Genomic DNA, 243,793 nt, shown 5'->3' on the forward strand with positions numbered 1-243,793 from the left:
GTTCTAGTTTGCTTGTCAAAAAAAAGTAAATAATATTAGAAAGAGGAATATGTGCTTGAAGCAACTTATTCATAGCATTATTGATTGAACATCCCACCTCAGAGAAGGCAGTATGTGAAGAACTAAAACTTGGTTTTTAGTCATAAATATAAAATTGTATTTGTCATCTTAGTCTGCCAGGCACATTAGTAAGTACAAAAGTGTATCACTGGGAAAAGGAATCACAGCATCATGCGTTATCAGAGCAATAGGTAGGTACAAAAGCATTTCATTAGGAAAAGAAGTTGTCACACTACACATCAACAGAGAAATAAAAGAGAACATATACTCAGGATTTGCTCTTTAACTCAAAAGTAAGGGGGTTTTACCCAAGTGTAATAAGGTGGCCTTTGTCTTTGAAAACTAAAGAATTATTTCTATTATTTTCATCTCAGCTTTTTCCTCATTTTCACTTAGAACGTGAGCATTTTCTTAGCAAAAAATACCTGAGTTTTTCCAAACACAAAGATGGTCATATTTCATACTCACCGCCTCTTGTCACTGCCACCACAAAAGACAATCTCCGCTAATCTGTAAACTGGAAAAGATGATGATAACATGAAGGCAGAACTGACACCAATGCCAACGTGAGACTATAGGATTTTATATGCAGAGGTTTTTTTCTCACATTTTTAATCATAAATTATATCCGCAAGAGGGTGGGACTGTTACTTAATAGATTCTGTCTGTTAAACTTTATTTTTAAACATTTTAGGCTCTGCACAATCTCTAAGCAGAAGACCAAAAGCAAACAGTAGAAATAAGTGCTACTGACCACAAAATCCCACAGAAGCAAAATATCCACAGATTTGAAAAACTACTTATAAACAGCCTTGCATTTGGGTCACACATAGCATAGTTCAGAGACTGTGATTCCAGTGATATTTAGCACACATTTAACAAAAAAATAGGTTATGCAAGAAGAAATCATTATACTTCCATGATCTGTAAGTTAGTTTTGCATGTAGAATGATGGATTTCTGTGCCCATTGCCCTCTTATGGCCAAAAGGAATTCTACCCTACTGCTGCTTTACTTTCAAAGTGGTAATTCATTACCAAAATATTGAAGGACCCATAATGGTAGTAAAGCATCATAACAATTAAATTTTCCAATGCGTGAGTACTCCTAGGCTGGTAATTCCCTACAAATGCTCCACAAGCTGACAGGAATTTCCAATAAGCAGATTCCATGACAATACTAGAACTTTCACAAATATCAAACTTTTCACAGACTACCACAATACTGTGGAACCCCCAAAAAAGGGTAAAATTTCCACTGCAGGTTGTAGTCTCCTTTATATTTTTTGTATTTGTGAGGCTTATTCTTCACTGAATATTTTACTTCAGCCCTGGACCAACTGAGCAATTTTACAGTTTCATTAAGAAAAACAAACTGACAAACCAAAAAAAAATAGGGAGATTTATTTTGCATTTCAATTTTGTACTTCCTTGGAGGTGCACCACCACTGGCACTCCTTGCTGCAGGGAAAGCAGAGGAGAAATGACTGCTTCAATTCAAACCATGTGACAGTCTGTAGCTGCACTGGTGCCTCATTCTGTTCAACAGCCTAATTTCAGAAGACTGTTTGAAGAAGTAATGCAATCCATTTGCTCATTTCTAAACAACAAGGTCTGACAGCCCTGTGCTGCAATAGCTGTACATAACCCTAGTGATGAAGCTTCACTCACAGCAATGCTGTCATAGGGGAGGTGGCAGTGAACCTTGCTTTTCAGTAGCTCAATGCTTTTGAATTCATTGGTTTTCTTCCCTGGTATGTGTTCCTTCCTCAGAAAAATGTGAGTAGGCTACCAAAGCAACAACAGAACATGAATATTACAAGGGCACACCAACACTGCTGGCAAAACTGTGACAGCCATGTGTGGTATCTGAGAGCCACCAGAGCTGTCTTAGCAGGTGAGCTGGAGGGATGAGAGCCATGCTGCAGCACTCAGATTATAGTGCATCGGCTGCCTATATGCTTGTATTTTTCTTTCCCATGTTCAGGTTCTCCCACTGTAAAACCAAGGGAGCAGACCTGAATTTGGGCAGGAACATGAAACAGAGTTAAAAGAAGGTAAGAACCTTCACCTTAAGACCCATGCAGGGACACTGCCCATTGATTGGGCACACCCAGAACTTTTTTTGCAAGACCAGCCAGGCACCAAGCCAGGAGTTAGTGTGCATGTATAGGCACCAGCTAAGAACAGACCCAATACCAGTGCACAGCAGTAAGAGCAGACCAAAGGGACCAGGGGAAGATTTTTTGTACAGCTCCTCTTGTTAGCCAGGAAAACCTGCAAAAGACAAAGATTTGTCTCCCTCTCTAGTGGTGACAGACTGTGGGGAACCTCTTCAGAAGTTGCTCCTTAATATTGTGTGTTTATTTTCTCCTGTTATAGGACTTTATTTTGAAAAATATCTATTTCCTAACTTGGCAACGTGCTACTTTACAGCCTACATTCATCCAAAGGAGCTTTTGTTGAAACAATAGTATTATGCGATAAATCACAAGTGTTGCCAGGAAATAATAGTCTGTGAAAGAATAGTGAATTAATTCTAATGAGAAGCTGAAAGTGTTTGAGAGGATTATATAGCGGCACATTCTGTCTTTTACATTTGCCATCTATCATTTCATTAGATACTGCAAAATAGAGAACTGGACTGTCCTGTTATTTACAGTTTAGTTTTCCTGTTTTACTGAACTGTAGTATTTCTACTGTCTCTGTATAGTGCTTTAGATTATGCAAAGTCATATTTTTCTGGAAATAGTTTGTGTTATCCAAATAATTTAGAAAAACTGCAATAATACCAACAATCCCTAAATGTTTCCAGAGAACAGTCTCACATGTTAAATTATTGTCACTGTTCAAGAAACAAGGTCACTTGTCTAGTTCAGTAAGACGTTGCTTATCACCCTCCACCCCAGGCTTACAGGTTGCCATTTGCCCACCACAACAACTCATCTGGCACATCACCACCTGCTAGTCACACAAACTAATTCATTTCTTGGTGGCTGCTCTCTGTTACCATCTTTCCCTTCACTCTATCTGTGACAATTTGCCTCAAATTTGTCTCAAACTTTTCTGCTAGGCTGAGCCACCATTTGTTCTGGGTACCTCAAAGTTTCTATTGGAGCTTACTGCATGCAAGACAAAAGGCAGCTTTTCTTACACGGCAAGATGGCTGAGCGAGGTGTGCTTGGTGAGCAGTTCTCTTCTTCAACAACAATTCCTGGATCTCTTGATTGTTTTCATCAAACTAGTCTTTGTTTTTCTTGGAGGAGAACCATAAGGATTCTTTAGAGGACTACAGAATGCTATTTTTAATATGTTGCCAAAGCCGTTCAGGGGAGGGATCTATGGGATGATCTTCAAGCCTAGTTTGAAGGTTTACGTGGAAGCTGTCTCTTACTGTAGCTGTTTGAAGACTGTTAACTTTGAGCCTCCTCCTTGGAATGCTGCCCCCCTTAGGTCTGGGCTTAAAGTGGAGGTCAAGTTTGCAACGCACAAGGCGATGATCTGTTTGGCATTCTGCACTCAGCATCACTCGGGTATGATGGACTTGGCGAACATTTCTCTGTTGCACTAAGACATAGTCAATGAGGTGCCAGTGCTTGGGTCAAGGATGCATCCAAGTTGTCTTCAGGCTGTCTTTCTGCTCAAAGTGTTGGTGATGGTGAGCTACTGTTCTGCACAAAACTCTAGCAGGATGCATCTGTTGTTACAGTTTCCAACACTCTGCTTGCCCAGTACTCCTTTCCAGGCTTCAGAGTTCTTACCTACTCTGACATTGAAGTCACCAAGGATTAGGATCTTATCATTGGCAGGAACATTTTGGGTGAGGTAGGACAGGTTGGAGTAGAATTTGTCTTTTTCCGTGGGGTCAGCTTGGAGGGTTGGGGCATATATGCTAAAAAAGATAATGTTTCTTGTGCAGTGGGAGGCATAAGGAGATAATGGGTCGGAATGACCTGTTGGCAAATTTTCAAGTTTGGAAGCAATGGAGTTTTGAATCATGAAGGCAACTATACGCAGATACCCACTCTGTGGGTGACCATAGAGGAATCTGTGAGGCCCTGAAAGCAGTGTACGGACCTACACACCAGGTTCAAAGCCCCCTACCAAGTGCAGTTGGCCAAATGCTTCTCACAGATAAAACCTCCATCCTAAACCAATGGTCTGAACATTTTCAAACACTCTTCAGTGTCAACCATGTAGTCCAAAGCTCAGCAATTCAGCACATTACACAACAACTAGTGGTAAATGAATTGGATATAGCCCCTACTATGGGAGAGACACTTAAGGCCACGCAACAGGTGAAAACTGGCAAGACAGCTGGGCTTGGTGGAATCCCACCCAAGGTCTGGAAACACGGAGGTCAAGCACTCCATGCTAAATTTCACGAGCTTGTTGTGCATTGCTGGGAACAAGGCAAACTACCACCAGATCTCTGTGATGCAGTCATCAACACACTCTACAAGAAGAAAGGAGAAAAATAAGACAGCTCAAATTACTGAGGTATTACTTTGCTCTCCATTGCTGGTAAAATCCTTGCAGAATACTTTTTTAACAGATTAGTACCCACTATTGCAGAAGAACTTCTACCTGAAAGCCAATGTGGTTTCAGAGCCAATAGGAGCACCACAGACATGGTATTTGTTCTCAGACAACTGCAAGAGAAGTGTAGGAAACAGAACAAAGGACTCTATGCAACTTTCATTGAGCAGAAAAGACCTGTGGCAGATCTTGGAACAATTAGGATGTCCCCCCAGGTTCCTCAAAATGATCATCCTGCTACATGAGGATCAGCATGGACAAGTCAGATACGGTGATGCACTCTCTGAGCCCTTTCCAATAACCAGTGGTGTGAAACAAAATTACAGAAAAATTGCAGAAAACAGTATCTACATCCGATATCGTACTGATGGAAGCCTATTCAATCTAAGGTAACTGACGGCCCACACTAAGACCCTAAATCACCTTGTCTGTGAGGTGCTTTTTGCTGATGATGCCGCCCTCGTTGCTCACACAGAAACAGCTCTGCAGCGCTTAACATCCTGCTTTGTAGAGGCTGCTGAGCTTTTTTGGCTGGAAGTCAGCTTGAAGAAGACAGAAGTTCTCTACCAACCTGCACCTCAGGAAGTCTTCCATCATCCACACATCACCACAGGCGAATCAGAGCTTAAGTCAGTCCAGCAGTTCACCTATCTGGGAAGCATCATTTCCTTGGACAGTAAGATTGACAAAGAGATAGACAATGGGCTAGCAAAGGCATACATAGCTTTCAGAAAACTCCATAAAAGAGTCTGGTGCAATAAGCACCTGAAGAAAAGTACAAAGATCAGTGTCTACAGAGCCATTGTACTGTCTACTGTTTTATATGGGTCTGAATCATGGGTCATCTACCACCACCACCTGTGGCTTCTCGAACGCTTCCATCAGCGCTGCTTCTGTTCAACCCTAAACATCAGCTAGACTGATCACGTGACTAATGTGTCTGTTCTTGAACAGGCAGGGGTCACCAGTATCGAGGCCATGCTGATGAGAACGCAGCTGCACTGGGCAGGGCACTTCTCCAGGATGGAGGATCACCAATTTCCAAAGATTGTGCTCGGCACTGTCTGCCGCAAGAGAGGAGACCTGAAGAGGAGACACAAGGACTCCCTGAAACAACACCTCAGCCTTGGCCATATTGACTGCCATCAATGGTCCACTCTGGCCTCCAGTCAGGATTCATGGAGACACACTATTCATGACACTGCTGCTTCCTTTGAGAACATACACAGAGTCAGCCTCAAGGAGAAAAGACAACGCAGAAAGAACCGTTCCTCACCAATATCACCAAAGGAGACTTTCCCTGTGCCTTTTGTGACCGGACTTGTCTATCCCGCATTGGCCTTTTTAGCCGCCAGCACGCTTGCAGCAAGTGTGGGGAGAGCCCTTCCCAAACCTTCATTTGTGAAGCCTAGCCATGATGATGATGATGATGTTTCAAACTGTGCCTTTGCCAGTCAGCCCTGTTGCCCAAGCAGCAAAAGTGCTCCTTTGTGATCAAAAGGCAGATCTGCAAATGGCCTTTAGATTAGAGAGAGGTTAGATGCCTGTGGCGCATCCAACAGGTAGAGGTACACTCAGAATTCGTGCAAACCAACTTTGTTCAAACCCTTAGGCAAACTGATTTTCCCTGGCACATCCTGTTTCTTTTGAAGTTATCATTTTGATGGGATCAAGGACCTCAATGTGTGTAAATACCTGTAGGGACAACACAAAGGAAATGAAGTCAGGCTCTTTTCAGTGGTGCCCAGTTAAGGACAGGAGACCATGAACACAAACTGAAACATAGGAGGTCCCTCTGAACAACAGAAAGCACTTTTGTACTGTGAGCATGATGAAGCACTGGCACAGGTTGCCCAGAGAGATTGTGGAGTCTCCCTCACTGGAAAAACTCAGAAGCCTTCTGGACATGGACCTGGGCAACTGGCTCTGGGTGGTTCTGCTTGAGCAGGGAAGTTGAACCAGATGAGCTCCACAGCTCCCTTGCAGCCTCAACCTTTCTGTGAATTTGTGACCAAAATTTGAAGGAAATTTTAAGTTTCTCGAATTTATGACCATTCTTAAATCCAGGTAAAATACACATAAACTTTAAAAAGAATATGCACACGATCATTATACCAGTGTGACCAGTGATTGCCAAGGTACAAGAGTGAGACAAACTGACTTACTACATTACAAAATAAGTTCTGCTTTTACAGGAGCACATAAGAAAAGGTAGAGACAACTCTCTATTAAAGTTCCTCAGGCTTAGTTCAAGTGCTTTTTTTCACTCATGATACTGCAGACAGACATAAATTATCTCTCTGCTCTCAAGTGAGTGGAGAGACACAGAGGTTATTCACACTGAGGCTTTGCTTTCATCATGGAGCAAAGGTTTGTCTTTTACCATGGAGTATACACATCAGCTCAGTGACATTTTGCTGCTAGAAAAATCTCAAGAAGGAGGCACCATATGGGTCTTACCTAGCTGGCAATAAAAATTACAATTATGCTGTCTCCATTCAGATTCAGTGCAGATAACTATGATGCAGTGGCCAATAATTATTTGGGAGGTGCTTTTTAAATGGTGCAGGACAAATTTATATCCTGTTGTGGGATGGACAGATAACAAGGCAGTAAAGGCTCCTGTGAAAATAAGCTGAGAATGAACCTTTTGTGAAGCTCCAGCCATGATATCCTTATAAATTACTGTCACCTTAGAGACTTCTTTCGCCTTCCATGACTTTCTGAGCAAGGGACATCACACACCTATCTCTTCTCCTGTGTCATGTACTATATGAGAAACAAGTCTGGAATTACTGATACTTACTGGTTCCCCATCAGTGATTCTGATGTTGAAAGGCCCAGGTATGCTCTGGTTACTTGTGCTTTCTGCAAAAAGTCTCACCTTAGCTAGATATACTAATGAAGCTATTGTTTACAAAACAGCTACTTTGAACAATTTAGAATTTCCAGAGTTTGAGAAATGGATTAAAATACTATGGATCTAACTCTTACTGTAACTCAGACAAGGGGAACCTCTTTGCCTCCAGAGTTACTACTAATTGACACTAGTGTAAAGGAAAGACTAGTTTTCTACCTATAATGTGAAAATGTCTCTCTTGTTGGGAAGCTTAAGAAAACTGATATAAAAGATAGAGTAATTTTTTTTAAATAGAGACCAGTCCCATGAAAAGAATTGCACGCATTTGTCACACTATCACTTTGATGGAGAAATTCAGACATTGCAACAGTAATGTTTTTTGACCTTTTAATCAATTCCATTTTGCAAGTACTCCATCTGAGAACCACAAAGGGTATTTACAGGACCCATTCTCTGGAGTCGATGGAAACTTTCTGTCAAATAACCATCTGCAGAAAGAGACAAAACACGTAATGACAGGATAAGTTTGTGGAGAATCTAAATGTATTGAAAAAAAACAAATCTGAACCTGAAAGCAGATAAATTAGAACAAAGGGACACAAGAAAAATGTAAGGCAGCAATTAGGGTTAGAAAATTAAAAATACTGAGGAATTTAATCAAATAGGACAGTCTAATCAATGAAAAGCATGCCACTTGCTCTCTGGGTAATTGCATCTCCCTCCTCTTTTTCTGTGGCGGTAGTAACAGACTGTATTTAAGGTAATTGCATTCTTATAAAACTCAGAAGTTTGGGACTACCATCATTTTCATATTTGTCACATGGGACTTTATGCTCATTCCCCTGAAGTAAACAGCAGCTGACAGTGATTTAAGTGGAAGCAGGAAGGGCAGTGATGAGGGACAAGTGGACTTCCAGCACAAACAGCTCCATAATCTTTTCTTTTATTGCCTTTCCCTAGAAGAAAGAATTAGCCTATCTGACAGAGACAAGAATTAGCCCATCTGATGACACAGAAAACCTGAGTACTTCTCCATGGTAGTGTGTACTCAGACACTGTGCACAGAGATCACCTGTGCTCCTCTCCCCACCTCTATCTGGTGTGACTATGTCACTTACTAAAAACTCGAGGGTAGACAAGAATTAAGTATAAATCTTAAAGAAAAATTGACCACAAATATGCAAATTCACTCATTAAAAATCACATCAGTAACTGTTATTTGCAAGTTCTGTATCTCTAGTGCTTTTATCTAAAGACATGGGTTAAATCCCTTAAAAATATGCCTCTGATCTCACATCTGAACCAGTATTTAAAGCTGTGATTTTAAATCAAGTTATTCAGTATAATCTAATCAAAATCTAAATGCAAAAATAATAATTTTATTTTGTATATACCTACAGTTTCCAGCACTGCCACCTCTAGAGGAAGACAAATTTATATTTAGTAAACACATCTTACACATTTATTTGTTTCCTCAGGTACTAATAAATCATGCTAGTTCAACCACTACTGTAGTGACACAATCACACCACTCAAGAAGCAGCTAGATCAGTACAAGAGCAGTAGTTTCTGCAACCCTTTAGGGCTTTAAGTCCAGCATTTAGAAAGACTTGTAATTGTTATAAACCCCAGTGCACACACACTTCTAAGTACATTGTCTACTCTAGAGTTTTACTCTACCACAACATCAAAATCTCCATGCCTTTGATCAAACACTCCAACAGACAATCAAGTACTAATAACAGGGATACTGTTTGGACTTACAGTGTTTTCCTGGCTAGCAGACTAATGCTGTTTTCCCAATGGAAGATTATAGAGATTTAATTAAAGTTGCCATGTTTTAAAAATGGGCTTATTTAATAGAAAAGCCGCTTTGGAAAAGGACAGTCAGTCTAAATGCCAGTCTGTGTCTGGGACCTTCATAATGTTCTTTTGTGCTTAACACTTGTAGCCAAAACAACAATCAAGCCTTTGTTAATAACGTCCCTGCATCAGAAGAATGAGAGTGAAACTGTAGACATTAACTCTTTCGTTCTATATCCTATTATTGATTCCAAATTCAATGCTTCTTTTCTCAGCCATAGTAAAATAACCTCCAGTAGATCTATACCTACCTCCACAGAAAGCAGTCAGGATCTGATCATTCCTTAGCCAAGATCTGAGTAATAAGTTCCAGATTGTTTTCAGGACTTATCAAAATAGGCAAGAGAGAGAAAATTATTATTAGCTATCTTAATTTTATGAAATACCCATCTTAAAAGCAGTATTATATCCTATAATCAATATACCAATAGGTAATGAGAAATCAGTTTGTATAAAAGACTCTTAATTCTTGAATACTAAGACAATATCATTGGGATACAAATATGCTGAAAGTTAAGAAGCTTCAAGAATTTACATTTATAACTACCCAGAGACTGATGTATATACAAAAGATTCCAACATCTAGAAACTCCTCATATTTTCTATAGATTTTCTGAAACCTGCTTGCCCTAGAACAAAGAACATTGTGCAATACTACTGACATCTAAAAGTACTTTCAATCTTCACTTCCTCTCAACCATCAATTCTTTTTACTTCAGTTTATCTTAATTTATTTGTCTTTATCTTCTCTTTTCTTTGGTCTCCATTTGTCTTTGGTTTTCCTACCAAAAGTAGAGCAGATGAATTTTATTTTAAATTTACTTTTTAAAAGGAAGTTGCTCCTCTCTGTTGTTCCATTGTAGCATTCACATCTTGATAGTCTGACAATATACTTATTCCCATACACTTCCCTCATCTGGGATTGTGTTTCCAATAAGCCTCCCAAAAGCACTGTAATATTTACTAGCATACATTTTGGCACACATGAAATGTGTGATCGTATTTATATTCATGCCTTTTGCACACATATATCTATGCAGACCTTGCAAAACACTGCAAGCATTTTTCCTAAGCTTTTTAACAATTTGACCCTACTGGTGTTGCCTGCTTTAACTCCCAGTATGACTGTCTTTTAATCCATAACATTATAAAAACGGGGCAGAAATATTCAAATAACCAGATGCAAAACCCAACCAACCAAAAGATTCCTCTGGTTAGCTGAAAGAAAAGGCTTGAAATATGGATAGATTCTGAATTACATCTTAACTAACCTTTAATACCATCCCTATCAGCAGTATGATAATTTCCTTTGAAAAGAAGCAAGGTGATTTAGTCTCTGGGGTATTTATTGATATTAATAATTCTTAAGATAAACTTTCCTTAAAAAATTTATCTCAAGTACGGTCATACTATATGTAGGATTTATGTGAGGAATACACTAAGAGCAAAGTATGACAACAAAATAACGTTAATTGTTTAAAGTAAAAGGGCAATTTTAAAATAAAGCTGAAGTTCCAGTGCGATGATTGTCTGTTAAGTGTCATTCTTCCTTAGATTTAGGAATAGCTGCTCTTCACAGAGAGGCACTTTACATGGTTTAATATCTAGAAATACACCAAAAATTGTATGCAATATGAATAAAAGTCAATCTGAATGCATGCTATAGTGTAAATTTTAAAAAGTTCATATTTCATGGCAGCTTTTAAAACTACCCCAGTCCAAAGAGAATGTAGAGACTCAATTCCAAGACATGATAAAAGAAAGGCTACTTTAATTGATAATCTTACCATCAGGTTCTTAACTCATCTGACAGATTACTGAATCCTTCACAGAACTCCAGAGGAGCAGACACTCTTCTTGATGGAAGAGCAAACACCCAGAGTAGATCATTTGGTTAGGTAAGTCTTTTTAAAATGTGGTCAAAACATAAAATGAAAATACTGACACACTTTTAAAAAGCAGGGCTGTCTGTATGTAGGCAGTGCTGCCGAATTATATGTTAGAGATACATAGAACAGAATAAAGCCACACAAGCTTTTGGAAAGCACAAAAAAGTGGTAATAAATTGTACAAAGTAGTTAGAACTGAACTTTTGCATTCTTTTCAGATTACTGAACCATGCATGGCTATTCAATTTTTTTCAATTACAACATTGTGCAGAGCTATATGTTTCAAAGTGCTTCTCTAGAAACTAATATATAGTTCAACCAGGGTGGTATCTGCAGTGTCACCACCAAGGGCAAATGGATAAAGTTACGAGAGGGAATTATTCTTTTGTGGCAGGTTGATTTAGTCTTTTTAAATGACAGCAGATGAACAATCAACTCTTATTTGTTTCTGTTACTAATAGGGAGGTATTAGGCAGGTCAGCCTTGCAATGAAGTTTTTCTGTGAGAAGAAACTGCCAGTCTTGATAACAAAATTACAGTACTGATGATAGTAAACAGGAAGACCAAGCAGTCCCTGAAGGTGTTTGAATCCATCACTGAAGATAATCTACACTGAAGATAATTTACCTGCTCCGTTTAGGGCCATTGCCTTAGTCAGCAAATATTTATTTTCCTTACAGTTAATCAACTCGAATATTACTTTTAAATAGAGATTGAGATTTGAGAACAGAAACAAGGGTTTCAAAAACCAAGGGATTTCTAGTATATATATGTAGCACTAAAAATGAGCCCTAATAGCTAGAAATTTAAGAGAAATAACTTGTCTCCATTTACATATTTGAAAAGCAATCATAATGTTGCATACAGAGTATGCAATGCAATGCCCTGGCCTGGGAAAGCAAATATCAACAGGCAAAAATGAAACTAAATTAAACTCTCAGTAGGATAACCACAAACAGATCATCAAGACAGCAGTTGCCAGTTCATCAGCAGCTTGGAGTGAACCTTAACTCTAATTGAACTTACTGTAACCTGAAAAGTCACAGTCCCAAAAGCTGAGGTTGCTCCGCAGGGGAGCCAAGGTTGGCACGTGCTGCACACCCTGCACTGCGGGAAGGAGGGAGGAAGGACAAGCTGCTTCGCTGTGGCCAGACACGCTGCATCACTTCCTGCATGGACCAGACAGTAGCTCCAACCAAACGGGCAGGGGAGGGTTGTCAGGCAATGTTTCTGTGTGGGAGCACTGCAGGGCCAGCACGAGTTCATCAGGTGAAGCCAAGCTCATGGAAAGGCCTAAAAGACCTGTTCACCTCTCAGGAGTGGTTCTCTGTGAGCAAGGCTGGACCTCAAAAACCTTCATGCCATGCTAGCAAGTTAAGCCCAATTACTCCATTGCCTTAGCCAGTGGAACCCTATTTTGTCACTGTGACACCACAGTTTAACTACTTGGTCTATGATCAACATACATACTCACAAAGGCAGACTTCTAGAGACAAACCCACTCCTCAGACCACTTCTTATCCTGCCATAAACATCCCTGTTACCTGAAAGGTGAGTTTGAAGGTTTTAGTAGGGTAAGTTCTCTGTATTTCCAGTAAGGATACCCTCTTGATGTGGTTGACATAGCTTTGGTCTAGTAAAAGGTATTTTTTCCCTCAAAGACATTTCCAAATTTTATCACCATCAGCTTTTTAACCTATGTATGCAGCAAAACCCTTATTTGTAAAGGTTGTGTTTACATTTCACCTGTTGCTGTCTCCAGCTTTTCTGGAAACCCCAGTATGCTGATCCCATCAACACACTGTCTACTAACCCTAACCCATCAACACCCTAAACTAAAAGTGTTCCAGTCCTCTAAAATTGCCCTAAAGATAGCCATAAGTTAAACACAGAGTGGTATTTCTCAACCCGTATTCTGCTTTCTGTAGAAGGTTTGTACCTACTTCAGACTCAGAGGAGGCTCCTGCATCATGTTTTATGCAGCTACACAGTTTGGCTGAATAGCAGCTCTTGCTTCTTCATTCAGTGCTTGCCTCAGCTACACTCCCAGTCAACAGCTAGTGAAGTGTTTCCAGATTAATTTACCTGCTGTGCTAGTGTTCAGTGCTCCCCTGAGGAACTCCCCTTGTTTAGTGGCACTTTTATCACTCCCTCTCCTCGATGCTGTGCACTCTCCATGAACATTTCCAAATTCTATCCAGGTGATGGCAGTTTCTCCAGTTCCTACCCCTCCTTTTAAATGCCGGGCATCATCAGGACTCAAGATTGCCAAAAACCCCACAAGCTTAGGGCTTCACCTGCCTTGGGATTTTCTGCTTTTTCTTTGTAAGGGTTTAGATTTATCAAAATATCCACACAGGCATCCTTTTTTTTCTAGAAATTTCCTTCTGAAGAGCACCCAGCAAACTCTGGAAAGCTTCCCTCAGAACTCTTTCAGTTTGCTACTTCTCTCGTTGGTATCAACATGGATGTCATCTGCAATTGTCCAGAGCAATTAGTTAGAGGTTCACTTCACTCCTGAGAGCAGTTTCTAACTGACTGCAAACCAGCTTTACCCATTACAAATGTGCTGTGGCAGAGGCCACCACTCCCCATAAGCAGACAATGTTCTAATCACCACAATGACTAATCAGGTGCCTTTCTTGCCTATTGAGGATAAATGTGCCCTGCTCTCATAATACATCCCCATGTCACATGTGTCTTTCCATCCAGGGTTAGTCTGGGAAGAAGAAACAATGAAGACTTTTAGTTAGCAGTGTTGTATGCCATATACATAATTCTGAATTTTGTTCACAGAATGTGTTCTGTTCTAGCATCCCTTTTTTGTGGGTTTGTTATTTGTTTGGGGTTTTTTTTAAATTATTTTAATTTTTTTAAAACAAAGCTTCATTTTGGGGCTTGAAAATACACTGACACTCCAGTGAACCTCTTGGAATTCTAGGCCCTGTCCAGGACTTAAAGCATTACATCAGGCTGGAGAGTGCGAGAGTGTATTAGGTTAAAGAAGAACATTGTGAAAAACAGTTGTGTTTAAATGGCTGAATACAGAGAACTGTAAGGAACCCTTAGTACTCACACCCATTTTTAGAGCCCAGCCTTACTAGATAGACTTCATTCAGAGGGGCTTTAGAGATATAATGGAGAAAGCTCAGTGATAACAAACCACACAAGCAGTAGAGGTTGAATTGGCATGGCCCAACACAGTGACCCACCACTGCCTGTCTGCTGAGCTGTGAAGCAGGAGTGGCATCAGGAGTGGCATCACAATTTAGTGATTTTAAATAAACTGGAAAAGCTGAGAGAAAATCAAAGCCAAGGGTGAAAGGGTGGGATGAATATAAGACAAATAGTGAGAAAGATTAAATAGCAGAGATTTTATTGCTTGCAAATGGATTTAACAAACCTAAATATGTGACAGACTAGAGCATCCCTGATGCTTAATTGTAAATCCATTACAATTTCCAAACGCCAGGGAAAGCCAGTGTAGATATATAGCACTATTGTAGCTTTCCCTTTTAAAGCAATTAAATTGCACCATAAAGAAATGTTGGCCCTCGAAAACTAAATTTATACAGAGAAAAGGGTGTCAATCTGGGGGCTGAATTTATTGCATTGTCCTAGAGGGTAGACCTTTGAAACCAAACCCAAATTTTATTTAAGTATTTCTGTCATGTTAAAGTACTTTACAAGGTGTTACCATATCCAACTAAAGTTCACACAAAAATGATGTCATTTGCAGCAACACTTAAAGGAAAAAAAACAATAAATAGTTTGAGGCATTTTATGATAAGCTACGTATCAGAAATGCAGATGATAATAATACACTGTAATTATTGCATGCTTTTCTGAAATTCTCAAGCATCAGTAAAACACTGAAAAAGGTGTGAAAGCATAGAGAACAAGACAAGTTCAGGAGTAACTACAGTGCATTATCTGCTCTGCAATAAGTGCCTGGGTACTGAGCATTGTGCATAGCTGTGACAGATTTGCCCTTCAGCAGAAATGTGGGTTGGGAGCATGTGATGGGGCAGACAGAGAGGAGCTGACAGGCTACACACTGTTGCCCTTGGCCAGGTGCACTCATCCTGGGACACATGGTAATCACAGGCTAAATGATAGAAAATGCTCTCCTCTCTAAAGGGAACCTTAATTGTTTAATCAAGAAGTCACTCATTACTCCTATAGTATTTTTTCCTTTGGAAGAGGGTAAATCAGAAAAGAGGGGGGATGACATCAGCAATCTGATATGGTCAGTTATCAATACAAATAAAATATCCAAGACGAGAAATTAACAATTACCTCATTTTGAAGTTTCACTGTTTTGTTCTACCACTATAATCTTCCCTTTAAGAAACAGAGATTTCTTCCTCAGAACTTTACACAGAATTACACTGTTGCCTGTGAATGTGACTTTTTGGAGAAGCTTCAGGTAGGAGAGGTTAATGTGCAGACACCCAAATGCTATACTTTACCTTCTCTGATCATGAGATCGTCTGACAATACTGAATTCTCAGTTCCTTTTTTCATCTTTCAAATGAGTCTAACTTACATTTTTTTGAAAAAGGTTGAAAACATGGCATCTATCCAATGTAGTGTGGTCTTTTTAAGGTCTGCAATACAAACACATTCTTTCATCTCAGTGAGATCTATCACTGCAAGTCTCTTTCAGCATCCCCTCAATAAAAGAGTGGTCAAATATCACCCAGAGAAAGGTGCAGCAGGCAGGCCAAGCTGCCAAAGCACAGCTGTCTGCTCTTCCAAGACACTCACTGTCTGCAAAGGAAAAGGATCACTAAGGCTTCCCAAGAAGGAAGCCTTCTTCCTATTGCAGTTCCAAGAGTGAGGGAAGGAAAGAGAAGGGGGGCAGGAGAAGCACACAAGATCCATATGCTATAATGTACTTCAGGCTCCAAATAGGCATAATCTGTCCCTTGATTCCAGTCTCAATTTGTATCTGTAACTTCCATCAGCAAAAATTTTGAAATATTTGCGGTAAGCTCTTTTGCACGTCTGGCTATTAAATTTATTGACAAAAAAAAATCCAAATTTCACCAGATGGTTCCTCAACATGCAATGGGTGCTTCTGAAAGGGGACATCAGCTTGCTGTATGTTGATTTAAAGAAGTTTGTTTCATTAACACTGTGTTTCAACAATGCTGAGTACATTTTATGGCTTGTCTACATTACCCTTCAGAAATTGCAGTTACATACACTGTGTAAAAGAAAATACACATTTCTATCTTCTCTGCTTCATTAAAAAAACAAATCCAAACTGATTAAATGCTTTAACAAATGCAAGAAGGCTTTTAATTCTAGGTAATTCAAAATTTATACAGCAGAAGGCCTTGCAAATCATCACATAAAATACTTCAGACCAATATTTACTTAATTGTTAGCAAATTGTATCATGCTTATAGAAATAATGTGCCATAGACGACTAACTCACAGCTAAATGCTGACTGAGGAGGGTTATCTTCATTTATTTGGCAGGGTTGGATTTTCTTTCAGTAATGCCTTTCTTTTTATTAATAAAACAGAACTTTCCTGGCAATTCCTATTTCTATAATTTATAAGACCTGTAGTCTAAAAGTCTTAAATAGCTATCCAGGGGTTTAAATAAAAGGAATATGATCTCTGTGCCACTGAAACAACACAAATTTGTGGTCTGTGCTACAGCTTTATTGATTGGACACTCTCCCAAAGCTAGAACATGAATTGCATTTCATTTTGCTAACTAGAGTTAATAGCCAAGATTAAAATAATCAAAATTAATCATCAAAATAATTATCTAGATTTAAAATCATTTAGGACAACAAATTCCAAGTTGTTTGACCGTAAGTTAAACATTAGCCTGTGATGTCACACAAGCCAAACAAACCAGAATGGTGAAACATTTCACTGTTGTGATTTTTTTCTTAGCACGGCACATAAGCTTCTCTGGAAACTGCAGCACCAAGCGTGATGTTCTCTCTCAGAGTAAGGAAGTGCTCTGATTGACTGATGATCACTTTAATGTGGCATTTTAATCTAGTTAAACCACAGAGCTCAGGCAGAGCAGATGTTTGGTGTGTGTCTGAACTGACAGCCCTATCTCCTTTCAGCAAAAGGATACACCACTATTCCACCCCCAGGATCTCCACATACAGTATTTTAGGATACATCAACCCAGGTTGCAGCTAGGACATGACTACACTCCTAGAAGCAATTAGATAGTTTTGCTCATCTGGGCTTTCAAAAATCCTAACACAGGCATTTTGTTATAAACAAACATCTGGTCATGTCTCAGTAACAAAGAAAGATAAAGTGTTTTTGACAGAACTTTGCCCTCTGGTCAAACTTCACTTTTCATTTATTCCTTTTTGAAGACTGCTTGCAAAGACCTCTAACAGGATGGCAATAAGCAGATTCACTGATATGGAGAAAAGTGATTCAATACTCTTGAGTAGAGTTTTTAGAGCAAAGAGAATACTAAGAGCCTGTAATAAATAAAAAATACATAATCAAGTACACCAGATCCAAGCTAATACGATGTAGTGACAAGGCTTTTCTTACTGCTTTCAGTGGGGTCTAAACATGGTTATTTTCTCATATATGGGACAAAGGAAAGCTACAAACATTAGCACAGTGTAGCTAAAGTGCGGTCCCTCCAGTTTCTCAGCCATGTTCTCTTATCACAAGCATCAGAGGGTTTTTTCCTTTATTAATCATAGTAAAACAAGTTGTCACTTTGAAGTTCAGAAATAAATCCCAACTTTGTGCAATGAACTTTACATTCACCTTTTTGTCAGCTGGGCTGGTATCTCAGAAGTCTCTGGTAAAGCTGACAGAGGACCCACAAGACAGCTATAACCAGGGGTGCCGCCCTGCCCAGGAAAGTGTTCTTCCTCATGTCAGTCCTCACCTCTCTTGCCTGAAACAAGAAATGTAAAGTATCCATAAGACTCTGATTTGCTAAAGGCTGTCCACTGATACAGCAATGTAGTAAGTGCTGACATTTTACTTACCCTCTTTCTTCCATATGTAGGATAGATAGAAACAACATCAGTGGGGTAACCTTGACAAAGACAGTTGACATCAGGCATATACCAGTTTCTTTGACCATGTGAACCAGATACCAATAGCTGAATCCAATTGGATATTAATTAAAGCAGGATGTCCTCATATAGTCCCTGAAAAGCACCTGACAATCCCAGTTCTTTCTGGATTGAGAGCAACTGAGAGAAGTCATCAATTTGCACCTTCCAGAAGACAACACCAATAACTTCACAGAAGAAAGACCAAACTAGGAGCTTTATTTTGAACGAAGTTATTGGATGTTGCAAAGGAATAGGAGGGGTTCTTGAAATACAGAATGTGTATAGTGGCAGTACTGACTGTGCCATGGTCTTTTAAGACATTCTGTAGGCAGACTAGGAGGAGGAAAAGCCCATTTGATGTTAATTATTCTTTTCCTTTCAGAGCCTTCATCACATACTGGCAACTATCTTCTTGGCTCTTGGAAGTGTTTGGAAGGAGAAAAATTAAAAAGAGAAATGATGTTGAAGGCCCAGAAATTCTGAAGCAATCTGTAGATGGAGCACAGCTGGAAAATTTGGAGGTTGTGTTTTACTCAGTCTACAAACTTTTTTTTAAAAAAAAAGAGCAGAAGCCTTTCTTAATGCAAACCCATACTCTCCATATTCCATGAGTTTGAGATATATCACATTTTTTCATTCTTTAACAAATAAAACAAACACTCTGCAGCAGCAGATAGACTAATGATAGCAATAAAACTAATCTGCAATATGTAATTGTTGGAAGGTAAATACATTCCTCTTAATACAACAAATTAATTATTTTCTTTGTGTACTTTCTGCCAAGAGAAGGGATAACAAAATTCTTGCATTGGCATGTTGCATAGATTTCTCTCCTGGGCTCTCTAAACAATACATTACAGGAGGTTATCCACATGTACTGCAAATACAATTGTTTTTATGACTAAGCTACTATCAGAACGTAAATGATAAGCAAGTTTCTTTCATGTGTGCCTGATATTTTTCTCTAGAAAAATCAAATTTCCCTAATGATGAAAACTGATATTTTCACCAGAGGTGATTTAGTCTTTGGAGTTCAGTGAATATCCAACTACCTGTAATATTACACTGCCCTGTGGACTGGGAGCTCATATTTGAGCTCCAAGTGACTGAAAACAAAACAGCATTCAAAAGCTCCCCTGCACAAACAGGAAGAAAAAAAAAAGCCACCTATCTCCATAAACTGAGATCCAGTATTTCCCCATGGAGTAATGTCCAGTCAGGATTTGGAGATTTAGCTAGTTCTGCATGGATGTCTGCTCACACAGCTAATTAACACTAAAGCACATACAGTAGCAAAGGAACTTAACTCCATGTCTTGAAGTTATTATCCTCACTGAGCTACACTCAGAGTCCATGAATGCTAATTCCACTACTACTTTCTACCTAATTATGACATTTCTTTGGTACCAAGCACATCACAGCATATATACAGCTGACCAGGCTCCAAACAAGCAAACACATAGGGGAAAAAAGCAGCTTAGCTACAGCAACACTGACCCCTGAATTTGCTACATACACCTTTGTTCTCTGGCAAAGACCTGGTTGAGCCCTGTGCTGTAGGAGGTCTGACTGTGGCGCATCAAGTAGCGCATTTAAAATCAGTTGTGGTAGATCCAGATTACTGCAGTGTGCAACTTCCTGTATCACCTTACAGCCCTCTGACGTTCCGCTGATAGGCACCAGCTGAAAGCCGCAAACTTTTCTCTGCAACCCCTTTTATGTCTTTAGGTATCAAGGCAGAACACACCTTCCATCACTACATACAGTACAGCTGACAGCGGGTGTTATTTCCTGTCTGGAAACAGAGAGGCTATCACATTAGTTACCTAAAGTTGTAAAGCTCAGAAACTGCAGCCAGACATCAGCATGCCCTACAGAGGGTCTCAGGTGTGCAGTAACCCAGCTGCACCATTACTGAAGCACGTAAATGCATTAATCCATGAAGCTGATCCACTCCTGAAATAGCAACATTGCAATACATTCACTTTCATAAACTGTTGCAAACTAAATTAAAATGTAGCTATTTCAGGATGCTGTCCCAAAGAGAGGAATTTATTTTTGAAAGGAAGACATACTGTTTCCAAGAGCCTTTTACCCACATAAAAAGATTTGTAGACTCAAAATTCTTCCTTTAGCTTCCTTGTTCTATTTAGCTTTTCAACATCTAATCATAGAGCAAGTATCAATAAACTTCAGAGCATTCCCTGGAATTATTTTCTCATGTTTTCTTGGTCTATAATCACCTTTCCTAACAGGCATCATAAATTAACCTGCTTTTCTATTAAATAGCCCATCAAACTTTAGTATGCCCAGTAGTGACTACCAGATCCACAGCTACCTCAGGTGGTGTAACTGAATGTCAGTTATCTTGTTCAAATGGGTTTCTTTTGCCCTTAGCAGAAAGTCCTACCAAAACAAGACAAAAAGTCTTCACACTTCCTGATTTTGTCTCAGTTCTGCTGTGGACAGCAAAAAGTCCAAAGAAGTAAATGCCACCAGGTGAATGAGAGTGAATAGTCAGTATACAGCATTCATCCAAGGACTTCTTTTCATGCCAGGGGAGGCCTCTTACAGCATTATAGCCATATCAGACTTGCTATCTGCATCAGTAAACTAGCCTTTAAACTAATTTGTCAATCCATCTACATCAGCAACATTTATTTCATTAACTGAAAGAATTAGCTCTTTGTAGCAAGTCAAAGGCTGTGAAGCCAAAATATACTGTACTTTCTCTCAAGTGACCCAGAGACCCTTGGATGAACTCTTGGGGTGCCGTTAAAATGAATAGTTATATAGAAAAAATAGCATTTTAATGTTTATTTAACATAGCTACCTTTCCAAAAAGGGAACTTTCAACATTTTTAGACATCTGGTTTCTTTATTTTTCAGTTTGTTTCTCCAGTGGTATGAGCAGAACGTCTTCAATTTAGAGAAGACAAGTTTGTATTCTTAGCCACATGGATACTCTCAGGTTACAAACAGTGTGGAAGAAGAGGAGATATAGAAAATCCTTTTAAAATTATTTTTGGGCTGACATACTAAATTTTAGAGGGCCAAGTCCTACTATCCATTATGCAACTGAGATCAATGAAGGTTGTCTGGAGCTATAGCTGTATATATAATACTAGTGACCTCAGATACTGCTGCATTTAACAATATTGTATGAGGTAAAGGAAGTTGAATTACAATAGCTTAATAACAGAATTAATTTGTTCTTTTAAGTGGCTAAGATTTTTACATAGGTGCTATTGTAATTGAGAAGAAGGTGTGTTACCATAAACCTCCCAAGCACAAAGATACACATATAAACATGTTTCTTTATACAAACTGTGCTGGTTTAAAGGCAAACCAGCAGGGGACATGAACTCCCCACGAGAGAGATTATAAGTCAGACCTAAAATTTAATAATAATATTACAATAAAAATACTGAGACAAAAGGGAAATTGCTTTCAACTCACAAAAAACCCAGTAGTCTAACCCAGTGTCCTGAGGCACAAACCCAAGGGGGTTTGTTTGCCCTTGTGCTGAGACCCCTGTGGCTCCCCCAAGTCCAGAGCAAAAGGAAATGAAAAACCTGTTGGTGCAGGCGAGGGCTGTGGTCCGGGCGAGAGCGGCAATCTCCTCCTGTATAGATCCTGGTGCTCCTCTGGATCTGACAAGAAGTTACCAAAGTCTTCTTACCCACCACTTATGTACCCTCAGGGAGCAACCGGTCACTCACCCTGGGCGGGGACTCAAACAATGGGTGATTAACTCTGGGAGCCGGGGGTGGGGGGGGGGGGGGTGGGGGTGGGGTTATTGAACTGTTGATGGCCCATTAGAAGCTCCGCCCCCTCAGGCTGAGTGTGAAGGTGATAATGACTCCCTGGGCAGCTGCTGCTAAATGGGCCATTGTCCTTGGGAATGAATAGAGGGGGTAGAATACACAGCTTTGATCACCCCCCCCACACACAGTGTCAACTGGTCCCTCCTGCTCAACTAGGACACAAATGGTTATATATTTATAAATAAAAGTATAACACCAGATATATTGGTATATATTATGTGTTATACATGAATTATAAACTATGTATCTGAGAGTCTTAAACATCTATAGTGTCAATAGACCCTTAGAGCATTCTTGGAGCTTTTACCCCCACATTTCCTTGGTTTATGATCTCCTTTGCTAAATGACACCAGCAATTAATCTGCTTTTCTATTAAAGAGCTCAACAGTCATATCTATAAGAATCATCAGCTCTCCAATCCTACACAATATTCTCCCATCTGCTCACACAATACTGTAGTAATGCTACTAAAAGTAGCCTAAAAGCTTATGTTAGCTTAGGTGACTACCACGTATTCTAAAACTTTCAGGATCACCAATTTCTAGCATGCAGAAACCTTACATGAAGGACCTTCTTCCTCTTAAATACAGACCTTTGTGCTCACATTTGTCCAGGATAAAATTTCTGTTCTTCCAAACATACCATTATCAAACATTCCCCCCCTTGGTTAGCAAAAAGGTCCTACCAGAACAAAATGTGGTTCCATCAAAATGGTTTTTTAGCAATAACCCCATAATTATTTACAAATAAGTGGAAGAAAATAGTCAATTGAAAAGCACTGAACTAACAATCAGCCTGACTGGTTTCATGAACAAAAAACCTTTTCTACCCTCATGATGATGATAACCCTTTTATAGATGCTTCTTACAAAATAATTTTTATCCTTGCAGTATGGAGTGCTTTTATCTCCTACTAATTATCCCAATCTAATTTATTAAGTGAGTAGCTTGTCATCACATTTAACTTTGCCCACAGTATTTGAAATCTAATCTAGTTATGTGGCAAGAGCAGATTTAAATAGATGTATCTTCATTGACAGCTATTACTTTGCAATCTTTTGCTAATTGTATCTTCTAAAAATATTTTAATGATTTTTTTGTTCTGAATCAGTACCAGATTAGCCTGCCTACAGTTATAGAGCTTATTATATTTATTCTCTCTAAACATAGCCTCCTGTAGTAATTTTTCAATTTTTATGATGTTTCAGACCTAACATCTACACTGAACTCCAGTAAAATAATTAAAATTGAAAAGCAGCTCCATCTCCCTGGAAATCCAAAGACTTAGGTGTGTTGGTTGTTTTGTGGAAACTTGCACAGAATTTCTCCAGGCGACCTTTCTTGTCAGATAGTATGATATTTCATAGTCAGCAATAAAAGAGGTATAAAACCACCAGTTTTCTGGTTCAGTTCTAATAGCTCAGCTATCATTTTTAGAAATTAATTAAAAGTTGCACATTAAATTATCTTTAAGGCCTTAAACATCTCATATTAGTATTGAGAGTTCAAATCAGGTAAATAATTTTTGTTTTCTGTTGTAAAAATGAATAATTTCTGGTGTGGTTACTTAGAACACTGTGATAAGTAATTGATATCCTTCATGGCAACTCAGCATACAGTGCAGTAAATGACCTTGTGGCTGGTTAAATTGCAAGGCAAGACCAGGATGTTTAATAACCACATAAAGCTGTGTATTGCACATACAGTCCTTTGCCACTGACATTATTCATAGCAGAAAGCATTACATAACTTTTTTTCAGAGAAGTAAAATGAAAAAAACAATCTATGTAATTCAGGTTTGAAAGTCCTTTACAATATCTGTCCTAGCTCTCCTGTATTCAAGTTTTCAAAATGCAGCATCTCTTTCTGAAATAATAACACACATAAAAATGGAATCCACTCCTCTATGCATGGAACAATTTGGGGGGCCTGAAGTCCATGCAGGCAGGCAGTGTGAGCCTGTGCCACAGTATCTATGTTCATGTATCATGGAATCATAGAACCATTTAGGTTGGAAAAGAACTTTAAGATCAAGTCCAACATTAACCCAGCACTCCCAAGTCCACCACCATATGCCCACTTTGAATACCTTCAAATCTACTGAGAACTAGTAAGAATTCTTGCTTAACTGATTTAAATTATAACTAAATACAATAATTTCTCCTAAGTAGCATCTTCAAAGTCTTTCTAGTGAGACAAGGAGTGTTCTCAAGGGAAAAGACTCACTGAGCCATGACTGGCTACAGCCAGGAGGGAAAGTCCTCACATCTCTGGGTTGAGGGGGCTGGGACAAAGACCATTTGCTATATCTAAAGTTTCTGGTAGCTGAGAAACTGTCTGCAGGTTGACACAGCAGAAGTAGAAGTAAATAATGACTTTATCTGTGCGAAGAAAAATGACATTTTACTGCTAACTGGACCATAGAGCAATACAGCCTTGAGATGTCCTACCTTCAGGATATTTAGGTAAGATGTTTAGGAGTTGCAACATCATTGTCTATGACAAGCTGTGACCCTACCTATCTCATTAATTGGAAAGGGAAAAGTGAGTTGATATTTTATAATAAAACAAGACAACCCAAAGTATTGTGGGGCATGTGACCATACATAACTTTAAATATAATATACAAAATGGGGAAAGCAAGCTATAGAAGGACAAGTTTAAAAAATTATTCTTTGAAATTTTTCCTCAATGTGACTAACATCTGTTGGTCATTTTGTCTGCCAGCCCAAGGAAGTTCAGAATATGAAAGAGGTAATGAACTGCAAGGAAAGTTTTGTTTTGCAAGAGTGTTTCTTTGATTTTATTTTTTGTCAGAATTTTAGTGGCCTCTGACCAGTCACAAAATAATAGTCATTATCTGGGTTATTTTTGTTCTTGGCCTAACCTTGCAACCAGCAGATTCACGTACTCCAGCCCATTCTCATCCATGAGTAGCACAGTAAAGGCTGCCAGCAGGAGAACCCACTTAAAGTACATATCTAAGGCCTGTTATAATCTCTCATCTGGAGTAACAAAACCTAGGTGCTCCACAAAGCAGCTGCTTGTCACCCTTCCTGATAGCTTGGCAGCTCTGCAAGTACAGACATAATACATTTCACTTCCAAGAAAACAAAACCATGCTTGGAGGTTCCATAAGTCATGGTTGTACCAAGAGACACAGCACTGCCAGCACCTGCGTGGGAGCACCATTTGGTGGAAACTGGGAACCTTTGTGTAACACAGACTTCAAGCTCCAAAGCCAAATATGATCAGCCTCCTAAAAATAAAATGTTTCTTCCTCAAATCACTGGTTTTTTATAGGTGATCCATTAACTCTAGGCCATATTAATGGACTGAAATAATAGTGCTCACCTGTGCCAACTAGTCTTATCATTTGTACAGATGACTTGGTAGAATGGATGAACCACCTGATGAAAAACTGGTCTTCTATAGAAATATTCTTGTGTTAAAGACCTAAGATGTTCACAGTTTCCTTCTAACTTTTGAACCCACCACAGTGCCAGGGCCACTCCTTTATGTCCACAGGGAACCTCCATGAATTAGAAGCCAAAAGCAAGCTATCAAGGTCCTTCCTACCCCTCCTACCTTTGCCTCTACTGCACATTTCTGAGCTGTTGACACAGCTCCTTGTGTGGTCTTGAAACTGATGCTGTTCAACAGCAGCCAAAAGAGAAGGGGAAATCTGCTTTTTTATTTATATAAATCTGGCTAAGGGTTTTTATTTATTTAGAATGGAGTTTAAACTGTGCTTGACTCTAAATAAATAAAACACGTTATTTTCCCTCCCTACTGGTTGCCACTAAGCCGTGTGAATTTCAAAGACCACACAGACAGCCGTGGCTGTGTGGTAAAGCAGGGACTGATGCAAAGGGAGGCAGCCCACCAGAGGCTAGGGTTTGCAAGGCTTGCAGGTGAAGGAAGCACTATGAAAGGCATGCTTTGAGAGTATGGATAAGCATAACTCTGAAAAAGACATCAGTTCCTTGGATATTGTGCTGATGCTGATCCTTTTCCTTCCATGTCTAGCAGTGTGTTTTTTCATACCAAACTGAGCCTTACAAAGTCACTCCTGTGCAAGTATCTCCAGTCCTTCATGGTGACAACTTTCTGTGAGTAATGCAGCCCTGTGAGAGCACAGTGGTGGGAGAACAGGCAAGAAGAACGGCAGGGAAGCCCACTTCAGGATTCAGAGAGGAAAGGAAGAAAATATCTTTAAAATTTATTCCAGGCTGTCCATTTGATCTAGCCAGATCCTTGAAAAAATATATTTGGATGCAGTTTTGTGCACTGTGCATAAGGATGACCCTGCTTGAACACAGAGTTTGGACCAGATGGCCCAACCGTAGCCATTCTGTGTTTATCTGACAAGGAAGAATAGCCCACAGAGATGAACATGTTGGGACAAGGAACTGAATTGTTTTTCCTCTTCAGTCAGTCACAGGCAACACTTCCATAAGAGGTATGTCTTCTTTTAGCCTTTAAATCGCAAAGTCAATGGACCAAATACAACTCATTTTTGGAGTAACCCCTGGGATGAATTTAGATCTGGCTTTATGTAGTGGTTTTAGCTAGGCCTCAAATTGGCAGGCTCAGAGAATCTCTGTGGGTTGGGAGACAGCTATCACCTGACTGGGTAACCAAGGAAGTATTTCATACCAGATGACGTAGACTTAAGATAGGTGTGCAGTAGTGGGAGGGGTTAGGTCAGTTCCATTATGGCTGGAGTGCAGAGAAGACTGCTGCAGTTGTTCTGCTCTGTTAGGCCCTGCTCCTGCTGCCACTACTTGCATTTTGTTTGAGTTCAAGGAAGTAGAAATATTTTGTTGTTATACCTTCTCTTTCTTTCAGGGTGTCTTTTAGAGGACTTAGATTTAGAGTAATACACTTTGTATTAATTGGGAAGTGGGAAGTTATTTCTTGTTATATATATATATATATAACTTGTGTAAGTGTGTGTTATATTGTGGTTTTCTCTTAATTTTCTCTTTTCTGTATAAATACATGTAGTTAGTTTCAGTATAAACCCAGTTTTAGGGTGTTTTTTTTCCCTTTCTCCCTTTTCTCAGCCAGAGGCTAACTCTGTTCTTTGGGCAGTTGGCGTTTTGCCAGCTCAACCCAAGACACTGTATCAGAAACAGTCAGAAGAAAAGAGATGAAGATTGTACAAAAAACTCCTTTGTATCCTACTTCACAGGTGAGTCTCATCTCAGTGATCAGCAAAGACACTGGTTCCTAGTGTCCCTCACCTGAACATCCCTGATTTCATCCCATGGTCAGTAAATGGTAACTTCAGGCAAGTTGACAAGTTCAGACAACCTCAGTTAAGATCTTTTGGACAGATTCCTGCGATACCTATCTGCCAATGAAAGCATGTGTTTGGAGGAAGGCAGAATTGCAAGTGGAAAAAGCACTAACTCCTCCCTTTGGCACCCAGCTGAAACCAAATCTATTTAATGCTTCCACAGTACGTATGTGCAATAAGTGCCATATAAAGCCATGCATTTATGGAAACCTCTCATTTTATACCACCAGACAAATAAAGAATTAATCCATCTGACACGGCTAGTTCCTGGACTGCTGCACCATTGATTTGCATTATTTCTCCTCTTCTTCCAATGCTTCTCTTTTTGAAAGCAAATACAGGGGAAATCACAAGATTCATCTTCTTTGCGGGCATCTTGTCATTGACCAAGGACTTCACCATGCCAAGTTCTGCTCTTCACTTTGTTTAAGTGATTTACCAGTTGTTGATTGGAGGAATAGTTGGCTGCAGTTGTTTTTCTGATAGACTGTGATCTGCAGTTGATCTAAAAGGCCTGAAGGCTTAACATTGATTTCATTGGTCCAACTGAGGGCCCAGCATTTACCCCTACAATTATAGTCATACTCAGCAATACTGACCTAAACAGCCTACTCCGCTTGGAACAAAAAGATAGAACAGGCTATTTCTCAGGGACTGACTATGCAGCCTGCTTGCAAAGGGCTGAATTTGCCAGTCTATACTCAAATGCAGTGGGCAGTAGCTCTATGAGACAGACCTGTCCATACTCAGGATTCAAGTAAGCTATTTCACAAGTTACAGTGTAATCCTTAGCAGCAGCATCTGCCGACCTGGTGTGAATGTGGAACTGCAAATGCCTTATTCCTGGGGTGAACATCAAATACCTGCAGAAGGACTGGGGAACAACTGGCACCAGCTACTAAATTTTTTTTTCTTATTTTGTGGGGGGAAAGAAGAAGGATCAGTGAACTCTTACATGTGTAAGAGAGAAAAAAACTTAATACAAAGACTGGCAAGGCAGAAGAAGGTCAAAGGAGAGTAGGAAACTTACTGGGAGGTCAAACCAACTGAAAAGTCTACATTTTTCTCCAAATAAGGAAGACATTCAGAGTCCATAGCTTGTAAGGCATTTGGCCAAAGCCAGTGAGACATACAAAACCCTACCACAAAACACAAAAAAAAAAATCCATGTCTCAGCAGAGTTGGCTCAGAACTTACTGTTGAAGGAAAGGTCAGGAGACAGCCCCTATTCAGTGATGACTGCTGAATATGAAGGGTCATAAGCAAGGGGCAGCTAAAGTATTAGAGATAATTAGAGCAACAGCTCTAGACAGAGCACATGTCTCCCTGTTCCCGTGGATACTGAAAACTAGAAGCAATTCTGAGAGGGGAAGAGACCAGTAACCCTACTTGATTGACAACCTCTTTCCAAATGCAGCTGGTTCAGATAATGATGCAGCACAAACAGATTTCTCTGAAGTGCAACTTGGCTTTTCCAGATCTGTGTTTTACTGACATGCGTGGAGAATACATTGCTGAGTGTTGGCTGCAGGTGGACTAACAGAATCCCACAAGAATTCTGGATCCCTGACCCTCAGTTAACACAACGGGCACAATTCCACCCAATCTATTCAACATGAAAGCTTCCTATCCTTTCACCCTCTTATTTTCATCTGCTCCCATTCCACCCCTGACATCCACTGGAAGGCACCTCTGTACCAGCCTTGCCCACATCTCTCATCTTGCACCTCAGGGGCAATTAGCATAAACGCAGTCAAATGCGAGGACAAACCACAAGCCCAGGGTGCTCAGAATGACTGCAGAGGACAAACACAACCCCATGTTCCCTGATAATCTTGGTCTGCAAGACTTTTGCCTGCCGCATAACCAGTCTTTGCAGAATGAAGACCATGGATTCTTAATGCCAAGGACAAGGATGTGGATACTTGATACATAAGTCAAGAAGTCCTGTCTCTGCTCCTTTGTGTCTTTTCACTAGATATCACAGTAGGACTTTTCCAAACTAGTCATACACGTTTCCAAATAAATTTTGAATTTACTGTATTCTAATAACTGGATTGAGGGTGTACATTTTGACTTCCCTCTTCTTTTCTTTAAAAAAAAAATATATATTCTGATTTCTGGGTGGCAAAAGAGAGAAGACCTAAACTTAAAACACTTTGGAGATCCTATGAGAAACCTCTTTATATTTGTGTGTGGTCCTGCAGTTTTGTCAGTTGTCTGACATTTTAATTTCCTGTTCCTCTCTTTTGGTGGGATTCTGATTTCCTCTCACTCTTTCTCCTTTCTCCAATACAGAAACCTAATAAGCATCTCCAGTTCTACCATCTGTTTCCTATTCACTTTTATAAATACTGAAACAAATAATTAATTGGGAGAATAGGCATGATGTAGCCTGGCTCATCTTCTGTCAATATATAACTTCTACCAGCCCTTTCCAATCTTTCAAACTCATAGAAATTAGCTCCTTTGCACTAGACTATTCATGGTCTAACTCCTCAATGAAACTGGTCCAGTTTTAAATGGTTTAATGTTTTCTACATTAGAAACAGCCATTCTGAGTATTCTGCATCCCCACAAAATGCTGTGTCGACATAGTCCAGTTGCAAACTAGTCTTTGATAAACTGACATTTTGTATTCAGACAACATAAAATGCGAAAAACTGTCCACTGAGTCTAATAAACCAGCCATGCCAAGCAATGTATAGTTTGTCCTCAGTGGCTAGATATATATAGTCCTCTGCTAGCAGGAACATGATGGTCCTGGGAAGAGAAAGATTGAGTCTACCTTTGAAGCAACCCCAATGCCCTTCTATTCCTGTTTCATATCCCAATGCAGTTCTCTCAACCAGGAGATTCCTCCTGGATGTCTGGTTGCCATTTCCATAGGGTAGAGACTATCCTTGTCTTCTGTAGTTGCCTGTGGCTCCTGTCAGTGTGACGCTAAACTGTGACTGAGCTGTTCACTGTCCATGTATCAAATACAAGCCCCTAACACAATACCTAGGAAAATGACTACTGTTAGAGGAGCAAACATGTCCTCAGTGCCAAGGGCCAATATAATAGACTTTCATTTTTCTTAACTGCAGCTGAAATGCTAAATCCTACCTCTCAATGTGCCAGATAAGCTTTTCTGTGAAAGATCCCACTAACCCACTAGCCGTGCTAGTCAGAGATATTACATGATGTTAAAAATGTTGCAAAGAGCCCAATTCCCCTCAGGATGATTCACTTAATCCCACATACCAATAAATACTAAAGATTGTCAGAACTAGGATGGACCTCAGTGTGATGTAGTCATTTCAGCCCTCAGTCAGGAGTGAATGCAGCTCTATTCCTTCATGATTTTCTATACTTCACTGTAAAACTCCTTGGAAATAAACCATTCTTTTAGCATGAACCCAGTAAGGCCAGAGGGACAAGTCAGCCAGGGGCCCAGCTCTGAGGTGGCACAGCCAGATTTTTCCTGTCATCCACAGGGCCAAGACCCCCATGTACAAAGTTGATGGGAAATCATGGCATGGATGTGGAATCCCCTAAGAATGCTGGCAGGGAGCAGTGTGCTCCAAAATGGGACAAAGATGTAGCTCAAGGCCCAGCTGTCTTTTTGACCAGGCCATCTAAACTGGCATCAAATCTTGCTCCTTTGGCCCATGGTTGTGTTGCCCTGTCCCAGGGTGCCAGCCAGCATTGTGTCTCTTGTCCCATTCTGCAAACAGCCATGTGGACAAGCCAGACCAAGTCAGGAACTCATCCTTATGTCACTAGCCACCTCAGCACTCACCAAATCTCAACCACACCAACTTTTCTCTCCTCAGACTTGTGACCATGACTCTGAATTCATTTTCTGGATATTTTCTCAGATGAACATGCCTATAACTTTTCCTTGGGGCTTAAAAAAGACTTTTCAGCCTTTTTTTTTCCATATCACCACACACTGCCTTGGAGATGTCTCTTGGGAATACGTATGGTGAAGTTATACAATCCTAGTCCTCACCGGGAATGGGATTGCAAAAGAACATTCCAACTATTTTAGGTTATGGAAAAAGGAATCAAATATTTTACTCACCACTAAAATGTCATCATTTTATGCATTTCACAAAGAATTCTCTCATTACATTAGATAGGCCTGGAGAGACTCCAGTCTCTGTGGGTTGCACACATTCCCCTGTTCTGTTCAGAAATTAAAAGCCTTAGTCTGTTTTTAAGAAAGCCAAGTCACTTGGTGCCCTGCTACTGACCCAAAACTTGATGACAACACACCTGATTTCTCTTACAAACTGATTTGGCCTTTTCTGAATTCATTCCCCACACAACTGCATGCACAGTATTCTCCCCACATGCTTTGATAAAAATAACAATTGCACATGAAAAAAAAAGAAAGTCCAGAATAATAACATCAGCAACCGCTTGAGAAAAATTAATGAGCACTGCTCAACAGCAGAGCTGTTCACTGACACTGAATAAAGAAGACAGCAAGTCTATAAGGCTATTCGTATCCCAATTTTTCATTTAACTAAATCTTTTTTTACTATTATTTTGGCATATTGCTACAACAATACAGCAGAATTATACAAACACTGCAGCACCAGAAAGAAAGCTCAGCCATTGAGCAGAAAAGTATGTTAGCAACACAGACCTTTTGAATGCAAGTAATTCTTGCTCTAGAAGAAAGGTAAAGGGCATCCTTACCTCTAATTCTCTTCCATATCACCGTAACACCTATAAGTCCAGAGAGACAAAGACACAAGGACACTGTATAGACACATAAAAGAACAGTTCTAAAACCACATGCCAAAGGTCTAAGACTTCAATATCTGCATGAAATCCAGTGGCATGGCAGAGATTAAGGTTGAGCAAGGAAAGTCTGTATTGAGAAATTAAGTGTTCAGTCTGTGTTGTTTCAATGTGAATTCCTACATCACTGAATTTTCTGTAATAAAATGCATCTCCTGATAATTTGCTGCAAAGCTTTTCCTATTTGACAAGATCTTCATAAAGTATCTTTCTGTAAAATCAGAGAAGCTGAAGAGAAAATCTCCTTCAGGAACAAGTATACCACATATTCCACACTATCTGAAGGACCAGGGTATTAAGTTAGCCTGATTGCATTTTAGTAAAAAATGTCCTTGATTTCTTTTCAAAAGTCATACATATTGCTGGGACAACACACATCAAGGAGGCACTAAAGATCCCTGTTCAGGATGCATAACTTTAAGTATCACTTGTTAGTACATTGGTGCTTTGTTCTAGTGAACCTATGATGGTCATAGAAAGTATCAGATATGACATCTGATCCTACAGACTCCACTCATATGAGCAAATCTCATTGCACTGGCAGATCACACTCCTGTGCATAACTCCCAGAAGAAAAGGTGTATAACAGAGCAATTATTGAGCCCCTCTAGAGCTGCCTTTGGTGGGAAAGAGAGGAGGGAAGAAATTGTGAATTATTCACTATTTTCCGTTTATCCCTAATCCCTTAATTCTGTCATTCTGACGGTAGAGACTTTTGCTTAATGGCAGTGCCAGAAATAACAAGCTAGAATTGCATGTTTATGAAATGGGGTCTTAGTTACTTATTAGGATCAAGTGAGCTTGAATTCATGTTGGCTCACTTTCAAAAGCATTGAGTGGACGGAATAAGCATCACAGTTTTAAAACTCGTTAATCGTTGTTTGTTGTATATATTTGACATACTAGAAACATCCAAGCACATTAGAATATAATTTTCTTATAAACATACAGATGTAGAAAAATATGGCTAATATAGAACTACTTTCTTTGGATTTCTAGCTCTGCTTACACTGGTGATTGACAGATAAAGGTAATCCTGAATTTAATAGGACACCTTATGCTCCCAAATTTAAGTTGGGCTGGGGTGGATAGGCACAGCATCATTATCAACTGTGCTTTTGTCTCAGAAGCTAAGTGGTTATTTTAAAGGTGGTAAGGCAAAATAGGGCAAAAGTAGAGTGCATGTAGAAATGAATGTGTAATGCAAGTGAAAGAAACCAGGCCAGGTAAAAAGAGTAGCTGACACTGTAGATAACATAACGCTTTGAAAAACTTACTGCTGAAGGCTATTTAATATGGAAAAATTAGCCTGCATTTTGAACTGACAAAATTGCACACAATATACCTGTTTCAGATGATTTATGAGCAATCTGAAACACAGGGCGGACAACCATTCACACAGTATTAATACACGTTACCTTCTTACAGGGTCTTCTTACAGTACTTGGATTTTGATTTTTGAGGTTCATTTGTTTACTTGCTTTAACTGTGTAAAGGTCCAAAATATTTACATTACTATGAGATCACAGCTGCATTTCCAAAGATTTTACCATGCAAAGGATATTCAGATAGAAGTCAACATGTCAGGAATCACTGAGAACAAGAAATCAAACACTTAATTCCACTAACTTTCTGTTTCAAATCAGGAGTAAGCTTTTGAAGAAAATGTTCTCATTATCCCACTCACCATACTTTGGTTTGCATTTCAAACAGTCTTAGGGTTCACAAACTGGGTTATGAAGCTAAATTGGAAGATCCACTCCAGCAGCACACCTACTGCACCACAAGTTATGGGCATGAGCCTACAGTTAGAAACAGTTCAAGACAGAGCACCTGAAATGTGTTCAATGCAGACACCAGTTCCTCAGCACCACTTGCCCTGTTCATACGGGCAGAATGTGGGAGCATAGGGAGAAGAAACAAAATGCAACACGTCAAGTTAATCCTCTAATCTAAGGCCAGTCCCAAAATCTGTGTCCTTCACACTTGAACCAAGCCCTCCCTGACATGATTTCAGTATACTACCAAATCAGGAAAAAAAAAAAAAGGGGGGGAACTTCAAATAAAGATCCACAGGCAAAAATGTGCTTATGAAAATAAAACCAAAAAAATCACGTATTTGACCAAAATCAATGGCAATAACACCTGGTATTAATAATGAAATAAATACTACAGGATAGGATTCTTTATCAAAGCACTGGAAATGTTAACTAAAATGGCTAATCTTGTCTGAGCATAAACTTTTTCTAAATGAAAAGGGGGGGGGGGGAGTTCGTGTGTTTTTTGTTTTTTAGAAAGAGAAATTCTATTCTTTCATATGCAACCACAAAGTAACAGTGAATGAGGCCAGACTTACCCAAGATGAGATACATACAGAATTAGTGTAATCCATACAACACACAGCCCTGTCATACATAGCCTTGACTATTTTCTACCAGCAGTAGAGGAAATTCTGCCTATTCTAGGCTCTTTTGCCAGAAGCTTGCCATCCTACTCCTCTTCTGGTAAGAGAGGTAACATGCTATCAAAAACAGTTTCATTAGCAAAGGCTTCCAGTCAGCATCTCTAGTAGGAACATTCCCATCAGCAGACATCATTTGGGCTGTCTCACAGCCCTGTAATGGAGCCTCTGTAGCCACTGAGAAGTCCAATATGACAGATAGAGGAGAGCTGAAAAGAAGCCACTGAAACTCCCAAGTCAGGTCTAACAAAGTCTCATTGCATTTTGATTTTCTCAGTCAGAGAGTCAAGTCTGGCACAGAGTCATGTCAGTTACTGCCATGAACCCACGCCAGATGCCAGCAGGTATAGAGGATGGGTGAGGCACACCAGGGGAGCAGGGGTGTAGCTTGACAGGTAGGAAGGAAATCTGGACCCAGCCAGGCTCATGGCTACAGACCATGGCACTGGGGCTGCAGCACATCCCCTGGCTGTGTATGTGCCACGCCACTGCACTCTAAGACACTCATTACATGTGTTACATGTCTGATGGGGACTTTCCATCACACCTATCTAATGAAGACTGACTACCCAGTAGCATTCCTAAAGCTGTTGTATAGGTAACTTCCACAAAGGTTAGCTCTGCACAGCACAAAACAGAACACTTTATTCCTGTACCAAGAAGTCAGAGGTGGCTTGTGTGCTGCAATACTTTCATAGGCCAGTTCTTGGATAGGTCAAAACCCCACCTAGGTCAAAACCCATTAAAGGTATCTGAAAGTAATCTGCAATGCTGAGTTCCTCCTTCAAATCACCCAGCAGACTTGAGCTTGAGACCTCAGTATTTTTGGAAAGCAACACCGGTTTGATGTATCCCAAAGTTTCAGGCATGCTGCTACTTGATATTGCACTAGTTGTTCACAAAAGCACACTGAGAAAAGGAGAATAAAAACCTAGTTTTAAATATCAGATATATTTGCTTTTATACTATAGAAAATATTGATAGAGAATGATGATTAGAAGTTATGCTATGGTACCTTCCCAAACACAAGTAATTGATTTGAAAGCTGTGCTGTCCCATTTTTTCAGCTCAAAGAATTTTATTTCTTCAGAGAGGAGAATCTTCTGCAGAAAAAATACAAACCTTCTTGGTTCTCCCTGCTATGCTTCTGCCTGCTTCAGAACTACCACCTGAAGACAGCAGCTGCAGAGTGGAGGTATTGAGAAGGATGGGGCAAATGGGAAAAGCATACATCATATTACAAATACGAAAGAATTTAGTAGATTGAAACTAAAGCATCTTTAGCACAGTGAGGAAAATAAAGGTTGCTGAATAATCTGAAAAAGGTAAATTGGGTTGTTTTATGCAGCCAAAGAAAATAAAACCAGCATAATACAAATTAAAACCATGATGACAACAAAACATAAGTGTATGCAGAAGATTGAATGGAACAATAAAAAAAACCCAAACATCACCATCCTGAAAATCATTTAGATGCATTTTGGAGTCAGAATGGATGACATACCCACTCCACAACATCTGAGTGAAGAAGCAGATTTCTTGTGGTTAAAGGGTTTCAGAAAGGATTCATCAGACCCAGCATCATTTTGCAATCCCACATAACACTGATTTCTTCATAAACTCACTTTGATTCCCTCATGGTTCTGGCAGAAATAAATCACAGCCATTTAAAAGAAGGTCATGTACACATCTTCATATTTCATACATGGTTCTGTTGCACAAAACAAATTATCTGGGGTAATTTACTTGAGGGTTGTAAAGTCATCGGTTCACTTTGGATTGACTTTAATATGTCTCCATGGAATACTCTCATCCTTTTCTCCTTCAAAAGGACTCTATACACTCATTTGTTCCCTAACTACTTTCAGGAAGGCCCAAAACTCATCCAACATGCAACAGACCACAAATGCAACCGACCACAAAACTTTCTCTTACAGGCAAGCAGAGGACACAAGATCATGCAGTCCACCTCACTCCTAAGTGAGATCTGTAACACTCATTTAGCTACCTTATCTACATGTGTAGTTTGTGAGGAGGTAAAAGCACCTGAGAGTAAAGCACAAAACTCCCACTGGAAACCTCTGATTTTCAGTATTGTCTCAGGAGCCTTCATCCAGCTGCTTCAGTGTGCTACAGCCCAGCAAATCCAGCCCTCAGGTGCTCAAAAAGGTTGCTCTAGTTCTTATTGTTTTGTAAGACATGCATAACCCAGAGTTCAAGGAAACAGGGTATACAGAGAACCTCATAACCCACAAAATGACCAGGTTATGCTTAGCAGGGCTCATGTCAGAGAAGAGTTAAGAATTTTAGCTGGATCAAACCTGGCTCCATGCTAAGTCAGTCCAATAATTTTGCTCTCTTTGTGCCCTAGGGAATCTGTTATTCTGGTTTTCCCATCAACCACGGTAGACCAGTGCTTCATGCTGGTGTGCTACTGCACACACAGTAGCAATGTCTGATGACAGAGCCTGAATGTGGGCATATCTGCCCCTGGCATATTTTCGTCCATTATTGAGTTTAGTTTTAGCTTTTTATTGCCAGGTTTTGTAGTTGTTAATCAGAGGATACTACTCTGCACCTTTGCCATTTACCGATGAGTTTGTACCATTTCTTACAATTACTACTGCTTTTGTTTGGAAATGTGGTTTCATTTACTGTCCTTATTTATAAAGTAGCAAGTTTTGCCTAATTTAAAATACAAAACAACCCTAAACAAACAAACAAACAAACAAAAACCACACCAAAAAAAAAAACAAAACAATTTCATTTCAGAAGCTTATTCTGTATTATCACAGAAATACATCTGCATTTTTATTACAATTTTAGATCCAAGAAAACCAAACTCAAAACAATACCAAAAATGAGCACCAGTACCTGGAACATGTATTATTTTAAAACAGAGATTTGGATTTCATACCTTAAGTGCCCTTTTTTTCGTCAGACCAAAATAGTTCACATGCTACTCAATTGAGCTACAACTTTTATTGTGGTTGAAATCCTGACCTTTCCTTGCAGCAAAACTGTCATGGTTCATGCCATAAACCCCAGAGCTAGTAACAGATATTGATTAGCAAGAGATTAGGAGCCAAGGGGATTGCTCCAGACCCCATTTTCATGCTCCAGAGAAAAGTTATTGTACTATTTCTGCTACTGCTGTCTCCTTGCATCACACATGGTCGAGAACCTTCCCTGCTCCCACTCTCTCACGCCTCCAGCCAGGCAACAACTTGTAACAAAAAGCTGATGCCAAAATTTAGAATCATAACCATATACTGAAACACTCCTCTGAAGTGCTTACATCCCACCCCCATACGGACCCAGCAGAGGATCTGAGAGAGAGAGAGGGGAGGGAAGAGAGATGAGAGCATCTAGCTGAGAAGCACGTGGATTCATGCTAGCAGCAGCCCAGCAAGCTGCTGGAACTGATTTACCACTAAAGCTGTTAAGCAATAACTGACTTCCTCCAATTATTGGTTTTGCAAACAATAATCAGGTTAAAATTAGTAATCTGAATATAAAACTTTGCTTAAAGGAAAGGAAGTGCTGTTCTGTGAGGGTAGGGGAAGAGGGAACACTCAGAAAGGGGAGACATGAAAAGGTTTCCTAGAGGTGGGAAATGTGTTTTGTATCAGGGCAGAGCTGCAGGACACCATACAGCTCACTTTCAGCTCCCTCTCTCACCTCGGGGACTGCCAAATGCCACTGTGGTCACAGCAGAGATTAGCTGGAAGAGAATGAGACAGAAAGAGGTGGAGATTTAATGGCAGAGATTAAAGTTTGAAATATATAATCCTGTTTTGCATGCAACTACTCTCAGTTTGCAATTACAGACCAAAATTAACAACCCAGTCTACCATCTGCACATTTATTTTTTTTATATTTAACCGCTGCACTACAAAGAGCCAGCCTGTTTTAAGATATAGCATCATTCAGAGCTGACAGATCAGGAAACAGTGGCACAAAGGCAGGAGATAACATTTTGGAAAATAAGGGGTCCTGACTGTGGGGTAACTGTCTTGTTTATCACAAACCAGAGACTTTTTTTAAAGTTTTGGTTTCAGTGACTGTAGCCAAATACAAGAGAGAAAACTGGAGCCTGAGCACAAATGTCTGGCTCCTATCCTTTTTTTGGACCACCATGCTGGATTACCACCACTGCTAACAGCACTTCCACTGAGAATTGGCAGCTGGGCCCCTTGACAAAATGTGGAGATATCCTGATGGGCTTCAAGTTGAAAACACTAAAGTATTCACTCCATTTAATAAAGAAAAGCATCTAAATCTTTTAAGTTGAAAGTTCTACTGGGAAATAAGCACTAGGCATTGCTGTGCTCCAAATGTCAGGACTTCCATCCATCTCCTATAAATCGTAGGCAGGGCTCAAGCACAAGGGGAGTAATTCCCAGCGCAATCCTGCGTGCTGCACGTACCATGGTTCTGGAAAAGGATAGCACTCAGCAACTGTGTTATCCATAGAGTTTTCCAGTCTTTTCACATGCCCAAAGAGAAAGAAGCCCACCCCGGGAAAGGAAGTGATTTTACTTAGCATAGTAAAAATTAAGGCACAAATTATGGGAAATACTTGTATAGGAAGAATTCAACTTGGCAGTATCTCTGACTAGGAAACAATAATACTGGCTGTTCAGAGATCACACCACTCCTTCTAATAACTTTGCGTTTCTTTCACTCTACAAAATCATGTATAATTTTGAAGCATATTAGAGGTGAAGGAAGTGAGGACATCTGACTATGAAACACAAAGGTCAAAGCACAACCCCTGCCCTGGGAAGTCCCTGCACTGCAGATTAACAGCTGTTTTGACAGTTTAACAATGAAGGCATCGTCTAACGTTGCTCTAATATTACACATCTTCTCTGTACATCCACTACACAGCACTGCATCCTGGGCTAGAGCAGAGGGCCTTGGCCTTTTTCTCAGCCTTTCTTGAATTTTTGCTCCATATATTTTTACTTTCAGTTATATTTTCTTCCTTTTTTTGCAACTAAAAATCTTTCAGTCAGTAAGCAACAAGGATTTCATAGCCATTATTTTAAAAAGCATATAGGAAACGGGACTCTACAATCCATATTTATGTAACTAATGACTCCTAATCAGAGGAAGTAAGACCTCCTGATGTGCTAAAAGACAAGATAGGCAGTACCAGAACAGTCAGGCTGACCCATACAGATCTCAGACAACAGACTTTCACATAAGGCTTTTGCCCACAGTGACAGCACTTCCTACGCTTCTTTGTTCCACAGTCTAAGATCCCTCATTAGATTTGCAATCTCGAACTCATTTCCATGGGAACTCATGGCACAACAAAGCATAAGACATTAATCACCATTCTCAGGTTCCATCAGGAGAGAAGGAACTGGACTGTGAGCTGACAGAATTGTATGACTCACAAATACATAAGTGCAACAAGGGAAATCAAAAGTGTCATAGCATGCCACAGTGACCTGGGGATATAGGGGATCCAAACCATGCTGCATTGATCCCCATCTGGATTGAGATCCTAGTTGCCCCATTGTTTGGCATTATGAAGAGTCAGGGCTTCTACCTGTGGTACTGGGACTCAGAAAGGGATGAATCTGGTCACCACAACGCGTATACATTTTGCTCAGGGTAGAATCAGATCTAAGCCACAATGAGGTTGGAGGTCAACTCACACAAAGTTCAACCAACCCAATTATTTCTCCTAATTGCACCTCTACTGGAAATGTTTCCTTATCTGAAGCCCCGGTTGAAAAACCCTCTTTTGAGGGCATGTGAAAGAGACTGCTTATTCTTAGGCTTCACTCCTTTGAATGTTTTCATTTCCACTGATAATCCCATTCTATTGCCTGGCTTTTCTCTCTCTCCAGTATGAATCTAAATCAGCACTAGAATCTCACTGTTGCTGGTGACCTCCTTTCAGTGGGACTTCTCTGTAAAACATTTTCAGAGTAAAAGACATTTCAGAACTCACATCCTAAGTACTTTTTTCCAAGGGTTCAATTTTGTAAACTCACATTCAATACTCTGGTTTAAAAAGAAAGTCATAGCCATTCTTTGGATGACAAAATAAATATCAATACTAAGACAAAAGCAGAGGAATGATGCATATTCAGGTAAACTAGAAAGGTTGCGGGCAGTGAACATTTGAATCAATTTTCTACCTACATCTCAAGCTAAAGCTAAGAGTTTGATCTGTGGGAAAAGCCCCAAAGCAGTCTTTCATCATAGAAACTTCACTATGCTGTATATCCTTCAAGTAAGTATAATTCCCCTGTTTGAGATCTCCTTAGACCTTGTGTATAGAAGCTAATCTTCTCTGATCTGCTATGTAAACATAGTTGCACATACAAAGTTAAGTACATCTAGGAAATATTCCTGCATCCTGCTGCCGTGGACATTTCTAATCCTCTAGAGGATTTGATTTGTTCATTAGTACCTTTCTCCTCCGTCAGTTCCCACTGTATTGGCTTCGGTAGGAGAAAAAAACACAAATTTTTCTCCAGGAGGTGATATTTCAGAAAAACTGAGTGCAATATGAAGTTTAGTGTGCAATGTAAGTATGTCAGGCTGGGAAACTCCATTCACAAAGACCGGTGAAAATCATTCTTTAAGCTACGCCTTTCTGGGCTTTGAAACTATGAACTTCGTGTCTGCTTGGACCACACTCAGAAAAAAAATCAGAAAGTTAGACAAATCCAAAAAATCTGGAAATCCCACAAAATTACTGAATTCCACATAGTTCCTGTTCAAAAGTATAAAGTAACTGCAATTAGTCTGAGCGTCCTGTTAAAAATCAAGCACAGTCTGAACTTTTCAACAGACACTTTATGTGCCAGAAGGATCTAACAGCAGTCCTTAAAGTTTTGAAGAGATCTCAACATGCAGCTGCTCCCATGGAGAAGAGCTGATGAGAGATGCATAGCCCTGTCCTGTGGAATACCCAGGAGCTCAAACAGAGCACTGATGGTTTCCAAATTCCTTTGAAAATAAAATGAGCTCTTCCAAATATTCCCTGCAGTGACAGGCAGTTCCAAAGCCATAAATGATAGTTGATGTGGTAACACAGTCAGTGATTTCATAAACATTAGAAGTATTACTTGGGAAGGCATTTGGGAAATAAGCTTTAGAACAAGGCACATGGCCTCTTCTGACTAGACCTCTTATCTGCTGGTTCACCAAAGGAAATGTAGTCATGCACTTTTCTAGCAATTCATTTTCTTGGAACTGGAAGGATATTGTAAGACTAAATAAGTTGTATTTTCACCACACCTGTGAATCAATGTGTTCAAGAGCACTGTTATTCCTGATACAGGCTCAAAAGGACAGAAGGCATGAGAGCTAGGCCAGTGTAGCACTTCTGTGTGTTTTCAAACCAGAGAACCCTCAGGGAACATATCATGGCTTCCTTACATGTAATACAAGAGCACAAATTTGATCCTGTGATAATTGTTGTGGATGATGGGGTACGTGTGGATAGTTTGACAAAGCAGAGGGAAATCATGACTCCATTTCTCACTTTGTTGTGGATTTCTTACATTAACTTCTACTAGGAAAATCTCACAGCAAGAAAAATCATCTAGTGCCTTGCCTTTGACATCAGGAAAAGTATGATGTTATTTTTGGTATTATAGAAAATTCTTTCCTATAGAATAGAGATTATAAACTGCTCCCCTGTTTCCCAGAGGTCTCCACAGATAAACATCAAGAACTCAGATGTTGTGATTATACAGACAAGAAAAAACTTACTATAGTCACTTCTTAAAGCTTGACAGAATCAACACTAGACATTCATGTACTTGTTTTTAATGAGGTCTTTTTTTGTTTTTATTGGTTTGCCTACTACAGTTCAGTAATTTTGTTTCTAGTGCTATCTTTATGCGATATGAAAGATGTCATTGGAGACAATGCCAGGCTGGAAACATCCAATCATCTGTTTTCTAACTAAATCCTTCTACAAAGACCAGCAACTGAGATGTATAGCAGCTGAAACTGTAATGGTGCGTACAATGTTTAATTGTGCGTGTGTGATACACACTATTTGGCTTTCTCTTTATTTCATGCAGTACAAAGAAATTCTCAGGAGGATGGGGAGGGTCGTATCCATGGCTGAATGAGAAAATAACATTAAAATTATCATTATAGGCCTTCCTCCCTCTGACTTAGCTGGGTGAACCCTAGAAGATTTAGAGTTCAGGTTCAGTTCAGATAAACATCCAAAAGTTCACAGGTTTACCCAAACTATCTGAATCTCTAGAGCCCCAAAATAAGCTGGAAATCTCCAGAACTGCCTTTCTTGAGGGATTTCCTGCACTTCTAGTTTTGGACAAGTATCAGAAATGTAAAAAAAAGAAAGGAAAAAAACCCCACAATATGAATTAAATATTGCAGAACAACAGGAGAACTCAATTAAATTGCATCTACTCACATAGATTTATCAAGTGTTTTTATTAATTTTTTAATATCAGCTTTTATGACTGAATTGGAGCATATTTACTGTTTCACATGACTTCTCTTAGTCTGTTGGAATCATTTCACCATCAGATTTTTGTGAGTAGAACCCAGAGCAGGTGGTAAAAGGAGGATCTGTTCTTCTACACATTTACAGTACATCCACACAGCACATTTAGGTCTTGCAGAGAATATCCCTCCATCTAAAATATTTATTAAAGCAGAGGCTAAGAGGTAAAGAGAAGAGAGAGAGAGTATAGTGAAGTAGTTTACAAAGTGCTGACACTCGTAACAGATATTCCTCACATTGGCATATGAGCTGCTGGTTTCCCTCTTTGACACTGATATGGAAAAAACATCAGCAGCCACACTATCAGCAAGAACACGACCCTCTGATCAGCCACTGCTCACTTTCCCAGAGCAGATTCCCATCTACCAAATTAACTGTGGCCATTCATTTTCTCTGTCGTAAAAATGTGTTTTCAATCACTTAAGACAGATGATCTGTACAGAATAAAGAGCACGTTGCTTTGTAGTACTTTCAGTCATCCACTCCACTTGTAAAGCCAGAGAGGAATGTGGGCACCTGTGCCACAAGCGTGGTTCTCCTCCTGTGCTGTACAGAGCCCACCTCATCACAAAACACCCTTCCCATCCACTCAGTGATGTGCCATGCCATTTGTATCAGACTGACAAGAAGTCATTTTTGTGCTACCAAGTGGGGAAAAAACATATTTCATAATCTGGCACTGCCAGATTGATCCAAAAGTCTACATAGTCCAGTCTAACAACAGCTATAAGAAAAGGGGTATACACAGAGTAATTCTGTCTCTGTTGTAACCATCCAGCTCCCAGAAAGCTACTAGCTTAAAGACTTCCTGAACTGAGTTTACCTCTGCACTATCACGTTAATAGGTACTCACAAATCCATCCTCCTCTAATTTGCCTAATCACTTCCTGAATCTGTTTATGGTTTTGTCCAGGACAACAATGTGTGCCAATGAGGCCCACAACTTAATTGCACTTCTTTTTGCTTGTTTGAAATTGACTTTTTGAGAGTTTAAGTGAGTTTTTATAGTCCTTGTTCAGTGAGAAACAATGAATACAGAAATAGTTGCTTATTTACTTTGTCTATTCTTCTTCATTCACACTTACAGCTTCTAAAGATAATAATCATCTTTCACCCACAGTCATTCTCTTCCAACTTGGGAAGTCCATCAAGCCCTTTGTCATGTAAAGGTCATTCCATATGATACTTATGATCCATCTCTTTGTTTTTCATAAAGTCCTTAGGATTTATAACTTACTATGTTTCCAGAGTTTCAAATAGATCAGGTGTGAATGCTCTGTCCTTTGATTTCCATTTCCCTCCTAACAACTCCTAGCAGTCTAGATGACTCTGCCACAATTTTGAGGTGACATTCTCAGAGATTGCCATCATGATGCCTGAGGTGTTTCCCCAGAGGTGGGAACAGCTATTTCCTGCTAGACATAGCATACATATAATTTATGCTAGTTTCACCACTCTTCATGTATTAAGATTAAAAAATAATCTGAGAAAAGAGATTCAATCATTCAACATCCTAATGGCATCTGCAGTTCTCCAGGGTTGACCTGAGTTTAGATTTTTCTGAATGGTTTTGTGCCATTAACAAATCTTGTCCTTTCACTGCTTACCCACATTTTTAGTTCAGGAATAATTTTAAAACCACAAAACACATTTTTGCATGTAACCTCCCCCTTCTGCAATTGCCATTCCTTCTTTTACATCCTTGTGATGTTCTACCTATTGGGAGAAGTGTCTTCTATATGGTTTTCACTCATTTCTTGGAGTCTTGCTACATCCATCCTCATAAAAGCATGAGATACCTCTTAGCTTACATGGGTTATGTGTGAGTAAGGCAAGACATTTCTCTCACTTACTTCCTTGCTTGGTCTACGATATGACACATGTTGGCTCTGTAAGAAAGGACCCGATATAAGAAGCTCAACTTCCTATATACTTTTTGTTTTTCTTGGTTGGCTTTTTGGTTTGGGTTTGGGGTTTTGGGTTTGTTTTTCAAATCAGTTCAGTGTTGATCCAAGGCTTGCCTCCTACCACCATTGGCTTAAATGCCTGAAATTATCCAATAACCCAAAGATGTTCTCAGGTTTTTCATCCTGCCTCTCCTCCTGCACAACAAACCTAGAGCCTGCTACAATTTTACACCCTCCTGAAAAATCTACCAGTCAGTCAGGCAGCTGACCTTCATGTTTGCTGCACCTTTTCAGGTAAACGTGTCTGCTGGGGTCTGTTCAGCCACTGATGAAAGGCAGCAGGCTTAGGCATGAAATCCGCTGTGGCTTCGACAGCGGCTCGGTGTCACTGCCCTGGTGTGTTGATGATGAGGGAAGAGGAGGGGCACACCACACACGAATAGCCAGGCACACATAGGACATCTCAACAGATGGGGTATGAGACCTGTTGGAGTTTAACATTTAATTAAACTAGTGTCACAGTCATAGCATCAGTTTCCTCCAACCCAGATGTCTGCAAGATACCACAAAAAATGCATTCATGCAAGCCCAAACCCAGGGTGGCCACTGCCCAAGCTCATATACCATCTCTGCCCAGACAAGAAGTCCTCTCCATCAGCAAACTGACACCCCTTTCTTCTGGACCACTGTGCCCTGAAAGCCCCCTCTATTCTGTAAGGCACACCTGAAATGAATACTCCTCATCACAGCACTGCTGCTAACCGGGTATAGCAAACAGCCTGGAACAGAGCAGGAAATGCTCTGTTGGACTTACTCAAAGCCCTCCAAAGCACCATACTTCCTTCCAAGGCACGCAGTAACTGTGCAGTTCACACACAGCTACCTTAATTTTTCCTAGCAGCTCAGGATGCTGACCAAGACACCCTCTACGCCAAAATCCCAGAGGTGCACTGGAGTCGTGGCTAAGAGCAAACTGACAGCAGAAGTCTAAATGGAAAAGCCTACCAGGTATTTGTCAAACATGGATAAATCTATGAAGCCTTCAAAAGCCTCTGGATAACAGTTTCAGTAGGGGAACAGAAAGAAATGAAAAAAGACCCAGACTAAGTTGCATGGCAGCCCCACATCTTTGCTGGATCCATGCCTCTGGATTGCCTTCACTGCAATACAATGATTTTAGAGAAGTGAGGTCCATAAAGCTCCAAAGACGCAATAATGATTTAATTTATTTGGGTAAAACCTAAAGCCAGCAGCCTACCTGTAATGTTATTTGTCAAGCAATGGTAACAGTCTAGTACAGATTTTTATATACTGGGCATTGACTCAGTGTCAAATATTTAATGAAAAAAAAAGAAGAAATAAAATAAAAAGTAGCTGATCCAAGGACTGGCAGTGACTGTACTCAAGGATTCAATCCCTCTCTTACCTCCAGTCCCCTCCTCTCATTTCGCCCCAACTTTTCCCTCCCTCTCTGCCTTCCTCACTTGGAAGATGTTATTGTTTAACATGGCACACTCCCAAGCTGCTAGACCAGGACAGTAAAATTATTCACTGGCTTTACTGTACTCTTCTACCAGTCACTCACTTTTTAAGCTTTCAGCCTTCCTTCCCTCCACCCCCACCTCTTCCATTCCCCAATGAAATTTACTTTTTTCCTTCTCTCCCTCCCTTCTTGCTAGGCAGAATCTGGAAAAAAGAATTCAAGGCCAAACTCAACAAAACTACTGCTGCGTAGGAGCAGTCCTTTTTCACACACAGATGGTCAGTCAGAAGAATGAGCGCTTTATAAGACAGACATGAGGCGGGTCTTTGCAATCCTGTTCTCCTGGACCTCAGCAGGAGTTTTTCATCACCAAAGTGGATAATAACCCTGTCAGACACCTCATACACACAGGTATTAAGAAAAAAAAAGGAAATACTGTAGTTACTGATTTTACAAGAAACTGAGAATCTTAATGTGATAGTTAAAAATGCGCACGGTGATTACGCACAACCAATAGCTATGTCAACAGGGGTTTATAGCAGGTTGCTAATAAGCAGGGAATGCACTTATGTATACATGGATGGGTTTGCACTTTATTGACAACATTTCCACAGCCAAAGTCCATGTGCCATTGCATAGCCATAAACATGCACACACTCTGTGCTTGGAAACACCTAAATGGCCGTAGGCTTCTCCATGTTTGCATATGGAAATACCATTTGTATGGGTAACAGCAGCTTATGACATTACTGTCGGATGTGCCACAAGGTGCTTAGCAGTTACTCCTGCCTTTACTTCTCAACTTTGACTTAAGCTATAAATAGGCTTAAATATACTATTTTAAAAGAAAACTAATTTTTTCCCCAACTGAATTTTGATGACTAAGGTAGATTCCCATCATTATTAATCATATGCTAAACTCTCAGCTTTTCTTGTGATAGATCCAGAGTGTCAAGATCACAGATGAAGGCACAGGCAGCACCTGTATTGGCTAGCCCAGAAACACAGTTCCCTTTGTTTAAAATGGGAAAGTGTTTTCAGAACCTCTACATTTTCCTACAACAAAAGAAGCAATGCTAAAGAAAAACACTGTGGTAAGTTTTAAGTAGGAACCCTTTTCTAATAGTTATCTTTCTTCCACAAATGGAAATTCACAACATTTTTGTAACAGAGCATTTTCAAATTCAAATAGAATGAAATTATGCATGAACTCTTGCACTCTCACTTCATTAGTCATTCACTTCATTAGTAAAATGAGAAGGGCCAGCACTTAACACTTCTGTTAATGAGAGAAGTTCTCAGCATAATGTATTTGAGAGCTATTCTGACATTAAAGTTGGAAAAAAATGTGCTTTTGTATTTAATCTGATGCAATGAAGGAAGAGAAATTATGTCATCTCAAAGCTTTAAGATAATTCTGTTTCCAAGCAGAAGTTAATTTGCTGACATTTTTTTGTTACCAGCAGACGATTGCTCACTGAGCACTAAACAGTTACGGAGTATGCAGAAGTACAAATCCCTGCTAAGGACTTGTGCTTTCTACAGGTTCGGCAGTATCCAGTCTTCAAACCTCCATCTTCATTCTTCCTTGAACACAGTGGTAAGAAATATCCTCTTTTCCTACTCTGACTGCCTTATTTCTACTGTTCCTCCCTTCACCAGTCTCTATTTCAGAACTATCCCTTTGCACAAAAATAAACACTATCAACTGCATCACTCTGAGGATTTGTACTTTCCCCTGGGGCCAAATCAATTCAGGAGTTTGTTCATAAGCTGCCAAAGATCAGCATATTACTTATCTTACAGCATATTATTAAAGAGATGCATGGACAAGGCTATGAGTGCAGATTGCCAAGAAATGGGCTTTACTGTGCCCACCTCAATTTGGTGCTGTCAAACCTTCAGATTCATTTTCCAAATATAATGAAACAAATTAAGTCAGCCTTTTCAGCATCAATCTCATCCATCACAAATTAATTTTCAGGGGCATTTTCTCATGGATTCATTCCAACTGACCTGGATTCCATGCTTCTCTTTGACACTACTCACAAAAATTAACAGTAAGTGTTCAAAATGAGACCTTGTACATATGAAGCACAGAAAAAAGTTTAGAAAAGGGAGGTTAAAAATGCTTAGAGACTGGGAGGGGGAAAGGATAGATGTCTCTGAAGGTAACGAAGTTATTTGAAACAAATTTATATTATGCTTAGTACAGCACAAGTAGATTAGGTGTTAACTCTGAATGCACAAAAATCACGTGTTCCTGTTTTCAAGCAGTCTTTTCAAACTTGTAGATACTGTTTTTTAATTATTGTTAATGACAATTGCTCAGACTTCACCACATCAGCAAAACTTTTATTAAAGAGGGTGAGAGGAAAGGAGAGACTTACCCTAAAGGCAGGTTTTTCAGCAAGACATCTCAGCGATTTCTGGAACATTCTTTGGTTCATGGATGGTGCTGACCTCTGCGAGAGACAACAGAGGAGGGAGGAGGTTAGCAAACCAAAAGTAAGCAAATCAACTTTTTGACTGAGGATCTTAAACAGAGTAAGAAAAAAAAAATAAAAACAAACAAAGAAAAACGCAAGAAAATTTTTTCCTGTACAACAAAATACATGGATAAAATGGAAAGTGTGTGTTTCGATGTATATCCTCACCTTCTCTGGATAGCTCAGTCTGACAAACTGAGTTTCTACTGCTAATACCATCAGTTCCAATGATCACCACAGCAGCAATTTTTTGATGGCTAAAGGGGAGGAAAGTCTAAAAACAGATAGGGTGATGTATCCTCAATCTCACACATTTATCAAGCCAGTTTTGAAGACTTGTATAACACTGTATGAGCTCCAGAGTACTTAACAGGGACTTCTGTGTTTTCTTTCAAAATTTCACTTTTCCCAAGTTGAGTTTCAAAATGTTTCCATTTTAGCATGAAAAGAAGGAAGGGTAGAGACCAACCCTGCAGTGCTCTGGCAACCTTGTGCAAGTCAGAAATCTACGTATGTGAATGATCTGACAGGGGCTGAAACCCCAGGCTTGTAAAACCAACCAACAGACTTCAGTGTTCTCAGTGGAGGGAGGATTGATCCCTGGCAATCCAGGATTATTAGGCCTGTATTTTTTTAAGTAGAACAGAGAATGTATTTCAGCTGGATTTTAACTCAAGAAAACTCTTCTGATTGTAATGGCGTTACTACCTTTCTACTTCCCCCCTCGCTACCTCCTGCCCTAGTTCCCCCTGCCAGCAGCTCCCCACCTTGCCCTCCAACACACAAAGCTCTTTCTCCAACTCAGCCTCAGTCACATAAATTGCTCTGAAAGGCAGGATCCCCCGGCTTTCACGAAGCTCCTGCTGAAATTAATGAGACTTGGCACCAGATCATCTTATAGAGAATGATTTGCAAGAATAACACCTTTCTTACTATTGGAGACACAAAAATCGCTTCTCCACTGACAGTTTTCACCCTCAGCTCTGTTACCCAAGTCAGTAATATTTTTTTGCTTTATGTCTAACTTGACAGTTACTAATACTACTGTGAGAACATACCACCTGACTTTATATGATTTAGAAAGAGAAGAGAGAGCAAAGATAACAGTTTCATTATAAGCTTTAAGTCTCTGTAAATCTCTCTACATTGAACCATTCCTGATCTCCCAAGAGGTACTCTCCAAACACTGAAGCCATGCCTATTTGGCAAGAACTACAGACAGGGATTTCTTTTTTAGTCTCCTTCATCTCTACAGAGGGCAGAAATCTTGGACAGAAAACTTTGGCCCAGAAGCCTTTTTCTTTATTTGCAGCAGTTAGAGGCACAGTGACGGCTTTAATAGAGTTCTCTAATGACTCTATTGCTATTTTTTATTACTATTTCTTGGACCAATAAAGTGGCAGAGGCAACAATATTGAATCACTAACTTTTCTACAGTGAAGAAGAGAGTTTGAGTCCATAAAGTTATTTTCATTCAAAGACCAACACCCAATGCATTTCTAGTTTGTGCAAAACTCAGTAAAAATTCTTTCTCCCCTGCCTGCTCTCCTAGTTGTTAACTTCGAAAGTCCCACCTTTATTTCTATTTTGTATTATTCCAGGAACTGTTCCTCATAGTGCCTGCAATAGAGCCCATCAATGCTCCCTGGACCACCCAAGGATCTCTTGCTCTCCAGGGAAGTGTAGAAGTAATGGGCAGCTCCACAGCCAGGCTTCTCCCACCTGTGCATAGTCCAAGGCAGCTCCCTCCTGAATCACACCCAGGGGATGAATCAGATCCCACTAGGACAATTGCACCCTCTCTCTTCGCTGACCTTGGAAAGGGTCAAGGCTCCCAATTTAGACACATGAATTTAATGACAAAAGCAGAACAGGATGTTTGCTTATGAAAGTATTTTTTCTAATATCAGGGACCTTGCAACATAAAGTGAATACTTTCTCACCACAAATCTTCGTAAAAGTGCAGACTGAGACTGGGCTCACAGGGTCTGTGCGGTAAAACACATGATCCACTGAAGCAAACTGACAGAGGTTTAACCAAAAATTTCATTGGCACCAAAATTTTTCCTACTTATGCCCAAATTGTCTAGGTGTACTAGCATGAGTTTCCCCTGTCTATTCAGTAGAAAACTTACTAACTTTACAAGAGTGTATCTAAAATCACTATCTAAACCAATTATGGCAGAATATGTTTCTCTTTAACCAAAACCAAATGAGGTTTCCTCTACAATTCAGTTCTTGCTACAGCTGTAGCTGTGACATGATTCTGTGTTATGCTGCAGTCCAGTAAGGCATGCCAAAAATGCAAACCAAAGGGGAAAATTATTTCATTTCCAAAATAAATAAATTACTCTGGCCAATACTAGTACACAAAAGGCAGGTACTTTAAATTAAGGGACCTACGGGCAATTGGTTCCTCGCAAAGCTTCAATTAGCTTTCAAATTATCTCTCACACAATGTGTACAAATATTCCTAACTGAACATCACTGAAAAATGGGTTCTCAATACATTTATTTACCTAACAGTTAACACAAGTATAACAACACACATGCAAATTTAAAATAAAAACATATGTGAGGATCTTTCACCCCAAATAAGAATTTGAAACAGATGTGTTCTTTTAACTGTATTTCTTCACCCAATGCTTTTCTCTTCACTCTTTGTATTTTTAATGTATTTTTTTCCAAAGGTACATAATAATTTATTCCCCCTTTTATCTGACAAGCACAGCTTTCAAATAACATATTCTATCTTTATTTCTTGCTGGTATAACTCATTCATATCCATTGGTGTTTTGCACAAAGAGAGCTGACTGCAGTTCAGCTATGTCAGGACACTATTTTCATTAGAACTGTATTTTAAAATCAACAATGTTGTAGGATGAAAACATTATAATATTCAGCCTTGTTTCCACCAGTCCTGTATTCTTAAATCCTCCATTAAACTCATGCTTTTATTGGACACTTCTACCCTACTTCTCTCCACATGTTTTCAATAGCAGTGCCTAATGTTTAGAGGGATAAATTAGCTGTGCTGGCTTTTCAGTCCCAGAACCAGAAAATATTGCAAAATCTATTTGATGTCTCTTTTTCTCCTCAAAACTTTAATTGTAGCTTTTGCAGTAAAGCACTGAAAATCCAGTAAAGCAAAATTCCATGGAGTAGCAAAACAGAAGATTCGGCTCCATACCCAATATACCAAATCTGAATGTCTTCTCAAAGGCTCAGATTCCAAGGTATGCTCACCTACACTCTAAGCTGAGAAATGTTCCTAAATTTCCACTGGAGCTAAAAGGAAGGGTGTGGTAGTCAGGCAGTGCAGGGACTCTGTGTGGAGGAGGTCCAGGGCTGGTCCTGCTGACTCCAACACCACTGTGAACACCTCAAAACTGAAGCCCATTAGTGGAGCTCAATAATTGAATCACTAATGTTATGGGTTTAGCCAGGTGGGCCTAAATTAAGGTTTTAAAGTTCAGACTAGGCCTGGAATTGTCAGCTGACTTGAACTGGGCTGAGCTAGCTAACAGCTGACTTCTTCTAGCCAATAATACTGTATTCCATACCATATTACATCATCTCAAGAGGGGTAAAATCCAGTGTGTGGGAGTGGTTTACTCAGTTCCATCTGGCTGAAGTACAGACAAGACCTGCTAAAGTTGTTTTGCTGTGCTAGGCCCTGCTCCAGCTACTGCTACTCCCCTTTTGTTTGAGTTCAGGGAAGTAGAAACATTTTGTTGTTACTCTTTCTCTTCTTGCAGGGTGTCTTTTGGAGTGCTTGTAGATCTAGAGTAGTGGACTTTGTATTGCCTGGGGAGTGGGAGGTTATTTCTTGTTATACATATATAACTTGTGTGTGTGTTATATTGTAGTTCTCTCTTAATTTTCCCTTTTCTGTATAAATATATGTAGCTAGTTTGAGCATAAACCTAGTTTGGAGGGGGTTTTTTCCCTCTCCCTCTTCTTCCCTTTTCACTCTGTCTTGGACAGTTGGCATTTTGCCAGCTCAACCCCAGACAAGTAATTAGAAGTTGTTTTAATTTGGAATATATGATTATAAGTAAAATTCCCTAAGTCAAAGCTATTTTACCCATGACAAACTTAACATTTAGGAAAATCCTTATCTGTCCCTTTCCCAGTGTTTTAATTCTGCCTTTCCAGTGTATTTGTTACATTACAGGACCTTTAACTGCATGGTTATAGGCATCCTTCACCACCAAAACCTGACATATCCACCATGAGCAATTTAACCATGAGTAAAGAGAAAGTGTCTCATAACAAAGGACTTTTTAAATTTTTACCATCCTTACTTAAAATCTTCCAGATATCAGAATTGAAAGTTGACTTCTTAGTATTTTCAATTACATTAGCAGCTTCAAAATGCAATATACAAAATCATTTTACCACATAGAATTAAAGAAGAAATTTCCTTGGTAACAGCTGAGCAAAACTGAAATTTTCAGCACTGAGGAGATGTCAATACTTCATAGAATTCAGACTTTGTAAGCTAAAACTTTTTTTAAAAAATTAAATTCAGATTTCTTAGAGGTGATAATTTCATCAAATCACATAAGATTCTTTAGGGTAGATATGTCAAAAGACATATTTCTGGCCCAAATACTCAAACCTCTGGCTTTGTCCAGTATCTGATTCAAAGCAAGTGGCTAGAAATACTTTCTTTTTATCTTTTTAATACTTGAAAGTTAAAAAAATAAATGAAATTGAGTACTTTCCCCCCTTCGCATTACTCTGAAAAATGCTAGAATATGGTTTTGTTATTTTTTCATCAAAGGAAACACATTCTGCTTGATGAAGACAAATTTTAAACCCAGCAGTTAAAGTCTGGCAAAGCTAAAATGACTGAAAATAAGGTCTTATGAGAATAATTTTATGAATATGGACAGAAGCGCTAGGCAAATTCAATAACTGAAGAATTTATTAGGACCATAGTTAATTGGGATACAAAAGAGTAAATTGGAATATTTGTGGAGCTTTCACATCCTTGAATATGTGCAGTTTCACAACAATCACAAGGGGAAAAAAGTAGTACCATCTTGCAGACCTGGGACATCTCACTGAAAATTCACAACAGAAAACAAAGCTGCAAAGGCCCCACACCAATCAAAAAACCCTACAAAGACTGAGACTGGGAGATGGCACTAAAAAAATCATAATCAGACTCAGGAACCAGACTGAGGGAATTACATGTTGGTCTTTGAGCAGCAAACCAAAACAATCAGCAGAGAAGTCCAAGCAGCAGCTGAACGTTGACCATTGAAATTGAGAGGAGCAGCGTTTCTCTGAGATTTTTCTTTCTTTTTTAGGGTGAACTCAAGTAAAGCTAGTAAAGCTGGGCAATTGTTAACACACCACCATAACTACAGGTTTAATAATGTCCCATAAACGTTAAGAATTTGAAATTCATTGCTGCAGAGCAGCTTACACATTCGTTTTGCAACACACCCATTTTCACACTCAAAGACATCAGAAAAGCAGATTAAAGTTTATTTTTCTTTTGATAAAGAAGTTAAGCAGATTTTGGCAGCTTGCCAATAATTTGACCCCATCCCCCAACTTCCCCCATGCCCAAACACTATAAATTAATCTACACTGGTGGAGGGGGGGACAAAAACTCAAAACCTGAAAATCTTCCAACGTTCGAGTCCTTTGGCTGAACCTCTCAGGGGCATATCCCATGGTGACAATCATTAGTCTTGATTATCTCAGCTGGTCTCTTCCCCAAAACTATGCCTATAGCCCAGCTTTTCATTTCCTCTTGGTCTAAATGTTATGGTCTTCCACAATTTCTTATTCATATTCTCCAGAAATACCTACCATGACACTCTTCTTCTGGACTAGCTGCTGCTCTCCACACAAGTAGCTTTGCAGAGTAATCTCACTCAGCTGAAGTTAATCCAGGTTTCCACTATGAAACTCAAGAGCAGAGTATGGGGCTACAGAGTCAGTCCCACAAATCAGCAGTTAAATCCAGGAATTATTCAGGGAGGGAAAGTTTTAGTTGATTTCGACTGCAAGGCAAATTAAATGAAGATTTTTATAACTTGTCTGCCCAGCAATGAATATACCAAGGGGTGAACAAATAGGACAAGGAGACTCCCACTTTATACACCTGTAAGTGCAGTGCACACAGGTTATTCTAAACCACTTTTTAACTTAATGATAAGAACACTGATAGCACAATCTTTGTTCTGAAAATGTAACCATTTTCTTTCTGAGAGTGACTGCAGTAGTTTCCTACAATGCTAAATCTCCAGCTTCTTCACTTCTGCAAGTGACCAACTGAAATGATTTTTCAGGACAGAACAAAAACGGAGGAAAGTTTTAGAGTTTCTAGTCAGTCTGAATTTCCTGAAACAAAAGACTGGTTGTTACATCATTCTATGAAAAAATATTTATATTGGCTCTGGCTTTAAGGTTAGATTTCTCAGTTCATGCAAGCAGCAAGAAATACGCAGAATCTAATCAAGAGATAGTCCACAAGGCTTGTTAAATGAAATGTTAAATGAAGACTTCTTATGAAAACAAAAAGATGTAACTCAGGAAATGAGCTTGGTCATCTTACAACTCTCTGTTGTACCACAGCCAAGCATTGGCTAAACATTAGACTGTAAACAATACACAGCGGAAAAATTGCTATCAGGATTTATCCTAAAAGTAAGCCTGAAGAACACCTAAGTGACTTATGAGCCTCAGATTTATTTTCACATCTGAATTAAAAGTCTAATTCAGATCTTAATGAAAACCAGGGAATGTAGGTTTCCAAGTTATGCACTTTTAAAGAATTTACCTAAAATCTAAAGTATCATTTTATGCACAAGCCAGAAATACCAGCAAGAAAATATATCTATAAAATGTGAACTCATAGTCAAAGAAAACCCCAACAATTTTTCACATAGAAGAGTTCTTCTTTGAGGGGGAAACTATTTTTCAATGCACAAGGTCAGCATTACTAGAAAATAAATAACATGAAAGAGGCGGAAGAGGATAGGGGAAATTGCTCTGCAGAAGAAAAACAAAGAACAGCAGTCACAAACTTCTTTTGAACTCCTGAACTACCAAGTTAACCAAGGTAATCTATTGCCTTCCTCCATACTTCTGGCTCTTCCTTCATTTCTGTGGCCTCAGTGCTGTAACTTTTGTACATTTGTAAGGGTAAACTATGTATTAGCACAATGAATATGATCTCTGAGTTTCCAGTGGGATTATCAAACTGGTACATATAATTTTTTTCAGATTTTATAAGTGCAGCAGCAGTGTCTTGTATGAATATTGCTGCCTCTGTTTTTATTTGACAGCATGACTGCATTTACATTTCGGGGAAAGCCTGTACAAAGGGATGGCTTTGGAGCTTGGCTCCTGTGTGCACTCTTAGCTCGTAACATGGGGAAATTAATAGCTACTTTTATTTCATCTGGCAGAGAGTTTTGCAGTCAATGTAGGACTGCATCTCCTGTGACCACAGGGTTTCTCAGATTTCCCAACAGTTTAATTGTTCTATGCAACGTGAGGTTGCATTTTCCAAGAGAGAAGGAGCTATCTCATACAGCCAGGGCTCTGCAAGCCAGCCAGCATTCTTGAAATGCAGTCTTTGTTCAGTAACTAGTAGGAAAAGAAAATAAGTACAATTTCATTGGATAAAGAACCCTAATCAAAAAAAGAGCTTATGCTTAAAAATTACTATCAGACTGATTAATGAAGCAAAAGAAGTTTTAAGCAAAAACTTGATGATGATGGAGTGATTTAAGTGTCTTCACTGCTGACATTAAAATTCCATAACCACTTGATTTCTAGAAGGGGAAAAAGGGGGAAAAGAAACAAGAAAGAGACAACCAAATGAGTTGGATGTTTGAACAATCAATGAAACATGGACAATCAATGAAAGTACTTGTGATTTTGTACTTTCCTCTCTTCCTGAATGAATTAATGAAACTCTTGAACTTTGGCCTCTTTTTCAGGCTAGAGCAGCAAGGAGACTGCCTGACTTAATATCCCTCACAACCCACAGCAATGCTGATGGGAGACTCTAATGTGAGAACACTGTGTGCTCATTTGGCATTGCATTCCCTAGAGGGAATATGGTAGACATTGTATAGATTAAATTTAGCTAAATTTTGGCATCAAGAAACACATACTTGGTGCCTTGATAGTGAAGATCAAGATAGGTCACTCTATATGTGGTTTTCTTTGTAGTTTTAGAATGGATTTGCCTTTCTCATTTCCTTTTTCTTTTCTTTTTATGGCCTAATTTTTGCATAGCAGACAACCATTTCATCTTTCCTAGCGATGCTGGTTGGACAATACAGGAAGATTGTGTCAGAAAAATAATCAGGATTCACTGAAGCATATGAAGTCTCTTCAGCATGCCTCATAATTGATTTCAAGTGTCTGACAAATAATCAGGCCCTGTGACACAGTACTTTTTTGGCTTCAAAATCAGGCAAAGAAAAATATTGTCATAGGAAAACCAAAACTTGAAGTCTGAAATTAGTTTTCTTGGATTTTCTGGTTGTATATGAAGTGCCACCCTTCAGTAGGTGTCCTCAGCACTGCATCAGCTAATAATAACACAACTAGAGTTGTCTGGGACTGCTGCTTTGCAGACAATAAAAAGACTCCCTTTTAAAGTGCATTGCCCACAACAGTTTCAGGTCATTTCCAAACTGGCTTTTTCTGTCTGGTATACCTTTCAGAGTTTTGCCTCTGTTGACACTGCAGGTTAAATGGAACAAAAAACCCAAATAGTAGCCACAAAACTCAACAAATCAGTCTTTTGGATCTATCTAAGTGTTTTTAAGCCTGCTCACCACCATAGGATCCAAGTGACCCTTTTCAAATTTCAGTGTCTCCAAAAGGGTCAAGTCATGGCAAGACCATAATACTTGAGAGGCAATTGCAAGAAAAGAGTGCCTCAGAGAACAATCCCTGTTGTCCAGAAATAAACCTGAACAAAGCATATTAATGGTAGACAGAAAGGAAAGGCTGTTTCTCCTTGGCAAAAAGATTAGTACAGTTGGCAACATATGGAAGTGGAATTGTAAAGAGTTGGAAGAAAATGCTTTCCTCTAACCTTCAAGTGCAAATAGGTCACAACTCTTACAAAGACTTTCTCTTGGGATAATGTGAATATGGATCGTCCCATACTTCACAGATTGAATAACCATCTGAAAGTACAATAATTTAAGATAAACCAAGATTAGTCTCTTGCATTGACATCTGCTTGGAAAATCTAGTGCAAGGGTCATTTGGCTTGCTATGTTAATGATAATACTGCCAACATCCAGTACTAAAACACTGAGAAATTTGTAAAGGTCTGGCACATTACATTCTGCTTAATGAACTCAAACATTTGAACATGACAGCTTATTGTAATGTAGTAACATAATATTGCAAATTTGCAGAGCCAGATTCAACCCGTCAGACCCAACACTGATTTCAATACACATGCTTACTGCAATCTGAATGAACAATTGGAACACATACTTAAGTGAATACATACTAACAGCACTATATATGGAATGAAAAAAAAGCTCTCCTTTTTCCTCTTTATTATATGTAATCTTGTAACAAATATATTTTTTCAGACACATCTGCATCTATATTTTCGCAATAAGAAAAGTGTCATGTAAATGCAAGGCAAGACTAACAGGTCATTGAAGACCTGGCTGGCATGCTTTAGTTTGCATAAGTTCACAAAAGCACAGTCATCCAAAAAGAGAAGATCTGCTGGAATACCCCAATATAGACAAAGTCATCAGGGGACAATGAAGAAAGATACAGGATAACCAGGTATCAGCTTGGGAGAGGCAAGTTAGGACTGACTTCTTGATTCCTCCCAGCAACGTGCTAGAGTGATCACCCACTAGAGTGCCTAAAATACAGCTCCCTATCTTACACTGTTTCTTCAGGAGTCAAAATGAAAACGGAGGATAAAAATCCTCATTCTGGAAGTTCCACTGGGAAGGTTTTATCATATATCTTCCCAGAAAGAGGGAAGTTTTCAATTATCAGAGATTAGTCATGGCATTTCCGCTGGGACAAGCTAACCACCACCATCATCTTTTCCCTCCTACAGAACACCAGATGAGAAGACTGTGGACAGAGCAGGAACACATCTGGAAGGTCTGTCGACTGGGCATAATGTTGGACAATCCCTATGCTTCCACAAGATACAAATAGAGAGACATAAAAGAAATGGAGGTAGACTAACAATTCCTGTTCTTATCCCAAAAATGGAGCTGTGTGAAGAGTGAAAGTTTTCCTTAACAACAGAGTTTCTCTGTCAGCATGAAAGTCAGGAGAAGTGCTGCAATGCTATTTTGTCATCCAAGACACAGGCATACCTTTTTGGCCACATAGAGAGAGCTGGTGGAGGCAGAGGGGGAAGCTGTGCAGTGTGGAGAGATGGCTCGCTAATCCTGTCAGGAGAAAAAGTGTTTCCCATCACTCAACAGCATCTCCACAGGGCAGTTACAGGAGAAGCGCTGACAGCCCCTGAAAGGAATCGCACTCAGTCGTCTCAGACAGGAAGAGGTCGGCTTTGACACGAAGCTTATAGGGTGGGTAAGATGAAAGTGTGGGGGAGGGACATCTGGGCTAAATGTAGGATTTCACCTTCCTCTGCCCCACAAGCCGTCCCGACTGCTGCCAGCTAGCCTGTCCTTTCTGATCCCTTCACTAAGCAGTTCTGTATCTCTCTGATTCCCTGGCTTTCAAAATTTAAACTTGCTAACCCTACTGCCAAAAATAAAGACAGAAATAACATCGGGGTTGAAAGCAATTTCAACATAAGGAAGAGCTGCAGGGACAGAGCAGGGATTCTTGCCACATGTGACACAGTGTACATACCATACCACAGCGCGCACTGATAAGTACATTTTGCAAACAATTTTCCAGACTTGTACTGCTTTTCTTTAGAAAACATTTAGTCAGGCTCTTTCAGTCACTGGTGCACTTGAATGATTTTCAGCAGGACAAGCAGTAAACAAGTGTAGACAAAGAGGTGAAACATCTACAGAAGGGATGAAGTCACCAAATACATCAACGGGGTTAAATAAGAGTGCACTTTAATCACATCATAAATGTCTGTATTGGTGCACAGTCACCACCTCCAATGTACAAATCAGAAATCAGACACAGTGAATGTAATCTACAATCTACCTGGGAGGAAAAAATCCTTACTGAGTTCCTGGGATTCATTATCCCTGCACCACAGCAGAGCACTCCAAGGGTATTCAGCTGTGACCAAGGACCTAAATCTTCCTCCTGGAAGATACTTCACATATTTAAAACACATAGGTGTCCAGGGTTACAGATGGGCATCTGGGTTTTTACACAAGCTACTCCTAACTGTCTAGGAGGTTTATACAGCATTTTTACTGCAGCACACAACCAGCTTTCTGCCATTCCTCTGTGGCAGTAGCCACACATTCCTCTCAGAGACCCTTGTCCTTTTCCTGTAGGCCCTCAGGACTCCTTAAAAGAGACAATAATTTTTGTCTCAAAAAGCAAGTGAAAACTGCTTTTTTCCAATATATGAAATCACATAGAGTAGTCCCTCGTCCACTGGTGGGAAATAAAATTCAGAGGTCTGGCTGCTCCTTTGCTTTAGCTGTACTTCAACATCACATTTCCCCCACTTTGGTGGATTAAAGCTGGAAGGCTTTACAGGAGATACGTCTGTTACAGTAATGTAAACAATAAATAATAATAGGAAAGAGAAAGAAAGACTGATTTATTGAAGGCTATTCACTTCTATAAAGTAAATAACTGAACTTTCAATTTAAGTGGACATTTTTACTGCCAAATAAATCTCCTTGTACAGATATGAGAAGAGGAGAGACTTCATGTAGTACACAGAAAAGTTAGAGAACTTCAGATAGTGCCAGGGAGCAGACAGGGCCAGGGCCAGACTCTTGATAGATGCTGCTCTTTTAGACCAGCCTGGGATTTTTTATATACTCATCTGCCATTGAATGATATTATACAGTAAGATACAGCAGACATAATCAAGTTGCTGTTGAGTAAATGAAAAACAGCCACATGCCTATCCAGAAGCCTTCACATCATGAAAACTGCAAAGACTTTGATATCTGCTTTGCCCAAACATGGACTACCAGGACTTTTGAAGTAAGCCCCTAGAGTTAGACACTGCACCTATTTTTACTCTTTTAAATGTTCTGCTTTGACAAACATTTGAGTATCCAGCAGTTTCCCTGAACCACAAAGAAAAGTGGCAATTTTTAGCATTAGACGACTGATCTATCTGCAGATCCTGGTGAAGATGGGTCTGTTGAATGATATGCAGATCCAGAACCTGAGTTCAGGTATGTGCAGTGTTGACCACCACTTGCCTTGGTATGGAAGTTGTCCCAAAACACCAGAGGCCAAATTATAGTGACAGGACAGAGAGCCTCGCCGTAAATGAGAATAGACTGATAGATCTGATGGACCGGCACAAGAACAATATTTGCATTTGGCTTATAACATGAATCGGGTGCTACATTTGAACAGATCTAGTTTCTAGTGAAGATAACGGTGACCTGTGTTTCTTATCACTTCTGAGAAATGTTCAGGCCGAAATCTGGGAGTCTTAATATTCTTTGTTGATTTCTGCTCTGCAGTTTCTATACACTGCAGTGGTAGAAATAACACCATTTTCTCAGTCTACATGGATTATTATGACACCCTAGAGAAAGAGAATTTAAAACTTACCCTCCTGAATTTTCACAAGCTACACAATCTCTAACTGTCCTTCTTGAATGAACCGTCTTTTTTTTTTTTGACCTCATTTCCCACAAAGTGAAAGTACAGCTGACACTCCCTGAAGCAACATAACAGATATGGGTATACCTAAAACAGGTGAACTCAGGGATGATTTGGAAAGTTTTATGTGTGTGAAATAATTGAATCATATGCCACCGACTTTCATCTTAGAGGATGCCCACACAAAATGCTGAGCATTTTCCTAAGTGGTGAGATACTTATTAGATTTCCAACTGATCTGATGGACAGTATTAAAAATGTTATGGAATATGATATAATCCTCAGGTTTAGAATGAAAATTGACAGGTCATAATTTTAAAGCTCCAAAATGTGAATTTGTGAAAGATTTGCAAATCAAAAATCATAAACAAAAACAGAGGATAACACAACTGAAGGAGACAGTTAAGGGAAAGAAAGAAAAAATACACCCTGCATATATTTTTAGCTTTGTTTTACTGGTGCATTAATTTTATTTTCAGTTAGTCTACCTCTGAGGCTTTTTCTACTTATTTTCTTAAAAAATAGTAGTCCTTACCTTAATAGTAGAGAGTTAGTTAAGATTATTCTTTATCCAGGTACAAATACAATGGGTCTTTCAAAATATATAGTAGCCCTTTTTATTCTTCACTGATGCATTTCAAGAGCTCTCCCTGTTTCATGACCACATACAAGAAACACACATTTCTGTAGCCAAATCAAGTGGATTGCAAACTTTTCTCTAAACTTGGAGGAGGCTTTGAAGTCAGAGAGAGTGAAAAAATTAAAATGCAATGGGACATTAGTTCACTGAGTTCATGTACCAGCAAAAATCTGTTTTAAGATTTGAAACTGAAGTTAAAAGCACAATAAAGATACAAATTCCTGCTAATCTGAAACTTTCTCTTTCTCACCTTGTCATAAAAGCCCTTTGTGCCTGTAACCACAGTCTCTTATCTATCCTTCAGACTCTGCCAAAAGGAAGCTGACACCTCATCAGAAGATATCTGGGGAGAATGTTACTGCTTGAATCCTGCCTCTATCTTCAGAATGATATTTTAGTCTATAAGGGATGGCAAAGGATTTCCACAGGCAGATGGATCATCAGAAAATGTAAGCGAGCAGCTCATAAACAACATGTCCTCCTCATAACCAGCTTCAGTTTCACGTTCCAACTTTTAAGAATTCAACTGTGACTGTATCTCTGCTTAATACCTCTGAATTTCATTTACCTAACTGCTACCCTGGAATTAGAACCAATGTAATAATTATTATAAATTAAAATACATTTCTCCTTCACTGTAAATACTACTCTGGTAGTTGGTGTGGTAGTTGCATAACTTTACAAATTGTTAGCTATACCACTTAGCAGGAGCTAAGCACTACAGTTTTTTCTAAGACACTGGAGTAGGCAAAGTCAGCCACTGCTGAGTGGGAGAGAGTTAAACCTGCTTAGCTACCATGTGGTAGAAATCTGTAATGCCTGTAGGACCTTGCAGGGTAAGACTTAGCAGAAACCTGTTAAGCTGCAGTAAAAAATATGCTCTTTCACAGTAAAAATATGCTCATATACACATAGCCACTTCATCCCTGCTTTGTTAACTCTTTAGCAATATTTCCTTTTTCTTTTTTTTTCATGTGTTTACATAGCACTTCTGCAAAAGAAATCTTGGAGTTTTAAGATTTTTTGCCCAATCATTGGGTTTAACTGCTTGCTATATCAAAATGCAGCTTTTAATGGATGCCCCTTTACTACAGTTTTTGATCCAAAACCAACAGCTCAGCAGAAGCATAAGTAATTATGAATATAGAACAATGGAAAATGAATGGCAGATAATAATGGTGTTTATTCAATATCTTTTATTGTGCATGGCACAGTCAAAAATAATGTTCTCCTGAATATTCAGGAAAAATGCGACTCAGAGTTAGCAAACCATTTAAGTGTGTGCTTGCCTTTAAGCCTGTAGAAAGTCTTACAAATGTTAACTGAAGTAGTCATGTGCCTGTAGCTAAGCATGCTTAGAAATACTTCATGGGACTCAGAGCCAAAATCTGTTTGCATTATGGTTTGGGAATAGCGAAGGACAGAGAACAAAAGAAACAGTTATCCAGAATTTGGACAAATAGCTATAAATACATTTTTTGGTGTCATTAAGCCAATATTGGCTCTGCTCAGCACGCACTGACTGAACACACAATCCTAACCATCACAGCTGAAAAACAGAGACCATGGACGTTTATTGATTTAGACAAGATCACTCCTCACAGGAGAGCGAGCCTCTAGTTTTACAGACCTTTTAATTCCCTGTACACCATTCCTTTCCCTTTTACAAATCTCCTGCTGTGAAACTCTAATGCACTCTTGAGACACCAGAAATCACGGAACTAACTCTGCAAATTGTCCACCAGCCAAAAGAGGAGGTAACTCACAAGACCAAGGAGTGCAGTTGCTGCTATCCATGCTATATTTTTGTCCAAGAAATAATGCAATGGAGTCACCACATACAACTAGAAACTGAAATGCTAACTAGAAACTGAAATGCTGTTGCAATAGAGATAATAGCTGCATATCATTGCTTTTTCTACTGGTGTTACTCTTCAGCCACCTCCCACCCCCCTACCCTGAAAAAATGATATCAGTATCTAGGGTGTCTACTGGTCAAAACCATAATTTCTTATATTAAGCAATACTAACATTCCATGCAAGTGGAAGTATTTTCTGCAATACAAAAATTCCTTTCAGAAAATCCTGAACTGGTTAGTATTAAGAAAAAGTGGAACTAATTACTCTAGTGATATAGCAATAAAAAAACAAAGTTAAAAATTAAAGTCACCCAATTCTTGCAAAAAAATGATGGTTTATTTCCCACACATGCAATCTTTATGCAACTAATTAAAAGGTATAAGCATGATAATGATGTATCTCCCTATCTAACCTATAAATACATGAGTCTTTGCAAATCCTTAAGGACTAGGAGTGTACCAAAAGCCTGTACAGAATGTTCATGCCTGTGCTTGATTACTTTTCAGAAACTCACCAAAAGGGATAGTTTACTCCCTAAAAATGAGGTTTGCTAGCACAGACCTTAATCTGTCCTTCCAGTACCATGCAAGCCCAAGGCAGAGACCTTTTGCTGGCCCTTCACTCCATGGTAAATTTCACTGTTGGAAAACAGAGGCCATGGGCTTGTCTGAACAACACAAGCCCCTTCTTTTTTGAAAGAAAACTGTCAAGGTTACAGAGCCAACTCATTAACCTCTCCCCCAGCAGTTCCATCTGGATGGTCTTATCTGTAAGAATTCAGTCATTCATTTATTTTTTCAACCACCGTTTGTGACAGAGTTTCTTAAAAAACAGACTCATGACTTATTATTAGCACATGGGCAGGTCAGTGCACAGGTTTATTTGCTGTAAACCAACATCCTAACATGGTGTGTATAAAATTTCCAAAGGGACTGTGAATAGGCTGTAAAAGTAGGAGGTTGAATTCCTGAAGGTAAGAATTCATGATGAGACCACTGTCAAAGCAATTCATATTTCCTCTGATACCCTCAGAAATTACTATGCAAAGACCTATAGTTCAAACATATGTGTTACTGACAATTCCCTTTTTAAAGGTGTTTGATGACCAGCCTGTAAGACTTCAGCTGTGCCACTTAGGGATAAACAGGAAAATAAGAAAGTGTTAAACTTTGAAAACCTACAAACTTCCAGAAAAGGTAAAAGAAGGGGAGAAGCTGGGATGGGGACAGAGGGGAAGCGAAAGATATAAGAGAAAATGAAAATATTCCCACTAAAGCACCTGCAGCACAATGCCTGAAAACTACTAGAGAGAGTAAATACTCCCATCACCCTTGTCAGGGGCAAGCCCCAAGGACAGGGGTGTGACCTGTTGAACACTGGGGAAATGCTTGGAAGGCAAGATCCCATTTTCTACTTGGGATATCTACCATATTTTAGGCCGTTCAGAGCATCACCAGTGCAAACACTCTCCAAAGTACCTGTGTCCCTTATTTTTGGTACACATTGCATGCACACAGCTGGACACCACATCCCAGGAAATTATTCCTAGTGGAAAAAAAAATACAGCATCACCTCCAGTAAAGATTATCCACTTGCTGGCTTTCATCTTGTGCAGAGCACTGAGAAGTCTGGAGAGAGATAAATGTCTGTTTTACGGGGATTTACACATTTCATCCAGACAATTGACTTAAATTTCAAGCATGAGGCCAGAATTGATCATTTATCAAGTTAATCTTCATGATATATTTAGTGTCTAACCATAATACTTTCAATTGCTTTCACAGTCTGCAGAGCACTGGGCAGGGGGAGAGCACCTGTTAAGAATCAAGAACTGAAAAAGAGCTGTGGAGTAGATTGGAGTTATAAATACTGGCCTCGATCCTGCAAACTCTTGGCATCCATGGAGCACCAGCATGAATGAAGCTACAGTCAGCCTTCTTAGTGGTCTGATGATTGTCTACCTATTTTAAGCAAAGACTACCTTCTTAGGCCATTGTGAGGCATGGAAAAGGATTAAATGCTCAGCTGTTCTATCCTCATGAAATAAAGGAGCAAATGAAGGTAACTTGATTACAGCATTAAATGAAATGGTGAGATATCCAGCAGCTTCCTTTCACCACTAGTGCCTTGATTTTTAATCATCACTAAGAAACTTTGGGTTTGATTGTAGTATTTATAAAGCCTCCTACCAAAAGCCAGTATTGAAAAATATTCATAAAATCATAGCTCATATATCTCTTGACTCTCATATACAAAATAGCTTTCTTAAATCATGAGCTCTTCCAGACAGTTAAGGGTCAGAATCTCATTTTCTTTTTTGAATGAATGAATGGAAAAAAGCATAGTTTGCAAGCAATACTCTGAAGTCCACAGCACTAAGTAAAACTGTGAAAACACTGATTAAAACTAAAGATTTAGTGAGTAAACACCTTTAAAACCAAATCAGTCATTTCCTAAAATTCTACATCTTAAAATTCAAAACTAAACATTTCAAATTAATTTTATCTTTGCTAAACTGAAGCAAAAATACCAGAGAAAATACTCCAAACTCTACATGGGGTTCAGAATACAAGTTCTGCTGATTTTTGATAAAATCTCTGTTCCTAACTCTGAGCATATTTTCAACAAAACTTTGCCTGTGTTGTAAATGACCATCATCAATTTTTTAACATTTGCTTTGCTTTTCAAGCTGGTCTTCTTATATATGTCATCTGATGTTATTTTCACTAAATCTTTCCTCTAGATCTGCTTAACTGTAAACAAAGAGGGTAAACTGTTCATTCTTAAATCAAAGGGTCCCGTGTCTGCCAGAAGAGTGCACGTGCAGGCCATTTCTTGGCTGTCTATAATCATGACACATCAATAAGTGCTGACTTACAACAATACTACATGCTGGGGGGGAGGAAAAATGACTCCTTAGATCTCTAATTAAATTGCCATCTTCCCTCCCTCTAGCTCTATCCTTTCATTTGATGACCACTTCCAAAACCAGTGGGAGGGGGGAGGTAGCATTCAGTCACTACTGCAGATCAAGCTGAGGAATGGGGGAGGCTTCTTAGATTATTTTTTCCAACCCATGTGTCATGAGAGGTGATTTTTCATTCTGATTATGTACCACACCTCAACACCACAGAATCTTGGTTAAAGACAGAAGGTTTTCAGCATTCCTGTAATTCAATGAACAGACTTGGAGGCCACTGAAGTTATTCTTTGGCATCACCATGGGAAGAGGTGGGTGCTGTAGCTCTACAGTCACATATACAGAGTAATAAAATTATTTCCATTCTGGACTTCAAATATTGGCATTGATATAGGGAATAATTGTAATAAGGTGTTTAAATTACCCAGATGAATGAGATGATCACATTCAAGATCATTGCTGCATGGATTGTCTAAACTGTACTTAAACATGACATTTTGCCTTCAGTTCAGTAAGCCCAAGCACAGATCACTAACATGTGTGAAAGAAACTGCAGAGGGACCAAACCTGTGAATTTGCATTTGTACATTTTTTAACTCTCTGGGGTTAGTTCTGGATTACCTCTGATATGTACTGAGGGAAAAAAAGAAAAAAAGAAGAAAGAAATGAAAATAATGATGTCAGGGTGAAAATTCACACATCTGGACAGCAGGGAAACAACGTTTTTTTGTCAATTTATACTCAAGAATGGATTTTATTTCAAAATGGGGAAAAATATAAAGGATCTGTATTAATTAATAGCAATTTGAACAACAGCAAGAAGTACGAGCTAGGCTATGCAAGGTAGATGAAAGCTACTTTGACCTGACTTTTGCTTTCTTTTCTGAACTGCTGCTTCACTAAGTGGCAAGCAGTGGAGGTCAGAGGCCAAATGAAAAGGATAAGCATCAATGGGAGGCCCTGTGGTGTGACACAAGTGCATAGTGGTATATTGTCCACAGCCCATGAAGAACTTGTCAACAGCTCAGTGAGAATCCCTCAAAGGAGCGTCTACAGTTTCATTGCATCCTGCTCCCTGGAGGCAGTGGCAGATACCCAGGGAAGGAACAGCTATATAAGCAAGATGGCTCTCCAGGAGCTCTGCTGTCTTCTAGTATTTGTTTTGACATATTGGCATAAGATTATCAGTAGAAAAACCTTCCAAATAACCATGAAGTTCTACACAAGTAAGAACTGCCAGAAAACAGGTTAGACTAAAAATTAATTATGACTTAGAAAGCTAGATGAAAAAACTAAACAGGAATTATACCTGATAAGTTGGATCAGGCTACATTAAGCCACTGCAAAACCTTCATGTGACATCCCAATGCCCATTCTTTCACTCCTGTGAAACGTGAACTTACCTAAGCAGCACATCAGGCTTTGATGAACCAGAATTTCCTGCAAGAGAAATAACTAAGACATAGTGTCCTTTACAAGAAAAACAGCAAGTTATCCTCTGAAATGCAACCTCCTGCAACAGGTAAGATCTATTTCATCCATTCCCACCTCTGAAGTTATCAAGGACAGCAAGAAGAGCACATACTGTTAAATGATAATGCTCTAATTTTTCAGTTCTGACATACAGCTAATTGAGTTGAGCAGAAGAGAATTTGTCTCACAGTTAAGGAGAAATCCTGCCTTTCTCGACTAATCAGTTTAAAAGTATGCAATAGCACACACATTGCCTTGGTTCTCATTTTGTATAGCTCCTGGAACAGCTGAGTAAGAGAAAGGACTAATTAGCCCTAAATCATACAAGTAATAAATCATCATCCCAATTCTATTTTGAAAAGAAATCAGAAAATAAGCTTGAACTGAATTGTGTCTGTAACTATATAGACAATTAAGAGGTTCACCAGAAAAGAATCAGAAGAAATTAAACAGCATGTGTTTGGCAGACAAGGCAAAAAGTGTTTGAGGATGGACAATCAGGTTTATTCACATGGAAACAACAAGTCTAATCAGAGAGTGAAAGCATAGGGGAGGCCAGGGGGTGGGGGGTGGTGGTGAGGGGAAGTGAAAGAAAGCAATTTTTTTTTCCTTTGGCAATGGATATGAAAGAAACTGTGGCTTGTGTTTCTGCAGAATGGGTAAGGAACTGGTCTGGGGCTACAAAGCACTTTTTAATAAGTCTCTGTCTCTTAATGATTCAAGCATTCTGTATTTTCTACCTTACTCTCAAACTCTCCCTTAATCATCATTTTAAACACAATAAAATAAGCAAATAATGAAGAGTGATCCCAGTATCCTAGTGTCCTAATTTTAATGCAGTTGAGAAATTTTTGCCATCTGAGAGGCTGAGTCATATTGCTGTATTACCTTTAACTATTTCTAGTGGCCCACAGGTATTCTTGTCAACTATTCTTTCAGCTGCGTTATTGTAGATCAGTTGTGTTGAAATAAATGGGGTTTATGGCAGCGCAAACTGAAACACAGAGGTGAACCAAGCCCTGTAAACATGATGCCATTTGTGAGATGAAATGTCACATGTTTACACCCACTGCTCCCAAAGCCAGAAGAGCTCAGATTGGCTCACTGAGCAAGGCAAAAAAAATCAAGAATCAACTTGCAAGGAACAAAACCATAACTCATAAATATTAGAAAATGAGCTGAGCTGCTCTGAATAAAATAGTGCCCAAATCATAATAAAAATAAATACCATACAGTTGTTAATAACAATATTAATGTACAGTTGTTTAAACTTATAAGGAGTCTTAACACTGGCAAATATCAGGCAGCCAGCCAAGCCTGACAGCATCCCATGCCTTCAAAAGATATTCAGAGACACTAGAAGCAGCATTTTCAACAGCCAGCTGGAAACCAAGAGTATTCAATAATCAGCTCTTGCTCTTCAGCAATATTGGCACCTGCATCTCCTGTAAATTCTAGCAGGAACTGTGACTGCTTCAGGTCTGTGAATATTAGGATTTCAGACCCAGCCGTCTTTGGAGCCCAGCTACTCTGCTACAAGGAAGATATTTGCACACTTAGGTCAGAGCTGAGGAGACAATGCCAAGCAGGAGTCCCAGTCCCTGGACTGATGGGTCACAATTTCTCAGTATTTGGAGCCTACTACAACTAAATTTACAACTTAGCATTGCAAGTACTCAAAAAACCTTGGCACTTCATTCTCCATAGTTATAATGCAATCCCACTCTTCATACAAAACTTACCTAAAAGCAATCTGCCTAGAGAGCAGCTGCCTGCTGAGAGCTGCTCACTCAGAGCAGACAAACAACGTGGTGAGTGGGCTCACAGGGAAGCACAAGCACTTAGACATGCTGCTGTCATAGGGAAGCAACTTAATTTGGGTACATGTGAAGCGCCTTGTGCTCTCTGCACAAAGCTACGCTTTGATCAGCTGCCTTTAGAAACCTGGAGGAAACTCCCTTTAAATACAGTATTTGAACAAATCTGGTGAAAGCCCTTTTTAAATACAGCATTTGAACCTTTGGCAATAAGATGCTTTTTTGCCTTTTTGTCTGAAAGTTTCCCGGTAGAATGCAAATGCTTGGGAAATCATGACTGTACTCACCCTCAGAGGTCACATTTACTGTTTTTGTTTTTTGAGTTCATTCCCCAATAATATCAACAGGAGATGGATGTGGAAGCTGAAGATCTTAAGGGTACATTTGACTTCCCACCCCTAAAGGCTCAAACCCCTAAACAGAAGGGCATCTAAATTAACTAGACACAGCTTTCAAATTCACTTTGAAAACTGATTGGTCCTGTTCCCTCCACCCATTTTAGAGTCAAAAGTGGCTTCAGCTTGTGCAAGCAGAATCAGGCTGCTTGTCTGTCCCCACAAACAGAGGATCAGCCCTGGCCACAAGCAGTCTGCTTTGCATGTGGCATACATGGGGCAATTGCCCATGGTGGCCCATAGTGCCCATGTGGCACACTGTGCCTGGCTGTCCCAGCACACCAGCACGCTGCTGTTTCTTACAGGCTGTAGCTCCAAATGCAGATGGACTCACTTCCTGGGATATTCAAAGTGGTAACAGGAGAAAGGAAGCAGGAGGAAATCAGAAACTTTTTTCTGCAAATCCCACAAAGTATTCCTCAGCACTTCCACAAATTATAGAAGTCACTCACAAACCTCAGCAACTGTTAAGTGATCACAACACAGAAATAATAAACTCTACAGAATTCTTTGTGGAAAATGGGCGAGAACAATCTTTTGAACAAAAGCATAATAATCTGGTCTCTGAACATAGGAGACTGGCTAACTTCAGAGAAAACTGAACAACTTAAAAGATCCTGCTAAACTTCTGCTCCTCTATCCAGACAAAACTATCCAGCAAAAAGTCGATCCTGCGTTACTAAAGGCAACTTGACTTGATTGGATGATGGGCACTATAAGGAGATGCAGAAGGGAGAGAGTGACTATGAAGAAAGAAAACAAAACCTGAGTTTTATTCAAAAACCTGCCCATACATAGAAAATTGTAGTGCAGGAAGCCAGAATATGCACTGACCTCTAAAAATTAAAACCATGTTGAAAGGACTAGATGCCATTGTAGAACTAAAAGATAAACAGCATCTTTCCCTTAAACAGCACCAGCACCATATGACTTTTAATAAATTATGTGAAAACAGATTTACAGGCTCATGCCCTAAACTTCTGCCTCCTTTGATAAGAAAACATGCAAACATAATGATCTGGAGAAGCAAATTAAATTCCCAGGACTGGATCGTGTTCAGAATAAAAACAAAGAAGTTCTTCAAAAGCTAATCTCTTAGAAGTCTCAGAACAACATGATACTCTCTCAAGGTACAGATTTCTCTACCTTGCTGCTTAAGTATGCTTTACTATGCAGAGTGTAACAATAAAGAGCTTTTTTTTAAATTCAGTTAAAAGGTAACAAATTATCTTCAATGACAAAAGAAGAGAAATAAGACCCTAAAGCATGAAATTGCAAGTTGTAGGAATCAGATTCTCAGACAAATACAAAGATGTCACTCTGCTTATGGGGTATTAGATTCATTTATTTTACTAAGATCTAGCATAGTGTTTTCTTTATCAGCTACTATGTCAGGCATTTCTGAATAAATATAGTCAGATATCCAAAGCAATACCTGCAATGAAAGGAAGTGAACTTTATCATTACACTGACCTGTAAACAAAGCCAACTGCCAAGGGTGTTTCAGGGAGTATCACCCTCATGGAACTGAAGGTGGCAGTTGCATTCCTAATAATTTCTCAAGATCCAGAATAATATGAACCCACAGGATTTACAGACCCTGTGACCCAAAGCCTCCCCACTCACAACCTTTCCCGTGGAATTTGCCTGCAGAAAGGACCAGCACCATAAAATGCAAAACACATCCCATTGTATGAGGCACCTGTGGAATTTGAGGTCTGGTCTAGTTAAAGTTGACACCAAGGAAATGCTGTACAGGAACTCCACTGGTAACAAACTTGCTGACGGTGTTTACTCAGACTGTGGCTTTAGGATAGGTGGTGAAGAGAGCTGTAGATGTCATATGTTCAAATAAATCAAAGGAGCTTTAATTTCATAACTCTCCACAGAGGGTTAACCTCCACGGTGCAGAGAGAAAGCATGGGAGCCACTAGCACACGAGGACATCTCTAGGCATTGCACAGTGCCAAGCTTACTCTCTAAGCGTTGTCAGAAATTCAGACCAAGCACTTTGGGGCAACAAATCCCTGTTTTTCCGTAACTTTGGTCGTAATTTGTACTCCTGTATTTGCAGAATCAAGGACAGAGACAAGAGCTCTTATTCCAAATCTCCATCTTTGTCATTTTTCAAGGTACACCCCACTGAAGAGAGCATTTAAAAGATGCTGTATTGCATCTTTCCCCTAGTTGTGATTAGGGAACAGGGATTTTGGTGGTGTTTTATTCATTTTCAGAAAGGTAAAAGAAGAAAGAAATGATACCTTGACAAAGGCAGTGGGCAGACAGTCCCACACTTGCACAGATGAATCTGGCTGGTAGGAGCTTCCGCACACAGCTAATTTAGCAGCAGACAGTCATCCTCCTCAAGCAGAGCCTGGGCAGACCACAGCAAAGGAGAGCAACACAGTAGTGAGGAGCAGACTTGTTCAATGGATAAGTCCTTCACACGCCTTGAAATCCCTGCATTTTCACAACTCTAAATAACTCAAACAAGGGGTTTGCATATTTACTACACCATTTCTGTGATCTTTGGTGCTGAAATTTTGCCCATCCCTCTACCTTTTGCTTCTCAACCACCACCTGCCGCAGTTAAGAACCAATTCTATGAAGTGCTGAGATTACTAAATATCTTTCAGCTTGGTTCATCAGGCTCTCATTGAGTAAAGGGACTGTCCTGGAAGCCTGTTGAATCAAAATCTATTATTGCCTTTCCCACAGTGTTTCTTTGAATCATCCAACATTGTCTCAAGAGGCCAATAGGAGCTTTAAAAAAGAGAGAAAATATTAAATACCTGGTTCCCATACTAGCTTCTTCCTACAAACTTCTCCACAGAGAAATCTCAATTTCTGAATCAGTGAGAAAGACTTACATAGACATATCTTGCATTCCAGAGGCATCAGGTCAAGCACACAATTGATCAAACTCCAGTTGGTCACTTTAGACCAGTTACAAAATCACAAACAAAATTTATTTTAGCAAGAATTTCTACAGATTAGGAATATACATCTGTAACACACTCATATTTTCTTCCATGGAATCTCTGGAAAACTTCAGTATATATAAAATTCCTATAGGCGGATATCCCAAAAGCCCATGCAGCTTCTGGTTCTGCCACATTTAGGCTGATCTTCAGGATGTAGTCACTAAATATTGAGAGTTCATAATACTAAAAAGTGGGAAATTGGTTAAAAGCATGATTATTGAAATTGCTAAATTCTTTACTATGTTCTGTTATTTGCATAGGTATGGGGCTGAAAGAGGGAAACTTAGAGGTTTTGGGTAAAGATCATTTTCTCATATCAAGTCCCATATATGTACATGTACCGAAACCTTCTCTGTCCTGGGATACACTGAAGACTGTTTTTCAACCCACCTGCAAAAGTTAAAATTAGGTTTTTGACCTTTGCTTATTTAGCTAGTACATTTATTCATAATAGTGCCACATTGCTTTAAGGAATTTCTCAAGTAATTAAATGTGACTGAAAAAAAGACTAATATTTCTTTTATTGTTTTAAAACTAAACGTGCATACGCATGATGCAAAAAATATATTAAGTAATCCAGTGTAATCTGGATAATTATTTTAAATGCACACTCCAAACCCCCAAATGTGTCAGCCTACAAGTCCACTTCCTATGTTTTTCTGTCTACAAGATCTGCAAGTAATTTAGTCTTGTTTTCACAGAGCGCAAAGACATTCCATTTGTTTACACTGGAGACAAATTTTACTCAATTGACGCAATTCCATTGATTAAATAATGGCTTTCTTCCTCATTTTAGACAATTTTGGCCTTATATCATGACATAAAAGAGGTAAGTGATTGTCATCTGTGCTCATATTATATGACGGGCAGATTATCAGGTATGAGCCTCACTGCCCAGTGACAGGACCTTTCCAAGGGCCAATTTAAGTCTGAATGCTCATAACCTGTTGTGAAAACTGGGCAGATGATTAAGTAAGTCAACAAAGGGTCAACTGGAGGCCAACTACAGGTGATTTAACTGAAGGGACCTCTAGTAGGTCAAGTGAAATAAAGCATATATAATTTGTCCAACTTGTGAATTAAAAACACTGTTGAAAACCAGCTTCTGTGTATCTGCCATGGTTGTGACAACCCTTCTTTAACAAGATTATTGGACATGGAGGTCCTCTTTGCAGTCAAAAATCTGCATATTCTGTATCAGCACAGAGTTTTGTCTTAGAACCAAATACAGAATTACCTGTTGCATTTGAAAGAAAAAATAAAATCCTTAGCAGTCCTAATGAATAGAGCACTCTTGAAACACTTTCACAAGAGAGGCATTTGGCCAAATGTGCTCACACAGTGCTAATCCCATCCACAGGTTCTTCAAAATCTTAATATATAGCACCATCCAATTTTCTAACCTTAAATTTGTGTGAGGTATTAGCCAGCCCACAAGCTCAGGGTGGCTCCATTCCCTGGGTCATCACAGGATGTCTCATAGAGTGAGAAGCATCACAAGCCTTGCCACAGGTGTGGCACCAAGAGGAATGCAAGAACAGGGACGATGCTTACCTGTACATCACCTCTTTTTAACTACCTACCAGAAAAGGCTTTTTTAATCTTATTTCAGTGAAGTACCAGTGACATCTAGTGGGCAGCTTTTCTACAGTCGTGTATCTCAGGAGGCAAATCTGGTTAACTTTCTTTGAGGGAGGCTACAGAGCAAGGCTCAGGCAGAAAACGGTAGATTTAAAAGGAAACTTTAAAGGCTTTCCAGTCCACCTCCCTGTCCTAATGCAAAAACAACTAGGGCATGTGATAGTGATAAGTCAAGGGGCAATGGCTTTAAACTGAAAGAAGGTAGGTTTAGATTAAATATTAGGAAGAAGCCCGTTACTATGAGGGTAGCAAGACACAGGAACATGTTGCCCAGAGAAATTATGGATGCCCCATCCCTGGAAGCATTCAAGGCCAATTTGAATGGGGCTTTGAGCAACCTGATCTAGGGGAAGGTGTCCCTGCCCAGAACAGGGGGGTGGAAAGCAGATGATCTTTAAGGTCCCTCCCAACCCAGACCATTCTATAATTCTCTAATACCTGTTTTGTTTCTAATAAACCTCAAATAAAGAGATCTTAAAATCCTTCTGTGACGGAGCCACAGCCTCACTAACCACATTTCCTTCTGAGCACTCCAGCAGCAAGCTGGGCAGTGAATGACTTGCTGCACTATGACACCTTTTCTTTCCCACCTTGTCCTACTCACAGCAGACATAGAGAACAGTGAGTGGTTATACCTTACCTAGCTATAACCTGGATGAACAATTGCAGTAGCATGTTATATAAATGGTGCAGGCAAGTTAGTTACATGTCTAGCCAATCAACTTTGCAACACATGCATCCTTACCTTTTCACAAATGCATGGTCTGTCCAAAACTGGGTGAAATTTCCCAGATGCAACAAAACAAACAAAAAAAAAGACATACCTAACAACTCAGCCAAACTGCAATTCCTTACTCCATAAGCAAAAGCACAAGCCCCGATTCTCAACCTCATTTTCAGCAATAGTTTCAAAAATAGACTACTCAAAGTGCTTCACTCACGCTGAAGTTTTTAGGTCCACAAGCTAAGATTTAGCACACATGTGCAAGAGTGGCAGGGATTTTATAAGGTAAAAAACTAGGCAGCTATACCTCTAAGTAGGACTTACCTGCATTTGCCTCTATATAATGTATCAGCAGCTAATCCTTTACTAAATAACACTGCCCAAATCATATTTCATTTCTTAAAACATGGTACAGACATGTGAGGTTTCAGCAGTAATTCCAAGCACTAAAACCAGCTAAAAGCTATAAAAATAACAGTAATTTATTTTCTGAATAAGATTCTACATAAGCACTTTATAGACACTCCTGAAACTTGCTTGAATAACACAAAGATTTTTTTTTTCCTGTGCCAGTATCCAGACCCTGGTGGTTTCAGCTGCTGTGTGTGCTTCACACCACACAGCAACATCTGCTAGCAGTTAATTTGGAAAATGGGAGACTGTCACCACAGAATGTAGACCTTTTAAAATAAACACAAGAAAAATATTACCAAGCAAAAATAAAACTGCATAATAAATATAAGTGGGTGGTAGCTGCACACTGGTAGAAAGGATTTTATAATGGATCAAACAAATCACTATACTGAAACTGCCCACCACAGTGCTGGTTTCAAGAGACTGATGTTGTCAGGCAGAGATCTGGACCTCTCTCTCATCTTCCTCTGCCATTTTTCCCCCGTTAAAAAAATAATAGTAATCTGTTTACTTTCAATGGATGGTAATATTGAAAATATAAACCTCCAACCCTAAATTTCCAAAGTACTCTGTCAGCAAGTAAAGCTTGGTCTTTTTTCTTTATGAGTTCTAACTACAGAGGAGGAAAGAAGTACACTCCCTCCCAACATCAGATGAAATACAGCTTAAAAGCAAAGTCAGAACTCAGTTACTAGACCTTGGTGAAAGTGTTGTTCTCAGATAGACAAATCTCTTTGCATATAATAATAGGAGTTGGAAAAAAAGCAAAGTTTTTCCTTATGGTTTTATAAATCTTAGTATGAACAAAAGCAGAATTTTCAAAAAAGAAAAAAAATGACTAAATATTTCATTTTAAAATGGGGGGCAAGGATCAGTGGTCCAGGTGATATCAGCTGGCAGAAGTTATTTTCTGAGTCTTGCCAAATGCAGTTTAGTAGATGTTACTGTCAGAATCATATTGAAAGAAATATCCCTTTCTCCTATGCCACTAAACCTCAGTTAGGAGCCACAAGCCCTCCTGTGTTTCCATTTAACTGGGAAGCTCATTGGCAAAATGAAAATTTTCAGCTACAGCTATTGATGGAATCTCTAGTGCTTTTTTCCCAACGTGGTGCTCTTAGGGAGTCTCTCACAGGCTTTTAGAAAGACTGTGATTACTCTGACAGCATATTGTCTCACAGGAGTCAGGCTTGTGCTTGACCTCAACAGTTCAGACCTACTGACTCATCACAAAAGATTCTTATACATCAGTGCTTAGGGAGAAGGCTTTTGTGAAAAGCTTCCCAGGAATCACCTAAAGTATACATTTTTTAAAAATGTCAGAGTATTAAGGCTCTCAGCTGGAGCATTCAGAGAGGTTTGGTGCACAAAATTACCTGGATTTGGCCAGTAGGTTTGATAAAGTTCCAGCTGAAGATTGGGGGGGGGGGAGGGGGGGGGAAATACTTGTATTATCATCAGTGGGGCAGCATAGAATCCCTGTTGAACATCAACACTGCTGAAGGTGATTTAGATAGATAGATAGATAGATAGATAGATAGATAGATAGATAGATAGATAGATAGATAGAACCCAGAGATACACTATCTATTTACCATTCACAGATTTTTTTTTCCTGTCTGTTGCTTTCTTCCTCATTCTGCCTTTTTTCTGGGAAGACTGGAAGGTGCAAAGTGAGTGCAGGGAGAGTCACTTCCATGGCTCCAGCACAAGAATGCTGCTCTCAGTAGTTCAAGTTTACTTACTCTTGCAATGGGCAATGCTTTCAGCTGGCTCTGGGCAGCTTGGGTAGTGCCAGCTCCCCAAACACATCACCAGTTCTGGGTGGTTCTACTTGGGGTGAGAGTCTGAACCAGATTTGTCTACAGTGCTAACCCCTCACAAAACCAGTTGAAATTATTGGAGATATCCAACATCCCTGTTACCCCCCTCTACCACTGATTTGGGCCATTTCCACACCTCCCAGGGGCACAGTAATAATTAATGCATTGATATGAAAGTCTCAGGTAAGTTCACAATCAGCAGCATAGAAAAGACAAAAAAAAAAAAAAAGAGACTTTTATAAATATTATTTGAAAACTTATATGACCCAAAAGAGCTGGCAAAAAAAACCAAACATGGAATTATGAAGTGAGATGCTGAATAACTGTTCAGTCATGCAGCAAGTGCTATCCACCCTGCCCTCTGTGCAAGGCTGAGCAGTCCTCTAAGGTGCAAACTACATCTTGGGTAGAGAGGGCCTCTTCCACAGTGTGGAAAAAGGTATTTTGGACAGTCAATAGGGGAAAGCCCTGCATAATGATTTCTCTGGCCTCTCAGGTCTGCCAGCAGCTACAGGAAATGCTATTCCCTACAGCAAAAGCTGGCTTTTGTAGGCAACTGAATGTTCTGCAACTGATAGTACTCAGGTCAGATGTCAAAGGAGGAGTGGTGCCAGAACGGTGATATATGGCTGGCATGAAACAGCTTGGGGCGTCACCATCACCTTCCATCTGAAGATATCAAAGACACAGTCAGACATTAACAGATAACATCCACTCACACTTGGAGAAACAGGAATTCCAGTGCTTCCAAATATTTCTATCCCCAAAGTAGTCCCAATGAATTAACCCCTCTAGAACTTAGAAATATGCAAGTGTATATGGGCATCAAGACAGAAAAATGGGAATAAAGAGATTTCAACAAGCAATTTCAGGTGTGCCAAACGGCTGATTTTGCTGTTGGATCTGAAGAGGTATACCAGCCTAAAGTTCCTAGGGTTCTTCAGTATGGATAGATCCAGCAGACACAGATATGCTTGCTATGGGCAATGAAAGCTGCTACTGCCACTCTCCCTGCCTTGAGCCTGTCTCTGTACCCCAGACAGCCCTTGACTAACCAAGCCCGGGTTAACCACGTTAGACCTACACTGTTTCTCTGCTCACTCTTCTGTTGCCGTGGATGTAGCTACTCATGCATCTTCATCCTTTATCTGTTGGGGAAAGCAAAGTCAGCACACAGCATCCCCTCAGATCCCACAGCAGTGGAAATGTTTACATTCTGGAGTCACTTTCTGCAGTCAATCCAAACTGGACTAGACCTTACCTCTGTTTCACTGGGGTGATTTTGAAACCAGACTTGTTCACATGGGAACCATGCTGTGTGTTGGCTGCAACTTTGCCCATGATCCATAGGAATCCCAGGTTGGGAACAGCACATTATCTGACTCTTTTACTGGAGGTTCTCACTATCCTTTTATTATTGCAATATAAAGATACAGCCTGGCATTTAGTGATGCAATTATAACTAAGTGGTTCAGCTCTTTCTCATTGAGCAGAGATGCCTCACATCTGTACTGACAACTAGTAATCTTCTCAATCTGGTACAAGTCAATCCCTGGTGGCTTATCTGACTTACAGGCTTTTACAGCCCAGATCTCCATACCCCTACATTGTATTGTTTCTCCTGAAACTGCACTATACATTTTATAGTTGTAAGTTATCTCTCACATTTCTCTTTGGTTATTCAAAGCAGCCAGTTCTCCCGAGAAGCAATTAAAGTCCTATAGTGACACAGCCTATTTTGAAACTGGCAGGAGATGCTGAAGACACACATGTTAGAGTAGCTTTTGTCCACATGCTTGATTTGCTGTTCAGATTCCAGAGCTGGTTTTTATGTCTGTTGCAGGGTGTCTGTCATCACCTCTCTTCAGAAGCCCAGCAGGGTATCCCAAACAATACCAGCCTTGCAATGGGGAAGGAGGTTCCTTTCTTCCCAAGGTTTTAGTGGCAAAATCTCAAACAACAGAGTGAAACATTGTGTTACAGAACCCAAACTGGAGAAATAAAATTAAATAAATAAATAAATAAATAAATAAATAAATAAATAAATAAATAAATAAAAACCAAGCAAAAAATAAAGCTTTTCTGCCCACACATCTTTGCTGTGAGCCCAAACTCTCCCTGACTTATGGCAAGCACCCTGGAAAATATAAGATTTTTCCAAATTAGAAGACCATATGTCCTGACCACAATTCCTTCCCAGAGAAAATCATATAGAAAGTCATCCTGCATTTGTAGTCTACTCCAGTGGGAACAAGAAATTTTTACTTACCCTTTCTCCTTAGATCCTATGGGAAGACTGAACAGGGAGTGGTTTTAAGGAGGACTATGTGGTACTAAGCCCCACATATCACCAGCACCACTAATTTATAAGCAGATTGCTTGGAATCAGTTACGTTCTGCTGTCTTCTCTTTGCAAAAAGTAAGTTTTTCTTGGTTTCAGACTCACCTCTTGGATCAGGACATGCACCACCATACTTCTGGTGATCTGCCCATCAGATGCTCTTGTCCCACTTGATGGCACCTCACCACAGGCCACAGGCACCTACAATCTCAACACACACCTGTGGGCACAGGAACAGTCAAACGTCAGCTGAGCCTTGACATCAACCACTTCCCCCCAGTCCCTTTTCATCCATCAGCTCCTGCTGATGGGTACCTGTCCAACACTAAAACAAAATAATAATGCAGTCATCAGGAGGCCACCATTGCAGAACTGATATCACCCAGGCCAGAGGACACAGGAGCCACAAGCAGGTGGCTCCTCAGGCCAGAGTGCAAGTACTCCAGCCAAGGACCACTGCATAGCTGTGAACCCTTCCCTAAGAACCACCACACACCTTCACTGCCTGTCCTGCAACTCGGGACAGAAGATACAGGTAACTCCAAAAGGCTGCTCTCCTCTCAGAAACATGACCCCAATGCATGACACTTCCAGAAGATTTTTCAATCAGCTGCCCATGTAGGATCCATCTAAAGTCCCCTTGAACCATTCCTTAATCATGCTAAATATAAACTGCATTGGATCTGGGAATTGAATTCTGAATTCTAGTGATTTCTTTACAGTTATTTGGGGCTGTCCCAGCAAAGCTTTTTTTTTCCAGGGAGATTGAGAAACATAGCATTCATCTGTGGGCTCCTAAACCCTTCAGATTAAAGACTACTTTAAAAACCTCTTTTCAAATTACTTTCAACTTTTTTGGTCAGACAGGAAAGAATCCAAAGAAGATCTTATCTGAACCCTGACATGTAATGACCTTGTTGCTCCATTTCATCACTAGTTCTACAGTCACATTATTAGGAGTAATACTGGGAATTATAGGATTATCTCTGGCTTTCAGATATATTTTACATTGACTAATTTATTCTGTCTGTCCTTTCATGAATGCCTGAAGTAATATATCAGACAGAGGCTTCATAAGACTCTAGGGTATTAAGCGCTCACCTTATTACTACTGTTTGTGGTCTTATGGGAACCCAGCTTAATCTGCATCTGGGTGTTACCAGTATCTGATCCCAGACATGTGATGGTACATTAAAAGTGCTAGTAAAGTATCTGGTTAGCATACTCATGGATGGAAAGTTAATGAACTTGTACTATGTGTACGCCGTTGTGTAAGTTATATCTGGCTGCCATGTGTGCCCAGAAGCAGTTCTTTCTCAGAGGATGCTGAAAAGCTCTGTCACCACAAGTCAGGCACACCCCTGATACTTTTCATAAGGCTCCAGAGGAAATTAATGTTGGTTCTTCCAGGTTATAGCTTTTATATGATAAAAACCCCTACATCAGCTGTATCATATGGAAAACAGAAACGGATCAGAACAGAGACAGGTAACATAATCCACATGCAACTGATAATTCAAGTACAGGTCTGATGTTCAGCATTTGACAGAATGATAGACGAGGCCAGAGTTTACCTCCTTAAAACATCCAATACCAGTGGGAGAAATTAAAGCAACACAAAAATATGCAGCCCAATTGTGACTGAAGATGAGCTGTAAAAAGGGAGTAATTGTTATTGAGGGTGAATGTTCAGTCTTCACTAAAGTCCCTAGTAATTTCAGCATGCTTTGTGCTAGGACATATGTGACTAATCTGCAGGTATCAAGAGATTTTCTGTATTCCACCAAGCTCTGAATCATTTGGTCTGAAGACCTAGTGGATATACAGTAGCAACACACATTCTGCCCTTGTTAGAGTGGCCAGCCTTATGCACAGGACTGAAAGGCACTCAGTTAATAATATGACAGGATGCTTAATAAATGCCTTGATGAGACACAGAGATAAAAAGCTCAGAGTTCACTCCCATGGTGATACATCAATATAAAACTGGAATAATGCAGTGGTGAGTCAAACCAAGGACATACCAATCAACCAATATGAGGGCTCATTTCCTGATGTGCTGCATGTGAGATATGTAAGAGCATCAAAGCAAACCCTTCAGACAGCATTTTGGATAAATTATCCCTTCTACTATTTAGTTACTCATTTGCAGACCTTTTTGTGTGGAATAAGGCAATACAAACTATACATACGGAGCCAGGTCATGTGTTATGGGAACAGAGGATGTGTGCTCCTAGAAAAATACATCTTGCACCCAAAAATCAGCACCAAATTTGTCAGTAATTATCTGTTGTAGTATCTTGTAAATGCACCCTTTGGATCTCAACTCAAATGTTAAAAATATTCAACTATAGCTGTACAGAACTTGACATTGTCCACATAAAAATTCCTCTACACAATCCATCATTTCTCCTGTATCCCAATTTGCTGATTCCTCTATCTCTGGATTTGTCTCATCAGAAGAGTTCTTCTTTTAACATGGCTTCCTATCAAATGAAGGTCTGTCTTCATTAACACACAATTCATCACAGAGAGAACGAAGCTTTACAACACCTAGTCTGCCTAAAACATGAAATACTCTACCAACAGAGCTCCATGTGTCTGCAGCTACAAAGTCACTGGAGCTCACTGTCCACTGACATGAGATGTCACTTATAGAGATGATCCACAATTCTCAAAGTCTAGAAATCTTAGAAGGCTAAATTTTTACATGGCTAGACTTCTTCACCAATACAAAACTAAGGCCTTGAACCAGGGCTTGGCTGCTGCAAACAAGGAATTCATTGTATTTCTTAGATGCCACAGCATAGTGGATACCCTAGGCTTTGTATACAGAAGGCAGGTAACAAAATTTAGTGCCTCATTCTTTTGATTTGCAGCCATTTGCTGTCACCCAGTGCATTCCAGCTTGAACCTTTCCCCACAGGAATAACAGAAGTCACCCAGCTTGGCCATAACAAGACCTGGGCAAAGAGTGTTTGCCTTTCACAAGCCATCAGATTGCTGTGCAGGCAGGTCCTCGGTGCCAAAGCAGAAACCAGTTCTTTTTGCTTTCCCATTCCTTTCTCCACTGAGCAAGGGAAAGGGTAGAAACACAAAGAAAGTCACAATGTCATTGACTCCATCCTCCCTTTCTTTTCCTGACCCGTTGTTTGCTGGCACCACTAGCCCTCAGGTTAACAAGTCTTTGGCAGGAGCTCCAGCTGAAGAGCAGTTATAGCCAGGTGGGGGTTGGTCTCCTCCCAGGCACTCAGCAATAGGACAAGGGGGCATGGACTCAAGCTCTGCCAGGGGAAATTTAACTTGGAGATCAGAAAAAAATTCTTTCCAGAGAGAGTAATCAGGCATTGGAATGGGCTGCCCAGAGAGGTGGTGGATTCACCATCCCTGGAGGTTTTTAAACTGAGATGGGACTGAGTGCCATGATCTAGTAAATGGACTGGAGTTGGACCAGGGGTTGGATTTGATGATTTCAGAGGTCTTTTCCAACCCAATTGATTCTATGATTCTATAAAGTCCAGAGTACATGCTTGACATTAAAAGTGATACTGTCTATGGAATTGAATTCATTGAGTTAAAGATGAAACAAAGTAATTTGAAGTGATCAAGGCTCTCTATATCCATGTTTTTAATGGGATATTTAGACTTTTTTCCCCTAATTATTTTATTTTGAAAAAAGTCTTGTACAAAGTGAAAAGACAAAAAAAGATCTCTCCCCTCCTCGAATCCTAAAGGAGGACCTTTTGAACCTGCTGACAGCCTCAGAAACAGACGAATCATAGTAGTGACAAAGCATTTCAGACTCCAGAATTCAAACTAAAACTAATGTATCAGATTTATGCCTGGCCTGATGCATGCTTTCCTAGTTTTTAGATGCATTGCATGTGGCATCTAGGAAAAAATTGTCCAGCCTCAAAAAGGAAGAGGAAATACATACTAAGAAAACGTTGTGTGGGAATAGCTGGTGCTGTTCTGCCCTGCTTAGCAGTCTGAAAAATGCTGCTTCAGTTTTGCCTGTGTTTTCTCAACTTTAGCTGCACTATGACCTCAGATGACCCAGCCTGCTACGAATCTGGCCACTGTACATTTGATCCAGAACACTAAACAACTGGTGTCATTTTCAGTCAGTGCTAAATCCAATCTGACCTAGATTGAAAAGCCCTTACATCCCATATCTAATCCCTTTGGTTCCATTCAAGCAGTGAAGCCTGTAAGAAAACACAGGACGTGAACTTCAAGAAAAACAAGAAAACAAATCAAGTGTCACAGAATTTTAAAAACACAGACTTGAGGAAATCCACCCAAGTAATAATCTCCATATTCTCCAGAAGCATATTTTTCTGTATTCTCAAACAGTTTCAGACCATTCTGTGACAGCAAACAGCTTTTTTCTTTCTTCAGGCTCTCTCTTTCTAAGACAGACTGAAGCAACAGCATACTGTTTATCTTTTTCTGGCCTTCTATAAAGGTACATCTTGATGAATCTTGCAGGAAGTTAAAGAAAAAGTAGTTACAATTTTAAAACATTTTGCTTCAACATGCCGGACATTCCATTTCAGATTTTTTCCCTTAAAATCATGATTCTCAGCCACAGACACTTCATCAGTACAAAACCAGCTGATTTTCCCACAGTTTCTCCAACAGTCAGACAGTAAACCTGCATTAAGATGGTTCAATTTCATTGGAGTCAGCACCTACTGAGCAACATGGTTTAGGTTTCTTTCAAGTATTCAAGAACATTTCTCATAAAAATGCCAAATGGCCTTGCAATCAAAATCCTCCCATTCAGCCTGTCACCTCCAGATTCACTGCTGATAGCCTTTGGACTTGAATTTGAATGCACATAATAGAAGCAGTTTCAGATGTTTTCCAAAAAAAAAAAATTACCCCCTTGATGACAAATTTTCCAATTGCATTAACTGTTCTCTGGTTTTCACATACCTTTCCAACATTTTCTGAAAAAATGAGAATGAGGGAAAACAAAGATTTCTTGACTACACAAAAGAAATTGTTCCTTAATTACAAACAGGACACTCTTAAGCTGAGAAGTGAAGAGAAGGGCAATCTAGATGACCTTTCCCCATCATTTTGCTTTGAAATATGGAGTAGGCAGAACCAATTGATGTGAGCAGATTTAGCAAGATAAACACCAGTGGCAACTTTTTATATTTAACAGCATTAGGCCTTCTCCAGGACAAAGAGTAAGAATGAGAATATTTGTTATGTACTCTTGCAAAATGTACTGTGTATTTAAAAAGAAAATATTTGCTTATTAGCTGTGGCTGTATAATGTCAAACATAGAGTAGCTACATGATATTTTAACCTTACCCCCAAGCTACAAGGAAATTGAGTGGATAGTTGGTTTTCTAGTGTCTTTAAAGTAACTAAACATGAAAGGTCAGGCATAGGGAGAACAGTAGATAAGCTGTCCAACAAGGCCAGCAGAGCTGAGGAAACATGTTCATGGCCAATGGATATTCCAGTGTTTGCTTAGAAACATGTCATAAATGTAACATTTAGTGATGGTTTAAAGCACCCCATGTGAATCAGTAGTGGAATTTACACAGGAAAGATTACCAAAGACTGATGTAGAGAATAGAGACGATAGATGTGTTTACACACAGACCAATTTTTACTAATTTTATTATATACTAAAGTAATTATTGGTCTTATGATCATTCATCACAGTTAATCATATTTCCCACAGATGGTCTCTACTGAGGCAGCCTCAGAATAATGTTTTTCCACCACAGTGTATTAGCCCTTTGTGACGACAAAATGATGAAATGGGAAAAACATGCCTGGATCTGCCTGAGATAGACCCAGTGTCCTCTGAAGTCATTTGAAATCTGTTTTCCACAGATTTTGACATAAAACACAAGCACAATTTGAGGTGCTTACTTTTAGAATTTGTTAAACCCTGTAATAACTTGATGGAGAGGAATTATAAGTGTTGCAAGTTTGTTTCATGGCTGAATAGAATAGTCCAAAGTTTTGGAGAAAAAGACAGAGGGCCCATTCCTATACAGAGATATAAAACTCCACTGTTCAGTGGTGGCATGCAATGCCTGGAAGACAGGATGTCTCAGAAAGTATAACGAGTCCTACCACAGTCACCCCCACCAGTTCATAAGAGAGGTGTGGGAGGGGCAGGGCACCATTCATCAAGCAGACAGTTATCTCACATCAGTAGATTTCTCATCAAAGACAGTGGGGTCTAGTTGTGAATTCTAGAATATGTCTGTTCCAGTGAAGGTTTGGTACAACAGAATTCAAAGAGGACGTCCTGCCCTCTAGCTTGTTTTAGGGTGCTGGATCCTACTTTGGTACTCACACCACAGAGAGGCTGAAATATTTCTACTGAAAATGACATTTTTGTTTTTTAATTCTTTGCAAATATAGAGAATTGTAGGTATAGGTCTGTCACAAAGTTCCCTTGTGGCTAATTACACAACTTGGGGTTTTTTTTTAATCCCATAATACCACTGGCAGCTATACATTTGAGTGCTTTGTTCTGAGACCAGTTGAAGCAGCAGGTACTGTTGCAGAGTTTAAAAATTTGCCATGAAGAAGACAATTGATATTGCAAATCAAAAATTACAGCTTTCATTCAAGCAAATCTCTCACTGATACCATTATTTTCTTTCTGTGGTTCATGCAATCAAAGACCACAACCTTCACCCAGTTACAGAAACACTCCCAAAGTAACAGTTTGTCAAATAAGCTCAGTAGGACTGCATTCACAATTTCCAGATCCCTCTGCAGCTGCTCTTCAGCAGCAACACAAGAAGCTGCATAGGAACTAGGCAGTACTGCAAAGCAGTTGAAACACTCATCAGTGAAGCAGTCCCTGTCCCCAGTCATGCTCCAAAGTTCTCCTGAGACCTTTTCCATGTGCCATCTCAGTCAAGCAACATTCACAGGCACACAGGAATGGATTCATGGCACAGAAACATCACATGTCTCCTTTGGCCAGTCTCCTGAGCCAAGGTCTGGCCTACACTTCAAATAAGCTGGTGAATGTTGGAAAATAGCTGATTTAATGGAGGTGCAAGTGCCAATTTGAATGAACTGTTTCATCTGATATTCCCCCATTGTAGACTTGTGATACTGTACTTCACCTTAATTTTTATGAAATTTTATTTAACTGAAGTTTTGAGTGTTCCCCCTGACTTCCATAAGTTTAGGGTTTATTGTACACCAGTCTCTCACATCCAGCATACAGTGCCCCAAAATTTCAGGTTAATTAACTCACATCTGGTTTTCCACAAACAGAAATACTAAGTTCTGCTGCCAACTACTATTGCTAGCTAAAGTGGTTCATGCTCTCACTAGTTTGGGGATGAAACCAGTGCATCTTTGATTTTTAAATCTATATTCTGCAAGTCTCAGGCCTTGTTAGAAGGCCAAGAGTTATTAATTTCAAAAACAGAAGGTAGAGTTTAATGAATAATGAATAGCAGCTGTTGGAAGCAAATCTTTGTAGCCCTGGGACCATCTTTCCCTGTGTTACAATTACACTTTGATTGACCTCAACAATAACTAACAAGAATGCCCAGCTGGATCATAAACTGAGTATATACTATGTCCAGATACGGTGTAAAATTTCACATCAATGAAACACTCACTGTCAGTCTAACTTTGTCCCACAGTATGTCAATCAGACTTACAAATAAACTTACTAGAGTGATTTTCCTAGGAAAAAAATACTTTATTAGGAATGAATGCACAATTTAGAAAAATCATGATTACATAGGGATGGCTCAGTCTCTGAAGAAAAGGTTTCTGTCATGACAGATGTGTGGGACTCATTCACTGTGTGAATATTCAGGGTTTTTAAGGAGAGGCAGGTTTTCAGGTTGCCTAAAACAGCCATGTCCCCATAGTTTGGAGGCTGAAAGCAGAAAAATTAGCTTTGGGCTGATCAAGCAGCTGACATATTTTCTCTATGAAGGAATGTGCTGCACTGGGACCTGGTGCTTTTGGGGGTCTGAATGTGGGAGGCCCACAGAGTTCACTGGGGAAACAGTGCCTCTCACCTGTGGATAACTACATAGTGCAACACCGAAATTTGGGATCTGTCTAAACAAATGGGAATAAAAATACAAGGACAAAGTGTTTATACACACAAAACCAGAAAAATCTGGCTTGTGCTGTTTGGCTGATGGATTTCTCACAGTTTCACATCCTGTCTTGTCAGATAGGAACTTTGGTCTATAGCCAAACAATATTAGGGATGAGCCACTGGTGAATAAAATGCTTCAGCCTTTGGATTTATATATACTCTCAGCTTTCTAACACTTTATCCTCCCTCTCCTGACAGTTCCAGGTGAAACAGAGAAGCAACAGATCTTTCTTTCATCAAGTTATTCAACTTCTCCTTTTACAATCAGCTATATATTATTATTTGTATTATTATTTCTATTGCTAAACACATCAAATTAATTTGTCATAATTTCTTCCTGTTCATGAACTACACTATTACAGACCCCAAAATGTTGTTACGGGCACTTTCTCAAAGGACACAGCACAGCCAGAAGAATTACTTAGATACCCGAGTATCCCAGGTTTAGTTCCCCATTTAAATTCCCTCATGTGCCCTGTGAGACCACATTGTGGCACCTCACACAATCTGTGCTGAAAAAGAGTCAGCTACGCTTGCACACTGAGTTTTCTGCACTACAGAACTGTAACTGTGCATCCTACCTCTCTTCATTAGAAGCCAAGGTCAAGCACATCCCATCCTCTTGCAGCTTACCCTCTTCTGCACCTCATTTAATGAGCTAAGAATAAAACTGATCACATGACAAGACAACAACACAGATTTTGCATCCCCTTATACTGTTGTTTCTCTTTGCTTTGCTTTCTCATGCTGATATTTCTGCTCTATAGTGGCTCATCACTGATCTCAGCCTTAAAGAGAGGCCCTGTTATCCAGGTTTCCTGATATCATCCATCTTTACATAGAACTCCTTTACAGATTCTTATCTGATCTCAAATGTTTTGCTCGGGGCATTAAATCCTAGTACCATGGAACAAGTTGCATGCACACACTGATTTCAATGGAACCAGAAATGTCATTAATTAAAAGGCAGTTGGCAATGCCTTGCTTCCAGCCACATGATTGCAGGTATAAACTGTAGCTATGGTTTTGTGTCAAAAAACAATATACTGTTCTTTCTATAATAAAGCAAAAGGGGGGGGGGGAACAAACAAACAAACAAACAAACTGCTCACCAGTAGGCAAAATTACACACCATCACCAGCATAAAGCAAACCATCATGTCACACCATTCTCTACCAGGTAATCAGGCATGACAAGCTGAACTTGCAGCACACAGGAACTTTTGACAGACCCCAGCCCAGGTGGATGGATTTGGGAAGCGAATTCCAAAGCTGAGATCAAGTGTCTTTGGCTGATCCCAGTTACAAGTGCTGTGTTGCAGGAAGGGAAACAGCCTCCTGAGGAACCATTTGGGGCTTTATAGGTTCAAACTAACACCTTGAATTCTGCCCAGGAACTTATTAACAACCAGCAGAGCTGATCTAAAGTGTTCTTGGGATGGAGCTCCACATTGTGCACCAGCTCCAGTTTCCCAGGGTCTCAGGACATAGTTCCACATGCAGTGCATGGCGATAAACATAATCCAGCGTCAAGGTGTCACAGGCATGGATAACTGTGACAAGGTTCCTCCACCAGACATAAAAGGCCCATTTTTCTTAATAGTAACAAAAGGGGGAAAAGACACAGATATTTTGTCAAAGACTTTTCTCAAAATGTTTTTTATGCCCTGGACACCACTAATCTTGGAGCCCTTATAAAAAATTGCTTATGGACCTGGTCTGTGTTTTGGGCACTTCCTGACCTTCCCGTGATGCAATTAATAAAGTTACCTAGGTGTGAAAGCAGCGTGGGGGGTCACATCAGCCTGAAAACTCCTCAGGTGTGAAGATTAGCTAGGATATAGTGGAGAAATTTTAGTGACTAAAATGTCTGTCTCTGTTCTGCACAGAGCATATTTCTGCCATGCCCACTGAAGGTTTAGTCAGTTCATTTCTCCACACTCTCAATTCCGGACTGAGATGTACCAACTAGTTCTTTTTTTTTAAACCTATTTAAAGTCATATATAGTTGAGCTGACTTTCAACACATTTTTTTCATTTCTTACTTTCTGACTGTAATTTCACAAACAATTCAAATTACTTTAGGACTGGCAAAGAATCTAAATACTTCTCTTGGTTCTAACAGACTTGCTGGACCAAAAGCAGAAATAAACACTGTTGAGTAGATTCCTACACACATAAGGGTATTTTGAGTCTCCAATAGTCCAGGTACAAACGTTCAGTACAAAATTTGGGACACAAGCTCTGGCACACACAGACTGTCTCTGTTACCAATTTATGAGAAATAACATGCAGTAGGGATGCAAACTATCCTTGAGCAAACTAGTCAATGAACTAAAGCTGAGCCAAAAATAATTCTAGTTTCTTGTCCACTCTGGAGAACTATAACCATTTCCTCTACAATTGAATTGATCTATGTGAATAGGAGGCTCTGTGCTGAACTATCAAGAATGCATTAAGGCGTTCAGTATCTTCTCCAGAAGTGATGAGTCAACAACATAGGGCTCCTGGCCAAAGTAACAAAGCTGGCTAAAAAATTAGACATCAAAAGACCACTTCAGTTCAAAAGCTTTCTAAGAGAAAGGGGTCACAGATGCTATCTAGGAAGACAGACTGACAGAAAGAGTGAGTGAAAGATTAAGGAGTGGGAAAGATTCCTTCTCCATGATATTACAAACAGCAACCCCAAGGAAAATTCAAGCAGTCTGGTACCCTGAAAAAAACCAAACCAACTTGCTTTCAAAGGAAGATATTTTTAAATTAATCATATCTGAAACAAATGTATCCTTTCTTTAAAAGCCATTTATTCCATACTACTTGCCTAGAAGGGAACTTCAGGTTGCTCTCCTCTTGGAAGGAAGAAAAATGAAATATCAAAGTTCCAAATTGTTTCCACAGAAATGGTAGCACTCAGAGCCAGATACACAATAAAGAGATGATCTACGAGTCAGAAAATTGTGATATTAGGGAGTTTTCCCATGCTTTTTCCCTTGCCTGGAAAGGAATATGAGTTGGAGTCCATTTTCAAGTCCTTTTCTCTGAATGTTCAATTCAAATGGAAATTCTAGACACAAAAACTGAGAAACAAGAGCATGCAAGGCAAATCCTGAAGGATACCAGTTATTGCTGTGCAATGGCTCAAGAGAGCAAATGTGTTCATTCAAAATTGGTAATTTCAAACAGTATCAATCATATCCACAAGTTACCAGAGTCTCAACCTGGAGTCTTTGGACGAATGAGAATGGGAACAGAGAATCTCCCACAAAACAGCATGATTCCAAAATATTTTAGCAATGGTGTCATGCTTCATATGGTATAAACATTGTTTCAGGCGCAAGCCTGCAGACAGAAGCTTCTTAAAAAGGTGAATGGTCAGGTTCTGCTAAAGGGAGCTCCAAGTCTATGAAAACTTTGGTTTAACCATTTCAGAACTTAACAAAGCCCACTACCATCCACCCTGAAAATTTCTGCACAGAGGTGACCATTTCTTTAGGGCTTCACTTCTAAAGAGACAAATAATTTTAATATATTATCTGAAGGCCCTAAGAATAAAGAAAGGCAAAGCCTTTCTCGTGTTGCTGTTCATGAGTGACACAGAACAGCCAGAGATCTTAGGAAACAAAAGGTGCCTACACACATCACAATCAAATCTCACAAAATACTCTCAGAATTTACATTAAATACATCTATGAATCTGAACACCTCTACCTTAAGATTTATCCTACTCTTATTGTGATGGCAAGTACTTGTTCACAAGCCTATTGTTACTTTTGTTTTTGTTAAACAAGTAAGATCCCCCACTTTTGTCAACAAATGTTGAGACAACCCAAACATAAAACATCTGTCCTGTAAATCCTAAGGTGTTGTGCATGCTGTACCAATTCTACAAGCACATACCCCACCTCCATTGTAGGGAGAAAACATACAACAATTTGGATTGGATTTGGCAGGACTGAAAATAAACTATAAAAATACTACAGAGATTAACCAGTCACACAGCACTGAAATCCAGAAACACTGATCCAATCAGAAAAGTTTTCATTGGACAAAGAATAACTCCCTGCATCCAACCCTGTTGAGATGCACTTTATAGATACAGTCACAATAAAAATGGACATGATACTCATTTTGTAATTACAGCTCCATTTCAGAAGGACCCTGATTTTAACCGTGACTGACAGAAGCCCAAAACAGGGAGGTGTAAGAAATACTTCCATAAAGTCAAACTCTTTCCTCCACTGCAGGCACCAAACATTTTTACTTTAGGTCACCAGTTCAAATTTATCTGACTGTTCAAGCATCAAATCCAAATGGGTTCTTCTTTTGCTGAGACATTAAAAAGCCTATCTTTAAAGTATCCAAAGACAACATATAGAATTTAAGAAGTTTCTCAGTATTCATAGACTTATCTAAAATATGTCTATTTACTCCAGTCACAAGAAAAAAATTTAAAAATACAGGAAATGCTACAAAATATTACAGAAATATCTTGAACGTATTCTTTAAATAAAAAAAAGAAAAAATCAAAACCCCTACCAACTACCTCCATTTTACAAGAAAACAGAGGTCAGATGCGAATCTCAAGAATAGCAAGTTAATAAAGTATCCTCCTCTGAGCTTCCAGGAGAAGAAAAACAGAAGGGGGCGTTAAATCTTTGAATAAATCTCCAGTAAAGACAGCCAGGAATGATGCTGTCTTTAGCCACATGAAAGAGAATAGAAGGATTTCTCTTCTTAAATTAGTCTTTATTGTCTGCTTCATAAATCGTGATCACATGTGGTATTTATTACAACAAAATTTCCTTATAGCTGTAGCTCTCCTGCTTGCATTTGGTGCTTTGTGTTTATTTTAAAAAGCAAAATGTCCATGGCAGAGGGTCAAGGTGACAACCAAGAAGCCTGTTTTAAATATAGATTTTTAGGTTGAGATTCAAAGCAGCAGAAAAGGGTCTAGATTGCATTATTCCATCTCTCCATTTCATCATCATGCAGATATCTTTTTATAGGTAGGATGGGAATCAAAGTCTAATGAGATTTTTCTGTGCCTGTGTAACTTCAGGACTTGCACTCCTTATTCTAAAGCCCACCAGAACCATCCCATTAGGCGCAATTATTTAAGACCTTCAACAACTGACTTTACAAACTTGCCAAATAGGCAAAGCCAATTCATGAATTGACACAAATTCACCTCTCCAGTGAGGCCATGAATCACCACATATATTAAACTGAAGAGAGACACTGATATGACCATGGATAAACACATTCCTCACATTTTTTTTCCAGTTGGAAATTGACCCACGTTTGGTTTGAATTAAAGATTCATCACACTGAAACAAACAACTAAATGGAAAGATATGAGTCCCTTTGAAGAGCGTGCAAATCAAATTTGGGTGATAATTAGCAGCAGACAATTGAAACCTACTGTTTATTTGCATGGAACCTGATGTTACTGAAGCATGGCTTGAATTCAGGCACAACAGTGAACCAAGTGACTGAGTTTTCAGGAATCAATTTAACAGTTTAATATCTGAGGTAGAAACAACCATGCTTTTAACAGAACGAGACAAATTTACATGTGCTCAGACCCTCCACTCCAGCTACTGTCCCTTCCTGTACAGTTACTGTGCTTTCAAGGCTTTACATGCTGCAATTTGTTTTTCCCCAAAATACTCCTCTCTTGGGAAAGTGATGCATAGGGATGCCATAATTGGAAAGAAGAATAAGCGGCTCACAGTCAAGTTATGATGAAGTATTCCCTCCTATAACGTCTGCCCAACTTAGTCCCTGTTTGTTTAACTTAGTTTGCCAGGGAGCATAAATACACGTGTCATCAGCTGCATGTTTGGCAAAGCAAGCAGTTTTTCCTTGGGATGTGTTTGGCCTCAGCATAAGAGGAAGCACAATTTTGCAGCACAAGTGAAGATGAGAAAAATGTCTCTTCAGCACAGAGCAGACTAGAGTAGCAACTCCCATAAGATAGATTGGCCAGAGCACTGAAGTGAAATTTGCTGTATTTTTCACTTCATCACATTTTATAGATTTTTTTCCTGTCAGTATGAGCCACCAGCAAATAGAAAGAGGCTGATAAAGATTTTTAAAATAGGAGCTAGCAATCAGGCTGATGAATTCCACAGGAAAAAACTGTGATTGTAAACTTTAAGACACAGATCATCCTGTATCAGGAGACAGGTCCCAGTTCAAGCTGCTAAAGCCATCACTCCAAAGGGTGCGCGTTCATTTCACATGAACTTTTATCTGCTGGAGTTATGAACTACCACAGTAAAATACGATTCCTATAGATTGTTATTGCCTTGTTGTATAGCCATCTTCCATGACAACACAGATGGAGATGCTATTGCCAGAGAATTTGAGGCAGTCCCCCCTCCTTCTCACCCAGACTGAAAACAAAGTGAAGCTTTAAGGAGACTGCTGTCCTACCTTGGTAAATGTGACCTGCCTTCATATAGGTATTGCCCAGCTTGAATCCTGTATCAATAACAAAATAACAAAGCCAACATGTGCTTTCAGGACTCTGGAGATAAATTTTGCCTCTTTGAGGACAAATAACTCGTGTAATTTAGCACAGCTCCAGAGACCAGCTATCTCTGGCCAAGTTTATGTACCTCAGAATAAATGTGTTTTTCTTCAAGTAGTTGGAGGGTGTTCCCACATACCTACCCCTCCACCCTGAGAAAACCTATTACCATTCAATTTTCATATTACCAAAGTAGAATGATTTCTGTTAAAGCTAAGATTCTATTAATCATAACTATGGTGACCTGAATTTTAAGCCTCTCAGAGGAACTGGGGCTTGGTCATCTGACTGATTTACCACACCAACAGATTGCCACTAATCAACTAAGTCTTCTGTAACAAAATATATTCTTTTAGCTGTCAGAGAAGCTAGTAAAGCTTGACTTCTGTAAACTTCTTTCAGAAAAGTTTATGTTAACATTATTTAGCATGTCACAAGCTAACATATGTAAAGGAGGAAAGACTGAACCTCACCTGAAGTGCAGAGCACATATCCAAGCTATAAGAAAGGTCAAAGTCCTGGCTATGAGCTAGATGAGCTAATTTCATAGGTATATCTCTCAAAAGCAAAAAGAAATCATGGCTCTAACTGGTGAAGCTATGCTGGAAGCAGCCTCATGTATTTTGGCCAAAAAAAGTCTTGTTATCATAGAATGTTAAGCATTGGAAGGGACCTTAGAGATCACATAGTCCCAGCCCTTCACAGTTACAGGCAGGGACAAGGAACTGGCACAAACAATACCGGTGAAGGGGAGAAAAAAAACAAAATGACAAACGAAGTACCAACTAAACCAACCAACCATCTGCCCCTCCACCCAGAACATCAAAGCTTTGGGGACACTTCTTTGCACATTTAAGAACACGTTCATGGACATTTTCCCTGATGCAAGACCATTTATGAAGTCTGCACCTACCTCACCTCCTACTTTTTAACATCACGCTGCAGCTCACAGATGCTTCATTTATTGCAACACGATGCTTGTGGGAACACAGAAACAAATAGCTCACAGAAAATGTCTGGTCTTAAGGGAAGCAAAACAACCTTTTGGGTAAGCTCACAACAGCAAACTAAGACAGACTTCTGCCAACAACAGTAGGCACAGAGGATCACATATTGAGGATGAAATGGTTTCTCAAGACCCCTGCCCCACCTTCTTTCCAAGCAATTAACTATTTCAGTCTTCACTTCACTTATTGCAAATCAGCTTACTAACACCCCACCCTTTTTATCTTGATACAATCGAGTTAGCACCGTACAGTTTAATGCCTTGACAAGTAACTTGCATGATCTACCTTAAGACAATCAGCTAAAACTGAAGTGTTGTGTCATTCATACGTCAGTATTAACAGAGATTTTTTTCTTTCTGTTTTAAGAAATGCACTGAACTGAATTTTAAAACTAACCAATATTTTGGCCTGGCCTGTCTCAGCACAGGCAAAAATAAAAATCAATCAGGTGATAGGGTTTAAGACAAGGAAAGAAAATTATAAATTAAATGGAGTTTGATTTTAGGAGCTGTGAAGACTGAAAACACAGGACTCCAAAACAGAAAATCTTGGGGATAATTTTGCAAGATAAGTTCTTTCAAATCCCACTATAGTCAACAGAAAACCTGAAACCCTGTTCACAAATCAGAGTCCTTAGCAGAAATCTAATACAAGTTACAATATTTTTAATTACAGACATTAGCTGTTATTTTTCCTACTTGTACTTTTCTGTAAGGAACAACAGTTTTATAGTGAAATCAACCTCTAGGACTGAATACACTGCAGCACATTGAATCTCAGAGAACCAGGTTTATCTGCCAGCCCCTTGCCATGTGACCACAGGACAGGCAGCACACAGCTGTGGGACTGTTTCTCCAGTGGAAAACCAGACATGATCATGGCAGCATCCTTCATGCTTGGACAACGCTCTCAGGCACATGGTGTGATTCTTGGAACTGTCCTGTGCAGGGCCAGGAGATGGACTGCGATGATCCTTGTGAGTCCCTTCCAACTCAGCATGTTCTATGATTTATGCAGCCCTTAGAGACCTCCTGATGAATTGCAATATTGAAATCGTTCTTAAAAGGAGCAAAGCGGTAAGAAACCCTTCAGAGCCTATCCATGTGGGAATCCCCTCCATGCACTCTGAGGGTGCAGGGGCTGGCAGGGGGAAAGGAGTGCAGCAGGAAGCCCGCACAGCCGCCCTGCAGCCCCTTCCCCACGTCACAGCCCAAACCATAAGCTGCTTCCTCCACCTCGTGGAGAATCATGAAACTGATCTGTAAACCACGGCCATCAAGAATTGATAAAATACAGAATACTTAAATCCAGAAAAATATCCCTGCCCCAACTCAGAAAGCTCCAGAATTTTTGGAAATAATTTACGGTTCCATCTGATCTGATTAATTGTTTTAGCATTAAAAAGTGTGGAGAGTCTCCTCAGTCAGAGGGGGGTTTTTTCATCTCACTACGGTCTAGGTTTCAAAACTTTGCAACAGTAAATGCCATTGTTATTGTACAAGACAGTAACTCACTATTCTGGAACAGTTACATTTGTAATAAAAATGGTTTTACCACACTTGCTTATCTTTGTTTCATCAGCTGTCTTGTTCTCCTTTCAAGTTTATGTGATGGTATTGAATTCATCTTCTCTTCATCAGCCACTGTTTCACCAGGTTCCACTTTACCTGATGCTTTAAAAAAATGTTTCTGTGGGTTTAGAATTTCCTCTCTCTCCACTCTTTTTTTTAGGTTTTGTTTTCCTTGGTGATTTTTTATTTGTTTTGGGGTTGGGGTTTTTTGTTGGTTTTTTTTCATCACAGAAAGTAACATTTCATTCAAAGTAATATTAATAGAATTACAATATTAACAGCTTTTCCTGGCTTATTCTTGCTTCCATAGCATCAGATTTTGTTTGCCTTTGGACTGCTCACTTACCTTATGTGGATGTTTTGATTGAAGCCTTGTATTGACACTCTCCCCAACACAAAGTATTGTACCACACAGCTGAACTAACCAAATGTATTAACTGCATGCTAATTGCATAGAAAGCAGAAGCAAAATTACGGTTTAAAATCAACACTCGACTAAGACTGCTGGGAGAAATTCACACTGCAGTGCTGTTGTGTCTGTCTGCTTAGAGAATCTATACATGCTACTTCTTTCTGAAAGGTCATCAAAATGAAGGATAAAAATGGTCTTCAGACAAAATTTCAGCTTTCACTCACATTCTAGTGTTTACCTGCCCCCAGTTCCTTCTTCTTTATCTTGGGAAAACAGAAATTTAAAAACAAACAAACAAACAAACAAACAAAAAGCCCCCACACTCCAAAAAGCTCATTATCCAGGGGTACAAGGGATCTCAGCCTAAACACACTCACCTGGCTGAGGGCAAAGGAGGCCCTCAGATGCAGTGCAGTCATGCATCCCAACAGCCAAGGCAGCTCTAACATCCGCACCCAGCCAGCCCTGCAAGCCCCGGGTTTGGACCCTGACCCTGGAGGTTCTACATGTTCCTAAATGCAAGAGAGGAAAGAGGAGCGCACAATTCTGAAGACAGTTTTTTGAAAAAATCTGTACCAAAACCGCATGCCACTGTAAATAGCTGTTACCAATTAGCAGGGCTAGCCAACAACTTCACTACCACCTTTCCAGGCAGCAGTTCTCCAATTGGATTTACGCTTCTCCCTGCTGGGGCTGTTAAGTGCCTCACCAGCTGGATGGCAGATTGCTCCTTGGCTGGTTCCATTACAGCACAAAGGCACTAAACAAATAATAATGTCTTTATTGCAAAGACTGATTTCAAGGTACAGAAAAACCAGAGGCTCAAATGTCTGAAATAAGGCCCACCTAAATATGCCATCTGTGCTCAGAGAGCAGTTGCCAGCACTGCTTTCACCATGAGCTGAAGGAAGAGATCAAGATTATTCTCAAGGTGGGAGCTGCCAGCTACTGCTGTAGTGGATAACACACTAGATAACAGAGATTGTGAATGAGGGTGGACAAAGAGTAATTCTAATGGTGAATAGAGACAAGGCCTGTTAAAATGAAGAGCATTCACTGCATCCAGTGAACACCACATACATGACTGTCTGGAGTTACAAGCTACAGCATGTAGGAGGCTCCCCAAGAGTCCCAAAGTCCCTGTTGCCATTTGGTAAAATATTCAAGAGACAGCTCTGCTAAGGATGACACCTACTTTACTGGCAGTTTTTATTTTGGCTTCACAAAGACTGGTACTGGGAGTGCCCAAGAATCTGGAAGATGGTGATCTCTTCCCAGCAGAGTCAGAGGAGGAAATTTAGCTTTTGGAGGAGGTTGAGGAAGAGGGAATTGATGCTAAGCCTTACCCTAGGGGATAGACTCTTACCTAAGAAATGGAGATGATGTTCAGATGTGGCTTTGGCCTCAGTAGGCTTGGTAAAACTTCTTAACACACAGACAAACCTTCAGATAGACCTGACTAAAATACAAGGTACCTGTGCTGTCCTGTGCACTCTGAGAGGCATCCATGGAAGAGTCATGTAATTAAAAAGCTGTCTGATAGTCAAGGATAATGACAGGACCAAAAGGTCAGAATGTGGTGAATATGCATAAACATGTGAACATGACCAGGTGCACAAGGCCAAGTCAGTATGTCCTCAGCACTTAATCTGTGAGAACATAAAAACTAAAAATATGCTTTCTTAAGCAGGATAAATAATCATACAGGCTATTGCACCTGCAATTCTGTTTTTCTCTAAAATACTAACCATTTGACTGGTAAAAATCTCTTAACATGTTTCTATCAATATTCTTTTTTTGGGTCATAAAGAACTGAAACTCATGTATTTTTCAATATACACTGTGATCTGTGTGACCCCATAAAGTTCAAGTCAAAACTGCAGTCAGTGAAACCAGTTACTTTTAGGACTGCACACTTTAAGGACGTTTCTACACAACATTTACTGAATATTATTAGTACAGAATCATTAAGGATGGAAGGGACTACTGGAGGTCATCTTGTCTAAGGCCCCTGCTCAAGCAGGGTCACCTAGAGAGGCTTCCCATGACACAGTACTGCAGCATGTCCAGGGCAGTGCATGATGTCTACTTCATCAATCACTCCATCAGACATGTCTTAAATTTCCTTATTTCCTTATAGGACTACAGTTTTAGTAGATGCTTTTGATGGAAGAAAGACATGAAACCATGATTTCCAGGCCCTCAGAGACTGTAGGCTGCATCACCACAGACAGAGGAGCAAATATAGTCTGACTATAAAGATTAAAAGGATAATAACTGGAGTAGAAAAAATGTCTGCATGAAGGACCAACTTACCTGGTGTTGTGTAAGGGATACAGTATTTGGTGGAAAAAAATTCTTCACAATGAGATTTGGTTACATCTGTATAATGTTAAAACTGCCCCTCATTACTCAAAGCCCACCAGAACCATCCCATTTGGCATAATTATTTAAGACCTTCAAAAACTGACTTTACAAACTTGCCAAACAGGCAAAGCCAATTCACGGATTGACACAAATTCACCTCCCCGGTGTGGCCACGAATCACCATGTACATTAAACTAAAATTAAACTGATATGACTGTGGATAAACACATTCCTTGCTTTTTTTTCCAGTTGAAAATTGCCCCACGTTTGGTTTGAATTAAAGATTCATTGCAGTGAAACACATGACTGATGTGAAAACAGGAAACACAGGAAAGATATGAGTCCTTTTGAAGAGCATGCAAATCAAATTTAGGTGATAATTAGCAGTAGATAATTGAAACCTATTGTTTATTTGCACAGAACCTGATGTTACTGAGCTACCTCTGGAATGCACAAATACAGCTGTATATTCTGCTTTCCACCCTCCTTTTCTTTTTTTAAACTTTTTACAGAAGATTATCAACTAACCAGTGCCAAAGCTCCTGCAGCCTTGTTAGGTAAATGAATGGAAGGAAGAAACAAACTAAAATCCTATGGGTTTGTTGGGTTTTTTTGGCTATTGTAAGAAACAATGAACTTTTAACACTTTACATCGTCTTCTTCTTATCTTCCTCTCCACACACACAACAAAACTGGATTTTGAGTCAAATATTGCCTTTGGATTGAAGCACAAACAGATCTATATTTGAGCATAAGGTTTTGAGGCTCCTTTAACCTAGACACATCATTTGTGGCATGGCTAACTCCAATCTTCAGTCTTGAATTCTTTCAATGCCTGGACCCTGGTACTGGAGCCATAAAATTACTATTAATTAACTTTCTGGTCTGAAAGAGCATGGCAGATTAACAAATAAATAAATGAATAAAATCAGTTTTCTCTGTCACGCATAATTTCACCCTGGTATCTAGACTACTGTTTATTTCTACTAAGCTAGCCAGGTAAGAAATAAAATACCTTCACTCATTTTGGAGTAGATGCTAAACACATCTGCATGCAAATAGCAGAGGGGGTCTTTTAGGTAGAGAGTTTACAAACTGAAGACATAAACCTGAATCCCCTTAAAAGTTAATACATCTCACTTATGGAAAATGGGAGAACAGATTAAAACAGACAATTATTTCTAGGATCTTGCTTGACCACAATGACTCTGAAACAAACCAGGCAGCCTCTGAGAGAACACTGCTGCAGAAACGGGTCAAAGTGACTTAAGGCTAGAAGTGTCTGAGAATGCCTTGTAACTTACTTAGGAGCTTCAGATTTTATTGGTGAAGGATAAAACAAAACCAAATCAGAGTGGTATCTCCCTTTTGGCTTTGACAAAATCAAATGTGACATAATTCAACTTCTAAAAAAGCAAGTCTTTAACTCACTGGGAAGTAAGTTTTAACTCTAGACTGGCTGTCACAGAATTAAAATTGCCCTCCTTAACAGATGACAGTAACATAATGCATTTTTATAAAGGGAATACTAATTACTAGAAGTGTCATAAGGTTCCACATGTTTTCACTTAAAACCCACAATATAATCAATGGGGAAAATTTAACCTCAGTAAAAACAGTCTAGTAGCAAACAGATTCCATACCTTCCTTACCTCTTAGTGAAGACTATGCTGTCAATGGTGCTCACTTAGTATCATGAAAATATCTCCCAAATTCCATATTTTGGAACTGACTCACAGTTTTTAGTAATGTTCTTGCTCAATTTAAAATCAAGCCTTGCATATTTCGTATGTTCTTTCACAAACAGCTTTGAAACTGTATGCTGAGCCCATCCTTGCAACTGTTAAGACATACAAATCCCCATCTGACTATAATATTCACTAAATTCATTCTTCACCCAGTGCCATCCAAGTATTTTCACAGAGGTGCATGGGGGGGAAAAGGCGGTACTTTAATATTTTCAAGTATGTCAATTCTGTTATCTAATATATAAATGGATACAATATTGTGCAATTTCCTGTGTGTACAATACATCCTATGTTTTTAAAATTAAGTTAGTCTTTTAAATTTCACAGGTCCCCACAAGATCCATTCCACACATACCTACCCACCCTCCTGCTCATCTTTTCCAAATCCTGGAACCTGGTCTCCATCAGCCTCATCTGAATTTCCTTCTTTGTACACAAAGGTTTCCAAATCCTGTTCCTGAGAACTGGGTGTCCAACCTCCCACACACACAGCAGACTAATCTGCTACTTGCCCTTGTTAACAGAGGCCTTGATTAACTTTACCATCAAAGTAAGGTGAAATTGAATTCTCCAACCTCAGTAATATTAACCACATGCATTTTTATCCTGTTGACCATTTAGCATTCAGATACACACAGCAATATCACACTGTGAAATGAACTATGGCAGGTTTCCAGGGATACTGACTCCAGGGATACCCATCCAGGGATACCCTGGGCAGTTCGCTCCAGTGTTTAACAGCCCTTTCTGTGAAGAAATTCCTCCTACTGTCCAGCCTGAACACAGCTTGAGGCCAAGTGCTCTTGTCTTGCCTGGGAGAAGAGGACAATCCCCATTGTGTGTGCATGTGTGTATATGTATATACATGTTCTTAAATTCCGATTTAGTTTGTTCCTCCATTAGTATTTTTTCCCACAAACCAATACAATATAAAGTCTAGAATAAAAAAAACAGGGTTTTACACACAGCACACAACAGGGCAACTTAAGAGGTTTTTGCTTTTTCAACAAAAATTTTGGTCCAGCTGGACACTTTAGATCCTCTATGGTTTTTCTTCCCTAGCACAAGAAGCTTCCTCAAGTTTGCTTGGTGTTTACCTATTGCAACGCGTTAATATGAGTACATTTTCTTCCATTTCCAGAACCATGATTAGTTGCAAGACAAGTGTCACACAGACAAATGCCAATCCATAAATAACAAACAAACAATTCAGTATACCCACCGCTCCTGCAATCTGAAATCTGTGCAGTGCATCTGTGCAGCAGCTCTGGTGCTGATCAGATCTTCACTGGAACTTATTTTCTGCAATGGCTTTCTTTAATCAAAGTCACAGCCGGCCCCCTGGTTGTCATGAAGATTTCTGACATTTCTTGAAGCTGTCTGACAAATGCATTGTTGTGAAAATGCCACAAAAAAGTGTGTATAATTCTAAAGGAAAAATTCAAAGGGTTATAAAGAAAGCATTTCCTGAAGAAGGAATTTCTCTAAGGTTTAGAATTACTTACTTGCTAAGCTTATTCTGGCAATTTTACTTCTTTGTTAAGATCCTCAAAATGAAAGGTGCTCTGACTTTCCTGAACAAGCTGCACATTAACACCCATACACAAACCTTCAGAAATTCTGCCCCAAAAGTTGGGATAAGCATAACAAACCCCAGCAGAAAAACACTATTGAAAGGCAATTAAAAATGTACCAAGTTCCTGCAACAAAAGAATGTTCTAAAGTGAAGATAGCTGCATGGCAAACTGTACCTAAAACTCTTACCAATACAAAACGTTTGCCTGGTAATACTACAGGGATTGACAAAAAGGGGGAAAAAACCAAGATGCTTAGCTATCCTAACCCAAATGGAGATTAAAATAATATATAAGTGATTTTGTTCATTTTCTTACTGTCTGAATCCATGTGGGAAGCATTTAAAAGGCATGTTTATTTTGTCTCATTGACAAAATAACAAATACTAACCATGAAGATTTCTACCTTTCAACACTGCAGGCCCTACTCCCAGTTTAGAGGCAGTGCACTTCACCAGAGCTCCATTTCCACAGCATCCAAAAATAAAGTGCTGAAGTTCCAGGCATAAGAGTTTACTAGATCAGATTCTCAGCATACTTTCTGAAAAAATCAATCACAATATGTAAAGTTCATCACCCCACTAAAAAAAAAGTAGGAAGATTCATTGTATCACCTGCAATTGTGTATCTTCTCACAGTCAAAAGGGAGGAAAAGGAAACAGTACAACACAAATATCTATAATGAAATACAGTGTACACGACTGGGCCCTGTAGCAGGGATGGGGTGGCTGCCTCGCTAACAAAAGGCAGCTCCTCTTTCTTCTGTTTCCCTCAGGTATCAGGAAGATGCTGCACCTGCCTTGTGAAAACACACTGGAAAAGGAGAGCACGTCTCAACAACCTCACCATGGCAAGAGTTCTAACAACAAGGCAGGACCATTGTCTCTCTTGTAATTTGGAGACTAACATTACTGTATGCAGTCACAACGCTACAAGAACACAATCCTAGTAGTGTAAGAGCAGAAAGGTGCATGAAGAGTATGGAAAGTCGGCCTATTAAGTATTTTATAATTTGCATTATAAAAAGCAAAGGAATAAGAATATTTTGCAATCACGTTACTTAAAACTGAGAACAATTCTCTTTTGGAAATGTAAATATTCAACCTGGTTAAATCAAGACAATCACAGATAGAATTTTTTCCCAAATCTTTGGCTGTATTGCAATGGTTGTTTCAATTTGTAATCTCCAACTAAACATTTCCTATCCATGGATTAACAATATATTTACTGACTTGTGTCTTTTAACAGTATTTATCCAACATAACAAAATAAACTGCAATTTGTTATACTTTTTTTTTTACAAAACATTTTATAAATATTTTTACAAAATGTATACAAAGCAATTTCAAGTGAGACATACTTTACAAATGAAGGTATTTAAGCAAATAAAGTCCATACCACACTGACAATAAGTGACACATCCTCTTTAAGTGAAGTCAGTCTGTAAGGCCTCCCTACTCTAACAGATAAATTATACTAAAACCTTCAAAATGAACATAGTTTTCTTAATTGCCAGTTTAAAATTTGTTTTAATATTAGGCAGTATTAAATAACATTGAAATCACAATGCTGATCCAGCAAAATAATGAAAACATGTTTAAATTCATGCACATTCACAATACTTTGCTGGACTTGAGCCCATATGATTAATAAACTTTTTTTTAAGCACCACAAAAATACAATTCTTTCATTTACTGCTTCACCACGTACCAGAATTCCTTTAGAATTGAATTCAAAGGAGTGAACAACAGAACATTAACAATCTAAGATCAGTCTTGCTGGGATTGTTGAATGGGTTCCTCTCATAATCAGCTCGGAGAAATGTGTCTGACCAAATCAAGCACGACTAATTTTTGTAATTTGTCATTTTTTTATATGCCATTCCCCACTTCCACAAATGAGATCCAATAGAAGACACATAGCCTGATACTTCAATTATGTGTTTGCTGCAGAGAGGATGGAAACCCCATATCCATTTTGAGGTGGTACCAAAAGCAAGGGGATCCATGAATGTGCAACTTCACTTTTTTTTTCTTCGCTATAAAAGAAAAATTTAACTAGTTAACATACAGCTGTGTAACTCACTGCTTTCCTTCTGAGATAGTTTAGAATGGTTAAATTTCCAAAATGATAAAATAAAATATGCATCAGGATACACAGCCATGAGCATGTTATTAAATCTAAAAAGGCAACAGGTGAAGACTATATCGTCAGTTTTGCCAATATGAAAACAACTAACTGCCTGAGAGTCTACTCTACGGACACCCAACTAAAAATTTAAAACTGGCAATACTTATTATTATCTTGAATATTTTATACAACACTTGGGAATGTTGAGTTTTTACAAACATGTACTTTAAAATTGGCACAACTTTTTTAAATGGCAATTAGTAACACAAAACCAGTATTTCCATCCATGTTGCAGGGGAAATGAATTTTAAGGGAAGTTCATCTTTCTCACATTGCTTTCTGGATTTGGTTTCCTTTAGTGGTCAGACAGTGGACTGTAGCTCAATACTGAGTTGCACTGTAATCTTCTACTATCACAATGATCTTCTGTGCTATTCAGATGGACTGAATTCCACGGCTGTTTCCTCTCCTGACAATCTGACTGACAACCACAGCTTGTCACAATGAGCCTCTATCTCAAGAAAATCAGAATCAGCAAGTCTGGAAAATGGTCAGTAATTTTTCTAAGAAATTGTGGAGAAGTTCTGGGGAGGAACATGAGCATACCTTAGAAACCACAAAAAGCTATATCCTCCTGAGCAGACATATGTACTACGTGCACGTGACGAGTGCCAGCGCGCTTATGTGCATAAAAGCACTCATGACCAAAGTAAACTAGGACAAAGCAGCATGGGCAGAAAAAAAAACCAAACCAAAACAAAAAAGAGTCATAGATTAAAATAAATAAATAAAATAAGATTCTATCTCAACAACATGACAGCAAGCCAGATACAAACCATGCAATGGTTTCACTTGGCTCTACAATATGAATTAATAATTACACATTTCTTGATATGTTTAAACAATGGGATTGCTGATCAACTTTGGTCTGTACATATCTTGATAATTATGACTGCTACGGTGGATGATTTAACATTCTCTGATAGCAAAAAAGCAAAAAAAAAAATCAAAAATAAACACTGGTCTTTAAATTTAACCAGAGTAAGGCTAAAGTCCTCTTAAAATATAACCTACAAGTACAGTTTTCAAATAAAAGTGCTTTTGACACTTGGTCTAAAAAAAAAACCAAAACAAACCAACAAATAAAAAAACATTTATACCACTTCAGAAAGACTCAAGGCTGACTACATCCAATTATAAAATGCAAAATCTTTTCCTCAAGAGTTAACATATATATGTATTATATATATAAATTCATGGCTCTATCATGGCCTCATCCTGTACACTTTGCCATTTACTGGCTTCCATTCTACCTTCCTTAGTCAAGCATTTATTACTTCATATCATGCCACTGTGACTAAGATCATATAATATCATCCCACAGACTAAAGTTACCCACTACAAATATATCATCAAGTACTAGTTTCTGCTCAGAAAGCAATAGAAAAGCACTTAAAGTTTAAATTATGAAGTCTTGTAAACACACTGATGATTTCCTTCCAACTTAAGAATCCTAGAATAGAGATTCATTAACAAAGCAAATAATCACTTCTGAATAGAGGTACAGTGGGTTTTCCAGAAAAACTAAAGACATGATGATTTGTGAAAGCCAAGGGTAGGGGAGAATTGTTGCTTCCATCACTCTTTAAAAACATTTTCTTAATAAATATATCCTTTCAAATGACTGTGATTGTCAGTATATTACCATATTATGTAGGGCCTAACAACCTGCAACCTTGTTACGTTGCAGTACTGCTCAATTATCAAAAGCACTATCATAATAACACTTGAAACAGTAAGGCCCTAACAGACTGCATTCTAACAAGGATTAACTTTACTTGGATATCTCACTGTAACCACAATGAGTATTGCTCTCAAACACAGAACAGAATCTAGTTTAGAAAGGTTAACCTTAAATGCATGTCAGGCTGTACTTGTGGTGTCATTCACATTTGCTTCTGCTAAGAGAAACATAACTTGTCCATGGTACTGGAACTATTAACACTCTAAGATACTATTTACAGCTGCTTCTAAAATAGAGTCAGTTTCTACAACACTTTCACTGTGATCTGGAATAAATTTTTCCAGGCAGTTCTCTTGTGAAGCAATAGGTGAAAAATTGGGAAATTCTAATTCAACGGAGTCGCTACTTGCCGCCTCGTTTTGTGGCTGTCTCCCAGCTTTTTTAAGTTCCAAGATGTTTTTAAATGTTGTTTCTAAACTCTTACTGAGCAGTAAGTCTTGCTGGGGCTCACCAGAGCCTTTCCTGTTATCAGGATGCAAAACCTCATTCTTTGGAGAGCTCCTCAGAGTTTTGTCTTGAAGAGAATTATTACACGTTACCTTTGAGAAAGATTGAACTGTGTTCCTTGATATCTTATTGTGGGTCCCATGACTGCCTCTTGACACAGTTTTTGACAAGTCTTCAGAACTCAAAGAATTCTCAGTGGACTTGGCAAAATCTTTCCCAGCCATCCTTTCTTCAGAAAGGGCCATGCATTGGCTCTCAGAAGAACAATTAGCTTTTTCAAACTTTAAAGCTTTAGTGAGGCTCTCCAATTTTTTAGTAGAAGCTTTTCCTTCTTGTGGTGTCAGAATGTTGTTAGGCACTAGAGGAAGTTTACTGTGATTTGTGGACTCTGCTGAGCTGGATTTTGGTCGGTCTCTCACTTGGGTTTTGGTACTCTGACTTCGAGAAGGTAATGTTTTGCTAGACTGATGGTCACTTCTGCTGGACTGTGCTTCTTCAGCTGTCTCAAGTTGTTTGGCAGAACAACAAAAATCGGCCTGATAACCATCTGAAAATAAAGTAGCAACATTTTATGAAAATTACCTACACACAAAAATAACTGACACTCTAATAGAGCTTCTGAGTATTAAAATTCCAATAACATCCATACCCTATACATTTGGGTCTTCAGATGTTCATACACTCAAGTGTTCTCCTGCTACTGTGCAGGACATTGTCACTAAACTAATCAGCATACTATGCACGTAATGTGCACTGTAAAAACAGATTAAGGGCACTTCCCAGCATTCTACATATGCAAACATGGTCTCTAGAAAACTAATATTTTCAACAATATATCCTGTGAATATTTTTTAAAATATGCAGAACATGCAGAAGCTCTAAACAAACAGTGGCTGTTATCTCATATAAACTAGGTATTTCTAGGTTCTATGTTCAACAGCATTCTGGTTAAAAATGCTGCCATTTAAGCAGCCATGACACTCCAAAAGCAACACCTCATTAAGATGAACAAGAGCATTCATGATTCATACAGTGGTGTTCTTTCTGGCAGCAACCAAATCCACAGATTCTTCCCTGCTAGAACTGATACCATACAGAAGTCATGACTATTGACAAAAGAAACTCAGAAATATTCCTCTGACAAACAGGTCAAATATATTTTTTCCAAAAATAACTGCTTCAGCCTTACACTGTCTCTAGATTGTCGAATTTTGGAGTTATAAAAAGTTATCTTGCAACTGCTTATTCAGTATTTTGAGTACTGGAACCCATGTCAATCAGTGTCTCACTGCAGCCACAACTATTTTTAAACACTCCATCCACACTTAATTTAGAAGTTGGATGTAAGCAGTACTTACCAGGATCCACAAGTGCAAGACGCTTATCCCGGGTCAGAGATGCCCTTTCTTCCTGGTTAAACATTCTATCAATCATAACCATTTCTGCAGAGGGATTTATCCGCTGCAAGAAAAGGCAAAAAAAATACATCTATGTAAAGATTCATATGTTGGTACCAAATCAAAACATCTATAATTTAGTTACACTTCAGAGAAAAAGAAATTTTTTCCTTAGATATTTGTGAAGAATAGTCACAACTCAAGCATCTTTACTCTGACCCAACCACTACTGAAACTCAATCATAAGATATTACTCACATTTTATGGCAAATTTTATTTGGTGAAGATTTTAAACCATGGAATTATTATTCCAATCATATGAATTGTACATTTTCAGTACAACTGAGTACATTTACTACTGTATACCACAATGTTTTTTTACATCATAGAGTATCTTTCTCTTTTAGAGAGAAAGCCACAAAATCTTGCAATGGGACCACCCTATTTATTATCTTCCCTACACTTCCCTCCCATCCTTGTAACCAGTTGGTGCTGAGTTTCATTTTGCTGGCAGCACCTTCAAGCCAGCTGGATCCATCCATCATGGAAGAAAGTTCACTGCACTAAGTCACAACACAGACACCTAGTTTCAAACCTCAATGCTCTGTGAAACAACCCCTTCAAAATTACTGAATGGTATTTGCCATACAACATATAAGATGCTAAAAGAACAAATTTCCAAATTCTTACCCTCTTTGCACCCACAATTATTTGCAAATATTTGATGGTTAGAATCTTTTTTAATACGAGTGCTAGATTCTAAAGCCATATTTATTCTAACACCTAAATTCTATATTCCTGTCTCTAAAGCAGAGTGATACAAATGTCTACTACACTCAAATTCCAAACTTTTCCAGGCTTGAAAGCTAGCATGTCTAATGCCACAATGACATTTCCTGATCCTTGCAGAATACATACTTAAAGAAATTTAGTCCATTTTATTTTACCTCAAACCTGGGATTATGAAAGCACTTAAATCAAAAGTATTTCTGATGAAAATATGAGATTTCACCTAGCTTCTGGGGACAAACAATGACTTTCTAAATTGGAATATGATTTGGTTCCAACTGTAACAAGGCCAGAGGCCTCTGAATGGACATTTTCAACATTATTTCATGCTCCATCAGCCACAGAAATACACAGAAATCACCCTCCTGACTATCACAGCCTGTCGAGTGCAAGAGCAAAGTAGAAGCAGAGAGCAGAAGTTCATGTGCCTTTGCTGCCTGTAGAATTTATCAGTTAACAGCGCTCTTGCTTAGGCAGTATATGAAATAAATTCAGTGCATTTCACTGAATTTAAGACGTGTGCATACACTGAAAAGTGCAGGCTGGCCACTGAGCTTGCTAGTGCAATATAAGTACGCTGGCTATACATGCAGGTCCGAAACCTTTACATATATATTTATCACCAGTGTCAACAGAACTAATTGTAATACTAGTTCTCACCTTACTGTAAGGTGTGTATTTTTTTAACAATCTGAATTAGATCCAATAAACACAAAGTGTACCTGGGTTATACACCTTACCATTGCATCTTCTATAAGCAAGCATCTGTATTTGTTCAGCATAGCCTGCGTCCTCTTCAGTAGCTGTGTTGCTACAGATTCGAATTCACTGTCCACTAGAAAGACAAAGTATACTTTCAAACACTGTTCTTCAGTAACCTGCACAAATTTTAAAATGTTCCTTCTCTTATTGTTCTAACTTACATTAAGAATTATTTCAATACACTGATTATAAACTTACCACCAATTTTTAAAAAGAAAATTACCTTTTCTTAAGTCTTCCTCTGTTGGCAGTGATCCCTGGCACACATGGTATGAAAGGAGTCTTTGAACTGCATCATTTAATGATCTGAACCGACTTTTATCTGGTGTCACAACATGTACCTGATCCTTCTGTAATTGCTGCAGAATACTACAACAAAAATTAATGATATATAATTAACAGGCACTACACAGAAGTTTTTACATTGACAAAAATAAAAAATTAAGGTTTCTGCAATAAAATTACAAAGGAAGAATTACTTACAAAGCTCCTTTAGTTAACTGCTTAGCAGCAGGCCTTTTCTGTCCAACTAAATGACCATCCACCTAAATTCAAAATAAAAGACAAATTACAACATATCCACTCCTTTGCAAAGCCTAAGTTTCAGTATTTGTCACTTAAGCATATTACCAACACTAACTGTAACCATTACATAAGTATACACACTTTCAACTATCTCCTCTTTTAATAGGGCATTGTATCAACAAAATAGGGAAGTCACATAAACCAAAGGTTTGTAGGCAAATTCCAATGTAGTGTACATACTAGGAAAGAGATTACCAAATTCAGCATAAGAGAAAGGAGAAAAGATACCACTAAAAACTTTTCCAAATAAATCTGTTTTCACAAATTGTCTCTGCATTTCTCAAAAGATGATATCCACATACTCTAAAAGAAACCCTGCAAGGATGCCGAGCTTGTTTGCTCACTCCCTCTCCCCACCCCAGTGAGGAGGAGAGCTAGGAAAAAAGTAAACCTTGTGGGTTGAGAAGAACAGTTTAATAATGGAAACAAAGTAAAATAATAATTACTATAAAATTGTAATGAAAAAGAGAAAGAGAGGGGAATTAAACCCAGGAAAAACAAGTGATGCACAACACAATTGCTGAGCACTCTCTGAGCGATCCTGTCCCACCCCCAAGCAGTAATCGGCGGCTCACAGCCAATTCCCCATTTTTATACTGAACATGATGTTCTATAGCATGGAATATCCCCTTGGCTAGTTCGGATCTGCTGTCCTGGCTTTGCAGCCTCCTGGCTTCTTGAGCACCTCTCACTGGCACTGCATGGGACACCAAAAAGTCCTTGACTTAGAGATTAAACACTGCTCAACAACTAAAACATCTCTGTGTTATCAACATTATTCTTGTAGTAAACCCAAAACACAGCACTGTACCAGCTACTAAGAAGAAATTAACTATTCCAACTGAAACAACAACAGACAGGGAACATATAAATAAAAGTATTCTCTACCTGTATACTCTGTTGAACTGGTGATGATCCTATAATTTTTTCTTGTGGTTGTGCTGTTCCTAGAGATTGCTGTATGATTTTTCCTCCAGAGTCCTGTCCTATAATAAAAAGTTAAAAAGACTCTGTCATCTTAAGCAAGAGAATAATTTCATGTACCTATCCTGACAATTTTGAGTTTTTAGGAAGGATATGACTTACATGCTTAAAAGAATTAGTGCAACTAAACTGTGGAGAAACCAGCTCACATAAATGAAGCAGAAACAGTATTGTGTGCTGCAAACTACAAAAATTCTCAGATATAAATCACCTCCTACCATAGTACTGCAACGCAAGAAGAACTTTAAGTATCCTTAGTGTCCCGACAATTTACTGAAAATTATACAGTAAATGTTATCAAGCTTTTCAATATTAACCCTCCCTCAAGCATATAAACCCAAGGATTCTAAAGCTCCTGAAAGTATTTAAACAGCAAGTGTATTTTTCCCCGAGTTTTTTTAGATAGGCAGACTTCCTCCAACTGCCTTGCTCCATAATTCAAACATCATCTTATCAGTCATGCTACATTACAACAAAAGTAAAGAAGAATTTATTGATTTTTTCCAAAAAATCCCCACCCAACATACTATGTTAATTGTAAAGAATTGCTGGACAGCTTACACATAACAGTACACAAGAAAAAAAAAAAGGAAAGTATAGGACCTTATTCTGAAGAGTTATTTATGTACAAAGAGAACAGGAAGGTGACTGCATTTTTCTATTTGCCTTGAATATACTGGTTTTGTTCCTTTAGTAGGATGGTGCTGCTTGAAAAGCCCAGTAATTTGCCAGGGACAAAGCATTAACTATTCTAACAGAAAGTGACACGTTCAAAAACAAAGCGAGTGATGACAGCCTGCACTTAACCTTGTCATCGCTCTGTTTCTTCCCTCTGTATCTGAAGCTACCATCTCAATAGAGAATCTAGAAGTTTCATAGAAGTTTAGCAGATGTCCAGATTTTGAAAATTACTTATTTCTGGTTTCCTAAGCTAAAAACAAAAAATGAAAGAAGGTACAATTTTGGATTTTATAGAGGGGAGAAATAATTGGTAATTGTAGAGATTCAACGTTTCACTCTAGAAAAAAATCAAAGCACATATTCAATACTGAAAAGAATAGCTTGCATTCTTCTAAAAACAAAATTCCAACCACCTTTAGGACCCTAACCACATGAACCATCAGTGTAAGTCTGACACATTGAAGAACGAATCCCTGTTGCTGGAGAAAATTAGGAAAATTATGTTAAAAAGACCTTAGTTGACCTGATAGTGTGTTGCTCAGAAGACTTGTTAGCTGAGGCTGTCTCAAATTATCCTGTGTCTTCGATGCAGAAACTGGTGACGTCTGGTTCACAGCCTTTTTCTGTGCCACATACATAAAATAAATTAAAAATATTTTAAAATCACAGGTAAATATTTACTGAAAGCTTCAAAAAACAGAAGGAAAAGGCATCTAAAATTGATCTCTCAGTATACTTTTTTAACCTCAAACTCACCCGTGGTGAAATTTCATACATCTCAATTCCTCCTAAATCAAGAATTTTATAAAGTAAATCAGAGAGGAATAGAAATTACACCAACAGTACAAATTACATTCTACAGTTACATTCTACAAGACCCCTGATTTACCACTACAAGAGTCCCAAAACTGCAAGATGACAAAGTTGCTTTCACAACAAAAAAACCCACACAATAGAACAACAAACCATCCACTGCTTAGCAACTAAATGATAGATGGTTTACCATTCAGTACAACATTTAAAATGCAAGTACAAACAAACTAAAAAGATTCTGGTAAGCAGTAGTGTTTGTTCTCTGCAATTCCCATTTTCAGCACTCAAATTTCAGCACAAAACCAAAATGAGCTTTCACAGCAATAAGAAATACTGTGCTTTTATAACTGCTGAAACTCACTGACCCAGCACATAACCTACAAATAGGAAGATGTAAACACATGAAGAGAAAGCCAGACAGGCCTCAAATTACTCATCTGCAAACAAAATGTTACAACCTGCACTAGCAGTTTCGGCAGAGACTACAAATGTGGTTCTACATGTTTGTCCTTATTTTTTAAATACATATTATTTTCTAAGACATTATTTCATTACAAATTTTGGGTTTGGTTAAAAAAAACGGGAAAGAAAAATTAAAATATTTAGTGCCCATGCATTCTGAGAGAACTGTTGGTATTTTAAAATGACCAAGAAAAAAAAATTAAAAAAAAAGGACAGAAGTGAAATAGCTTGTTGCTAATTGTGTGATAAGTCATTGAGCAAAATACTGACAGTTCATTTTGGAACTTTATGAACTTTTTTTTTAAACTTGTGAAAGTTTGGAAACTCACTTATGAAAACAGACAAATTTGAATTTAATATACACAGCAATTGTATCTACTGGACAAAAAAGACCACCTTTCACCTTAACAGTAAATTCAATGGTTTTTTTATTACTAAATAGACTTCTTAGAGAATTTTTTTTTAAATGTTATGCTTTTGCAAATTGCTTTAAAAGATATTTCTTCTTTTAGGACTCTCAGAAACACTTGTCTTTACTTCAGATTTGAAAACTTCTAACTGCTCCAGACACACATGACGTAGTGGGCAAAATGTCAATACAATAAGCAACAACAACAACAAAAAAACAAAACAAAACAAAAAAAAACAAACAAAACAAAAAAAAAAAGCCCAAGACACCTTTTCATCTCTAATTTGAAAAGTCAGACTTTGAAAAAGCATAGGTTTTAATGAGGTCAACAGACTTTTAAGTGCTAAGAATGTACCTGAGCTTTTACACATAGCCTACAATAAGGTTTTCAGGAGAGCTCATAGTTGCATAACTGTACAACGCCCATTCTTTTAAACAGGAGCACGAATAGATCAATGCTAAGCACTTCTGAAAATATTACTATAAATCACCAATAAATTCTTTTGAATTAATCAAAGTGACAGAGTCATTTACTCAGTGACAGATTTAGAAAATACTGAGTGAAATAATGTCTCTGGGTTACAGTAATTTTCAGCAGTTTCACAGTATCTGTAACAATATAAACCAGCAAAATTAATATTCTCTGAATTAGCAGCAATGCTAAACTTTGCTAACCAGCTTTTAGCACAGCTTAGAAGCATTTCTTTGCCTACATTCTCAAGTAGCTTTCATACCTGACCAAAGGCAAACTGTTGTTGTGTTACTCCAACAGACGTGTGACTGAAGGTGCTGACGGATTTGGAAGAGGATGCTGGAAGACGATGCGATGCGCTGACAGAAACTTGAGTTCTGTTCTGTATGAGTTGATCTCCTGCAAAGTTTCCTCCTGATGCGACAGACTGAACTGATGGTCCCAGGCTAGGATGTACTGAACCAGAGCTTGCAACAGCAAATCGATTAGAAGCTGACATATTTGAGACTGTGGACTGCCCAGGTGACATTGCAGTAAAACTCGATCTACCTTGAGAAGCATTAGCTTGACTGGGTGACAAATGCAACACTGTTGGGGATGCCTGCTGCAAGGGCACCTGCCCACCAACAATTTGTGAAGTTCCATGATTTACTATAACTTGGTTTCCAGGAGCTGTGAATGTCTGGCCAGAAACAAGCTGAACAGCTGTGTTCTGATTATTCAGCATCTGTCCTGAATATGACTGGTTGGCTCTTAGCATGTTTGTAGAGTTCCTGTTGAGCATTACATGCTCAGCAGACACTTGGCCAGGAACCAGCTGGGAAGGCTGAGTCTGAAGAAGTTGTCCATTTATGGCCTGGACATGATGAACTGAATTAGAATTAACAGACAAACTTGTAGGTATGAGAAACTGGTTTTGAGAGGCATGAGGCTGTCCCATAGGAGAATGGATAACAATACTACCTCCAGCATTGCTAACTGTCTGAGGTGTAACTGATTTTCTTGTATTTTGTTGATTAACAATATTAACAGACATATGAGGACCAACTACTGAACTTTGAGGTGAGTTTGCAGAAGCAAACGGAATCCCTTGCTGTACATGATGTTGCTGTATTCCCAAGTTATTCACATTGTAAGCAGTCTGCTGACCCATCTGAATCGGCTTTGGTTGGATATTAATAGGAACTTTGTTAGAGTTTGGTGCCAAACCCCTTTGAATAATGATATTATGGACAGGCAACGAAGTCTGAAAATTTGTGCTGTTAAATGGAACAGTTACAGGTTGTGCTACTGGACTTGAATTTGAGTTACTGAACAGTGAGTTCCCATTTGGAGTTTGTCTGTGAACCAAGAGACCACTACTCATGTTGGCAGGTGTTTGCTGACCATTGCCTTTCAGTATTATCTGAGATCCATCGAGGTTATTAATGGTCATCATGGAAGGTTGATTACTAAATGAACCAATCAGCTGTATCTGCCCAGAACCACTAATCTGGCTGCTATTAGACAAATGCTGGCTGGGAACACTAATTCCGACATGTTGCATAAAGCCATGTTGCACACCGACTGTATTGCTTGCAAAAGATGCTCCAACAGGTTGCTGTACCACTTGAGTAACTCCTATAGGTTGCAACGTCTGACCTGAGTAATTAGAAACATTAGAAGCCTGAGTAAAGGATGCTGATGAAGAAGGATGAAGCTGAGCTTGTGCAAACTGTTGGCTAGAACCTACACTGGCATCCAAATACGCCTCTTCTGCCAAAGTCTGTTCAGTAATATTGGCCTCCTGCAAGGACTTCTGAAGAATATCAAAAGGCTGATCCTCAGTAAGATCAGGTAAAGGAGACGATACAAGTTCATCTTCAAGAAACTGAAGGCTACTGGACAGCTGCAGTCCATCACTAGGCCCCTCTCCAAGCTGACCACTCACACCTTTTACAGACGACTTAGGATCAGTGTTCTGAAACACAAAACAAGAAATAAATCATTTTCATAAATTTCAATATCTACCTTGTTTCCTCGTTAAGTTTTCTTCATGCAAGCAAACTTTCTACACAAAATTATGGTCTTCATAGCATGTCTAAGGTGACATTCATCCCATAAAGTGGGCCAGCACGAACATGAACATCACTGACATCCCACTCATGACCTCCGACTGCTGGAGCACTACTCTCCCTTCCCTTCTCAAATCTCCCAATTCCACAGCACTAGCTTTGCAGCTGCACTGTTTCAAGAGGATGTGAAATGCTCTTTAAGTACCATTTTCCCTTCCTCAATCTCAGCACTGTACAGACAAAAGGATAAAAGAAAGGAGGAGAGAAAACATCTCCATTGCAATTCAGTCTGGGGGAAGGCTTCAGTAGCAGCAGTAGTATCCGGGAAAAGGAAGGAAAAAGCTCCTCTGTCACTGACTTCTATCAAATGAGATCCCTCTTCAAAATCCTGTCAGCACTTTTATAATCACTCCGTGTAAACTAGTGACCATTTCATAAAGTTAAGAAGGATTAGGCAATTTTTTGTTTAAGAAAAATTGAAGCAACAAAGCAGTAAGAAGAACAGTGCTACAGACTCCATGGTTTATGCTAGTAAAATGATTACTGACAACTATAAACATTGAAACTATCACAAATATTAAGTGGCTCCTTTAATGAAAAAATCCTTCAAATCTACATCCATAAGCACCATGATAAGGAAAATCAGAATCTACTTGCTATAGTCTACTCTGCCTAAGATTTTCATATAACAAAATTCTGTCCAGAAACTCTAAACAACACAAGTACCAGGTTTCTGCAGATGAAATGACAATTCAAATGCATAATAATACTCGCAGTAGTTTCAAGTTAGGCAGAGTACACCTTTCTACATTGCATAATTGCATCTCAGCTTTTCAACAACAACATCCAGTGGCTTTTTAGGTCAGGATACATGCAAACTGTGGGTGTGTAATTATCAGTCACATTCATACTCCAAGCCTTCACTCCTTAAAGGTCATAGACGCTTGTTATCACCTCATGTAAACAGGGTGAAGATGCTGCATGCCATAATTATCACATGCAATAACATCCCCACCCTAACCTGGGTTCCCTAAGCATATTTATTCAGAATTTTACCCTATTCTGCTTCTGAAACACTGTGCATTTTTTTGAAACTTCACTTATGTATTAAAATATTAGGAGATTGTTCTTAAGATTAAATAAGATATTGTCAGATTACAACTATAAAACTACAATAAGCTTTTTCACATTCATGATACCAGATGAATTAAACTAGTGCTTGAATGTCTCAATTCTTGCATCTCATGAACATCTAAAGCTACAAATCGGATTCTCAACTGTATCCAGCTACCATCGGGCAAAGTAAAAAAGGAATCAATAAAGGGCCTTATTAGGACTCCTAACTGTCAGGTTCTTGAGGAGAAATCCCTACTGCATCTGTCATTTGTCTCCAGGTACAATGACTGATCTGAAATTTTCAATGACTGTGTAACTTAAACAGTTGCAGTTAATGCCATTCCACTACGGTACTAACAATGTAACTACTACTGCTACCAATAACAACAATAATAAATAATATTACATGCAATCAAAAGTAACAGCTTGAAGCTCTCCCACTGGAACAGAGAATCCCACATTTCATTCCCTGGTCCCACGATTAATGTTATTGTGCATAAACCAGAACAAGGGACCTTCAAAGTTAGTATCTGAATCACTGCTGTCCAGATTCAGAAAAGCCATGCAGAACACCATGCTAATTTCAAGAAGAAATTAATGCCTCTGCAACTTCATGAATCTGCTTACCAACAAGAGTCTTATTCTCAATATCTCCATGAATGTTCTGCTCTCTACTCTGTTCTACTATACTGTAATAGGATAATAGAAGTAGTCACCCAGTACAACCCAGGTAACAGGGCAATGGCTAAGGGACCCTCTCATGAGAGTTGTGACACTGAAAAATCTCACAGGAAACCAGCCTGGAAACAGCAGACATGGTATGGAATAACTCAACTTAGGAAAGGGGGGGGTAGGGTGTGGTGGTAGTGTAAAGGAATGGGAAGAGTGGACAGTGCTTTCTTGTCCTTCAGGCAGAAGGAACTTCATCTTTCTTGTGTTAGGTGTTGGCTAAGCATGCTTACCAGCTGAGGCACTGAACCCTTGACACTGAATTTGTAAACTCTGCCACTGAAAGGCATGAGACAGGAATCAAGACAGTCAATCCTACTTCATGGCAGCAATTCTGAATACATACAAAGACAGAAATTTCAGTATCTGCAAAAACTTCATAGACAAACTCAGAAGCCTTTAACTTTTCAGGTATCTCATATGAGAAGCAAGGACTGCAAGATCTGTTTATATTTATACTTTAGGCAAAACTTACTCCTTCACAATGCACTGTAAGAATCTCTATTATAATATTCTCCACATAGGTCAGCATAGGGCTCTCATGGGAGGGAGGGAAGAGAAGGCGGCATTAGTATTCATTACTAGGATAAGGACAGAGCAGGAAAGGAACAAGCACTGAGAACAAAACCGTAGGATGTCATCCTAGGAATATACGTTAGGAATCCCTGCTCCTCTGCCTACCTGCCTTCTAGATTACCCACCCCCCATACCTCATATACAAGAAAGCTCTTGGCTTTCGCTAAATATTTTTCTTTTTTCCAACTGCTATTCCCTATGCAACAAATCCACCTTATCCAGAATCTCCCACTCCCTCTCAAAATTACTCCAAAAACTTTCTGGAAATACACCAGAAACACCTGACTCCTGTGCACCTACACATGCTTATCAGAAGAATGTCTAGGAAGAACAACTAGAAGTCTGGGCTATGACAAAACCTCATTTTTCTTAGGGGGTGAGCCCTCAAAACCCACCTCTGTCGATGTTGTGTTCAGGAAGCTGCTGTCTGCTAATGGTGAGCCTGGTACCAAGCTGAAACTACCATTCACAATGAGCTGGAAATTGGACACACCCCATCACAGTTCCTACTCTACTCCCTCACCACTATCTCAAGCAGCTTATCTGGAGAAAGAACTGTCACTCAGTGTGTCTCTTCCACAGCATTTAATAATGATGTTGAAAGTGGAAGGACAGAGCAAACACTCCACATTCCATGACTGCGCCTACAGGAAAGTGGTAAGTTCTCTGCACACAGATAAACAGTTTTTAGAATTTATTTATGCCAATTATTTAAGGTCCCTACACACCTCCATATATATCCAAGACAGACAGACAAGAGTCAAGATAGAAGTACAACAGAAAGAAGAATTACCAAGAAAATCCTTCCCTATGTATTAAAATAACTTAATTGTGGGATTGAGAACTCAGTTTTTTAAAAAACACAGCAGTGAAATCAAAGAAATTTGGGTCAGAAGGGATGTCTCTAAGTCATCGAGTCCAAACTTTTACTCAAAGCAGGACTTTCACCAACACTAGAGCAGATCAGTCTTGGCTTTGTCACCAAGTACTGGGATTCCACAACCAAGGTGTGTGAAGCTTGGTCCAGGGCTGCAATACATTCCTGGCAAGAAAGAACACTGAAGACTCCTTGCAACACCTAATGAATTTGAAGTGACTTCCTTAACTCTGAAGTTACAGGAAGGAAACATCCCAAACTAGCTATTCAGACTAAAGAAAAAAAAAACTTTAAAATTCATTAATTTTAAAAAATTGCCAGCTCAGATTCTACTTAAAATAAGAAACAAAAAACATCCTAACATACAAAGCAAACGTTTTCATGACTAACTTTTAAGGTCTACATTTGAGCACTGCTATATCTACAATTACTAAAGTTGCAAGTCCAGTTCACTGGAGAGAGCAACACCAGAGAGCATTTTCACTGCTCAGCAAGCTGGTTTACACATTTACAAAACACATCCCAACAGTGCAGTATTTTTAATTAATTCTCCACCAAAATAACTAAAATACTAACAGCACAAGGGAGTTCTACATTAGCATTCAGAACTTTCACATGAAAGGGGTGAAAACACACATCTCCTTCATTCAGTTCTATAAAGGCCGAGTAAAGCCATACAGAAGTTTGCAATCCTGACCACTTACGTTGGAGTTGGCGAAAATTGAATTCGAGTTGGCTACAGAATATTCTGCATTAGTCAAGTCTTCATTGCTCTGGTAAAAGACAGAAATAATTTTTAGAAATAATACACTTAATGAAGCTTAATCTATGTCTAATACACAGCAAGTGCTACTTACAGATTTACTACTAGGTCCATGTAGAAAATAATTCAGCGCCTGTGGGTCCCTTAAGGGGAAAAAAAAATAAGCAAGTTAACACTTTTTGGAAGATCTTTCTACTAATGAGGCTAATTTAACTAAGCCACATGCGGTATTCATATAAATCAGGTTTATATTAAAACCACACTTCCTTCACTGGATTCAATGCAAAGCTGAAAGCTTATAGCATTTGAAGATCTGTGTTCCTGTATCAGCACAATTTTCAGATGTTGATTGTCTTTGCTGCCATGGTAATGAAGCATTTCAAGCAATAAACTATGTTGATCACAAAATCTTAACTGCACTCGACTTTCCTTAATAAGGGTACTACTCATGTTCTCTTAAAACACAATATTTTATGACAGCACACAGTACAAAACCTAAGGTATATACTACCACCAAATAATAGGAGACCTAAACCAGGTCCCACCTCCTCTACAGCTAAACTACAATGCCTTGTTTAGCTGGTATCTAATAATAGAGTATTTACAAACCCAAATATTTGGCATGTTTTCTGCCTCCCTTACCATATGTTAGTAAAAACTTATGATTGCCAGAATAACAGACTCCTTGTGGAGACAACACAGCACCTTTTCCAAGTAAAATCAGCCACAGAAATAACTCACTAAATTTCAGTGTATTTCACCAACTTAGCACTATCACTGAATAGTACTCAGACTAAAAATATGGTCTGACAGAATGAGTGTTGGAAATTCAAACAAATAAAAAATACATTAATGGGAACATAAAGATCAAGTAAAAACAGTCAAAGGCTGTGTTACATGGGATTATTCTAATGCAACAATCATACAGCCCTTCCTAACAGGTCCATTAGCACAAAGAGTAAACTGACATAGATTTTTTGGATTTTAAGATATGTTTATTGATTAACATGGAATAATAGAATATTTTTAGAAACACTGAAAGCATCTCCTTGTTGCTCGATCATCCTAGAAAATAAAGAAGAGGGGAAAAGTTAAAGATCTTTCAGGTTTACAACTACACTTCTAAAAGCATAAACACACATCTATCCTCTTATTTTTTTAACAAAGGTTGTTTAGAAAAGCCAAGTTAGATAGTTCTTGGAAGAGACTTTAGGGTACTGTTATGGTTACACATATTGTAAAATGAAAATGTCATTTTCATCGTTGATTACACTGAATTTCAAGAATTAAGCAGCACAGAACTCATGATTTCATATGGGTCTCTATCATGCTTACATGTTTTATCAGTAAAATAACAAGGCCATTTAATACTAATTACCCTCACTGTCTTTCAACTGTGAAAATACAATTAAAAATTAAGAACACTTCATCACCTTAAATACTGTCTTTAGTAAGGAAGGAATTTTAAAAGGCACTTACCAAATCACAGATCAGATGAAAAAAAATCCCATGTTTTCCATTCTTCTAGGTGCTTCAGACAATAATTGCTACCAGCAGCAGGAAGAACACTAATTTTTCACACAAACACTTATCTGTATAAAGAGCACTTCATTTTCTGGACCACCTGTGATCTTGTACCAGGATCCTCACGATTCACCCTCATGACAGAGCACTTAATTATTCCATGATCATCTTTATGTTACAAGCAGGAAGTGTTTTGGTATGGCCACAATCCTTGTACAATAGTACATGTAAGTGCCAGAATGTAATTGCAAGCCAACACTGATGGTGTTTTTGCTGCAGCACCCACAGAGCAACCCTCAAATGACAACAGCCACTGTAGTGGTATTTTGTTTTTTCTGAACTTAAAACTCTCACTGGCTTCACTGGAAGTTTTCAGTGCATGAGAAAGGTAAAAAGTCTATTTAGTTACTACACTTAAGACAGTAAAAAATTCTTGTATGAACTGGAAATTATCATTTAGCAACTGCTATGAGACTGATGTCAGACTATCTTCTGGCAGAGTTTGAACAAAGTATCATGCATGAAAACCTCAAGTCTCTTCTGGTTTATATATATCATAGCATATTATCTGTTCTTGAGTACTGATATGCATGGTAGCCAAAGGAATACAAGTCATCACCTATAAAATCCACAAAAAACTTGCTCATGCCTCAGCTGTCTTAAATATTTTTTGCAGGTTTCCATATAGAATTGTAAAAGTCCAAAAAATCTGTTACAGAAATAATGGTGGAAGGACACACAGGAAAACAAACAAACAAACAAACAAACAAACTAAACATAAACCCACAGGACCATTTAAAATCCCCAATTTTATTAAAATCAAATATCTTTGCAGCAAAATGGTAATAAGTTCTTGTTAATTGAAAATACTTAACCTCACGGGGAGCAATTCTTTTTTTTCTAACATTTAGATACAAATATGCATGTTTAAATAAGAAAGAAATAATTTCACTTTTCTCTTTAAAATACAAGCATAATATTAATAAAATAGGTGGTTCCACTACTCAAAAACCTGCGATCTTTTGGTTTTTATTTAAAAAACATAGTTCTTTGCAATAAAGTTTGTAACAACATCCCTAGTAATGTGCTTCAACACTGATATTACCAGTAGCTGAGAAGAGAATCCAACCTCCACAAAGATACATTCCCCAATCTCTCCTGAGGAGAATGGCAGCAAGTGCAGTATCAGCTCGTATACACTACAAGTGAAGGCTTTGTGATATGCACATCTCCACAGGGAAGGAGTGAACCATATCTGCTCATTTCATTTGCCAGCCACTTCATTGTCAGACAATACTGAGATAGAATCACCTTCTAGAAGATGATTTTGAAAAATTATTATTCCAAACTTCTCTGCAATAATTGCTTATGGAAAACTTACCCAATAAGATCAAGGAGACAGGATTCATCATCGTCATCATCCATGACAACTAGAACAAAGAGGGAGAGGATGGATATTTGATATGTATTACACAAATATTTGCTTTCAACAACAGAATCAATTTAGAATATCTCAGTATTTTTTATTAAACAATTTATGAAGTTGACAGTGGTTTACCACTGGCAAAGTTCTTAATTAAATCTCCACCTTCTACAGATGTCTGATTGATTTCAAAATCAAATTCAGTCACCTGCAAAGATTTACAAAAGCCCATGCAACGTTTTATCATCTAGGAGTTTGTCAGAATTTTAAATCAGAGAAGACAAATTATTAAGCAAACTGATTAAACTGAACTTCTATGACTTAAAGAAGTAAAAATATCAACACTGTATGTAATCTGAGACTCCAACTAAAATGCTCCCATAGGAGTTTATTCCCAGCTTAATCCATCCCAGTGAGGGAATAATGAAACACCACAGAATTTACAAAGGCTGCTACAAATTAGTGGCTACAATACTGAGTAGCCAAAAAGGTAGACAAATTCAGGTCAGTATCATGAGGGGGCTACTATAGTCTAGAACCAAAACTTTAGCCAAGACATGGCAAAGCATTAAAAAGAACATTATTCTAACAGACCTTTCTTAGCAATAGCTAAGAGGCAACGTGGCCACTTCCAGTTTCTTCTCAGCAATATTCAAAATGTACTTAAATGAACTTGTGATTAATGGTACAGAGTTCTCACAGTTCTTTTAACAATGGGGTGGGGAGGGAATTCATTTGCACCAGCCAACCTGAGGGCAACTAGCTACTCATTGGGTGCAGAGCATTTTTAGCCTCGTAGTATAATGACCATCAACTCTCTTACACATTGCCTACTCTGTCAGGTGCTGCCTATCCCAAACATATTCCATTGCTCTCTCCTCCAATGGCTGTTCCTTCAAGCTTCTGTTTAATCATCCCGGGCTCTCCTGTTCACCATAACTCTCAAAATATCATCAGAGACTGTACCTTCTCCTTTATTCTTGTCAGTAACTCTCAAGACCATCCCATATAATCCACCAACTCAATTATCAACTGATGCTGGCATGTCCAAAATCTCTTGGTATTCTGGCTTCCATTAAGTTATGCAATCTCATCTTTACAGTATTTTCTAACCACATCAAGCTGATCGCTGCATCTCCTATCATACTGATCACTCAAATGCATCAATACAGTGCTGGCTTTAATCCATTTCGCTGTCTCTTACTTCTTGCCAAACAGAGCCATACTCTCCCCGACCAGAGATCCACATGAATGGTTCTTCAGGGTGTGCCCCACACAGATCTCTGTAATGATTCAGACAATGAAGGGACTGGAGCTCCTGTTACACAAGAGGCTGAGCACACCAGGACAGCTCTGTCTGAGGAACAAAAGGCTATGAGAGAACCTTAGCTCTGTATATGAATACCTGGTGGGAAGGGGTTAATACTTGAGCCCAGCTGTTCTCAGTGGTATCCAGCAAATGAACAATAGGCAAAGGGCACAAATTGAAACTATATAAACCAACAAAGTCTATTTAAACATAACTAAAAACTTCTATTTTTTAAAAAACTCTGAGGGTAGTCAAATACTGGCACAGGCTTTCCAACAAGGTTATGGAGTCTCCATCCTTGGAGATACCCAGAATCTAGCTGGACCACAGCCTTGACCTGCCTGCTCCAGCTGAGCCTGCTGTGAGCAGGACAGGGGATGAGGTCATCTGCAGACATCCCTTCCCACCTCAGCTGTCCTGTGATTCTGTAACCTCTATCCTGAAATTTTTCTATACTTCACTGATCTGAAGATGGTTAATACTGTAGACTAGCAGAGGGTACTGTGTCCTCTCTACTGCACAGCCTTATTCAGATTTTTTCTTTAGCTGTGCTTTAGGCTTATAGTGGGGGTTGGTCTTTTCTCCCAGGCACTCAGCAGTAGGACAAGGGGGCACGGGCTCAAGCTCTGCCAGAGGAAATTTAAGTTGGATATCAGAAAAAATTCTTTACAGAGAGAGTAATCAGGCATTGGAATGGCCTGCCCAGAGAGGGGGTGGATTCACCATCCCTGGAGGTTTTTAAACTGAGAGTGGACGTGGCACTGAGTGCCATGATCTGGTAAATGGACTGGAGTTGGACCAAGGTTGGACTTGATGATCTTGGAGGTCTTTTCCAACCCAATCGATTCTGTGATTCTATGATAGTGAAGGTAAAACAGAAACAGAGCGCACATCACTACAAGGACCATTCGGTATCACCTCTATAGGAGACTAGGAAAACCAAGCATGTCTACAGAGAACTACCTCACACGTGAGAAAAAAAATGAGGTGATTAGGCATCTTAAAAGTAATTTCTCCCATGATTCAGTATTGCATCTGCTTACTGTTGCATAGATCCACCAGCCTGAGCAGCAATCTTGCAATTTAATGCTAAGCAAATGGCATGACATTGTACGATGTCATGAAATTTACATGCAAATGTGCATTACTAGGAACAAATTAGTAAGCAATTCGCATTAAGTGATTAGCATTCTGCTTTAACTGTACTGTTAGTGCTACTTACAGACAGCTGTTATTTTCTCTAACAGCTGAAAGCATACCCATCTCTCAAAAGCAAGGTTCCAAAGGCTCCTAGCTAACCAAAAGCAAAAACATCTATGAAAAGTCAAAACTGTCTTTGTTTTCACACTGCAAACCTATTTTTGAATATCCCATCCTATGCATCTATGGCAATACTGACAGCATTATTTAAATACAATAAAATATCTTTGCTTTACCTAACCAAATACTCTCTGTGATTATATTACAATAAGGGTTCACCATTAGCAAAAGTGACAACACAGAACTTTGTTCAATCGATAGTCCTGTGGGTATTAAAACAACTAATGCAAACTAAGAAAAATTTGGTAATTTCACTGAATTGTTCAAAACTTACATATAGTGATCAAAACAAAAATAAAATGCATGAAAACACTAATAGGAGAAAATCTCAATGGCAATATATATTCTTCACTACTAGGCCCTTTAGCTGAACAAACAGTTGGCTTTATTAGATAAACATGATACAAGAAAAATCTACCCATAAATTCCCACCAGTTTATGATGGCCAATAACCCCCAAAGAAAACAGCTGCATTTTTATAAACACCAAGAATCACAAACAGTTCCCTCCTGAAGTGTATCTTCCTAACAGGCTTTAACAACATTCTTGTCATCGCTAGCAGAATTCTGTCAAAACATTAAAAAAAAAAAACACGTATGTCAACTTTTCATTTTTCAAGGCTGGTTTACCAAAGAGCTAACCTGTATAAACCCATCACAGAGTTTTCATACAGCTGATCAGTGTACCATCACAGAGCCACTTATCATACACAGCTCTTGCTACATTCAAAAGTCAGTTCAACCAGCACTGACTGGGTAAAGGGCAACACGCTCCCATACCTTGAAAACTGCAAATAAGACACAGACAGACCATGGCCATCTTGTTATCCCCACAAATCGTGGTTTGGTAACACTGCACTAACAACATGCTGCAGGGCAGTGCTTGTGTGAGGCACCACAGGACCAACACACAAATAGAACAGCACTCACAGGGGTATGTGGTCTGTGAAAGAACAGCCAAGATCACAGCCAAGCCAGAAACCTACCTGTTTAGACTAAGCTCGGTTCCTGTTTCACCACACATACCTAAGATTTGCATTAACCACATAACTGCATGGTGTGGTTTAACCTGGCAGGCAGCACAGCACCACAGAGCCATTTGTTCACTCTCCTCAAATGGAATGGGAGAGGGAATCCAAAAAAGGTCAAATTCAGGGGCTGAACTACAGACAGCTTAATACAACAGAAAAAAAATTGAAAACAATAGCAACAGTAAAAGAATATGCAAAACACGGGATGCACAAAGTTCACCACCTCCTGACTGATGCCCAGCTCAATCCAAGCAGTGGGCCATCACCCACTGGCCCATTCCTTCCAGTTTTATTGTTCTGTATGACATCATATGGCATGGGATATACCTCTGGCCAGCTGGGGTCAGCTCTGGTGGCTGTGTCCCGTCCCACCTTCTTACCCACCCCCAGCCTCCTCACTGGTGGGGTGATGTGAGAAGCTGAAAAGTCCTTGGCTTAGTGCATGTGCTGCCCAGCACCAGCTAAACCATCAGCACATTATCAACATTATTCTCATCCTAAATCCAGAATGCAGCACTGTACCAGCTATTAGGAAGAAATAACTCCATTCCAGCCAAAACCAGGACACTATCTACCCTTTATTTTATACAATCCTCACCATGCCCAGGTCCTACACTTTCCAATACACCTCAAATAATCACAACCACCTTTTCTATCTTTTGATATACACATTCACACATCATTCACAGTCTATAGGTCATCCCTCTAAAATGTCTGTTGAGTTCACCCAAGACTTTGGGCTCCATCTTTCATATCAGTCCTTGTAGACAAAAGAGATGATGTGTGGTGTTGGGATTGTTGCAAGCTGAAGCCAGTTTTGGTTCCATCACTGCTACACTTGTCTGGTTCTGTTATTACTGCCCTTTGCTTGGTTTCACAAGAATTCATTCTTCATTCATCTGGGCAATTCTTACTGTAATACCATTGACATGGCATAGCAACCAGAGCAGTGATGAAATACAGTATTATACTGCAATTAATGTCATACTATTCAAATCATTGGTTGTTCTCACACAAAATCAAATCCCCTTGAGGTACATATTGGACTTCCCCATTCTTCTGCATCAACCACCAAGTGCACCCAGGACCTTGAGCAAATGAAATCCCATGGATGTTTGGTTTTGCCTGGGACAGGAATAACCCAGACTGCCTTCCCCAGTATATTTTTCTATATACGCTATAGGAACTTCATCCCTTTCTATAGTATGAAAAAGTTTTGATTGGGCAGAGCCAGCCCAATCAGTAAACCTCCTAATGTAAACTAATCAGATGGCTTTTGCTAAATGTGTATCACAATGTTTATGTCCCAGTACTCCTTGCTCTCAATGCAACTTTTAACAGTCCATTTAATTTGATTTTCCCAGATGCTGATGCATGACAGGGAAGGTGATACACCCAACTCAATGCCATGCTCTTCAGCTCTTCAGTCCATGCAGCTGTTGTGGAAATGAGTCCCCTTGTCTGACTCAATTCTTTCTGGAGTGTGATGTTACCATAAACTTGCATTTCAAGGCCCAGGAGTGTTTGGATTGTGGCATGGGTCATGGGATATGTTCCTAGCCATCCAGTGCTAGGATGGTGCTTGCCTTGGCGAGTTTGTGGGATTGTGATAGAATCAATCTGCTGAGCCTCCCCATAGTCCTATTTCAGTCATTGTCCTCCATGGCAGAGAGGTTTTAACCACTGGGCTTGTTTGATTGCGTCCATGTGTCACATTCATGCATAACCTGTGCAATAGTATCCATGGTCTGGTTCACCCCTCAGCCACAAGCCCACCTATATGTTGCATCTCTTCCTTGATGGCCTGAGGGGTCATGGACTCACCAAGCTATAAATAATTCACCCTTACACTACCAATCTGGATCAATGTGAGCCACTTTAATCTGAGCACGCTGTTGTACCTGTAGGTTGATGTTCTTCAGTGGCCTGACCCCTTGGTACAGAAGCATTTACATGACATACCTTCACAATCAAATTCTTCATCCACGCAGTGGTATCTTGCCACAATGTGACAGCCCAAATAGGCTTGACTTCTACTTTGTTTTATAGCAAACCAGCTTTCAGAAGGATTTGAGACTATTCCTTTTCTGAAAAACTTCTGCTGAGTTGCCCCATTCAATGTTACAGGCGTGTTGAAGTTTCATCCTGTTCCAGTGCAGCCTAGATCTGATGATTTTTCTGCCCCTGTCAAATACTGAATACTGGACGCCCCTCCAAGTCAAAGTGAACTGCACTTTTCCACCAAAGGGATTGAGACAAACACACCCGTAGTATCACTAGTACCATGCCACTTGGCTGCCTTTGACTCCAGTTTGTATTGAAGTCCTAGCAGCTCCAGCATGGCAGCACTCAGTGACTTCATTCATGACTTCATTCAGACCATGACAGTCTATTGTTAAGTCTCCATTCTCCATTAGACTCTCACACCAGCCATACAGGACTGCTAAAGGGTGAGCGAGTCCTGCTGATCACCCCTTGGCTCTCCAGCTGACAAATGAGTCTATGGGTGGGAATCAGGGAGTCTGGGTTGGTGTGATATTGCTGCCAGTGCACTATTGTTCTCTGACCCTCAGCAACAGCACAGCAGAAGGGTCCTCCAAGGGACTGGGCAAGGTAGAGAGCTGTTTAATTTCCTCAGTCTCCAAGGCAACTGTACCAAAAGCTCACCAGTACCTTTTGGGTCCTTTAAATACCTCCTTCAGAGGCAGTCTACGCAAAGGATGCAGGGAGCTCAGGGCCAGTCACAATGGGGTGGTTTTGCCACTCATTCCCAGTTAGATTCACTTCAGCTTTGGATACACTTAGGTGCTGGGATCCTGCTGTCACTCCGGATGAATACAGAGGGGTTCTACCCCTTTATAACTTGATGGTATAAAGGGTACAATATGCCCACCAGAGGGTTATGGTTATCTCCTGTGGCTTTGATGTGCCAGATCACCAAATCCCACATAGTCCAATACACCTGGTAGTCCCTTTGCCTCCACCTGGTTGGAGGCAGGGCCTCCTTCTTGCAAATACACATTAGCCCCCTTGCAGTATGAGATGATGAACAGGCCTGGGCTTAGTGCAGCACTGCTCAGGAGCAACTAAAACATCAGTGTGTTATCAACATTATTGCCATCCTAAAACCAAAACACAGCACTGTACCAGCCACCAGGAAGAAAACCAACCTTATCCCAGCTGAAACCAGGACAGTGTGGGTTTAAATTTTGTTAACTGATGCCTATTTTCAACAATAATTAGCAAATTATCAGCATTCAGTTCATTTCAGGGAAGGAAGGGAGAAGGTGAACAATCAGATAGAGTACCTGCACACCCAAAAGCAACTAGTTATTCAATCTACTTAGAAAAGAGAAATTGGGCAACACATGACCTTGACACAGATGATCATATAAAAGTGTGTTAATAAAAGCAAGTTTGCCACTCTGACACCCGATCCCATCAGATCTCGGAAGCTCAGCAGGGTCACGCCCTGTTAGTACTTGGATGGGAGTCATCCTGGGAATTCCAGGTGCTGTAAGTTCTAGTCCTGAGGACTTCACTGTCACTGTCCAAACTCTCTCGGCCGTGGCAGATGAACCTCAGGAGTTAAAGAGTGGGGCCAGTTTCATGCTGTGCCTCACCTAAAATATCCGCTGCGCAGGCTCAAAGGACACACCCATGTGGGTAGAACCCTTCCCAAAATCTTTATTCACGAAGTCCAGCCATGAGGAGACCTGTGGAACTTTCCTAATGCATTTTCTACAACATAAACAGTAGAAAAGTTTGCCACTTGTCTTGCCAACTATCTTGTCAGGTTTTCAGTCCTCCTCACTGTTTGTTAACATACAGTGGGCCAAAGCAAGGATGAACTATATTAAGCCAGGGCAGTTTGAAAATAAAACTTTACACAGTGAGTGGAATTAAGAGCTACGTAGCCTAGACCAGTGATCTTCAAAGTGGGGTGTGCACAAGACAATCCAGTGGGGTGCAGGAAGAAAATACTAAAGCTTCAATAGTACAAGCTTATAATTTCTAAATAAATCAATATATATTGGTGGTGCATGCTCAAAAAACTTGCCAATAGGGGTGTGTAATCACAAACATTTGGAGACCACTGGCCAAGACTCTTAAACACTGAATCACTTCTGTATTTGGATCAGCTGAAGGAGACTTCAACTAGCCAGCAAGGGGTGTAGGTGGAGGCTCCAGGTGAGGCTTGTCTGGGCTATCAGGGCCCATCAGTGAACCCAGGACCCTGAGAAGAAAGAGTCCATGCTGGAGAAAGCTGTGGGAAAATACACCTTGGGAAGATTCATACAAACCTGCTGGGGCACTGTTACAGTGTAGCCTAAAAAATAGCTAGTTATCAATACTGGTCTACATTGTATTTAAAAAAAAAAAAAGAGGCCTATTTATAAGAAGTAGGCCAAACTCAGACCTGCTGGTGCATTCAACTAATTTACAAAGGGCAATCCTCACTAATTAGTCACAACCTAGCACAGATATTCCCTGTAGCTTATTAGCAAAGCCTCTACTGTTTTATTTCATATCTTTGCTACTGCACTGATGATCCAGTATATACTTCAACTTGGGTCACATGTACTTGTGCAAGCAGCACTGCCTACCCCTTTTGGGAAATAACCAGAATGCCCTTTATCGCACACTCCCAAACAGAATATAAGAAAAGTGGAAAGTAATAAAACTGACAAGGAAATCCCAACTATGTAAGCCAGTCCTCTGGGAGATTGTTATTACTTGGCCTTAAAGCCTCTGCCTTCATTTCAACACTCTGACCAACTACAGAGCGAAGACCAAAAAAAGAGGAATAGAGCAGTCCTGCCCTCCTTGCACTCACTTTCCAGCTCAAGGCTTTGAACGGTCACCTGGAACAGAAAATTTATCTGATAAAACACATCAATCTGTTTCAACTTAGATTAGCTTCTTGATTTGGTTCTGGCTTGCCACAGGGCTACAATAGTGCTAGTGCCAGCAGAAGAGAATAGGAATGAGGGAGCTGGGTAGTTCAGTACAGGGGGAAGGCAGCAGTGCTTCAGTCAGCTTAAAGCCCCTGGGGGGCTGCAGCCACTCACGTTCATACAACCACCACCCTCACAGTAGTTGTAGTGTAGGCAGCGGTTCGGTGGAAGTGATAATTCCCTTCTACTCAGCAACTGGGAACTGGTGACTGAAATGTGTGTTCAGCTTTGCCACATACATCCCTCTTAAAAGAAATACAAAACAACTCAGAGTACAAGAGTGCGAATGAAATCCTGCGGGTACATGAGGGAACTCCCTTTCTTCAGCCTGGACAACAGAAGGCAAACCCAGGTGCCACCTGCAGCCTGCCACGAGCTAAAAGGGGCACTAAGATGAGCCAAGACAGCCTCAGCTCATCAACACACAGCAAGACACGAGGCAACAGCCAAAACATGCAACACAGAAAATCCCAGCCCGATTCAAGGAAAAAAGAAGTTCACAAACAACAATGTTCCAGCAAGAGAGTGGAATCACCATCTTTGGAAATTTTCAATACTCAAATAGCCCTGACCAGCCTGTTCTAACCATGAAGGTTGCTTCCTTAAAGCAGGGGACAGAGACAGGTAACCTTCAGTGCTCCTTACCAGCCTAAATTTTTAATCACCATGCTACACGTTCCACAGTATCCACAGGATCAGGCAGCACATGCAGGGTCTACAACCTGCAGTGTCATTAAAACTAGATTTGTCCACACATGGTTCATATACTGTATGTGAGTTTTGTAACTTAAAAAATGTATTTAAACCGCTATAAACACTGGATTTTAAATTCACTCAAGTTATATTCAAGCTTGTGACAAAACAATTCTTTTCCTATCTCAAAGTGACTTAGAATTTCCTAGAAATTCTCAAAGTTTCTTAGAATTTCCTTACTACATCACTTCATATACAAGACAATAAAATACTACTTTGACATTGTGTAAAAAGCCCACGATAGAGGCTAGCTTAGAAAAGCAACATTTAGAGCAGTAACATCCAAAAGTGTGATACCAGCAACACCAAAACTTGGTACAGGCAAATAAATTTATCTGCAAAACTATTGGGAAAAGCTACAGACTTGTAAATTTTGCGCAAATACACAGGATCAATTCCTGGCTGGCAGCACACTGGCACATGACTTCTGAGAGTGAACACTGATCTTTGGAGATCAGTGCTCTGGAACTGGTAATGGCTGCTGTAGTTAAACCTTTATAGCAGGAGATAATCAACCTTGCCTATAGTAACATATGTAGCACCTGAAGCAACTACTGTTTCAGTTGTGATACACGCCCACTAATCCTCACCACTTCAGTAAGACTTTGTACACATCCTGTCACAAGGCATTCTGACAAGATCTCTATCATGTTTTATAAAGAACCTTGCCTATCAAATCTTCTATATTGTTCTGTTGCTCTACCATTCTCCACCCAGAATTTTAAACTACCATCCCAACATTAATAGTAACTTCACTATGGAATAGCTGAAGAAATACTTGTCACTGTAACAATAATCCACAAAACCAGAAGAAATCAGTAACAGTAACTTCAGAGAAAAGTATAGCAGTGGACTCAGTAAGTTACATCAAATTTGTAGCAGTTTCATCCCTCACAGCCTTTCTAAGCATGGCTGTAACATAACTCTATTAGTCCAACACAAGTATTCCTCCCTTGTTACATCCAAGGACTGCAGCAGCATTAAGTGATTCCACACGAGCTGCAGAGGTGAAACAGCCAGAATTGAACTTCTCCTCTCACACAAACTCCCACCACAACTCTCATTAATTTTCAAAGTGCTAATATTTTGCTCAGTGTGCTTCTGAACAAGGTGGGAAAAAAGCATTTTATCACATTCTAGGCATTGTGTATCATTTTAGCAGAACGCACCTCAGGTTGCTAAGGTGGTGTAGCTACTGCCTGCCTTACACTGTCAGTTCTCTCTCTGTTCCTATCAAAGAGGCAGCCCTGGATTCATTGAAGGAAACTTTCCTGTACAGGAACACTCAGATCTCATTTGCATTCTCTGCAACATAGGAGTGTAAGAAAGGAGTATAAACTCAAAGCCTTATTACCATATAGTTCATTCTTTAATTTCAAGTCCATGCTACTTTTGAGCAATCTAGTATCTTGCAAACTGAACAATTTCAGATTCTTGTAACTAACCAAGCTTGTGTCTTATGATCAACTTAAGAGCTGCTCAACAAGTCAAGACCTCAATTTTTAAGAAACTGGTTTAATATGGACAGAATATGAAGTTAAGACTTTGCCCCCAGACCTCCCCTCTCTTCACTGTACCACTCTTTCTTTATACCTCCAATGAAACAAACTATATTGTAATAAGTTCAGACAGTGATTTGTTCCCTTTCTATTCCTTTTGGTAAGGTTTTCCCTAAGTCAGACCAACACTGGAAATAGCTCTAGAGCATTTTAAAGTACAAGAAAACAAAGCAATTAAACTTTGATAGTCTATTTGTGCTAGGTAATCATGTTAATTTTTATTTTGCCTAAAATCTTAATGATTCTCCTATAAAGCAAAAATATAAACACAGTAGTTGTTTCTTTTCAGCAAGGAAAGCAGTAGCAAATGAACATTGGAAAACAGGTATACATACTCATTCATCTATGTGATGACCTTGAAAAAGCAACAGTTCAGGGTGGTGCTTATGCATTTATGCGGGTGCAACAAGGGTCTTACCAAAACTGCTCACTCCAACTTTCAAATTAAAACAGTAGCAAGTCACAATGAATGTTTGAACACGTTACTCATCTTGCTGCTTTACCTCTACCATCAGAAAGCAAAACATTTTTGGTTTTGCAGAAAAACCTCATGTCTATGCTGGACTGAGTATGGTATGTTATGGCCAGACTTCGAGCACGCAGATCTGGGCAGGGCTCTCCCCACGTGGGTGTGCCCTTCCAGCCTGTGCAGTGGATTTTTTAGGTGAGGCACAGCGTGAGCAGAACTGGCCCCACCGTTTAAGTCCTGAGGTCCATCTGCCACAGCCGAGTGAGCTTGGACAGTGACAGTGAAGTCCTCAGGACTGTCACAGCACCCGGTACTAACCGGGGCTGACCCTGCTGAGCATCCGAAATCTGACGGGATGGGATGGCAGGGAGGCATTGAACTGCCAGGGGACAGTCCCACTGAGACTCGAACTCAGGTCCTTGGGATTCGGAGTCCAGAGTGCTCTCCTTTACACCACGGGACCGAGTATGTCACCATAAAAAACCTTTCAAGCACAGATGTAGCTTATTCCAAAAGAACTACTGTAAGAAACTATGTATGTATGTTAAATGCCTCCCTGACATCCGATCCCATCAGATCTTGGAAGCTAAGCAGGGTCAGCCCCGGATTAGTACTTGGATGGGAGACCTCCTGGGAAATGCCGGGTGCTGTAGGTTCTAGTCCTGAGGAACTTCACTGGCACCGTCCAAGCTTGCTCGGCCATGGTAGATGAACCTCAGGACTTAAACGGTGGGGCCAGTTCTGCGCACACTGTGCCTCACCTAAAATCCACTGCGCAGGCTGGAAGGGCACACCCACGTGGGGACAGCCCTTCCCAAATCTTCGTTCGCAAAGTTTGGCCATACATACATACTGTAAGAAACTATGCCAACTCTCCAAACTGAATGAACTACATAATCAAAGAGGCTCTTAAGCCTCGACTGTAGCTACTACTTAGACAGGAATGACACACTTTCACACTCCCACTGCTGTATCTACACTAAAAAGCACCTGCCATTAGATTTACCACAAGCCTAAAGGAGCATGAAAAGGCACCATCATTGACCATTAGGGCCACGCTGTAAAACGTGACAGCAGTTACGCAGATACAACTTTAATGGAACTCACATGGAAATATACCAGCAAAACCCTGGAAACAGCAGCAAGCAGGATACCTGGGCATCTACATCTCCAAAGCTCTTCCAGCTCTAGACTATGGACTTACCTCTGCAGCAAAACTTTATGGATACAGGGAGGGTCCATGGAGGAAAGTGGAAATGCAGCTTATACGAGCAGAATTTTGGGGGTTACCTCCCAGTCCAATTAAACTAAATATATAAAATCTACTGGAAAAGGACACACGAAGGGATTGGGGCAGTGATGCAAATACTTAGCTACAGTAGAACAGCTACATCTCTGACCTCTACTAGGTCCACACAAATACTGAGCACGTTATCAACTCAAGAATATGGATATAACACACAAAGTGTGTGAAGCATGAACAAAATAAGAACACAGCTAAATAAAGGAGTATGACATCATCCTGCTCATCTTCATTATTTTCACAAATTAATGAAAAAACCCACACACAATCTGCCAGGCTGTAAGGCATAATAGAGAAATTTTATTATATAAAAATACACTACATTAAAAAAAGAATTCACTATGTTGATCGCAAGATTACTGTTAATAAAAATGTATGATAATCCCTTCAAGAAATGGTGACTTCCATGAAACAAGATTTCTCAAAAATGTGAATACTGTACTCCACACTAAAAAGATTTGTAAAGAATTAAGTTTTATAGCTGGCATTTTTTCTAAGCTAAAATGTTAACAATGTCATCTCCATGAAAGTCTTCAGAAAACACAGTTTATATGCAGACATTTTTTTTAGTATATTCCAAGCAATGGATGTGTGTATTTCACAGAAAAGTTGTTCAAAACCTAACAGGCAAAGAATTTAAACCCCCTTAAAATTAATCCAACATTTTAAAAAAATCTCCTACTTCTTTCAGGAAGAAACAGGGAGCACAGGGAAGCCTTCTGATGTGTCAAAAAACATAAACTGAAGAACTAAACAAGCACTGAACACCCCTTGGTGGGCACAGCATGAGCACTTGCTCTTCCCGAGTACAGATGTTGCTCATTCTAAACTCAAGCCTCATGAGCACCAAACAGATTACACAGACATGTAAAAACAAACAAAAGGTGAGTTTTTTTATAAAAAGGTATTTTTGACACTCTCCCTAAAAACAGCACCAACCCAAAACTTTAAAAGTATATTAAGGTGGAGCTGCCAAATTGGGCAATTTGGAAAAGGCACAGCTTCCTGTGAGACATAAAGGAGAAAGAAAAACTTGAAAAAATATATGTGTGTCCCCCACAAAAAAAAATTACCAAGAGAGTAACAGCAAAATTAGTTATCTACCCACCCAATAAGTTACCTGTCTATTTTTGCAAGTTCTTTTAAAAGAATTAAAGGCTCTTGAATGAAGATTACCTTTCCCTAATGCCCCAGCACACTTCTTTAAAGGTAATTTTTTTTATTGTCACGTTCTATTTTTTGATCACCGTTAAAAAGATATTATTTCAAATCTTTTTTCCTTCTTATACTTCGAACGACAAGAATTTCAGAGGTAAGAAACAAGCTTTTAAGGGATGCTGATGGGCAGGGAGCACAGCCTTGTCTAGTCCCCCTGCAGTGACACAGGACCAACAAAGAAGGGGCGGTGGGTGGAGGGAGGGAAGGAGGACTTTTAGGTTTCGAGGAGAGGCTCCCGAAGAGCAAGACAGAAACATTTCGGAGACACAAGCAGACCCATGGCCCGAGCGGCTCCACGGCCCGGCCCGGCCCGCCCCGCCCGGCGCGGCGGCAGCGAAAGGGCCTTAAGATGGCGCCCGTGGGGGAGGAGAGCGAAACTGCGCAACAAACGCTGGCAGGGAGCCAGGCAGCGCCATCTTCCCTCCCCGAGCTCCCCCTCGCACCGCAATCGCTGCCCGCCCAACACGGCCCGGCCCGGCCCGGCCGCCCCCAGAGCGGAGCCGCGATCCCCGCTCCCTTCCATCCCCTTCCCTTCCATCCCTCTCCGGCCCGCGCTGCCGATCCCGAGCAGCACAGAAGGGAAAAGCAAAGGCCTCCCCATCTCCTTCCTCCACACAATGATTAAGAACAGCTCCGAGTCACTATAAACGCGCCCTCTCCACGTCGCTGGATTTTGCCCGGTTTCAGTAATATCTTCGTATCTGCTTTCTGCCATCATCTGTAGCTGAATTTTGTAATTAATACCGAAAGCAATATACAATTTAACATACTGAATTCCACACGTAGCTCAATAAATGTGAACAGGGAGCATTTCAGAAAACCCTCTCCACGACCGACTACTGTTTTAAGCCATAAGTAAAAAATTATTTATCAAACATTGTTCCTTTTACGGAAAATAATCCCCGCAGCACAAAGGGTCGGATTCGCATCCCCTCTACAGCGAAGCCAAACGGGTCACTCCAGAAAGAGACGCTTTATTGTTGTGTTTTAAACAGGCATTACAGTTCAATATTCTCTCTCCAAAAGGAAAATAATAACTAAAAAAAATAAAAATGCAAGGCACATCGCAAAATCGGTCCCGAAAAGGCGAAAAAAGCGCATTAGCCCAAACCTACCGCCCGAGTATTTCGCGCACCCACAAAAAGCGGCACCGTTTCCATCCCTCGGTTAAAGGCAGGAGGCACGGAGCGATTCGGAGGAAATTGCAAATAAAGAATCAAACAAATCAAATCAAATCTAATGGCGACACCGAAAACGAGGAAACGAGTGAAAAATAAATCCCCAGAAGGTACAAATCTGAGACACAAGCTCAAAGAAAAGACACGATTAGGGTGGTGGCGAGTGGAAGGGGGAAAGGAAAAAATCAAGCCATGAGCGAAAAAGGAAAAAAGTAAAGAAAAATCCTTCCCAGCTGCACAGCCAGGAGAGAGACGAAGTGTCTCCATTTTCCCGACGAGGAGGAAGAAAAGAGTGTTTCACAGACCACAGAGCTTTAGAGAAAAGCAAAGAAACGAGGGGGGAAAAAAAAGAGGGAGGAGATTTGAAAAGATTATTTTTCTTTCTCCCTCACACACTCTCTCTATCCCCCTCTCTCCCTCTCACTCTCTCTCTCACACTCACACATACACACACACACTCTCTCCCTCCTCTCCTCTTTCCATCCCTCTCTTGATGGCCATCAAGGGGGCGGAAAATAAAAAAAAAAAAAGACAACAACAACAACTAATTTTAAACCGGCTCAATCAATGAGTCATTAAAAGAGATTTTTCTTCCCTCCTCTCCTGAATTTGCATGGCATCAGCAAGGAAAAAAAAAAACCCACCCCAAACCTCTCCCCTCTGCAGCTATCAGCCTGGACCTGAAACCTTATCTCTCCCTTCAACCTCACCCCCCCGCGCCTTTATTTTAAGAAACAACTTTTTTTAAGTGCCCTCAGCAGCCACCACCACCAGCCTCGCGGAAAAAAAAATCATATATATAGTTCATTTCCATGTGAATCCACATCTGCCCAAACAACAGCCACCCACAAAATATCCCTCTTCTTCCTCCTCGTCTCCCCTCTCGCTCGCTCTCTCTAGATATATATTTATATACATAGCCCCAGAGCCAATAGCTCTCTGGGCTGAAACCTAATATCCTGGTTTTGGCAACTCCTGGTTGTTAATTTGCTCCTCTTTCTTTTCTGTCTGTCTGGAGATAGATTTCCCCCCTCTCTTTTCCCTCCCCGAAGGAAGGGAGGAAGGAGGTTGTGTGTTTTTTTTTTCCTTGAAATTTTTATCACAAAATTATAATACACTCAAAGGGAAACTCACCGTCATGAAAAAGCAGTGCCTTGTCAACGGGGTTTCTTCGCCATCACATCAGGGGCTGGCAGTGTAGGAGAGAGAGAGGGAGAGCGAGAGAGCGAGGGAGGGAGGGGGGAGAGCGAGCGGGAGAGGGAGCGAGCGAGAGAGGGGGAAAGAGAAAGCGAGCGGGAGGAGAGCAGAGCAGAGCAGAGCGCGGCCCCGCTCGGCTCGGCTCCCGCTCCGGCACCAGCCCCGGCCCCAGCACGGCACAGCCCCGGCACGGCACAGCCCCGGCACGGCTCGGCACGGCACAGCGCGGCTCCGCCGGGACTCTGCCGCAGACCGGCGCCCGGGCACACGCACCGCCGCCCTGGCATGATGAGTCCCCGGCTCCGGCGCGATCCTCGCTCCGCGTTTTTACACATAGGCCCTTTAAAAAGTTTAGCTTCTCTTTTTTTATTCCGTTTTGCTTGAGAAAGCTGAGTACGTCTGCGAACCTCGCCTGGGCTGCTGGCTTTAGGTTAAAAGTTAGGGGGGGTGTTTGGGGTTACAGCAAAGTAAAAGAAAGTTTTTCTCTTATTAAAATGGAGATTAATTTGAACAACTTGGTTGATTTCCTTCACATGAAATCCATAAACCTCTACAACGCTTGACGTGCCTGGAGGTCCCCAGAAAAAAAAATGCAAGAGGGGGATCCCCACAAAAAAACAATGCAAGGTCACCTTGAAAAAGATAAGATTTGAATCACTTACAAATTGCAGTATTTTGAGTATTTTTACCTAAGTTCTTATCAGCCTTGCTGGAAACAGATTACATGAATTTCAACTCCTTCAAAAAAAAGTTTTAGGTAACCTGAAAATGTTACTTTGAAGTCAAAAGTTGTAGCACTGAGAGTCCATTGATACTGTTCTACAGCTTGCTTCATCTAAAAGCATTAGTTTTTAAAGCTTTGTGGCTATAGAAAACTGATTCAACCTAAACTATGCACTTCATTAAAAAACATTCAAATAATTCTAAAAATAATTATTTCTTCAGATAATTCAGAGAAGCCTGGTTTATAAAAAAAATGGTTGAAAAGATTCTTAGTGTGCAGAGATATGGATAGTAATGCTTTTAAAACAAACAAACAAAAAAAGTTTTAAAGAGCTTTTTCTTATAGTAATTTTAATTCTCAAGAATTTTTCTATTTTATTCCTAAGTAACTTTGGTAAAACTCCTTAGAGACAAGGATTTGAAGACTTTATGTAGTAGCACATCCTTCTTTATTAGCTTTATAGCTCAAAAAAACAGAGTTTTTAGTTTAAAATACAGCTACCTATAAATGGTTATGGGCAGCGTACTAAGTGGACCTTCTCAAAGAAGTTGGCTGGATTTCTTATATTAAAAAAAAGGCAGCAGCTCAACATTGTTTTTCAATTAGAATCTAGTTGCATTATTTAAGTAATCAACCACTTCCAAACTTTTGCCAAAGCCAGACTCACCTACAAATCATATTTACCTCCATGCCCGCAGTAGAAAACTGAGGTGAAGTTACAAGTCCCTCCCTAAATGGAAGAGTTGGGCCCAAGCAAACAAGCCTCAGTATAAGCCCAGCAGATCCTTTATGCAGCCCAGACATATGGAACACATATATCATAGAAGCATAGAATCGATTGGGTTGGAAAAGACTTCCAAGATCATCAAGTCCAACTCTTGGTCCAACTCCAGTCCATTTACCAGATCATGGCACTCAGTGCCACATCCAATCTCAGTTTAAAAACCTCCAGGGATGGTGAATCCACCCCCTCTCTGGGCAGTCCATTCCAATGCCTGATTACTCTCTCTGGAAAGCATTTTTTTCTGATCTCCAGCTTAAATTTCCCCTGGCAGAGCTTGAGCCTGTGCCCCCTTGTCCTATTGCTGAGTGCCTGGGAGAAGAGAACAACCCCCACCTGGCTAGAACTTCCCTTCAGGTAGTTCTAGACAGTGATGAGGTCACCTCTGAGCCTCCTCTTCTCCAGGCTAAACAACCCCAGCTCCCTCAGCCTCTCCCCATAGGACTTGTGCTCCAGTCCCTTCACCAGCCTTGTTGCTCTTCTCTGGACCCGCTCCAGCACCTCAATATCTTTCCTGAACTGAGGGGCCCAGAACTGAACACAATACACAAGGTGTGGCCTCACCAACGCAGAGTACAGGGGAAGGATCACTGCCCTGGTCCTGCTGACCACACTATTTTTGATACAGGACAGGATCCCATTGGACTTCTTGGCCACCTGGGCACACTGTTGGCTCAAGTTGAGCTTCCTGTCAATTAGTACCCCCAGGTCCCTTTCTGCCTGGCTGCTCTCCAGCCTGACTGCTCTACAAAGCAGTGCCCAGTCCATCAGCCAGAGTATTAACTCCCCTTTCCATGAATACAGCGAGGACCCAAATAGCCAACAACATAGATGTAAACACCACATGCCAAAGAGTTCTGTAAGAGCTGCAAGCCTATACTCCTGATACCAGCATCAGAAAACTGAAAAAGCCAAACTTCAAAGTCCCTAACTTCAGCAAATATTTCAAGGAGCCAAACTCTACCCTGAATTCAAGGCTGCTCAGCATCACTGGCTTTAGAGAATATTGCTCAAGTGAGTTTGTGAACTGAAGGAACACCACAAGCATTCTTCTGATCTGGTCTACAGGAAGAAATTTTGCTTTAGAGGTTAGAAGGCCGAACCTCTGATCAGTATATTATTAGTCTCCCAGTCCTACAGAAACCACAAATAGGAAGTGAGCAATGTGGTACAAAGAAGGAACTGGAGAAAGGAGGACAAATTATTTTGAATACATTCTCTTACCATAAGAAACACACAGAATCCTATGCAAATTTTCCGTGATGGAACTATAATTTCCTTTCCCTGAAGGATGCTTCAAAGCAGCATTGACAATAACATCAACAAGCAGGTACAGTACCAAGAGGGAAGGAGAGGTAACATAATCTATACAATAAAACACCCTGCAACAACTAGATTTCTCCAGATCTACACAAGTCAGTGAACCAGAGGGATGGAAACCCTTTCCATTGCCCCAAGTGGACAAAACCAAACCAGGATACACTGTACAGCCTGTAAAGTAAATTTGCATATATTTCTATGTTTGCTATATCTATTCAAAACCAAAACTGGCTTAGGTAGAAACCGTTACTAAAAAAAAAAAATCAAGAGTTGTATGTGTAACTATCAGTCATATTGAAGTATGCACTTAATGTCACCTCTAATACTAAAAGGTCTCAATGCAGTCATCAGCTGTAATGTTATCCCTTTTCTGGTGTACTGCGGAACTTTCCAGACCATGCTTGTAAAGAAATACTACTTTTTGCTGTGAGATATCATGCTTTTTTAAGAGGATCATGTGGTGTTTCTGAACTGGGTGTCATTGCCCCAAGAGATTGCCCCTCTTCTCACTGCCTTACTACATTAATAGACAAGACCCTCATATGTCAAAGTTTGTCTGCCCCAGAGTCACCTGCTCAGAGCTGTCATCTACAACCAGAGTCTTATTCTCCAAATTACACACAATGCACAATCAGTTGCCTTCCCTCTTTACCTTCCACAGTCACATGAATTTATTTTCCTGTAGCAGCTTCATAAGGAGTAAGGGGAAATAAGCGTGAGAAGAAAGGCAAGACCCACGTCAAAAGGAATAAGAGAAATCTCTAGAAGACAGACATTGGTGTAATAACAGCTACCAGGAACATCATGTGCACCCATCACACAACTCACTATTTGGCTGTATTTTGACATCAGCTGTCAAACTGTGACCATGCTATTTAACAAATACCACTCTCATAGGTGTGCAAAGACACCAAATGACATTTGGAGTGATCTGAGACACATCACCCTGAAACGACAGATTGTAAAGAAGTGAAAACTACACTTGGATATTGAGAGGGAGAAAATAAGGGGGCACAAAACACCCTCATTCATTCTGTCTCCAGGTTTCTCCCAGATCAAGTCATTTGATTGTTATTCAGCCCATTTTTCCAGGTCTGCATCACACACATTCCAATTCTTGTGCAATCATAAATTAGGACCCAAAAAAAAGATTAAGCAGCAGTAGATTCATAATGAAGACTTTAAAAACTAAGCTAGTGCATTAGAGGAATTAATTCCATCGCCATCCCAAGATTCTTGCATGAATATTTGTTTTGTAACCTAACTCCCTGCATCCTTTCTGAGGTATATTGGTCAGAAGAGAATGCCATTTGCTCCACTGCAGCCTTGCTTCCTCAGACTGAGCTTCATCTCTATCAAGGGCACTTGTTCCTCCCTTGCGTCTTTGTCTCTCTATCCCTTGACATGTTTCTTGTGTCAGCTCATCCCCAGTCACACCGATTATCTATCTACATACTGCTTTATTAATGACTAATTTAGATAAGAATAAATAATTCTAAGCTTGAAGGCACAGAAACAAACATGTCATCATTAAAGAGTACAAGCAATAGAGATGTAGAGGTCACAACACTCAAAAAGGAGGGCACCCAAATACAGGGGCATGAAGGACTTTACCTTGGAATATAAAACGTAACAAATCATGTGAAAAAATCTGTTCAACATCCCTATCAACCACCAAATTTTGAATAATTGCCACCAATGTTTGGATGACTCACCGGAAAAATTACTTAAACATTAAAATGTTCAGCTTGATACCATGCCTTACCAACACAAAACAGCACTTACAAAACCTGGGTGATAATTTCATGATGTAACTTGTAAAGGAGTGTGACTCCAGTATCAACCATCCTGCCAAGACAGAACTGCCTAACCAATGGGTGTCTTGGGGGGTGAGTGGTTAGGATGGAGGTAGTAAGAGGAGGTTACAAAGAGTAAACCTCAGAACAAGAAATTTACACCAACACCAGAAGACAGACAGGTTTCTATGACTGGAGATTGGGTGAAGGCCAACAGGGCTGTTCTGTAATGAATCTAAAAATCAGATTTTGGAAACTATGCTCCTTTGAGATGGGGATCTGACATATGGAAGACAATAAAGTAAAACCAAAGAAAATATGGTGACTGGAGCTCCCATTGAAACAAATGGCAATTCAAAATTATTACTGGAACAGATCAAGAATAACTATATCATGCTCTTGGTTATTTAAATAGTCTCATATTCTTCAGCTTAGAGTACCTTAAAAAGGGAATTAAGCTTGAAAGATTAATAGCTCTCACTTCCAAGTTAGAATAATCTTAAGATATTCAGCCACTAAAATGTATTAGGAAAAAAAAACACCCCTAGAGAGAGATCTTTTACCTGGAGAAATAATCGTCCACAACTAACACTGCCAAAATTTATTTATAAGACAATGGAAGAAATTTGGAGAACCTTTTATAATATTCATAGTTACTTTGGTTAGAAAATATGAATGGGGAAAGAGTCAGGTAAGTACAGATACTGAAATACAGAAGAGTATGCTAATAAATAGAAAGACATAAGGTTGTGGTTTGGGGTTTTTTTTAATAAAACCAGTAGTTACTAAAAACAGCAGCCAGGCAATGAAATGAACAAAAGAACCATTCCTAATACAACTGAGATGTTGTGGATGATGTAAATTATTTTTAATCAAACAAATAATAATAGAAGGAACCTAAGCAAAAAATAAGGTCTAAAAGGAGGACAAGAAACATTATGAGTAAAGCATCACCTAAGTCACAGCTTTTGAGATGTGGTTTTCCTTGGGCATGTCTGAGTCCCTACAATGGACCCAGCCGGCTGATGTTTGGATATGAATGAAGATTGCTATAAAAGAAGTCTTGGTATTATCACAAGACAATGTATCAGTATGAATGGATTTATTCTGAGATTTATTCTGAAGAACAAATGCTAATAATAGGAGGAGACATCCCTCATTCAAAATGATAGCTGACAGACTTTTTCATACAATGAATAAATGGCAAAAAGAATAGAAGTTTAGTTTTATCCATTAAGGAATAGAGTACAGGAGAACTAATAGAAAAATTGGAATACGATGACTTGAAGTTAATTCCACTTAAATTATTCAGAAAGATAAGTGGAATGTGTTTGCAATTAAGATTCACAATTCCAAAATGGAAAACTTTGATATGCTGTTGAACCTGGCTGATCCACTGAACTGGGTAGCCCAATAATTAGGTTTTTGAAATGCATTTTAAAAATAATTGTAAAAGCATCTGAAGTATAAAGTAAGGCACTGAAAAAAATCTCTTAGAAACTCCATAACTAATAGAATGACTATAAAGGGATAGTCCATAAACAGCATCCGTAGGTTACATACTAGGTCTTCAGAATTTAACCACAGTCAATTAGCAAGTTAGGATTCTAAACAGCAGTCAGCCACAAGGCCTGGACCAAACCTAAATGATTTTCTGCTCCTGAGCTTTTGTGTTTAGCATATTTGGGCCTTGTTTTGTTAATCTGGAAGTGCCTTTTGTCACAAAACATTTAGAAGTCTGTCCCTGGGTTTGAAGGATAACTCAATTTTTGTACAAATTAATCCATTTCTCCACCTTTGGCATTGGAAATACCAGGTTCTCAGAAGGGGCCAGCTCAGACTAGTTGCAAAACAAATGCACCTTGACTGGTTGCAATAATAATTAGTATCTTAAGCACTCCCAAGGATTACATTTCAAGGCTTTTGCATTACTCATAGCAATTAAGTTGCACCAAATAAGTTTTATCGTTTTAGCTCTAACTCTCTAATTATTGATTTAAAAACACACGTATTTTACATTGTCTTGCCTTTCCATATGGCCAAATACATAAAGCACAACATTTTAGTGCAAACAAAAACTTCTTAAAAAACAATCTGCATGCCAAATGTAATGTTAAAGGAATTCATTTTTTTCCAAAAGATCAGAGATACAGCGACTCAACACTCACGTTTAATGAAGCCCCATTCCACCGTGAAAAATGTGCAGCCCAGTATCTTAAATAAATCATAACATGGCTTACATCTTTAATGCCTGATCACAGTGCCAGAGGAGTTCAAAGAGCCCTTAGTAAAACCATCAGTAGGATGCCATGGTTAAGCAAGCCGCTGAAGTACCGACTTTGTAGCCAGAAGTAATTACGTTCCTGGGCTAATCTCTTCTGCAGAAACTCAATCCAACAGGCAGAGATGGCATCTATCAGATAAGAGCTCCGTGCATGGCACAGAGCCTGCTGCTTTCCTTGAAAACACAGCTAAAAGACAAAATAGCATTTTCTCTGTGTGTGACAGTGCACCATACCCTTTGGAATCAAAATTGTCCGAGTTGGAAATACATACCCATGATAAGGAATAACTCTACTTTCCTTCCTTCCTCTGCTTGGACCTGCACAAATCTACATCTTGAGATCATGCCACAACTATGAGATTCTGGACTTTTACAAGCTCAGGGACCTCAAGTATAAGAATCCATTCTTATGAGACCAGACACCCAGTTGCCTTTGCAGATCTTGCTTTTACTCCCCATTCTTCTTAAGATAATGATGGAACTATACAGCATCTTGAACCTTCACGTGAACTACATGATACATCTCACTTCAAAAGGCTATGAGTTAGTGCTGTTGAGCTATATCATATCAATATGAAATATTTCAGGGAGATAGCAGTGAGAGTGATAACCGTGGGACACAGATTTAAACCTGGAAGCACACATAGTGGAGCTTATGTTTTGGAGTTTCACAGCGCTAGATCAAAGTAAGCAAGTGCAACCTGCAACTTCACATAAAACAAATGACACTGTACAGTCCAAACCAGGGCAAAAGGTCTTACTGAAATGACTTGACAACTATCTACTTGCAAACCAAAGAGGAACAAAAGCACATCCAAGAGGGGGAAAAAATAAGAAAAAATATAACACAGAGAATTATGTACCTTACTTTTATCTAATACCCCCAAACAGCCAAAGCACTTGTTGCAGCTTCCCCAAATGAGTCCAAGCCTGAGCTAGAGGGCCTACATTTTATTCATGTGGCTACTTCTTTGGGAGACTAAATCTTCTGTTCCCTATGAGATCAGCTCAGTTGGTTAAAACTTGGTTGTAATAATGCCAAGGTCATGGGTTCAATCCCCTGTGCGGGCCATTGACTAAAGAGTTGGACTCGATGATCCTTGTGGGTCCCTTTCAACTCAGAATAGTCTGTGATTCTGTGCTCTTGGTACCTATGGCTTTTAATGGAGCACACTATGCACCCTGAAAACATAGAACCTGCTGCTAGCCAAGCCAGGAAGAAAATTGACAGTCTTTTTATGACCACTATATATACACACACACAAACACACACACATCTATATACATACACATGCCAGTATCAATTAGACCAAAACCTCAAATTGTAAGTGTGGAAAGCAATTTTGGAATCTCAGGATGGAACAGTTGGAAGAATTTTACTGCTCCCTTTTTAAATTTTCATTATGGTCATACATTTCATCTTCTTGTGCCTGGGTGTTGCGTTTTGTTTGGGGGTTTATTTGTTTGGTTGGTTTTGGGTTTGGTTTGGGTTTTTTGCTTTAACCAAAAAACCATTTGTGCACATTAGGAAGGTGGAAAGATTCCAATCTCTCTCAGAAGCTCCTATTCACAAGGGTATCTGGTCTTCATTAATTTAAGCCCCAACCCTCTCTAGAAAAAACAATTCAGAATGTCTAGGTTTCTAAGTGCCCAAGTAAAACAAGAAGTTATTATACTACAACATAAAATACTTAACATTTATTTTGTGCTGTGTACACCAAAATTTGCTGTCAATCTTTCCATATATAAACTCATTTTACCTACTGTAGTTCATCTACTGCGTCACATTTGTCTAACAATACCAAAGCCATACTCCAGGAACATTTGTGACTACTGAAAAAACAGCAAAAGCCTTTTTGTGGCAATATTCTTATTTATGGGACAAGCACTTAGATCAGTGTTACTACCTGTGTTCCCCAGACTCATGGGAGCATATGGCAAAAAAAAGCCTGCTAAGAAAATGAAACTCACACATCTTTCTTACAAAACAACATGGAAATAAGGACTTTTTTTATTACAGTGAATTAATTGCACCACATTCCTGTCTAAGGGAACAATGCTGCAATTACTGCAGGAGTGGATTTCACTATTTCTTAGGAAAAATACCTAAGACTTACTAAATGTTTCATTTAAACACATTGGTAGGAAAAAAAAATCAAAATCAAGTGAGACTATTTCAAGGTACCATTCCTTTTCATGATTGAGAACACTCCCCTTCTACAGGGTAAGAGGTTTTGAGGCTCAAAATCTAATTTCTCATAAGCAAAATTCTGGACCCACTGACACTGCAGCGCTGTGCCAGGTGCAATGCTGTGTTAAGAGCTGTAATGCATCAACCACAACATTACCCATCCCACTGCCTGGCCAGCCTGCTCCAAAGTGCTACTGTTGTTACACAACAATCCCTTGTGATCACCTTATTTTATATTTTAACAACACTAAGAAAAGAATATTCTCCGTTTTACAGCAACTCCCTTATTCATTGCAAGGATTAAAGGTATTTCACTGCCTTTCTTCTGTCACCCTACCTGGGTAGACACTATCACAGAGAAGGTTCAGGTACTCCATGGATTCTAACATAGTTTGTCATGTCTAACCACATTTCTCAGGAAACAGAAAACCATGGCTGCTTTCAAGCCAAGGCTACCTTCAAATGCTAACCCTAAGGGGCATAACAGCCTACACTTTCAAACAAGAACATCAGGCAAAAAACTTGTGCTGTTACCAAACAGAGGACAGTAACTGAAATTCAGATTATATATTTGAGGTTTAGCACTTTTTTGTTTCAATGGATAGTTTTAGGCCCTATATTAATTTGTTGGAAGCACCTCTGAAATTACAAGGGAAGGTAGAGGGTATTTGTAGAAAAGGACAGGAGTTAAATTTGTTTTCATACATTTCTAAAAGAGTGCTTTGTGTTAACTTTATTTCCAAAACAAAGTTCAAGTAAATTCTCAAACGAATACAGTATAAGGATGGTAACTGTTTTTCCACTTCGTAGCCAGGTGCACTTAATTTCAGGTTCCTCCTTCAAATTTGTAACACATGTACCAATTATACAAGAGACACAAAGTCTTCCTTCCTGTGTTTCCCCAGAGGCCTCCGTGGTTTGCTCACACTCCTCCCTGTGGGGCACAGTAACCCACAGGCACTGCTCCCACGTTTCCCCTCATGAACTGGAACAAAACACTCCAGAAACAAAATAAGCAGCCACGAAGAAAGCCGTTCAACCCGGCAGCACCTTTGCAGTCACCTGCAAGGATTCCACAACCCTTTCCACAACCGTTTCACCGCGGGAGAGGGAAGTGGCGAGGAAGGTTTATTAACGCACCGCCCCGGCGGAGCCTCCCAGGGCGCCGGGCCCGTGAACCTGCGCAGGGACCCGCCCGGGCAGGGATCGGGGCCGGCACCGCCTGGAGCCCCCGAGCGCAGGGGTGGCAGGTGGAGCGCTGAGCTGCGGTCCCTGCACCTCCCGTCCCGGCCCGGCCCCGAGCCGAGCCGAGCCGAGCCGAGCCGTCCCCCGCCTGCTCCGGCTGCGCCGCCCGCGGGAGCGCCGGGGCCGCGCTCCGTCCCCATCGCGGGCGCGGCCTGAGAGCGGTGGGGGGGACCCAGGGGAAAGGTGCCGGGAGGGCGGGAGGAATCCGGCAGCTACACGCGCGCACGGCGGGGAGCGTAGAGTTATTTGTATCCCGGAGCTAATTTGGACAGCAGGATAATCACCCGCGGCACCTGCCGCCAGCACTCACCCCATCCCGCGGAGAGGCGGCGGCCCCTTTAAGAGCGCGGGACACCCCGCCCTCCGCCAGCCCCCGGCCCGCCAATCGGCGGCGGCGACGCAGCTGGGGCTGCGGGCAGCCAATCGGCGCGCGGCTTAGTGACCGCAGGGGAGGCGGGCGGGCAAGATGGCGGCGCCGGCAGAGGCAGCGGCCGCGGAGGCTCCGGCGCAGCCCCAGCCCCGGGGCCCCGCCATGTGTGCAGCGGTGCTGCCCGAGCGGCTGCAGCGGCGGGAAGCGGAGCGGCAGCAGGGCGTGGAGCGGCAGCGGCAGAAGAAGGAGGCGCAGGTGGTGCGGGAGGAGCAGAGCGAGTTCTTCCTGGCCGAGTTCAGCCGGGAGCGGGAGGCCGTGGAGTCGCTGCTGGCGGCGGGGGCGCTGGAGGAGGCGGCCGCCCGCCTGCAGGCGCTGCAGAAGCTGCTGACGGACAGCGTACGGTTCCTGGCGCCCTACGAAGTGCGGCAGGGGCAGGAGACCGTGGGCCGGCTGCAGGGGGACCTGGCGGCGCGGCGGCAGCAGCTGCAGCCCAAGAAGAAGTTCGCCTTCCGCTCCCTCAAGAAAGAAGCGGCCCCGGGCAGCGCCCCGCGCCCCGCCGAGCCCGCCCCGCCGGCCCCCGCCGCGCCCGGGCCCGGCCTGGCCGAGGGAGAGGCGGACGGGGAGACGCCCTGCGGGTTCAGCGGCGCCCGGGACGCGGAGCTGGAGCTCGGCCCCGCGGAGCTGCGGCAGCGGGACGTGCTGCTGGCCGGGCTGCGCCGCTGCCGGGTGCGGCTCCGCGGCAACCCCAACACGCTGCGGGTGCGCGACTGCCGCGACTGCTCCGTGCTCTGCGGGCCCGTGTCCACCTCCGTGCTCGTGGACGGCTGCAGCGACTGCCTGCTGGCGCTGGCCTGCCAGCAGCTCCGCACACACCGCTCCCAAGGCTGCCGCTTCTACGTGCAGGTCACCAGCCGGGCCGTCATCGAGGGCTGTTCCAACGTCTTCTTCGCCCCCTACGCCTGGAGCTACCCTGGAATCGAGGGGGATTTCGAGTCGTCTGGGCTGAACAGAGACAGCAACAATTGGAACCTGGTGGATGACTTCGACTGGCTGGCGATGGACAAGCCCTCGCCCAACTGGAGCCTGATCCCCGAGCAGGAAAGAATCACTTGCTGGGACTGACTGCGGAGGCAGCTCCGTGCTGGGCAGGAGATCCCGGTGTAACCGCATCGATTCACAAACTCTGCGACTTAATTCTTGATATGCCATTAAAGATTCCATTCAGTATTTAAGTTGTGAATTACAATTTATGACTGGATTTTCTGATTGAAGGATACCAGTCAAACAGAGTTTACCATTCTTATACAAACTGCTGCTATAATCTTTATGTATTGTTGTAGGTTTTGCCAACTCCTGCAGTGCCTCATTGCTGAGATTTTCCTAATTAAGTGGGAGGCAAGGGCCACTGATAAACAACAGTGAGCCCCTATTACAGCTGTAGTGCTGCTTTCAGGCCAAATTTAAATTAGCTGCAACTAGTCCAAGCTGTACTGGAAGGGAAAGATCAAATACAAGATTTTTTCTTATTTTGTTTTTCTCAAGTTGCAGACAGCAGTACACTGTGTCCTACAGGGAGTGCAAGAAATTACTTCCATGAGGTAATGGGAACAAAAGGTTAATTTAAAGGAGTTTATAACCACACGCTGTAGCAGACTGAGATGAATCCTCGGCTATGACATAATGTGAACCACTTTCTGTTGATATGCGTTAAAGCTGTAAGTTGCCTTTAGGCTTTTATTTCAAGTGAGATAAGCCAAAAGAAAAAAAAAAGCATTCTAATAAACATTTAATGCTCTCCTAATACATTAATGATTTTTTGAAGTAACAAACCTGTAGAGGCTGTATGAATACTAAACCTTCACAATCTGAAAATCCTGTGTGAAGGGATGTGAACAGAATGAGTCTGCATGGATGTTTTCAGGGGTACATACAGCAAGTGCTGATTAACATCACAGGAGCTGTGTCAACTGCTCCTCTGCAGTCTGAAACTGAAGGGGAGAGATTTTCAGCTGTGTCCCACTAGTTGTTTCATCTGTCTACCAGACGAAAGGCTTTGTGTGCTGTGATCATAATTTACAGCTCTCTGCTACCACATAAGTGTAGAACTGACAGAGGGAATCAGTAACATAGGAAGGTGAGGTCCAATATTCCAGTTCCAAAATTGCATGTTATCTTGCACAAAGTACACAGTAACTTAAGTCCCATTTCTTTACTCCTGCTAAATAATAATAAAAAAGTAGCAGCATTGTGGAATGCAATGTCTTTACTGTGCTCTGTTAGTGGTGAGGAAGTGACCACTCTCCATACATAAAGTATACATAGCAGTTCCATTTTTCTAAAACCCCTCCTTAACTTGTGACATTGTGCAAGAAATAATTGTTTATCTTGCCTTAGAATCAGTATAAAGCTTTATTTTAAAATTGCAGAATACTTTTGCTGTCCTGCCATCATAGATGTGCCTCCAACAGACAGTAAAATGGTAGCTGAACAATCAAAAATGCATTACTGCCAGGAGAGGTATCTGAAACTTCACTTAGGTACTTGACTGCTTTTGAGCAGAAGAGCCTTTTTATCTAAGTTGTTTTCAGCATATTTAATTTAAAAGGGGAGGGGGAAAGAGTTTTTTTATATTCTTGACAACTTTGTTTTGTTTACTTCTGTTAATATATAATTTTTAACTGAACTGGATTTTGCATTTCAAATATATGTTTTGAATTGTTTCAGTTGTCCCTTTACTGGTGATTCTTTGCACTGACACCATCATAAAGTGATGTAAAGAATACACCTTTAGTCTTACTTTAATGTGCATAATTAATATCCTTTGTTAAAAGGATATGATCAGTTGAGGCTCTCAAGTGATTTAACACATCCATCCTAGTACAGAACCTGATTTTGCAGTTATTCATTCTTCTCCACATATCCTGGTAGTGACAGATCAATCCCTTTAGCATCCTCTGCTCTTGGGATTGCAAATTGTTCAGCCTGTAAGAACTACAGTAACACCTTTGTTCTGCTTGCCCAAAGCTATGAATACTCACACTTGCTCACTATGAGGATGGGCACTGGCAGATCTGGAAGCAGAGGGATCCTGTCGGGCGGTAGCAGATACCAGAGATGTACTGAGGGTGCTCAGTGCACTTCACACAGGCATCTACGTGCAGTTCTCTGGCGTGTGGTTTTGCCTGAATAAACAGGGCAGGAGTCAAAACAAGGAAGTCTAGGCTTCAGTTTCACTCCGAACTGGCTTCCTTAGTGAGGTTTTTCAGAAGTGAAGCTACTGACATCCCACTTCATAATGTTTTCTTTCCTCCAAGTACTTAACTTTTGTCAAACCAAAATTAGTAGGTAATACTTTTTAGGAACAAGACTCCAAACTGTTCCAGACAATTACTTTGCCTTAAAGATTTATCATTAACTTTGTAATACAGAACAGGTATCCAAGTCTTGGTCTCAAGCATGGCGGGAAACAAGGAGATTCAATCTGAACACAACAAGACTGAAAAGGTTTGGTCAGGCAAATACCTAAATGTGATTCATAGTTCTAAATACGTACCTCCTGCTGGAATCCAGGCACTTCCCTCTGTCTGTCCCTGCTTCTCAGAATACCAGGAACAAAAATGGAGTTATTTGTCTTCTTTCTTTACCCAGCCCTCTCATTTAAATAGATTCTGGAGTCGACTCCAGCCCAAATGTTGTGTGAAAATCAGGTACAATATACATACATAAGACAATTTCTTACATACTTTTATACATTGTATTTTTCAGGGCTTGGATTTATTTGTTTTTAAGTTTCTTCTTACTTAAGCAATAGCTGTATGTAGACAAGGATCGAATCTTAGTGGCTTTATCTGGAATTGCTTCAGGTTTCACTAAACAGCCAATTTTATCACATACAAGGAAGGAAAGTTATGAATCGCAAGAAAAAGAATCAGTGCAACTTCTGGAATTTCAGCATTTCTATTCACATCATGATCTGATTTATCTGACTGACTTGGGGATCCATCCACCTGTTACACTGAAATGTTTTCCAGCAGTAATGACAATCATGTGCCTTTGGTAAGATTTCAGTTCCCAACATATTTCCTTCCCGTTTCTGCAAGTACAAATTCATTTCTAACTCCTTTTAGCAGTGAATCCTACACCCCAGGCATCACAATCATGCAAATAAATACTCATAATGAACATCTCAGGGGTCACAGAAGAGCTGTGTTTTCCTAATATATGACAAACCACGTGGGTAGTAATGGCTGGAAGGCTGGAACTACCCAGGCCAAAACCACACTAAAACCTCTACAGTGTGCCCTGGTGACGTTTAGGAGCCAAAGGGTCCAGAGTTTACAACAGTCCCACCAGTGAATTGAGCAACTTACCTCTATTTCCAGCCTCACAACCTGCACTCACCTCACATGCCACAAAAATAGTAGCCTACCAAGTTACCTGTAAGGAGAAAAAAAAAAGTCATAAATCAGACTTTTTTTTCCTCCACCTGTTAATCATACAGTCTAGTACAGCAATTTTATTGCATTTTTCCTCAGGAGTGTCCCTGTTCCCACCACAGTTACAAATGAAAGCAAAACCATAAGCCAGGTTGCATGAGCAAACCTCTCTGCACAACAGCTTCCCATCATAGGTAAAATCAGGTATTGTTATTCTTGCAGTGAAACCTCACTACTCCTAAGGAAAGAAAAGGGGAAAAAAGCCTCAAAAAGGCACGTATTTCATATCACAGCAGTGTGAAAGAAAGATTGGGCCAGGAATTTTTTTTTATTAACTAAGGGCACTTCCATAGTTTAAGTATAGATGTGTTTTATATCTCATGTTCCTGAAGATGGAAAGATTAAGATTGGTCCAGAACTGGGCAACGGACTGTTTAACAAATACCAGACTGAACTGTCTGCATTAAAACCAACCTTTTCCTCTCTCTTAACTGACACATTTGTGGTTTATTCTTAGGTGAGCAGGCATAGCTTTTTGAAACAGTGTCAATATTGTGTTGTTAGACATAGATGATACGATTTTTAACAATATTTTGAATTTGAACACATTCATGGTGAGATCAATAATAATTTGAATAATTTATTTCTACCATTTTTTCCTCCAAAATGGCATATGAATTATGCATTTGTATTTAACGGGAAACCGCTGAGGAGACCATTAACTCAAACACTCTTGCAGCAATGAGCTTTTTCCTGCTATGGATCTGTTGCAGTATTTCCTGTTTGAAGTAAAAAGCCATTGTAAGGGCCAAATTAAAGGCGAATCACAAGAAAAAGTTTTGTAAGAAAAGTAGATGCAAGGCAAAACCAGTTTTCTTTTTTAAATTGCCCACACCCCAAAGCTCTTCTCGATGATCCCCCGTAACCTTCCCCTGCCTTAGGTTGGTTGCTCTGCCAGACACAACCCTCGGCTGATCGGTTTGTGCTGGGGCTTGGGTACGGTTTGTCAGCTCCGTGCCTGGGATTATGGGAAGCATTAACTCTAAAAAGTGTTACTTCATTTTTTTGAACTGAGTGTCAGAGTATTGCATAAGATTTACTGCCACTAATCCCCTTTAGAACTTCCAGGCACGGCGAGTTAACTTGATGGGTGGGGTCGTTTTTGCCACTCTAAATCCCCAGCTGGTATTGAACTATTGAAACTACTAAAAAAAACCAGCACTTTCCCCCATCTGCATTGTTTTGGTTGTGCTGATTGCTCTTTAATGACTTTAAAGGTACCACGCGAAATCTTAGAGGTCTAATGAGGGCCTGAGTGCCCCTTGCTGAACATTGGGAGAATTACTGATCATCTCCCAGATACCACTATTACCTTTGTTTAAAGCAGAAGAGTAAATCTGGAGGGACTAGTGAGCCCTGAAGCAAATGTTGCATGTTCTGTTGAAATATTTTTATTCCTGAATTAACAGGAAACACTGCAGTGTATACAATTATGTGCTTTTGCTGTATCACATTTATCATGCATTTCTGAATGTTAAATCATAAGGGCGTGAGTGGCTATTCAGACTGTCATCTGTGCTCCTGAACACCAAATTACCCACATCCAGAGCAGCACCAGGTTACATCTGCTGTGGGCAGGTTTACTACAATTTGTCCTGCAGGACATATTTCACTGTATATCCTCCTCATCCACAGATCTGATAGAAAGGTCTTTTCCACTTTAAATACAGTTTCATTCTTTCATCACTGACAAGAAGGGAAATGGTTTCAAGTGTCTTTATCTAGAATTAACATTGTTCTCTCAGATAAATACACTTTCCAAACTATCTTGGGCTTTGCTGAGCCCTGGAAAAGTCAGTAAAAAGTAACATGTGCTGCATGGTTGTGGGATATTTTGCCAAAAAGCCAGGAGAGATGTTATTTCAGCACTATGGCTTAATGCACAAAAATGTTTAACAAGCTGTCCCAAGGAACAGCACTTCTCATCCACTTCACAGCAAGCAGAGAACACCTTCCTCCTTTCCCTTACACACTCACCATTCACCAACAAGGGCAGCAGCAACATGAAAAACCAAGCTTGCTTTAGGAAAATCCCAGTTACCAGCTGCTCTCTAGGTCACTGCAGTAACCAGGATGGGCCAGAAAAGGTCCACCACAAAAACTTTGTATTGGCACAGGAAGAAGTAGCAGCTTCCTAATCTTTGCCCTTATTGAAGGGACTTGGAGCATTCCATGATCACAAATGATAACTGAGCAGCATCCACACAGCAGCAGACTATCAAAATGCTATTTTTCAGTGCTTGGATTTTTTTAACTATTACTATTATTCTTCTCACTTGCCTTCCTCCTGGGCAGGTCCCTTTCCCTCTCTCTCCTGGAAGGCTGGTGGCCATACTGCTGGCAGCCACTAGAGGATGCCCCCAGGGTAATTGGGTGGTGGTGATGGCAGAAGCAAGTCTGTTGGGCAGACTGGAGAAAAGCCTGCCAGTCCTTTAGGGCTGCTCCTTTCTCCCCTGCAGCATTAGCACCCACGTCCTCACACACCTGGAGGTTAATTTTCCATTGTTGGAGGCTGCCTGAGGTTAAATTTGCTTTGTGTGGCAAGTGGTGAGCCAGCAGCAGGATTTTTCCAGTAGTTCTGAGCCTCTATGGAGCAAAGGGGGAGTGAGGATAATTCAAAGCAAGTAAAATTCCTCAAGCAATGGAGAGTGAAAGCCCAGCACCTCTGCTTGTCAGAAATAGCTGTGTGGTACAAGGAGAAAGGCCACTTTGAAGGAGTGGATTGCACCCATCCTTTTCTGCCCACCACAGCGTGAAAGTGGAGCCAGGCTGCATGTCCCTTGGCAGACCCCGAGGACCCCCAGGGTGCCTCCCTTGCACTGCCCAGAAACGGCATCCTGAGGGTCCCTCTCCAGCTTCTGAGTTGAATTCCTCTCTGGTGTAAGCTCCAAGGTGGGTCTCCTTGGGCAGCCCTGCTCCACTCCCTGCCTCGTGATTATCCAGTAAGCTGCTCATGCCAGCTCACTTTTTATAAAAGCACCTCTAGAATTCAGCCCAGGGTTTATTTATTGAGTTTCTCTTCACTTTTCCTTTCTCCTCCTCTCCCATCAGGACCCAGAAATGGTACAACCCAAGATGGTACAAGAAAATGCCAAGCTTAGTTTTTTTAGGTCACCGTAAACTACATGCTTATCTGCTTTCAGAACACATAAGCCACAGGGTGTCACCTCAAGTCAACAGAGAAGGATAAGGAGTAGAAACGTGGTTTTGGCACTAGATGTGAATAAATCAGGATCACATTGTGGACATATATGTTTGTAAACAAGCATCCTTTTTTCATCTGGAGCCCTCTTCCTCTTTCCTCAAAGGGTCCATATTCTTCTGGCAATAAAGATCTTTTTATATCTCTGGGTTTTCATATTCTGCCCAGCAGCCTATCATAAGAGAGCACAAATCTACTAAATAGTAAAATGAGGGATTACTTCCACTCATCTGTTGAAAGACATTTCTCCAAATTGGATCAAATGATTAAAGGTATTAGAATGACGTCTTGCAGATCCAGATCAAATCATTTGAAACCTTGAGAGCGTTTCTCCTTTGCTTGGAAGAAACCACCAGAAATAGTTGTAGGTGCTAATTGCCCATTATTCTCACTAATGTGAGATTGTTAATTGGGACCTTTGAATATTTTACTTGCTTGAATCCTAACCAGGGGAGTTCAAGATGGAAGGACTGTGCAGTGGTTCACTTCCTGATGTGCCGTTCGAGGTCTCTTCCAACGCCTGAATGGTTCTTCCTCGAGTTGGTTACACTGAGAAGAGGGATCCAGGCTGTGAAATCTTCCAACATCTCCCATTACAAAGATGGCACTGCTGAAAGTCAAATTCAATCAGAAGAAACGGGTAAAACTAGCGCAGGGACTATGGCTGATGAACTGGTTTTCGGTATTTGCTGGAATCCTTGTTTTTAGCATGGGATTATTCCTCAAAATTGAACTCCGGAAGCGAAGCGAAGTGATGGACAATTCTGAAAGCCACTTTGTGCCCAATTCTTTGATATTGGTGGGTATATTATCCTGCGCCTTCAATGGTTTTGCTGGGAAAATTTGTTACGATTCTCTGGATCCCGCTAAATTTGCCAAGTGGAAGCCTTTGCTGAAACCTTACCTGGCACTATGCTTCGTCTTTAACATCCTCATTTTCTTCGTTGCTCTGATTTGCTTTCTCATGAGAGGCTCTCTGGACAGCACACTGGCCCAAGGACTCAAGAATGGCATGAAGTTCTACCGGGACACAGACACCCCTGGAAGATGCTTCATGAAGAAGACCATCGACATGCTCCAAATTGAATTCAAATGCTGTGGGAACAATGGCTACAAAGACTGGTTCGAAATTCAGTGGATCAGCAACAGATATCTGGACTTCAGCTCCAAAGAAGTGAAAGAGTAAGTGACTTAGTGGGGTTTGTATCATGTAGGATCGTTATTTGATCAGTATCATCCTCAAGAAATCTATGCCCCGGCAAGCACTGACTGGACAGGGGTTTGTATAAAATGAGGTCTTTCTCTGCTCTTGCATAATAAGCCTCCTAAATGATCAGCTAGATTGCCTCCTATCCTGACAAATTCCTCTAAAGTTATCCAGAATATAAAATGTAAAGCACCAAAATACAAGCCTCACTCTTACTCAGTGCAATGTAAACAGACAATATTTTTTACTCTCTTTGACATCTTTATAAATCCATTATGTTGAGCCACACATACCTACTCCCAGATGAACTGGAAAGTATTAGAAGTTTACTAGTCCTAAGGCAGATTTCAATATGATTTATTAATTTGCTAAAATATAATCCCCTGGATATATACTGTTGATACCACTTTTAAAACTCCACTTAGATATTGGCAGTCAATCAGTCTTGTGGAAATAAATAGAAGCAGTAACAATTTACCAATAATTTATGTGTTTTAAATCCTTAATATTTCAAATTTTATTTTTATATTCACTCAATGGATTGCTTCAGTGCTGTGATAATACTGAGCATCAATCTATTGATGTTCCTAGGCTTATACAGTGGCTCTTGTAGCCAAATGCATTTTAATTTCTCTCCTGTTTTAAACCTCACATGAAATCAGCACTAATTTCCTCTATACAAACCAGAGCAGATTGTTGACCAGAAACACCTTAATGGCTTTGATGTCAGTGCCCAAAGAGGCTGTAATCCCAAAATCAGGTTAGGTGCAGTAAGCTCAAGCAGAAAATAAACACAGGAACAAAATGAACCTTTGAAATTAAAACGTTAGCATTGGGCATAAATACCCACAACCTTTTAAAAAATTAAGCATTAGGGAAAGAGATGGTTACTCAGGGTTCTTTGGGAACATCATTCATTAATGTTCATACTTCATGGTTGCATAATGGGTCCTGTAAACGGGAAGCAATGTGACTTTTAAATATACTGCCTGTGTTAGAAATGTCTGAATTAATTGTGAAAAAATCTTTGTATGTCGCTTGGGATCTGGGCCTGACTGTGTAAGTGGCATTTCACTTGTGTGTCTCTCTGCATGTTGTTTTGACTTGTTGGGTGGTCTGGTTGTTTTTGCAATTCTGAAGGAGGACTTTATAGTGAAATGTTTTACAGACTTGACTCATTGCACTGCAGGGTTGTAACAAATACATTCTCTGTTTAATAATGGAGCATTTCCATTGCAAATGTATGCCCATGGGTATAAATAACTCTTGAAAAAAACTTGCCAGCATTATATGGAGATTTGAGAGCTGTAACTTAATCCAGCAGCAGTGGAAGGGCAATGCACAGAGGGAAAACAAGGTTATACTGTCCTTAATAACTGATGCCTTGTTTGGGACTGAGACTCAAGGTAATTTCTTTGTACTACTGAGGCAGGAAATAGGGCATTAAAAATCTACAAATGGATGTCAGTGAATTCAAGGTTTGTACTTACGTGATGGTGCACAATCTTTGCTCACGTTCCTGGTGGGATAGTCTGGCACCTTCGAAGTCAATAGCAAAGTTCTCCTTAATTCCAGGGAATGTGGGAGTCTGTCCCCCACAATGGAATCTTTATATTATTTGGAGAGTGAAGGCCTTATCCAGTCCCTCTGATGAAGCATTTACACATAAATGTGAACTAGACCCAATTCAGAGCACACTTTACATCTCGAGATAAAACTTCATATGCGTTTGGCATTTAGATATATTTAGGTCATGACTGCAAAGTGGAATTTTCCTTCACCAGACTGTTGCAATCTCCTCATTCTCTGACATAGCTTTAAATTATCCATATAGAAGGCTACAAGTGACACTCAGATTTTTTTTCACCTTTCTAGATCACTGAGACTCTCAATTCTGTCATTTTCTAAGGAAAATGGCATGTGTTAGAGTTGCAGTTCTCTTATTATGGTCTTTTTTTGTCATGCCAGTGGAACTATTTGCCTACTAAGTTCTCTCTGTCGCATCTAAACATCTCATAAATCACCAGATTAAATGACTGTTTATGGAGAACAACCACAGTGTCAAATGAATGGGCTGGGAAGCTCCTGCAAGGACTTTGGGAATTTTGCAACATCCTGTCGCTGAAGCACATTTTGTATTTCAAATACTTGCTATCTTCCCAAGCCAAGAATAAATGTATAACCCCTCCCTGGGAGTTGTTATCATCAAAGAAAAGCTATTAGCTTTGCTGGATCAATGGTCTAGCTGGATATGGTGAGTCCTAAGGCTGTCAGGTCACTTCCAGCATCTCCCTTCCACATCAGCTATGCTGCCATTACTCTTTTCTAACTACCCCTCCTGAAATTTCTCTCTGCCATTTACTTTTATTAAAAATTACTTTCTTTGAAGAAGTGACCCAAAAGCACACATTTCCTTTATGAAGAGTTAATTATAGACTCAGTGTAGCCTTGACATAGAAAAGGATTTCAGAGAGGAAAAACACCCAGAACAAACGCCACTATGTGAGCAGGGGACGTGAAGAAATGGCACGGCCAGGAGGCAGCATGGAAAATTCTCCTTGTCTTTGCTTTCCTTCCCTGTACAAGTTTGCTCCTGCATATCTTTGTAGGGGGTAGTGGTGAGTGTGTGTGTGTGTGTGTGTGTATTCACATTTCTTCTGCCCTTGCCCATAGTCGGATCAAAAGCAACGTGGACGGAAGGTACTTGGTGGATGGCGTCCCCTTCAGCTGCTGCAACCCCAGCTCCCCAAGGCCCTGCATCCAGTACCAGGTCACCAACAACTCAGCTCACTACAGCTATGACTACCAAACAGAGGAGCTCAACCTGTGGCGCCGTGGGTGTCGGGAAGCCCTCCTGAGCTACTACAGCGGCATGATGAGCTCCATGGGCGCCGTCACCCTCCTCGTCTGGATGTTTGAGGTAACCCTCTCCCCTCAGCCCCACTTCACTGAAGCACCAGCTCTGGAGGAGCAGAGTGTTTTTCAGTGTGGACTTTTGAGTCAAAGATCAAATCTATTTAAAATAAATTGGCCACTGCCACTCTTTGGCTGAGGAAACACCAAATAGTGAACAGCTGCATTAGGCCTGAAAGGTCTCAGGCTGGAGGCAGAGCTGGGAAGTGTGGGGGGTGTGTGGGATTACAGACCTGCCTTGCAGAGCAAGGGGCCAGAGCCTCAAGTATCCCACAGCAAGAGGGAAAAAGAGACTGATTTTCTGCCAAATGCAAGGTGGTGAGCAAGGAAGAGACTGCCAGGGCTCTGCTGTCCACATGCACCAATTTTACATGTCACCATTCGTGGGGAATGAGAAATACACAGAGTTGGCAGTAATTTGTGGGACAGAAAGTGCAATTAAGGAGTTTTCATCAGTTTACATGCTGATGCAAATAGGACCTAAAGTCATGCACAGCATCCAGCTCCAGGGCAGCATTTGGTTTAAAGTCTTTCATCAGCTCCACCTAGGTTTTTGGTCAGAAAAAGTCGTTTAGGTGGAGCATGGGATTGGATTTATTTTATTCTGCTTCCCAAAACCACTATGCATATGCAAACAGGTGCCAACACTGCCCAGTGCAGATGTCTGCAGGCACTATAATCCAAAGTGCAGCTTTGCTGCTGAAGTATTGTTCATTCAATGTGAGGAAAACATTCAAGTATTGTTCATTCAATGTGAGGAAAACGTGCAGAGTTCTTGAAGAGAGGGGAATTTCAGCTGCATTTGAAAATCATGAAGAAATTCAAAAACTCAGGGGGAAAATGCACAAAAATACTAATGCCAGCTACAAAAAATCATTACTCGAGACCTGTAACATACCTCTGCTGACTTAAAAGAGATTAATAACAGTGATATGTTGCATTAATAGCAGTGATAAAAATGCAGTATTTTATGTCTAACTCTTCAAAGTACATCTGGGTATTTTTTTTCATAATGAGAAATAAGAAAAGTTCTTTTCTTCATCTTTTTCAAAATAGAATGTGAGACTTTTTTTCCAGGCCATCAGAGGACTCTCAGGGCAAAGCTTTAAAAAAACAACACAATCCTGGGTTATAATTACTTGCCCTCCTGAATATTTATGACTTGCCTGATATTCTGCTATAAAGGGTGCATATTTGGGTCTCAAACTCCCACTGTTTTTAAGGCAGACTTTGAAGGGAGGAAGCAATGCAGGAAGCAGACATTAATTTACTCTCCCGTGAAATATAACCACTTCCTTTAAATTCCACTCAGGATAGGAAACAATTTTATACTGAGTAGGAGGGCAGCAGAGGTCCCACCTTCTGGCCACGGTAAGTGTGGGTTTGAGCAGGGTGTGCCCAGTGGGCAGTGTTGATGCACTTCTCATTTCCCCTTTGACTGACTTTCTGAGACGTTACAGAAAAGTGCAGAAGCAAAGGATCATCCTGGTTTGCTTTGCACCTGGAGCTGCTGTGAACTCAAGCCAAGTGACAGGACCACAGCACTTCCCCAGCAAAGCCCCTCTGGGGCTGCAGAGGACTCTTCCAGCAGGGTTGGTGATACTGAGGTGTGGGAAGGGGGATGGAGCATGGAGGGAAACCCTAATCACAGCTGTTATTTTGAGCTGTAGCAAAACAGAACCTGCCAAACAGGTGTGGAGACCTCAGGGAAGGCCACTCAAGTTTAACCTTTTGATATTAAGGGCAAGGAAGATTTTGAAATATCAAAACTTCCATTTGAAAAGAATGATAATGTATTATCTAGATGCTGCTTTTACTAACAAAAGCTGTAGGCTTCTCGTGAGTGACGACTGGTCATGAGGGTGACAAAAAAAGAACACACCCTGCTCTAGCTAAGCCGCCTCAGGCTAAACCCTGGCAAACAGATGGGCTTCGCTGCAGAAGGTCAAGCAGAGCAAGCCTGGATGTCTTCTTGACCCACCGCAGCCAGCAAAGAGGAAATGTGGGGTTCAAGGGTGCCCTGATTAGAACATTTCAAAAGGAAGAGAGCTGAGGCTGGTTCCTGAGATGCTCCAGGTCCTTCACCTGTACAAACACATGGTATGCAATAGGTCAGAGCAACTACAACAGCAAAGACCCAGAAATTTGCCTCACATGTGGTGCCACAGAGGGAGCCCAGCACTGAGCTCCAGGAGAGCAGTGAGACACAAACAGGAGGCCCAGTATGTGGCCTGTGCTGGAAAGTGAACTTCAAAACCAGCCCACAGGCAGCAGGGACACTCCAGAGGACACAGGTCACTCTGTTGACCCAGAACGAGGGTGTGTTGCAGGGGATACAACAGCCCATCCTGCCCACCCCTAGCCCAGGAGAAACACTCTGGCTGTGTTCTTCCTGCAGCTTTAAAGTTAATGTAAAGTGACAAGAGTGTCCATGAAAGTTTGCCCATCGGCCAGGGAAATCCTCACTCAGCAAGACTGGCCTAGCTCTGGGGCCCTGATGCCCCAGCCCTCTCTGTTGGGTTGTGGTTAAGCTCAGGTCTACAGCTCAGAGTCAGACTCGTTAAGGCTGGAGGTCTAGCTTTGGTCTCATAAGGGCTGAGTAGAGGGGAAGAATCACATTCCTTGACCTGCTGGCAATTCTTTGCCTAATGTAGCCCAAGATGCCATTTTCCCACATTGCCACAAGGGCACACTGCTGGACAACTTGGCATCCCCCAGGACCCCAAGGCCCTTTGCTGCCAAGCTGCCTCTGGCCTGTCACTCCCAGCATATACTGGTGCATGGGGTTATGCCTTCCCTGGTGTAAGACTTCAGCAAAACTGATGGTCCAAGACTCTATGTGATCATATAGGAGACAGACAGATCTACCAGATACTTGTCTCAAACTTCCTGGATTCTCTTTTCATCTGGCAGAGAAGGCAGGCTCAACTCACTGGAGGCAATGAGAGCCCAAATGTTTTGCACTGTTTTTAAGGAATCTCAACTTCAGGGACCTCAAAACTTTCTAAGCCGGGTTTTTAAGGAAACAGTCTTAAACTGAGGGAAAATATCACAAAATCTCATCTGAGATCAGGTCAGTTGCTCCCTGCTGCCCAAGAACCTTCCTTTTTTTAAAGCATAACCATATTTAGTGACTTAGAGCGGTCCAGGAAGCCTGCAGGAACACAAATTTTAGCTGTCAAATAGTGGAACATGGCAGGTTAGTCACAAAACAAAGCTCCTGCTGGCATGCAGCAAGGCAGCACAAGTGGAGAGCAACATGGAGATCATCTTGTGCGTCCAGCCCTGTTAACTGGTACTTGCAACAGCCTTTCAGTTCAAAGATACCAGTTCTGTAACTGAGAGCTGCAAAATTGACAAAAACTCAGCAAAAACTCAGACTGAAAGGAAGATGTCAAAGGCTTTAAATCCCAAGACTAATGTGACAGGATATTTCACTTTTAATGACTTTTATAGAATAGTGTATCAACTAAGTCAAAGCATCATACTATTGGCTAACAGACTACTTACAGACTCAGGGCCACTAGAAACTTCCTTGAGGACCAACATGTGGGTAGTCAGGCATTCCTATGTTAAATGGTATGAAAATTTGCCTTTGGACATGGGAGTATTTGATGAAGCTTGTTTGTTTGACCAATGTTTTTCCCTTTCTGATCTTGAATGAAGGCAGAAAAATATGAACATTTGCAAATTTTGAGAGTAACCAAGTGCAGTTTAGTCTTCCAAGAGTTTCGAGACACTGGTCATACACAAGTAGGATGACCACACTAGACAGGCCCATGAACGGTCCATGGAAGCTCATGCTTGAGCAGTCCCCCAAGTCCGAAAGCCAGATGTGATATCTGCCATGGCCATGCTATGTGGCTGAATCCCAACATCAGATCTGCCACTCTCTTTAGCCATTAAGATTTAGGAGGACCAGAGGTAATCTGTTCCTTGGGAATTTGGATAGGGTAACAGAGAAGGTCGCTGACAACATTAAATGTTCTCCATCTTTACCCAGCATAAGAAAGACTGAACTAGTCTTACTGCTGCCCCATCACAACCACCTGCTTTACCACCTCACCAGGTCTTCTGGGCACTGCCTTCTCTTTTTCCTTTCTTTTCCTTTCTCCTTTCCTTTTTCCTTTCATTTTTCCTTTCCTTTTTCCTTTCCTATTCTTTTTCATTTCCTTTTGTCTTTTCTTTCTCTACTTCAATCTGATCAATCACTTTTCTTCATACGCACCCACAACAGTGGAGGTCAAATTGTTCTGAACAGTGTTAGAAAGCAGGAGACTTGCTAAAACAACTCTTTCTGTCTGGAGGTGGGTGTGGAGTGTTGTCAGTGTCAGAAGTGTCACACCAACATAATACAGTAGAAGAAGCCTCATTCAGGGCTGCTGGGATTTGTTAATATTTAATGGAAAATAGAAATGTGTTTCAGATGGAGCCAGTGAGAGATACACTTGCAGCCTTAGTTTCCTTATATGCACATCCCTGTATAAAAATAAAACCAGAATTTGAAGTAGACAGACTGATGGCTCAAATTCTAATGCTGCTCCATTCTTCAGAGAGATGCAGATTCATGAATATCTCCTTGATCAGCTTAATATACTCACCAAACATATTAAGGTCAACGCAAAGTAAAAATACTTAGAGTTAGGTGGATGGTGGTAGAGGACATTGTTCCACATACAAACTACTTTATGGACATCTAGTGCACAGGAGCAGGGCTTGCATCAAAAGCTTGTGGGAGGTGCTGCCCCTGTGATGGGGCACATGGAATGGTCCCTTGTGCAAATAGCCACTCAAAGCTGCAGTTCTGCAGCAACCAGCACGTACTTCCATCATAAGCTGATGCTTCCACTCATTGCTGACTGACTGTCATGCTTTCCATGGTGCTCACCTGTTGTTCAGAACTCCACCTTCTTTCCTACTCTTGACAGGACATTTTCCTCCTGGGCATCTCAAGGGGGAAGCCTGCTCAGGATCTCCTCTTGTGCAGAGGGTTCCCACAGCCCTTAAGCTGTGTCCCACTGGGGCCTTTGGCATTTGATTCACACTACCAGGCAGGGCTGCTGATACCTGAGGAGAGTGAGGATGTGACAGGAGTATCCAGGTTTGGCTGACACTCTCTGTCTTTTCCATTGCCTGGCACAGATGTCGGTGATGGTTGGCTTGCGCCTTCTACACACCTCTCTGGAAAGCATTTCAAATCCCGAAGATCCCGAATGCGAAAGTGAAGGGTGGGTCCTGGAGAACAACCTGAAGGACACTTTTAAATCTGCGTTGGAGAATTTGAAAAAGCTTGGTAAGTTCAATCAGGTGGAAGCAGGAGCCGAAGGGGCCGAAGGAGAGGAAGGAGGGAAGACGCCAGCCATCACAACAGTCAGTTGAGCTGCTAATTGATGTGGACTTTTTCTCAGAGAAAAATCAAACAAACTGAGAATTGTGAATATCTACATTTTAAAAGCTATGTATCAACCATCAGAATACACATTTCTGCACATGTTCTTTTCTGTATATGGGAGCATACAACATAGTGCACCTTGGGATAATACTCTTATCCACAATGTGAGTACATCGTATCCATATCTTTTGGGGAATATGACCCCACCTAGGACTTGCAATATTCATGTGTTCCCTTATCAGGGACAGTTAGTTTAAAAAAAAAAATTAAAAAATTTTTAATAAATTGCTGGCATCACATGGTGATCCATTCCATCTTTTTTTTAAATTAAAAATGGAATTTGAAAAGTTAATATTTTTTGCTCAAGTTGTTTTATCGGCATGCTTTCTGTACTTTGGTTTTAAAGACAAACAGATTGGGTTTCTGGAGAGTAACAGACTTCAAAGGAAAGAGGATTTCTAGAATTGTATATAATTTAGAATACAGGTATTTTGACAAACCTCCCATATAATGTGATTTTTGTTAATGTGCTAAGCAATGGTATTTCCTGCTGTATTCTTAAGATGTACATAGAACAAAATGCAAACTTATGCTGAGAATTTATGTACTAAGCAAAATTGTAATTAAATGAAGCAGCCAAGCATCACGAAAACATTTAGGTAAGATTCATGGGGTTTGTTTCTCAGTGGGTTTTTTTGCAGGCTGTATATCTTGGATGCATGTGTTGTAGTCTTATGCTTCACCTTGTATTTAAATTCTGTCAAGAAGCCTAGAAGATTCTTTCTGTAGTGGGTGGAATCCATGCTATAAGCATGTGCCAGTTACTGTTACTCTGCACATTTTACAGAGTATGTAACCTCACAGCTTGCTCCAGAATATTTGAGCCCAACTATTTTTAAGGCAAGAAAACAAATTCCAAACCAAAAAGACCATTTAGAACTCACACTTTGAATGTTTTCCAGGGTACTAGAAATGGATACCATTCACCCACAAGTACATCAAGCCTCAAACCTTCAGGCCAGGGAAAACTAAGTTTAAATCAATCCCTAGTGTGCAAATTTTACAGATTCTAATTTTATCAGTGATATGGTACCCCTCATTACATCTTTTAAATCAAAGGGAAGGCACATTTTGCATATGCTGCATCTCTCTAAACATACTGTTATAGCTGGAAGATTCTGTTCTCACATACTAAGTTGGAATAAAGCATGGAAAGAGTTTGTTGTGGTGTGCAGCCTCTAGTAAGGGAACAGAGCATCATCTTGAGTTTACCTTCAGCTGCCAGAAAGTTTCAGCTAAAGGGAAAGGAACCCAAGAGAACAAGCTCCAGTCCTGCACAAATGATTGCAGACACCTCAGTCCCTCTGCTGCAAGCAAGACACCACAGTTCTTTTTACTCTGGCTGGGAAAACCCTCTACTGCTCCAAGGTGCACCTGGGAGAGGTTTCTCAGGAGGTCCCTTTCACCTGGGTGGTGGTTGGTCTTCAAAGGAAGCCGTGTTTGCAGCTGCCTAATCATTGCACAGCCCATTGGTTTTCATTCTTAATCACTTGTGCACTTGCCCCAGCAGCACTGAGTTTCTTCAGCTTTTGTTCCAACTCCTCCTAGGATGGACAGACCAGTTCAAGGCAGGACAGGTAAGGAAGATATGTCTGTACATCAAGCCATAGTTTCCATCTCAGTGGCCAGGCTGCTTCAGGCCATCTGCATACAAGGTTTGATTTTGACAGGTATCTGTGGTGTCCTTTCACTTCTTCAAAGCTGGTCAAAGCTTTTAATTTAAGTTACGATAATGAATTTAGTTACAATAATGAGTTAAAAAGTCACTCTCTTGTGCATAAGACTGACTAGAACATGGGCACTGACAAAAAGCCAATTTGCTACTCACCGCAGCCTATCATCTCTTGCTTTGCTGAGGGACACTGCATGGCAGAACTGTATGAACCAGAGCAACTCCTTCCTTCTCAGTAAGACGTCGCTGTGGCTGGCTGCCCCTCTCAGCTGGTCCATTAGAGAAGAACAGGATTGGGGATGGCACATGATGTGGCCACGTATATCAGAGAAGAGTTTTTCAGAGGAGTCACGTGTGGGTAGGAGCTGCATTACAAGGATTGATTACAGTTTTTTTCTTGTGAGACTTCAACGTGCTGTGACCTATACCAGTTATTTGATTAGACATCTGATTTTTCAAAGAGATCTAGATTTATTGCTGTCCTAGAAATCTGGTTTAGGCCATTAATTTAGACAGAACTCCCTAATTATTTGTGGTCTCTATTTTTTTCAGTTTACTGCTAAAGCAACATAAATTGAAAAATTATTCTTTCAACACTGCATTGGAGAAACCATTTCCTAGAGCAATGGTATTAGGCAGGTAAAGAGACCATCTCAGACAGGTTTATGAAGAACAGTACTGGAACCAGGGAACAAACAGTATATATGCTAATGCTATCTAAAATAAAGCCTCTTGGTTGATGAAGATCTTTGTGACATGATTACCACAAGATTGTAATATGACTGCTTTGTAAAATATTACATGTAATATATCACTCGTCCAATCTTACATATACTTTCTTGTGACATTGCAAATGCTGTTCTAGATAAAGGTTATTTCTGCTGACTGCAAATGTAAATTTAGGTATTAAAACTGCATTGCAAGTAAAGATCTCTTTAAAGAAAATGTTTAAATATATATGGTTTAATACAGATTTCTCTAATTTGCATTACCGCTGATTTCTTCCTTCTGAATTAATTTTTTTTGACCTGTTTTTTGTTCCTGTAGGTGGGAAGCCTCTATATAATGCTCTGAGAGGAAACCTTCCTCTTTTCATGTACCCTGCTAAGCTCAGAATGTACAGACTCCTAAATCACTTGTCTCTTACTAGGAACAGAATGTGCTGTACTGTTTTAGTAGCATCCTCTTGTAGTGCATAGGAATTAAAATGCCTTCAGAGCCATTAAGATGGTCTTCTGGTCATGCTCCACCAGTGAAATCACTGGCATCCTCAGGATCTTTTATAATCAGCTAAACTGGCTTTATAGCCTCTATTTTCCCCATTTAAATCAAACTTGCCATGGACATTCAAAAGAACCCATTGTTCTTATTTTAAATTTAAGTTTAAAGCTCACATAGTCAAATCTGCCTGTAGCAATCTGATGACTTCCAGAGCCGTGCCCTGATTTTCAAACTAATAAACTTCAGAAGGATGTGATCTTAATTCATGCAAACCAGGCCACTTCTTTTTAGGTACCTCCATATGGATTAACAGCTTAAATCCTAGTACCCAGGCCTAAGAGCCAGCCCAAGGCCTTTAAGTGACAACTGTTAAGAAATAGCACTTTTAAAAGAAATAACAAATAGTGCACTATTTAACTGATGACATTTATTTGAAGGGACACAGAACATTGACTAAAGTGCTTTAAAAGAGGAAATATAAACAGCTTCCTTAAAGCTATTAGTTCTTAAGTAGCCTTAATACAATTGATAAGATTAGCCTCCATGCATTACATGAGCTTGGGCATTTTGTAATACCACACAAACACATGTGTGCAGCTTAGCAAAGAGCATGGGAATGCTATATCAGGCTCACAGGCACCACGTACTTCCTAGCTAATGGTGTGGGAAGATTTTAAAGGCTGATACAAAGAAAAAGGGATCCCAGCAAAACAGTTACTTATTTACATCTGACTTGTTTGTTTTGTAAAAAAAGACAACACTGCTCTTAGCATAATCAATGGAAAATGGGGACGGATCACAAGTGCTTATTAAAAAAAAAAAAAAGAAAGAGCATTATTGGAGATTAGTTAATTAAGAGATAAGGCCAGAAAAATAGAATGGAACCATGTGATAACAGCCCCCTGTGGAGAAGACTCAGGCTTAGGCAAATTTATTTCTGGCAACAGCAACACAGCTATCTCAAATCTGAAGTCATGAGACTGTGGAACATTTTTTGAATTGTTCAAAAACACTATAGTGTTAAGTGACTGACTGAAACACTGAAGTAGTAAAATGCCTCTCTCAAAGAAGATGCATTTGCTGTTCCCATGTCATCACAGGTACTACTGAATTTGCATCCTAAGGATATTTGTGAGGTGGTAAATGCTGGCCTGGAGCTCAGCTTTGTGGGCTCCCCACTCCGTGCACCATCTCAGCAGCACCCCAGGGGAACACACCCGTTTTGCAGTCCCTCCCTCACATGTGGTGCCAGAGGAAGGGCTGAGCAGGACTCCCACCTCCCATTCCACCAGCTCCCTGCAAAGCACACAGACCTAGTAGAACTAGTCTTGCTTGATTAACCTGTTTCTACTAAGGAGAAGGATAGTCCATAAACATGAGCCAGCTACTAAGTTCATGATGAAGTGCATTTCAGTATTTTGTTCTCAAAGCTTTCCAGAGCAAAGGGCAGTGTGGGGATCAGAGAGACCAGTCAAACAGCAGAACAGGGACCAAAGGACAGGTCTGCAGCTTGCCCTTGGACTGATGCACGTTGGGAATCCAAGCCTCCAGGCATTGTACATCACATTCCCAGGCAGAACAGGGTCAAGCATCACAAATCAGCAACGGGGAGACTTGGACATGTGAAACTTGGCAAGGCTCAACTGCAGCTGGAGGGGCGATGAAAGGAGGAGACCAAAGCACTAAGTCTGAGGAACACAATTCCACAGACTGACCATCTTGTTAATAGGGTGAAAATGAAATTTAATTCTTGAAAAAAAAGCCCATAGAAATCGCTCTGAACTATGTGACAATACAGAATTTAACAGCAGCATCCAAGAACTGCTGTCCCTCCCAGCTGGAGACACATGCAGTCCACTCTCCAGCCAGGCAGCAATGTCAGTATACACGAGCTGGAAGGAGGCACTCACTCAGTTCATCAGTTCCAAGACACACACAGTCCCTAAAGGCACAGTTTTCCTTTTACAAGTCGCCTCCTGCCTTCCCAGCTGCCCAGCTATTCTGTTCAGAGGGTGGCACAGCTCTGCCTTAGACAAACACTTTTTCAAATGGCTGTGAGTTTCCATCTACATACATTTTCTCTGATACAAATAACAGACTAAAGATAAAAAGAACCACAGGGGGAAAATACAAACAAGGATAAGGTGAATTCACAAGTTCATATGAATGAATCTTTCATTAATTACATAAATTAATTGAGTAGAAGGAAATTGATTCTTTAAAGTTGCTGTAGGCATATTTTAAGTAAATTATGGCAGAACTTGTTTTCAGCCCAGAATTTTCAATGTAATAGAACATAAAACTCAAATTTATTCTCTCCTTGTCTAATTTTTTAAATTTCTTTTAGAGTACTTTAAATTATTCTTGAGATTAGATAATGTTAAAAATGAATTAAGTGAATTTCAGGAAAAAACTCACAGTGGTATGTCTAGATGACAAATAACTATCACCTCAGAATATCCCTGACTTCAGCAGGATAAAACAACTTTATGTGCCCTCCCTCTTTGCAAGGTGGCTCTCAGCCAGGAGTGCTCCTCACACAGCTGGATGTTCCCAGTGCCACATACCCTCCTCAAATACTTCACAGCTAGGCCTCTGTCACTGGTGAAGACGTAGAAGTGGATCCTGAAGCTCTTGAGAGCAGGATTCAAGCCCATCACCCTTTCACTACATTCACAGCTACTGCAGCCCTGGGAAACCCCACGCACCTCACTGGCCATGCCTGGGGCAGGGCTTCCCACCTACTATGCACCAGTGCAACGAAGCAACCACGCTGGGCCTTGGGTTTGCTGCTTGGGCAAGACACCTTTCAGTGTCTGAATAACTGTTATTCCACACCTACCCAATGACTTGAAATGCTACTCACACGGAAATGTTTTAAGTGTCTCACACATGTTGGCATGAGCAGCAGTTACCCACAGCCTCCCAGCTGAACACCCTGTGCTTTTGCATGCTCCAAGTGACACATGTTGCTAGCATAGAGCATTTATCACTCTGTTAAAAAAAAAAACAACACTACTCAAAATTCCTTATTTACAGGTCCATCCTCTCAAATCTGACAGCAGAGTGGAGCTTAAAGCCTATGTTACAAAAGAGTACACAGAAAAAGAAAATAAAACACAAAGTACATTGTTTTAGAGGTCATGCCATGTTCTGAGCTTTCAGCTACTGCAGCACTTTATGAATTACCAAAACTGGACCTGGAAAGATTCATTATATACAGATGGGATGTCTGACTAATTCAACAGCATTAAATAGTTGCCCAGTAATTACTGCAGATTTTTTTCTTTTTCAAGTGTATTTTCTGCTAAATTGCACATTCATTGTAAAGGACACTGATTACAATCATTGTAAGAAAATGCAGGCTCCTTGGAGCTGTCTTTACAGGGAGCAAACACTATCCCTCTAATATAGGTATATCTGGTTACGGGACAGCAGTGAATGACATCAATGAACATATTGCTAATACCCCCGCCTTTGTTATTTTTATATAATCTTTTCTCCAATACATTAACACACTTCACCATCCTTCACATTTAGAATGCTGCAAGTGCAGAAATACATTTCACACATTGTTCTTCAAATACATGGTTGATTTCAAATCAACAACCTGGTTTTATAAGTCACTAAATCATTCTGCAGTGGTCTGCACAGACACCATCCCTAACTCGAGCTTAGCTGTCCCACCCTGCCCAGGGCTGACTACCCAGTCTGGGTTCCCTTCCAGGATCCTACGCAATGGACAAACTTACCACCTCCGAGCTCATGCTGCCTGAAAAGAGACTGTGAAAATACATATTCACAAACTGATGAAAAAGTAACATTTAATCATTGCTGTCATGGAGACCAAGATCAGTACTTGCCATTCCGTAGCTCCTACACCTGGTGCACTGCGAAACTCCTCATACTCTCCCTCTTCTTTTTTTCTCCAAAAGAGCATTTGACAAATCTCTCCATCAAAGATATAAGACTTGGGCCTCTACTGTTTGCATGCCAGGAGAGGGGGAAAGGTGGCAGAAGAGCAGGAAAAAATAGAGGATGAATATGCAACAGCTTCAAGATAAGAATATGCAAAGCAAGTTTCATATGTGGAACAATGATATGTAAAAGAAATGTTAAAACTGCAACAAATGAAGTATGAATAGAAACGTACATGTATAAAACAGCAGAAGAAATAACTGAGCAATCCTTTAAAGAGCAGCACGTATGGATAAAGAGGGATGTGACTGACAGGAATGAAGTGGGAAGATGCTGAGAAATGTGTTGTTTCCACTCAGCCCAGGAAGCTAGAGCTCCAAATGGCCATGGTAGTTGCTTTCCCAGCAGCAGACCTGCACTTCGGTAACAAGAGGGAGAGTGTGGTGCGTGTAATTCCTCTTCATGTTATTATATAATATATAAGGCACCCCAAAACAGGAACAGACAACAGGCAGCCTTACTTCAGATTTATGAGGGGTGAAGCAGGATACTGAGGCAAAACACAGCACCATGGGTACTACTGAATCCTAGTGGACATAAAAGAAGTTTCCAAAAGCCAGATTGCTATTACCAGCCAAGCAGCACGCAGGGAAGACTAAGCAGTTACTGCTCCTGTCCTCTGTAGCCCATAGTCCTGCTCAGACTGCTTGGACACATGCATTTTGGTGTCTGTGGGATCAAGCGTGTGGGTGCATAGAGTGAACTTAAATATGAAAGCACCATAGGGTCTCAGGTTGAAGTGAGGGATGATTTGGGATAAAGTTGTCACATGTTATCATAAATACTTAGCTACCTCTCAGGGCCAGCTGGTGAGAAGGGCACTGAACAGCATTAAAACACTCTTGACAGGATCAGAGGGGTACAAGGCACATGCATCATGTGATATTCACAGGGCCCTGCTTTGTAAAAACCTGAACTATTTTAGTGCATACTATATTCCTCTATCAGCCCATAACATGTTTAAAACAGACTAAAGTAAGGTGAAAAATATTATTACCAACAAAACAAGCTCAATACTGTTGCATAGGTCACCCCTGAATTAGGCCTCAGACAGCGAGACGACCCTCCCAGAACAGAACCAGGAATCAGTTTCTCCTGACCCTTAGCCTTGGCATAAAATAGATAATGAACCCCCTTCTCACCCTTACTGGAAAAAACTGCTTAGCTGTCTGAAAAGCACAGCTCTGCAGGACTTTTAGTCAGGCCTCAGAAAGCTTTCCAGTAGATGAGCTTCCAGAGCCTGGTCTGAGGGAAAGCACTGACAGGTCAAGAGTCTCAGCCAAGCCTGGGATCCCCAAACCCCCCTGACATGGAGTTCTTCCCAATCCCTGATCCAACAATTTAAACTTCTATGACAGCAAAGCTCCTGATGGCATAGGCACTCTGGCTGGCAGCAAGGAGAGGCAGGGAGGCTCCAGCTCCTCCTGGCCCTGCCTCCTGCTCTAGAGCTGCCTGTGGCATGTGCTCTTGCAGCAGTCCCAGCAGCCAACGCCCCTCAGTTTCCCCAGGCTTACAATGGTGCCCTTCCCTCAGTCACTGCTGGTTCCCCAAACCAACAAATGATACTCCAACAAAGTAAAGCTGCTTCCTGGTAATTGTAAGTTATCAGTAACTGGAGATAAATGTGCAATTCATGCACCCACTGGCTTCCATCAGGCACCAAAAGATGGAGTTTTGGTTTCAGCAGTGCCTATTAGCAAAGTTCTTCTGTGACTCTTCCCATCTTTGTGTTAACACAGCCCAAAAGGAAAGGCCTGCTCTACTCCTTCCAATTCCTCAACATTCAAATCCCAAGAGATTAAAATAAAAAAGCAAACAAAATAATTCATGATAAGGAGAGACGTTTCTCTAAAGACAAATTAACTGAAACACTTTCCATCACTGCTAAGCAACCTCTCCCAGTGCCTATCCCCGAGGATACACAGAAGCCCCTCCATATGGCCTGAACCAGCGACCCAGAGAAAGCAGACAGTCAAATGGCACACGCAGAGGTGTGGCTGGCAGACTCCCTGCAGCACCTGAAAGCATTCCTGCAGAAGGCAAGCCTTGATAATAACCAAATCCAATGTTGTTCTCCTGAAGTCTGCAACCTTACCCGTGCAGCATTAAGTAGGACTCTGGGACAATCACTGTAAAGAGGTAAAGAACTGAACAGCTCATCGTAGGTAAGCACATGCCTCCCTATGACAGTTTTCTATTAATGCCAGTTAAGATATCAAAAGTACCATCCCATTCACACTATGATGCAGGATTGGCCAGGTAACAGTCCTGGCTCACCAAAAGCCAAGCAGATTGCAATACAAAAATACTAAGATCAAAGACCTGTAGAAGCCCTACAAAGCTGAACCCAGTATCTCTCACTATCACCAGAGGTGGCCTCCCTGTGTATTTTTGTGTATTTTCTTCTCTAAAGCATTTTTTCTGTACAGTAGATGCCTTACTTCAGAAAAACTTTCAATATGATTTCAGAAAACATCCTCATAACCAATCTGGGGAGATGCAAACTAGGCAAACTGCAAAGTGGACAAAATGCTGGCTGGGTGTTCGGGTTCAGAGAGTGGTAATGAACAATTGGAATCCAACCATTTAGAAGTTGAATTCCCCAGGGGCTGATATTCAAGCCAAAACTATTTCATATGGTCATATTTGACTTCTAAGATCAGTAATCTCAACAGCAGTATGGAAATAGAGAGCACCACTTCCTGCTGAAGGCAATTCCTACAAAGGAGGAGAGGAGAGTCGAGTGGAGAATGAAGGAAGATTTCAAACTCAGTTGATCGTGACACTGTCAAGAGATTTGAGATGCAACTCCCCTTCTGCAATTTAGTCCTCCAGAAAGGAAACAGCTGGGATTTAATGCTGAAGGTACTTGCACAATAAGTCAAGCACCCAGCTTCTTCTCTACCCCATTCAAATCATAGGGAGAATTTTTAGTGATGAAGCTTCTGAACAAAACACCAAGTTATTTAGCATAAGATAAAATGCACTTAAATGAGATGCCAGGACTGGAGCACAAGAGCTGATAGGGCTTAATGTCAAATCTAGAAGGACAGCAAAGGGTCTGCGTGGCTGGACATGCCACATCCACTGTCCCAGGGAAAGAAGTGGACTGTACAGTGCGCAAACACAATCCTTGAAGTCCAGGTTGTTCCCAGTGCTACAGCAGGAAGGCCTGACATTTACTTGCTTAGTCACCAGCATTGAAGACTAGTTCAAGGGGCATGGAAGGACGGTGTCGAGGACCAGAGGAGAGCTGTAAATGTCAGCAGTCTGAGAATCCACAAGCACTTATCTCAGCCAACAACAAACTCCTGGTGACTTTACAGATGAAGTGGTCAGAGAGCTGGGGGAGCACTGGCTCTTGGCACAAGTCAGAAGGTATCAGGCATTTGTTATCTTGGTTATGTATTTCCAGCTGGGTAAGAAAGAGCCTTCCAATGGCAGACTGGGGAGAGTAAGAAGTGTTATCTTCAAGTATGAACAGAGTGAACCTCAACCATCATCCCTTTATAAAATGTAACTTACAATCCTGTAAAAAGACGATTAAGACTTTTTGGTAGAGGTCAAGAAAGGTTTAGCTGACTGAAGCAAATGACACTAATAATATAATCACCTTACATTTATGGCCAGGGAATTGCAGATGTTGCACATCCAGGTATTTCTGTCAGCTTGTGATTAACAAGGTGCACACTTGAAGGAACAAACTCAGCAAAATTCCCAAAACAACATTTAAAAAGTACCTATTGAATGTTGCCATGAAAAGCACTTACTTCATGCTTTTTCAGCTTTGATTTGTATTCTGCTATGATGGTTTTAAGTCTGGGAATTTTGTGGGGTTTTGCTGTTTTGATTTTTTTTTTACTCCCCCAAAACATAATACATTCTAGATTGTACACATAATCCATAGATGTTAAAGTTATAGCCAATTTATTACAGATATTATTTCCCTGATACTGAAACAATGTTATATATAAATATTTCTACATTAATATAAACACATGCAAAACAAATCAGAAAATAGAAGTCTTAAGTAAAGAATGACCCAACTGCAAAAAAATGATAAATTGTGTACTTTGCAATTATTTGTGGTCACAGTCTCTGACTCTAATCCCAGAGGGAAAACAAATCCTTCTTGCTGTCAATATTTTGCTTCGCACAAAGAAATCTGTCAGTCTTTTTAATATTATGCTTACAGGAGAAGAGAGTTTTTCAAGGCAGTTACACATTATTTGAAACTGTGGCACATAGCTCAAAAAGCAAGACTCTGCAAAGGAATAGTAACACCACCAAAAAAATGAGATTTCTAAGTACCATGCACAGAAAATTGTTGATATGTCAACCAGCTTAAGTAGGGGAAGGCAGAGATAAAGCATTAATGTCTATTTCTCCTGAAACTTCTGCATGCCTCTTCATAAAAAGTGACAGCAATATATAAATGATTCAATCTATGACAGGTAGTAGAGACAAAAGTAGTCTGTACTGGTTTTAAGAAAAGCAGATCCACATTGGCCAAGTTTCTTTATTTCATACTTCACATCTCCACTCAATACTGTTACTGAATGTTTGAAAAATTGTCCTGTACACCATGAATATACAAAATTTATCTGGAACATTAAATCTGTAAAAATAGGAACAATTCAGTCAGACCAAGTGTAACTGAAGATCTGGCAGATAGTAAAGGGAATTGCTTATCTGGGCTGAAGACGTAGTCAGAAATTAAGACTTAACTAAAACACCCACAGATTATTAAGAAAACAGAACTATGTAAATTAAGATTTTACCAATTTGTCAGAAGATAGGAGAGATAAAGATAATGAATTTTATTTTAAATCAGTAAGCATAATGTGACTTTTTAGAGACACCTTGGAGGTCTAATTACATACAACTAGAAAACTCACTGCCTTCAGGCACCCTCATATCAAGTGCAAATCTGCGCAGTTATAGAATATATTTATAAAATATACTATATGCAAACATCTTTACAGAGCTTTAAATCAAGCCAAAAAGTAAATATACTTGATGGGAGAACAGAAAAAAAAAAGGAACCAATGCAATAATGTAGGCAGTGTGATTGTGGCCCTTCAAAGCCAGAGGAAACCATTCCATTTGTCTGCAACAAAAAAGAAGATGGGATTTGCACCTTGAAAGTTGACTGTTAACAAAAATGAAGAAAATATCCTCTGTGCTTCTGCAAATTAACATAAAATTAGCTTTCACGACTTTTATGTATTGAAGTTGTCTTAAAATAATTTCTAAAGCACAATGTCAACCCTTGAATACCAATAACCAATCACATAATTGAAAGTGAAAGGGTTTCCCAGTTAAATCAAATTAAGAACTACATAATTCTAAGGAGTGCAATGCTCTGGAAAAAGCTTTACATTATTTTACTTGTAAAGCTGGTGTTAGGTTTTTTAGTTAGAAAACAACTGGAAGCAAGAAAGCTGCAAGAGTACAAATGACAAAATCATTTTAGATACACCAAGTGAAAGAGTGAATTATCCACCGATGCAGACACAGACATCCATTTGCTACATTATTTGCTTCCTTACTTCATTCCATTGCATGTACACACAGCTTAAGTATTAAATTGCAGAATAATAAATAAGATGGCTCAGATTACTAGCATGGGGCAAAACACAATCCATAATTGTGCTCTATCTAGTTTCTGTTTCAGCAGTCTTTTTCTCTTGCAGTTTGTAAGAAAAAAATCATAGACTTCCAAAAAGAGTCATTCTTTTTTTATCAGAAACTTAAGTTCATTTGCCCAGGTTTATAACCCAAGACATTTCTGTGAAGGAAGCACAGTGCAAATTATAGGACTAATAAAACTCGCTTACATAGAAAGAAGTTTACTTGATTAATGTTAACTGCTATCTTTATGAAATACACTGTAAAACAAAGATTAAGTAACAGGTTTGAGCTTGTTGGGTTTTTTTTCCTCAGACTTTTTTCCTCATCCCTCCTTTGAAAAGCTTACTGAATTACAAAAATCTTTAATGAAGTTCCAGTCTTCAGCAGAAAACCATTATAAATGCTGCCAATCAATGCCAACCAGTGTTTGATTTGCTTCTTGTGCATGTCCAATTTCCTCTGTGATACTGTGCTGCTGCCAGAGTTTTTGAATCTTTTTAAATCGTTCTTTGCACAGATGTAAGGGATTCCCACGTCTGTAAAGGAGATAACACTTATCAGGAATGAAAAAACATGGCAGCAAGGCACAAACGGTCAGTGTGATATATTAAGTATTTATTAGATAACCCCTTGAAATACTAAAATATTTAGATAATCCTTTAACATTCTTCTCATATCAGAGCAAATCAACAGATACTTGGATTAGTAAACTGTGGTGCCCCCTTGTCTGGTGCCCCACCCTTATAGCTCAACAGTTCCCTCCACCCTGTACAGCCACAGACCTCTGAATGCACATTTTCAGCAATCTTTCCAGGCTGAACTAGTTCATATTCTCTGATTTTTACCAGTTTTAGAAGTATTGAGCATTAACAATATCAAGTCCCCAAACTATCCTCTCACAGGAAGCACAGACAGGAGTTAACACAAAGAACTTCCTCATTAAATAATCTCACAGCATTTTCAGTTGGTATTAAATTAACACAGGTTATACAAACAAATGCACTAGACACAAATAAAATTTTCAGCCTTAGTTTCTAGACAACTTCACAGATGCTAAAAAGATTTAAATTTTTACACTTCAAGACAACTGTTTATAACCTGCAAAAGATATTCTGTTAAATATTTTTGACCAAAAAACACGTATTAGCATTAAGAAGATATTAGATGCAGCAGCAGTATCAAAATATAATGTTACCTATATAATTAAAATAAAATGGTAACATAAATGTGTAGTTTACAAACCAGACAGTTTTAGAATTCCTGTATTTAAAAGATGTATATTTACCTGAGTCCCTGGTCTGTCTCTCCATAGTCATCAAGATAAGGAGGAGGATAAAAGCAGCCCTTTGTTTTTCCAGCTAAAAATAGCACCTGACATTCTCTTACTCTACAGAGAGACACACAAAGAGGATTTTTAGGTATTGATTTTTAGGTGAATAATTTCTTATACTTTCATAAATACTGCTTTTACAGTTCTTACCTACTTTCATTGTGTGTAATCTGCATGTACATATTTCAAAGGTACTTTTTTGGTTTTAAACTAAAGATCTTCTTATTCTCTTCCTATTATAACTTCTCTGTAGCAGTTAAAAATAATGTAGTTCTAAGTCATATAATTTGCAATCTGTGTAAAACACTCAAGAAAACCATAACAAGAAAAAACCCCAAATTCACTTCTTACTAATTGCCAAAGTGAAAACAGATATTATCTAATCTTTTCTTGTATGCAGAAACAGCTGAAGTGAATTTTCATGGTTTTAACAGCAGCAACAATAAAACCAAAGTATTTACCTTCATTCTTTCGTAACACTTGAATAGAAATAAACGCACAGACAAAACAGATTCCCTTGAGAAAGAAATTCAAATTTTCTATGACATTTTATCTTCAAAGAAACAACCTTGGAACCTTATACCAAAATATAGGAAGATGAATGCACTCTAGTTTTCAGGCAACCCTATTGTTAAATAGACACTTCCTTTACAAACCACTCCTGCAATCACATTCATGGAACTATTAATTTCAAGACTACACACACCATCTCACCCAGCAGTACGAGTAGAGGCATTCAGTTCCTTACCTAAGGAATATGCCCACTCCAGAACCACAAGTGTATGTATGTGCAGTACAGGCTCCAACATCTTCCCCTTCTAATTCAGTCTGACAGCAGTAACTCTGAGAGCACAGCATGGTCCCACACACAAGGCACAATGTTGGGGCTCTGCTTTTATCACCACCTGATTTTGGACACCTTTTGTTAAGGAAAAAAAAAACCAAAAAGAAAGCCACTGCATGTATTAACTCTAGATAGTAAAAAGATTCAAAATTTAACAGCTGCAATTTCTGATTCACTGAAATACAGGGCAGTTTTGCTGACAAATGCTATATGCCATTAACTTTATGATTCTATATACAACTTTCTGAGACGTTCAGGTTAGAGTTCATGAAAAGGAGCAGAAGACTTCAGGGTCCTCACTGTAATTCCACACAACTTACGAGAAATTGGACGCTTGGTTAATGAGGCAGCTGTAGTCATCTGGAAGGTCTATTAATTTGTTGGATTCTCTTGCATAGCTAGAATAAAACAATCAAATCAACCACTCAAATTTCAATAAATAGTACACAAATGAATTCAAACTCATTCATGTTTTCCTGACTCATCTAAACAGCATCTGTGAATAATTAAATTTTTAAGGTTTTCCGCTTCTCTGCCATTCAAAGTAAAATGAGAGCACACTAAAAAGGAACCCACAACATCTTTCAACTAAGCCACCTCCTGTTCTGTCATATTTTTGATTATTTTGAAAACACAGAGACAGAAAGACAGAAAAATACATATCATACGTAGTTTTTACCAAAACCTCATTATGAGGCCACTACAGGTTTAACTAAATATTTGTTCTCTCCCTTATCATTTTGCTTTGTATTTTCCTTAGTCACTAATATTGAATGGGAAATAGTCTGACTCTCAAGCCAGAGAAAATATTCATGCAATGACAAGGACCTATTTAATACAAAATATTTATATATTTAAAAATAACAGATACTATACAGTAAATTTTAATAATTTTCAAGTTTAGGAATAATACAAATGAGACTATGACATGTAAACAGGCTTGTAACAAAACAATGTACAAGAACATGCAGAGAGGGGGAAAAAAGAATCACTGTCAAATTAAACATAATCTTGGGAAGATCAGATAAGAATCAGCAAAAGGAACATATGGAAAAAAAATCCCAACAATCACAAGTAGCAGAAAACCAATCACACAACCAGAACATTCTTATTGTATAAGATTCTGTTAATAGCCTGGTGTTTAACAGACAAAGTGATTAGTTTTTATTTTTGTCACTTAGCATTATTGTATGTACAGCGCTGAAAGATTGACTTTTTGTATTTAGAACAGGAGATTAAAATGCAGGTTTGTGTTTCTAATAACAGCACTGTGAACCTCACATTCATTTATAATTATCTGAATAATTGTTAACCACCATTTTTACCCAGCCTTCAGAAAGAACAACACCCCAAATGCTTTTCTGCACCCACAAAGTAATAAATGCGTTCCGGATTCAAAATAGTTGCTTAGCAAGAAGAAATGTATGAGAAGTGAATTTTCTTTTTAGCAACTGATGGTGTTGGTTTCACTAAAGGAACTGGAGTTTTTAAAAAGATAATTTAAAAAGCTCTTTCAGGCCTGATATTTTTAAACAAAGGTTAGACATGTCTTACAACAACAGTGTATTTTTTGCACTGGAAGGTGCAAAGTAATAGGAAACATGAGAAGAAATTTTATGGCTTCTGATTACTGTGTGTCAGTCTAAATAAAACTGTAATATTTAACTTTGACTTTAAAATCTACTGATTTAAGCAATATATACTTTTTAAATAAATTCAAAAAATCTCTTTGCCTATCCCTAATATCTGTTTTTTAATTAAGTAGAACTGATACTATATCATTATAAACACCCATTACAAAAAACATTTTGGAGAAAACAGCAACATGAAAGGTTTTTTCCTGTTTCTCCTTCAAATCTCTCCATGTTTACCTGATAGCTTGTCTCTTGCCTTCCAGATACCTTTTTACTTCATTGTTACTGCACCAACTACAAGAAAGAAAAAAAGTGGAGTTTAACTTCAACAGATGATAAAAAACAATTAAGAAAAAAAATCCACAGTACATCTATTAAATAACCCCTATAACCAAAATTGTTTCTTTTGAAACATTTATTTCACAAATGCTTTTCAAAATCTAAGATTCACTTCCATATATGCATTCATGGGAGAATACTTATACTACTACTTTTTGCAGAATTCCTTATTATATTTAAAATAAGCACAAAAGCACAGCTTACCTTTCTATCAATGTGTTCAGAATCTCACTGTTTTCTTGAAAAAGGCAAGTGAGGTTGTTTGGCAAGGAAAGATAGCTACATAAGTGTTCAAACTGGTTTGCTCCATTTACTGAGAAAAAAAAAGAGTGTAATTGTCATAACTACATTTTAAGAAATGACATTAACTACAATAAATTAAATACTGCTCTAAGTTATGGGACACCTAACCTTTTTTTTTTCACAACTGTATTCTCCCACACCCAAAACATGGCATGATGCATGAAAGTGGTAAAGGCACCAGACAGTTATGTTGGAAAACTACCAGTAACATAAAGCAACTTTCAAATTTGACCCCTAAGCACGTTTCAAGTGTAGTCATGTAAGAACCACAAGTGAGAGCTGAACATCCTTAACAACTCAGTATATCTTTGTTTTAATGTCACCCACTAAATGGCTCCTTTGTGCTCCTTGTGAAACAATTAACACAGGTGGTCAGTAACAGACAGTGTATCACAGCCTTAGAAAGAAATACAGAAATGGCAAATACCTGCAATGCCAAACTTTACTAAAATCCCTAGGACAGCCCCAGACCACCACATTCACACTAGTCTACTGGTTTCACTCTCCTGGCCTCTGCTCTCCCAACTTTCAGGAAAAACAGTACCAGTGCCTGACCCGGGGAACAGCCTCTTTAGCTTCTGAACAGAGGGAAGAGAATTAGAATAAAAGCTGTGCTCGATTCCCTTTCATGCCCAAGTAATTGCTGTTTTAGAACCCTCAGTAAAACACCAGACAAAAGGAACACAAGCCAGTTGTGGGATCAGTGGATCCCGGGGCAGGGGAGTGGGAAAGGAACATGAAACACCCAGTGTCACAGACACTGCCAAGACATCCCATAGTGGTGGGAAACTGTAGGGCCATACAAGCATCTGGGACTTGAGGACTGTAAAAAAGAAGTAGAGCAAAGCCTTTCTTTAAAGGCTCGTGGACCTACTGTCTGGAAGTACATCTGTACGTTGCACCTCATCTTTAGAGTATCCATATCATAAAGAACTCAAGTGATCTCTACTGGTCCAGACTATGAACTTGAGAAATCTTGTTACAGAAAATGAAAGTTCAGGAGAAGAGGTTTCCTTCTTTCAGCTCAGCACCAAGTACCAGATTTTGTTTTAAATGTGGGAGTCCTGAAGTGCTGTGAACCTACTTTTTATTAACATCTTCAGGTTTACATTCTACATACACCTTATGTTGAGGGCAGTAAAGTATGTTACTACTATTGATTATTTGGGGTGTAGCCTAACATAGTGTAATTACAGAGAGATCACAGAATGGTTTGGGTTTGAAGGGACCTCAAAAACAAGCTACTTCCAACCTCCCTGCCAAGAGGAGGGACACCTTCCACTAGACCAGGTTGCTCAAACTCCCATCCAGCCCGGCCCTGACATTAATTATAGGCAGGTGCTGCTTGAACGAAATCAATGCAAGCTAAAACAGGTCTCATTTGAAAATAGTAATCTATAGGAGCTCTGAAATAATCGAAATTTTCCTCATTAACAAAAGACCATCGATTTCTGTTTTAAGTAATCTAGAACAGCAATTGCCTCTATATAAAAATACATTTAAAAAACCCCTCAAATTAATTTTTTGTCTTTTTCATTATGCTGATATCATTCTGCACTAGTAACAAGTCCACATTCATTCAATCAGTTTCTACAGAAAACAGAGCTAAAATGTAATATATTTTGACCATTAATGTTTATGTCTTCAAAACCTGATTTAATACAAAAGAAGACAGTACCTTGAATTTCTGAAGGTGCTGGGACTCCATTTAAGTAATGAAAAAACAAAGCAGAACACCTCAGGAAAGGCATGATTCCAGCTTTTAGATTCCTCCACAGGTGCCAGCCTGAGGAAACTTCTTTCAAGGCACTTAAGAGAATACAGTTAAAAAAAGTTTGCTTTACCTAATAATTTTGAGAGCTGTATTTAGTAAGTTGTCATTCATATGGCATATTAAATACTGACTTCAGTTGAAATAACCGTTTCAAAGAAAACTTCAACAACAAATTAGAGATTCATAAAAATGTAACCAACGGGGACAGTTAATTAAGGGAAATTTTGGATTAACATTTCAGATCATAGAATCATAGAATGGTCTGGATTGGAAGGGACCTTAGAGATTATCAAGTTCCAACCCCCTGCCACGGACAAGGACATCTTCCATTAGACCAGGTTGCTCCAAAGTCCATCCAACCTGGCCTTGAACACTTCCAGGGATGGGCTTCCATCTTCTCTGGGCAACTTGTTCCAGTGCCTCATCACCCTCACAGTAAAGAATTATTTCCTAATAACTAACCTAAACCTACTCTCTTCCAGTTTGAAGGCACTCCTATCCCAACAAATTTTCTGCACTCAGATACTGCCAATTCCAGATTCTGCAAACTGAATTAAAAAAAATTGTTCCAGAGAATAATCTTCATGAGCAGGTATCTTCATGATCAGAGAAATTTATAGGAATAGTTACTTAAGTGAATCTAGAAGTGTTGGATAAGAAACAAGACAAAAGAGCTCCCAAGTGAAAAGTCTTTGACTGGATTATTACATAGAATTGAGTCAGTAATTACTGTTGAGTTCAGGAGGGAGAAAAATACCATAATATTTTATCAAATGATCACACTTTTACCTTCCTGTACACTGGCAAAGAAATTTATACAGTGTAAGCACAGCTACTTCCTCTTCACTGTTAGTGTCTTCTTGATCCATGCCATTCTCTTCTGAAGAAAAAAGAAATAATAAGCAAGTTGTTTTATATATACAGGATTATGCAGCAAGAACGTATTTTTCAAGTTTTGACAAAAAGTGCCCGAACTAAGTGAAATATTCTACTGGAATGGAATATGATATACCAGAAAAATCTTTCTGCTGCATATCATATGTGGTAAGTTTATGCTATTGTCAGCTTCAGTGAGGTGTTGGTTTACTTGTTCAGTTGGTTGGGTTTCTTAATGTACTTGCTTGGAATTCTTTGCTTTTGACATACTATGCCTTATTCAGCTCCTCTAGTCAGAAGATACATTGATTCCTTCCTTTGCTAACTGCAAGTTATGCACCATGCAATGCCTAAGCCAAGTCTCTGCTATAAACACCTGCAGACACTGCTACATTAGGTGGAAAGCCAGGATTCCTGGGTATGCCCCAAGAAACCTCCGGTGTTGAGCAGCAATGACAAGATGGCTGAACTTGCTATCAATTTATCAATACTCTCTGTGGACTGAAACACAGAGCACCAACACTCTATTTTGCAGTAAACTGCACACATTTACTAATAGCACCACAGTTTTTTCCTAAGTACAGACTTAAGGAACCACTTCAATAAAAGTTGAAAGAAAGTGGCATTACCTGTTGATGAGGTAAGTAAAATTTGTATTATGTGTGCCATAGTGACAAGATGAAACAGGTGAAGATCTCCAGTGCCAAGACTAACCCCTGAAAAATCCTGACAATGTATGGCAGGGAAAGAGAGCACCAAGCTTACCTGTAAAAGAAAACAAGAAAGCTGGTACATTCCATTTCCTTTTGAATCTTCCCCTTTCCCCTGCTCATGCTCTAACTATACCGTCTGAAGGCAGACTTAAGGCTAATATTAAAGCTAATTACACAGACATTACTTAAGAGAATAATGATTAACTATTATGAGAGTTTTGAGTCTGCTTGGGTGTTTTTGGTTTTATTGGGGGGTTTTTTGTACTTATTTTTTGTGTGTGGTTTGTTGGGCGGGGGTTAGTTTATTTATTTGTGGTTTTTTTAACAGCCAAAGAGCATAGCTTCATTTTACCCTTTTTTATACATAGATAAGAATATTTGAAACCATAGAAGTCTTTAAAATGTAAGTAGTGAAAAAAACCCTAAAACCCTGAATATTTTGAAAGGTTCCTAACCCAAAGTAAAGAGATGGATTTCAACAGTTTTTACATAGTGCCTACTGAATTAAAACATTATGAAAATGTAGTATGGAATACATACCAATAAATGAAACATGTCAATATCAAGTATGCAAGGAAGATTTCCATTTTTTTCATTAGGCACCAGTGCTAAATATTTTGGAGAGGAAAAAAAACCCATTAATCAAACAATTATATATGAAAATATTTTTCTGTATTTCAGTAACAAAATGAGAGCCACCTCCTTCATTTACATGATTAAACAATTCAAAATACAAAATCTCAAACTCTGACCCAGAAATAAGCTCAAACACTAGTGATTAAACAGGAACACTAATTGTTGCTAGACAGCTCCTCAAAGGAAACTTCTGCAATCAACTTAACAAGACTCACTGAACTTGCCTTGAAAAAAATCATTTGCCTCATGGATTCAAAAATATAAATACATTATTTTATCTCTAATGAAGAAAGAGCTGGTTGTTGGTCTCTCCACCTCTGTAGTATTCACATTCACAGAAACCACAAATTATTAACCAAAGCACTCCAGCTGACAAAAGAAATTCAGACACTTAATAAATTCCAAGCACCTCCATCTAAAAGCAAACAATATAAGTTATGGGTTTTGAAAATGTTACTACGTATTTTAAGTAACAATCAAGGAACAGTTGCAGACTTGTTTGCTCCAAGCAGTAAAATCTGATCTATAGTAAGAATTTCAATTGCAGCTATGGGTATAGCTTTGCAATTCAGCTGTAAGCATTAAGCTGCCAAGTTTAAAACACTACTACAGTAAGAAAACGTCTCATCATAACAACTTAAAAATACTTCAGTTGAAGACTGCTGCCTTACTGGCCAAAAAATTAACAGTTGAAGATGCGTGACATTTTGAATCTATTTCTTTTATAAAACATTTCACTACCATTCAGATTTTAAATGCTTTTCCTCTGTAAGCATGTAGCCATAGAGTTCAACCCAAAAGTGTGATAAATGTTTCTATCAAAAAAGTGGCCAGAGCAAGGGACTTACAACCCCAAATTTTTCAGTAAATCAGCTCTACAAATAGTTTATAGAATCCTGACAGATCAAAAGCTAGTAATTTTCCTTATTCCTAGCCTTGAAAAGTAAAATAGCAGAAACTTTTCCTTCATAAAAAAAAGCAGTACAGTTGCTTTGAAGAAACATTGATTCAAGTTGTCAAGAAAATCCAAACCACACAGAACACCATATACTACAAAGTTCCAGTCAAACAACTAGCAGCATTTTCTCTCCTGCTTCACACAGAAAACTGCTCAAGCATTACTGCTACAAACTGATGCCAATTAAGTTTTTCCCATAAAGCTGCCAACTGTTTGCTGAAGTAGGTGTTATCTGTCTACCAGTAATTTCAGTATATGAATGCATTTTAAAAGTTTCCCTGCTCTACTGACTGGAAATATTAAAGTTATCCCATTTTTTAATGCCCTTTCACAATAGTCCGCTCATGGGCAATTACTGCATTAGGCTGAACTTCAGCCTTTTCATCTGTATCTACTGACGCTTCAAGCTTGGAACATTTTGGTTGTTCTCATTAAAATTCTCAACTAACATATGACATTACATATTAAGTCCTGTCTTATCACAGATTCTTTCTAAAAGGAAGAGTCAACAGAAATCCTCCACAGCAGAATATTCATGCTTCCCTTGAAATGTATCTTGGAACTGCAGACCAAAAGAAATGTCTGTTTTATTTTCCATCGTATGACATAATATATATAGGTGTAAATATCAGCTCTTGGTCTATTCCTTAAAACCAGTGCATAAAATAAACCTCTAATCAATACTAACAGTCACTTTGAAAGCATTTAGCTGTATCTTTGCAAAAAAACAGCATAAGGTGGTGAACTTACATGCTAATAGAGTACAAAAGTGGCGCTGTACTGCTGAAAGAGATGAAACTGTCCAGTGAGCTGCAGCAAATCTTGTTAGTGACGTAAGGCAGTCATCCTTTAAAAACAATGAAAAAGAGACACTGCCACAGTCAACAGAGATCCTCAATATGAAAGACCTTTTGACTTACTGCATTTTTTCCAGGCCTCTTAACTGTAGTTTATGGGGGCAGTTGGACTGTGTTAAGCATATGACAGGTACCTACTTTATGCACACACACAAGTTCTTTTCAGTATTGTTATTTTGACTGTTACCATGAGAAACCATGGCCTTACTAAATTATGTGTTTATAGGAAAAAAACATAACAGTTTTGCTAGCTTTGGTTTTTAAACAGATTACTAATCAGATACAGATTGACTAAAGAGTAGGATCCAACAAATAAAACTATCAGAGAACTGTAACTTAAAATTTAGATATTCCTCACTACTGAAGCACAATTCCCTCTCTTCCACCGCTTCCAAGAGGAATTCTTACCTGTCGACAAGGTAAATGACCAAATAATGGCTTATCTTCATCAGCTAAAATTCGTTCTGTAAAAAAATTCAATCCCGTGAGTTTAACTAAATTCAGAAAATCACTTAGAAAGGAGCAAAATGAATACATTAGTACCTATAGTCTGTATTGTATAAGCACAGCTTCCCCAGCACATTATAGGTACACGTGGATCTTCCTCATTTGGATGAACCTTCAAGCCTACTTTGTATATTGCCGTACCAAAAGTTGTCAACATCTCTTTTATGCTCTCAGAATAAGGGTTCCTGAAACAAAGAAAACAATATTACTAATTCATTATTCTGTCCACTGGCAGCATAGTACTTCTAGTACTTCTTCCTGAAGGGAAGTTCCAGCCGGGTGGGAGTTGGTCTCTTCTCCCAGGCACTCAGCAATAGGACAAGGGGGCACGGGCTCAAGCTCTGACAGAGGAAATTTAAGTTGGATATCAGAAAAAAATTCTTTAAAGAGAGAGTAATCAGGCATTGGAATGGGCTGCCCAGAGAGGTGGTGGACTCACCATCCCTGGAGGTTTTTAAACTGAGATTGGATGTGGCACTGAGTGCCATGATCTGGTAAATGGACTGGAGTTGGCCCAAGGGTTGGACTTGATGATCTCGGAGGTCTTTTCCAACCCAAAAAATTCTATGGTTCTATGATTCTGTGATTCATCCCATAGACTAAAAGCTGACCTTTTAAAATTTAAGGGACAACTTCAATATCCTTCTTTTGATCTGGTATTCTGTAACCTCTTTTTTGTGACAGATATGTTCCAAATTATTGTTTGATTATTTGATTGGAACCAATAATTTTTTAGTGTTAAGTGCGGAGGGTGACAGTGAGTGCACCCCTTAAGGAAAGCTGTTTGGAGTGCGACCTTAAAGAGAAGAGAGCTACCCTGGTGTGTGTGTAGTCCTGTTACCAATGAGAGGCTGTGGTGTATGGAAGGTGAATTGGTTAACCAGTGGCATGTTGGATATGAGAGGGTAGAAAGAGCGTGGATGTTATTGAGTGAGAGTTAGATGATGTAATAGGAACTTCTAGGAAGTACTTCTACTACTACTGCTATGAACTATGAGGATCTGTCTGTGAATCTATCTTGAATAAAGTCTTGTGAGCCTTCTGATCAAGCCTTCTGATGTCTGCTGTGCCTGAGCTCTTCTGACCGTCATCCACACTGCGCCCCTGCTTGGGACTAAGGGGTGACCCCAACACTTGGTGACCCCTGACGTGCCAAGGTGGCAATGAGCTGGTGGGTGATTGATGATGGAGACAACCTCCTGAAGGTAAAGGATGACAGTATCTCTTAGTGTAGCTGAGTATTCGCCGTGACCAAGGTCGCGGAAAAGCCGTGGATTCATGGAATTTAAAAGATATACACCGGGATGGCCGTGACAGAAAAGCTGTTGCACTGCGGAATTTATGGAAGTTTTTCGCTGTGACGGTTATCTCGGAAAAGCCGCCAGGGGGGTGCGGAAAAAATTCATCGACGAAGAAAGAGAACACCTGGAGTTTTTTCAGGTGAGCCACAAGGAGCAATCCAAAGAGATGGTAGATTTCGAGAGAAGAGTGTAAGACTGGTTTGATAAGCGAAAACGCTGTAAAAATAACTGCTAATTGAAAACCTTTGAATTCTAATAGCAGCAAGGTATTCATTGACAACGTTGGAGGCAAGCCAGCTCATACTGGGCAAAAACTTCCCTAACTTGTTTGTGGAAAATAAGCTATATTATAGTCTTAAGTTCATAGTTAACACCCTCTAATTTCTATATATATGACTGGGCGGAATCTTGGGCGGAGCTTTCCTTTTGGCTTCAAATTTGGGTAGTGGTCTCCTGACTTCATCTCTTGGGGTGGTCTTGAAGTATCTTCATCACTGTTGGACTTCTGCCTTTTCTTTGTTTAGTGACATGACCTGTCAAACCTGTAAAACCTTGGCTCTAATGATATAAAATCTTGGATCTCTACCATTTTTCTCTATCACCTCTGGTTTAGAGGTACAACGAACTCAGGGATAACCAAGTTCTGGTAAAGAAAACAGAACATGCTTAGAGATGAAGATTGAGCAAACAGGCCTAAAACTTCGAGAGGGGGTTTGGGAATTGGGCCTTGCTCCTTCTCACTTAAAGTGAACGAGGTAATGGTCGCTCTAAGATATATGATGGCACAGCACATAGAAGAGTATGATATAGAATGATTAAGGACAGTAAATGGACTTAAGAAGCAAGGAAGAAAAGGCAAAGATAAGGTAGATCAAAAGAAAGGACTGTTAACACATGCTTTAAGGGTAGGAAAGCTAAGAAACTGTTCACTTAAAAAAGTCTCATGCTGTAAGAAAGAGTTAACTTGGAGAAGGTTTTCGGTTCTGCGTAGTAAATCAAGGTGCTGCCAATAGAGCTAGAACTAATCAGCACAAGGACTCTGACATGCCGAACTGATAAGAAGGTAACAATCCAGGTCAGAAAAACAAAGGAGGGAGGAGAGAGGTAGTTTTATTATCGCCATAAAGTTGTGTTGCCTGCTAATACTGGGGAGAAGCTCTTTCTTACCAAAAAATGCTGCTTTAAGTTTGTGTTTGGGTCAATTTTGCACTCTGAGAGACTATGAAAAGCTGATTTGCTGCATGTTGATAACTTTGCATGAGATGAGGAATTTTTTGCTGCGTATTTCAAGATGGCGTCGAACCCCACAGAGAAGGAGGGCACGTCTTCATGGGGAGGGGCAAGGGTAACACCCCCAGGGAGGTCTCTCCACGTCATGGGTGTCGGCTCTTGCAAAGAATGCTGGGCATTGAAGGCCATCAGTTGTAAAGGGACTTCTGGGTGTTGTAGTCAAAACAACACCTGGTGGCTCTGAGGTCATCACCAAAGCGACAAAAGTAAGCAGCTGAAATGGGTGGACGGTGATGCACAGCAGCTGTAGCTCACTTGCAGTGCAGCTAAAGGCAAATGCCTCGGGACAGAAGTCCTGCAGTCAATCACAGAGAACGTGACTGAAGCAAAGCACCTCTCAGAGAAGGAGAAAACGGAGAAGAAGAAGAGAACAGCAAAGAAACCTAGAGGGGTGAACTGGACTTTTGATAAAAGGGTGAAAAGCAGTGTGGACAGTTAATATTATGTGTGAACAGTTAATAACTGGGAAAAGGTTTCTGGCTTTTTTTGTCTCTACAGGTCAAGATCAATGATGGACAAGAGCTGTTGCAGTGCTGGAAATAACAAAGCAGATCAAGACAAATAATAGTTCAGCTTATGTGGTTTGGGTTTGTTCTTGCAGGTGAACATCTGGTAATGTAAAATGAGTGGTGTTAACTTGAAACAGAGTCATACTATGGTTTGGTGTGCTAAGAAAATTAAGAATGCAGAAAATTAAGGTGTTAAGGAAGTAGTATGGTGTTAACTGGATATGGAGCAATACAACATCTATAGCATGGGGTAACTGGTACTGCTAGAAAATGATGTTAAGTTTACCGTGGTCTACTGCAGCTGAGGTTTTTCTTACTGGTGCATGTGATGAAAAAAGTGAAAAAAATGAAAGAAAAGAAGAGAAAAAGTGTTAAATAAATGGAAAAAAAAAAAGAAAAAAGAAAAGAAAAACAGAAAATGTGGAAAAAGTGAATGAAGAATGATGAGTGAGGAATGAATGAGGAATGAATGTAGCTGAACAAAGAGCTTTAAGGATGAACTAGAGATGGGTTAGAACTGAAGGAGTCTTTATGGGAAAACTAAGCTTTGTGATTCTGACAACTGTGGTGACATTATCATCAGGTGCGGGTAGTCTTCTACAAGGGCCCTGTAGAAGATTAATTACTGCAGCCTCTTTGGTAACACAATTACAGACAGAGGTGACAGTGAGTGCATCCCTTAAGGAAAGCTGTTTGGAGTGCAACCTTAAAGAGAAGAGAGCTACCCTGGTGTGTGTGTGGTCCTGTTACCAATGAGAGGCTGTGGTGTATGGAAGGTGAATTGGTTAACCAATAGTGTCATGGCATGTTGGATGGGAGAGGGTAGAAAGAGCGTGGATGTTATTGAGTGAGAGTTAGATGATGTAATAGGAACTTCTAGGAAGTACTTCTACTACTGCTACTATGAGCTATGAGGATCTGTCTGTGAATCTATCTTGAATAAAGCCTTGTGAGGCTTCTGATCAAGCCTTCTGATGTCTGCTGCGCCTGAGCTCTTCTGACCGTCATCCACGCGGTGCCCCTGCTTGGGACTAAGGGGTGACCCCAACAGTTAAGTATATTAAGTCTTCAAAGATAATACAGTTATGGCTAAATTACAAGAAATCTGTGTGACTGGTAGTGAAATCTGTGATCAGCTGGGATAGGTGTTTTGCATCTTTGTGTGCAGGTGGCAGACAAATGTCTGGTCCATGTAACAAGTTTTATTACTTTCTCTTCAAGTGAAGAAAGGGTAGAACCAAATACAAGCACACCATAATAGCTGAAAATACATATTAGCACACTCTCCATTTCTCAGTCTTCCTTCATGTTTCACATGTTGTGCTGGTTATAATGATGAATCCCTAGTCGAGTTATAAGTAGTACAAAGCTTAATTTTTATGACAAAATGTATTAACTACAGTATCTTCTCTGCACAACCACTTAATACATCCACCTCTGAAATTCTAGTGCATTACTTAGGATTTATGGGTTGGACTTCAATACCAAATAATGTGATGAATTTTTCTAATTTAAGCAAAATTCATATATTTGCCTTAATTATTGAGACCTTCTAGCACAGAAGTGAGATTCTATTTTCAGGTTACCGTTTCATGACAAATTTTTAATGATTCATTAAGATGTAAATACATACTTCAGTTTGAAATCTGGTCTAAATCCTTCAGGTAATTGCAGCTGATCCATTTTTTCTGAATTACCAGAATGGCCTGGACAAACAAAAAGTAATAAATCACTGATTATTCACCTATACATGATTTTTACATTCTAGAACGGTGCAGAAGCACATCACCAAAAATGGAAATTCCAAGCTGCTCTTGCCAATTATGGCATCATCTCTCAATCCACTGTGGTAGAACCAATATGCTCAGTTCTTTTCCATAAATATTGTAACATTTTCACATACAAATATATAGATTTCTTCACACTTACTTGCAGAATCTTCATTTCGAAGTAAATGCAGTGCTTTTATTTGCTGGGATACTGTTTTGATCCATTGAGTTAGGTTTGGTTGGCCTGAAAAGTCTAACCTATCAAAAAAACCCACAACAAACAAACCATTAAAAACAATTTATATACAGAATTATTAGTTGAGGCATTCCATGCTCTGTTTCTCAACAGGCCCTTTTCTCTGCTGCCCATGTATTTTTCTACATTCAGTTCATTTTCTGCAGGTTCTATGATTTCCTGTCCTTTTATACTCTAAATTCTGTAATACACAATAACAAAGTAAAATCCAGAAACCAAAACAGGTGGGCAGGCAATCCATTTGAGTTTATCAAAACAGAAGATAATAAACATTTGGGAGGGGTTTTCTGGGGTGTAGTTTGTTTGGGACCTTATTCTTTACATTTACTGAGGACATTTATAAACCAAACAGACCTGTTAAACAAAGCTCTTGGTGGTGGAAGCAGAGGAATAACTGTGTTGCTTAAGCACTCACAAAGTGGGCAAAGGAATTCACCATTTTCTACATCGTAACTTGTGTGCACTCGCAACCTCTGTTGTCTTCGTTGCTCTTTTGCCTGGACTGCATCAAAATACCTTTAGAAAATAGCAAGGTATTAGTGGCAAATTATTAAAATATTAACATACCAATTCAAGAATTCTCAGGAAGACAGTTTTGCCTTTTCCCAGATATAAGTAAAAGAATTATCTGAAGGAAAAAGCTCTACCCTCTGACTGATAAACTATTACTACCTGCACGCTATTCCCAGTTTTTGGCTGCCAAAATTAAGTGCTGAAGTTCACTGGGCTGTTAAAATCATGTTTAAGACCTAAGCCATTTCCATTTAGGAAAAAAGAAGACGTGGCAGAGAGAAAGTTGAAGGATTAAAAGGAAAAAAGCCCTCATTTTTACATCAAATTTTTAGGGAGATGTCATAAGCATTATCCATTACAGACCCCAATCAAAACAGAGTAGCAACTAGTGGCTGATATTCTATGGAAAAGAAATTAAATTCACTGCTTTGCTAAATGTATCTGCTATTCCAGAACCTTCTGATGTGGTTTAAACCATGCCAAACCATGCCCAAAATGATCTGAACACAGGCATCTAAGGGCATTTCCAGGAGATAACTGCAACCACACAGAACTGTGGGCAGTGATACCAAAGACCACAAATGAAACCTGCCTGTGCTTGTAGCCACACAATCTCTGGGAGCTCCTAACACTCTTCACACACAAAGCAGAATTTGAAATTAGGCACTTCATGCCAAGGATCAAAGCAAGGGCCTAACTGAAGTCAAGAGGCTCAAATATTTTGCATTTGTCATGTGGCGCTGGACCACACAGCGTGTTAATACACCTCCAAAAATCAAAGAATAAAAATAACTCGAAAAGGCTTTATTAAAATGCTCAGAACAAAGGATAAAATGGAGTTTGTGTTGAAGATGAACTAGGTTGCAGATGTTTCTACCTCAAATTAAATATGTTGGAGGAATTAAAAGTGCAACGGATGCACTGTCATTTAAAACTCTAGTAGAGAGCAGAAGAAGGAGCAAAAATGTATCTATCACTGAACTGCAAAAAAACCCCAAAAACTCTGAGCTTCAGTGTTCACATACATGTGCACCACAGGGAATTGTGCATTGGGATAAACAAGGAAGTGGAATGAAGGCTGCTATGTATGACTTTGTATTCTACTCTACCAAGATGACGGACAGCAAATGATAATTATTTTGAACCCAAATCGATCATATAACATAATAACATATCATGATATTTGGACTAAAAACTTAAATATAGCCTTTTACCTTTGCCAACAATGAGCATGCATAATGTGCCCACAGCTACCCGTGTGGGTTCCACATGACAGATCTGGGTGCATGAATAACGGGTCATACTTTTCTGTATTTAAAACAAAACAGAACAAGTTTGAAATAAACATTTATCAAAAGACTTAACAGCAGATTGATGTTACCACCATCACAATATTATTATTTATCACGGAAGTATAACTCATTTGAGGGAGCCTAGAACACATTACTAATCCACAACAACTTTAAACTGTTTAGATCATTTACAAGTATCATGCAATTTTGTTTTGAGTGTGTGTGCTGTACTTGAGACTTCAAACTAAGCTTTTGGAAGTGCTGGGCCTTGATAAAACCCCCAAAGATGTACCTGCAGCTTTGGTGGTTCAGTACCATCAAACAGTGAGTCCAAGAACATTAATCCTCAGAGTGAGAGCACAAAACAATTCAGTGCAGAGATTTGCTATGTGTTTACATATTCAGATCTCGGAAGCTAAGCAGGGTCAGCCCCGGATTAGTACTTGGATGGGAGACCTCCTGGGAAATGCCGGGTGCTGTAGGTTCTAGTCCTGAGGACTTCACTGGCACCGTCCAAGCTCGCTCGGCCGTGGCAGATGAACCTCAGGACTTAAACGGTGGGGCCAGTTCTGCGCACGCTGAGCCTCACTTAAAAATCCACTGCGCAGGCTGGAAGGGCACACCCACGTGGGGCAGCCCTTCCCAAATCTTCGTTTGCGAAGTTTGGCCATACATACATATACAGAATCCAGAGAAGCCTTTGTAACAACGTCACTGGTCACTGTGGTCTGTTTCACCAAGTACCTAAATCCAAGATTCTTTCATTATCACTAAGAGGCATTTCAGAGGACATAACTGAGAGAAAGAAAATGTACATCTTGTGTGTTTACAGCTTTGTATCAATACCTCCTATCTCATGTTACAGACATGGTTGAAGAACAAACACTTCTGATTTTAAGGGGTTTTTTAACAATAATAAATAACTCGTCACAAATGAATGGCCGAACATTTGTATCATGCTTCAAAGTGATTTACATTATTTAGAACACACATTCCTATCTCACTAAAAATACAAGGAGTGTTGCCATTAATCACAAAGAAGCCCTTCACAAACAGGTAACATAAGAAGGCTACGTCACTGTCTCTAGGAACACATAAGGTTGTCACAGTGACTCCTACACTATTTAATATTAAAGACAACTATGAACAGTACTTACCAGGGTCTGGAGTAATTTTGTTTCTATTTTTAGACAACACAGTTGATCGCTGGATAAATGCTGCCAAGACCATAGCCCTGCTGTCCACTTTCACTTCTTGCTCCTCCTGACACAATATACACATAACAATCTGCCTGGGTTCAGCTACTCTAGTTTGCTCTGGTCCCAAGGCTGTGAGTTTTGCATCTGAAATTACAGGGCTAGAATAATCAAAGAATATTAGTAAGCAATTATTTGAAAAACATTCCAATTCAGATCATGATTTAAGTGTGATGAATGAGTTTTCCAGATTTATGATAAATGCTCTCTGACAAAAAGGATTCCGGGCATTTATACAACAATCCCTATGTTCCCAGGAATAGCATATATTTTCCTGAAAAAAATCATACTCTCCCAATAGTATAATCCATTCCAGTTTAACACAGAAATTAAATGTGCAGCCCTCCATCATCCCCGTCTCTTAAGTGTTTGACATGAATTTTGAGAACACTTTCCACTTCCCCACCAAATCATTAGCATACTGCAATTCGTATCTCCAGCTACATACGGATTTTCTTCCAGATCATCAGCAGACATATAATCAGCTATTTCTAATTTACTATGTTTAACAGCATCATTTCTTCAGTATTATTAATAATTTACTGGATGATTTTGTACAAAAATTATTTGCCTGTTTCTGTTGAGAAGTATGAGGACAGGACAAGGGAGGAATCAATATTTATCCAACCATTTTGACAGAGAAGGGGAGAAAAGCATTCCATTTAGTGCTGGCTTTTTTTGTCTCAAAAACTTACAAAAAGTTTTCCATCGAGCCAAAATAAAGAACTTTTTAAAGAAGTAACAATAGGACAATTTCATGTTAAAATGAATGGAAAAAAACTGAATGAGATTCCTTTACCTATTTTCACATACTCCAGAAGTTGAACTATCCAGCTCATCCAAAGTTTGCTGAAAGAGTTCTTTATTTTCATTAATGAAGTGCCGTTGCATCTCAGACATCTGGGCCATGATCTTTTCCCTCCGCAATCTGGCAATCTCAGCCTTTCGCTTCCTTTCAGCTTTGTCTTTATCACGTGAACTCTGAAATTGTATTGTACACTCAGTCATTTTTAAAATCTTGTTGCAACAGGTAATTTACTTTTGCTACTGCTTGGTGTAACGTGGACTAACCTCCAAATTTTAGCTATTACTATGTGTAACTTGTACTAACTTCCAAACAATGAAAATCTCATAAAAAGACACAAGAAAAGTCTACCAAAGAGTTATTTTTTGCCCTCTTTTCTTTAGCTTGTCTTCAATGCCAGGTAGAACTGCAGATCCAGAAGGGTAACCTCCTCCCCTCAACCTTTAACTGTATTTTGTATTTATCTTTCCTTTAAGCACTCATAAGATAAAAAGCTAAGAAAGTGACAGGTCTCGTCTCTAGTGTTGCTCTCCCTCCATATGACCTATAATCCTAAATGCACTAAAGTGCTCCAAGGTCTGTGTAGTATTTAGAGTGCCATGTTGAGTCAAGCAAATTGGCAGAGCTTATCTTGAATAACCTGCATGGTAAAAACACAGAGATACCATTTCTTTTAGCAGCTTTCCATGGAGTCTGAAATTATGGGAAGAGCAAAAACACTTCATGCTCTAATCAGTAACACATGCACTTCTAAGGAGTAAATTTGCAAAAGATTTGGAAACTACAAAACGTAAAACAAAAATGGTCAAGGAACCCTACCAAGAGGCCTTTCAAACAAATGCGTTTGAGCTTTGACACAGAATTTCAGAAAGTATTGATTTTTCCCATCTTTGACTTATAGCTACAATTAAAAATACAGCTCTTGGGTAGTGACAACCACGACCTGTTCTAGGTCAGTCAACTGTTGTTACATCTTGCTTTTACCTCCTCCATAATATTTCCTTCTGTTTCAGCCACGGGACTTGAAGAAGAGCTTTCTCTTAGCTTTTTAATAGTATTAAAAGTCTGTAAGAAAAAAATATAACATTTAATTCTTCTATGAAGTAAGAATATAACTGTGTGTACCATAATGCTGGCCAGATAACATGCAATGTTGGAATCCAGAAGAGCAAAAATATAGGTACAACAAATCAACATGGGAAATAAGGATATCACCACAATATAATTAGGAAAGTTTCAAAAGTCTTATTTCCATATTTTCTGTGGTAAAATAAAATATATTTACCTTCAATATCCATCTGATCATATCCTTGTGCACTTCCAGATGAGGTGCATTCTGCAGTGTTTCTAGCATAGCCAGTATGCTGGGGGAATTACTGGGTGCCTCTCCTGGTTCTGAGAAAAAATTACAACAGTACCTGATTATACCATTACCTGAAAAATTAATCATCACTAACACTAAAAACAAAAGGCCCCAAAACTTGTTCAGTAGCTGAAGGATTTCTTCAACCAACAGTCTCAATACATAACTTTTAATTCCCCCCATCACAAACATTTTCATGAAGAACCTCTAAATCCTGAAAGTCCTCCTCACTGACAGTGTTTTCTTGTAAGATAAATGCATGGTATGTACTCCCTTGCTGTTTTCATCTTAGGAGATGACATGTAGAAATTCCAAGATTTTATTTCCCACTATTTTAAAAGGAAGAGTCTTAGCAACTTTCATATGATAGCAAAACTAGAGGCACTAGTTAAAAGATGCAAAGGAGAATCACGATAAAAAGACTCTTTAAGAATGCAACTACCATTTCTCCAATTGCATCTAATCCTGTACAGAAATTGTTGAGAGGCCACTTAAAAGGTAACCTGAATCAAGTTTAGTGGGAATTACTCAACTTTAGGATTTCTCTAGAAAATGCCTTTAGTAGTGCTATCATCACAAAACCCACACATATGTAAAGTGCATTATCTACAGTCAACTTGGTAAAATTTTGATGGATAAACAAATATAGTCTTCTGCTTCAGAAGAATAAAATACGAGATCCTGGCACTTTCAGTTATTTCAGATTTGCTATATATTTGAAAAGAAAGGCATACTTGATATTTTCTGAGTGAAGGTAAATGTTACAACATTTTCCTCACTGAGATTCTCCAGATGCTGTTTTTCTTCTTGTAGTGCCATTCCAATTAAATGCAAAACCTAGGTAAAAATGATGAATTTTAGTTCTTTCCCTAAGTAATTCATATAATCTCATTATATAGTTTATGTAATTAATTAAGAGACAGGGAAGTCTTACAATACAATTAGATAATAAGAATATATCGGCAGTTATTTCTATATACAGAATTCCAAACCTACATTATACAGGAGCAAAGGCGTTTGTTTGGAACTTTGCCACATAAAAACCTCATTGTACTAGTTGTATCTTTTTGTTTGCTGTCCTGAGTAGTGAGTGACAAGTCACTGCTTCTTAGCTTTCCCCCTGGCAACACCATGTTACTATTGCAAGTCTACAGAGAGAAGTACTTTGCACGCTTTAAATCCTTTTTGACATACAAAATTTACTGACAAAAATTTAAAATTTTTAAACTGAATTTATTCTCTCTAGAAACACATTTTAAAGTAATGCTAATTTTTATGTCAGTGAAAAGCTGTAATCTCCTTGCACCTAAAGAATGGAATTTCCCTATTTAGGTCTATAATAGTCTGAATGGCATTTAAAGCTGAAATACTTTAATCTTGGTGGTGAACTTTGTCATGCTGAATCAGCCATTTTGCAACTCTATGCAAATTGGCAGGATGCTCTAGACATAAAACATTACTGAATAACCAAAATGAACACTGAAACCTATGTAAGGAAAGGATAATCACCTGAAAATCTGTAACACAACTGGAATGCAACAGTCTAAGTATATACAGAGAAACTGGTAAGACCTGATGAGAGTCTTGAAGTTTTTTAAATTTAATTAAACAATCAATTGTTCCTCAGTCTATTACATCTATTTAACAAGGTCTAATTGAATATGGGCCATTTCCTTCCGCAGAGGTCTCATATCAACCTTTGCATGTGCTTCCAAGAAGATAAGAATGGCTGACTTGGGAAACATACAGTCCAACTGCATGGCAACATCAAAGTGCCATGATTTTCTGAGCACGTGATAGATCCCTAATGAATTTTGCATTTCGGAGAATAAGAATGTTGTAGTTCAGTTTATAGAAATAAAAATAAAATCTTATCCAGTTACTCCAAAGCATAGCATTCTTACATTACCTAAACATAACTACATTCTTCAATTTTTGTTGTTATTTATAATACTGACATAGTGTTCCATTTGCAACTTTTTTGAGTTAGACAGAATTGCTTATGTTAGTTTAAATCTAACTATAAAGGTAATATACACTCAATAGGACTAAACGTCATAAAATTCATAGTCAGGTTCAAAACTGGGGGTTTCATTGCAAAATGTTATGTAAAAACCCATTGGTATTTTTGAAAAGTTTGGGGTTGGACTCTAAACTAACAACCCTGATCAGTATGAACAGCCCCTTGATGGCAGTTCATGTTCATCTCTGCACACCCCAGAAAATGATCATGATGCCAAAATCTATAGTAACCCTTCAGATTTCTAAAGACCATTATGAACAGTGAGGAGCAAACAGCTCAAGTTAAGTTTCCCAAAGTTTCTACATTTTCAAGTTAGAAAATTCTTTTGTGGACTTCTGTGATTTTTTTTTCTAAAATGATTTAGCTTAAACTGAAAATAAGCAAATGAACATCAAGAAAAAAAAAACATTGCCTACTTAATATGCAGTAACTCAGATTAACTGGTTCCCTACCACAATAAACACTATTTCAACTGATTCAAGCAGAGTTCTTTCCTTTTTTGTGCATCTCATTATAAATTACTTGGGTCTTCTATTCACTTTTGAAAATAAATTGCACTGGAGACAGAAGGATTTACCTAGTTTTGTGTACCAGTAAACACCATTTATTTCTCATTCAGAGTATTCTGGATATTTCAGACACCAAGTAATGAACTCAAATCTATAAAACCATCTTAAAACGCTAAAATAAATATTCCTTCATTAGCACAAGCATTATTTTAAATAAAATCCCCATACCCTTTGCAGCATGGACTCTGACCAGGCATAGCCATTGTGTTCTACTGCCCACTGCAGTATAGTTCCCATAATGCACAGCATCACATCAGACTGCAGAATATTAACCAGACTGGCAAAAAGCGGGCAGAAAGGAGGAAGAGCTGGCGGTGGAAGCGCTGAAAGGGAAATTTGTGTGTTTGACATTTCTCCAAGATTTGCAACACCCACATGAAACCTCGGACTGAACAGCTTAACCCAAGGCAAGGGGTAGGAACTAGATGCTCTTTAAGGCTCCTTTCAACCCAAACCATTCTATGATCCCAAGGCAGAATATAGTTGCTGGATGAAACAGTATTACTGATAACAGGCTGTAACATTCAACGTGGCTTGTGCGTAACAGAAAAGCCAAAGGAATAAGCTCTCCAGAGGCAGGTTCCATGACAGATCAGCTCCCTGGTTATAGCCATAAGGAACATAAAGAAATGGCTGCATTTTCAACCAATGTCTACTCTAGCCCAGGAACAGGCTGTTAGTCTTAAGTGTCAGGGCAATATACTGCTCAATATGTGATTCCCTCCTCTCCCATCTTCTCTCCAAAAGGAATACCTGTATCTTCCCTGTTCTGTCTTTTCAGCTTTCTTTGTGCTTCCTCTGCCTGAAACAGAAGAACAATGCCAGCATTACTCAAAGCCTGTACAAATATAAAACTACTAAAAAAGCACTCATGCTTTACTACATTGTTACTGTTTCTTCCCCTTTTTCCCAGCCTTAAATAATCTTGAAAGCTTTCACATCTTCTCAGTTTGTCTTACATTCTACTTGTAAAGTAGGACATGCAGCTTCAAAATTAATCTTTCATCTTGAGCCAGCCTGGACTCTTTTTCTAGCATAATATTGTAAGAAAAGTCTGAGGTAAAATGGCAATTTCCATAAAGGTAATGGAAAATACAGATTGTTTTAAATACTTTCAGTAAGATAAGATGTAAGAGAAGGCACAGACAAGCTCCTGAAGGCCCACTGATTTCAACAGCTCTGTACAGGGCACAGGATCCAGTGGCACGGAAAGCACTGCAAAACCTTGGGCAAATTTTGTTAACGTTCTCAAATATCCAGCTGATAACACTTCTTCCCAGAACAAAGCTTTGGAAAAAGGCAAACAAAGAAAGATACAAACTCCAGAAGTCAGACAACTAGTTACCTTTGACTGCTCTGCCCTTGAAAAGTGATAGAAATACAGATTGAAGTTCTTGGCACATTCTGGTTTTAATTCATACAGCCCTCTGCCTGTTAATCCAGGCTTCCTGCAAAAAACCAAAACACACACCTTATGTCTGTTGATTATTAACATCCAAGAACACACAGCTAACTAGAACAAACAAAAACCACTGCTCTATAGGCATTCTAAAATTCAAGTAACAGTATTAACAATTTTACATGTGAGTAAAGTCATGGGAAATCACCACGACCCAGCCCCTTTTCTTTTATTCTCTCATTTTCACTAATTTAGCCATTCCATTTTGTCCTAGTTCAGCAGGAGGGACCAGCTAACCCTGTGTGGGGGTGATCAAAGCTGTGTATTCTACCCCCTCTATTCATTCCCCAAGGACAATGGGCCATTAGCAGCAGCTGCCCAGGGAGCCATTATCACCTTCACACCCAGCCTGAGGGGGGCGGAGCTGCTAATGGGCCATCAACAGTTCAACACCCCCTGGCTCCCAGAGTTAATCACCCATTGTGTGAGTCCCCGCCCAGGGGGAGGGACTGAGAGCTCCCTGAGGGTACATAAGGGGTGGGTAAGAAGACCTCAGGACCTTCTCGTCGGATCCAGAGCAGCAGCAGGACCTCGACAGCAGGAGATCACCGCTCTCTCCCAGACCACAGCCCTCGCCTGCACCAACAGGTTTTTCATTTCCTTTTGCTCTGGACTGGGGGGAACCACAGGGGTCTCAGCACAAGGGCAAACAAACCCCCTTGGGTTTGTGCCCCAGGACACTGGGTTATACTGCTGGGGTATTGTGAGTTGAAAGCAATTTCCCTTGTGTGTCAGTGTTGTTATTGTAATATTATTATTAAATTTTAGGTCTGACTTATAATCTCTCTCGTGGTGAGTTCATTTCCCCTGCTGGTTCACCTTCAAACCAGCACATCTTTCTAAAGCTGAAATATTAGAATAGAGGGAAACATACTTGAAACATGCCACTTCTTCAATCACACTTTCCATTCCTGTCTCTCTGTTCTCCTACAATTGAGTGAAAAGGCAAGACATTGAGTTACTGTAGTTCTTGGATTAAATACACTCAAATATCATACAATACTACAGTAAGCATGCAAAATGATGCAGTACTCAGTCATTTTACTGGCACCCAAGAGAACGCTAAAGCACATAACATGAAAATATGGTCAGGAATACTATCTCTGTAAAAACTATTTTTAACAAGTCATGCTGTTCTAAGTACTTAATTTTTACTGTTTTTCACTGTCATAATAAACTTGGATCTAAGAGTAGCAGAAGAAAACTCTAAGCTAGTTTACTCAGCTTATCTTTGGAAAACACAGTCAATATTTCTGGTTTCTAGGCCTTTAAACTGAGATAAATATAGGAAAACTAAAAAGACAAGTTACTGAAAAATGGCAGAACAACCACAGAAGCCAGCAGGAGACATCAGCTCAAATACATAACACTACTTCATACACAAATTACCTTTTAATATTCCCATCCCCTTCCTGCAATACATATTCACAGCAGTTAACATGCCAGGGAAAATGTATTTAAAACTGACAATAAAATTTGGAACTCTAGCTTAAACCCTAGTTTGCTCTTTCATGCAACCTTACACTACTTTTAAATAATTTTAAAATCTGACTTTTCAAATTCTTGAAGTTTAAAATACTTAGAACAAAGTATTTCAGAATCTATCTGTAAAAAATAAACTATTGAATTTTAACTGTCTTCAGAAATAATACTTAAAAGATTGCTACAAAAATATTAAAAAGGAAAGGAAGCTTTGCTATCATACAAAAGCACTCATAATAGAATTCAGATAAATGCTTCTGTTCATGCAAATGAAACATTTTTGTCACACAAGTCATAATACTGGGTCTGATTTCTGATTCCATGTCTTTTCACTTATTGTTAGGCATTAAAAATTAACAGCTTATATTTCTGGATAGTTCTAACAACCCACTTCCATACATCTAATTCAGGGTTTACAAGCAGACTGCAGAGACAGTCAGCCAGATGGCCTGACAAGGAAGAGTATTAAAAAGAGAAAAGAACTGAAGAAGCTCTCAGATTCCTGCGTCTTTCATATGTTGTTCCTTCCTTACCTCTTTCCTACTCTCTCCAGGAGAATTATTAATCTGTACCCATGATAACCCTGCTCTTAGCATAATCATGCTGCTCCCATTCGACCCATTCCACATTAAATGACATGAACTTGTACAAAAAGTTTCAGCCATCAGCCTTATAAAGTTCAAGTTGCTTCCCCACTCCAGGCCAAGTTACTTACATCTTCTGGTAATGCTTTTACCAGTTCACTGTGAGCCATTGGCCTGATGCTCAGCTGGTGGATGATCTCTCGCTTGATTTCATCTGTTGCATTTACCTGTCCTATTCCAGGACTGAATCTTTCACCTGCAGAAATAAAATGCATACATTTTTAGGCTTTTAAACACTTTTTTCTCTTTCTCTGCAAGTTATAGGCTGGAAAATAAGCCACCGAATGTGAAATTTTGTGTTCACCCACCATTTCTGTGTTCAAAAATTTATTGCATTAATCTAAGTTAGTTTCAAGGCTTTTCTCCTAAGAAAGAAGTCAAAACTACAGGAAGTTCACAATAGAATTGAACTTGAGATGACAATGAAGACTGTTCATTCCAGACCATTAAGGAGACTAAATTTAAAAAATTAATTAAATATATTCTGAACTTACCAACTATCATTATAATGAGGTACAGCATCTCTTCTATAAGAGTATTATTTTGTTGAACGACATCCTGAAGTAAAAAAAAAAAGAATTTATATTTTTCAATTAAAATAATTATTCCATACGCTGAAAATATTTTTTCCAGTGGTTAAAAACATTGTTGTTTTCACCCTTAGCACTCCCACACTGAGCTATGCTGAATGGCAATCTCAAGTGCAAAAATTATGCAACACTTTCTGACATTTACCAGTTGGACAGGTAAAAATATTTATGCATATTTCAAAGTAGCCAATGAAATTAAAATAGGATAGGTTTTGCTCAGTCTCAGTACAAGAGCAACTGATACACTTTGAAAAACAAAACTGCAGATTTTCTATCTCACTAATACATAAAATACCTTGTTAGTATTTTCTGAGCTAAATCTTTTGCCGTAGTCTGGAGTACTAAATATCTGATAAAGTTCAAAGCGACTCAGCATTATCATCAGGAAGTGATTTGGATCCATCATAGACACACCTGTCTATTAAAAGAAAAGAAAATTATAAACAGAAAACAGACTGTTATTATAGCATGTTTGTATATTTATATATGATGTTCACAGTATATTCCCTATGAAATTGGTTCCTTTCTCAATTCTCGGCATGAAAACTTAATGTCTTATACTTACTCTAGTGAGACTCCAAAAACACAAGTGTCAGTATGCTTGACAAGCAGAATCCTATGTTTTATCAACAATTTCTGATGCCCTTTTAAACTCATCACATAAAATATTCAGGCTTATTCCTTCTATCTGAAACTGTCTAAATAAAATTCAGTGAAAGACTTGTTTGGTTGGTTTTGTCTCCAATCTTGTTCCTGCTGGCTCAACCTTTGGAAGGCATAATATCACTTAGCATATAGCACTGAAGATTTTAAAAACAAATTCCAATCCTCAAAAGAAAGGCTGAAGATTTTAAAGTGAAACTTCCCAAATCTTCTTGGAAAGAAGAACATTTTAATGCACCACAAACACTGACTTCCATTTCCAAAAACTACCAGCTAAAGTTTTTTCTGTTTACAAAACAAGATATCTAAGTCAGCCAATCACAAAAATTTGCTATTAGTTTACTGTTGCTAATGGGATCATTCCAACAAAGCTAAAGGGTATCTACCCAAATGGGCAGCTGCAGATCATCATTAAACACCAGTGGCAGATGAAGCCTCAGAGAAGCATGTCTCAAAGCGGAAGTAACTTGGGGCATATGTGTCCTGTTGGGTATTGTGAACTTAAGGTAAGATTTGAGGGACTTCCTGAGAAATTATTTTGCTGCTCGAGTGAACTGTGCACCCTGAGCTGTAAATTTTAGCTTACATTGCTCCGAATGTAGAAGTATTGAATCAGTGTCAGAGCTAAACAGACTTCCAGATTTGCAAAATCTCTTCTCAAGGAAAAAAAAAATCACAAACTACTATATGGGGTTCCACTTTCTACTCAGTATTGTAGATGTCAACTTTGAAGGGAGGGAGAAGAGACAACGCATACACTGAGCATGTTACTGAAGACATGCAGACTCACACAATTGCTACTACAGTGCAACCCATTAGTTAAAATATTACATTCTGGAAGAAGTAGCATTATATATGCTGGACTTTCCTAAGTAGAGTTAAAAAATAAGGATTACAACAACAGTTATTTCCTTGCACAATTATCCCATAATGATGCAGATACATTAAGAAAATTGAAGGCCTTCCACAAAAAATTGACTTTTTTTTCTTTGTCATTAAAGGGTTCTGATGGAGCTAAGAACAAACACACGCATATGGAAAATGCTTGATAAAAATGCAAACTGGTATATGTGGTTACCTGAAGCATTACTATGTCCTTGTCAAACATCTCCCTCCTGCACTTCACATTATGATAGTAATAAATCTGAAAAAAAAACAAACCCAAACACCACAATCATTTACAAAGATTGTATTTAATCTAAAATTATTTTAATTCTGGAAAAAATAAACACTGCTATACAGTGTTAGTAAACAAAAAATGAACCTGTTATTTGAAAAAAACTGTACAATTGTATGCAAAAAGCTTTTTTATATAGCACAAAACAAGCATAGTTACTAACTGTGTTGTATTGATCTAATGTTTGGACTGCATAAACTTAGAAGGAAAAATATTTTTTACCTCTCTGGCTTACATATTAATATATCTATTTGTTTAGTAATTAATGGTTTGAAATTCACAGGAGAGAAAGCCCTTGCAGTTGGAGAAATGTTTTCCCTTTGTTCTTTAATAATTTGAGATATTATTTTTCAGGAATTGTCAGTGTCAGCAAAATGTTAATATCATGATGGAACTAGACAACCCAAACCATCCTGGGAGTCAGCTTAACATGACATTGCCAAGCAGCAGCAACACTGCATGACACCAAAATGTGGGAAAGTTTGATTCTATGACAAATAAGGAAAAATAAATAGGGCTGACAACTTTCTACCTAGGACCAGGAACAATCTTCAATATACTGATCTTTCCTCTAGAGACACCATTTCTCAGCAGAATTAGGTGGAAGACAGCTGGGCATGCCTTCCATTTCTTCCCCACCCTAACAGTCCACACATACAGATTTCCATTCCTATGATCTGGCAAAATAATCCAAAAGGAGCTGGTTGAACATGAGCTCTCACAGTCAAAGGAAAGAGAAAGGACTTGCTGACTCTGGGAGCTTTATTATTTCAACTAGAGCAGGCTCTTAATTTCAAGATATGACAACAAGGAGGAATTGCCACAAAGACATATTTCACCACCAAAAGCTGTGCTGAAATTCCAAATTTCATGTGTGTCTACAGCAATATGGGCACTTTATAATTGTACATAACTTGAGCATTTTCTGCTTTAATAATGGCAATAAAGAACATCACCTTATAAAGATGCTTTAAGAGTCAAGAAGTGTCAGAATAAAGGATGTTTGAACAGCTTAATTCAGTCTCCTACTACACATGCATTGCAATTATCTAGTGAAGATGAGAGTTAGAGGGACTGAAAGAATTTTCTTGCAGAGAAATCAAGTTAACACCTCCCAGAATTAAATCCTGTTCCTGTTGTAATCCAAGTCTTGCTAAGAAAATCACTTTAGACGATCACCCTGGTGGGTGGTACTGACACCACAGCACCCATTTTATAGACGTTATGCTTGAAACACCTAATTCATACAAGCACAGAGAACATAAGTTTAGAGCTGAAAGCAGCTGGTCTCCAGAAGTATGAAATAAGAGCTAAAAGCCAAGAAACACTCAGTTCTTCACTGGTTCTAATGCTTCTGTGTGGTCTTTGGATTTCGATTCCTTTCTAAGTAGTATCTTAGCTTGGTATTTTAATATCTGAGACACTTTTATATGGAGGTGATGAATGTATTACTGAAGGTGCACAGATTTTTGCACTTCATACTGCTTTTGGACAGTATACCATTAAATGGCTAAGAGTCATTAACTGCATTATAATACTGAAACTTCCTTACATGCAGGGCACTAAGTTCACTGAGCCCTGTAGCACCCCTGAAACAAAAAAGCAACTTCTGACTGAAAAAAAATCAAAGACCAGCTTAAAAGCATAAATATTCAACTTACGCGAGTGCTGACATAAACACCTACCTCACATAAGTAAAATTTGAAATCAATACAGAAAGGGGAAGTTTTGAGGTCTGAAATTATCCTGGGGGAGTTAACAGAAAACTGATTCTATAGGTATTATGTACTCACCTGATTAACAAGAGAGAACCCATTCCTTCTCCACATCCCTGCATGTACTTGGGCACAAAGAACTAGACATCGTAGAGGATGTTCTATTAACATAGGTGGGCTAAGTTCACTCTGCATTAAGAAAATGCAATATTTTGATATATACAAAGGAAATAAAAGAAAATGGGACTGAAATAAAGGAGGATGATATTTGTGATCATTAAAATATTTGGCAATATAAAAGAGAAGCAAATTACATACCAGGGGTAGCAGCTCTGGAAACTTATATGCCACTTCAGTTTTACTCAGCAAAACATGCAAGCCTACAAAAATACATGGAAAAAAATACATACAGAGTATTACACATCATATTTTATATAATTCAAACAGGAAAAAAAACATCATCTAATTTACTCTCAGACCATTTTCTGGACACAGCTACAAATCTGCAGATCTATCACGCTGGAGCTATTTCCTGAAGGAACATGTTACAAAGCATACATCTTAAGAGAATTAATTTTCCCATTGTATCTGTATAAAACTTACAGTGTAAGTAAGATTTTTGCCTTTCTTTTGATTCTGTCAGCCAAGAGTCCTTGGTCTATCGGGACAATCAACAACAGATACCTCATCTTTATCATCAGTCCTTAGAGGTTTATTAAATACCTCAGGAACTAGAATGAGGCCCACAAAACACATGAGGGTTTTCGAGTTTTCTTTGTTTTAAAGTTACAAGGACTCTGCTCAAAGATTCAAATATTCAAAGTTATCTGATGCTGATAGCATTTTACCCAAGAATTACCTATTTCACTGCGTTACTTGTGAATTTTGTTATATGACTTGCTGATTCTGTAAACTAGAATTTACAGTGTTTTTCAACACAACTGTTGAAAAAGAGAAAGGCATAGCTTAATTTTCTGCTGGCACATCTGTTTGATAAATCTGCTCCCTGACAGAATATTGATTAGTCTGTTCCATCTGACGGCTAAACATATTCCAAAACAAGTCAAGTACAGTCCATATTTTATTGCAGTTCTTTTGCATCACTCAAGTGGCAAAAGCAGAGGCATGAGACAATCTCCACTAGGCCTGAAATGGTAACAAGTCCTTCAGTGCTTGGGAACATTTGGCCTAGAGGCTGCCCAACAGCTAGAAAATGGCCAAAATGCAGCCTATTAAGGACTTAAACAACAGTTGTGTGGATTTTCACATACGCACACATACAAATCACATTTGTACAACGTTTTTCATTTCCTGAAATATTTTAAACTCATTCATACCTGCAAGTAAACGAGAAACTGGGAGATGAATGCTAACTTTTTCCTGAGAAACGCAGTATCTGATGGTCTCAACTGAATGTCCACACATATTGAGAACAATGGGCTGTTCTCCGTCAGTGAACCCACTATGACACTGCATCAACACAGTGAGGCATTTCTTGTACGCTTCAATCAACACCTTTTCCTAGAAAAAGATTGCCGTTTACAGAGATTATGAAAAACACTCCAGAGCTCTGAAAAATAATACAGCCAATGCAAAAAAGACTGGAGGGTTTGCAGTTTTTACCTTGAATAATAGTCCTGCAAAATTAAGACAAGGAATTCAACAAGAAGCCAGAATAAGAGGGGCACTGATTGCAAAACTCATACTGGCATGTCTAATTAGAAGAATACCCACTAGCATGTTGTTTGGGTTATGGTAACTAAGCTAAAAAACCTGCACGTTAACTAACACTAAGAGACTGAAGCCAGCCTGAATGTTCAGATATTCTAGGATCACTTATTCCACAGCCATATTTTACTATGCTCAAGTTCTGTACTCCTAAAACTTGAAACACTTATAGAGTAGAAACATGATTTATAATCAGCAGTATCTGGTAGATCCAGGGCTTCCTCCTCTATTTCTTCTTTTCTGACAACTATAACCTGATAGTGGTGTGATGATCACAACTATCAGATGTGTGACAAAACTCTGCAATAATTTGTAACAGGTTTAACCACATTCTTAAGAATTGATCAGTATAAACCATAAATATTCTGTGTTTGTTTAAATACAGGAAAGATTTGTACTCACACAGAGAGAATGTTCTTGGCTTATGGTGAATTTACATGTTTAGCTCAATTGTTACATGTATTAATATTTGGGTTTTATCTCCCTTCACATAGAAAAACAATTCAGAAAAAACTTACATCTAATGCACACCAGTCCTGCATCATTGAGATAACAAGTGTTAATTTCATCTGCAACGTAAATGCTGCTTCCCACTCTGGTTCCATTTCAATGTGTTGCCCTACTTGACGAGTTATGGGATCCATACCCTAAACCAAAGAGAATTACACATTTCAACAATGTGTTACTGAAGTATGTTGAGAACATTAATGTGAGTGTGAGACAGTGGTTAGAGATCTTTATAAACATATTCCTGCTGCAACAGGTAAAAAGAAACTTGAGACCATCTGAAAGGGATGAAACACATCCAAGTAATAAAAAGAAAATTAAATGTGAATTGGAAGAGTAGAACACTGTATCATGAAAGGTTTTGGATATGAGCTGCATTTATTATTAACAAATGTAGATTTCAGTATTATGAGCAGTCCAACAACATTTGCATACATACAGCATTTTACATACACGTTTTAGTTTCTGAATACACTTTCTCGGGTTGTGCTATTACACACAGTTATGTACTAACTAAAGACTGAGTACTACAGTGCCTAATCAGCTCTTAGCATAAGAAGAAAAAACCACAGCATTATCTGAGGATTACATTTTCAAGTGACTATAAAAAACAGACTAATGAAAGCTAAGTATTGAGAAAAGTATGCTACTGAAACACTGAAAAATGGGAGCGATTCTGACTTACATTTCACTGATCATACAGTGAATCTGCCCTTGTAAAAGCTGCACTGTTTTTAAAATGCTTCTTTTAAGGCAACGTAGTACATGAAAAGGCTGTGGAAAAAAAACCACAGTGAAGAGGTCTGTTTGTGTGTCAGGAATATTCCTCAACACACACGGAGCAACTCTGCTGACATTTAAGATGGACCAGATTTTGCTCACACAATTAATTACCTTGTCTGCCTCTACAACTGCAAAATACGCTCCAAATTAGAGTATTCTTTTTGAATTCTCTTCCTTTTTATTGCCTTCTAGAACAAACTAAATTTGAAAAAGTGAGTAGATGTTATGTTTCAGGAAAACATACATACTGCACTGAAGATATCAAATGAAGAGAGTATTAAATGTCTTCCCTTTTTACATCATGACAGCTACCTTTCTGCTTTAGTTTTGCAAAATTTTGTAATTCACACGTTTACATACCTGCATACATTTGAGTAATTCTAAGAAGGCATCAAAACCCTCTAGGAACTTGCGTCTCAAGTCATCTGACCACTCAGTTGGCTTACTTATCAACACATACCTGGGTAGATGAGTAAAATGCAAGTGTTAATTTTGGATTTTTTTTTAAACTCCATTTATCAAATCAGCACATAGTTAATATGCTTACTTGAGATCCATAATAAGGCTTTGAACACGTCTGAATTTGAAAGCCTGCAGAGCAGTGTAACGTTCAAACTGAAACCTGCCTTGGATGTCACGGTGCCTTAAGTGGTCCATGAAAGTTTTGATGATAGTGGTCATGAGATTTTCTTCTGTTATTAGCATTCGAGCCTATGCCAAAGTACATTGAAATTTGCTGTAATTAACAGACAGAGCTAACAAGATTTTCACACTGCACCATGAAGTTTATAAAACATAACTATTTTGGATAAAAAATAATGCATCAATAATTAAAACACAACACTGAAAGGCAATCTTTTCATAGAATCACAGAAGGAAAAAAAATCTAGACAAAAATTATCATAATCCAGATATCTTTTTTCAGATCCCTTCTGTATAGAAGTTTGTCTATGGTAAGGTTCCTGCTAATCCATATAATTATGACATAAGGCATGTTATTATGTGTCTTATAATGAACTTGTACCTCCCTTTAAGTATGTGTTGTCTCCTCTCATTTAATTTAAGTGTGAGCCCTTTAGGGGAGGGTCAGCTCTTCTGCTTTCTGTTTACAAACTGTGAAGAGCTGTGGAGAACAGAGCATCTTCTGAATTGCTCCTTAAGGAACTGCATAGTGCAATTTCCACAGGGAAATTATTTGAAATGACTTGTAATTCCCCTCAGGGGCCACTGCATATTTCCATGATTTGTATGAAACAAATCAACAGGCATTGCAAAGTCTGACAGAGATTGTCTGCCACACCCAGCCTTACCTAACCCAATGCCACAACAGCAGAGGGGGAACTAAGCAGTTATTGCCGGCTCCTACTTGTGAACACTCCCAGAACTTGCCCATTTGGTTGGTTCTCCAGGCTAAATGGGGTAAGCCTTGCAGTTCCTGGATCAGGCTGGTAGCTTGTGGAAGACTGGCCACTCTGTTCTACCCCAATGGCACTGTGGTTCTTAACTAGAGCTTCAGGGTTCTACAGTTGCTAACAATACTCAGAAATGGTTTCTAAAATGGTACTGCAGCAGGGGGAAAAAATACTAGTGATTAACATTTTCCTCCCAAAAAATCACCAATACAGTTGTTCATCTACTCTCAAGCCAAAAAACTTCAGTTACCTGAGAGCTCAAATTCTTAAACTACTAATATCAGTTTGAAAATGTTACTGGAGAGCAGTGCAGTGGTTGACATTCTTCAACTTAGTTAAGAATTAATGGCTCTAAACATACAAAAAATAATAGTTAATATGATAGGAACTTATCATAAATACTTTCATTTCATCAGTCTATTCTACCATTTCACAAAACAGTCAAAACCCATTTACTGTATTTTTGCATGCTTTTAAAATAGAACACATGTAAAAGGGACACTGCAATTATTCTACTTTAGGATATGTTTGAAATCACTTTTTAAAAAATAGGTATTGATTCACTATTGTACTACCCCATCTGCCAAAGGAAATAATATCACCATAATCATTTGAATAATACAATTGGTTAAGTCTAATTGTAAGTCTAAATAATGGCAATAATCTTACTGAAAGCATCAACATTAAAAGAGGCAACACACTACTGCCCTAAACCATGGAAAAAAAAATCCTGAGGTCCTGTTGAATTCCCATGAATAACATCTGCCCCTTGGAAACCAAAGAACAAGTTTGCTCAGTATTGTGACTGCCATGTTACTATTGAATTTTAGAGCTTCTCTAAGCTGATTAAATTTGGGAGGATTCAGAAGCACTGATTTTAAACAATACTGGGTACGAAAATCAGGCTTTTCTTTCCAGTTCAGCTCCACTTTTTAATTTGTCTAGTTCATAAATATAAGCAACGACAGATTTATTTGGAAACTGGAGAAAAAAAAAAGTTTCCCAAACAAGTATAAGGTGGTGAAAGACCAGTGGACTTAGTGAGCTGGGAGAAGTCACAGTGCTTGAAGCACCATAACAAAAATTATCTGGAAACCTGAAAGAAGGCATTGTCTGAGTCTCAAAGTACTGAAGGAAGTAGGGAATATCATCAGACAATTCTTGCTTGCACTTGTGCTGATTGGAAAATGAACATAAAGTGGATCATTTCTAAAATTTCACTAGAATGGTGCTCTGAAACCATGATATGCAAACCATAACACAGACTCCTACAAACAGTAACTGTGGCTCAGTTTGATGAGGAATTTCAATGTTACGTGTGTGTGTCTCTAAACAAATATGCAAGTACCTTTTTAAAAAAAATAAAACATAAAACCAAAAACCAAAAACACCCAGCTCACTCTGGGAAGCCAGACTCAAATGTTGCAAGGCTGAATGCTTTACCTTCTAAACCCATAGTAATGTATGTAAACAGTCTGACTGCTCTACATTTCCACAGCAACATTAAAGAAATCTGCAGCCTTGATTTATGAACTTTGAGTGGCTTTTAACAAATAAAGATTTCCTTTTTTGGTCTTTTAGTACTTACAAGAGAAGGCACTGTGAATATCTGTATCGAGAGGTCAGCAATTGAGAACTCTCTGTCGTGGTCATCTTTCATAAAATCACTCTGCAATCGCTCATAGTTCTATTAAGGAGGCAAAAAAAGGCAAGGAGTGCCAACTATCAGTGTTTAAAAGAAAGACAGGCACTACTCACCAGAGTAGGTACAGTGAAGAGTTGGACAGACAGAGCAGCCACCGATACTGCCCGATCGTGATCATCCTCCATATAATCTCTCTGCAACTGCCGGTAATTCTAAACAACAAGGGGAAATTCACCTCTAATCCACACTGACCTGATTTTTTAATTTAAATGTCTGCTCTGGGAAACTTTAATGCCATGATAAAGGGAAGAGTAGCTCTTAAGGATTACTATATGCATATGTTGTACAAGTAATATGACAACTTAATCTGCTCACATGTGAGATTTACCCACTCTCATTTTCACAATGAAGGACAGTATTTTATTTGCTATTCAGAAAAGTTATTTGTCTGCAGCAGAGTGAGCAGAATTACACAGTACTGATTTGAAGCATTTCAAATACTAGTTATTGCAGAAATGCTAATCAGCATAACTGAATTTCAGCACTATTTCTGAGCAGTGCTGTAACAGCTTACACCTCAACAATGAGAAGCGATTAGTTCTTAAGAAGAGAGATAGGTTGCACAGTTGATGGTGAAGACAAAAACATCTAAACTGCTTTAGTTCTGAGGAGTCTGAAAGTCCATTTCCTTTCCAGGAGATGAGATGCCATTCTAACTAGTATTAAAGGACTAAAATAAGGTTGTCAGCATTTAATTTCAACTTCTCACTTCCAAAAAAAGGGAAAAAAAATCAGGTAACAGTTCACTTGAAGCACTGTATGCTAACTAAACTCTTCACTAGACAGTTTAGGCATTTAATGGATCTTAGTAAGAAGGATACTTACCCTTGCAAAGCGGATAGCGAAAAGTTTCTTGTACTTCAAATCCATAAGTAGACTGCTCATGAATAACTGGTGATACACATTTCTAGCTCCTGTCAAGAAAAATGAATGAAATATTGCATGTTACTGTTTGCTATCAACATATTATGGAAACATTTAGAAAAGTAACCTTCTACAGAATGTGCTACGTGTTCATTTCAGAGGAGAAGCTGCTTTGATTGTCTGTCAGGTGGTAGCAAAGGATGAAGAAGAATATATAAACGAAAATTCTTCAAGAGGCATTATTTATTACTGCTGTATAAGATAACACTGCTGAATGGGAACATAAATCTTCAAATATAAGGGAAGTCAGCAAAACAAGAAGAGGACTCAGGGGATTTGGATGGCCCAAGTAAAAGAAGAACACACTATTATGAGAAGTCTCAGAAACTGCAATAAATTTTGCTAGTTGTGAACATCTCCATAAAAAAATCAGTTTAGCTATTTCCTAACTTCTAGGCTGTCTAAACAGAATCCCAGACAGTATTATAAAAACGGATGAGATTTGACTGTATGTAGCTTGGAAACAAATGCACATATACACCATTTCTTCAGTAGGTCACATTTAGGTCAAAAGCCATTAGATTATTTTCTTAATGCAGAGTAATTATGGAATAAAGAAAAAGTAGATAAATACTGATGTTGAAAAAGAAACACAAAAGTTACTCCTTACATGAAAGACATTACACCCTAACCAAACCAGTGTTAAAAATGTAATACTCCACAAAAGCAGTACTTTTCACAAAACTTGCAGTGTTATGAATTCATTCTCAAGATAAAGGGATTAGATAAACAAAACCTAAAATAATAATTTTCTCTATACTACATATACTTTCCACCTTACTTTTTTACTTATTTTATTGCAACTCCAAAAAGTTCCCCTTTCCTGTACTTGTCTTTCTTAAATTTGGCCTTATACACCCTTTCAGATACCAAATCCATGAGGAAAAAGAAATTAACTACCTCCCCTTCCTCAAAATTACAACTTTTCTAGCTAATCCCATTACATTAGTCAGGCTTTTAAATTTTCAAAGGCTCTAAAATAACAGTAGTTTTCACTGAGTGTTCTCAGGACACTCAAGAATACCTCATGAACACAAACACAAGTCAAAGCAGAAAACCGAAGCCCTATGACTTAAAAAGTGGTAGATAGGATAGACATGCTGAGAGCCCATAAAGCAAACCCCACATTGCTCTGTTTTTTACTCAATTTCCCTTAACTATCACTGTCATCTACATATTGCCAGCTTTAATTTCAAACCCCTTTGAAAAATTAGATCTAAAACCAAACTCATCTCCAAATGGTCTATGTTCTTTTCTTAAATATACTTGGGAGTGTATCATGAAGGGACAGATTATAACAAATCAGGTAAATTTATCTATTAATACACCGCAGCAAAAATGATCAAACATCAGCAGATACAGTAAAAGGAAAATTTATACACAGCATTTTTTACCATTTTCCAGAAGTTTGAGAAAACTTACCTTTCCACAGTTTAGAATCATACAGCATCAGCTTATCCACAAGAGAGGAATTTTCACCATCTGGCCCTTCTTGTAAACCAACCTGACACAATATTCGACGGAGACCATCTTAATGAAGAGAAATGACACAAGTTAGTTACAGCTCAAACACAAACATATGTTATTTTGACATGCTGAAATTTTCACAAAACACAGAAGTCTTCACACAGCCCTCTTTTCCCTGACAAGTGAATAACATCACTCATACATTGCTGATAGAAACACAAGTATTTCATACCTTACAAGTTTCACACTAGCCTTATGGAACGTTAGGAACCTTGTGAAAATTGCCAAACACAATGATCTGTTTCAAAGTTATCAAATAAAAATGTGCCTCCTTAGAAGTGCTGTTGATTTACTAATATAAGGAAGAGTTATACAGGAAGCTAATTTTCTAGGTTTAATTTCTCCAGTTTAGTGCCTTATTAAAGGAAAATACAATTTATAAATGAAATTACTTATATATGCGGTTTTTGTTTACACTTAGGCGTTGCTATCATTTTAAAGCTTCTCTACGTAATTTTTCTAATGGAAAGCGGTAATAATTGTTATTATATGAACATATAAGTTATTTATATGCTTGCGGATGAGTCTGCATCTGCAACAGAGCACAACCCAGACATGATCTTATTAGGAATGTTCAGCCTGGCTTTGCACTGCAGATAACGCATATTCCCCAAGAGCTACGTGACCTACAGAGCCCTTATTTCCATACACTGCTTGGCCTTCTCAGCCTCTCAGGTAGAGTAGGCAGTGGGCTTGTATGGCCAGACTTTGCAAATGCAGATTTGGGCAGGGCTCTCCCCACGTGGGTGAGCCCTTCCAGCCTGTGCAGTGGATTTTTTAGGTGAGGCACAGTGTGAGCAGAACTGGCCCCACCGTTTAAGTCCTCAGGTCCATCTGCCACAGCTGAGCGAGCTTGGACAGTGACAGGGAAGTCCTCGGGACTGTCACAGCATCCGGTACTAACCGGGGCTGACCCTGCTGAGCATCCGAAATCTGACGGGATGGGATGGCAGGGAGGCATTGAACTGCCAGGGGACGGTCCCACTGAGACTCGAACTCAGGTCCTTGGGATTTGGAGTCCAGAGTGCTCTTCTTTACACCATGGGATCACCCTGGACAGTGGCTTAGTGCTGTGTATAATATATATATATATATATATACAACACCATGGTGCGGTCCTATAGTCTGAACGCCTACAGCAGTTTGGGGTTATTCCTTTGTGCCTTGCAGAGTTCAATTCTAACTAATGTTATGAAAGATAATAAATTAAAGGAAACTACTGCATTGTTCAACAACTGTCCAATAGACACTTATGCCTGAAGAACTGACACTTGCTAGGAAGCATGTAGTAGTTGAACATCTGATTAAGTTCCATAGCAAGGTTTTTTCTTTTTTTTTCATTACAAGAATTTGACATTCCTTTCACAGCAATCATCCAAACTAACTCTGTGGCCCAGCAGAAGACCTTTTCACTTGTCAATTGCCCTTTGTTCAAGGACATTTAAGGGTCCAGAGAAGAGCAACAAGGCTTGTGAAGGGACTGGATCATTAGTCCTATGAGGAGAGGCTGAGGGAGCTGGGGTTGTTTATCCTGGAGAAGAGGAGGCTCAGAGGTGACCTCAGCACTGTCTATAACTAACTGAAGGGAAGTTCTAGCCAGGTGGAGGTTGGTCTCTTCTCCCAAGCACTCAGCAATAGGACAAGGGGGCACAGGCTCAAGGTCTGACAGGGGAAATTTAAGTTGGAGATCAGAAAAAAATTCTTTCCAGAGAGAGGAATCAGGCATTGGAATGGCCTGCCCAGAGAGGGGGTGGATTCACCATCCCTGGAGGTTTTTAAACTGAGATTAGACGTGGCACTGAGTGCCATGATCTGGTAAATGGACTGGAGTTGGCCCAAGGGTTGGACTTGATGATCTCAGAGGTCTTTTCCAACCCAATCTATTCTATGATTCTATGAACCACTTATGCAGCACAAGGCTACCTCCCCATATTCCAGAGAAGATAGAGCAGAATTTAGTTGTTTGGGTACATTTGTTAAAAAGCTAAAGGAAACCAATTTTTTCAGAAGTGCATTTCACAAAACCAGACTCTGGAGTACACTGTAAGACTGCATTCCAAGACATGTGAGGCAGTTCACTTAGTTGAGCACATCATCGCAGACAAAGTGTATGCACCCTGTTTACCATCAAACATTATTTTTACCCTTCTGAATCATAAAGAACACAGAATTTAATGAACTCTTCAGAACTTCAGAAACACTACACACACAAGTCAAACTAAATTCAATAGTTTCTTCTGTAATTTGAGACATCATTAACATAATCAGGTTACTTTTTTGCAACTGCCATTTAGTGCTGAAAATTAGTGACTCTGTCACCTGGCACAAATGACATGGCACAAAACTGGGCTCAAAGAAAATTAGAAAGACAGTGCCTGCCTAGATGTTTCACTAAAGGGAAAATTTATCTCAGAAATCAAGTATCTTCATAACTCCTTCCTATTAATACCTATTGTTTGCCAGCAACACAGGCAAACACTTAAACCAACTGCTACTACAACTTTTGTTCAAATGTTTGATTTATGTATCTTTACAAATTAACTTATTCAAACATAAACTACTTATCTTTCAGAAACAAGCATGTTATATATACCCTGTGCCTAAAATCATGACTAGTTTTCCAATAACCAGTCTAATAAAAGATACAGTCTCTGAAGAAATCTTGCACCTATGTGGAATATATATATGCAATACTACAGCTGTGTGTGCTTTGCTAATACTTCTTGCTAACATTCACAGATGCACAGAACACAAAGTGCATGGAGGACTGTATCTACATTTCTATCCATCAGCAGTTTGACACTTTTCATTTTCCCTCATACCCCAGATCTTCACACCTTATGATTTACCGCAACAAAGGAGGAATCAGGTCAAAACAGAGCATAAAAACTGATACTGTGCATCTTGATTCCTTTAACAAATCTCTTTCAAAAATCTGATTAATATTTTGTTTCCTTCTACAGTTACCAACACCCTCCACACAACTTTGCATTTTCTCTGTTGTTCTACTTAGCAAAAAATCTAAAGCAATCACTTTCATCATCGTTCATCAAATTACTTCTGAATAATTTTGTTTTATCTAATCAGACAGGTTATTTTCAGCTTACTGCATTCATTTAAAAATGCAGGGAGTGAAAAATAGCTTTTTGGCATACTGCATCTGACAGCAAGTCTCAGCTTCTGTTCAACAGCAACTAAACAGAAAAGAGTACATAAGACTGGTAGCACTTTCACATCGAAGTTAGAATTCAGAACAGCACTCTAGCAACAGAAAATAGAATGAAGTCTGACAAGTTATTAATAGCTTTGCCTTATACATTACATATCTGAAGTAAGTGGACAAAATTGCTTCAGAAAATCAGCTTGTCTCATAAATATTCTCTATCCTATCTCAAAGAAGTTCAAGTTTGCCCACCTGAATATCCAATAACACTGCCAAGCCAAGTTAGGAGCTTCAGACCAAAGCTCTGATGGGCAACAATAGATGAATGCATAACTTGTACTTTCAATGGCTTTGTCTGACGACTGGTATTTCTCTTAAAAAGAAAAGGAAAAAGGAGGCAATGCATATTTAAGTGAGGGCTAGCAAATATTTTTATTCAGAAACACAGCATCCCTACAACTAATTTCAATAATTGATAATATTAATATATATTTTGCTTACTAACACCTACATAAGAAAACCCAGAAAGTCCGAACTTGGTTTACCCTATTAATATTTGAAGAACCTTATTATGCAATAGCAACATATTTAGGTCAATCCATTTTCCACTCTTGGCCTCTTATCAATGCACACACTGCTCTGCTGCACGTTGCTGATAAGCAATCCCACACACAACCTGAGACAGTCACGTGTGTTTGCTCCCCACAATATGACATGCAAGTCACACAGCAGTCCACCAAGGAAACTGATTGTCCACAGACTGTTTTCAAAAATTCAAATTGAACACACAGAACAAAAAAGATTTTACCCTCATCTCTGTGTTAGAAACCATAATAGTCAGACATTACACATAAAAGCCATTTGTTCTTTGACTGTATGGGCAGTAAGCTAAAAATATTGAACAACTTCATCTTTAAAAATATGCTAATGCTTTCAAAATACCTTAAATAGTTTAAAACCAGTAAATGTAGTTGCAGCATTTGTTTTTCACTAGTAGCAATATTATATATAAACTATTTAATACATATGATTAAGTACTTAAACAGAAAAACATTATTCTCATGTTCTTACATAGAAGAACCTTGCAACATATAGCTACTGTTAATATATATATATACATATATAAATGCACAGATGCAAAATTAAAGTGTATTTGTAGCTTCACAATTCAATTCGGATTCATCTGTAAGAACTTCTATAACTGTGGGTGTTCAACTTCATTGATCTGAACTGGCATGTAATTCTACAAGATTACATTTGAAGTTCATGATCACATCCTGTTTTTCAAAGGATAAAGTAGTCTACAAACTTATTTTGAGAAAATTATTTTGGGTGCAAGATAGGCCATAGTAGAAAAAACAAAAGAAAAAAGAGAACACTAACCGGTATTTTGATACCCCTATGGTGCATATTGTAAATAGTATCTCTAACACTTTGTATTATTAAAATATGAAGTGTTGTTATGATAACAGCATCACAAAATTGTGTAGCAAAGCCTCTTTTCTGCTTAAGATGAGGCCCATAAGTTGATAATATGACTTACCACCATTACTTACCACTATTACTGATTTTGCTTGATCACAGTACTGGAAGTCTCCATATCGAACAGACCTACGTCCCTGGGAATTCAGAAAGATGTAATATTAGCACTGGCTTCTAAACAAGAAGTTCCAATGTTGTGTCTTACTTTAGTACAAAAGATACAGTAAAAGCTTCAGACGCACATTAACCACCCCTTCCTTCATGCTATTTTAACTTTTAAAGTACTGTATATGTTATATTTGATTTTCAAAACGCATCCTGTACTTTTTAAAAGAAAATAAAATTATATGCAGTCACTTGTTATACTCAATTGTCTATGTATAACGTTGTTTTTAAGATGCAACCACCACATTTCTTTTATTTTAAAATACTGAAAACTTATCTTTAGTACAAACACATCAAAAATTAGTTTTGGTAGAATTTCAAGATATTTCAGATATTGCCATTTTGGAAGAGATTTCCTCCTAACAGCATCCCTCAAAAAACAGCACAAGCCAACAAACCAAGAGAAAAGGACACTCATTTTCATGGCAACTGCTTACAGGCTCATCACACAAGTAACAAGATGTAATTGTCCTATAAAGTGTCCCTTGTTTGAAAAAATGCACAGGAGCCACAATAGGGAAACAGCTGACGGTGCTTTTGAAACCAACATACCAGTTAAAATCATATTCAGCACACAGGGATTCTGAACTCATTGTTCTTTCTAAATATTGCATGAAATGCTTCACCTCTTTCTGCCATTATAAAATGACAATTATGAAAAACTGAATTAAATTATAAAATAAAAACCCACAAACCACAAATAGTTCCATGAGTAACAGAGAAGCAGCAGTCAGTTATGGGTTTTAACCCTCAGTTAAATGGTGTTATTGTGAGAAGCATTTCCTATGCTTGGGCCACATAGAAGGGCTCCTTCAGTGTCAGCTCTCCCATGTACAGTAAGAGAAGGCCCAAAGCTGCTGCCTGTCCCTGACAGAGGAGTGAGAAACACGCTGCTATCTACCCTTACAAGACTTATGGGAAAACATTTACATTGAAACGTATGTTCACTGTCAGGTCTGGTTTGGATTAGCCAATGAGTTGAGATATTTTTGGGTGGCATGACACAGGGCTCAATCACATTAACCACACACTTTGGGAAAACAAACTAGAGTAAGTGTAGTCATGTAAAATAAACATCAGGGCAAGGTAATTAAAAGTTCTAGAAATTAATTTACTTACATCTCTATCTACTGTTGTTGCAAAACCAATGGCTTCCTTCTGCGTGCAGTTGACAGCCTTCTGAAGAGTATAAATAACTTGTTCATAGGTATGGACTTCATCATTAAACAGCATACAGTAGTAAGTGTCACTCTTCTCACTTCAAAGCAAGAATTGAATTTATATCATTCAAAGCAATGTAATTTAAAAAACCAACTTCTAGTTTAACAAAGTTTTCCACCAAATAGACAAGCCAAGTCTGGGCTTCCTCTGCTATACTGGAATATATCTCAACAATTTGTTTGAAAAGGGTAACTCCTATCCCCTATAGGAATGTGCATCTTTCCTGCAGAATTAAGTCCAAAAAGAGCAAAATCTCAAGGTAATACTGCAGTCTGAGTTTTATTTTTGAATATTTGTTGATTATTAACTGATAGTTTCCTACTAAAGAAAACATACTTCCTTTGTAGCTGTGCTTATTACATTCCCCCATAGCTTCTTAGAGATTTCAGCAATCTTGGCATTATTTTGCCATATTTGTTGTTCCTGACATTGCATAAAGGTCTATTAGCCATTAAAAACTTGGCAGTCTCTTAAAAAAAACAGACTCCACAGTCCTCAAACACAACTTATTAAGCTAACAAATTCAGCTAAATCTTTTGATTCCCATAATTTATTAATATACTTAAGCACTCTGTACCACTTCAAAATTTTAGTAAGTGGATCATCAGAAAAACAAAATACTTCTGCCTTCAGTATACTGAAGAACACTTCAGAATTTCGGTAATTTTGATCGTTAGACCTTTTCCAATCTTAAGAAAATTAAGATATTGGAAATAAAGTGTTCCATCATTGCTATGCAGAAAACTACACTTTACAATCAGAAAAGTAAAAAATATGAAAAATACAAATTTATTACAACTATTGTAGTCCTTTGTCCACAAAACACAATTTTAGAAAAGGCAGAAAAGACACTTAAAATCGGAATTTGCACTTTTGACTGTAAATAACTGCAAGCCTTTAAAAGGCAGAAGATAAATATTATACTTACATCATTTCTAGTCCAGGCAATTCATTTTCCTTTTCCCATGTTAATATATCTACTGCATATTTAAATGCAATGGCAAAAATATTATAAGCTCTTGCTACCATATCTTCGGGTAAGTGCACAAGAGGATCCTGGGAAATAAATATAAATAGCAAATGAGAAATTAAATAAAATTCAAAACACACTGTCAATTTTGCACCTCTTTTATCAAAGATGATGTAAGCATCTTTAATGATGTCTTTCTTCAAATGGCTTTTCATTTGAAAGGAACAGAGTCAATAATCATCCTGTTTTCTTTTTCCAGTTTTATACTGATAATACCCAAGCTCCAATCTAACAATCAACACTGAATGCTAACTGGTCTTTGATTTACAGAGACATTTTCACACAATGACATTTACACACATTTCTCCATTTTCACTCTCCTTGTTCTCACTCCTGTACACCTTCTAAGATAGTTCTCTGAAGAACTTTTAACCTCAGTTGTATAAAATCTGCTTCTTCTGCTATGCCTTCAAAAACATAATTTCAAAACACCGTATCTTTTGTTCCACTTATCAATTTAGTAAACTGCAGAAAACAAATGATTATGCATCTATTGTGCTGTTACATATGCACGATGCATTAAAGGCACAAGTCTTATCTGTCCCAGCTTATACAACATGCAGCACACTGGCATCATGATTTATGAAGCATATCTCTCATATGCTGTGGTACATAAATAATTAAATCCTGAGATGTAACAAGGTATTTCATAATGATCAGTCCACGTCTCAGTCTTGCTCAGGGATATCTGTCCCCCTTTTGTCTGAGGACCATGCACTCATTTGTGCCCATTCTGTGCTCGCCATTCAACAACTGCAGCAGCCACTACAAAACTCCTCCTCTCTGTGCCAGAGCAGAATGGCTGCTGCTGCAGGTGGAGGAAGAGAAATGAGGAAGGGCAGGAAGAAGAGTCCTTCCTCAGTCTGCCATGAACGGAATGCTTTTTGGAGCAGCAAATGAGAACCACTGCCAACTCTGAATCAGGCAGTGCTGTTACCACTGCCATTTCTCCCCAATCCATTTCAAGGACTGTGAATAAAAAACATTAAAAATCTCTTCTCTGAAGGGAGGGGTCTTATAGTCCTCTTCTACAAACCTTGAAAGGGAACACTGCATGCCCTGCAGGTCACCTGGACATGTACCATACATTGGGTCATAGGCTCAATTCATCATCTGGTATTTTGAAGTATATGTAATTATTAACAAACTAAAATATTTAACAACGGCCCAATTTCTGTTTTAGGATTATCTAATACCAAATTCTGTGTTTCACTACAGCTTATGTTGCATAAAAATGACCACAATAATCTTTTCAGAACTTAAGTCTGCATTGTCTACAGGAGGTTCTTTACAGTCAGCAATCCACCTGTACTAGTAAAGTTTACACCCCACTCCCCAAGACTCTTTGGGAATATTTGGAAGCTTTACAGGAATGTTAACAACTGCCATTCTTCTTCCCCCCCCCACCCCCTTCATTTAAAGCTTATCTAGAGTATGAAGAACTATCAGTCAGCAAAAGCAAAGGCAAACCATAAGCAGCAGCACTCCCTCCATTCTCAGAACTTTTGAACAAAGACATGTATCTGGGCAAGGCAGAAAACACGCTCCAATAACGCTCAACAAACAACCCTTAATATACCTTGAGGACAACTGCCCAGCATAAGCGATCTCAATCCTTGTTGCTCATGGAGAAGAAACACAAACCCTGGCCAGTACCATAACTTTTCTGTCCCATTCACCGTGTGAGTATCTTTGGGCACAGAAGTTGCAGTCCACCCAAGATTTCAGAACAAGAGTTTCCTAAAGCTGCCAACTAATGTGAACTGGCATGTAGACCAAGTGGTGAGTCCAGCAGCAGTGCTAAAGTCTTAGGGTTGAGATAATGAGAACAGATTTTAAAAGGACCAGTCACTGAAAGGACAATTACAGTTGCTTCACCTCAACCATTAGATGAGCAAAATTACTATAAAAATTTGTCTTATATTTTCCTTTTAGAAAAATCCTACAGTAATTACAGTATGTAAGAACACACACGAGTGACTGTACCAGAAGCACAATTAGCCACACTCATTCCTGAGATGTCATAACAGAGAAACAAAGAGTATGAACAGAAGACAGGATACTTCCCTAGTCTCCAGTAACTTAAGGCACTAATACTTCACACATCCAAGATGGTGTCTTCAATTTTAAATGGCCCTTGATAATTTTTCCCTCCACAACCATGATAAATTTCCTTTTTAACATATATAAACTTTTAAGAACAGTGGTAGTCCAACAGTTCAAATTCATACTGTAAGAAGTGGCATGTCTTCTTTCTGCATTTAGTATGTCCAAGCTGTTATGCTATGATTCTGTGGTGAAGAAATGTTCTCTATTTACCTTCTCCATACCAAACAAGCTCTTAGAGACCTGTATCTTACATTATGACTTCCCTGCAACAGCACGTTATTTTGATTTTAAAAATCTGTGCACTTTGGTAAGAATCAGAACATATGCTGCACAGACAGCTCCACTGGCCTTCTTGATCCATCTGATTACATACAGATTTTTCTCTGCATGTGGCAGAATTTCTTCACCTGTCACAATAGACAGAAAAACAAAGAAGCAGAACTAAAGCTCCACAGGAGACCAAAGAGAAACAAAATGAAGCCTTTAAGTGGGAAAGGTAGTTTTAAAGAATTTCTTAAGTTAGACAAGACATTGTTTTTGTCTTAACACTTCAGTTCGAATATTACTATTAAAGTTCCTACTGTCTCTCATGCATAGTATACAAGACTAACAATAACCTCACGTGAATGATTTGTATTGTATTGTATATTGTATGGCCAAACTTCGCGAACGCAGATTTGGGCAGGGCTCTCCCCACGTGGGTGGCCCTTCCAGCCTGCACAGTGGATGTTTTAGGTGAGGCACAGCGTGCGCAGAACTGGCCCCACCGTTTAAGTCCTGAGGTCCATCTGCCATGGCCGAGCGAGCTTGGACAGTGACAGGGAAGTCCTTGGGACTGTCACAGCACCCGGTACTAACCGGGACTGACCCTGCTGAGCATCCGAAATCTGACGGGATGGCATGGCAGGGAGGCATTGAACTGCCAGGGGACAGTCCCACTGAGACTCGAACTCAGGTCCTTGGGATTCGAAGTCCAGAGTGCTCTCCTTCAAACCACGGGACCGCCCTTGAATGATTTGTATAGATACACACATATATACACAGTTAATACTCTAGAACACAATGCCTGTCCTGTAATTACCTCTTCTTCTGCTGTCTCTGAAGTGTTAAGTTCATGCTTTTGACAGTAAGGACCTTCCTTCCAAGCTTCTGTATCACCACAGTCACAGAAACCTCCTCCACCTGATGTTGTCATCTAAAATTATTTAAAACAAAGCAGTTCATGCAAATAAGCATATACATTATATGCACATTAAGAAACAAGCAGTCACAGCTAAACCAGAAAAGCATGATCACAACAACTCAAGGTTTCATAGCTTTAGATAGTATCCTGTTAAAGTATCACTGAAACCATCTCCACTTCTATGACAGCTGAAAGCTTGTCTACTTCACCAGGGTCCCTATGTCAAAAGAAAAAAACTGAACAACAAAACACTTTCAAACACCTCCATTCTTCCCCATCTGAAGGCTGGGGATTTCTCCTGGTTTTCATAGTTTCTGAATCTATTACTTGCAATGGCATCTGTACTATTTCACAGAAAATTCACAGACTATTCTGAGTTGGAAGTGACCCACAAGGATCATCGAGTCCAACTCTTAAGTCAGTGGCCCACATAGGGGATTGAACCCATGACCTCGGCATTATTCCAACCAAGTTTTAATTTGTGACTTTCACATTTTTAATCTGAACAAAGCTAAATCATTTCACATAGTGCTACCACACAGTGAGTAAAAGATGTGCTTTATGGTAAAAAGAATTGAGACAAAACTTAAAGTGTTCACAAAAGTTTTAGTAAGCATGGAAAAAACTTATTTGAAAATTGTATTGACCTGTTCACACTGTTTTATAATAAAAATAAATAAAAATATTTATTAAATAAAAATATTTATTAAATAAAATATACACATATTAATATATTACATATATGGCAATATAATATATAAATATATAAAGGAATATATATTTATTGTTATAGATAATAAATAGATAAAATTTACTTCAAGGCTAAGAACACCTCAAGTTAACAAGTGTAATAATACTCTTTTTGCATCACAACTATTAACTGATGAACAGAATTTTTCTTTCATCTAGTTTTGACATTCTGATACATTCTATACATACAGGCACATCCTACCATATCAACAAAATCAGATGGATATTTGAAAGAACATTTGCTTACACTTTTTGATGTTACCTAGACTTGTTAATTCACTAGGCTTGCAAACTAAAAACCTACATACAAGAAGTAAGCTGGTATCAGCAAATCTGGCTACATTTCTTGAGGCAAGTTGCTGTACTTGGTTATTTACTTTCTCCTGAATCCCAGTGTTCAGTGTAACCAGGCAGTGATCAGAATTACATTAACAGAGTGCAGTATTGTCAAAAACAGATTTACAGAAAGGCTTTACTGGTGGTTTTCACTTACTTTCTCAGTTTAAAAACACAGCAAGGCCTTCTTGGCTTTGTTTGTATAGGTTTTTTTTAACAAATCTGCACCACTAATAGCAGTATATCATTAAAATAAACAGCATCTACAGATTTAGCTTTCTATTTTAACTTAATGTTTTTAAAAAAATGAAAGTCCTACCATTTTACATAACTTGATAACAATTCAGATGTTTAAAGGAAAAGTTGTAAATTCAAGTGGCTTCTTAATAAAGGTTTTTCAACAGCTTTTAAAAATAGTTAAACATAAAAGTCAAAGCAAGTTGAAAACTAACTCTAATGCTGTAAAATACACTAAAGGGCATGTGTTAAAAATAACATATATTTGTAAGCTTAATTGTTGTACATACAAGTTAATTGCTTGGTATTTTACAGTGTTAACTTCCAGAATTTACCCTCAGAGCAAAACACTCAAGTGCTTATAAGATTACTGCAGACACAATTTCAAATTTTGCATTCATTCAACTTTTTGAAATTAGGTATACATTATTAAACTTGGAACAAGGAGATTCATACACACACAAAATTGCTAATGACATGTCTGATATTCCAGGAGTGTTACTAACCCTGTATCGGTGTTCTCTGTGAATACTTCCAAGGAAGCACTCCATGCATAACACACAAGTTGGGTCGACTGCACAGTCTCTGAAAACAGCAACAACAGGAAGAAGAGAAAGCATTAAACACTTGGTTTTGCCTTTGATTACACACTTTACAGTTATTTTTCAAGTATCACCAATACGAACCTTCTGATTAACGTATACATTGTTCTGAAAGAGGACAGGGATAGCTCTCAAAGAGGGCAAAACAAATGATCCTGTCCTGTATCAAAAACAGCATGGCCAGCAGGACCAGGGCAGTGACCCTTCCCCTGTACTCTGCGTTGGTGAGGCCACACCTTGAGTATTGTGTTCAGGTCTGGGCCCCTCAGTTCAGGAAAGATATTGAGGTGCTGGAGTGGGTCCAGAGAAGAGCAACAAGGCTGGTGAAGGGACTGGAGCACAAGCCCTATGGGGAGAGGCTGAGGGAGCTGGGGTGGTTTATTCTGGAGAAGTGGAGACTCAGAGGTGACCTCAGCACTGTCTATAACTACCTGAAGGGAAGCTCTAGCCAGGTGGGGGTTGGTCTCTTCTCCCAGGCACTCAGCAATAGGACAAGGGGGCACAGGCTCAAGTTCTGACAGGGGAAATTTAAGTTGGAGATCAGAAAAAAATTCTTTCCAGAGAGAGTAATCAGGCATTGGAATGGCCTGCCCAGAAAGGTGGTGGATTCACCATCCCTAGAAGTTTTTAAACTGAGCTTGGACGTGGCACTGAGTGCCATGATCTGGTAAATGGACTGGAGTTGGACCAAGGGTTGAACTTGATGATATCGGAGGTCTTTTCCAACCCAATTGATTCTGTGATTCTATGATTGAACTAGGGAAAAAAGTCATTATTAACAAAAGTGGCTTTAAAATATTGTGTGGGTAGTAAGTATAGTTGGGTACCACAGACATTGCCTTCAAGAGGTGACACAAATATATAAACAAGTAAACAGATGAAATACATAACACAGAACACACAGGCAAACAGTATAAACCCAAGCATGTTCTCTCAAGTACAGAGTACAAGCACCAATGATCTCCAGCAATCAGAGAAGACATTTTTTCACTGAACACAGGAAAGAAGGACAGCACACAACAGAGCAGATCAAACTTCTGCTTCCAAGTTTAGCCTTACAAGCCCACTGAAGAGGTGGGAGAACAGTTTCCTCAACCAGGAGATCAGAGACCATAAGGTCCTGTCTACAAGCACTGCTCTATCAGACAGAAGTCAATTTTCTAGCAAAGGTGGCTAAACAAATGAATGGGACAATTATGCATTACATTTAACTGTCCCTCTGAAAAACACTGAAAACATGAACTTATGTAATGCAATAGACTTCAAGGCATCTCAAGACTAAAGGAGTCAGGTTTGGCAATGTAAAAATAACTACCAAGAAAATGTCTGTCTTAAGATTATTATCATAACAGGAATTCAGAGAAACAACTTATTTTGTCTAAAGGAAAATGCCAGAGATCACATAAAATGCTATCATAAAAATTTCTTTTCATTTCATTTAATCAAATAAATTATGGAAAGATAAAACTTACTATGCAAAAAGCACCATTTTCACATTTGTTTTCTCCAGAGGAGCCACTGAAGGCAAAAATGTCAAAGCAAAATCATACCAAGGTCTTCTGTTTTAATATAGTTTATATTTATGGCATTATTTTTATTTTAAAAATTATTAAATAGATATAATTTTTAAAAAATTTTAAAAATTAAAAAACATGTCAGGCAAAAATGTGCCTACGGGATTTTGTAGATCAGTTCTGCAGTACTGGGTGTTGATTCTTCAGAGCTCTACCCTTGTGGCAGTGCACTTACCAACTCAGTATTGTTTGCCAAGTAAATTCTCAAACAAGTAAGTGTGTTCATACCTAAAGCAGAGGCAGATCTGTAAGCTGCACAACTGGACAGAAAATCCACAGCTTTGAATGTATTTTGTTGTCCCAGAAAACAATTATTTGCAGTATTCCATAAACAAATTAAACTCATTACCAGCTATAAATTAAAGAAAATTAACACACAACAGGAAACAAATGCTTTCTGATTGAAGGAAGATGAGAGAGACTCCATCCTGACAGCCACAACAGCAAAAAGTAAGTGTGCACTCACTGCTGACTCTGATTTGAGCAGAAAACTGGACAGGATGGCCTACCCAGACACTCCTTCTAACCTGAATGACATTATGATTTGCTGTATTTAAATAATTTCTCTCCTTAAACAGAGACCTTGGAAATGAACAGGACATTCACTCACTCTCTAAGTTCTACCAATGGATTGCAGTATTCTATGTTTGCATCATACCTGACAGTATTCTCAAGGATATACTTTACATATTGAGTTGCTGGTCTTGAAAAAGCAAGTGTTTAGAAGAAAATTACAGAATTCTCAAAGTTTTCATTAGTCAATACAAACAGTATCTGACCATTAACATACTACTTGTAGGCTGTAATGCAATTTGACTTGAATTAATATACTAGTTCTGAGGTTTGGATTTTTAGTTCTTTGGGACCAGATTTCATGAAAAGGTATGGAAGGCATTGTGGAAGTTCTTTTTATAGCCTCTCACAGTCTTCAGCCTCCCTACCCAGATTTCTCTATTTTTTCACAGGGTGAAAGAAGAACCTAAGCACAGCTGAGAAGAGATGGAGTTTTCTTAGTGGTTGAAAGTATCTAAAGCACTCATCAGTTTAATCCATCTCTCATGATAAAGAGGTCTCAAAACATTTTCAAACCCAAAGGGCCAGACAGCTATTTTGTTTCTAGAAGAGGAGAGAGATAAAATTCTTCCACAATGATCATGTCCTTGTATACATGGAGGGGATGGAAACCCACGTAAATAAACTCTAGAAATAAGAGACACTCCCTCCCCCCATCACCCCTGTGAGTGTTCAAGTGCCCCAGTGAGTGGTAGAAACCACAAAAAAGGAGAGGATTCTGTGACAGAGAGGGTACAAACTAAACTTAACCTACAAACAGTTCAGAAAAAGGATGAAAACAAACATACAGCTAGTAATATATTGGCTTAAAACTGAAAATTTTTTTAAAATACTTGTAGTTGGTTAGTAACTTCCTGTTCTTGTTCAATAAAAGTGTTTTTAGAGAGATCTACAGATAGAGTTAGGGAAGGAACTAGAAGCTGGTATGCCTGATTTAGCATCCAATAGATTGGTTTAACAGGTCATGGAAAGAGATCTAAAATACAGCATTGACACCAACAGCTGATATTAAACACTCAAAATACATGCACATACACCTGCCCACTTACTTCTGATTAATGCCCTTACATCACCCTGACAGGTCAACCCGACTACTTTCTTAATCTTGCATTTCTTTTGTACAGAAAACACTCTACAATATACTAATTAATATTTCTCCACTTACAAATCTGTAGTGTGTTAATTTTGCCCTGATCCCGCTTCTCATGAAACACTGCAAGGTTAAGTTAAAAATACATTTGAGGTATTATCCTTTCATTGAGACAGTATATTTTTATTGAAAAATGTTCCATGACCTCACAAATTATAAATACTTTACAACGTTAAGCTGAACTACCTGCAGGAGTATGTAGGCTCTCCCACTTTGAAAACACGGCCACAGAGATGGGAAGGTTTGTTTGCTTGCTCCAGCTTTGGAAAACCAAATGCAGGATCTTCCCCACAAAGGTACCATTCCATTGGTCCCAGCAGAACGTGTTGTGCCAGCATGTCTTCTCTCTGAGGGGCAGGGTTAGGACCCCTGCAGTAAATTTTTGGTACATAATAGGCCAGATGCTGGTATACTTCTTTCTGAAGGTCATTTGCTTGCAGCCATTTCTTTTACATTAAAAGGAATAAGAAGATAAATTCTTCATTAATAAAAACACCAAACACAGTTCTATCCATCTAGATTATTTCTAAATCAAAAACCTAAAATGGCATTGCAAAACTAGAAAGTCATGCTTCCTTCAAAGTGTTAAGTCACAGAAGACACACTTGGATCACAAAAGACATTAGGAAAGGATTAATTTGTTTCCCTGCTTGCACATTTTATCCTTTTGACATACAAAGTTCTTTTCAAAAATACAAGATTTAAGAAAAAAACCTTAATAAAAAGTTTTCTTCTAAGGTGCACAACCAGTAAAACGTGTCAAAATCAGCAGAGACTTTCAGGATATGGCTAAACTATGTTTGTTGCATTTCTCTGAGGGCAGACAGATGCTGCCAGCTGGGGACACAGCGGATCAGCTGAACCCCAAGTTGGAAAGGAACAGACAGAGACAAAAAGCACAAGGAGAACAGCAAACACATCATTAGGTAAGAGTCCATTTCTCATTTAATATCAACAAATTACCTGTGAAAATGAGGGAGTTTTGGTTTCTCCTACTACCAAAATAACTTATCTGAAGTACTATTTCAAGTGTGAAGCTACACCCATGAATTCTTGCACTGAGTTTGTGTTGCAAGGTTTTGGTAGCAGGGGGACTACAGGGTTGGCTTCTCTGAGAAGCTGCCAGAAACTTCTCCACGTCCAGACAGCTCCAAGACGGACCCACTGCTGGCCAAGGCTGAGCCCATCACAGATGGTGGCAGTATTTGTGGCATAACATATTTAAGGCAGGGGGTGGGGTGGGAAAGAGCAATTGCAGCTGGGAGATGCGAGTAAGAATATGACAGAGCAACAGCCCTGCAGACCCCAAGGTCAGTGCAGAAGGAGGGGAAGGAAGTGCTCCAGGCACCAGAGGTTCCCTTGCAGCCCATGTGGAAGACCATGGTGAGGCAGCCGTGCCCCCACAGCCCATGGAGGTTAATGGGGGTGCAGAGATCCACCTGCAGCCATGTCAGAGTAGCTGATGCCAAAAACAGGCTGCAATCACCTGGGAAGCCAACACTGGAGTAGGCTCCTGGTAGGACCCGTGAGTCCATGATAAAGGAGCCCACACTGGAGCAAGTTTGCTGGCAGGATCCGTGACCTAGCAGGGGACTGGAACAGAAGCAGCCTGTTCCCAAAGGACTGTCCCCCATGGAAAAGGACCAACGCTGGAGAAGTCTGCGGAGGAAGAATCCTGTGTGAGGGAACCTCATGGTGGAGGAGGAAAAGTGTGAGGAGTCCTCCCACTGAGGAAGAGAGAGTGGCAGAAACAACTTGTGAACTGACCACAACCCCCATTCCCAATCACTCTGTGCTGCTGGCAGGGAGGAGGTAGGGAAAAGCTGAGTGAAGTTGAGCCTGGGAAGAAGGGAGGGATGAGAGGAAGGTGTTCTTAAGATTTGGTTTTATCTCTCATTACCCTACTGTGATTTGATTGGTGATAAACTGAATTAATTTTTCCCCAAGCCGAGTCTGTCTTGCCCATGACAGTAACCAGCGAGTGATCTCTCCCTGTCCTTATCTCAACCCATGAGCCTTTTGTTTTATTTCTCTCCCCCATCCAGCTGAGGAGGGAAATGAGAGCGGCTTTGGTGGGTAACAAGGGTCCAGCCAGGGTCAACCCACCACAATTCTCTTAGTCAATCAATTGTAAAAAACCAGTGTTGACAGTTTTTAAAGGGCATCACACTACTGAACTGCTCCGAGTCACTGAAAAACTCACACCATCTCCTAGTTGTTTTTTTTCCCTTGTATACACACACAGAGTAAAAAAAATCCTCTAGGACATTTGTTTTATTTCTGCCTTGTGGATTACAAGTTTAGAAACTGTAAATTAAGACTGCAAGGTTTTTAAAATAAACAAATGGGAGCAAGCACATACTGAAAGTGTCCACTGATTAAATCCTGTGTTACATAAACAGCCTTAGTGTGCCATTTCTCATTGTAAATATGACAACCAGATGCCCTCTGGCAACTTCAGGAAAAGAATTCGGAATCAACCTAAAACTGTACATGAAAACCAAGAATTAATTATACCAAAATAAATGGCTTTGACAATCCAATGTTACAGCTTGATTTACTCTGAATTATTTATAACTTACTCTAAAGAACTTATGTTTGAAACAACATAGTTGTAGTAAGTTCTTCGGGATACAGACATACAGTCAGCAGAGCATCTGCGCCTTTGCAGATTGGTGGCATTTTTGTCTTTTTTTTTTAATATATTGTGGCATTTTCAATTACTAGGTATGTTTTCTGAAGTAGAACTTCGTATTTAAAAAACCCTAATTTGTCAGGGTGCTTTCCTCACTTCTCTTTTCCTAAGTTTGACTTCCTAAAATCATAATTGATCTGCTAAATCTTTCTATATTCATCCAGCTTGGAAGGTTCAAAGCCCAGGTTTTTTCCAAACAAGTTAATAGGAAAAGGTTGCCAAAAAGCCACAGGCAACAATCTAGAAGTTTACAGATAATTTCACCATTCCCACCAGGACTCAGAAAACTACACACACACGCGCGAAAAAAAAGTAAAGTTTTCATTACTAAGACTCTGACTTTTTCACCAGCTCATTAATCTTTTCCTCTCATCAGTTGTCCCAAATATCGACTATCACCAGGAACTGACCCAATCACAATGGCACTGACTTAGTCCTTTCCATGATTTTCATTTAATAAGTTCATTTTTAGGTTATTTTCTACAACATATACTAGTTATTACACCTGTGTTTTTTTAACAAAATATCTTTAACCTCGGCCTTTTCATTCAGCAGCACATTACTAATTCCTACCAGAAAATACACGGTGCATATTAGCTGCACTACAAGCTCAGACAAATACCTAGCCAGAGAAAATTCTTGTTCCTCAAGTAAATGGCTTTCCCATCCCAAAAATTCTGGGAGTAGTGTCTGCAAGTAAGGTGTGGCAACACTGAACGTCATCACACACAAATCTCTTGTGGGCCGGTTCCATAACATAACTGAGTGGAGAGTTTTGAAAATCAGATCCTGGCTGAAATAATATTAGCAGGAAATCCAGGCTACTGGGACAAGGAAAGAGATGTCACTCCAAGAGCTACCAGGAAAGCAACTCAGTGTTGCTGTGCATATAAAACTGTTCCTAGAAATAAACACAAATGCACACCTCTGTTGCACTGCCTGAACTCCAGAAAAACTACTCAAAACTTTGGAATTTGTTCTTTAACGTAAGCATTTTGCATTTAGGCAAGTAATCAATTAGTATTTATTTATCTACCTTCTAACCTGAAGCTGCAAGCAAGAAAAGCTAATGTTCCATTCAAGAGAGGTTTTTATTAAAAAGGGAAGTGTATTCCCCCTCACTTCTCCCTCCTCAGACTTACTGTCCTGCAGCCATTTTTAACTGCCCCAGAAAAGACAAAAAACCCACACTAATCAAACAACATTTTATGTAAGTAAATACCTGATGTCCCATCGGGTTTTCTATTAAATCCACAAGTATCATAGTATCTCTATGTAAGACACACTAGCAGAACAAAACATGTAATACAAATAGGCCACAAAAAACTCAGTTTGCTGTTTCAAAAGCCAAGGATATAAATCACATTTTTCTTAGCTACACAAACAAACCCTTACAATGCAGGTTCATGTTCTCTCACAGACAACGTATTTTTTTGATCGTTGTTCTTTGCAAGTTTACCATTAAGTTGTTGCAACGAGAAACTGAAGCCAAAAGTGCTGCAACTATTGCTTTGGACTGGTATTTATTTTGTTAATATTGGGCTATCAGCAAAGTAATGCAATCACCGAAGGAGGCAAAAAAACAATGCTGAAACCACATCACAGATTTGAGTAATAGATCTTTGAACTGGAGCTTGTGCCAGTGATGACAGAGATAAAAATAAGAAAGAATTGACTATGTTTAAGACAGCACTTGTAAACAGAGTGAATTCCTACATGTATTTCACTGGTGCACATTTGTCTTGGTTTTATCTACGGTGTGACCCAAAAAAGCCATCTGCTGTTCACACAGTTTGGGCTCAACGTGGACTACTTATAAATGTTGGATGGAATTATTTGGTTTGGGAAGAAGACTAATCCTGGAGCTAAACTAGCTAGGATATAGCTAACTGTGCACATTTGCCCATCTAATCATACCTTTGTCTGCACTGTAGATATACCAGTGTAATCTGAGGCTAATCTGAATTATGACAGCCTTTTATTTTCATCTGGAAAGCATCCAATGTAATTCCCACTGAAATACACACACAGCTCTTCAAGGTTTTATCCTACAGATACACACGTGAGCAGTCTCTGTATTTTAACAGCTACATCCAGTTCCTCAAATGCCCAAGTGTCCATAGGAACAGCCACTTATCCCAAAACCAAAAGTTCCTCTGAAAACTTTACTCCCAAGACTGCACTTCTCTACCCTTTCAGCTACTCAGTAAAAGAGCCTATCAACAGAAGTAGACTGCTCCCAACTAGGCATGTTCTATGATTCTGTGAAACATTACACTGATTTTACTAATATTTGCTCTACAAACATCCCATGCTAATGGTCCTAAGCTTAACTACTGCAAGCTTTTGTCAGAACCGCATCTTAAATAGAGGGGAGGAAGGAAGAATCCTGTAAAGACACTTCAACGGTATAAAGCATATGTGGGGTCAGACATCCACCTAAATTAACAGGGAGGGAGTGGGACCTCTGGCACAGAGAGGCGAAAGGGCAGCAAAGGAACTTCAGGAAGAGGCGAAGGAAGGGGCGAGATGCCCGGCAGGGCATGGCCACGGCCAGGCGGCTTCCAAGGAGTCACCTGCGCCAGCCGGCACAACAGGAAAAGCTGGCTGTTCGCTGCCATGGATTTGGGCTGCTGCAATAGCGACGCTGGCGACAACAGCGGGCTAAGGGCACTGTGGGACGCCGCTGCCCCCCAGGGTGCCCTCACCGCCAGCGCGGGCAGGGACACCCCTCTGGGAGAGCCCGCCCGGCCCCTGGAGCGGCCTCGCCCCGGCCCCGGCCCCAGGAGCGGCCCCCAGGCCGGTGCCTGCCGCGGCCTCCGAGCCCCCCCCGCCCCGCGCCCGCCGCCTCACCGCGGCGATCTCCTCGGCGGAGCACTCCAACAGGCTCTTGTCAATGGCCTGCACCTCGGCCTCCAGTTCCGCCGCCATCTTCTCCTCGCTGCTGCTGCCCCTGCCCCGCGCCGCCGAGGCCGACACAGCCGGGACAGCGGAACGGGGCCCGGCGGCCGCACAGCCCGGCCAGCACACACTTCCGCCCCGCCTCCCTCTGCGCGTCACCGCGGCCGCGCCGCCTGCCGGGGGCTGCAGTCCTGATCGGGGTGCGGGCCTGTCTGGGGTCTGCTGTCCTGCCCGGGGGCTGCGAACCTGTCCGGGGCTGCTGGGGGCTGCTGTCCTGCCCGGGGTTCGGGCCTGTCCGGGGCTGCTGGGGGCTGCTGTCCTGCCCGGGGTGCGGGCCTGTCCGGGGCTGCTGGGGGCTGCTGTCCTGCCCGGGGTGCGGGCCTGTCCGGGGCTGCTGGGGGCTGCTGTCCTGCCCGGGGTGCGGGCCTGTCCGGGGCTGCTGGGGGCTGCTGTCCTGCCCGGGGTGCGGGCCTGTCCGGGGCTGCTGGGGGCTGCTGTCCTGCCCGGGGTGCGGGCCTGTCCGGGGCTGCTGGGGGCTGCTGTCCTGCCCGGGGTGCGGGCCTGTCCGGGGCTGCTGGGGGCTGCTGTCCTGCCCGGGGTGTGGGCCTGTCCCGGCCTTGCCGGGGGCTGCAGCCCTGCCGGGGGGCTGCAGTCCTGCCCGGGCTGCGGGCCTGTCCGGGGCTGCAGTCCTGCCCCGGTCCTGCTGGGGGCTGCAGTCGTGCCCCGGCCCTGCAGTCCTGCCCCGGCCCTGCCCTGCCACCACACGAGCCCGGGCCACCCTTGCTGCCTG

General features: G+C 39.6%; 4 protein-coding genes across 11 annotated transcripts; 2 read left to right on the forward strand and 2 right to left on the reverse strand.

Annotated features, from left to right (window-relative positions):
• Positions 1-105,342: 105,342 nt before the first annotated feature.
• Positions 105,343-152,019, reverse strand: BICRAL (BICRA like chromatin remodeling complex associated protein). 7 transcript variants are annotated; one of them, XM_071577680.1, is made up of 12 exons: positions 151,965-152,019; positions 124,978-125,026; positions 122,167-122,215; positions 122,014-122,082; positions 116,220-117,917; positions 114,325-114,424; positions 113,025-113,122; positions 112,035-112,096; positions 111,775-111,920; positions 111,530-111,624; positions 109,962-110,064; positions 105,343-109,150 (listed from the first exon to the last, which is right to left on the reverse strand). In XM_071577680.1, the coding sequence occupies exons 2-12, from the start codon at positions 125,019-125,021 to the stop codon at positions 108,351-108,353; spliced, it is 3,264 nt and encodes a 1,087-aa protein (XP_071433781.1). In that variant the 5' UTR covers positions 125,022-125,026; positions 151,965-152,019; the 3' UTR covers positions 105,343-108,350. The 7 variants fall into 7 exon arrangements, with proteins under 7 accessions (XP_071433781.1, XP_071433773.1, XP_071433788.1 ...); XM_071577672.1 differs by lacking the exon at positions 151,965-152,019 and adding an exon at positions 141,251-142,576; XM_071577687.1 differs by lacking the exon at positions 151,965-152,019 and adding an exon at positions 140,054-140,997.
• Positions 152,020-152,095: 76 nt separating this feature from the next.
• On the forward strand, positions 152,096-154,804 carry TBCC (tubulin folding cofactor C). Its single transcript, XM_071577709.1, has one exon. The coding sequence runs from the start codon at positions 152,121-152,123 to the stop codon at positions 153,144-153,146; it is 1,026 nt and encodes a 341-aa protein (XP_071433810.1). The 5' UTR covers positions 152,096-152,120; the 3' UTR covers positions 153,147-154,804.
• Positions 154,805-160,323: 5,519 nt separating this feature from the next.
• PRPH2 (peripherin 2) lies at positions 160,324-169,221 on the forward strand. Its single transcript, XM_071548043.1, has 3 exons — positions 160,324-160,904; positions 163,603-163,849; positions 168,985-169,221. The coding sequence occupies exons 1-3, from the start codon at positions 160,324-160,326 to the stop codon at positions 169,219-169,221; spliced, it is 1,065 nt and encodes a 354-aa protein (XP_071404144.1).
• Positions 169,222-180,961: 11,740 nt separating this feature from the next.
• Positions 180,962-243,135, reverse strand: UBR2 (ubiquitin protein ligase E3 component n-recognin 2). Of its 2 annotated transcripts, none has more exons than XM_071577714.1 (47): positions 242,956-243,135; positions 237,594-237,853; positions 234,015-234,093; positions 232,084-232,197; positions 228,792-228,919; positions 227,762-227,900; positions 226,552-226,614; positions 225,248-225,368; positions 221,728-221,835; positions 220,207-220,295; positions 219,265-219,363; positions 216,812-216,975; positions 216,625-216,724; positions 215,493-215,621; positions 214,584-214,767; positions 213,565-213,626; positions 213,325-213,435; positions 211,433-211,498; positions 209,987-210,109; positions 209,596-209,659; positions 209,173-209,297; positions 207,850-207,902; positions 206,862-206,964; positions 206,270-206,318; positions 205,685-205,839; positions 203,659-203,761; positions 202,847-202,956; positions 202,546-202,626; positions 201,556-201,737; positions 200,658-200,857; positions 199,423-199,516; positions 198,050-198,211; positions 197,600-197,697; positions 197,304-197,376; positions 192,607-192,755; positions 192,472-192,527; positions 191,957-192,053; positions 190,153-190,220; positions 189,529-189,664; positions 188,813-188,903; positions 187,928-188,058; positions 186,151-186,259; positions 185,845-185,901; positions 184,294-184,371; positions 183,878-184,048; positions 183,085-183,186; positions 180,962-182,335 (listed from the first exon to the last, which is right to left on the reverse strand). In XM_071577714.1, exons 1-47 carry the CDS (start codon positions 243,031-243,033, stop codon positions 182,194-182,196), a joined length of 5,256 nt encoding a protein of 1,751 aa, XP_071433815.1. In that variant the 5' UTR covers positions 243,034-243,135; the 3' UTR covers positions 180,962-182,193. The 2 variants fall into 2 exon arrangements, with proteins under 2 accessions (XP_071433815.1, XP_071433824.1); XM_071577723.1 differs by lacking the exon at positions 219,265-219,363 and adding an exon at positions 219,435-219,533.
• Positions 243,136-243,793: the final 658 nt, after the last annotated feature.

The sequence above is a fragment of the Pithys albifrons genome, chromosome 2 (assembly GCF_047495875.1).
Source record: "Pithys albifrons albifrons isolate INPA30051 chromosome 2, PitAlb_v1, whole genome shotgun sequence".
NCBI lineage: Eukaryota > Metazoa > Chordata > Aves > Passeriformes > Thamnophilidae > Pithys > Pithys albifrons.

Excerpts from the sequence above, each read along its gene's own strand:
- BICRAL (XM_071577680.1), bottom strand. The coding sequence starts at position 125,021 with ATGGATGATGACGATGATGAATCCTGTCTCCTTGATCTTATTGG. Across the intron at positions 122,083-122,166 it reads ATGGACCTAGTAGTAAATCT|AGCAATGAAGACTTGACTAA; the intron begins GTAAGTAGCACT and ends GTCTTTTACCAG. Across the intron at positions 111,921-112,034 it reads CAGTTAACTAAAGGAGCTTT|TATTCTGCAGCAATTACAGA; the intron begins GTAAGTAATTCT and ends TTTTTGTTGTAG.
- TBCC (XM_071577709.1), top strand. The coding sequence starts at position 152,121 with ATGGCGGCGCCGGCAGAGGCAGCGGCCGCGGAGGCTCCGGCGCAGCCC.
- PRPH2 (XM_071548043.1), top strand. The coding sequence starts at position 160,324 with ATGGCACTGCTGAAAGTCAAATTCAATCAGAAGAAACGGGTAAAACTA. Across the intron at positions 160,905-163,602 it reads AGCTCCAAAGAAGTGAAAGA|TCGGATCAAAAGCAACGTGG; the intron begins GTAAGTGACTTA and ends CCTTGCCCATAG. Across the intron at positions 163,850-168,984 it reads TCCTCGTCTGGATGTTTGAG|ATGTCGGTGATGGTTGGCTT; the intron begins GTAACCCTCTCC and ends TGCCTGGCACAG.
- UBR2 (XM_071577714.1), bottom strand. The coding sequence starts at position 243,033 with ATGGCGGCGGAACTGGAGGCCGAGGTGCAGGCCATTGACAAGAGCCTG. Across the intron at positions 206,319-206,861 it reads CAAGGGCAGAGCAGTCAAAG|GCAGAGGAAGCACAAAGAAA; the intron begins GTAACTAGTTGT and ends CTTCTGTTTCAG. Across the intron at positions 203,762-205,684 it reads CAGAGTCCATGCTGCAAAGG|GTTTTGCATTTAATTGGAAT; the intron begins GTATGGGGATTT and ends ATTTTTACCTAG.